Genomic DNA, 288,358 nt, shown 5'->3' on the forward strand with positions numbered 1-288,358 from the left:
AAGGCCATTGCATTCGCTAATGACAGTTGCCGTTTCACCTTGAAACTAGCAATTTTTGTTTTGGCGTTTGGTTTTGGCGCAATTTATTGACATTTGATCAGCTGATACTAATTACTAACACGCACTTTTAGTACTTTAACGTACTAGGGTAAAGGACTCCAGTAAATGAACGAATACGAAACCTCGAAAAAATCGGTGTACATACATTTAAAAAAACGGGCCGAATTGAGAACCATCTCCATTTTGGAAGTTGGTTACTAAATGCGAAAGTGTATCTGTCTGTCTGCTAAGGCTAATTTTTAACCCGTAAAATTAGAGAGTTCCCACGGGATTTTCAAAAAGCCTAAATCCACGCCCACGAAATCGCGGGCATCATTTAGTATTTTTTTATTATTTTGTGTATCTATATTATAGTCATAAATTATTTAATAATCAAAAAGAGCAAAAATAATGCGCGGTATTAATGATTGTTATACTTATATTTTTTTATTTAACAGGAAAACTTACAGCTAATTGGAAAAGTAAATTGATAAGAACAGAAGAAAATTGAAGCTGATGACAAGTTTCACAAATAGAATTTATATAAGACTAGCTTATGCTCGCGACTACGTCCGCGTAGACTACATAAATTTCAAACACCTATTTAACCCCCTTAGGAGTTGAATTTTCAAAAAATCCTTTCTTAGCGGATGCCTACGTCGTAGATAGATAGAAATACTTTATTGCACATAAAAAATATTACATAACATGACAAAGAAACTAAAACGAAAAAAAGATTGTATGCAAAGGCGGCCTTATTGCTCACAGCAATCTACCAGGCAACCTTTGGTGAAAGGAGAAACTAGGTGTGTTGGATAGTACTTACACGCAATACAGAAAAATGAAGTAGTATAAAACAATATAATATAATTAATTAATAAGTACCTAACTATTTCAGTAATACATACATAACTATCATACATATACATATCTATTATAAATATCAATATATATACAATCCATAATAGTAATATATATATATATATATATATATTACTCGACTACGACGACGATAGGTATATACCTATCGTCGTCGTAGTCGTAATAGCTATCAGCATGCCAAATTTCAGCCCGATCCGTCCATTAGTTTGAGCTGTGCATTGATAGATCAGTCAGTCAGTCAGTCAGTCAGTCAGTCACGTTTTCCTTCTATATTAAAGATCAAAAAACAAAAAAAACTCGACTGAGGGAGAGAGAGAATAGAGGCAAAAGTAGTAAATGTTTGTCGTATACCGTCAATTGTAACACCTACAGTTGACGATTGATTTTTAAAAAACCTAATTCTACGCGGACGAAGTCGCAGGCATCACCTAGTAGTTTATAAGTCACTTAGGACCTTTGTAAACAGCGTCATACTTACTCATAGGCGAGCAAAATCCGACACGATTTTATTCCGAACGTAGAGGGCTGGCAAAACACCCGACATTTCTTGTCGGCGCCAACACAAAATCGGTTTTAGTCAAGCGTGCATCATATAAAATGTTCTGCCACTGGAACATCCGATTAAAATTCGGGCCCGACAACCGACAAGTGGGAACCGACTCTTACGGAAATAATCGACTGTGATAGACAAACAGACGGAAGGACGGAGCAAATCGAACCATAAGGGTTCCATTTTTAGGGTTCCGTAGCCAAATGGCAAAAAACGGAACCCTTATAGATTCGTCATGTCTGTCTGTCTATCCGTCCGTATGTCACAGCCACTTTTTTACGAAACTATAGGAGCTATACTGTTGAAACTTGGTAAGTAGACGTATGCTGTGAACCGCACTAAGATTTTCACACAAAAATAGAAAAAAACAGTAAATTTTGGGGGTTCCCCATGCTTAGAACTGAAACTGAATAATTTTTTTTCATCAAACCCATACGTGTGGGTTATCTATGGATAGGTCTTTAAAAATGAAATTGAAGTTTCTAATATTTTTTTTTTCCAAACTGAATAGTTTGCGTGACACTTCCAAAGTGGTAAAATGTGTGTGTGTGTGTGTGTCCCCCTGTTACTTCTAAAATACTAGAATGATGAAACAAAAAAAAAATATGATGATATTACCATGAAAGTTTGCTTTCACCGAAAATTGGTTTGAACGAGATCTAGTAAGTAGTTTTTGATTTATCGTGCAAAATGTCGATAAAATACGATTGAAGTAGGGAACCCTTAGTGCGCGAGTCTGATTCGCACTTGGCTGGTTTTTACGATTATGGTACGGAAACCCTTAAAAACTCTTATTCATAAAAATTTATATCAGCTGGTTTAATTCCTGGTAGTTTTTATTTATGGTAAAAACCTGTGATTTGTTCATTCACTTGAGTCTTTTACCCTAGAACCTGATTAAACCGACCGCCCCATATCGAAAACCAGTAAATGACATTTTTTGAAAAATCGTTATCTTATGTCATAATTTTTACTTCAATAGTATCTCCCATTATTGTAAGGAAAACAGCATTAAAATCTATACTTCCACATCCATATCTATACTCCATACCTACTTAATATTATAAATGCGAAAGTGTGTCTGTCTGTCCGTCCGTCGGTCTGTCTGTCTGTCCGTCCGTCGGTCTGTCTGTCTGTCTGCTAGCCTTTCAAGGCCCATCCGTTCAACCAATTTTGACGAAATTTGGTACAGCGATAGCTTGCATCCCGGGGAAGGACATAGGCTACTTTTTATTTCGGAAAATCAAAGAGTTCCCACAGGATTTTAAAAACCTAAATCCACGCAGACGAAGTCGCGGGCATCCTCTGGTTTTCCATATAACAGAAATTTTGATACCTCTAAAGTCTAAACCTACAGTACGCGACAGGTTGAAAAAATGGTAATCGGGGAGGGAACGCCTCGTATACCCGCACAGCTCCTGCGCTAACCCGGTGCAGTCGTGCGCCTTATGACGTGCGGGTGTACGGCGCGTCCCCTTGCCATATCCCGATTACCCTCTCAACCTGTCGCAGGCTATATATAGTAAGTGCACCTTATACAATGAGAAAACCAATTCAAAGCCTAGTAAGTCGCTGTGACCATTTTAAAAACATAACCCATGATCTAAAATCCAAATCAAAACAGTAAAGACGTTTAATAATGTATTAAAAGTAAGAATAGGAAAGGCAATAAGCTCTATAGTACGCGAGATGAATGATGAGAAAATGACAGATGGAAATCGGGGTATAAGGCCCGCACACCCGCACAGCCCCCACGCTAACCCGGTGCGTGATAGCGCGGGTGACGTCCCCACCCCGATTGCCATCTCGACCTGTCACGTACTATAGGTACATGTTAAATGTTTGCAAGGAAAATACTTTGCATACAATAATGTTTTTCTGCATTATTTAACAAAGTCTAACTACTAGAAAATCTACTGAAAATACTTAGTCTTAAAATAAAATAAATTAAATTATCTCCCTGCGATATCGTCTGATGTCGTTTACAGGGTTTGGATTTTAGGCAGCCGAAATGTCACTGTTGACGTTATCAGAAGACCTAAAGCTTACGCTAGAACACAGAACTGTCATAATTCGTGTTCACTTAACCTAACGTCTCTCAGAGGGCTGAGAGGCAATAAATCTTTTTCTTATAATCCATACTAATAGTATAAATGCGAAAGTGTGTCTGTCTGTCTGTCTGCTAGCTTTTCACGGCCCAACAGTTTAACCGATTTTGATGAAATTTATTACAGAGTCAGCTTATATCCCAGAGAAGGCTACTTAGGCTACTTTTTATCTCGCAAGAGTTCCCAGGGGATTTTAAAAAACCCAAATCCACGCGGACGAAGTCGCGGGCATCATCTAGTTTTAAATATCAATTTAATTTGAAATAGCCTTAATAATTATTATTAAGGCTTCAAGTTAACAGGTTATGCCAGATGCTTTCAAATTTTTTTTTCAAAATTTAAGAAGAAGAAGAAAGGCATAATCATCATCATCATCATCATCATCATCAACCGACAGACGTCCACTGTTGGACATAGGTCTCTAATAAGGTCTTCCTCATGGCACAGTCTTTCACCGCCTGAATCGAGCGGCTCCCTGTGACTCGTTTGATTCGTCTGTCCACCTAGAGGGGGTCTTCTAACGCTGCGCTTTCAGGTGCGAGGTCGCCATTCCAGTACCTTGGGAATTGGGATCGTATTTTGTAAATATATATTGGCTTTTCGAATTACGAGCGCTCATTGCCACTTGAAATGAAATGAAATTAAATGAAATGAAATTCAAATATGGATCTGACACATAGGTATAATACTTACTTAGAAAATATTACTGTCTGTCAACATAATCTATGACAACCTCACAACTAGTACGTAATACTACGATAATTTTAAAATAAATTTGAGTAGTGAGCAGGCTTCATTTTGAGATAAGTAAATCCCTATTTTATTATTCAACCATTACCAGTACATATAAACACAACTTTCATTCAAAAATAATAAGTTTATAGCGTAATTTTACGAAGAAATGGATGCGCGAAGCTCCGCCCGCCATGACAGCCAAAAGGCTACTGACAGGATTTAGCGCCTGCAAGAAAATGAATAATTTCCGTTCGTTTTAGATTATTTAAGAAATGAAAAACATTTAGTTTAAAACCAATAATTTAAAATGATAAGATAACCTAAACATATTGTTTTGTGATGGTTTGAATTTAACACGTTTAGCCGTTAAAGAAAAAAACAACAAAACAAGTTGATCATAGCAATGTTTTCAACATCAATTCTTCAAAAAACGGGATAATTTGAACAAATGTGATATAGGTCATTATGATCTTCACAAATTGAAGTTTTTTATTACATGTATTTAATAGCTATTAATGCTTTAGGAAAGAAAATCTTTTTCTTCAAATTTACAGCATTTTCGCGATTTGACACTTCCTTTCCCCTTAAATAAAAAACAACGTGTAATACAGTGCACTATTTCATTGGATGCCAAGAAAATCCCTCAACAATAAGTGCAGGGCACTTGGCGCCGCCAATCATGCAAAATGTCGAAAAAATACGACTGAAATACGGAACCCTCGCTCTGACTCACACTTGACCGGTTTTTTTCTAAGTATAAGTACATTTTCTAATTGTATTTTTATATATTTTTTTTAGTTTTATTTTTAATTTTCGGTTAAGTAATGCTGTGTAATTTTAGTTAATTTTAACGGGCTTGCTGAATTGCCTGATTTTTTAAAATTATTTATCAAATGTCTACCTGTTATGTATATAAATACGTGATTCCCTGAATGCACGCATTATTCTAAGAGTTAACAATAACTTTTGTCATTCTATAATTATGTGTAATCAACATTTACTAATCATTTCAGGTAAACCAGCTTCATGGAAAACATTGCTTACTTACGCCTGAGTAAGAGATAAGAAGTAGATAATAAAGCCTAGCCAAAATAGAAAACCAGTAGGTACAGTGAATCATTCACGTGTACATTTTTTATAGAACGTAAAAGTATCTATGTGATGTTAATGACTAATGACTATTTCGCAACTTTTCCTTTAAAATATAGCTCTTTTCCTGAAGTAAAATTTATTATAAAAATAATAATTTTTCACTCCAGTTCAACGATTACTATTCTCATTCATTCTAGAGATGACAAGCAGGAAGAGTGAAGGTTCAGTTCAGATGACCTACTATCAATGAAGTTGGTTTCCGCATAATATAAAATATAAGTTTGAGTCAACTAGATAAACGAGGTAGATGGCGTCTTTGTTCTAAAGGAACAGATTACGATTTTCCGTAACTGTTTCATCTAACTTATTAAAAAAAAAAAAGCAAATGTATCAAAAAATATAACATCAAGATAAATAATTATGCATCAAAAAATCGCTGATCGTTCCTCCCTGTGTTGGGGATAATACGGAGAGAAACTTTCAGCTTTTATAAAATAACGATGGTCTGGCACGCGCTGGCTCTTAGTCCAATACACATATTATGACATATTATTAAGTAAGAAAGTATATCCCAACAGATCAAGTTGATAATAATAATGGAGAGCTGGCAAACAAAATGGTGTAATTGCACGAAACAAAATTTTATAGGAGAAGCAAAAAACTGAATGAAAGCATCTGAAATTGTACTATAATAGCATTTTGATCGAAAACACGAACTTTGGACTCAATTTTAGTATAGATTTAGACTGTTCTGCTTGAAAATAAAATAAGTTCAGATTTGTATTCAGTGAGACAAAAAGTAAAGATGAATAATATGTTTTGATCAGAATTGTACTGTAATAATTACTTAAACCGTTTTGTACGCCAGTTCTTAAATTTTAATGTTACTATTTGTGTTTTAGATTAACAAATAATAATATTATTTCTTTACATACCTACAACTCCTCCAGTGATAAAACTAAAAGGTATTGTTAGGTGGCCCGTAAATAGCAGGGTTCAATTAGAAGGTATAGGTACCTACAGATAGCGGTCGATGCCGCGACCCCGCGTCCTTGCCGCGACCTTCCTCCTACGTCCATGCTCCACGATCCACGCTCCCACCCCGTCCCCCTTTCAGGACTTGGAATAAGTTATGCAACCATCAAACAATCTAGAAAGCTCCTACCTAACTCCTAAGCGAATTTTCCTCCGGCCTACTTACAATTCTCATTTCGAAACTCTGATTCTTGATTAGATACGGGATTAAAATCAAATTAAATATGTAGCATTTCATAATTTCTTATAACAGGGTAATAAAAACAAGCCACGACCACTTAAAGTAATATATGACCTTTTGACTATAATATGAGTTATGGCGAGCTTTTTAAAATTCTGAAATAGCGCCTAATCGGTTAGTGCGAAAATAATAAGTAAGCCACGAAAATAATGACTAAGGATCGAAAATAATAATCTTTTATTGCAAAACATTAGTCAGTAGTTAATAGTAATTAATAAATATATTTAAATCGCTTCGCGAGTAATGGGTATTGTTTTTAGGGTTCCGTACCTCAAAAGGAAAAACGGAACCCTTATAGGATCACTTTGTTGTCTGTCTGTCTGTCTGTCTGTCCGTCTGTCTGTCAAGAAACCTACAGGGTACTTCCCGTTGACCTAGAATCATGAAATTTGGCAGGTAGGTAAATCTTATAGCTGAAATTTGGGGAAAAATCTGAAAACCGTGAATTTAGGGTAAGATCACACAAAAAAAATTAAATTGTGGTCATCAACTAATAATTAGTATTTTCAACTTTCGAAGTAAGTGACTATATCAAGTGGGGTATCATATGAAAGGTCTTCACCTGTACATTCCAAAACAGATTTTTATTTATTTTTATGCATCATAGTTTTTGAATTATCGTGCAAAATGTCGGAAAAATACGAAGTACGGAACCCTCATTGCGCGAGCCTGACTCGCACTTGGCCGGTTTTTTTGATTATACAGCACCTTTGTCAAAGTGTGGTACATTTTGATAAATATGTATGGTTTGGTAGAATTTGGTTAGTTTCAAAAAGCCACGCTATTTATCGTAGGTATGATTTGGACTTAAATTCCTTAACTTCCTTAGATTTTAACGACATCTAGTCACTCCGACTCCACGCAGGCCTGTCATTAGATTCTATCCCTAGAGTATATTTATATATCACGATATACATTTTACACTACCTCCCTTCTGCAGTCGGATAAAAACGGACCATAAAGTGATCCCATTTATTAAGGGTTCCGTAATTTCCACGATAAGGTACAAAAACCTAAAAACCACTTCTTTACATGCATATATACATTTTATGTATATGAGATGCTATTAAAAGGATTCTTCTGTAGCAAAATATTAAGTATAGGTAAATATACGTCATCTTATCATAGGATAATATATATTATAGATCATAATGTCACAATTTGCCATTCCCTTGAGTAACAATATTTGTGGGGCATAAATAATTCACGAAGCCTAAGTATATCTGGGCCAATCCAATTCTTCTCCCTAATTTTGTGTTGCCCTCGATTCCTCCGCGCAAATAACCTAGATTCTGCCTCGAAATGCCTGTCATCAAGGCCAGACAGGGTACCTTAAGGACACTTTATATCCCTGCTCATAATATATAGGTACCCCAATTTGATGTCAAGGACTTTTCTCGTTGGGTAAATATCTGGTACAGATTTCGGCTAGGTATATTAAATGAAGCAGTATAGTTATATACAAATATCAGTATAGTTCAAGTATTTTTGAGTTGTAAGTTTAAGTGAAACTGCTTTTTAAATGGTTGTTGCCGAATAAATTAAATTCGTTTGGTACACATTCATTATGAGAGAGAGCTCGCGAGGTCCAGACCTTCGTTATTTTATAAAAGCTGAAAGTTTCTCTGCGTATTGTCCCCAACACAGGGAGCAACGATCAGCGACTATGAAGTTTGGGTCATGGTGGCTTTGGCAGATGATAACAGGTAATAAAGGTATAAAAAATCTTACGTCAAATTTTTTTATATTTTCTTCGGAGTAGTATTAGAAATCACGTCATGCCTTGCTAGACACTTAGTGTCGTGGCAACTACCTGCCAGACACCCTTGAACTTTCGTCATCATCATCATCAACCGATAGACGTCCACTGCTGGACATAGGTCTCTTGTAGTGACTTCCACACGCCACGGTCATGCGCTGCCTGAGTCCAGCGGCTCTCTGCGACTCGCCTTGAAATTTAATGAATTGTTGATGGTTGCTGATCGTTCTTCCCTGTATTGGGGGCAATACGCAGATAAATTAACTTTTATAAAATAACGAATGTCTGGCCCTCGCGGGCTTTTAGTATATTAGTTGGAATTTAATTGAATTGAATTAAAAAGTCATTAGGTACCTAAAGAAAAATCTATTACACACAGTGTCTTCCCCGTGGGAACCTGTGATCGTAGCTTCCGCATTTATGATTAAACCGGCCGAGTGCGAGTCAGGCTCGCGCACCGAGGGTTCCGTACTACAGTCGTATTTTTTCGACATTTTGCACGATAATTCAAAAACAATGCATAAGAATAAATCAAAATCTCTTTTAGAATGCACAGGTAAAGGCCTTGTCATATGATACCCCACTTGATATAGTCACTCACTTCGAAAGTTGAAAATACTATTTATTAGTTCATGACCACAATTAAATTTTTTTTGTGTGATCTAACCCTAAATTCACGGTTTTCAGATTTTTCCCATTATGTCTGCTATAAGACCTACCTTATGCCTACTTACCTGCCAAATTTCATGATTGTCAGCGGGAAGTACCTACCTACCCTGTAGGTTTCTTGACAGACCGAAAGACAGATTAACAAACATGAAAGTGATCCTATAAGGGTTCCATTTTTTCCTTTTGAAGTACGGAACCCTCAAAAATATGGATTAGTAATTATTAAAATTAGTAATTAGTATTTAAGTAATCTATCTTCTGTATAATATAAAAATCTTTTTTTATAATATTCCTTGAAGTATAACTAGCTAGTTATTAATAATAATTAATATTGAAGAGGTCCTGTTTTGGCCTTGACGGCAATATGACATGATTCACGAACTTTTATATTATTATCTATTCATCCACGACGATTTAGATTTTTAAAAATCCAGTGGAAACTCTTTGATTTTTTTCGAGATAAAAATTAACCTATGTCACTCTTCAGGTCTTTAACTGAATCCATGCATAAAATCACATCGATCCGTTGCGCGGTCGTTGAAGGACACACCAGCAAGGCAATAAATTAACAAACAAACACATTTTCGCATGTAATAATACGGCTGGTAAATGGTAATGATACATTTAGAGTTTAATGAAATATGATAAAAATACAAATTTTCACACATGACGTTATTATAATATTGAATTGCGCAATCATTAGTGACACGCGCAACGTTCATTATAGCTACTTGTGTCTTATATGATACTATAATCACACTACAATACACACGTTACATCTTGGAGGTCGAGGACGAAACATCCGCGAACGCTACGTACTGATAAGCTTATTATGTTTATACGAGTAGGTACATAATATAACAGATAAGCGTTATTGTTGTAGCCACGAGGAATTAGAAAACAAGACGTGTACCTACAAGTAAACTGTCGTTTTCCTCCTACTTTTTTAAAATCATTTTTAGGGTCTGTCAAGAAACCTATAGGGTACTTCCTCTTGACCTAAAATCATGAAATTTGGCAGGTAGGTAGGTCTTATAGCACACGTAGGGAAGAAAATCCAAAAACCGTGAATTCATAGTTACACCACGAAAAAAAATGTGTTCATGAACAATAAATTAGTATTTTCAACCTTCAAAAGTAAGATTAACTTTATTTTTATTTTTATTTATTGATCACGTAAATTTCAATATACATTTAAAATACACAGTTCGCCATCCTCTAGAAACTGTTGAAGTTTATGTGAGGATGGCGAGTTCGCGTTATAGGTAAAAAACTGTTATATAATTTTTTTTTTTTTTTTTAATAGATATAGCGAGCAAGCGAGCAGGCGGATCACCTGATGTTAAGTGATTACCGCCGCCCATGAACATTTGCAGCACCAGAGGAGCCGCCGATGCGTTAATAAAAGCTGTTAATGCATATTTGTATGTAAAAAATAAAAGCTGTTAATGCATATTTGTATGTATAATTCTAGCTGACCCGGCGAACTTCGTTGCGCCTAACAACCTCGTACCTACGTCAAGGAATATTATATTATAATAGCGAAATCGGTGCAGCTGTTCTCGAGATTTGCGATCAGCAACACATTCAGCGATTCATTTTTATATAGGTACCATAGAGATTTGTTCATGAACAAATTTTTTTGTGATGTAATTTCAAATTCACGGTTTTGTCAACGGAAGGTACAATGTAGATTTCTAGATAGACAGACATAGGTACAATGTAGTCATCCTATAAGAGTTCCTTTTTCCTTTTGAGGGATGGAAAAATGTCTGTCTTATCAAGGTTTTCAAGGATCAACTGCTGAACCGATGTTGACGAAAGGCACGGCAAAAGATGTTGTAGCTCGCATCTTATAGACGGACTTCAAAGATCAATGAGTTTCCAGGGAGTTTAAAAAAATCATAAACCACGCGGATTAAGTCATGGGCATCAGCTAGTTAAGTATATGTACTATAATATAAAATCGGTATTTTTAGGGTTCTGTACCTCAATTGGAAAAAGAGAACCCTTATAGGATTAATTTTGTTGTCTGTCTGTCAACCTGTCTGTCTGTGTGTTTATTCGTCTGTCCATCTGTCTTTCGTGTCTGTCAAGAAAACATATAGTACTACTTCCCGTTGACCTAGAATCATGAAATTTGGTAGGTTGGTAGGTCTTATAGCACAAGTGAAGGAAAAAATCCGAAAAGTGTAATGGTTACATCACCAAAAAAAATTAATGTAGGTATTCACGAAAAAATTGTTTTGCTAAATCACATATAGATAGTGCCGTCCGTCATTAACTTGCAGTGTTCTACATAAAAGTGTTAGTATATCTTGTATGATGGTACGGAACCCTTTGTGTGCTAGTCCGACTCGCACTTGATCGATTTTTATCGTAAATAACCATAAATAGCGCTCTATGTAATATAAGCAATTACGTTATTTCATTTAACTAAGCTCTTTATGAAAAAAATCAAATAAGTTATCTCTAAGTGGATAACATTAAAATAACCTTTGCCAAAATTTGTTAACCTTGGTGGCGAACCGATAAATCATTTTAAATACTTATTTAAAGTTAAATGACATTTATTTTATGTTGTCAAAGGTAGATAATATGTTTTAGGTTTTAAATCACTTTTTCTGCCGATTCCTAGGGAAGTACTGCCAATAAATCGAATAGAGATGCAAAGGTACTTACAGGATTTTCGTACGTGTGTACTGTGTAGGTATACGAAAATCCTGTAATTACCTTTGCATCTCTAATCTCTCTGTAAAAAAAAAAGATTCCGACGAATTGAGAACCTCCTCCTTTTTTTGAAGTCGGTTAAACAGTTAGTTAGGTAGGTTACCTACGCTATTATACTTCATTGTAGATATGGAGCTATGTACGTAAGTGGTAGATACGTACTTCAATGACATATTGAACAATGAGATTATTCACACATTTTCCAGAAACCGATAACCTTGCTTGCGTTACGTAAGCCTGAAAAAATATTAAGTATTTATGTGTGTATACAATTACTTCTCTGGAGCGTGGATAAAGGTCGCCTCCCACGCAAATCTAGGGTGTGATCGGGTGTGAAGGATGAGGCGCGGGACGAGCGGGCACGCGCGGGCATGGCGACCTTGCCCGGCTGTGACTCTGCGACCTTGGAGCCGGCCGCCCGCGCCCCGCGCCCCTCGCGCCCAGCCACCAGCCGCCCACCACTCACCCCCGCCCACACAGCCACTCACCCTTGCGCTGTGCCTTCATTGCGCCTACCACCTTGTGCAAAATTTAATATCCTTCCAAGTATTTACTTATATTAGTATTAATACTTGATAAAACTCGGAGGTATCCTGGAAATGTAGGCACAAAGGATTTTTAAAATGGTTATAATTTCAGCGTCGTGAATTCAATACACCCCCTATTTCTTGAAATTACTTGAAACACACAAAAGCCGGGTCTGGTGCTATACGAGGCGAAGTCAGACAGGTAGCTGATACAGCTATGGTTGGTATCGTTGGTATTTAGACTTACAAATATGCAACATGTCAACCAGACAGATTCAATCTGCTTATTGTTATTTTTAGGGTTCCGTTTTTCCTTTTGAGGTACGGATTTTTCCTTTATAGGATCACTTTGTTGTCTGTCGGTCTGTCAAGAAACCTACAGGGTATTTCCCGTTGACCTAGAATCATGGCAGGTAGGTAGGTCTTATAGCAGACATTAGGGGGGAAATCTGAAAACCGTGAATTTGTGGTTACATCACGCAAAAAAATTAAATTGTGGCCATGAACTAAAAATTAGTATTTTCAATTTTCGAAGTAAGATAACTACCTATAATATCAAGTGGGGTATCATATGAAAGGGCTTTACCTGTGCATTCTAAAGCAGATTTTTATTTATTTTTATGCATCATAGTTTCGTGCAAAATGTCGAAAAATACGACTGTAGTACGGAACCGTCGTTGCGCGAGCCTGACTCGCACTGACCGGTTTTTTTTAGTTCAGCCGAGCTTCGATTTACAATAATATTATGCCATGTATAAAAGTAATTGCGATCCTGCGCATTAGGTACTGGAGTTCGCTGCAGGTCATATCCACGCTCTTTTATTATTTACATCTTCGATTGTGTAATACCTATGCTTTATTCAGGAGCATTTTAATAGACTTTTCAACTTGTGTTCAAAGAAAATCTTTTTATTGCGGAATTTTATTATTGATAGGTTATATATTTTGGATATAATATGTAGTATTATGATTATTTACTTTTAATGAAATATTTCATGGAAAATATACTCGTATACTCGTATACTTAGTGAGTAGGTATATGGAATGAAAAGGGAACAATCTTTGACCGACCTCTAAACGGGTGATCGTGCGACTTATCGTCATTTTCATCAAGCAACAGGTGGATGCACTGCAAGGACACGGCATCGCTCGTTTTGTTGCTCTTTGTTGCTAAATAAGGTTCGGGTTAACATGTTGTTTTGTTTGGGCACCGTCACTGACCTTCGCAGCTTCACAGCAGGATTTGAATATCAAATGAGCTTTTTTTTCAATTTTATTACAAAATTTAGTTCAAGCCTTTTTTGACCAACTCTGCATTCTGCTTTTATTGTTTGTTTTTAGTTTTCCATGAAAAGTAAAAAAACCGGTCAAGTGCAAGCACATGAATAATTCCGTACTATCGTACAAGATTATGTAGGTAAATTTTTATTTTATTTTAATTTACAAGGTGGCTATTTCGAAATTTTTATTAAGTCAACAGAAATAGGTACACATTCTGTGAAAACTTTAAATCTTATTTCACACTACGGTATATAAATTACTTATATTATATTCCGGTCAAAATAGATATTCAGGGTTACAGTAATTCCCATAGGGCTAAAAATTGGTACGAATGTAGGGAACATCAGTTTAAATCTATGGAAACTTTTCACAATAGGCTACTTGACTCATATCTAATTTCGTCCAATAAATGATTATATATTATAGTATTTTGCTTAAGACAACGAAATATATCAATAACAATTTTTAAAAACGCAGGATGGATATATAAAACCAATTTAAAAAAATACAGTTTTTATTTTTATTTGAAACGCAGAAAACGCTGTCAGCCATGATGTGACGTCATTAAATAATATGTAAACAAAGAAATGTCATCCCTATGTCACGCGGGGACTAACGTAGTATCGATATATATAAAATTTAAAGTCCTGACTAACTTATATATCAACGCACAGCCTAAACATCTAAACAGCTGGTCCTAGATACATGAAATTTGGTGGGTGTGTTCTTTGTAGGTAAAGAGAAGGTATCCACTAGGAATAAAGGATTTTTTGAAATTCCACCCCTGAGTGGGTTAAATGGGGGTTTGAAATTTATGAAGTCCACGCGGGCGAAGTCACGAGCATAAGCTAGTTTTTATATATTTCTTAAAACTCATAGTAAACGTAAAAAAATATCGTTTTCTCTTTATAAATTGAATAAGTTATTAAGTAAGACTTACAACAAACTGATCTTTGCAAAAATAAATTTGGGTTGAAGTCTTTGTCATATAGGATCCCTTTAAGCAAGTCTTCGCGTGTTACGTATATTTATTTCACTGGGCACTCTAATGCACAACTTTCCTGTGGTCTTTATCGATGCGTTTTTTACATTCTCGGATGATACAATAACGATAATTACTATATTTTTCATGTAAACTAGTATAGAAGTCATGTTTATTAAACTTTGGGAGGTTATGCTGTTGTTTACAAATGCATGACGTCAGAGCACAGATAATCTATGGGCCAAACATGGCCGACAGTGTTTTCACCTGTCTAAGAAAAATATATTTTTAAATTAAAGTTTTACGGTTTTTAGGGCGCAAAAAAATATAGTGTTAATTTTTTTGATCTAATAGGACAAATATTAACCATTTAAGACCAACTTAAAAAAAGTGTCAACTAGCCTATTGACATAGGTACATACCAACATTCCCAAGAAGTGTTCCCAACATTCGTACCAATTTTTATAGCCCTATGCGAATTATTGTAATCTTGAATGTCTATTTTGACCGGACTATAATGTAATTTATATCCCGTAGTGTGAAACGAGTTTAACTCTCTTAGTCTCTATCTCATGGTGTCGCCTCGTTAGCTGTCCATCTGTCAGTAACCGCCGTTTTTAGGGCTCCGTACCTACCCGAAGGGTGCCATTACTATTACTAAGGGACCCTATTACTAAGCCTCCGCTGTCCGTCCGTCCGTCTGTCTGTCAGCGAGCTGTACCTATCTCGTGAACCAGTTCGTAATTCGTATCAGTTAGAGAGTTGAAATTTTCACAAAATGTGTATTTCTGTTACCGTAACAACAACAACTGTAAATTTCAAACTGGCCGCCATGAAAATTAAAAAATAATTTAAACGTTTCAATAAAACTTACTATACCTAATCTAAGCAGTATTACTATAAACATAGGTTATAGAGATGGGCCGAGTACTTCTTTATTATTGGTACTCGGCATACTCAGCAATTTTTTAACTACTCGTACCCGGCCGTTGCTTGATACCTAAAATATCAATTCACCATCAGAAATTTCCGAATCCCCACGGCGCAGGAATTCAGTACTTTGGAGTATCAGGATTTAGGTGTTGGGACCTGAAATTCGATGATGTGGATGTGGCAGTTCCTGAATTACTATAGTTTAGGAGTGTTGTACTCTGCATCATCAAACTGTCTACAAATCTACCTAGGACGTACCTACCTAATATTAATATGCATATCCATTATCCATCCATGCTAATTGCTAACATTAAAAACGCCAAAGTGTATCTGTTTATCTCCTAGTTTTACACGGCCTATTTGTACATAGTTTTGTACAAATTAGACTACTTCTGTCTTAGGTTGCGAGTCATCTGCTTGCAAACCAGGGACGTAGGTACATAGCCTATTTACATCCCATATTTAGTATAGAGATAGCTTGCATCCCAATGACACGGGCATAATACCGAAAGATACGCGGACGAAGTCACGAACATCAGCTAGATACCTAATATTGCTAATATAATAACGTTTTAATAATAAGCTATCCTGTTTCCGCGTGAGCTAGTGGGTGGGGGGGCGGCGGGGGGAGGGCGCGACCTCGCTCCTCAAGGTCGCGGGCGCCATTCGGGGTTTTCCGTGTGTCGATGTCGTCTGAAGGTCTCAACATTGACTATTTACAGCTTTTATTGTTACAGCCGCTACATGAACAATGGTTGACATTTCAGGTCGTCAATCGCCATGGATATTGACACATAAGAATCATTCGATGTTTCTGTAAGTAGGTAGTGTTTTAGTTGGGCCATTACGAACGTTCGCACTGGGTCATAAATCATTTTTATCAGACCTCTCACCCGCATTTACCGGCCTTGAGGAAATGAAACATGGTGATCTGGTGGTGGCTGGTGTAACACGAAAAAAAGGATTTGTCGATAGTCGATAACAGGTTATGAAGAGCGAGGGGAAACAATACAAAATTAGCTACCAGCTACCTGCGTCCGAAAGGCATCCCTTTATCGATAACGACTTCTGCGGCATTCCCACAACCATAATCATAATGATTTATGGCCCCGTTCGCACGTTCATAATGACCCAACTATAGGTTATTTTTTAAAAACAGCCATATGACAAATAAATCCATATTAATATTATAATTTCGAAACTGTGTCCGTCTGTCTGTTTGCTAGCTTTTCACGGCTTACCCGTTTAACCGATGTTGACGAAATTTGTTACATTTTGGAGGAACCTTGCATCCTGGAGCCGGACATAAGCTGCTTTTTAGTACCTACCCCAGATAGAATAGACAAACAGCAAAGTGATACTATAAGGTTCCTTTTTTTTCTCTGGAGATACGGAATCCTTAAAATGAGCACTGAGCTGTTTTCATAATTTCAGTTCATTTTCAATAAGCAGTGCTTTTATGCCTCTACGACCTGCACGCTACTTGTTCCACCACAGAATATCTTCCTGACCTTTGAAAAGGATCAGGCTATGTGGCTATGCCACAGCATAAATACATACAGTGAGTCAACACTCTCGATATGGTATTCATTATTTCAAACATTATTTAAAAGATTTTTAATAAATCAAGGCTATCATAAAGTAAAGCGACTTCTTTAAAAATGCGGCGCTGTCCCTACTAACCCGAAAATTGCTGTATTACGGGGTTCCAATATTGATATAGTGTAATCGGTCATTGTAATTATTATTATGAAAAACAATCTAATAATATGTATTGGAATGCATAACAATAATGAAATGATGGTGGACGTGTCGACTTTAACGGTCGTGACTCGTGGCCTTATTTCTCTCGTCCGTGGTCGTAGCACAGATACCTGAATGGATAATCCACTGTAGTCCGTTTACTTAGGTTGCTTAAAAGATAAACAAATCGCAGAAACCTCCTCGGGGAAACGCGTAAGCGACGCGATTTTTCCGGCACTTTAGAGACCTTCGGGAGTTAGTGTTTTTCATTGTCACTTATTTCACGTCGCATACGACGACCAAACCAATTGGTCACGCTACGTATTTGAGCGAGAAGCTATACGCGACAGGTCGAAATGGCAAATGCTTCGCACACCCGCACAGCCCACGCGTTAAACCTGGTGCAGGCGAGCGCCGGTGACGTTCGAGTGTGCGGGACGTTCCCCCGCCTCATACCCCGATTACTATCTCGACCTGTCTCGGACTATACTTGTTTACCTTTAACGTACCTAAATACTACTTATAACAACAACTTACTTAGTTACTACTACTTGAACAAAATAAAGTTTGTTCTGCCGGCGGTCTTCGGTAGGTATAATCCCCTCCTCCCCGTCTCGTCCGTGTAAGCCCGCATGATTGCTCTCTATCTAGACATCTCCGTCGACCGACTGTATGAAGTATCTCTTTAGACTGTGGGTAGCGCGCTGCGCAGAGGCTGTCACCCCTGGGCGGCGGTGGCGGGGTGAGCGCTATGCGGGGTTGGGGCAGGTGCCGCGGGCGGGCGATGCACCCGCCGAAGGCCTGCGACTGCGAGTCAAGTGCACGGCCACTGCGCCGATGCACGCTGGCGGCGACTGCGCTAAGCTCGCGGTCAATAGCCGCTGTATATTTATCTAGGACTTGAGTGCGAACCAATAAGGGATTTTTTGAGACGAATTGAGGTACCTAATAATTGTTACATCGAACGTACCTATTTTTTCGTGAGCAAATTGCTTTTTTTTGTGCATCATCATGATGAACCCATCACAGCACCGGCTCACTACTGAGCACGGGTCCCTTCTCAGAATGAGAAGAACTTAGACCGTAGTGTACCATGCTGGCCCAGTGCGGATCGGCAGACTTAACACACCTTAGTTAGACATGCGTGCCCGGGGTCGAACCCCTGCCTCCCGAATAGAAGCCAGTCGTCTTCACCCGTCCCCATTTTTTTGTGCATACTATGTACTAAGTAGGCATGCGCTTGACTGCAATCACAACTACTAGTACCTAAGTGATGATACAGTCCAAAGTGGAGCACGCCTGCCTAGAAGGTGCCTATCACTCTTCTGTTGAAGGTCCCAAATCCCAATATTGTGATTGGCGGGCAAGATGGAAGAAACTAATGGATGGAGGAAAATCCATCATGGATACCACGGGCGACGGGGGAACACGTGAGTTATATACGTCAGCAGACAAGAAAATGTAGTGTAAAAAAAAGGAAAAAGCACATCGTGCAATAATGTTAACACTTAGGTAACCTAAGCTAATTAATTTGAGTATGCATTTGCAAATTTCTAATTTACTTTCTCTTAAACCGTGGGTCCTAGTCCCAAATTATGGAAGGATTTTGACGAACCTAAAGCCACACGGAAGGATACGTTTTTGTCGTAACTTACAAGCCTTGATAATAATGATTCTCAAAGTTATAAACTTAAATGTCCGGCTTGTGATTAAGGAAACGTTGCCAGCGGCTCTGAGTGCGGAAGAAGGAAGCTCAGCGTAGGGTCAGCCACGCGGTAGTTGGTAACGGAAGAGCGGGCGAGGCCTAGGTCGGCCATCGACCTGACTTCGCTAATCTCACTGTCGCTTGGTTTCTATTTACAACTTTTTGCTAAGTTACTTTAATATTTTGGCTACTTACCTACTATTTTAATAACTCTATAATGTCAGAAATATCTAAACATAAAAAACAATTGTGTTTTTTATTTTGAGTCCTAATACTGCAATTAAAGACTTATTTCTTTTTCTTTTCATGATGTTTCTTATTGTTACTAGTTTTGATGGGATGTTTCAAATAAAATTCAAGTAGTAATTTTTACACATTTGTTTTATTTTAAATCGACAACCTGTCATTATATTAACAAACAAATGACTGAGCACGCTCACATACGCACATACAATACACACACAAACACACCGCGACCGGCGCTGCATTGCATTATAAATTATTATACTTATATAGTCTTAAATTATTTTTCAGTCTATTGCGCTCTCCTCGTCCGGCACCGGCCCCTCACACACGCGTCTTAAACAAATTATCACATATAATATATTAAACCAATTTGCGAACGATTATTAACTAAATTGTTTATTTAATTTAACGTAGGTCGGGGTGGGGTAGCGGAGACGTAAGGCTCCGCGGGCCGGCCTCACGCCTCCAGCATCCGGGGCATATAGGAGCGCGGCGGCGATGGCGACTTTTTGGACAAGTTTAGCGGCGCGTCCGCCACGTCCACCTGCAGCTCCAGCACCGGCTCCGGCGCCGCGGGCGAGGCGCTGCGGAAGCACGTGAGCATGCCGCCCGCGCGCAGCGGACAGCCCTCGCCCGCAGAACTCGCGCCGGCCGCAGCGATCTCTCCGCGGCGCATGTACTGCTGGATTATGTCCGTTCGCTTCAGTTGTTCAGGTGTCATGCGCGGGCCTTCCATGAGACTCTTAGCCAGCACTGAATGTGTAGAAGAGAGGGATGCACGCAGCGGTCGCGGCGAGTGCGCCGGATGAGCCGGGCTCGCCGGATGCGGGTGTTGAGGTGGTTGAGGGGAAGGCGTAAGCTGCACGGGCCGACCTTCGGCTTCGCCTGTATCGCGTCGCATAGCGCGAAACTTTTTGTGTCGCTTGTACGCTTCGTCCATAAGCAAGGGTGTGTCGAATAATGGTGGTGCTTCCAGGACACGTTTTAAAACAGGCATATCGTCTGCGGGTGCAGTTGGTCGTCTATCCTCCATATGTTCCTCTAGAGAGGACCGCGGGCTCGAACATCCCGAACCGGGACCAATGATTCTTTCATGCTTCTCATTACCGGACTCGATGCCAGAATCAGTTGGAGAATCCAATTTACGGTAACGTGGTGGAGGGCGCACAGGTGTGACTGTGAGGCCATTATGAGCCAGATGAGCTACACCGAGCGCTTCCTCGTCAACAGAACCCCGGGAATCGAGTCTTCGGCGTCCTGCAAGCGTTGCTGCTAGTAAAGGCGTGCCACAATCACCGATCGCTTCGCCTGATTCACTGCTGGAAACTGAGCCAATCGGACTGCGAGCTGATTCATCGGCAACAGAGTCTGCCCACGAGCATCCTTCTTCATCTCCCCACATCTGCTGCCGTAGCAACTCCTTATGTTCTGTACGGAACACGACCAGCTTCTCCGTATGCAGCGTACTCAATGTACGGAGGTCCGGAAGAGTATCCATTAATTCCCGAAGGAATCCAGGTCTGTCTGGCCTGTTTTGAGAAATGACAGTTTGAAGACACGCTTTTAGTCGTGCGTGCATTCTTTCTACTAATTCTATATTCCGAAGACCTGGTCGGTCCGGTGTGATCAAAACTATGGCGCAAAACAGGCCAATCTCGGCATCTGTCAAATTCATGGAGTTCATGCGCTCGGCAAACTTGAATGTAGAATCAACAAGGAAACGTGCATTCGCCCCACTTTGGATGGAGTCTCTCTTCATAAGTTGTCCGTTGAGGCATATTATACTATTAAGAGGAGCGTCAAACATACAAATGAGACGCACGAATAGAGCATCAAAAAGTCCACTTTTTAACAATGTAAATTTATCATCTTGCGTAAGTAGCTGGAATCCAGGTATGAGGCCGGCGAAGTCAATCACGCCCCGGATCACGTGAGCGAAGCGTTGAGAGAACTCTTTCTCGGACTGTAGCTCCGGCGCTGGATTCAGCGGACAAGCCTACGACAAAAGAAATAACATGTTAACATTTTTATAAATAAGTAGAGTAAATAGAATATTTTACTTTATTTCATTTGAGTTCCTCAATTTGTGGAAGAATAAAACTCACCAAAGTGGGCTGAGAGTAGGTGGGACAATCGCGAGCGCGGGCCCTCATGGCAGCCACACGGTCGCGGGTGAACTCGCAGGTGTCGAGATGCGCGCGTACGACTCGTGCTAGCAACCTGGGAGCATCATCTAACTCTGCCGCCGCTGCTTGCTCTTGCGCCCGGGACGATGATGATTGTTGCATCGCCGCTAGGATTCGGGCCTTTTCACGTTTCGGTACACGCCCAAATCGTACAGCTGCAACAAAAAGAAAGAAAGTTTAAAACATGCACGGTGGTAACTAGAATACGGTCTAAGTCTATATTGCAGTTAACAACGGGACCATTGTGCAAGGTCGCGGCAGCAGGGATACGCAGCACGTACAGTTGGGCTGCAGCTGTCGCTGAAGGCGCGTATGTGCGCGTGCGCATCGAGCCATGTGCACGCGCAGCTGACGATTGGGGGTAAAGTTCATTGCCCGTTACAATAATGGTCGGCAGTCACCAACGTCAAATGCGGGGTGCAGAATACATTGGTGATCGGTTGAACTAGTTCGAAATCCGAATGACAATACGCGATCCGCGAGGTCATGCTAAAAAGTGTTACAGCTTTCTCGCGCTTGGCATGCCACGGATCGAAAGGTAGTATGCGTCAGGGGCGGGCGCGCCGCTTATGGCCTTCGTGCCCGTGCGCCGGTGAAAGTGTTTGCGCGCTCGGCGCACGATTGAAAACGAAAGCGGAGAGCGCCCTCTCGCCATTTCTCCCGACTTTCCCTGCGTTAAGTATGCCACGCCAGATGCATGACCTTATTGTTCGCAATTTTCGATGCAAATGTCGATGCTTTTTCATAGTGATTTGAATACCTAAGTGATCAATAATGACCATTGATTTGATTGATAATTAATTGATTCATTTATATATTGATTTTAGTAGGCACGTTGGTAGGTGGTTGAGGATATATTAATTTCAATTAAGTATTGTTAATAAAAATGTATTACAGAAACATTGCAAGTGAAAGATTATTAAGTTACTAATTAGTAAACAATTATTTAAATTAAACATAAAATAGTTAAAACAAGTAATCAATCCTATTTCGTGCGTAATCTTGGTTTGAATTAAAGTTCAAATATTTTGTATATTTTGTGATTTAAATATTATTAATTAATACCTAAATAAACAGGTATATAAAAAATGAAAAATTGTTTTAAATTGTAACAAAATCTATAAATATTATATTTTAATGAACTGAACATAATATACCTACTTCTTGATAATAAATAAATATGCTCTTAAATTATTGTAGTGAAGTTTAAAAGTTTTTTAAGTTTTATAATAAAGGATAAGAATAATACGTACGGGCATTGTGATATTTCACGACTCCATTTAAGATTCCTTTAAGGATAGGTAAATCTTCACCCATATCTGAGACCATTATAATTGTTTTTCACTATTAACTAGGATTATTCACAGCCAAGGGCCACAGATAAATAAGTTTGGTAACTACTAAATAACTAATTTAACTCAAGTGTCACATAGCACAATTATTAAAGAAGCACAAGCACTGAAATCCGAAAGTGCGGTGGTAATCCAATGTTTGTTATTATTCACACAACACGATGTAGTCAGCGGTTTGCAGCTGAGCGATCACTGTGAGCGAGCCTCGAGTTCTCGTGGCGAACTGCGGAGCGACGCACTGACATAGCGATGGAAAGAGGGCTGACGACCGATGCGCGGGCCGGACTCCCTCGCACTGCGCCGCGGCGCGCGCCGTGCCAACCTTGAACTTGAGGAGGGAGGGCGCGCGGTGGAGGAGACCGGGCGAGAGGGGGGTGCCGTCAATAAACTCCGCGCAGGCCCCTGCCCCCGCGGATACCTCTCGCGCGTCCTCCCTGTCCTGACGCTTCTGCGACCGCGACTTCTAACCTATCCACTGATAATCCCTACGTTTATCCCTAAACTGATAGAATTATGATTTTCCTTAACTAAAATAGCTAGAGAACACCTAATGAATCGAAGATAATAAATAATATTATGTACAAATATAAATATTATGAATTTGATAGCACGGTTACTCGTTTGTCATTTGTACCCTAAAGTTCCCCAAAAAAGTTGAACCTGATTAGTCCATGTCTATATTAAATTAATGGGAACTTTGTTTCAATAAAAAATTCTTTCGTGTAATAATTGTTTGATAGTACCTACCTACCTAGTTAGTTATTAATTTTATGTATAATAAAGATCTCTTCCGCACTAAAAATTAAAGACAGCAATCGGCAAGACTAAGGGTCTATCTACTAGGTGGTCTCTTTATGACACCGACTGAAGTACAAAATTTACATACTGACTGACTACATTACATATTATGAGAGTTAAACTATTGAAATTTGAGAGTAATTAAATTGTCTTTTAAAAATCAACCTACATTGTGCTTAAAAAGTTAATTAATTATTAGGAGTATGAATTAATCAATGAAATATGCAAAACGTATCAAATAAGTATTAAAGTTAATCCCAGTGAAAAGGAAGTAAAGTTTTTTTATGATTTTTAAATACCAATAAGAACTTGGCCATAACTGCATGATGCCCTCAAAATATTAATTAGGAACAACCTACATTATGCTTAAAAAGTTAATTATTTATTTATTTGGAGTTTGAATTAATAAATTTTAATTTGCAATTAAAATAAAATATACAAAACGTACCAAATAGGAATAGAATAAAATAGAATGTTTTTTTATTCATGTAAACTTTTTACAAGTGTTTATGAATAGTCAGGTAGTTTTAATTTAGCACTGGTTCGGAACGCCGTTCCCACCGAGAAGAACCAGCAAGAAACTCGGCGGTTGCTCTTTTTAATTTTTCAATTTACAATGTTATTATACCGTACTATACAAGCCATTGCAGCCCCGTGCATTGCTGGAGCGAGTCAAATCCAAGCTTTTTTATCGTTTACATAGTCTGCGACTGTATAATATGCTTTTTTTAGGAGCATACTTTTAACACATTACATTTTTAAACTTGTGTAAAGGCAAGTCTAAAATTGCTTGTGGCATTTTATTATTAAATATTACACTCATTCCCACAAATGACTTTCCCACCTTCCAGAGGCGGAGCGCAGGAGTAGCTAGCTTATTTTTGTTTCTAGTTTCTAGTTTTAGGTATTTAAGTTAGTCCCAGTAAAGAGTAAGTAAAGCTTTTTTATGATTTTTAAATACCAATCAGATGCCCTCAAAAATCAAAATATTTATTAGGAATTGTTTTTATTTCGAAGTCTTTTTTTAAATTTGTATTTTGTAAAATTACAATATTATAGAATGTGGTTGAATATATTGTATCTGCATATTAAAGACTACTTTATTAAAGATTACTTTGCAGTATTTATTTAAGTAAATAAATTAAAAATAATATTAATAATTTGATCTGTATGCTCGCGATAGACGCCCTCTATCGCGCGTCGACCGATACATCTAGCGCCATCTATTACCGAGTGGCAGAACGAGGCACTTCTATCAAAATTCTTCTAAAGGTTCTTTTCAAGTATTTGAGTCATCATAATAAATTATTGTTATACTTTTTTATATTCAATTTCAAACTTAACAATTTGGACAACTTGAAATTGAAATAATTTAATATTATATTTTCTTTTAGGTAGGTACTCTACAATTGGGTCAAGGCTTTATTATTGCTATCAAATCAACAATAATTTAATAAATTGAGTGTAGGTTTTAATTTAAAAAATCGGTATAGGTAGTCGGAATAATTTAAATATACCTATATACCTACCTCATTCCTATCAATAAGTTTACCACAAAATAACACTTCAAGTGATGTAGCTAGCTTATAGTAAAGCCATCAATTGGAACTTCTATAAGTAGGTACCTATTTACTATTTATTATTTGCCAATTATCATATTTTTTAATAATATAATACATAATAATGAAGTACTGTTACGCATTGTTAACCGAGGGCAATGAACTTCATTACGAAAGTGAAAGCAGAAATTTCACTTTCACGCTTACGAAATGCACCTTTCTCCGCTTTCACCGCGCGCGATTATGTTGAATGTGGCAGGCGCAAGCGAGGCGAATGTCGCAACGACGGAGCGGAGCGGGCAGCGGGCGCCGGGCGTCGACCCGCTTAGCGTGCGCTCACCCGCGCTTGCATAACCGACCTCCCACACCACGTCCCTCCGCCCGCCGCGCAGCTTGCTCGCGTTGCTCGCTCGCGGTGCTCCGTCGCGGTCCGCGAAATAGGATCTGCTCACGGAGAAGCACTAGCGCCCGTGCCTCGCGAGTCGTGTCCCACTTGGCGCGTCGAGATCTGAGCAACTGCGCGATTGCGCGATCGACCTTACTCACAGTTGCTACTGGTGTGCAACTAATGAAATACGTTTCTATGCTAGTAAAATAATATAAGCCCAATTAAAGTAGGTTCTTTTAAATATGAATTTTACCTTATCCTTTGTTGTGGTGTTATTTAATAATAATTATATTAAATTATTTTATAGCATATTTTTTCTATACATTAAAACAAAGCCTGAAATAATGGAACAAACACTTTTAAGAACTAATAGGTGTATTTTATTTACAATACACAATTAATTTTCATGTTACTCTGCTAGTTGATAATGAAATATTATTTACTGCAATAAATTATTTTTTAGTTTTAATATTAATTCAAAAATATTTGCTCCATTACAATTTTATATCTAATAGTTAAAACATAGTTTTGCAACTCACCATCTCTGCTCATTCCGACGGCAATGCATTTCTTCAATCGGCAATACTGGCACCGATTTCTGTTAATTCTTAAGATGGAGCACTGCTGGTTTTTGGTGCACGGTCTGTACTGGATCTTCTGTTGTATGGAGCGACGGAAGAAGCCCTGCGGATCACAGCTACAGTTAGAGTCTCGCTCGCGGTCCGAGCTCTCGTCGCTGGAGCAGCCCGAGTCACTGGACTCGCGGCGCGCCTCCAGCATGCTCACCAGCACCGCGTGCCGCTCGCGCAGTTCCGCGCCGCACGCCATGCCCACAACCATTCACCACCACGCCACTCACTGACACTATGCGACCTACGAGTCTCGCCTAACCACACCTCGCTGCGATATTTGCGCTGCACCGATACGGATGGTGGCCGACGACAGACTGTGCGGGCGCTGCGGCGCTCGGCGCACAGTTACCCGCGCTCGCCGCGACCTACTTGCCGGGCGCCGACCCAACCGAGAAAGTGAGAGTGCCCCGGGCCCCGCGCGCCGCCCGCCCCGCGCGCGCTCCTAACGGTCCACGCCGCTCTAGAATGCGCCGCTGCCGCTGCACCGGTGCGCCGGATATAGGCCGGGCGCATCCCGCGGGCGTCGCGGCGCGAGGCCGTTCACCCCGGGTCGATGACCGCTCGATTGCACAACCACGCTGCGTTCCCCTGCGCCCCTTCCGCACCCCTCGCCGCCCGGGAGCTAGGACACGGGCAGCTCGGAGCGACGACCAGCTCTACGCCCGGTGACGTCAGCCATGCGTCACGGCCTACCTCAATGCGCGCGTGTTATATTACGATAAAATTGGATACATAATTATTATGCTAAAATTCATCTAATCATAAACTTGGGAGTCTGAAGTAAATGTTTGTTGTGATATTATTTAAAACAGAATCGTAATTCCGTTTCCGGATTCAATATCAATGTACGGAAAGAGTATGATTTAATTAGTATCTTTTCTTGTATGTTGTTTAATTTAATATTTAGGAATGTGACAATACGATAAATAATATTATGTGAATTGTCAATACTGGTAACTAATTATTCATTGTAAAATTGTAAATTAAATACTGTCAATGTACGGAAAGGGTATGATTTGAATAGTATCTTTTCTTGTATGTTGTTTAATTTAATATTTAGGAATGTGACAATACGATAAATAATATTATGTGAATTGTCAATACTGGTAACTAATTATTCATTGTAAATTAAATACTGTCAATGCACTAAGAGTGACATTATACTAAGCTATTGTCAACATACAGTTGGCAATAGCTATTATGTGAAATAATAATGTTGTGTAAACTGACAATTTAAGTCGCTTATTATTATTGTAAATTATTAATACGTAGACCATCAATGTCACTGATTTTATTATTGTAAATTGGGTGTGTCAACATACCTTTTGTCAACAAACCTAAAATAAATAATGATTAATATTAAGATCATGTGATAGTCGACATCCGCCTGGTTTGCGATGGCAGTGTTATAAAAGTACCCTACCTCGACAGAGAGGGGACAGTCTTGTATCGACAGCCCAGAGCAAACACAGCGGACCTTACTGAAGTTAAGTATTCTTATATTTTATTGTAATCACTTGCCTTATAAAGGTTTAGTTATTATAACCATGTACCAAATATGTTTAGATATTATGTTATGTATTATGGAATGTTGTAATGCTTTTAAAAGATGTGTGTTGTGGAGTTTCTTTGCCCATTTCTTCTCCACAACGAAACACCTTTGGAAACGGGTGGTAGATTCATTTAAATATGAAATAGACCTATGCTGAGAAATACAACAAAATACAGATAGGTCTATAAAGATTAAAGTATTAAAGATCTTTCAATAAATGATTAATTATTATTCGACTTGGTTGGTTTTACTTCTGTATTTATAACCTACCCTCTTGTGCTATTTATTTTATACATTGAGATAAAAGTAAACACTAGGTTGTTAGCTTCTAATTATTATAGAAGCCTGTTTAGATGATTAGGGTTCTTACTTTGAAATAATACAGCAGATGCTTTGCTTGATTTTTTAATTACTTAGTATTTGGCCTTACCTGACAAATAATTGATAAATGATAACTTTCATTAGTAATCATTGGATTTAATTTATCATCACAGATAATACAGCAGATGCTTTGCTTGATTTTAATAACTTAATATTGGCCTTACCTGACAAAATTTACAACTACCTACATTTCAATTAATAATTGATAGATGATAACTTTGGTTAGTCATCATTAGATGTTATTAGCCATCACTATTAAAGCCCACTGTCTTAACTTCTCTCTCTTCTTTATACAAAAATCTCACATCAGAAGTGGGATACGATAATTCTTTTCTTGTCGAAATACTAATACTTTTCAAATGCTTTTAGCAATCATGGATGCGGCTTCTCCTCGAAGCAACAGGCTACTGCCTGTCATCGGCAGCACTTGGTATTGGTGCCCGATGATCACAGAGCGATGGGCAACGCTGTTGTCAGCGGCACTTGGTGCTGGTGTGACACGTTGATCGAAACGTCGCGTCGCTCCAATTGTGAAAGATAAGTGAAGTGTAATTATGTGCTGCTTTAAAGTGATCTTAAAACCACGTTTGTGGTATTGTTTCTATGAAAAAGTTTTTGTGAGGGTAATCATAAAAGATTTTAATTAGTTAGATAAACCACGTGTTGTGGTATAATTTATTTAGATAAGAATAAGTCTAGTTAGAGGTCAGATTGGCCGAACGGTTTTTGATAAAGTATATGTAGATGTGAAATCATTTAGAACGTTATGATATACCGAAACAAAAAGGGTTTGCTTTTAAGAAATCGCACCGTACTTACAGCTCAAAACTTGAAGAAATTAACTTATTCTGATTAATTAAACTTAAACATAAACTATATTTATTTATTTTGCTTCTTAAAATAATTCAACTGTTTGTCTTTTCTTAAAACAACACAAGAGATTATCCATTCGAACAATTTCGTCGTTCAACTAATTTCCTTTTCTTAAAACAACGTAAAGCAGATTGCCTACTCAAGTATTTTTTTTCTACTCAGTGACGTTATTATAACATTTAACATTTTTTTAATAAATAAGGATTAAGATTACCAAACTGTTTCCACATACAAAATAATAATAATAATAATAATACAACTACAAATTCTTTGAGATTTCTTACATTAATTTTATTCTTAACTCTATAATATTATTATAACTTCGCTTAAGAATAATTCCCCTTAAATATAGTTTGTTTTATTTAATCTTCTTTTGTCGAAATATCTCATTTCAAAAGTATTTTCTTTTTAATAAAATATTCTTATTGTTCCCACATATCAGCAATAAACTTTGAGGTTAGGTTGAACCTGATTTTATTTTATCTTATTATTTTGACAAACCAATCAAGTAAATAGGAACCTATTTTTTTTTCTCTATTGGTCATCCTACTAAAAATAATAATACGTCCTACATTTTATTTTAGGAAATACCTACGTTACAACGTGTTATTAATTTATTCCTGTTTTGAGTTTGTTTGATATACATACAAATCAAATAAAGAACATATTTATTCAAGCGGTAATAAAAAAAAAAACTGGAGATCATAGGAGTAAACCAAAACCTGTTTGTACATTTGGCGTTCCTCAGGGATCAATATTAGGGCCTTTGTTATTCCTGATCTATATTGATAGTATAAATGAAATAGGTTTAAAAGGAAACATACTGTTGTACGCTGATGATACATGTTTATTTTACTATGGCAACTCAATACACACAATCATCACAGATGCACAAAATGACTTAATACTACTCAATAAATGGTTTCAATAATATAACCTACTTACAATTAATACCTCAAAAAAAAAACCATATGCTACATTACATAGTTACATATAAATATAACTACAATATATTTTCATACTAAATTCACATACATGACTATAAAAATAAAAATAAAATACAAACATATAAACATTTTTAAATATACGTGTCGCACTAGTGATGCAGTGCTGTCGTGACTCAGAGAATGACTTTTTCAGAATCGACGAAAAACTGATTATTCACTTCCTGTTATAGATTATAAAAAAGTGCTTACTTTATAAGGTTTATAAATAATATTAACGCAATTATCATTTACTAATTATTTCAAAATTACAGGTAGTAACTGTAATTCGCAATTTTTGAGTTAAGACTGTATTGCTCAAAAAAAAAAAGTTTTCAGAAAGAGTAATTATTTTTAGTTGTATAGTTATTGCTGAAAATTTTTGAGTTACTATAAATAATGTTTGACTTTTTCCTTATGGTTTTGAGTATAATTTTGTAGTTACAACAATTATTTAATTTAGTTTTAAGTTTTATAGTTCCCTCCAAAAAAATAATTTTCACATTCAGGTTTGGACATTGATAAATAAAACCAGATAATCAAGAAAATTCAATCAGATAATCAGTTTTTATTTATAAAAAGTAATAATTTAATTTCAACAATTTCTGCCTTTTTCAACAAAAAAAAAAAACCTTCCAAAACAAACAAAATTTGTCTTGAATACAAAAAAAAAAACAGAGCCAATCAAAATATTTTTTTTTAACTTAAATAATCAGCTATTGTTGTAACTGCACAGTAATTGTACGTAGTCACTAAATTGGAGCTAGGCAAAATTAAATAATAGTATTTCTATAATAATAGTATACTTAAACTAGTTTTACATCAGTCTGTTTCTAATAATTAGCATCAAAATGACAGCAATATTTTTATTTAAGTACTTAAAATCAACCAGTCAAACTTCGCAAGTAAGATTCATAATAGGTCCTGGGAATCATATTTTGTCGAGCAGTTCTTTCGTCTTTTAATATTTTTGTTTAATTGTTTATGCTGGTGTCAAAGCAACAGAAAAATAACGTTTGGTTTCCAGCTTCACATTAAAATTACTACCCCACTGGTCACAATTTAATTCACATTAAAATGACTTACTAAACCAATAAGGGTGTCTTAAGCGAAAATACTATTTTAAATTTCATTTCTGTGAATCGATAATAGTGTAATAACTAGAAATACACCTGCACACTAGAAATATCTATTTAGGTTTAAATCAGCTATATTGTATTAACTCGAATTCATAGTTGAACTTTTACATACCTGATTCAACAATATCGTTCCAATTTGAATTAATGCGGTCTAAACAGTAAACTGTCACGTCCTTCTTCGTCGAATTTAGATGTAACTAAAGATGATGCAATATTGGTTAGGGTATCACGACAGTTAGTCAGTCACTCAAATTTGACATGTTTTGGGTTGCGACAGTGTGTCGTCGGTGCGATATATGTATACATTTGTATATACTATAAACCCTATACTTACTATAATACATATGTAATACATACACATAGGTACAGATATTATTACTATTATCCTACTACCAAGCCGTTTCTAGTAATCCGTGTTTTGCCAATTCTATTTCTACCCACTTTATTTTGTATAAAATCGCAGTGGATGTGTGGATAAGATACCTACTGTTTATTTGTAAAATTTCTCATGTAAGTGAATTTATTTCTTAGTGAGAATAAAGTTCTTTAACCGTAATAGTAGTAACCGTATACATATTAACATTGGGGAACATTGTTTGGTAACAACAAAGAAAACATATTCTATTCTACTCTGATTTCGGTCTGACGTCTGGCTATCCTGGTTTTTATGACAGTAACATTGACATTGAATCATTGAATATCGTTTTGTGAATGGAGCAATCTTATTTTTTCTATGTCGGTACTTTTGTTGCCGTTGTTCATTTAAGTTCACTGGCTGCATTTTTCTATTTTTCTATGTACTTCGGGAACGAAGTACTTATCAAGATGGCCGAATGGTAATAAAACATACTAATAATTTATGCTAAATGACAGAACAGAGGAAGAAAAAAAAAATATGCTCAATGGATACAAAATGTTAAGACTCACAATGTGACAAAATGTTAAGACTCCCGAATGTAGCAACCAACAAAAAAAAAACAAAAAAAAAAAAAAACAAAAAAAAAATCCAATGATTATCCCCGAATGGGACAAATGTTATTATTCCCGTATGGAACGGATGTTATTATTCCCAAAGGGGACAATTTTTTATTCCCGTATGAAACGGATGTTATTATTCCCAAAGGGGACAATTTTTATTATTCAAACATATAAAACAAAGGGAGTTAGGTTAGTTAGGTCTGCCTGGCACTAATCATTGCCCTTTTCATTGGTCGGGTAATGTTAGACGGCTCGACTTGACAGTGCTGGTATTACACCATTGGTGTGATACATCTTATTGGTGATAATTCAGTAATGTCCTGGTACGAGACCCATTTATGGGGGCGGCAGACAGTTAGCTAGGTAGTTAGGCTGCCCGGCACTAATCATTACTAGACCCAAAAAAAAAAAAACAAAAAAAAAAGGGGTTAGTAATGTTAGACGGCTTGTTCGGACGGTACCAGTAAGTAGCGAGGTCTAGGTAATGACCTCTACTGGGCAAGAGTCTAGTACAAGACCCATTTATGGGGCGGCAGCGGTTAGGCCAGTTAGTTAGGCTGCCTGGCACTAATCATTACTAGTACCAATAAAAAAAAAAAAAATAGTTAAAAAATATTGGTTAGTAATGTTAGACGGCTTGTTCGGACGGTGCCAGTAAGTAGCGAGGTCTAGTAATAACCTCTACTGGGCAAGAGTCTAGTACAAGACCCATTTATGGGGAGGCAGCGGTTAGGCCAGTTAGTTAGGCTGCCCGGCACTAATCATTACTAGTACCAATAAAATAAAATAAAAAGAGTTAAAAAATATTGGTTAGTAATGTTAGACGGCTTGTTCGGACGGTGCCAGTAAGTAGCGAGGTGTAGTAATGACCTCTACTGGGCAAGAGTCTAGTACAAGACCCATTTATGGGGGGGCAGCGGTTAGGCCAGTTAGTTAGGGCTGCCGGCACTAATCATTACTAGTACCAATAAAAAAAAAAAAAAGTTAAAAAATATTGGTTGGTAATGTTAGACGGCTTGTTCGGACGGTGCCAGTAAGTAGCGAGGTCTAGTAATGACCTCTACTGGGCAAGAGTCTAGTACAAGACCCCTTGCTTTATAAAACTAATAATAATAAAACAAAAACTATACATATTATACAAAAAAAAAAATTAAACATTAAATTATGGGGCGCAGCCAGTTAGGGACAGTTAAACTAGGTAGCTGTAGCTTATAGATCATTTTAGCTTATAGATCTTCCTTAGCTTATAGATCTTTTTAGCTTACAGTAATTTTTTTTATTTAGCTCTTAGCTAGATTTTTTTTTCTTTTCTTTCTAATTTCCCTATGTACTTCGGGAACGAAGTACTTGTCAGTATGGCCGTGTTATATTACGATAAAATTGGATACATAATTATTATGCTAAAATTCATCTAATCATAAACTTGGGAGTCTGAAGTAAATGTTTGTTGTGATATTATTTAAAACAGAATCGTAATTCCGTTTCCGGATTCAATATCAATGTACGGAAAGAGTATGATTTAATTAGTATCTTTTCTTGTATGTTGTTTAATTTAATATTTAGGAATGTGACAATACGATAAATAATATTATGTGAATTGTCAATACTGGTAACTAATTATTCATTGTAAAATTGTAAATTAAATACTGTCAATGTACGGAAAGGGTATGATTTGAATAGTATCTTTTCTTGTATGTTGTTTAATTTAATATTTAGGAATGTGACAATACGATAAATAATATTATGTGAATTGTCAATACTGGTAACTAATTATTCATTGTAAATTAAATACTGTCAATGCACTAAGAGTGACATTATACTAAGCTATTGTCAACATACAGTTGGCAATAGCTATTATGTGAAATAATAATGTTGTGTAAACTGACAATTTAAGTCGCTTATTATTATTGTAAATTATTAATACGTAGACCATCAATGTCACTGATTTTATTATTGTAAATTGGGTGTGTCAACATACCTTTTGTCAACAAACCTAAAATAAATAATGATTAATATTAAGATCATGTGATAGTCGACATCCGCCTGGTTTGCGATGGCAGTGTTATAAAAGTACCCTACCTCGACAGAGAGGGGACAGTCTTGTATCGACAGCCCAGAGCAAACACAGCGGACCTTACTGAAGTTAAGTATTCTTATATTTTATTGTAATCACTTGCCTTATAAAGGTTTAGTTATTATAACCATGTACCAAATATGTTTAGATATTATGTTATGTATTATGGAATGTTGTAATGCTTTTAAAAGATGTGTGTTGTGGAGTTTCTTTGCCCATTTCTTCTCCACAACGAAACACCTTTGGAAACGGGTGGTAGATTCATTTAAATATGAAATAGACCTATGCTGAGAAATACAACAAAATACAGATAGGTCTATAAAGATTAAAGTATTAAAGATCTTTCAATAAATGATTAATTATTATTCGACTTGGTTGGTTTTACTTCTGTATTTATAACCTACCCTCTTGTGCTATTTATTTTATACATTGAGATAAAAGTAAACACTAGGTTGTTAGCTTCTAATTATTATAGAAGCCTGTTTAGATGATTAGGGTTCTTACTTTGAAATAATACAGCAGATGCTTTGCTTGATTTTTTAATTACTTAGTATTTGGCCTTACCTGACAAATAATTGATAAATGATAACTTTCATTAGTAATCATTGGATTTAATTTATCATCACAGATAATACAGCAGATGCTTTGCTTGATTTTAATAACTTAATATTGGCCTTACCTGACAAAATTTACAACTACCTACATTTCAATTAATAATTGATAGATGATAACTTTGGTTAGTCATCATTAGATGTTATTAGCCATCACTATTAAAGCCCACTGTCTTAACTTCTCTCTCTTCTTTATACAAAAATCTCACACGCGCGCTTCCCGCTAGGGGTGCATTGGTCTAATTTGTTGGAAATCACAGCAGGTCCAACATAAGTATTTATTTATCTTAAAAGTACCTACATCCTAGTACAAACGCGTGACCGAGGTTTAAAATGATCCAATAGGTAACGATGATCATAATACCTACTCGGTATGTTATTGTACTTTTTTATTACAAAAAAATTAAATTGTACGGTTCAAATTAAAAATAATATTATGTACTGGAAAAGTGGTTTACGAGGTCAAATTAAGTAGCGATACGAATCATTATGGCCGGGTAAAGCGGGGCTGCCGAGTGGCGCACGAGGCGCGAGGCGCTCGGTTCGCTGGCCCAATTTCGTGCTGCCATCGATCCATTGTGCGCTGTGCGAGTGGCCCATAATTGGTCGCAACGCGGGCACTGACCGGCCGCGCGGCCGTTGACCCAGCGCCCGAAAACAAAACCTTTTCCGAACTCCCGTCCACTATACCGTATATGACTACGACCACCGACAATAACACGCGTCACTTCGTAAAATCTATTCCATACTAATATTATAAATGCGAAAGTGTATCTGTATGTCTGGTAGCTTTTCACAGCCTATCCTCTAACCCATGTTGCCGAAATTTGGTACAGTGATAGCTTGCATCCTGGAGAAGGCCATAGACTCCTTTCGATCCCGGAAAATCAAAGTTATTACGGAATTTTTAAAAAAAAGTTTTTTAAAAATCCCGTAAAATCTTTAAACACGACACAGATTAGGTAGGTACTTTTATCCCCGAAAATCAATGAGTTCCCACGGGGGTTTTAAGAACTAAGGCTGAGATCTATAGAGCGCACTTTGACTTTGCTTAAGATTGAGTTAAAACGAGATAAGTTTATGTGAGAGATATAGCTCTGTCTCGTTTTAACTCTGTCTTTAGTCTAAGCATCATATTAATAAAAACAATTAGCGTCATAATATTATTAGGTAGGTAGGTAGGTAGTTAGGTACCTACTTATTATGTTACCGAATGTTATTATAATAGCAATTTCTGCGATTTAGATGACTGAGCGTTCTACTTTAAGGTCGTTGTGCTAGTAGCGTATTTATTATGTTAGAATATTCATCTTGATATGTCAATGACCGCTTAACAATTAACACGGTGACATCGTTTAGTGTTTTGAACAACTTAGGTTTAGGTATCTTTTATCCAGCTACATTTTAAGCTATAAATGTAAACATTCATTATTGGTATCTAAATTAATTAAAAACTACTACTGCTCAATCCTAATACGTAATCATATTTTTACTAACGCGAAGATAGATAGGATTTATTTTTACTTTTTATATATAATATATATAAAGTATTATTTTTAATTCACGTCTTGGTTTGTAAAAAATTGTTTTCACAACCAGAAACATTTAATTATTTCAAAGAACTACTAGGTAGGCTATATGTGACCGAATCTAAACTCCTACGAATAGTAAAGGTAAGGTTCGTATTACATAAAAGGAAAACAGTAAATATGAACAATAGGTAGTGATGAATGCTTCAGTCGATAGTAGGTCAACTCGGTCTCTATCTAGTTCTAGAATTTTCGATTGCCAACGCGCGAGAAGCGGACCAACATTTTTAGGGTTCCGTATATCAAAAGGAAAAAAGGAACCCTTATAGGATCACTTCGTTGTTTATCTGTCGATCTGCCAGTCCATCTGTCCGAGGTGTCTGTTAAAAATACCTATAGGGTACTTCCCGTTGACTTAGAATCATGAAATTTGGCAGGTAGGTAGGTGATATAGCACAAGTAAAGGAATAAATCAGAAAACCATGGATTTGTGGTTACATCAGACAAAAAAATTAAAATGTGTTAATGAAATAATAATTAGTATTTTTAAGTTTCAAAGTAAGATAACTATACTATAGCAAGTGGGGTATCATAAATATGATAGAACTTTACGTGTAGGTATATTCTAAAACAGATTTTTATTTATTTTATGCATAACAGTTTTTGATTTATCGTGCCAAATGTTGAAAAAATACCCGAGTACGGGACCCTCGGTGCGTGAGCCTGACTCGCACTTGGCCGGTTTTTTATTTTGAACATTTCATTGACACCGTTTTTTAGCTGCGTAAGAAAATTTTTATTATGTATAACATTAGTGGAATAATTACTTTTAATTGAGTAAGCTTTAACTTTGTTTGTGTAAAACAAAATTTATTTTCGTAATGTTTCATAAGTAACAGTATCTAATAAAGACAAAATAACTAAAAAGGTAGTGGTAAATTAATTTTTTGCCTTTGGCTATTTATTCTAAGATACTATGTAAGAGCATTATTTAATATTAAATAAATGAATAAATATTAAATTAAAATGTTTCTATTCTTTCTAGATTAAGATAAAAATGTCGGAACAATTCGAGGTTGTCACAGGCGTTAAGCGTTCTAAACGGCTAACGGTTTCGCGGACAATGACTGCCGACACCGGCTTAGCCCAAAAGCTCGAATTCGCTGACGCATGGGCTTTCCGAGGAAGCGTCGACCGATGACCGACCTCGACTAACAGTCCACTACGTGCCTGCCGGTGTACAGATGTTTACAAGAACACACTACACTATGAATCATAATATCACTTGTGAATTGTGATTCACTTCCCGTTCGCATATCACAAATCTATATTTGACATCTGTGTATACTACTGCCAATAAATAAATAATCAATTTGCCGTATTCGTATTTATAATGGATGGGCACTATTATAGCTACCGACATTGTGTTGTCATTACTCATTAAAAAGTATACAGGCAAGTACCTAAATAACTACATATCCTGGAAAACTGAATTCTACTTGGTATCAGTTCTGTACAATTGTATTAGGTTGTTCTCCCCTTTAAGTCAATAAAAGAATATTGATTATTATAGAACATTCTAGATTGAGAATGAGAAGACGTTATTTTTAATGTCATCGATCTACAATTAAATGTTGTTAATATGTATATGCTTATATTTTATCTAAGCAGTAAGGAAATATCGAATATTAAAGGCAACCGTATATTAAACTCATTTGTTACAAGAAAATATACCGTGGGATGTTCTTATTAAAAAATGAACGCGGCGAGATCAACGAACTTTTAAGCTGACAGTTCAAAAATAATGTAGGTTACGTTCACGTTGCGTACATACATTCGTTGACCGTAAAAGTTTTTACGGCAAGGAGAGGCTGGAGGGAGCGTGAGCGCGCGGGGTCGTCGACCGCCCTGCACAGTGCACTGCGGATTGGTGCCGAAAAAATAACCGACCCAGAACGAGAAGTATGTCGGTCACCGTGCGAACAAAGAACGTGCGATGATCTACGCGTATCGCGCTGTTCGTTAGGAATTAGTAGCGCATTTGGTAGGTACATCAAAGGACCAAAAATATTGTAGTAATTAATTTTTGAAAATAATAAGTCGCTACTAATATTGTGGTTTCGTAAAGAGAATTCATCAAATAAGCCTTTTAAGCTCCAGCTATTCTACTTTAATTTTTATAAAAAAAAATATAGGTTTGTCTTTAATTTTTTTATCAGAATTTTATTAATATAGATATTTATAACTTCTTATATATGACGATTTTGTACGTACCTATAGTTATTTAATTAATGTGTAAACAATAAGTAATCATGTTAATGCCATTCAGATTGGAACTATCTATGTAACGAATAGGTGCCTTAAGATATATAATAGTCGGTAATCGTTCAATAAATAATTATAATATTATAAAACATGTAATAATACAACGTGGGTTCGTTGACATCGATACGTACTGTCTACGGGCACGCGCCCCGCTCGTAGTAGATCGTAAAAACCATTCATTCAAGATTTTAGTTGGGCGCTGCCGCTGAACTTTGAAGCAATTCGTCGCCTTGCGACGCCATCTCGTGGCGAGTAGCTGAACTACAGTTTGATGTTTTTTGTATCTGCGTCGACAGTTGGCGTTAGTGGTCCCACTTATTATCCACATTTAGCAAGTTTGATTTTAGTTTGGTTTTATCTAATTCAAAAATCAATACGGAAAGTAGTTTTTCAGTGTTTTATACATACAGGTATCTATTACTTACAGATATTTAGTTTATACAGTTAGTAACCACGAATTAAATAATACAAATAAGATGGGGACTGTGTGAGCCAAAGTGATAAAAAGTTTGGTTTGTTTTCTACCCGTCTGAAGTTACTTTTATATTTTAAATCTTAAGCTACCTACATAGTTTTACTTTTACCAGTTATATATTCTGTTCTGAGCTTTTACTAAGAACAACAAGTAGGTAAGTAATTTCGGTTAAGGGGAAAACGGACAAAGGAAACGAAGTCGAATGATAGGTACCTATTTCCTGTCTCAAACCGAAGCTATTAAGATCAGAGAGTCGCCACAATGGTCCAGACACCAGACGGCCGAGGGCCGAAGGACACGCATTGTCCCGCGGCCCGACTCGCCGACCGCCGACCAACTTGTAACTAAACCGGTTATCGTACACTTGCACTTCTATTCTCGTCTTCCTTGCACCGCTTTCACGCTCGTACAACCATTGTGTCATGTATGACCTTTAACTGCAGCCGTCACACTAGCGATCGAGTAGGCATCATGTTCATGACGCAAATTGGCTCTACATTTTTAAAGCTTTCGTAGGAATTAATGTGTCAAGGCGAAGTATCTACCTGCTAAGATGGAAAGCATCTTTTGCCACTGGAAACCAACATATACCTATAGGATAGTTAACGAGGTGGATATTTAGCAACATACTTACCTACCTCATTTACCTTACGTCGACAAACAAATCTGACCTATTAATAAAAAAATCACATATTATAGCTAGTAGTTCTGTTGTCTCTGTTGTAGACAATTTCTAGGCCAAACTGAAATGACAAGCCTTGTATTGATTTACCTTTCATAAATACCCTACGGAAAAGAATAAATAGCACTCGATTTAGACCTGTCAATTTAGTTATGAGGATTAGCCATATTGTATTTTGATCATTTAATTTTTCTTAGCCCTCTATTCTTATCTCCAGACGCTGTAAGAGCTCTTAATAAAAGTAACACAGGAAGTGTTCTGTTCTCAGACAGATCAAGTGGGAAAGATTGCACCAATGCGGGCGTTTGATACCCTTAAATTACCAAGCGGTAACGTATCTACAAATTTCTATAAGGTGGTTAATAAATATGTATGTAATAAAATAATTTTTAAACTGAACACTTTCGGAACGCCCGCGTGGTTTCCAACTACTTAAATAGATACAATCACCTGTTACTCTAACGAAGTATTAATCAAAAAACTTATAGCCGCTTACAATACGACCATAAACTTTTAAACAAGTATCAACAACAACTGAACAAAATTTCAACTCAATCCGATGAACGATGCGCGAGCGTATCTATAAGTTAATTTATATTTATATATTGTAATACATATTAGATACAAAAGTGTGCATGTCTATTTGTTTGTGACGTTTTCACGGCTCAACCGCTGAACCAATCTTGAAATTTGGCACAGAAAAAGTTTATATCCTGGAGCTGACAAACAAAATGAGCTTCCTAAAAATAATAATAAATCTAAATCCACGCGGACGAACTCGCTAGCAAAAGCTGATTATTTAATAGTGGAAGAAGGGATTTATATTATTTCTTTATCTATTAATTATGAAGGAAGCCGGTTAACCTTATCATCATTGGGTCTGACCTCGACCCCTTGGCAAAAAATACAAAAGAACTCGTCTTTAACGAAACATTCTTATAGAACGGCTCGTTCCCGCGTGATTGTTCCGGGCAGGTATCAAATAAAATTTATAGAATTAGGGCGAAGGACTGAGCGTGAAGCCGTTGTCGACAGGTACCTAAAGGACCCAATAAAACGACCCTTAAGAAATTTTAAACCAACACTGGAAACATACCGGTTCCTCGTCAGGTTCAGTGCAATGTTTTAGAAAAAAAAAAAAAAACTAGAGGATGCCCGCGACTTCGTCCGCGTGGATTTATGTTTTTTTTAAATCCTGTGGGAACTCTTTGATTTTCCGGGAGCCTATGTCCTTCCCCGGGATGTAAGCTACCTCTGTACCAAATTTCATCAAAATCGGTTATACCGTTGGGCCGTGAAAAGCTAGCAGACAGACAGACAGGCAGACACACTTTCGCATTTATAATATTAGTATGGATGGATAGTATGGATTAGAGCTTAATTACTTTAAAAAAGATAATTAGTAGATATTTAATAATTGTATAATGTATTAATTTCGCTATAGTGCATACCTACCTCATTAATATCTATAAAAATATGCGATTAAATTTTATTTTATTTTATAAATATACCTTATGTATAAATGAACTTATGTCTGATTATCTACCTAGTAAGCCTACATGATAAATAACGTTTATATTTAGGTCTTTACGTTTTTTACGAATTTTGATTATTCTCGTAACTTAGGCTTTTGCAACATCAGCAGGCGGCAGGCCTACTTAACTACGATCTTAGCAGATGGAAAATGCACGCACGCTTTTTTAATCGCTAACAGTACAGTACTGTTTCTGTAATAACTAACTATAATAATATAAGTTAATCAGCACTAATACTGTTAGCAATAAAAATAGCGCGCGTGCTATTATTTCAATAGGTACAGATGACAAAAACGGACATGCAAAGAATTCGAATGTTTATACATCAAAAATATCACGGCCGAGCTTTGTTATCTCTGTCTATAGAGATTGTCTTCCGCGTGTTTCGACCTTGTTGTTGAAACTCTAGGACGTTGAAACATTTCCAGCTGGCGCTTATAAATAAATTATATACCTAGTAAATGTGAATTAATTCTTTCATGTTTATATCTAAAAGTGAGAGCGAGTTTATGGACTTTTATGATTGAATAAATCATATCGCTCATACGTTTGAATCGTTTTCTGATAGAGGTGTTTACCCTCTGTATAATCCACGAGGACGGTTGTCTCCAACATGAGCGATACGTACCACTTGTTCCTCATTATCGATAATTTAAAAGTCGTTTAGTTATATGACCTACAGACTCGGACAAGTGAAATTCGTCAGGCTTTAAAAGTGGAAGTGATGACGACATTACATACCTGCACCAAATTATCCTAAAGCAAACTCCAAACGTTTTAGAATTTTTTTAATACACGGAGATTGCAATTATAATATAATTTTCATTATCGCGCAACTAATTTCCACTCAGAATAAGTCTTTGATGATAATAGGTGGCAATGGCATAGGCGTTTTTTAAAAATAAAGACTGAAAGCGGCGTGTTGGTGAGCATACTGGCATACGACAGCTCTAATGATTTTATCAATAACATAATAATATTAAGGAATAAAATGAATTCAATATTTACCTTGCATCCTTCACAAGAGTGGACTCCGTAATGGAACCCGCTGGCCTTGTCTCCGCAGACCCTGCATAGCACCGTGGTACCATCGAACTCTGAAACAAATGAGAACACAATGAAAAATAATGAAAGAAATAATCTTTCCTTTATTAGAATAATTACTTATGTAATAACAAAGAAGTTGTGATAGCTTAGTGGTTAAGACGTCGGCCTTCTTTCTTTAACTTTTCGGAATTATGTGGGTATGTTTCGAGCAATCAAATATCACTTGCTCTAACGGTAAAGGCAAGACCTGCATGCCTGAAAGTACTCCATAATGTTCTCAAAGGTCTGTTAATCCGCATTGGGCCAGTGTGGCACACTATGGCTTAAATCCTACTTATTCTGAGAGAAGTCCCGTGCTCATTAGTGGGCCGACGATGGGTTGGTCATGATTATGTATTAGCTACGTAGCTAATGACATGTGGCAAAGGAGCTAATTCCTAGCTGTGCAGGGATCAGCACTTTTCAGCCAGCCTCATTACCATGAGTTTATTGCAGTTACTAAGAGCGTTAACGAACGATAAACATCCTGTCTTATGAGATCACATTTAAGTAGGTATGTCAAATAAACATTCGCACGTGACCTGCAGTAAGGTGACTTTGTCTCACCTTCAATTTTTACATTAGGGTACACAAGTGTTTTATTACAATTTTCTGTACCAATTTGGCGTACGCTTACTACCTAAATGGATTTTAATTAGGGTACTGTTGACATTAGGTTAATAATAAACCTCCTAAAATTACATTATTGGGAAACCCTTAATTTGTTTCAGCTGATCAAACTACTACTATTGTAAGGTTAAGTTCTATTGTTAGTTTCCATAAAATACGTAGTAGCTACCTATCTTAAACTCGAGACATGTTACGCAAGTTACATACATTTCTGTCGCTAATAAAGCAAATGACGCAAGCGCATCATGTTGCGTGCTTTGGTGACACTGAATAGTTATTTTAGAAAGCGCTAACTCTCCACTGCACTTGAGGGGAGTCGTTGACCCTATGAGTGCGGCTACATTCACATTCTAGTCACCTGGCTTCACGTGTTTCTTTTATGTCTATGTTTTAATTAATACACTAAAACAGGTAGTCTTTTATCTAAATATTGTACCTATCTAGAAAGACATTACTCTTCAATAGATATAATTAAAAAATATATTAAGAGTAGTTCATTTTTAATGATCAACTCGATTTGTTATTGGGGCAGTGATAGATAAGATGGCGGATGGATGCATCGAACGATTCGAAGTTCAAACTCGACGATGTGACGTAGCAGGTCGGTCGAAGGAGGACGAAGGCGGCAAGGGACCCCGATCGGGAAACAGGTTCGTTTGGCGCCCCCGGCTGCTCTCACTTTCCCTTTACTATGTTTGTTTATTTGTTAAGGGAGCAAACCGGCCTTTAGGAAGGAGCTTTCTATTTCTGGCGTCAACCACTTGCCTCGGGTCGATGTTCGGCGCAATCGCTTTCTATGGTGTTACTTTCTTTTTTTAGTAGCATTGAACGGCTGCTGTCGTAATGCCTACTTAATTTGAGTCTCATCTTCAGCGTTTATGACTACAACTATGTATTGTGCAAACTTGATAATAATGTGGAGAAAACTATGATAGATATTGTAGATATAGGTAGGTACTCGTATACGTAGCGCATTGCGAGCGAATCATAAATGTGCATTCATTTCTCTTCGTGTGATGCAACCAGTGTTTTTCTGTGGAGCGCGTGTGAGAGTCGCTCGTTCGTTACGTCAATTAAAGAGGCGAGGAAAGTGCACTAGAAAGTGCTGGATCCACGTAACGCGCTAGGCGAACGCGCGCTCAGCGGAGCGCGGCGCGGAGACACAGGCTCCCCGCTCGCCGATCTATGTCACGGCGATGTTTGTAAATAATTAGATCACCAAAACACCAATCGTCATCGGCAAACCATCAGCGCACGTACGTGCTACGTTTCCTACACGGGTAGCACGTTTGATGCGTTCAGTTCCTAGTTAAATGCTTGTTTACTTTTAATAAAGACTGTAAAGATAAATTACTTATTATGCTTTGCTTGTTTTGGCACGTTTTTTTACAAGTACCTGTTAAATCGTCACGGTCGGAAAAAGGTAGGTACATTTCTTTTAAGGAATTAACCCTAATTGGTTAGACAGACTTATAGGTCGATTAAATTAACTTATAGTTTCGATTTAAAATAAAATGTATTGATATTGAGCTGCTGATGAGTCATTAACACACCACAACATTAACCGCATTAATAACAGTACCTACATTCAATTTATTAGGAAGGTTGGTAAGAAGTGCTACGAACTCTAGTTACCTACCAAGTAAATCACAACTGATCAAACTTGTAATTACAATGAAAGTCATAAAGAAACAGTTTCTAAAACTACTCAAAATAATAGATACCTATCGCGTCATATCTGAGATAAACAACAGTCATAATAGCAGAGTGGAATGAACTAGTGAAACGAGAATCGAGAGAAAAGTAAAAGTAGTGGCCACAGTGAGGCGGAAGGCGAGGTTACATTGAACCCGCAGTAACTAATGACTTTTGTGTGATAATATTATATTAAAGAAAGTCTTTGGATGAAGAAATTAAAAAAATTATGTTGCTTAGTAAAATAATAATTTAACACATTAAAAGTGAACATGCGTGGGCTAAAGCAGCTCATAAGCCGAGTTCACAACCTTTTTACTGACATATGGAATTACAAGTAGGTATACCCGTGAAGTAGCTAGGTAACTAAGTAGGTACCATAATAAGAATGAATAATAGCTTTCTTGTAAGTTGTAGTTAGGTAGGTAATTATGTACTTAATTTGTATTCAATAAAAGAGTTTTGCTGTGGTAGCCTAGTGGTTAGGACGTCCGCCTTCCAATCGGAGGTTGAGGGGTTCGATCCCGGGCACGCACCTCTAACTTTTCGGAGTTATGTGCGTTTTTAAGTAATTAAAATATCACTTGCTTTAACAAGGAAAACATCGTGAGGAAACCTGCATGCCTGAGAGTTCTCCATAATGTTCTCAAAGGTGTGTGAAGTCTACCAATCTGCACATGACCAGCGTGGTAGACTATGGCCAAAACCCTTCTCACTCTGAGAAGAGACCCGTACTCTGTAGTGAGCCGGCGATGGGTAGATCATGATGATGATGAAAAGAGTTTTAACTGCGGAGGTATTAGAGGATGTTGGATGCTGGAGTTGGTAGGTATATGATGTTGGATGAAAACATTGATTTCTTAAAACTGATAATAGGATTAAAAATTAGACTAAAATTCTAGTGTTTCTGTTATCTAACATCGTACCTACTTAACAATCGAAAATCTCCAAGAAAATGGAATTTGTAGGCGATCTGATCAATAGTCATTTAAAATGGTTAGAATTGGATCCTGTCTGTCTGTAGTTACAACTCGAATCCCGTTACCCCGTGTGGAATAATAATCGATGAAAAGTATACCTACAGTTCCAAAAATTCCAAGTAAAAATATTACAAGTACAGATCCCATACTAATATTATTTCTACTCACAATCATTATTAACATCATTAACAAAAATATTTCACAGACTGATAATGGAAGGGAGGTTTATTCCCAGACGAAACGGTTAACTCTTTTGTTGTTTACAATTTCAACTAGGTATAAAGGTAATCAATAATAAGCGATAACATCATTAGGAATTGAACGGAAATCTATAGGCTCCCTGCGGGATTTGATCTTTATAGTCCCTGTTGAAGTATCGAACCCCATCGATTCGCACATGGGGGGTGAAAGGACGTTATTCTGAAGTGCCGTACAATTTGCACAATACAATTTTAATTGTTTTCGTCAAGCCCTTAGCAGTAATGTTCAACAATCAATCCATCAAACTTTCGTTCTACAAGTTCTCTCAATGCTTACAAAGTCGTTTAGTTTTTTACCCTTTCAGTTGAGACTATTAATCAAAAGAGAAAGAAACGTTAAAAATTATGTTATTTAATCAAGTGTGACATTACATAGAAATTAACGGTTTACCTACGAAAGTAGGCAGGTAAATGTACATACAAGAGAATCGGCCCTAAACTATTGCACGGTATTAGAAGGTATGTTATAGGGTAGGTAATTATATAGTTCCACAACTAGGCAAATAACTCCATTCGAGGTCTCTAGTATGGAGGTAGAAGCAAGGGAGGAAGGCGCTTAGAGTCACCAAAGTAGGTAGGCAGTAAATAGGCGCCTACCTACTTCAATCTGATTTGGCGATTCTATTTCGTTCATGATTCAGGATAGCTATGTAGCTACTAAAGGTTTATTTGCACTGTCTCATGTAGCATAAGAGCGCTAGAGAGATTGAGCTGCAGATATACCTAGTAGATCTACCTAGATTACGATTTGGATTTAAAAATCATACTCGTACCTACTAGGTTTAGGTCTATTATGGTATACATATATACTATGATGGTATATTATATAGGTTTATGGTAAGGATTCAAACGTTCATCATCATACGAAGCTTTCATAAATATTTTTGGTTTCCTGCTGCCACTAATATGAACTAAATACCTTCAAGGCGAGAGTAAATAGGCACCTCCTATAGGCAAGCTCGCCCCACCTTAGACCTCATTGATTGTGGTCAAGCGCTTTTGCGAAGAAAGAAAAAGAAAAGAAAGAAAGAAATTTTGTTTATTGTTAAGCAGTAGGTGTCTGAGAGCAGGCTAGTAATAACAAGTAAATATTAAAATTTAATAATAAGCAAGTACCTACGTACTCATGACCTATTTACCTAGTGTTAGACGGCAAAAACTAGGTGATTGTATTAATCTGTGGCGTTGCTGTGTGGAGTAGGGAATCTATGTGAAACGTCACTCTGAAATGGCGCGTAGAAAAAGGAATTTTGTCTTGTGCTCTTATAATTAATAATTACTATGTGAACAGTTGAATAAAAGCCTTCTAAAGTATATCAAAGTGGTTTTCATTCTAATACTAGTTAGTAGGAATTTTTAATATTTTATTTTATGATTATCAGAAAATTATATAGAAAACTAAATAGGTAGGTAGGTAGGTAGTTGCCAACTCTATTTTTTTTAATTTCTTTAAATTAAAAAATCCCGTGTCCAATCCAATCCCACGCCAAGTCGTGCACAACAATTTAACATGAATATAGAGCATCACATAACACAATCGTTGGAGAGAGATCGCACGAGCAGCAGTGAAGAATTCATAGCCACGACCACTCTGTCAAGAGTGAACGATTGAGAAGAGAAAAGAGCATCTAGGAAGAGATAATATTCGTAGCTAAATCCGCGTTAGTTTAATAATATTATGAGAGAAAAGTTTCGGTTTATTTGCGGCAAGACTCAGATGTAAACAAACAACAAAAGCAATCCATCAACGAATATTACCTATATGCAGTTCTGGCTCCCGTTCCTTGTGGGCCGAACTCATCATGGTATCGGCCGCAGTCGGCGCATCATAGCGCGCGTAGTTGCTGTCCGGAGACATCACTGAGTCATATGATTAAAACTAAACAATAATAGCAGTTCCCTTTACACTACACTACACGTTAGCCACATTTGAGCCCCAACACTTCTCAAGCAGATGTCCTGGGCACAGTATTGAGATATATAGGACAGGAGTGCATGAAACGCGCGGTCGGCACTTCGCAAAGGATGAAGGTCGCTCGTCTCACAAAACCACCACTGCACGTGCCGCGTGCGTCTCACTCGAGCTCGAAAGACGAACTGAGCTCGGGTCGCGCGCACTTCTGTTCGTAGACGCGCGCTTCGCCCCATAAGAGTGAAAGTCTGCAAAATGATCAACGCTCTGTGCGATACAATCGCTTCGACTGCGTGCCGGACTCCGCCGAGCGAATATCACCTTTATCGTTATACGAAGCCTGTCAGTGAGCGAGCCTCGATGCGCTTCGAACTCCGGTCTCCGAGGTCATTGCCGCGTTGTCGACGGACCAATCGCGGGCACGCGCAGACGTGCGCGGCGAGCCATTGGTGGAGCTGAAGTCCCGCGCCCCGCAGGCCGCTCCGCGCGCTCGGGTTCGAAGACCTGAACCTTGCGGGCGCTCCGCGGCCAAGGTCGCGCGAGAGCGGTGCGGACTGAGAACACAGCCGAACGTTCGAGTGGGACACAGCTGCGGCCGTGCTGGTTGCGTCACACTACTAAAATATTTTTGGTGATGGGACGCGAGTGAACTTGAACACGAAATCGAGCTAAATGGATGGCGACTGCTGTGTAGGTCGCCGCGTGACGGAGTGACCCGCTGCCGCCTCGGCCCGCTTGTCTGCTTCCCTCTTAAGGCCAGCACTGCAGTTGTACATTGCACTTCCGGGAACCTACCTACCTACTGAACTTTTCCACCAGAGCTCTTTATAGCTAATCATACAAACACAAGTCATAATTTAGATAGCCTGCCAGGCACGATCTACCTACCTACTTCCTGTATGTACCTACCATACAGGAAGTAAGAAGGCAGAGCTCAGTCCCACAGAACTGCTCCAGGTAGGTACCTACGTACAGGAATGTAGGATTTGTCAGTTGTCAACGCTCATTGAATCATTGAATGTATCTTCAAGAGAATTAATAGAATTCCCTTATGTAACCTTGGTTAGGTAGGTACTGTAGGTACTAGGTACCTACTAGATACGTTACCTACAAATCGACTTCTACATAAAGTTACTAGGTAGGTACCTATCAATAGGATGTCTGACTCTGGTGTAGGTAGGTGCGCTAAAGGTAGGTTAAACCTTACATTTTTTTTAAAAGAGCGTTATAATTAAAGAGCCAAATAAAACAAAAACAATGACGTCAGCTTAGCACGTATGGACTTATTGATAAACAAGTTTTATAATCTATAGGTACCTACCTACCAACATAAATGATTTAATTTTATATAACATCCCCGCTAATACGTGTCATTGTGATTTGAACCATGTTATTAGAGACATAATAACGCAATCGGCTTAGCAGCAAGAGTTATTTATGTGAGATAAAAGACGAGCGGCGGTGGGCGGCGGAGCGGGTGAACGACCTGGAAATTTTGGCGCAGGCCGGTCAAGGCCGCCTCCCGCGCAGGCGCTTTGCGACACTCACAATGAACACTGAAATTTTCAATTTGAAAATTTATTTCAATTTCACCGTATTACAATTATTTACAAACACATTTAAAAAAAAACTGGAAATTCATTTAGCAACATTGACTGACATGGTCTTCACTAGAAACCAATCGCCGACTCACTACTTAGTACGGGTCTCCGCTCAGAATGAGAAGGGTCTGGCCATAGTCCACCACGCTGTCCAAGTGAGGATTGGCAAACTTCACGCACCTTTGAGAACATTATGGAGAACTCTCAGGCGTGCAGGTTTCCTCGCAATGTTTTGCTTTGTTTTGCTGTTAGCAAGTGTGCTTTAATGGTACAGCAAAACATCGCGAGGAATATCACTATATTTAATAGTATAAAACGCACATAACTCCGAAAAGTCAGAGCTGCGTGCCTGCGGGATCGAACCCCCGACCTCCGTCCTCCGGCATAGGAGGCCGACATCTTATAACTAGGTACCTACTAGGCTATCACCGCTCGATTGATTAGTAAGTTCTAAAGAAATCACAGAAATATCCAATAGATGATGAGTAAAGTTTTTAATTTTTACCCGACTACGGTCTACAGCAATGCCAAAAGGAAGTGTTATGATTTTGGTAGCCTATGTATGTATGCATGCATGTATGTATGTATGTATTTACGCATGAAAGGGTTGCACATCCCGACATCTGATTGAAAGGTGGTTGTTACCAGCGGATTCTGTTTACACTTTTTGCAGAAAATTTTATCACGCTTCAATTCTTTTTCCTTTATAAGTTGCACAAAGGGAACGTTTTTTAGAGGTTTCGCAAATATCCTCCTACGTCGCTTTTGAAGGGTAAAAAGGAAACCAATTTTTTGTCTTAATGCCACAAAAAGTGTCTTTTCATTCTATCCATACAGAGAAACAGGCTGATTTCATCAATTTAGGTAGGTACAGCTTCAAGCGATGGGTCTAGTGAGCTTTTTCATTTGATTTAGGTTTTCTTGAATCTAACCTAGACTTTCCACTATAATATACATGGCTCTTATTAATATACCTTTAAAAAAATCGAATTACTTCCAAAAAAGGAGTGAGGTGTTTAAATTTTTTTGATGGGAAGTAAGATACCTATATTTACACACTGCACACTGGTTATACGTACTTACACGTATACATACATTTTTGTACTAAATAGTTGACGCGCGTAGTGTGTCATTTTCTAATACTAGAGCCTAAGAATTGAAATAGTCTAACGAATTCTTTAATAAACCTCAACCTCCAAGAGAACGAATTCGTAGGAAAAATCTAGTTTTACCCATTGAGGTCTACTAGCACAACATTGTAGCGTACATAATAACATTATTAGTTCAAAGGTTTTAGCTATAGTTTCGGCTGACGATTTCCCCGTCTGCCTGATTCAGGCAATAAAAGCCTATAAGCGAAAACGGAAATATGTATTTCAATGTCAGTCTTATTAGCCTATTACTGTACTTATTACAAGTCATGTTTAGCGTGGTAGATCGACTCGCAATTTATTAATTTGCAAAAAATCCATTGTTTACAGTGACTCTATTTTTTTAATAAAGCTTTATTTAACTTTAATGATACAATAGTACCTATTATAGTTTTTAGGATGCACTTAAAGCGAAAAACAAACAATGTAACAACAATACCATATGTGCACTTCGAATAAATTCGTGAAAGTGAAATGGGTGCCCAATTTTTTTACTTCCTTCCGCTGCCCTCGCTTTTTAATATGGGGACGCGAATATCAAATTACATGGTAGATTGCACAGGGAATATTTTGAATGAGTAATTAGAGCTTTATTTTTATGAAAGTAGAGCTCAAAATAGATTGTGTTATAAGGTGCACATAAAAAGTTCGCCTGGTGTCAGTCGGTAGCCACATGTATTAGGCATTGTTCATTATGACCGCAGCGATGCACGGTGGGGCCGATTCACTTTTATCGATCTCGATAGATCGAACTCATTTTTTGCAAATAAATAAAAAGTAAGCCGACTACCTACCATATTGTTTGCAATTTATGGCTTCCGTTTTTACCATATCCGGATTTAAATTGGAAGCTTGTGTGACAATTAATAAAGCATGATTATAGATTAATATTTTATTAAAATTACTACTTCCCTACTATAAATATTATAAATTATGCGAAAAAGTACCTTTTTGTTTTTGTAATATCTCCACTGTTTACCCATATTCGCAATAAAGAAATTTGAATTTGAATTTGAAAGTGTTTGTTGGTTGATTTATTTGGAGCAACGACGGGTTGACGTAGTTATGGTTATTTGCATGGACATGGTTAAAAATCTGGAGAGTGCTGAGTGACATAAGCTGCTTTCTATACCGGAAAATCAAAGACATTCCATGGGATTTTTAAACCTAAATCCAGGCGGACGAAGTCACGGACATCATATTTTAAAATATGAATGTATCAAAATAGATAACCTATTTGCAACTTTAATTTGAATCACAGTTTTATTACTTTCTCGCTTCTTTTTTGTCTTTCAGCAAAATTAATAACAAATATTCTCTAATAGCAGCTTGAGAGCAAAACTATATACTGTAGGTAAAATCGGTCAAGTGCCAGTCGGACTCGCACATGAAGGCATCGGACGGAATTCCGTTCGAAAGAATGATTGGTATACCTACTAAATTAAAAGCACGAGTATTCATAATATCTAAAAAATATTTTTATACCATGAATAAGCTCAATATGAATAATAACGACTGTGTCCCGAATAGCAATCGTTGTCCTTTTGAATGTCAGCAACAAACAACTGTGGGCCGGTCGGGCGGCCTTCTCGCGGTTCTGGACCAAGGACATACGGACAATGGGGGCGAGCGGACCCAACCCACACCGGACAAACGGGTCTCGGACACCAACTATATAATAATGAATGTCCCTAGTGTTTAGTTTTACCTACTTTATTTCGTTTTTGCACTGACGATTTATAACCTTCAATGACGAGGACAAGATAGTGCACGTATTGTCTTCTAATTTCTGAATCTGAATCTAATTTCTGAAATAATAGGTATGGTCTTTGAAATGAAAGGTTATAGATTCTGTTTACCCAAAACCTATGCATTTTTATAATAATCTGATTTGGCTAGTTGAATATTACCGTCAATTCGACCACCAAAAAAGCCATTCATAATAATGAATGTCTTATATCCCCCATGTTTAGTTTTATTTTGATGATTTGATAATCGTCAATGACGAGGACAAATTAGTGCACGTATTGTCTTTTGATGATCTTTGCTTGGCTTCATTTTTGATGGGGAAGTTTATAACAATAACGGTAACTTTATATTTGAAGAATTGTGTGATATTGGTGATCAAGACATTTTGTTCAATAGAGCTTTTGGTTCTTATATCACTTTGAATACCTACCCATCTAGCACTTAAGAAATATGTACTTATTTCTGCACGTGTTCCACCATAAGTGTAAATTAATAAGTGTAATAGGTAGATATGTTATTCAATGTAATTCATAATAAACAGGGTTCAAAGAACCGCGCTAATAATATTTTGTAACATGACTAAGTGAGTTAGTAAAATAAGGGTGCTAAAGTAAGCATAATTGGAAGCTGTCAGCAATAAATTCGCTAAGAATTTCTGAGAAGTCACGTGGAGGTGACCGGTACAGCGGATACCTGTGACCCGGCGCGGTCAAGGTCTTGCTGACAGGCGGTTATTCGAAGCGTAAAACATGAAGTTGGTGATGTTATTGTATATTACTTAGTCAGAAGATTTTACAATGACTCTGTTCGCGTGAACAACTTATAATCGATTTTTTCTTAGCAGACGTAGAACACTTCTCGGAGAAAAGCGTAAATTACTAAACGCATTACTAATCGTACCTACTTGTTTTGAAGTTTTTGATTGATTTTTCAGTTGTTAACTAGTGTACCTACTATTAAATATTACTTATGTAAAATTGTAAGACGATTTCATTGTCAGTTTAAGGTAAGAACGCCCTATAACACGAAGATTCGCCTAGTTTTGAGAATGTTTAAACTTGTGTATATAGTTTTTCTATACTCCATCATGAATTAAAGCGAAGGCAGGTCAGCTGATTTTCAATAATCAGTAATTCATGTCATAGTAGGTATCTACTATAGACAACCTACTACTTTATAGTAATTATTATGAGTAGGTACGCATTATAATAATCATTGTTAGTGTAACTAGTAAAGTAGGGCGATGCACGATGTGGGGTTAATGTAAACAAACTACTTAGATGTTATTGCACCTTTCCCGTGGAAATTTTTGTGATCGCTATTACGAAATTTATTACAAAACTCGGCAGAAACCCGATAAAGTAAAATTGTTGGGAGCACTTCACATAAAACCTGCGCAGAAGGAAGAAAAAGCAAGTAAATATGATTTGCAAACTTTTACATTCGAAACGAATGTAAAAGAAAACTTGTAGGCCCCTCCCTGTTTACTGGCTATTTTGCTTTTGCGCATAAACCCCCTTTTTGAAGTTAGAACAATATAGGACCTTACATTACACAGCAGAAAATAATGTACATCGACCTTTGGAAAGACATTTCGGCTTTGTAGAGCGTTGTCTCTGTCACTCGTACCTATGTGACGTTTTGTCGGTCACAACGACAGAGACAATGCTCTACAAAACCGCTATCTTATTTTAAAGGTCCGATGTACATTATTTTATGCCTCGTACTGTATTTATATGTATTTATATTGCTGTAAGGTACTGGGTTGATAGGTATATAGGTTTTTTCTAACGACAAGTTAGGCCGGCCTTTGGTGGTAATGGCGACAACGACGCGACGTTAGAAGTTAGCTTATCTGGAAGGATATGGCAGTTTAACTAAACCAACCTTATTATAGATACAATCGGTTGTCTAGTTAGTAAAAATAAAAGTTGGAACTTTAATATTTTAGTGCTTTTGTGAATTATTGAGCTATTTTGCCGGAAAGTTCATGGCTCATGTAGGAAAAAACTCATAATAATGGTAAAATAAATCCGATTCAATGTAGACATTGAACGCGCAAGCATTTGGGAATGGCGATGAGTGCCGAGCCACATCGAGTTTTTCCGAAGCTACTCGAGGTCAGCCCGAGTCATTACCCCGGCCTGCGACGTTGATGATGACACTGCGCTTGCGCATGAAACGACAACACCATGAGGTTTGTTGTATGTTATTTTCATACTAAATGCTATACTAAGTGCATGAGGTAAACAAGTATAATATTTTAAAAAACACGACTGCCCCGCCAAAAAAAACCACTAAAAACAAAAAAAAAACAATTATTGATTTTTTCACATTTATAAAATTGAAATTTTTTCCAAAAAAATTATAAGTAGCCAAATTATGCAAATTTTGGAGATTCAAAGAACTGGCAAAAGTTGCTCAAGTCAAAGAATTTAGTTATAATAAATAGTCGTGAAGTATGAAAAAGTTTTTGTACCTATAGTAGGTACATAATATTATTATGATCTTTAAAATTGTAGAGACAAAATAAATCGGTAAACTGATGATCTAATCAGCTAGATGTGATAATTAAGTGAATTATATAAAATTATCGTGAACATAATGTAGCGAATCCAATTCCGTGTCTCTTTAAAATGTGAATTCAATACAATGACTGTTGACGTGATAATATTGTGTTAATATTATTAGAATGAATAAGCATGACATACAAGCCGTGTGATCCGGACGAGCTCAATCGTACCGACCTCGGCGATTCGGCAACCCGTGCCAAGGCCAAGGTCGGCTCAACCGCGTTGGGTTGCGCTCAATTAAAGGTTGAAACAAACAGAACACGGCGGTAGCGCGGCGTCACGTTAGATAGAACGCGCGCGAATGCGTGTACCTACTGTATGAACTGTATCAGTGCTATACTATATTACCATAATATTATAAATGCCAAAGTGTGTTCGTTTGTTGCTTTGTCCTCCAATCACGCCGCAACGGAGCGACGTGCTTTTTACATGGATATAGTTAAAGACCTGGAGAGTGACACAGGCTTTTTATCTCGGAAATACCCACAGGATTTTTATGAATCTAGATCCACACGAACGAAGTCGTAGGCATAGCAGCTAGTGAATAATAACTGCATGAAGCACCTCACACTGGCAGCACCCGATAACGACGGTACGAGCGTGGCTACCGCATGCTTACAATGTGAGGACTTCTGTGTCTCTATGTTAAAGGTCTCACTCTCTCACTGCGACAACTTCTAGGACCACGCTGCCGACACGCGTTGTGTGTGTTACAGGTTGACAGCTATATATTTACAGTATATAAATATATATTATGCGATGGCCATTGGGGCTCCGGGCACATGAGCGGGCCCCACTCGACTACCTAGTAAACTATTATGTTTGGGTACCTGCAAATTAGTGATTCCTACCTCGATACATCTGCGTTAACGTTGTCGTCGAAATAAATTATCTTCAATCTTTATTTTTATTTTACTTACATTTATCTTCAAATTATCTCCAATAATATCAAGATTTAATTTAGGTACGTACATTAAGTGTGAGTTACAAGAGTTTATCTTCTGTAAGTGGCAAGAATTAGATACCTGTCGTAATGATGAGGTCGTAGAAGGATTGCAATTTGGAACAAATTAGATAACTGAATGGATTTTCGAAAAGTTAATTAACTGATACTGATTGGTGGTACTGATACATTTACATTTTGACAACAAGCGTTTGCTGAAAAAACATGAGAACAAATTCCAAAAAGATTCCAAATAAAGGGTAAACTGATAGAGAAATAAATGAAGGGTAAACTGACACGTGTAAAATAGCATAGGAGCAAACAACAGAATCTAGAATATTGTAGAGTACCTACTATGAACGAGTACAGTAGCCGGCAAGAAAAATTACATCGACCTTTAGAATGAGATTTCGGCTTTGCAGAGCGTTGTCTCTGTGTCACTCACACCTATCCCATGTGACTTTTTTCGGTTTCAACGACAGAGACAACACTCTACAAAACCGCTATGTCTTTCTAAAGGTACAATATTTTCTGCCGCGTACTGTACGAGTAGAAATGAAGTTTGACAGATGATAATTTATAAGTTGCAACGGCGTGAGTTGATAACTAAATAACCAAATTGGCCGTTACCTCAATTTATTAAGATTAATTAATTAGCAGGCAGCAGACAGGTCGACAATCGAAATATGAATGCTAGTTATTAGGTTATTATTAATACTAATCTAGCCTTCAGTAGTTGGCAGAAAACGAGATATTTTATGTTGATCATGAGAATAGGAAGATCTGTCTAACTGTCGGCATCTACTTGTTATTGAAATATGTATTAGAATTAGCTAATAGCTATGAGACTTCATGCAGAGGGATTTTCCGTAGACTTTTCGAGGACAAACTGTTGTCTTGTCTGTATTTCTGAAATATTCGCCGTAAATATCTATTACAAGGAAATATCCGCGAAAATCATGGTAAATAGAAATTAAATATAATATGTAGGTAAGTATGTACACTACTACAACATACTATGTATATTTATTATTTATGTATTTTAATCTACCTATTTTGTGCTACAAAGTGCCGTTTTCAAAACGTTTTCCAATTCCGCTTACTTAAATTCAGTTATTTTCCATGATGTTCAAAAAATAACATATATAGGTACCTATTAAATGAATTATAAACTACTAGCTGATGCCTACTAGCTGATGCCTGCGACTTCATCTGCGTGGAATTAGATTTTTAAAAATCCTGTGGGAACTCTTTGATTTTCCGGGATAAAAGTAGCCTATGTCACTCTCCAGTTGGTCTTACATGCGCACCGCGAGAAAATTTTGTCTACGCATTATCTCGTGTTTTTTCATACAAATAAGACGAGTAAATGCGTAGACAAAATTTTCTCGCGGTGCGCATGTTAGGCGTTCAGGTCTTTATCTGTACCCATCAATACAAAAAATCACGACAATCCGTTGCACCGTTGCGACGTGATTAAAACACAAATCAACAAACCAACAAACAAACACACTTTCGCATTTATAATAAGGGTACCCTGATTTTTATAACAAGGGTACTGATATTAATATCTTAACCAGTTTGATTTTATAGCCTTTGAACCTATATGAAATTGTAAGTAGTTAGTAACCGGTACGCCAATGGAAGCCTGAGTACCAGAAATACGATTGTATGTAGGTTTTAGTTTCCTGATACCAATATAGAAACGTGTCAATGTTAAATAGTGCCGAATTAACCGCAATGTCAGTAACGTCAAGGTAAAATTAAACACGAGGAAACGTCGACGGTTCCTAATTTATAAACCTAACCTATAAATTTAATACCTACAGATATCTACTCGTGTGCCTACAGACAACAGTATTTTACGTCTGTTGCCATGCGTAATATACCAGTCCTGCCTGTCCTGAGTCCGTCTATCTGTGTCTCATAGGCAGACATTTAAAAAGATAAAAAAACTGTAAAGTTAAAATCATCTGATTCGAATAGAAAAGCCAAAATATATTTTAGGTTGCAGCTTAGGGGGCTCGGTGGTGCTGTCATTAATTTTTCTGGTAAAAATCATCTTTCATTTTTATTTTTACTTCAGTTTTTGAATGTAATTTAGCCATTTTAGCTCTTAGTTTTGTGCTCAAATAAAATGTGAATATTGTGTACCTACTGTTCAATTAAAATTGTCAGTTTAAGTACATAGTTTTGTTGAAAATTATCAAATATAAGCAGTAATGCAAATAACACTTGACGCTACGAAGTGTACGCCAAAAGAGTGCTAAAGCAACTAAACAACTCTAGAAGTTAAATAAGTACCACTTAATCTATAGTAAAGGCATATTGAAGCAAGCAAAAGAATCTACGTTTGAGGAAGTTTGTATCCAGAATACCTACTAGATTATTGAAAGACAAGCAATTCCTTTCTCTCAACACGTTGTTTTGCGTTACTTACCTTGATATTTACTTCGTAGCGAGACTTCCTGCTCCTTATAGAGGACGACTGCATACGGAATAATATACATAAGCTTTGCGAACCACTAGGTATTGCTGTTGTAATGTGTACCAAATTACATAGGTACTTATAATATGAGATCAAAAGAAATACCGCAATATACACCTTTTAATCAATAAAAAAGAATTCAACCACTGCACCCGGAAAAATACTTAAATAACCAATTTATTTATTTAGTAATATCACAAGTCACAACTCACAAGTAACGGTCAATTACTGATTATATCTATTTAAATGAACAAATTATAATATGTGTGCGTTGATGTGTGCAAGGTAATTCTTATATAGGTATATGGCTTGCTTAACGCTGAAATTATCACATTTCAAAAATCTCCCACGGGATAGTCGATAGTCCTGAGTCTTGACTAGCCCATGGTGGTATTCGAGAAGACTACTGACTAATTTGCATACTCAAACATCACAGAGAAACTACCATACTAATTTAAAGCTTTTATCAAACCCCTCCTCTTTATGCTTTTCGTTTTATTTAAATCAAACCCTTTAAAGATTAATCAGAATTTATGTATTACAAGAAAACAAGACAAGAATTGTTTCTTTCTTTATATAGTTTGATAATAGCTTGTAATTGTTAGAGAAGTGAGGTGGTTGTGCGTAATCAGAGCGGGGCGAGCCCGGTTGATGATGCACGCGGTTGTATAATGTGCCTCGCGCTGCGCAGCGCATGTTACGTTGCATTACCTACTTGCTGCACAACAGGGACGAGAATGAGGAAGTTTATCGTGTATTCGTTTCCTACTGTTACATTAACTTGGCCTTATTAACACAGATAACATATAGGTAACTGTTCTATATTATGTATATTATGGTTCTAAATAAACAATTACTATTTACTTTTCATATATATATGTATTTACAAAGTGCCTATAGGTACTCGTAAATAAAAATAGAAGTACAATGTTGTTTTGCGGACGCTCTTCCAGAATTTCAGACTGAATACATTCAAATGACTTTAAATCTGTTTCCCGCCAATTCACGGCATTATACTGAGTTGTTCCGATTTTTGGAAAACGACGCAAATTGCGTCCACATCCATAATGCGCGAAAAAACATCAATACACTTGAACTCGAACCAGATACATTTTGATGAGCGTTATCAATACAAGAAAAACAAAAATAATCAAGTCAAGAAAATCTACCTACCCGTGTCGTAGCGTATTTTTTCAGTAAAACTTACTGTCAAAGATTACGATTGAACTAGATTCGCGAACTCATAAATCTGTTTCAGTGTCAGGAATAGGTAGGTAATTATGTATTTGAAGCAGGCGGGAGGGGGCGGGCGCGGAGGAGCAGGGCTCCAGGACTAGGGCAGGCTGTGGCGAGATATTGCGCAGTATTCGGTCCTGAAAACGTGTCCGAAGAAAGTTCACGGCCGCGCGTTGACGCCACCACCTGCCGCCCGCCCGCCGCGCCCGCACCCCGCCCCGCGCTCGCGCCGCTTCCGCACCCGCGTCACCTTCCGCGCACTCACCTCGCGCCCACTCTGATAAGCCTGCTGAAGCCTCACATTACCAAGAGAACACACATCTATTGAATCTATTGATGTATAGTGTGTATACCGCGTTTAGTGTTTACCTAGATCATAAAAGTTGAAAGCCATTAAGCATATTGCTCACTATGCTACTCGTTTTATTTTAACACGATATCGGATTTCCTACGTCGTTGTATCGTAAGGCCGTAACTATCCTACCCGTCCACTAAGTGGTAATACTGTTCTGTAGGTAACCTAAGTACTAAAACCTAGGTAACGTAAGTACTAAAAGTCCATTATAAGTAGGAATATTGTCAGTGCACTAAATAATATATATCGGTACCTAATAAGAATAAGAAATGTTGAATACTAAGGTAATAAGAAATGTTGTTTTGATGACTCGACAAAAATTGTTGGTCCGTATAAAAATTTTCCTTCGCGATATTTACAATGGCGGAATGTGTTAAGTGCGCAGTTTCGGATGCTGGGGCGATGGTTCGGTAAAGAGATAACCGCGAGGGGAAGGCGAGAGCCTCCATGGCCTTGGCGCGTTCGTTAACCGCGCGGCGCGTGTATGCCGCGGGCCGCGATAAATTCGGCGCGGGCGAAGGCGGCCGGGGCGGGGGAGTGGACGGAGTCTACTGACCCCGTCATGTTTGCGACGCAAATGATCCTTGACTTTATTTAAATCATCTATTCTACCTTCCCCCTGATATGTTTTCTAATACGACACAGGTATTTTATTAGCAATCGCGGATTATTTTGCTTGACTGCATTTTATTTTGAAAAGTCACGACTTGTTATTTAATATTATATCATTATATGATATAATATAATTAGAAATAAGAATTATTTTAAGACAATCTAAGAAACCAAGAGCAGCGTTACAATAGGTATGGTGTAATTTGTTGTTGGACAATATTAGCACAGTTATTAGTTCACTCCGATACCTTTTGGTAACAGAATCTAACCGAACGTCAGGGCATTGTAGGTCTTTCAAGTAAAGAAATACATAGGTACTTTAGTTAGACCAGCTATTGATACCACCTAGGCACCACTCTTATAGAAAATTAACGTAATTAAATTTAACACTACATTTGCAGTTAAGTAGCTAGTAGAAAGTAGAATAGGCCTTGAAGACGCCTGTACTATTATTTGCATTTATAGATAGGTTTGTTTGGCTCCGAACATCCATTTCGTACTAGAATTTAAGATTAAGTGCCTATATCTCTGTACAGATACATTCAGCATTTTTTTATTAGAAGACCATTGAGTGCAGATTGCGTGGAGAAAGTAATACGTTACCTATAACCGACTTTCATTTCATCACAGACCGGTTTAAATACTTTTTTGAACTGCGTGGCGCCCCCACACCTCTGATGCAACGTTTCGTCATCTAAAACTTCATTCTAATATCTATTAATTATCAACGAAAAAGCTAGGGTGCGACCAAACCAAAGCGACTTAATGTTATAGAAATCTAACTATTATAATATATGTATATTGTATACTCATATAGTGCCTTTACCTATAGATATAATAGTCACAGTTGACTTTTGATTAAAATCTACGGGTTCACCAAACTTGTAGCCTTCGAATATTTTGCGTAGGATCAGATTAACGTTATATACTAATAAAATTAAACTGACAAAAATTAACTTATGTAGGTATTCTAATCTAATCCTTAGTGAGGGGATGGAAAGTATAAAATCGCGAATTGTAAACATATTCGGGTGATAAAAAATGTTTAACAATAAAGGAGTCGTTCAACCGCGAATAATTTATATAATTAAAGGCAGTTTGGAGAACATACGGCGTAAAGTTTTATAAGTATACTTATAGCGATAGCTACGTTCTGGCGGTTTCGATTTTTGGCAATCGGTGTACCTACTAATTGTTCGCGGCTTGTGTATTGTGTGCTCACTTCCTCGTTCTCCATCTGGCGCGGGCGGTGAAAACGTGGCCGCCTCCCGACGTCTTGTCATTAGTAAAAGTGGAAAGGTGGAGAATCGCTTTTTAATTTTTTTGTAGTTAATGAATAATGTCATAAAAACGGAAGCTATTATTTCCGTAGGTATAAATGGTAGGCGTGGAGTATGAATGGTATTTATCGCGTGCCACGTCTGAGGAGGCGTTACGAGAAAGACAGCAAGCACATGGCCAATTGAAATTTGAACCTTACAATTATATTTCGAAAAAGTGAAGATAACCTGATGGTTACGACGTCGGACGCCTATTCGGGAGTCCGAGTTTCGATCTCGAGCACGCACATCTAATTTTTTGGAGTTATGTGCGTTAATATCACTTGCTTTAATATGGTGAAGAAAAACATCGTGACGAAACCGGCATGCCTGAAAGTTCTCCATAATGTTCTCAAAGGTGTGTAAAGTCTGCCAATCCGCGGTGTACTATGGCCAAACCCTTCTCATTATGAGAGGGGTTTGGCCATCTCCTCTCATTTTGAGAGGAGACCCGTACACAGTAGTGAGCCGACGATGTGTTGATGACTATGATGGTGATAATGATATATGTTGAACTACAGATAATCATACTTATTTTCTTTACCTGCATCTTGCTACTAAGGCTTTGCCTGAAAATCATTGCTGTAGTCGCCAAATACTGCAGCATTGTGCTGAGGCCTCTTTACCAGATACACTGAATCATTTTTGTTTTCTTTGACAAAATACGCCTTGTATGTATTTTATAACGCTTAGTTCTAAGTTTAGTTAAGTAGTTCCTAGCATTTATTGTATTTTTCCTTGTATTTATCTGCCTATGTTTCAAGAATGATTCCACAGCAGTTGTTGTCTTATGTAATGGATTAGGTACGAGTATCTCGTAAAGAATTTTCTATGGCTGTAGAGTGGGGACGGTAATAGTGATGTCGGCGACCGCGAGCGCGTGCAGTCAACTCCGCGAGTGCGTGTAACGGTTCCCACCGAGTCTGTACCACTTTGCCATTGCTCGATAAATATACTAGACTAGCTTATGCCCGCGACTTCGTCCGCGTGGACTACACAAATTTGGAACCCCTATTTTACCCCCTTAGGGGTTGAACTTTCAAAAATTCTTTCTTAGCGGATGCCTACGTCATAATAGCTATCTGCATGCCAAATGTCAGCCAGAACCATCCAGTAGTTTGAGCTGTGCGTTGATAGATCAGTCAGTCAGTCACCTTTTCCTTTTATATATTTAGATTTGGAATTTTAAAATTATTTCAGTCCATATAACATAAACTGCCCTCTAATCCGTTTCTGAAGAAAATGCCATGTCAGTTATGACTCCCGACTTTTTTTTTAAGTATACGAGAGTATTATAGAGAGAGTGTTATGAAACAAGTCAGCTTCAAATTGAAAACCTGATAAATTAGAAAGATTCTCTAAGATATTCTCTAAAGATATAAAAATAGGACTTAATCTACATATATTATTTATCTAAAACTGGCTGATGCCCGCGACTTCGTCCGCGTGGAATTACATTGTTCAAAATCGCGCGGGAAATCTTTGATTTTCCGTGATAAAAAGTAGCCTATCTATTAATCCAGGGAATAATCTATCTCCATTCCAAATGTCATCCAAATCCGTTCAGCCGTTTTTGCGTGATTGAGTAACAAACATCCAAACATCCACACTTTCACATTTATAATATTAATATTAGGATTAGGTAGGATTAGATGATGTAAAATTGATCCTTAGATGATTTAGGTTTTTAATAACCTACTCCTCATATTAAATTAGGGCGTAACCATCCCATAGAACTGGAAATCCTAGTTTGGGGGCCAAGAACTTTGCTTCCTACTATAAGTCCCGCAAATTGCTATTGCGCTGGAACCATGTCTCATTCACATCGAAATGACGTCATTTTGACGTCAGCCGAAATAAAAAGATACCAACAGCTCGAAACTTCAGTCTAGTGCTGACGTCACTAAAATGGCGGCCACGCAAATTAGCAATTTGCGGGACTTATACCATGGTTTTGCTTTACCTTGTACATTTTTATCAAATAAAGATCTTTATCTTATCTTATAACCCCATGGGAACTCTTTGATTTTTAGTAATAAAAAGTAACGCATGTCCATCTCCGGGATGTACTTACGCTATGCTATCTTCGTCAATTTGTTAAATGGATAGCTCAAAAATCATCATCATCAATCAAAAGATTTTATAATTAAGACAAAAAATAAGAAATATTTATTATATTTGTGACCTAAATTATCGTCGGGTTGGGGCATAGAGCAACGAGCGAATTTATACCATCTGCTGTGGGAATAATAGATTTTTTTTAACCCTTAGCTAACTTCCTTTTAATTTCGATTTTTAAGGATAAAAGTTTTTAAGGTTTTTGGCAAAAAATCAGGTAGAGATGAAGACCGATTCCTTGTATAAAAAAATTCACGGCGCGAATCGACCTACCCTTTCTTTCTTCTCGGATTTCACTAACAGGTAACATCAAAGTTTTTGTCCGAGTATCTTTGTACCTACTGTATTCGCGATATTCAACTCTTCTGTGAAGTTGGAAAAAATAAATTATTGTTTAATCGGGACCTTTTTGGCACAAAAACGAGGGGTTGAACTTTTTAAAGATTGGTTTTTGTATTTCCTTTTGTTGGGGCGATTCGTAACTGACATTCCCAGACAGATAAAATGCATTTGTGTCGTCGCTGAGATATCGCAGAGGACGTTCATTCAAATATCAGTGTTAATGATAAAATACCAGCGGGATACCTTCAAATATTTTCACAACATTCTATTATCATATTTGAGTTTATAAGTTCAGAAAATGACTTTAATTGCAAACCAAGTTTGATGAATAGTTAACAATAAATCACTTTGTACCAACATTTTTATAAATTTTAACGCTATCAACGAAAAGTTTTTTCTCAGCGACTCAAATATCAAATACTTTTCAATAATTTAAAAAAGCTGTTGAGTTGGAGCGATATAATAGTGGTAAACGTCCAGTATTTAGTGATTGTTCCTTGTCGATTTTACGGGCAGGCTTTTCTTGCTATAACAATGAGTAATTGCGGTAATTTTTGTGGTCCATTTATTGTAAGGAACTCAGCAGGACGTTCGGACGTCATTATCGCTTGTGTGAGTGTAAACTATTTGATTTATGGGGAAGAATACGAAGTATGTAGCCGTGGCGGGTGCCGGCGAGGCGCGTAGATTTATTGGTGTGACCGCCGATATTACGTATGCATTAGGAGTACAGTTGCAGTTGCATTAGTAAGCGATTGCACGACAATCGCGGCGCGATGACGGCAGTAGCAGCTCGCGATGCACAAGCGGCTATAGGGCGAGCTCCGTTAGGACGGGGTGACTGACTTCACCACTGCAGCCTGGTGCATTGTGCTCTAACGAGAACGCAATACGTGCAAACATAACTTGCCAACAAAATCTTACCGAATGCGTACAGACTGATCTTTCTCACTTACCTAGAACAAAGAATAAAATGATTAGAACTAAATATTTTATACAGCGTATTTGATATATCATACATAATAGATATAACATGACAAAATATGAGGTATACTCATATAATTGTGATTTATACCAAATTATATTATAGCCAAAATATAATATTTAGTACCATAGATTCTTTCGTTGTCTCTGTTACTTGACAAACGTTCAAATGGTCCTTCGAGTTCACAGGTGTTTTTTTTTCATTTCTACGATCAGCTATTTGCAGGGTTGTCACATTGGAGTTTTAAACATTTTTTTAACTCCTGAATCTCCCTTGGGTATCACGCTATGAGAATTTTTTGGTTCATCTACACATTGGTCAGCTTGCCGGGATTACGGACATTATCTAATACCTTGTACTATGTCTCTAATAGATAGATATATTATGTTAATAAATGCGCCTATATTTAAATAGGTATCCATTTCAACCGATGATATATTATTATAGCTTTGTGTCCTAATGTCTTATTGTTTCTAAGTCAAAGCAGTTTAATTTATGCCTAGTTAATTATGTAGCCAAAGCCGTTTCGACTTATCGTCACAGAATTTTATTTGCCTCACAGGAAATGTAGAGGGTCAACGCTCGAAATGGTGTCGTTCACAGTCGAAGGTGGCTACTAAACCTCGGCTCGTCGTCCTTGAAACTTCCACCAAAATCGGCAATCACTAACACGAACACGAAATTGTGTCTGTGTGTCCCCTCGTTACTGTATCATATACACACGTTTCACAACACAGTTTATGAAAGGTGTAAAGTGTTTATTAACACATACAGATAAACACGAAACCTGATTCATGTGGAGGAATGAACATATTCAAAGTTTAACCACAATGTTGAGCTTTTTTTACAGAAAATTATAAAAGTATCTTTGTTGAAAACCAAAGGAGTTCAATTGCTTAGAAATTTGCTATGAAATTTATTATTTACCTGTGTTTATGATGATGCAGGTAATGTACGTACCCACTAAGGTAAATACCCTAAAAGATATAATTTAAATCTCAAAGTATAGTCTGGTGAAGAAGAATAACAATTTATTATCAAATAAAACCAAGCAGTAGGTAGACTAGCCAAATTTCTAAATTGAGCTTAGCAGTGCAAATAGCCAGGCTGTTGATAAAAAATGTATATTACAGTGAGCGAAGGCGGGCACTGACCGCTGCCGAATCTCAAGGTCTGCGCAGAACGCGGTAAACAAGCGTCGACGTAGATAGCTGCGGCCTAGCTAGACACATTATACATATATAACTTGTATTTTAGGGTTGTCATATTCATAATTTCTATAAATCTGCACTTGGCCAGCGTGGTGGACTATGGTTTGGTCATAGTACACTAGTAACCCGATAATTTCAACCCGTGCTCAGTTGCGAGCCGGGGCGATTGGTTGATGATAATGATAATATTCGTAATATTATAATCGAACTTAAAATGGGTTGTTATACCAACCAACCAATCAAGAGTAATTGTAACCAACTTCATACGGATTGCTAGGAAGTTGTTTTACTTTTAGATAATGTTCCAACTTCCACCTCAGCTCACGACTTTTGTAGGAAACGAACTAACTACCTATTTTGCATTTAGTTTCTATTCTGCTTGATGATCTGTGTTGCGAATTTGCCTCACATCCATTGTCATATCAATTCCATTGGCAATGTCAAATCCATGAGGTTTTTTTTACAAAATTTAAGTATAATACGTACGATGTGATTTACGTGTTGGATATATTAGATTTTGCATCACAGCCCTGAAAAACTTCTTTGAAATATGAGAATATAATATTCTCTTTGTAAAATTATGAATTTGGGTTTACAAGTATGAGTATTTTTATGTATAGTTTGCAACGAAAATTATGTTGAATTTGCCACATAAAAAATTCCTAATCATTAAATTATTTTGATCTTTTAGGGATCCGTAGTAAAGCGAAACTCTAAGGGTTTCTTACCCTTTTGGTTTCGTCCAGTCCATCTATCCGCCTGTCTATGGGTCGTAGCCATTTTAAAAATCTATTTGTATAAAAGGAAAAGCTGACTGACTGACTGATCTATCAACGTACAGCTCAAACTACTGGACGGATCAGGCTGAAATTTGGCATGCAGATAGCTATTATGACGTAAACGTCCATTAAGAAAGGATTTTTATAACCCCTAAGGGGATAGGGGTTTGAAATTTTTGTAGTCTACGCGGATGAAGTCGCGGGGATAAGCTAGTAATCTATAAGAGCTGTGAAGTTGTTTAGTAGGGTACAATTTTAGAAACTTATTACCGCTACACAGAGGCATATTTAAATTTAAAAAAAAACTTAGGGAGGTACCTGAACGTTAAAACCGTGTGTCAAAAATAAATGATTTTTCCCCTCGAGTTTTTAGTCAGTTTTTTGGGGAAAAAATACCATAATGATATTGATCGCCAATGTTTTAAGTGACTAGCTTGGCTACGTAACCTTCCCTTTCTGACACGTATTTGACCAGTTTTTGTCATTTCTTGTGTAGATAAAATTTCAAAATTCACACACTTTAAAGATGCTCTTAAAACTTGAGACGATACTACATTTGGGCATTAGATACACATAGCAAGACAGTAAATTTAAACTCTATGGCTAGTTTTTCCAATCTAAAATAAGGCACAGTTGTTAAACGCTGTACATGAAAGTAAATACCTATCCTTGAATTGAAAACAGGCCCATCGATAGTTCGATACCGTATGTAAATCGGTTGGTATTGCTTAAACATGAACACGTTTGTCAAAATAGTGTTGTATTCATAATTCACTATTTTTAGAATAATTTTACACGTAGTACAGATAAAACAGTGTATTTTGAGAAATAAAGTAATTTGACACAAATAAAATTGTGTTGATGTCATTTCTTTAGAGAAATTCTGCCAACTTATGCAATTATTTTAAGGATCTCAAAAATTAGAAGTTACTTCTTTACTTTGTGATATGTTTTACACAATTTATTTTAATATTTTGTTAATACTAGTAGTACTTCTTATGTATGCGTTTGCAAAAGCTTACATAAGTACAACAAAACCAAGTTAATATTGTTACAACGATCTAGTGGCAATCTGAAATTATTAAGGTTTTTCACTTGTTTTTATCAAAATGAAATAAGCACTTATCTTGTATTGTTGTGTAATAAAAATAACTAACCCACAAAACATTACTTATTTAAAAATAGCATAGAACCTTTTTTAATCTAACATTTTTGATTTTGTTGATTTAAATTAGTACCAGAAGTAAGTATCTTTAACAAGTCATTAACTGAGTCGAAAATCGGAATTGTACTCCGAGTCGAATCGTATATGGAAGTATTTGAGACCCCAGCCAAAAAAACATTATGTTCATTATGGAAGAGTTCACGACCCTCAGCAATGAGGAGCACGGCGCGGCGCGGCGTACAGAGAGTCAGCAAGGGCGCCGTAACCACCCACAGCAGCCGTAACAAAATGTAGATCAATTTGTAGAGCTATGGCTACGCGCGGGTTACGAAAACTCGTAGCACAAGTGTAGTAGCATAGCGAGCATTCGAGGTCTGTGGGAAACGCGAGCATACAATTTGGGGAAATAGTCCGCTGGTCAGCGGGGCACTCGAAACTCAATAAAAACACTACTCTACTTTTTATATCTGACTTTATTAATGCGTTGTATGAATGAAATAGTTAAAAATATTTTTATAACAAAATAAAAACCGGTCAAGTGCGTGGCCACGCGCAGTGTAGGGTTTACGTAGTCACAATTATTTTCCTATCAATTTCCTTCCTATTTCACGTTGTGTTTCATGTTTACTATTTCATGTTCCCACACCCGCAGTATTTTTAAAAGACCTATTCAACGATACCCCACACTATGGGGTAGACAAGAAAAAAAATTCATCCCCACTTTACATGTAGGGGAGCTACCCTAAAAAAATATTTATTACAATGTTATTTCACCACTTTTTCGGTGTAATTAATATTTATATGACGGACTGACGGACAGACATGGCGAAACTATAAGGGTTTCTTGTTTACTACGGAACCCTAAAATGGTATACCTAATTCCTGTTAAGTAAACTATAGGTACGTTTTTTATGTAAAACATGAAACCAAACAAGTTCAGCCTAAACTTGAAATAATAATACCAGTTACCACAGAGATAATCATGCGACAAGAGTGTTTATTATTAATTTCATAGATATAAAAGGCAGTTTAGACGAACTTTTTAAAGACAATAGCAGAAAGCGCAAAATGTGCCTTTTGCTTATTGATAAGTTATTATTCGATGGAATATTTCCATTTCTCATTGTCACGACTCTTGCCTACGTGCAATTAAACTTCTCTTTATCAAGTTCAATGACACTTTATCATTTTACCTTGGAGTTATCGCGTCTGCTTTAATGTTGATGTGTACCTACTTGTGTTCTTGAAGATGGTAAAAATAAAATTCCAAAAATTATTGTACATAAGTATACCTATGACTTTATACATCAATATTTAATTACAGATATTAAAATAATAGCGATTATTTTTTATTTTTTATGGATTCAGGAAGCAGATAACCTTTAAAACACTTAGATACAATAATTTTGATGTCATTTGAATTGTGATTTTTTGGGTCTTTAGTAATTTGCCCTAAGAGTGGTGATAGCCTAGTGGTTAAGACGGCGGCCTTTTATTCGAGAGGTCGGCGTTTGATCCCGGGGACGCATCTCTAACTTGTCAGAGTTATGTGCGTTAAATATCACTTACTTTGACGATGAAGGAAAACGTCATGAAAAAACCTGCATTCAGCTAATTCTGCCAATCCGCACTTGGCCAGCGTGGCAGACTATGGCCTAAACTCTTCTAATTCTGAGAGGAGCATGGGCATGATGATGATGATTAATTTGTCTGTATCTTTTTATTACGTGGATAAATACAATTTCCAAAATATGATGAAACAGTATTTTTAACCTAGTTTATTTTTCAAATAGCTTCCATTTTTTACTCCCATCTCTTTCTGCATGCGCTACTGTGAGTAAAATATCTATCCTCACATTTTTTCTAAAAATCAGTTTTGTTATGGGCCCGCAGTATAAATCAATCAAATAAGAATGATTTTACTGTCTTTCTTAATTATCCTTAAATAAAACAAAAATTAAAAGGTTGCTTAATGGCGATATAGGATCCCAATGGATGGACGCATCAATGCAACTCTAGACGGGACGATCTCTTCCTGATGAGGCGACTGGACATCGGTGCACAATCAAGTGTCGTGCGAATTAACTCGATTTTCTAGCCAATGCGCGCCAAAGCGAGCCGGCCTGCCCTACCTGTGTCGATGCCCTCTATGAACTTTCCACATGTTAAACTTGATTATTGACATATGGTTGGTCGATGCTTCTAATCAACTTATGCTGGTTACGTAACAGATGCCCATTAAACACTTTACGCTCAACCGTACTCCCTGCAAATTATCTCGGCAAACTTGTTGCTATTTTGCATCTTGGATTTATGACATATACGTACCATCTCAGTAGAAAATATTTAAAAATCTTACTTTAATTTTCTTGAAAGCAAAGTTCCCAACGCACTTGAGCTGCGCTGCCCGACGCGGTGGGGCAAATGTAGTTTGTATGAGTTTGTCTGGAGCAAAGCGCACTTGAGCGACGCGGAGCGGCAAATATAGTCTATACTAGCTGATGCCCGCGACTTCGTCCGCGTGGATGTAGGTTTTCAAAAGCCCATGGGAACTCTTTTATTTTCCGGGATAAAAGAAGGCAGGTCATGCCTGTCGTAGAGGTGATGGCCGTTGGAGCCGGAAAGTCCTTGAGTGGAGACCGCGTAGGTAGGCAAGCATAGTGTGGGACGCCCTCCAGCACGATGGACCGACGATATAAAGAGGCTGGCGGGAAGTGGCTGGATGAGGAAGGCTGAAGACCGGGTGTGGTGGCGCTCTTTAGGGAAGGCAGTCCAGCAGTGGACGTCCGCAGGCTGATGATGATGTAATAAATCACGTTGATCCGTTGCATCAGGGACACGTCCCTATACGTCTTCTCCACTCTTGTCTCGCTGGCGAATAAGTTTGGAATAGAATAGGATTTCGATGGAGTGCGTGGATTTTTGTAAACGGAGTTCAATCATGTAGTCGTGGTTTGGTGCAATAGTAAATGGTACAATATTAATTCACCATCAACAGTTCCTAAAAACCCATAGATTAGGAGTGCAGTACCCTGCAGCATCAGTATTGAAGAGTTGGAACTTGAAGTTCAATAATGGTATATATGTTTGGCATCTACAATATTATTTCACAATCAACAGTAGCTTAGGAATGCAATACCCTGCATCATCAGGGTTGAAGATTTGGGATATGGAGTTGAATCATGAAGTCGTTGCTTAGTAGGTACGTAAGCCATAGTTTATACTAAGCGTAACTTTTATACCAATTCAACATCGACTATTCTTTGAAAAGAGCATCCGACTATTCGTAAGTACTTGTAAAAGTTTATTCGAATAAAAAAGATTTTTATTTTGTTTTATTTTTATTTCTGAAATAGCTGATTCAAATCTAGAATTACAGTAGCTACCCGTCATCATGATGATGATGGTTGAGAAGTTGGCACTTGAAGTTTGATCATGTATAGAACGCGATAGGTCGAGATGGCAATCGGGGTGGGTATGCGCTAAGCCGGTGTGGGGGTGTGCGTGGCGTTCGCGTCCCCAAGCCTCATAACCCAATTGCCATCTCGACCTGTCGCGTACTATATCTAGTCGTTGCTTGGTAGTGTACCTACCTATTAATTCTAATTTTGACTACCTCCCTGGCACAGTGGTAAGCGCTGTAGCACGGTAATGTTGTAGTCTTATCAATGGAAGGTCCAGGTTCGATTCCCGGCAGTGTCAGTTACGAATTTAAAAATTCTAAATTTCCTCTGGTCTGGTCTGGTCTGGCTTCGGCCGTGGCTAATTACCACCCCACTGGCGAAGTCGTACCGCTATGCGATTTAGCGTTCTGGTACGATGCCGTGATCATAGACCGTATGTCTATTCATCTATGCCTAGATAAGTTCGATAAATCGCACACGCCAGCTTAAGCTGAGCTGTACGTTTAAAGATTCCTGTACATTCCGGGTTTCAAGTTAAATGTACCTAATTGATGATTGTAATGTCTGTAATTCCTAAACTACAAAAATAAAAATATTAAAAAAACCGACGTCCAAAAACACTACAAAGTAAAAAATAACTTTTATTTCTACACGTGTATATAATATGTCGAAGACGGGCGAGCTTCACGCTTTGATTTCTAGTTTCTTTTATTATGCTCGCCCGACTTCATACATTCATACACGTGTAGAAACAAAAGTTATTTTTTACTTTGTAGTGTCTTTGGAAGTCGGTTTTTTAACGTTTTTATTTTATTTTAAGCTTGTTAGTGTAAGTAGTTATTGCTTGGTACCTAAAATATCAATTCACCAGCAGCATCAGGATTGAAGAGTTGAGACTTGGAATTCAATAACATAGTCTATGCTTGGCATTTACAATATTATTTCACCAGGAACAGTTCCTGAATCTTTATGGTTTAGGAGTGCTGTACCCTGCATCATCAGGTTAGAGTATTTCGGACTGGGAGTGTCATCGTGAAGCCGTTGCTTGATACCTAAAATATCAATTCACTATCAGAAATTCTAAAATCCCCACGATTTAGGACTTTAGTACTTTGCAGCATCAGGATTGAGGAGTTGAATCCAGAATTTTTTATGTGACCACCACGAAAACTTTTTTTTGTTGATTTAAAAAAAAAATTGCAAATCGGTCCAGAAACCTCGAAAAAATCGATGTAGAAAAAAGAACCACCTCCTTTTTGACAGTCGGTTAAAAACCGATGACCTTGAAATATTTACGGAACAATCTTTAAAATATCCCCTTTCTAACAAAAAAAGAATGAATGAAATCGGACTACGCGTGAATGAATTACAACTCAGTATACATTTTAACTTTCATCCCCTCTCCTACGGGAACCATGCTGAATTTCGGGATAAAAAGTATCCTATATTCTTCCTCATAGTATGACCTCAAGTCGTACCAAGTATCATTGGAATCCATTCAGTAGTTTTAGCGTGATGCGCGGCCGTGATACAGACAGACAGACAGACAGACAGACAGACAGACAGACAGACAGACAAAAATGAAAAAATTACAGTTTTGGGTTCAGTATTGATTATAGAGTGCCCTCGAAAATAAATTTTCAAAATATCTTCAATGTACAGAATTTGACCTGTTACAGTTTTATTATAAGTATATATATATATATTGATGATGAGTTTGTATGGAGCAAGGCACTACCACGTCGCGTCGCGTCGCGTCACTCGCGCAGCGCAGCGTAAATGCGTTTGGACCTTTACTTTTCTTGAATAATAAGAAACTTGCCTTCACAAACCAATAAATATGAGAAACCCACTGACGAAGCGTGTGCTATAATACTAAATGATTTCAAATAAGTACCGTTACAGGAATCACGAACCAAAACTAGCCTCTCACCACCATCACCACGCAATATTATAGGTTTCTGTTTATTGGCCCGGGGAAATCTAGACACCTATCTATTTGAATTTTAAATGTGCAGCTGAAGTAACTTAAAATATGAAATTTATGTAATATTATCAAAATTGGTTCAGTGTATGATAGACTGCTAAACATTAATAAAACTGTAGAATTTTTGAACGAGGAAATTCTGTTTGGAATTTAAGAGAAGTTTCCCTAGCGCGCTCCTCAGCTCCTTCCATACAAACGTAGTTCTTAATTGAATTTCAACTAATCAAACTAAACGAAATTTTGTAGATTCGTTCTAGTAACAAATATTCGTGTCTGTGGTTTCCGGGTTTCCATAAAAATGCGTAATTTTAAAGTTACCCGGCTCAAAAAATGACATACATATTTTTCTAAATATCGAGTTTGCTTGGATATTATTGAAATTATAACCACAATAGGTTTATTGGAACGCGTTACGAATAAATTTCTCTTAAGCACAAAGTTGAAAACAATCGCTAATTATTAAATAGATAAGTATAACTAACTGCACATGCTCGTAAGTGATGCTTGATATGATTCAAATGAGAATCTAATTGGGTTTTTTGGAGCGCGCTACGAATAAACTCCTCTTCAGTACTAAGTTGCAAACAATCGCTAGTTCTTAAATAAGTATAGTACATAGTCGTAAGTGCGTAGATATCTATGGATCATGTCATACGCATGCGTAGCGCGTAATCGGACAGGATTCGCATTTCGCACGGTGCAGCGTGCGAGTGATGCACGGGGTGCATCGTGCGAGCGGGACGGGCGAGTTCAATGGTATTTGATATAGTGCACTGGAGTTCCTTAACCCCTTAGCCTACCTGCAGTTCCTGCGAATGAGGCAGCGAGGCCGTTGTCCCTGACTATACCACTATCAGCCACGTCACTTTTTAGGTCGCCGCTAACCGATGTAACGACAGCATAACCATCTTATGACATAATTTATTATTTATTTACACTGTTGTGCTAAAATGACTTTCATCGCTCTTATCGTGAATGTGTACCTACTCAGTAATTACAGCTGGTACTTTACCTCTAAAACTAATAGTAAGGAACTTATAATTAGGGTTCCGTACCTCAACAACAAAGGGTTATTTTTCCTTTTGAGGTAAAAGGAAAAATAACCCTTTGTTGTCTGTCTGTCTGTCCATCTGCCCGTCGAGTCTGTTAAGAAAACCTGAATAGGGTGCTTCCCGTTGACCTAGAATCATGAAATTTGGTAGGTAGGTAGGACTTATAGCACAAGTGAAGGAATAATCCGAATACCGTGAATTTGTGGTTCCATTACAAAAAGAAATAAAAATGTGTTCATGAAGAAATAAGTGGGGTATCATATGAAAGGGGTATCACCTGTATATTCTAAAACAGATTTTATTTATTTTTAAGCATAATGGTTTTTGACTTACCGTGCAAAATGTCGAAAAAAATACCCGAGTACGGAACCCTCGGTGCGCGAGTCTGACTCGCACTTAGCTGGTTTTTTTAACAATCAATGGTGTTCTAATTACAATTTATTCCAATATTGCGTTTTATTTGTAATCCACAGTTATAAATTACCTAATAAATAACATTCAATTAGTGTTCAAACTTCAAACTAGTAGTACATTTTGGTTAAAAAAATATGTAGCTTCCTACAATTAGGTAAATAAATAAATAAAATTAGCAAAAAAACTTATGTTGTTGTCTACGGCCGTGGGTGATGCAACTATGTCTCCTTAACATGCCAATCACGTCATATTGGAGACCTGAACGCATGTCAACTATGATCTAGGATTTTAAAAATTCGCAGCAGGTGTAGCAAGGAGTTCGCAAGGAACGGAGGGGTCCGCGCGGTGCGGGGGAGGAGGGGCACTGGACTGGTTTCCGTTGTTTCGCAATAACATGGGTTCAATGACGCCTCCACACTTATAATTGCTGATGTGTCACGGCGTACCTCCGCCCCTTCACTTCTGTGAGCTGTCCACTACTCTTAATGGCCATGCCCACGTAAGAAATCCATCGCACACGTTTTGCTCTATTATTTTTAATTGTATTTTTAATTAGCTTATTTCCGCAACTTCGTTCACGTGGACTACATAATTTTTAACCCCTATTTTACCCCTTTAGGGGTTGAATTTTTAAAAATCCTTTCTTAGCGGATGCCTACGTCATAATAGCTATCTGCATGCCAAATTTCAGCCCGATCCGTCCAGTAGTTTGAGCTGTGCGTTGATAGATCAGTCAGTCAGTCACCTTTCCTTTTATATTGTATTGGTTATCTGCACACCAGTAAAAGAATAGAAAATAATACCTGTGACATCTGAGTTCTGACAGTCTGAGTTTTCATACCATTTCAGTTATCCATAAGTTAGTAATGTATAATATATCGAACGGTGACTTTTATTGGCTAAAAAAATATATGTAAGTAATGTAGCTAATTTGTTGTACGCAATCTCTAAACTGAACTAAAATGACAGGTCTAAAAGTAATGCTATCTCTTTCATAATACTCCCTGCAGAAAATGATTGCACTAGATTTAGTTTTTTTAAACCTGTCAGATAGTTTACAGATAGTGTATACCAGAATTAGCCCCAATGGCTTCTAGATATGTTAGTTAACTTCTAACACCAAAAAGGGGATTTAAGTGTAGTGAATTCCTTGTTCCTTTGTATTCCTATTATTTACCCATCGGTTCTGTTGATCTTTCTCCCAAATAAAAGATTTTTATCGAGACAGGTCTTTGCCCAGAAAGAGGTCATCAAACAAAGTAAATGAATGTTTAATGAGTTATTATAATTATGAGGTTTAATTAAACTTCCTTCCTAATAAAATTTTCTTATTGAACAATGAAACAGGGATGACTTATACAACAAATAAACACTCCTCTCCACTGACCTACAAAGCAGATATCGAAGAAAGTAAACGAACACAGACAAACAAGGAACATAAATAATTCATGCCCAAAATAAATAACAACTTTGTTCTGATATCGACCTATTTACAATTATATTTTAACTTTATATTCACTAGCGCTGCAATTGACTTGCTAATATAAAAATCTATTCTATACTAAATATTATAGGTAGCTTTCATACAAAAATATTAATTCATTTTATATTTTCTCAGACCAAGGCGCGTTTAGAGCCCTCGTAGCTTTAGCTAATTAATTATTATCACTTACAAATTCAACAATGGATAATCGAAAGGTGTACATTGGTACCTATTTTGAATGGCATTGACTATATAAATATATTGTATATTGTTCGTAATGGCAGTATCAATAATATTTAAAAGTAAAATTAAAAAAAATTGTGAGTTTGTCAATTTTTTAACAATTTTACAGAGCAATTAAAAATATTTTCGTGAATGCCTTCAAAATCACGTAGTCAATAACAATTTACCATAGAGATGTTATGTGATCCAACATTACGTCAGCTTCTTTATCTTTTCTATATATAAAAATGAATAGCTGAATGTGTTGCTGATCGTAAATCTCGAGAACAGCTGAACCGATTTCGCTAATTCTTTTTTTATAATATTCCTATAAATTTCCTTGAAGTACGAGGATGGTTCTTACGGAGAGAAAAATTTAAAAATATGCCTGAAAAAGAATCGACTGTTAAGCGGTACGAAGTTTGCCGGGGCAGCATAGTTCGGATTTAGGTTTCTAAAAATCTCATGAGAACTCTTTGATATTCCGGAATAAACAGTAGCTTATGCCACTTTCCAGGCCTTTAATAGCTTTAACAACAAAAAATCACGTCAATCCGTTGCTCCGTAGCGACGTTATAGAGGGGCAAACCAACAAACAAACACTGCCTTTATATTACGGGTAGTGATATCATTGTACGGAGAGTGATAAGATCTGACGTGTTGCTGGCAGGCCGCGCACATTGTACAAGCCAGGCGGTGGCAATCGAAGGCGCCGCGGCGATGACCTGCGTGCGCGATCGACGACCCACGGCCTAAACGTTGGCGGATATTACTATCTGTATCTGGCTATATATACAAGTATAGATTATAGAGTTCAAATATTAAAACCATAACGACGTCTACCGAGGATACAAGTGCTAGTTGTGTAGTCGAAATGTAGTCGAAAATAGTCTCCGCCGAAAATACCCCAAGATAAGAACATATTGTTCTATTGTCGTTCTATTGATTTTCTAGAAGTCGTCGAGATATTAAAACAATCGAAACAATCGACTAAACCATTTCGTCACTACGCACTGCTACGTGAACGTCTAATGCCTCTATATCTTGCTAGGTCAAAAGCAGCTTGTGTAAAAGTTTTGTGGTCATGCTAACTTGGAATCAGCCCCCTGATTGTGTAAAAATAACCATTTCATCGCTATCGCAATCGTCAAGAAATTCTGCCCTTTGATTGGTTGATTCGCTGTTTACATTTTTTCACAGCCAATCAAAGGGCAGAATTTCTTGACGATTGCGATAGCCATGAAATGGTTATTCTTACACAATTGGGGGGCAGATCATGGACTAATTCTAGTACTTCAAGGATTGGCTAAAAGAACTAAAAGAAAGTAGAAGAACCAATCACATACATGAGTCTATTGAACAAAAACAAAAGATTTACTGAGTAAAATATTAAAACGCTTTCAATTCCAAGTAATCGAGGTAGATAAAAGACTTTTAGAGTCATAGTACTTAAGTTTAGTTCCGAATGAGAATATTTAAATATTAAAATTCTCGAAATACCGTCTGAGTGTAAGCAAGCGAATGTCGTAAGCAGTTCCGTGGTCGATGACTCCGAACGTTCTAGTACATCTCTCCACGGGCGTTGCGTAACAGCGAGAAAGTTGACATGTATCCGCTCGACGCCGCCGACGCGGACGCCTGCATCGCTCGGTTTAACTTTACCACGTGTTAGTTACTATTTTACAATGTTTATAAGAAGAGTTTACAAGTAGTACGCTCCAAACAAACGTAGTTTGCCTCAGCCAATCAAACTTAATAAAGTTTTGTTAATACTCTATGGTTGTATGGAGTATGTCTGTTGTTTACCAGATTTCCGTTCAAATATTCAGTTCCAAAGTTACACAGACTCTAGGATTTACATATAAATCTTTGAGCTCGTGTAACATTAAAACTAGATGTTTTTGATGGAAATCTATTAAATCTAGTAAACACAAATATTAGTGTCACTCACGATAGTTTAAACGCTAACAAATATTAGTTTCTAGAACGTGTCTAATGGGAACCAAACTACGTCTATTTGGAGAGAGCTAGAGAGCGTGTTTAGGAAAACTTCTCTTATGTTACGTACTTGGAGTACATAATATCTTAATAACCATCGTCAAAGGTCAAACGTCCTATACACTTCGCTTTATTGATATAACAAATTGGCGGTATCTCAGGGACAAGGCGGAATATAGTGGGTAGTTAAATGATACCATAATAAATTACCTATTGTTTGTGATAATATATAGATTTGTTTTATGGTGTTGAGGTCTCATTAACAGATTAGTGCCTAGCAAACATAGCCGTGGTCATTATGAGTCACAAAACTTTTAAATAGTGTACTTAATAGAAATGCTGGGTATCATTTGTCTTTAATGCGAAAGTACATATCTCTAGCATCTAGAACAAATTAAATTAAGCTTGTAAAACTATGTACTATATTATTATGTAAATAAATCTTTTACAATAACGCTTTATGGTGGGTCACACACACTGCGAATTAGTGGCGATAGTCTTACGCTTCTATACCAATTCTGATTTCTGTGGTATGCATCATCCAAATAAAATATTACATTGAGCCAAAGCAAGCACACATGAACTAATAAATCGACCAACGGTCTACATACGGGTATTTGCCTTTCTTTTCTTGGTCACACGTGTAGGAGAGGCATTATTTCTAAATACACCGTGAAAGCGTGACTGATAACAAAGAGTTATATATTGTAGCTGTAGGTACCATTCAATGAAAGCGTGGTCAACACAAATGTCATTGTCACGTCGTTATCAAATCGAGGATTTTTAATATAATTCTGGGTCAATGTACCGAAACGATGTTTTGTTCGGCTTATCGGAGCGGCTCTATCGACTGAGCTATGTATGTCACTGATAATGCACTCGCTTCACCGTTTGTTGTTACTAAACAAAGGAGCTCTTATAAACTGCTGAAGAACATTGAGGCATTTGTGGTCGATTCATACTTAAGTATATTAGGTTTTATGTATGAGGTATACTGATCGGTAGGTACTGTAGGTAATCTGTGTTCAAAGTTTAATTTCCTAAAATATCTTATACTTAAAGATTTGTTATTTAAAGCTATTAACCTAAAGGCCGATTTTCATTTCTCTACCTTCAAAAACATAGGACTTTCATATAACCTTCCAACCCCCTTAAGGGTGAGTTTTCTCAAAACCGTTTCTTATTTTATGCCTACACCCTAGAAGAATCTTCCGTTTGTAGATTTTATAGTTGCCGAGATTTCGTGATTAGTCACTGAGTTGTATTTCGCTTTTATATACAGGCACAATCAAAGTTCGTAATAGGAACGACGAATGTACTGTACTCATTTAAAACCCGAACTACAATATTCTATAAACTATTTTTGTTTGGTTTTCCATTGTTCCATTTAGATCATGAATTTAAATTAGCAGTGTGGCTAATTCCTTTGTACACAATCTCTAAACTAAACTAAAATATCTCACGTCTAAATCTATTGCTATCCCTTTCATAATGTTGCTTGCGGAAAAGGAAAGCACTAGATTTAGACCTGTTAATTTAGTTTAGTTTAGAGATTGTGTACTAGAGAATCGGCCCCAGTAGCTTATTAACAAGTAAACTAAACATTGAAGTCCATGATCATAATAACACGATAACACATTATTGTAGGTAGGGTCTCCAACAGACCTATGTTTTCAGGACACGTCCGCGGTAGATTTTAAAAACAAAGTGTCCTGGATTATAATATTTTGTTGCTATGTTGTTTATTGAAACACTTTTTAAATTGTTTAACTTGGCGATTATTTAGATACTTTATAATTGCAATATCATCTTATTATTTCTCAATTTTTGGCTCTAGGTACTCTCTCCTATGAAAAATATCACCCATGTGATAATGTATGTATGTTTATCCTTCATTACGCTGCAACGGAGCAACGGATCGGAATGATTTTTGGGATGAATATTGTTAAAGATTGATATAGACTATTTTTATCCCTGAAAATCAAAGAGTTCCCACGGTATTTTAAAAAGCCTAAATCAACGCGGACGAAATCGCAGGCTAGTAAAAATATAATAATAAAAGTAATGATAATATTCTTCTTATTGTTTACTAAAAGAAATAAAGTTGAAGTCATTTGCACCTACTACGTCCGGTTATGATAAAAATGAAGAAGGCTACCCTATAAGTTACGGAAGGGCAATGCCCTAGACAAGCTGGCCGCATAAATATTATTTGTTGCCCACGTTAAATGTTTTTACTAGAAGTCTTCGGGTATTGTATGTCTATTGTGTAATGACGTCGTGATATTTTACTACATTAAAGAATTATTATTACATGAAAGTTGATAGCGAGCATTATAAATTGCTAGCGTTAAACATATTACTCATAATATTATGAATGAGGTGACTGACCGTAGTGTACTGGATTATTTTATTGAATTGTTTTATATCAAGGCCACCATTTACGTCAGCATAGGTATAGATACATAATCTAAATTCTAAGGAGAAAATATACCTATTTTTTTTCTTTATACTATTGAAGTAAAAAATATACTTAGTAGTTAGGAGCTGTACTTATTTGGTTATCGTTTAAAGATCTTCATAATCTAGAAATAAAGATACTTATCTTAACACTCAGCAGTTTGATGTGATAATATTAATGCATACATATCTCAAACTGGTGTCTATTTACCTGTTAATTTTTTTTTCTTGTACTTAGTTAGGTACTCAAATTTACCATCCTTTAATAGATACTTACAATAGATATTTTTTAATCAATTTTTAAACTTGACTTACTAAATTAATGACCCTGCAAATGTATGACTCGGCAAGAGTTCTGAAAGTAAGCAATAATATTAGTCTATACATTTATAAAAGGAAAAGCTGGCTGACTGATTTATCAACGTACAGCTCAAACTCTGCCAGCAAGATCGAGCTGGGCATGCAGATAGCGATTATGGCGTAGACGTCCGCTAAGAAAGGATTTTTGAAAATTCAAACCCTAAGTGCCCTAAAGAGGGTAAGATAGAGGTTTGAAATTTGTGTAGTTTGTTTGTTTGCGGGGATAAGCTAGTTAGTCATAAGTATAACTACTGTCTACGAATAAGAAGCATTGTAGGTGGATAGTGTTATAAGTTATAACTAACACTATCCACCACTACCTAAGTTATATAAGTAAATAGTTAATAGTACTTAATAACTAAGTAGAAAATAATTATGAAAGTGGATACTTGTAATCCTAATCCTAATATCCTAATCCTAATAATATTATAAATGTGAAAGTGTTGATGTTTGGATGTTTGTTACTCAATCACGCAAAGACGGCTTAACGGATTTGGATGAAATTTGGAATGGAGATAGATCATACACTGGGTTAACACATAGGCTACTTTTTATCCCGGAAAATCAAAGATTTTGAAAAATGTAAATCCACGCGGACGAAGTCGCGGGCATCAGCTAGCAGTTAATAAGTTTTTTAAGTACTTAGCTGTAGTAGCTGATTAAGCAATATGATGGAAAGTTTGTGATGTCATGTGGAATTTGCATTCAGCGGGCAAAGCTTATGCGAAGTGTCACTTGCGGCGGCCATACTTGCACGACAAAATGTCGACAATACTACAAGCACGGTCGTTCACCTTGCACCCCGATTCTCGACGGCTACATTATATCCCTTGCATAGGTATGCGAATAGATTGCATATTTTTATAGGTAACCAACCTTTTACTTAACAACTTTGGGTTTTTCCATAGAATTTTTTTTCGTTGGCATAAGTAATAAGTTTCTTCTGACCAGGAATAAAAGAAACACTCACTACAACTTTTATCAATATCGGCTTAGAGTCGTTGAGCCAAAAATAGGTACACTTTTTGATTGTTGTGTCAATTTTTAGGGTTCCGTACCTCAAAAGGAAAAACGGAACCCTTATAGGATCACTTTGTTGTCTGTCTGTCTGTCTGTACGAGTAGCATACCTACTGCATACGGCATACCTACTTAAAAACATTTATAATTTTAGAATCATCTCTAAGCCTGTGAAGAAAGGAAAAAATTACTACTTTTAAAATACTAGGCACCTCGTAGTCAAGTCAATCTACTTGCTCAGGGCTACTTCACTGGATCGAGTTTTAAGTATTAAATACGTTTTTGTAAGTAGATATATTTACAGTATGGGAACTCAGTCAATTAGTGTTAGTGAACCATACAATAACGTCACCAAAGGATATCGGACTGAAAGCTGCCAGCGATTCAAGCGGAAATTAACGTTCTGTCGTTTCTTAGAATAAATAGTATCCTTTTAAATTGATTTTATGTCGGTTTTAAGAAGTTAGAAATCCAATGCGTTGTCACGAAAATACTCATCAATGCAGGACGTGTCGCCCGATCCTATCGCTAGGCCCGCACAGGATTGTTCTAGACTAGACCTGTACAGTTACCTAACGGCATAAACCGTTTCCGCGTTCACGCATTCGCTCTGCATTATTATTACTTACTCATATTATTTGACAACCCTTACTTTAGTAAAAAACTGCATTCAAATCGGTCAAGCCAGAAGCAAGAAAATTGCGGGCATGGATGTCAGAGACATCATCATCATCATTATCATTTATTCAACAATGCAAACTCGGTGGACCGGGCCTTACTTTTAATTGGGCTTGAGTTCTGTGACCACCTCCCTGCTCCATCACCAGATCTAGGAAACAGCTGAACACACTTTCATCAAACATAGCTAAAAATGATCCAGACTAAATATACCTTAATATGCCTTCGAATAAAAAACCGCACTCAAATCGGTCAAGCCAGAAACGAGATAATCTTGGACATAGCTACATACACACTGCATACATGTCGAATTGAGAACCGTCTTTTTAAACAAAAATTTTTTTAAAAACCTTTTAATTATGTATTCGACCCGTGGATATGTATGAAGGTATGTGTATGTATGTACATCTATGTATAGTGGTAATTATTTTGAATTTTTTAAGTCAAAATAATTGCGACTATACATAGATAAAGGTTTGTAAGAGATAGACTCTTCCTAGCAATTCAAAAACTGTAATGGTGTTATAGACTTAATTCCAATGGATTTAGAATAGGAATGTCGCGTGTGAGGATCGCAGACGTTGGAGTGGCGACTGTGGGACGCGGGAATTAGTTTCCGCGCCACAGTTAGCCGATATAGGGGAGTCGCGCACGCATCGAGCGGGCAACGACCGCAGGAACTTGTAACTACATCCATGCACTCATCGCCACAACGGCCTAACTGACACTCGCTGTGTGCTCGTACAAAGGCATAACAGCGTTACTTCATTACGTTACGTTCATTCGTCGTTCTTGATACGCCACTGATGTTACCGAGCGCTTTGAACCTATATATCCGACAGCCGTTCTTCGCGATATCGATAACCCGTCCTCATAATAAAATTAAAATTTAATTGGAACAATTTGAACGAGTAGACTGGGCAACTTCGCCTTCGAAAGATTATGAAAATGTACTGAACTTTATGTAACTAATCTAAGATTTTTTTTTTGAAATCAAAGAGTTGTATCTCTCTTTATAGAGTGTATACATCATTAAATTAAGTATATCTCATAGTACATTTACGGTATAACTATACCGTACCGTACACGTATACGGTGTACCGCGATACCTAGTAGTGTCAAAATCAAAATATTGTTGTAAACTATAGCAAAGTAGGTACCTGCGTGTCCTAATATAATTTATGTCATTTATAACCATAAGAAAACTTGTAATAAGTACTACAATTTCCCTGTCTATCGGAGCCGGGTCATGCGCCCTAAAGCGGAAGGCGAAAGACACGTTTAGAGAAAGGTTTGTGGAATTTCTCCGCATTACGACATCGAATGTCGTAGCGCATTGAAATTAGCGAACGGGACGATAGAAATGGAAAATCGCGAAGTGCAGCGGCGGTGCCGGGGCGGCGAGGGCGGGGGCCCGGGCGTCGCGTGCACTGGCCTATATGCAGTGCGACGACACCCGCCGGGAGCGATGCACTCCGAGTACATACTTGCGTACTAGACGCATACTCAGTCACACACCTATTTTTTTTCCGCCACAGTTGTGTAGGGCGACGTCGAGTCTCGCTTTACAATTTCTTGAAAGGAGCCCTCGTCTTGAAGGAGATTGAAACCGTCCTGTGTAATGTGCCTTCTTTTATGTTTAAGGAAAATTAACGCCTGAAAGACAGTTGTCATTAAGATATAGGACGCTAACACTTCACGAAGCAGTTAGTTACATTGCACCCACAACAATATTCTGAGTTTTCTCCTCAAACTGATATATCAATCACTATGGTATCAGTATAGGTATAGTATAGAATAAATGATTTATTTTACTTTACTTCGTTCACGGTATATATGTAATTTATAGCCTATATATTTTTTTTTTTTTTTTTCAGCCTATATTACTTCTGAACTGCTAAAATCGGCTCAGTAGTTTCAGAATTTATCAATAACAAACAAATCTTTCCTCTTTATAATATTAGTAGGTATAGATTACGAGTTGAATTATAGATGACAGCCAAAAATTTTGTTTGTAGAATTTTTACCTACACATAAGTACCTTAGTACTAACGTAGTAGTATTAACATTTTTAAAAATCCCCAGGCTCAAGTCACCAACACGTTACGCGACCAAGTAGGTAGGTATACGAGGCGAGTACAGAGATGTAGATTGTAGGTAAAAGTTTATCAAAAGTTATTATCGTAAAAATTATATTATACATTTACCAAAATACCGACAATTACAATGACCTGTAATAAAGATTCTTAAGAATTACAACAGAAGGTTAATGTTTGGTTCGCTCAATAAACAATATATCAACAATGATATTTTGCATATTATTAACACAGTTTAATAACTCCTTCAGAACGTTACCTACAAAGGAATACCTACGTAATGTACATGGTTTTGATATAGACTTAATCTATTATCTTGTGCTTAACTCATGTGCGGATAGAGTTGATTTCGAATTAGTTTAAAATCCGCTATGGTTCAAAAATATACTATGGGTGTATTTTAAAAGAATGAAAGAAAGTACGAAAACTAATTTGTTTATCTTGTATATAAAGTAGGTATAAATAAACTTAAAATAAAGTGCTCAACTTAAAATGGGTTCTTGCACCTACATGCATTTTGATACACATACCTACGGTAAGCAACTTTTTATCATTCCTTTTGTAAACATTATATAGTCACGGTATTATACCTTGGAAATAAACGCTTTCCATAAATTAAATTACATAAATTATATAATAAAATAACAATCGAGAACTTTACCGATTCAGTAATTGAGTACGTAATAATTCGGTAGAAACGAGTCACACTCCTCACGAGACTATATTTTGTTTTTTCTAAACAATTGCAACCCTCGTTATTAGCAAATTAGGCTAAATTTGAATACGCGTGAACAGCATGAAATTACGTAGTAGTACGATAGTGATTGCGGTTCGATTATCGATATCGATGAAACATTTTCTTTGATTATTAACGACTAAATTACCGTCTTCAAGTCAAGTAAAGAATAGTTATTATTAATTACCACAATTTTTTCGCTACCTATACTTGTAATAAAACTGGTCGATTTCTGTGATTTCACGTACTTAATACATAAAAAAAAAAAATTAAAGCAACGCAATTTTAGTGACAGGCGCGAAACGGGGTAGGGTGTCTCTGAACTGGGTAATATGTAGCTAAAAGGTGTACCTTTCTCAAGGATGAGGATCAGGTAATAATTTATCATAATCGTTTTATTTTTACAGATTTCCTAAAGACGCCCACTTTAAAATGAAGTGGGCACAATTGTGCGATCGAATACTACGATGAATACGCTACGCTGACCAAACACTGGTTTTAAGTAATTAAATAGGAGTAATAAATTCTTACTTCTACTTTTGTTTCTGAAAAACTATCGATATATTTTAAAATATCGATACCGTAGCATCGCAAATCAATTTGACTGTCTTACACTCGTAATGTCTTTGTATGTTGATGTATATAACTTATTAGTGTGCGTAAAATGTAGTAGTGTTGAAGATTTAGATATGTGTGTGTTAATAATGACACAAAACTTTGTTGAGTGAGTGTGTCAAGTTGTCTATGTAGTGTTTCCTCGTCCCGCACCAAAAGTGACAGAAATTTTTATTCGTAATATTAGGCGCGTTACAAGTCCATAGGTTAAATCGTCCAAGATTATACCCCATTCGTAAGCTTGTATAACTAAATTTGTGCCTACAAATCTTTCGTTTTAAAATTATATTTTTAAATATATTTTTTGGTACAAATTCGTAGTTATACGTCGTAATATAATATAATTTCGTACGAATAAACATTATAACCACCAGAAGAAGGAAAGAAAGTTCAAAAGTGGACAGAAAAACTCTATCTCTATAAGAGATCTTCTACCAGTGACCCTTGAAAGTGTAAGAGGTTGTAAAAGAAATAGATTAGGTACCAGAACCTCATAAAATTCGAGAACACCTTGAATTCTTTAACCACCTGCTTATATTCATACTTAGCTTGGCATTATTTAAGCTTTAAGTCTCTTCTTATTGTTATAATATTATGTAAGTAGTTATAAATAGGCAAGCATGTAAAAAATATGGAGAGGGCATAAACATAAACATAGATGGAATTATGCAATGAATTTCTTATAATTAGCTAGCTTGAGCACAAAAAATTAATTTGAACGGAGAAAAATAACTGGCAAATGCTAATTCCAATACGAATAAAAGCTCAAATACAACAAAGTAAACAAGAAACACATTAAGTAATAGAGAACCGAGACGGTTAACCATGTTGTTGAGCCAACAGAAAATTCATATAATCAGACGTGAGGTAGCACAACCATTACAACCAACTTTACTACTTCAACTTTATTTATTACCGCTTTCTTCTGCTATTACGTAAAATCGTAAATCGGAAACTATAGACGAGTATTAGAGGCAATAGATCAAAAAGTCAAAAGTTTGGTACACCTATCGAGTATCTATTTTTTTTCTCGGGAAAATCAAAGAGTAGGTACCTACCTGAAAAGAAAAATCTATAAATCCACACACTATAAAGTTGCGGGCATCCGTAAATATTATAAATATGTTGGTAGGCTCACTAGCTGCATGTCGGAGAGGATGTGAAGGAAAGTGGAACGGATGTGCACGATGCAATATGCATGGGTGCAATGGAGCGCGATGACCGTGCTGCCTGCTGGAACTGAGGTAACAGGTTCCGGTCTGAATGCGACCACCGAACACTTGCCACGCGGACACTGAGCTTTTTGTTTAAACCACAAAGTACATTATTGTTGTTTACCTTCAGACTTAAATTGAATATAATATCTTTCATTATTTTCGTTAATTTTCGCATCAATTAAGTACCTACCTATATATTTTTGAGTTAATTGACATCGATTATATTTTTTGGTTGTTTTATCTTATTTAAGCTTGACTAGAAATAAAATATACATAGGCATGTACACAAAATATAAGTTGCATACTACAAAATATGCAAAAAAATTGTTCTGGAAATATTTGTGCGTACATTTAGAACCATTATTTTTCAAAACGGTAACTAATCAAAAATTATATCTCATTTTTACTTTCTACAAGGTAAACGTTCCAATAAAAAAATTATACAAAGTTTATTAATTGAGATTAGCTAGCGTTTGCCCGTTCTTTCGTCCGCGGTACATATTATGTAATTTGTAGCCTATATATTCTGGACAAAGAAGCTTTCTAATGGAGAAAAACATGTGGCGTAAAGTACCTACTATTGACAATCTACCCATATCAGTGGTGAAAAAGAATTATTAAAATCGGTTCAGTAGTTTTACGATTACAATGAAGTCCTATTTAAATAGATAAAAAATCGTCTTTATAATAATTGTATAGATGTAGATAAGACTGTTTCTTTGAAAATAAATCCCCCGGCCCAACCGTTGGCACTCTGCTGTCTATTACAATTAAGGTCAAAGTTGAACGACCCGCTCAAAATGAGCTACATAATTAATTAATAATGACTATTAGGTTATAGGTGCAATTAAAAACATACCTGCTATCCGATCAGGTGGCAACATGTTATCATCGGGTTTAACTTCCATGTTGACGAAAAGATTTTTTAGGTTATGACAGGCGCGCGGCGCGCAACCTACCGGCAGTTTGGCGCGAAAGCGGCGCAAGGACGCGGCACGAACGCGGGGGCGAGCACCACGCATGCGCTCCGTGCCGTCTGTTCAACCCCCATTCTACCCCAGCGTTAATTTATAATTGGTTCCATCTCGGTTATGAAACCCCTTTTAAAAACATATCAGGTCTACAATAAACTTGAAGGGCTTGTATCGTTGATAGGGCGGTATCACAACCGCCTGATAAACTTTATCCAATGAATAAAGACATTTTGTTAGATTCATAGTATTAGTTCGGTCAATTTATAGACATTTAAAATAACAAAATTTCCCGGAGAGCCAAATATTGGTGGAGAGCTGGGGTTTACCATTACAAATAAAGTTTTGAAAATCCCCATCGATCGTATGTGTGCTATTCGGGGTCAAAGGTCTAAATTTGAGGTTGGTTTGGATTTTTCTCGAAAACAGTAAGTTTTTTTTTATTATTTTTTATTCAGATACAAGTCAGCCCTTGACTGCAATCTCACCTGGTGGTAAGTGATGATGCAGTCTAAGATGGAAGCGGGCTAACCTGGAAGGGGTATGGCAGTTTTTATATTAAACCCATACCCCTTTGGTTTCTACACGGCATCGTACCGGAACGCTAAATCGCTTGGCGGCACGGCTTTGCCGGTAAGTTTTATCAAAAAAAAACCCAAACCAAAGTTGTAGATCTTAAAATTTTGTACAAAAATGGTCTTCATGATTTTTTCCTAAGAGTTACCATTCCTGAGATATCGCGATTCTAAGAGACACATTATACATGATATGCACATGTATAAGCCACGGATATACATAATCACTAATCAGTGATTTGTTAGTAGGTACACGATGATTTTCACCGAATTCAGCGCGAAAAAAAGGGTTTAGGAAAAGTGTTTTGAGAAAAATACTAAGTAAATGTTATTTAAAAAAAGAATAATAGCTATGTTAAATGACTTATATTCCCCTTTCCCTCTAACTAAGCGTAATGCTTGGGCTAGGAGTAGGTACGACAATAGTGCAACGGGCGGGGTTTGAACCGTCGACTTTCGGTTTCAGTCCACTCCTTTACCAGTTCAGCTATTTAGGTTCTATGTATGTTTGCAAAGTAAAAATATTAAATAATCAATCAACATCAACTAGTAAATAAATAAACTACTTATGTCTAAAGTTAAAATTGTTTTAGAATTTTCACACTCCTAATCTTATTTATTTACGCCCAAGTTGTCATAAATTTAGTGTTAAAATCGGAATATTTCGAGGTCGTAACTTTAAAATCAATATTTTTTCAATGTTTTATATAACAATAAATCTGGATAGTGGCAACACAAATCGATACAATACTTAGTTTTGAGCGTACAATTATCAAATAATATAGTAATCACCCTCCTACGTTTGTATGAAGAAAGCACCGAACTGCGCCCTCTTAATCAGAGTGAACTATACCTACTTAGTAGGTGCCTTCAAAGTTACAAGAACTTGTTGCGCTAATCGCTATAAACTCGGAAACTTCCAGAAAACGCTAGGTTAAATGAACAAGATAATATTTATTACCCGGTTAGTAAAATAAAGTCAGGAAAATGAGATGACAGATCTAATAGCTACACGAAGCTACGCCGTAGTACGGGTGGAGTCGGCGGAGTTCACGGCCACGCCACCTCACCCCCTCAGCACCACTCTATGAGTTTACAATCCAGCTATTTATAGTTCTCAGCTAAATGGGAAAATGTATGAAGGGATTTATATTGTCAATAATTGAATGACACCATGGATATTGGATACCTACCCATTACCTGCCATTACCTATGTAATAGTACTAGGTACCTAATTACGACTACTTAGATTAGATACCTACCTAAAAAACCTGTGTAAATCTTACGTAAAAATATAAAGGTAGAAAATTACGCTTTCGTTTAATAAGTATATTTTTTAAAATTCTCTAAACCTATCTAATATTATTCAAAAATAATCATTATTACTTTTAATGACAATTCAATATTATATTGTATGTAATATTTATTAAATAATGGTACCAATTTATCTTACAAAATAAAACAGTTAAGTGCTCTACCATCTACCATGGATATTTATTTACGCGCTCGACAAATTTTACAGACGCATAGCGCCATCTATCGAACCTTATTCAAGTAATCTACTCGACGCTAGATGGCGTCAAAGCGATAAGGTTTCTTGCGAAAACGATTGGTTGTAACTTGTAATATAAGATTTTATATTATATTTTATTCATCTGCTGAAATAAAAATCGTAAACTTGTTAAAAGCAAAAATATTTCTGGTAAACTAAACTGGTAACTTGCATTTTTATTCAAATCATGCCCGCGTGGAAATAATATTAAAAGGATAAAACGTGAAAACAGTTTTCATGTGGAAAAATATTTTCTAATGTCATTAAATAAAACTCAAACAACAAAATATAAAATAAAACCTTTAATTATCTTAAATTTTGTTGTTTTATTTTAATGAGCTACAATTTAATTTTTCGCAGGAGAACTGTTTTACTTTTAATTATTTATTTAGTGCCAAAAAGCTCTTACAAAAATTGTGAGGAAGTTTTCGATTGAAAACTGCTGAAAGTTGGTATTCTTTTTTCCACACTAATATTATGAATGTGAAAGTGTGTCCGTCTGTCTGCTTACACAGTCCATCTGTTTAACAGTTTTAACACAATTTGGTACGGAGATAGCTTGTATCCCAGGTAGGCTACTTTTAATCCCGAAAAATCATAGAGTCCTCACGGGATTTTTAAGGCATTCCGAACCAGTGGTAAATTAAAACTACCTGACTATTCATAAACACTTGTAAAAAGTTTACATGAATAAAAAAACATTCTATTCTATTCTATTCTATTTAAATTACACCCAAGAAGTCGCGGGTTTCATCAAATGGAAAGTCTAGGAATTCCCACGGGATTTTCAAAAACCCCAATCCGCGCGGATAAAGTCGCGGGCATGTAGTACGCCATAACTACCTAACAAAACAACAATTACCTAAATTCTTCAGCTCATTTCTGTGTCAAAATTGACGCCGCCCAGAAAGTGCGGAGGGCAGCGGGCTGAGGTCGTCGACCCCGCTCCCTAACCTACTCTGAGAGTATTTAGAGCATGTAGATCACCGGCCTACCACATCTGGGTCAGCGCTGACTCAAGCGGACTTAATCATCAACTTTAGCTTAGCGTCAAGCGTAACAGTTGCGTACCTAGTCATACACATGTAATCACGCATACATAGGTATGTACTAAATTTAATGGGGCTATTTTTGGATTATGGTCGAATTTAATCTGACTAGCGCATAAGTATTTTGTTAGAGCTTAAAAAATAAATTCATATGCGATTTCATCCGCATGGACTACGTAAATTTCAAATTCCTATTTAACCCATTAGGGATTGAATTGTTAAAAATCCTTTCTTAGCGGATGCCTACGTAGCTATCTGGATGCCAAATTTCAGCTCGAACCGTCCAGTGGTTTGATAAATCAGTCAGTCAGTCAGCTTTTACTTTTATATAAATGTACAAAAACAAGAAAATATTATGATACTCCAGATAGGCAAAGCTCATACAATTTTATTTTAAAAAGTGCGGACCAATTCGTACGCTTATGTGTTGCATTAAATATTAGCGCGGGGTTCACGCCCTTTTGACACCTACGAGCGTGCTTCAAAAACCGGGCTCATTACCAGGGTTAAAAAACTGAAATAAAAAAACTCAGACTCATTTAGCAATACAAAATTAGGCTGTGTCAATTTTTTTGTCTCGGTTTAGTCTGTTCGGTGTTTACCTACTGTCCGCAATATCATCATTACTAATTTTTTTCGGAACGGGTTCAGGTTAACAGGTTAAGAGGAAAACGTTGCGAATAATAAATAAAAAATACGCGGACTCTTATTCCACGATAAGGCCATTGGCACACTTAGCTCAATTTTTGAAGTAATAATACGAGTATATACTTACCTACATAAAATATGCGCAATCTTGCTTAAAGTCTTTTTAAAAGTTTTATCCAATTAGTTTTTACATGATGCCAGTAATCTTGCCACCGTCAAATAATAGATTTTTATTTTCTATTTTTAAGAATTTGTATGATAGTGTTTATTTAACCTAGTGGGGAATTTGAATGTCCACAACTTTTATATTTAAGACCGTTGAAGTTATACATAATTGACTAAATCATTTAACACCTTCCATCAATGCATCAATAAATAACAATGTCCTTGGCATATTGCATTATTTTATAAGTTTTTTTATATGACTTCGCTTTGTAACGCTAGATTCCTAAAATATGTCCTAATAGAATGCGGTTAAGTTTTTATGTACCTATGAAGATAAATAAAAGTTATCAAAAACATTCTTACTAATTTTACTAAAAATAATAAAGTTATTTAATAACGATTTAGCTTTTGAAATCTTTACTAAACATTGTTTAAATTATATAATAAGAAAATTAAAAGAAATTTACACCAAGAAAAACAAATATTTTAGATTATTTTAGAACTTATAATAGAGTTATTAAAATTGCCAGCCTTATTGCTAAAAAGCGATCTTTATCATCAACAATGACAAAGGGTGGATTATTTAAAAGTTATCCCTCATAGTATTTATTAGTATACTAAAAAAACCGGCCAAGTGCGAGTCAGGCTCGCGCACCGAGGGTTCCGTAGTACAGTCGCATTTTTTCGACATTTTGCACAATAAATCAAAAACTATGATTCATAAAAATAAATAAAGTCTGTTTTAGAGTCCACAGGTGGAGCCCTTTCATATGATACCCCACTTGATATAGTTATCTTACTTTGATAATTGAAAATAATAATTATTAGTTCATGCCCACAATTTTTTTTGTGTTATGTAACCACAAATTTACGGTTTTCAGATTTTTTCCCCGAATGTCAGCTCTATAAGACCTACCTACCTGCCAAATTTCATGATTCTAGGTCAACGGGAAGTACCTTGTAGGTTTCTTGACAGACAGACAGACAGACAGACAGGCAAGCAGACAACAAAGTGATCCTATAGGTAAGAGTTCCGTTTTTCCTTTTGAGGTACGGAACCCTAAAAACGATGAATGGACATGAAAAACCAAAAGGTCCGCAGTGTAACAATTCGTAATTTAAAAAATTAAAATACTACTTACTGCTCTGCTATAAAACAAAATGAAAAATAAAATTAGTCACATTTGAAAATGGCGCCATACAGCCGCCATACTGTTTTTATTTTCAAAAATTTTATAGCCAGTGTCACCGGATCATATAACGATCCTAACGATACACCATACATCCAAATCTGTTCAGGCTTTTACAAGTTATGGTGGAATAAAGAAACTCACATACATACATACATGATACATGAACTCTGAAAACATAACACTCCTTTTTTGGACAGTCTTGTAAAAATACTCATATTTCAAATTTCTGCAATACTTTCATGAAGTGGTTATGTCGTAACAATCAATGGGTTTTTTCCGCTCGGTGTGCCTGGACGAGAGGTCCGCGGTATGACGCGAGCGATTGAATCGGGGTCAGGGCGGCGCGGCCGTCGACCTGTAGCCTCGCCCCCCTCCCCCGCCCCCCATCCCAAGCCCCGCGCCTACCCGCCCCGCGCGTCGCCAGTGCACCCAAGCCTACCCTTTTTGGTTGCTATCCTAATATGCTTTAAACCAAATCACTGAAACAAAAGTAGCCTAGTAGGTAATGGAATTTCAGGTTTTCAGTGTAGAAACTATCTAGGCTACCTCATTTAGATGATCATTATTATTTGACTTTTGTAATATAAAAAAATATAAGTAAGGGTAGAAATTCTTTCCGGACAGTGTTGCAAACCGGCCTAATGATTTCGTCAGGTTTTTAGTATTGAATTTATCTGGGATTACTAATACATTTAGACAATTTACATTTCCATTTATAAATGTAAATATACAAACGAGGAAAATTTACTTCAAAATTATTTTGGATTTTACCTAAGTACTGAAATTCAGCCAAAATGGTTTGCAAAATGTACAAACAATTTTTTTTAAATAAACTTCAATAAAATTATTAGTACATATCTTGTGTCATAGGATACACCCCAGAAACACAGTATCTACATAAATATTGTAGTTTTTTGAATAGGTACTGATTGCTTCTACCGCCTTAACAAATTGAAACTTTAAAACTGTTATTTATCTTATTTATTGGGCCAATAGTAGGTAACTGTGTCGAATCAATAAGAGAAAAAAATATTTTGCAAAAAGTTCGACGTCGAGTGTCGACACATATGCAATAGAGTGAATACGCGGGTCAAACTCTTGACCGGGTTAAGATAATTAAAGCCACAATTGCTCAACGACGGGATCCGGTGCAATCAAAGATGGCTTCGATTGGAGCTCCAACTTTTCATAACTTTAAAGCCTGAAATACACACACATGACACATCGCGCGACGGCGCGTGACCATAAACTTGCTGGCGGTCATATACATAGTTTTTGAAAATAAATAACCTCTTGTGGATATTTTTAGGGTTCCGTACCTCCAGTAAAAAGGAGCCCTTATAGGATCACTTTGTAATTATCTGTCTTTCGTGTCTGTCAAGAATCAAGATCCGTTAAGGGAATCAACACCTATAGGGTACTTTCCGTTCATGTGAGAGTCCGACTCGCACTAGTTTTTTTTATTGTTATCAAACAACCGTTTGTAGCCATCTAGACACTTCCTTATGTTAACATTAGTAATAATTCTCTGAAGCAAAAATTGGAAATGGTTTTTAGCTTTTGACTATACCTAGTAATTATTTAGATACTTAATTGATTTTTACAAAATTTACAAATACCAAAGCGATGAACATGCTTGGATAGTACCTAATCGATAAGAAGAAAAAGAATTTCAGAACTTAACATAAATTAATGATTACAAAAAGATGACTTGCGTGCTAGTAGATTACGTTAGTTATCCACCCAGATACTGGTGTTCATTGTAATATATTGTGTGTGTTTCGTACTTAAAAATGTAGGTATATCATAAACTTTTTATAAATAATATATTCTGTACCTAATTAGATAATAATAGGTAGGTCTACGTAAACGTTTTTCAATATCACTATCACTAGACCAGAGCGCGTACCTATTTAGAATTCCGAACCCCGGGTCATTGATCGACCGAACGTGTTTCATTTAACCACAGAGTAATTAAGGTAATTATGCAAGCTGTTAGCATATTGTGAGTTGTGACATTACAGGGACAGATTTAGTGCTAGTTTAAAACAGTTATTTGTGTGGGGTGCGGGGCGCAGGGCGCGCGTGACCCAATTGCTGGCGGGTGAACGAACTCGGGGCCTTGATCGCAATACCGAGCAGTGAGCCGCGCTCGCCAGCGCCCCGCTCCGCTCCGCCCGCCATCTCGCCCGCTCGCCCGCTCGCTCGTTCGCCTTGCGCGCTACGGCCTACGTCATCGCGAGCATTGTTTCACGATTTTTCAAAAACGCAAAAACCGGTCAAGTGCGAGTCAGACTAGCACACGAAGGGTTCCTTACTATCGTATATACAAGATATAATAGGTACGTTATTCGTACTTTTCAAATTTTTCTTTATTTGCATGGTGGCCATTTTGATATATGTATTTATTTATTACTAGCTGATGCCCGCGACTTCGTCCGCGTGGACTTACGTTTTTCAAAATCCCGCGAGAACTCTTTGATTTTCCGGGACAAAAAGTAGCCTATGTGTTAATCCAGGGTATAAGTAATCTATCTTCATTCCCAGCCAAATCCGTCAAGTAGTTTTTGCCTGATTGAGTAACAAACATCCAAACATCCACACTTTCACATTTATAATATTATTAGGATTTGTTGTTATAACGGTAATAAAAATCACTCTTATTATTTCAACTCTCTATACCTATTACGGTTCATGAGATACCTACATGAGAGCGTTTCGGCCTACACTGAAAAAAAGAATCAACCAAACTAGTTTTGTTGCTTAAATTTTAAACAAACTTTAGTCGTTAATAAATAAACTTTGACTATTTATTATTATAACTAGTTTAGTGTGTGTTATCAAAGGCAGTTGGGTTAATGTAGTAGGTTAATAAGTTACAAAACGTTTGGTTACTAGTAACTGAAACAACGTAAACCAATTAGTTTTTCTATAGCAACAAAACCGATGTCTAATACATAACATAACTATTTGCTTATTATTTATTTAATATTTGATCATATTTTACAAAACGTGTACATTTAGTGAATTACCAAACTTTTGTAGACATTAAAAAACTTAATAAATTTGATAATTAACATGTTACTTTATTTATTATCTACAAAGGTTTTACAGGTGATACCCTATTTATTTTACTGATAACAACCGTACTAAATGCTGTATTAATATAGTCAAACTTTAATTACAAAATATAATCTAACAATTTCAAAAATAACAATCAAACTTTCTTTGATATTTTAGCCTGTACGTTGTCCTGTTTCAATTTTATTCAGTGATCAGTGAGTGTGTTTATTTGGAGTCAGCAAAAGGAGTGCCTCGTAATTAGTGTTTACACTATTGTTTCTACGGTGCGGTACGGTTTCTACAACAGGTGCCTAATGGTTTTCGTAAAAAAGTTGTACCGTACAGCGCCTGGCCGAATATTTAAGAACATGAGCGACTTCGCGGAGGCGGCAGTGTCTGACGAAGGCACAAAGCTGGCTCAGCCTGACAATATCAATCTTCTATGATATTATCATAGAAGATTATTTAAAGTCGTGGGGCCTCGAGATGTACATTCCGAAATTTAAAGGTATGTACGCTGGTAGTAAGTATATTCAAAGTAGGTAATAGGTAGTTGTATGGTGGTTGCATCATGCTTTTTTCTGCCCATACAAAAATTTAACTTAAAATAGTCCCGTCGTCGTGGGCTGCCCCTTTATCGACACCCTGATCCTGATTGTTGGAATATCTAGATCTAGACCTTCAAAGTAGGTGCATAAATCATAGTAGGGTATAATAAAGGACGGTTTATAAACTGTCTGTGTGCCCAATTTCATCGAAATTTTAGTGTACCTAGGCGTGATAGTGGAATGTGGAACTAACAAATATCCATACTTTCGCATTTTTAATACAAGTGATATTATATTTGTCCCGCCCGTTTTAAATGGTTTGATATGTACCGTGTTGCGTGTTTTTTATGTAGGTACTTAGTGTGTATCAGCATTTAATCATTATTTCTGAATTGTTTACAATTATATTCTAGAACATGGCATTGACTTTGAAACATTGTTAATGTTGGCCGAGGACAACAAAGGAACTGATACCTATGATTGGACACAGCGAAACTGATAAAACAACTATCCACAGTTAAAAATATGCTAACAGATGCTTTTCCGTCAGACCAGCAAAGTGATGTAAGTACAATCTTCTTAGCATGTGCGAGTGTAGATTTAGCTCTCTGGTGTAGTCGTCCTTCTCTAAATAAATTAATTCTTTGTTTAATTTTTTCAGTGTCCTGTCCTGTGGATGAAAATATAGAAAAAGCAACTACAACAAAACCATACTTCAGATGATTTGGAGCTCCAGAAACAGAACAGATACAGAATGTGTATGTATAAATAAGTTTTGCAGGTAGGTAGGTACTTTAGTAAGGTTGAATTTTTATTTGTTTAATGCCAATTTAATGAAAACATATTTAATGAATAATGCATAATATTATATAATTGCTGTCAAATTACAAGTGAAGATACCTTCCTACTTAAAAAAGCTTGTGTAATTTCATTTATGATGATTAAAAATATTTTTGTTAATGATAGAGTTATTTTTGAATGTATACAAATGACATCATAATATTATTAAATTTTTGTAGACTTGTATTTATGACTGTAACTCAAATAACTGATAAATAATTAAGGTAAAATGCTATTTCGAAGCTATGTTATAAATAATACTGAAGCGGGTCAAACCATCCTCCAGGATAAAAAATAGATATTTCATACAAGAAGCCACTGCTCATTGGAAAACGTATGAAACAGCCCTTTTTAATTCTGGAAAATCGTCTCATAGTAAAAGCTATGTTTATGTTTCATCTGTAAGTTTTATAGGTTTGTATTTTTAATTTTGATATTGAGATTGTCAATTTTGATTAAGTATACTCGTACCTACCTATGTATGTGAGACGAAAAATAAATAAGTAGAAAGTAATGTATAATTTTATTTCAAATCAGTAACTTTAGCCAATATTAATTAACCAAACTGTTTAGTTATAACTTATTACTAATAAGTAACAAACCTAGTAGAGTAATGGTACGGTTCATGAAATCTAGCTTGTAATAGTATCTTTATTCTTATTTTTTTGTAACAGATGTAAGTAGTTTGTTGCTGAAATGTAAATGTACCGATGGGTTTGTTGGTTTTTGAACAAACAGACACCATATTGGTATAGGTTTACATTTTAGCTTGCAAATTACATCTACTGCAAAAAAATAAGTATAAGCTAGATTTCATTAACCATAATACCATTACTCAACTAGGTTTCTTATTTATAACTGAACAGTTCCCTACCATTACTCAACTAATTTAGTTACATATTACTAAACAGTTTGGTAACTACTAACACACCAAGATATCTTAATAACAATCACACTGTTCACATATCAGTAACAATAAAAAATAGTAATCCGTTGACAAAGTGTTTTATAACCAAATGCACACCATTAGGCTACCAGTAGGTAAACACTTTGTTAAATTGATACATAACATTTAACATATTAACAACATATCGACTTGTTAATAACAAACGCACAGTAAAGGTACCAGTAGGGCGCAGGTTGCTTAAAAGATACAAAATCGAAAAGTACTTAACAAGAAGATGGAGTGTTATGCGTTCATAAACTGGTTGCTTAAAAACAGTAAAACCGTTCAATTAACTACAACAAAATAACTTTAGCGACTAGTACCTCAACTCAAATAGCAAAAGTCAGTTTTGTAGCTAGTAAAACATAGTTTGCAAGTCACTTTTTTTGTGTAAACAGTAACCAAAGTTTTTGTAACTGTATACAAAACATTTCTTTCAGTGTATATATAACATTGGTAGAACCATGGAAGGTGGTGGGGTTCATGCACAGAGAATTCAACCCCAAGAGTACACGTATACAAGGTTTTGCATGAAAACAAAATCGTAAAATGTTAGCGGGGGACTGGGAAGAATGCTTTGTTGTGATTGGTGGATTTAAGTCACATAATCAAGACAATATGCGAAATGAGGGTACCGAACGGTCGTGGGCCGACTTTTATGCTAAGCAACTGCCGAAGCTTGGCGATCGGAGGTGTCCGGCTATTGGACGTCTATAGGTGGTGTTCTGTGGGTTCATGAAATGCAACCCACTGACAGACAGATAGACAGACCGTCGGACGGACGGACGGACAGGGGAGGTTAGTAACAGGCTATCGTTGGCACCCTTCCCGTACGGAACCCTAAAAATTACGGCTCTATAAATATTTATATTATAACATTTAGACTGAGATCCGAACACATATGCCATTAGGCAAGTTTAAACATTTGATGAAGAAAAGGGACTATCCCAAATTGTAATCGAGATATTATGTGGTAATAAAGTTGATGAGTGATGATGTTTCACACTTGGTATTTGGCGTGTGTTCGCAACCACAATTTTCAAGAAACACTATACCTAATAACAACTGAATTTAAATGTTATGAATATGTATTGGTATTTTCAATTCTATTCTTAGCCAACCTTTGACCTAAGTTAAAAGTTAGTAAGTTTCTCAAATTGTTATAGTTTAAGATTTAATCATAGCACTTTGATGTTAATTTAGTATGTAAAGATGGAACTGGCATATAGGGCACCTAAACAAAAATATAAATCGTCTTTATTCCCTATCCCGTGGGGAATCCGAAAAATCCGCCCTCATTCTTTGTCTATAGTATAAAGTGAACCTCTATGCAAAATTTCAGCTTTATGAACGAAGGGTTTGGGCAGGGCGTTGATGAGTCAATTAGTCAGTGAGTGAAGTGAGGACTTTTCTTTTTATATCCATCGATCGATTATAATCGATCATAGAGTGAATACTTCAGTGCTTATCTAAATACCTAACTTTATTCTATATTTCGGGAAAACACGGTATTTACTAGGGGATCTACTATAACCCATTCCAGCCACGGCCTTATTTGATTTTGTTTTAATTAGAGCCAAGTCAGGTAGGTATTATGTAAAGTACATTAAGATCGGGATGAAGTCTAAAATCCTACACTACTAGCAGTGGCGTGCAGGTCATAGAGGCATAAATGCACTGCTTACCCCAGTTGTAATAGCTCAATGCATATTTTTCATTATGACCTGCCATTAAACAGGTTCCTACCTAACTAATGCCTACCCTGGCTTCAAACCCTGTGCACGCCACTGACTACTAGTTCTGTCAAGTGAGCTTCATTTTCAAGAGAGAAGGAGATAGTGAAACCTAGTTAGCTGCTGCCTGTAAAGTAGGTGTTGCGAAACGCGCATTGTCGCTATTTGTCTGAACGGGCGAGAGTAGGACAACAGTATGTCCCAAGGCTCTCTTTAGATTATTATTAGAGTATCGGCGCTAGGTTATTCTGAGGCGACCTAGATATTTGGGGCCGTTGACCGCGGGCCCTCCGAGCGCTCGCGCGGCCTCCAAAATAAAATGGCATTCAACGATGGGCTCTCCTTGCGAAACCCAACTCGACCATGATGGCGATTGTCGACTAGCTCACTCTCTTTACGAATAATGCAATAACATTGACTAATCTGATCATTCGCCCCACAGTTACAGGCAGCTCAGTGTTTTCTGGTAGCTACGTTACCATGTTCTACACTTCTTCAGTGAAGACCCATTGAATTTTCACTTTTACTAAAAGATTCAAACTTGTTGATGGTATAATATTTATTAACATACCTACCTAACCATCTATAAATATACAGAAAGTATGAAAACAAAAGACCTTGAATCTGTTACAAATTAGGTCACCTTTTAAGATTGGGTACCTACATTGAATTACATGGTCGAACAATGAACATAAAGTGCGTTCTATTTTTATTAGACATGTAAGATAAATCGGTTACATTAGTCTCACATCGAGACTAGGATCGCTGAAACGCCAAGTCGTTGTCGCCGAGTGGAGTGATGGTTCTCGACGACGTAAATGAATCTCAAACACGCGTTAGCACGGAACGTGCGGACAGTGCAATACAGGCGGCGCGCGGTGATTAGCGAGCGACGTCGAATATAGCCGGGAAGGCCGAGGGCAATGAACTCCGCTTGACCCAGATCCGTGGCCCGCCCGCGCACGCCGCGCGTCCCCCGCGCCCTCACGACGTCTCGACTCGCAGGAAAGTGAAAAGGACGTTATGCCATCCTTAACTATTATTCTTCTTCATTATTCACTAGTAACATTCAGTGATGATACAAGACAACAAAAAAATTAGGCGGTCGGGTAGGTTAGGTACGTAATGCAATGTGCAAACTAAGTAGGTGAACCTATTAAAATGCTGACAATTATAATTATAATTAAAAGATATAATACACTGAACATAATGCTAACGATGCTGGAAAAATTTAAATATATACCTCTGTCACATGAAAAATGTAAAGTAAACACGAAGCCTATATATAAACAATGGGGATCAATCAGCTGATCGAGGCAGGACTGACTGACTCACCTGCGAGGACTCTGCCGAGCAGCACGTCGGCGTCATTGGACGGTGGGTTCGGATGCTCGACGTCATGGGGCTGCTGCTGACGGCACTCGGTCACAGTCATTTTTGGCGGGAGACGCATGAGCCGCACGAGAGAGCGCGTGCGGCCGGCGACGGCGTTAACGCGAATGGCGCCCGCTGGCTACGCCGCGCGACAGGGGCGCGCGTAGACGGTCTACGAGCCGCCCGCCCCTACGAACTCCCCTTACTAATACAGTTGGGCACTAGGGATCGTTTCGTTTATTTTGTACATTCAATTCGACAGTTTCCAATGTTTGTATGGATTTATTGCTTTTGCTTACTGATGAAGCTTTTGATGCCATATCTTTATTGCAATTTTATCAATTAGTATCCGAACTTAGCATGACAAATAAATAAACTAAGGCAATTTACTTCGACCATTAGAGGATCACAGTATTAATACTTAATAGTAATTGAATTTAACCTATTCCCGGAGGTTTTAGTAATCTAAAAACCTCCGGACCGATTCGCCAGCACATGAACCATATTCAAACTCTGAAGAATCATTCTACATCATAATGTTTTAAAAAATACAACTATTTATATTTAGTTTCTCGTTTTTTGATACTTATATTATATGTAGCATCTAAAGTAACTATGTCGTTGGATTACAGGATGTAGTCAATTAAATTTTTCCAACACAATATTGTAATAGGGTCAAATTTATTTTTCGAATTACTTCTGTAACATAACTACTGATTATGAATAAGGAACATAATAAGAACCTTGTAAATATATGATAAAAGCAAATTAAATAATGAAACTAAAATAAAACGACCCTCGCCTTCTTTTAATCTAAACGATGGAAGATAAAACTAGTCGAAATAATGCGTAAGCCGAAACATCGCTGTCGAATCGGAAGCGTCCAGCACAACCCACTGAACTGAAAACCTAAATCTAGAATTGGCGAATCGGTTGTTGAGCGGAGACGAGTTTATAGGCCAAGGCGACTAATTTACCGCTAAGAGCCCACGAGCTGCCGTAAACATAACATTTTTATGAGCGTCGATAACTCTATGAAAACGCACTAAATTAATACATCCTCTTGATGACATTCGTGCGTCAAGTGTATTGTTCTTATGTTCTTTAAAGTTATTGCTACGAGTCTATAAAGCTGGAGATTGACTTGTAAAATTTTGGTGTATCTAATGTATCGAGTTTTCATCGAGTCAGTGCTAGGAATGTTGCCTCTCACTGACTTGTTATGTAACTTGAGTAAAATGAAGCACACTAATTGAGCCAAGAGCTCGAATGATACATTATTGTAACCACACGTTACAAGTCAGTCTGTGTCGCCTGTATTGTAACAAGATCGCCTCGAATGTTACTTTACAAACAAACGACACAAGTCAATCTCCAGCTTAATGTTTCTGTATAGTACCTACAGAAGGTTGCCCGTCGATTCTACACACACTATTCTGGTATCTATACTATTTGTCATAAAGATTGTTTTATGATTTTTGTTTACAGTGGAAAATAAATTGTGAACTTTTCAAATATCAAAGGTGTTTTTATGAATAGGTAGAAAATAATTAAATAAATATTATATTATATTATTGTATAATACGGGCACATACCACGATTAATTAGGTGATATTTAACTGTCGATATTAAGACTCAGTTGCATGAGTCGTAGTCAAACGGGACTGCAGTCCTGCGAGAGGTGAAGTTCGAGCTGTTATGGGCAGTACCAACCCTCTTTCTTGTTCTGATAGCCAGATGAAAGGTATTTTTTATGAATCATAAGCCAACATGCCTCGAATGAGTTGCCTTATGAAGGTCAAAGCTAGGTACCATTAATAAGTTTTTATTTCCTTACACATCTGATAACCAAACAAATCCCTACAAATTGATATTCACAGACAAATCATGAATTTCTTTGGTTTCACAAGATTGATTTGATAAAACTGCTGAGTTAAAGTGAATAATAATTTGTATGCGCTTATGCACAGAGAAAATGTTCCTTGGATAAAAAAGTGTTTTACTGTGCCACAATTTATTTTCTTACTAGATGATGCCCACAACTCCATCCTCATAAAAACGTCCTCGTTAAAACCTCGCGGGAACTCTTTCATTTTCCGGGGTAAAAAGTAGCTATTGTGCTAATTCAGGGTAAGCTTATACGCTATCTCCATTCCAAATTTTAGCCCAATCGGTCCTGTCATATAGTGGCGTGAAGGAGTAACTAACAATCATAATTTCATATTTATAATATAAGTAAGACAAGCTTTTGCTCGTGACTTCGTCCGCATGGAATTAAGTTCTTGAAAATCCCGTGTAGACTAGATCACTTCTTGTATAAACCTTTACATGCACTGCATGTGAAAGTTCTTTAAAAATTTCCCTTTCCTTTTCCTTAGAATTTCCAAAAAATCATGAAACACATATTCCTTCTTTTTCAACTGTATGACCCTATAAACCAATTTTTATGATACAACTTCAAAACTGACAGACGTTCATACAAATTTCAAATCCCTATTTACCCCCTTAGGGATTGAACTTTTAATAATCCCCTCTTAGCGTATGCCTGTTATAATAATAGATATTTAGATTAGTAAGATTATCATAGTATTTTTGATACCCGAAAGTTACATAACACAAAGTGGTCATATAAATATGTATGTAAATATGGAGGCTTTGATCAGGTCATAGTTCGGGTTAAGCTCGAGCCGGGCAGCATCAGGTCACGCTGACGTCATCCGAGGTCGTTGACCCATCTCCCCTTCACCCGTACCTACCCTCGTCCCATATTCATGCTGCAATGATGCTTCACCTATATCGTATCAGAATTACTTTGATATGCATTATGCAAAATGAAGCTCTGAACTTATTGTTGCGAATGTAGTTTTTGTTTTTGGGATGTCGGTGCTTCGCCTACGACAATTTGTCATTAGAATGTTGTAATTCAAAATAGATCATCCATCAAACATAATCGACTTTACGACGTACCAATACCATAGGATACGTAACGTTTACTCGATTACCACATTTAATGTGAGTTCTATGCAACACGAGGTGATCTAGTGACTGTCAATTAACTTGCTTAGAGCACCAGGGCCTGAGGTTTTTGACCCCAGCGTGGAAAGTGGACCATAATGACACACCACTTTCATTTTCGCGCAACTCTCACCAGCAGCGCGTTGAGATCGAAAGTGTACTACTTTTGGTGCTGCGTGCGCGCACGCCCCACCCCGCCCTCCTCGATCCAACTTTCTTACGTTGTACGCTTTCTTCTGATACGAGTGCTACGTTGGAACTTGTGCAATTCGCTTTCTAATTGCATTGAAAATGCAGTCTGATTGACGCTTATTGAACGTCATCTACTCTACTTTTATAAAAGATATTGCAAACAGGGACGTTTGGTCCAAGGTCCCAACGTTCTTGTTTTCAATTTCAGAATTTGTAAACAAAGTAGGTAACTATTTGTTTTGAAACATTTTCAGGTTGCATTGAAATAGATTTGAAAGAAAACTAAAATATATTTTAAATATACTGCATTTTAACTGACGTTACATCTTACAAAATTGCTCCTTTACAATAGGAGGAGTGATACTTATTAGTTTTATAATTAGGTAATTTCCATTTCACTTATTCTAAAAGTTATCCAAGAGTTGTTTTTCATACTCACACTAGCTGACCCGCCCCGGCTTCGCTCGGGTGGAATTTAGAAAATTGAGGTGGGGGTTCAATTTCTAAAAATTCTGAAACACGTATTTCTTCATTTGTGACCGAAAACCCAAATAAGTAAATACTAATTTTCATGCAAGTAGCTTGAAAAAAGACGGACTTTCATACAATTCCCCTATTTAACCCCCTTGGTAATAGAATTTTAAAAAATTGTAAAATGGGTATTTTTTAATTTTAACCGAATGCTCAATTTTCGTCGATGTTACTTCAAAAATGACGGACTTTCATTCAAACTTTCATCCCCCATTTAACCCACTTAGGGGTGGAATTTCGAAAAATGCTTTATTAGTGAATACCTACTCTTTACAAAGAACAAACCCTCCAAATTTCATGTCTCTAGGACCAGTAGTTTAGGCTGTGCATTGATATATATATATATATATATATATATATATATATATATATATATATATGTCAGTCAGGACTGAATTTTATATATATAGATACCTCTCTTACCCTACTACACTATTTAATTTAATTAAGGATTGATAAAAACATATTTTAAACGTAAATATACCTTTTAACTGTTAAGATTTAAGTATATTACTTACGTACCTAGATACTACAGGCGACTTCGGTCGCAAGATTTAGGTTTTTAAAAAGCCTGAGGGAATTCTTTGATTTTTCGAAATAAAAAGTAGCCTATATCACTTACCGGTTTTTAAGTACATAGGTATGTCCATGCAAAAAATCACGTCGCTCATTTCTCGATTGCAGCGTGATTGAAGAACCAACTAACAAAGATACTTCCGCGTTTATAATAATACTAGCTGATGCCCGCCACTTTGTTCGCGTGGATTTAGGTTTTTTAAAATCCCGTGGGAAATCTTTGATTTTCCGGGATAAAAGTAGCCTATGTCACTCTCCAGGTCTTAAACTATACTCATGGAAAAAATCACGTCGATCCGTTGCTCCGTTGCGACGTGATTGAAGGACAAACCAACTAATCAATAAACCAACAACAAACACACTTTCGTATTTATAATAGGGGTAGTGATAATGAGTAGTGATCAAATGATAGGTACACTATCTATTCTATTACCTCCATGCTCCTATGATACCCCATCAAATGTGACGCTACGGTTTTAGTAAATTATTAGGTTAAAAAACAGGTTAACGGCTGAAATTCCCAAAATAGCATTCATGTTGAAGTAGGTTAAACTATAAGTAGCTCAAAGTGATTCAGAAGCTGTGTTGTATTGTAACAGTTTGTAGTCTAAATTATCTGTTGTGATGTTTATAATTTAGTAAATTATCTCGTTGTTTGCAGTAATCATCTACTATCTTGAAAAGTTTTCACACCTTGAAAGTGATGACGGATGACATTTTTGTAATACATTGTTGAAATGTTTGGATATTGCTCTGCTTTTTGTCTGACTATTTTTTCGACTAAATAAGAGAGTTAAACTTTTTGTGGGACATTAAAAGTCCTTCCTGAGTTGTAGTTTTGTTGACTTGTTTGGGACGGACTACAATACACCACCTGGTATAGATGGCATTTGATGGTTTGAGAAGATACCATGAGTAACAGGCAAAAAATAATGAAAATCCATGATATATATCCATGTACGCTTTTCTGATGCGTGTATAATATCCAAATTACTCTTGTCTGCTAAAAAACCATTGTAATACTAAAGCCCAAATTGTAATGAGTAATTTCCTGTAACGTGACACAATAGGGAAAACGATGTATTTTTATGCAACACATAACATAGATTAATAGTTGACCAAAAGCAACGCTCACCATAAAGAGTTGCTACGGCATTCAATGTAAATTAAATTTATATTTTATACAGACCACTTTAAAATATACATCGCATATTGTGCCAAAGGAAATGAGGTGAAAATCAGTATGTACGACATGCACAGCTTAGTTCAGTCGGAGGTTCAGATAACTGACCCCTACAAGTGTAATGCTTGATTAATATTTTTCAAGCAAAGCTTTTCTATTGATGACAGTTTTTCGCAAAGGTATCACTACTGTAACATCTGATTGATAGTAATTTACAAAAAAACTCAAAATGTTTAGCTCATAGAGGGACGTGTGACCTAGTTGCAACAACGCATATCAATAGATTGCGATTGTTAAAAGCAACGTTGACCAAATTTTGTAACTGAATAGGTGAATGACTTTGGAGGTCGAAAATTGGTCTTTTCGTCTTCTCCGTACCACGTACCACGGTGAACATAATTACACATAATACACGGTGAACATAATTACACGGTGAACATTAAGCCGTCGGTCCTGGTTATTATCTTTATTAACTAAAACCCAAGAGTAGTAATCTCGTTTTTAGTCGGGTTGTATGCGGTAAGATCTGGGAGTCTATACCTCACTACTAACCCAAGAAAACTCATACCATTATCTAAATATATAAAATTCAAAGTCCTGACTGACTGACATATATATCAACGCAAAGCCTAAACCGCTGGTCCTAGAGACATGAAATTTGGAGCGTATGTTCTTTGTAAAGAGTAGATATCCACTAGGAAAGGTGTTTTTTTTTCCAAACATTCTACCCATAAGTGGGTTAAATGGGGGATGGAAGTTTGTATGAAAGTCCGTCATTTTTGAAGTTACATCGATGGCTTTCGGTTAAAAATAAAAAAAATAAGTACTTCACGATTTTTGGAAATTCTACTACTAAGGGGGTTAAATAGGGGATGAAAGTTTGTATGAAAGTCCGTCATTTTTCAAGTTATTTGCATGAAAATGGGTATTTGGGTTTTCGGTAGCAAATCGAGAAATATGTATTTCAGGATTTTTGGAAATTCAACCCCCACCTCGATTTTCTAAATTCCACCCGAGCGAAGCCGAGGCGGGTCAGCTAGTCAATTATGTGATTAATGAAGTGTCCACGATGCTCAGCAAGAGGAATACCACCACTTCTAATAATTAGCCCTATTGCACTTCGTGCGCATAGTATTGTTAGAGCTTTGCCGATTGGCTATCTAACTCATCATCATCATCATCGCGAGCCTTCTTCGAAACGAAGTTTTGAGGTCATCATGCGATAAGCTTCTCTATTTAAAGCCACCTCTTTTAATTTTGGGTAACTAAGCCCTGTCCACCAGGTCGCCAAAGACGCAAATGGTTGGACGATATACCCTTATATCGTCCAACCCTTTGCGTCTTTGGCGACCTGGAGCCCTTTTGCCTTCAATTCTTCCTTCCAAAACTAATATTAGAAATGAGAGTTAACTAACTAAAGTAAATCATCTAAAGAAGTCGTAATTAAAAAAAACGAATGCTTGTCAAAATATGAACCAAAATTTTTCACATTTGAAAATGCGCCATACAGCCGTCGTATTATTAAAAAAAAAAATATAACCATTCTCACTCAAGATAGTGTAAGGATGCTAATGGTACTCCATACATTTAAATCTGTTCAGGCATTTAAAAGTTACGAGACAATAAAGCACTACACTTCTTTTTTTGGGCAGTCGTGTAAATAGTGCCTGAGGGGCACTGATCTATTTTTAGGGTTCCGTACCTCAAAAGGAAAAAAGGAACCCTTATAGGATCACTTTGTTGTCTGTCTGTCCGTCTATCCGTAGTGTCTGTCAAGAAAACCTATAGAGTACCTACTTCCCGTTGCCCTAGAATCATAAAATTTGGTAGGTAGGTAGGTAGGTCTTATAGCCTAGGAATAGGAATAAATCAGAAAATCGTGAATTTGTGGTTACATCAAAGAAAAAATAAATAAAATGTGTTCATGAACAAATATTAAGTAGTATTTTCAATTTTCAAAGTAAAATAATTATACCAAGTGGGATATCATATGAAAGGGTTTTACTTGTACATTCTAAAACAGATTTTTATTTATTCTTATACATAATAGTTTTTGATTTATCGTGCAAAATGTCGAAAAAATACGACTGTAATACGGAATCCTCGGTGCGAGAGTTTGACTTGCACTTGGCCGGTTTTTTCAAACACATTTAGGACAAGTTTTGGTTACAAACTATTTCATGAGTCCACTGAAAAACTGACGCTCATAATTCAACTCGTAAATAACGGCTCTTTGTTTAACATTCAGGGTCGAACGGGCAATTTACCATGTCCATCGTAAAACTTTATTGACTTGGACAGGTTTTGATTTACGTAACGCATGACGAATGTGATTCCACTAATGTTATTGATAAAGCTCATTGATTTTATTATGAACTAGATGATGCTCGCAACTTCAGGCCAGTGGACTTAGGTTTTTAAAAATCTATTCGTACTACTATTAGTATAAAAGAAGTAAATCGAATCTATTCTTTATCACTATGATAAGATACACTTTAAAACTTACCGCATTTCGAATGTTGTTATTCGAAACCCAGTAAGTTTTAAAGTAACTCAGTTATACGCGACAGGTTGAGATGGCAATCGGGATGGGGACGCCCCGCACACCCGCACGTCACCCGCACTATACAGCACCGGGTCCCCCCCGCCTCACACTCCATTTGCCATCTCGACCGGTCGCAAACTATACTTATGTAAGTAGGTATCACCAATTCTAAACACTAGAGAAGAAAGAACCTTATACTTTCTAAAGTATTGGCTGAGTAAAATAACTTTTATTTCGGTGCAATCCCTACAAAAATATACTTCTTTTATCTATGGACTGGAGTCTGCATTGTTTTTACTTTTACGAATTAAATGTAACCTTTATAGTTATAAGTCCCGCAAATTGCTAATGCGCGTGGTCGCCATTTTAGTGACGTCAACACAAGACTGAAGTTTCGAGCTGATGGTATATTAGTATTTTGGCTGATGTCAAAATGACGTCATTTCGATGTTAATGAGACATGGTTTCAGCGCAATAGCAATTTGCGGGACTTATACAGCCTTCGCCTAAATTATTCAATTAAAACTTTCAGTAATTTTATCAATCCTAGTCTATCATCCTATCAATATTGTATGTATTACAATACAATATTACATTCTAAATATATAGTAAAAAATATTGTCATGAAAATAATATTTAGTTAGTTATTATCTGAATAGGTAGTTTACATAAAATTTTGCTTAGTTCAAAATTAATTGGAGTATTTTTATTATTATTAGTATTTATTTTTATTTTATTTTATATTTAATTTAATAATTTCACTATTCATATTCAACTAAATAACCAGTCACATTCGTATAAATGGGATTACTCTCCCCACACTTCGTGAGACACTTGATCTAAATTGTGAGGTGGACTCAACAACCGGATTATATCTTTCAGCACATCAATATATTATCCATTACTAGCTGATGCCCGCGACTTCATTCGCGTGGAATTAGGTTTTTAACAATCCCGTGGGAAATCTTTGGTTTTCCGGGATAAAAAGTAGCCTATGTCACTCTCAGGTCTTTATCTATACCCATGCAAAAAAATCACGTCAATCCGTTGCACCGTTGCGAGGTGATTCAAGGACAAACCAATAAACTAACATACCAACAAACCAACAAACAAACATACATACATTCGCATTTATAATAAAGGTACTGATAACTATCAATTTACTATTTTATCAAAGCTTCGCATCGTTGAGAGCTTTAACTCCACAGCCAAACAGTATTTTCAATCTTGGATTTTTTTATATATCGGTACCATATCTGTACATAACTGTTAATAAATATTATTTGATAAATAATTTTGACGACCTCCCTGGCGCAGTGGTAAGCGCTGTGGTCTTGTTAGTGGGAGGTCCCGGGTTCCACTCCCGCCAGGGGCTTGGAATTTTATAATTTCTAGGTCTGGTGGGAGACTTCGGCCGCGGCAAGTCACCACCCTACCGGCAAAGCCGTGCCGCTAAGCGAATTAGCGTTCCGGTGCGATGCCGTGTAGACACCTCAGGGGTATATAATATGTATATGGGTTTAATAAAACTGCCATACCCCTTCCAGGTTAGTCCGCGTCCATCTTAGATTGTATTATCACTTAACACTAGGTGAGTTTGCATTCAAGGGCTAACTTGTATCTGAATAAAAAAATCGATAATTCTAAATCACTCAATGTAGGATATACCTACTATGGCAATTGGGAAAGTAAAGCGGGTGAAATGTGGGTAAATAGAGGCGAGTACCCTTCTAGAACGATTGTCAGATAAAGCTAACCGTGTTGCTAGACGGGATCTAGGTTTCGAGTGCGTAATTTTGTAGGTATGCATAAATGTATGTAGAGTGTAGACGTATAAGTATGTCAAAATGTATTGAGGACAATGACGACAGCGGCGAGTAAACGATTTTTTGCCACCTATCCAATGGTTAAATGTGATTATGACATGTTTTCAGGTGAATCTGAAAAATTTATTAAAGTAAATTTTACTTGCTATTTTTCATTGAAGGTAAAAATTTATTTAGAACTAAATTGTGAGTGTAAAATGAAGTATAGTAAATAATCGGTTTTTCTGATTTTTGTAGAGTATTGTAATTAGTAAATAGCTCCACACTTATCTATACCGTTTATAAATAGATAGAAATGCATGAATAAATTATTAGGTACAATAAGTATTCAGTAAAAATCTACTTTTTCAAAGTAAATAAAGGTGATTTTAAAAATTCGTTTTCATTTTAAAATGACAAACAAACTACCGTTAAGGTTGTCTACAGTTAATTTATTTACGTTTGTCACGGTCTAGAAATTCTGTAAAAAATGCTGTAATAGAAATTAAAAAGTCTAGACTTCATGTTTTAAGTACCCAAAATATAGAAGAATTAATTGATAGCCCGTCTAACTCAGACTGTCGACTTTTGTGTGAAGTCAAAAGAAAAAACGCAAAAATACAAATGGGCGCGTCGTTTGAATATTATGTTCCATACTTGACACATTAAATGGCGGAGATAAAGTGCAGTATACATTGTAAAGTTTCAGAAAGTATGCGTTGCGTATCTTTCATTCGCCAGCAATTTTCATGTCTTTGCTTAACTTTCTGCTTTGCTTAACTTGACGTCTAGTCTAGAGACTAGACGTCAAGTTAAGTAGCTATTAGCCAAATTTAAATTGGTACTGCAAACTTTGGTTATTGACTGTTTATAAATTACGAATTAATTAACATAGCTACTTTAGGGTTTAAACTATCGTGAGTGATTTACTACTGCCTAATATTTTATTTATTTTCCACAAAAACAAAAGATTACAATGTTGAATTCTTGATTACTTGCTAGTGCGTGGCATAAAATAATGTACATCGACCTTTAGAAGGAGATAGTGGACTTGTAGAGCATTAATTGTCTCTGTCGTTGAGACTGTCAAAAAGTCATATAGGTATGAGTGACAGAGACAAAGCCCTACAAAGTAGAAATGTCATTCTAAAGGCCGACGTACATTATTTTCTGGCGCATACTGTATGTCCCTTGCTTGATAACTACTTAACTAAATAGTTGTTGGCATATACTGATAAAAACTTATTGTTTCAAACAAGAGTTTTTGTTTATACCCACGTGTTAAGAAGGCACCTTTTTATTATGTTCGCAATGTGTATACTTACCAGGAATATCCCCTAGAAAATTTTGAAATGTAAAAGGCCTGCCCCGGGCTACGCAGCCTTGAGTGCTCGATCAAATTGGCAATATCCTGGACTGCCAGAAGCCCGGCTGGCGAAACCTTGCGACGCACAAAAGTCGGTCATCGAACTCCCCAAGGCCGGGCCGCTGCCGCTTTCTTTGTTTGAGCTGTCGCAACACACAGGCTCACAATTTAACCTCGGTTCGCTTTATCAAGCGTTCACCCATCTAAGTCAGAGTCGCTGTAAATATTATAATCTACACATACAGAACACCAAGCAATCTGCTTTGCGACTGCTTGTTGTTCGAGAATCATCAAATTGCGGTGAGGGTTATTAACACCTTTAGCGTTTCAGAGGTCCTATCAAAATGGGGAACTTATGGTGTAACTAGTCCATCTGTCACACCTGCTTATTATTTTGTTTTCACTCGGTAGAATAATAATTTAGATTCTAGGCAAAGAACCATTTAAGTATATATTTGTTTACGAGCTAGGTACAGCACCCTCGGTAAACTGGGCGAGTCTGACTCACACTAAAAAATATTGTTCCTATTATTTTAGAATGCAATTTTAGTGCTACTAGATGATGCCCGCGACTTCGTCCGCGTCAATTTAGGTTTTTTTAAATCTCGTGAAAACTTTTTGCTTTTCCGGGATAAAAACTATTTCCTATGTCAATTTCCGGGACACAAAGTTACCTCTGTACCAAATTTCATATAAATCGGTTAAACGGATAGGCCTTTCAGAATCCCGTGGGAGTTCTCCGGGATAAAAAGTAGCCTATGTCCGTCCCCAGGATGTAAGCTAACTCTGCTCCGAATTTTACCTAAATCGGTTAAACTGTTAGGCTGTGAAAAGCTAGAACACAGACAATTTTTTGAAACAAGAAGTAGCCTATGTCCATCCTTGGGGTACAAGCTATGTCTGTACCCATTAAAATTGGTTGAACATTACGGTTGTGAAAACCTAGCAGAGACAGATACACTGCATGTGGTCAACAATACAACATTGCCGAAACTCAGCCACGTCTTTGACATCGAACTTGTAAAAACATAGTACAATTAGAAAACATACATATTAAGTAATAAATATTTACAACGTCGTTACTTTCGATATAAATAAAGAAGCACTCAATTCCCGAACGTAAATCAAGCAAGCCGTAATGCGAGTAACAAAAACGTTTTAAATACGTAAACATTACATAAGCTTCACTCGTCACGTGTAAGTACGATATATTTACGTAAGATGAGTCTATTCAATCACTATAGTTACTACCGGTTATATAAAATTCTCCACGTAGCGCATTATTCTTGCTTTAATAACAATAAATATGTCACTCGTTTTTAGCATAATAGGTAATACTCGATAGTGTTGCTTGATGACTTCAATCAGTTTTGATACGACTTCAGAGTTAAACAAACCAGCAATAACTTGATTAATAAATAATTTGTACACTTTTACTGTACTTTTATTGTACTATACTTGTTCCCGCACAAAAAAGCGGTCTCGTGAGTAAGTATAGAAATAAAAAAGCTCTCTCGCAACCGCGGCGGGTGCGGCTAAAAACCGCTCCGTGAGTTCCTAGCGTTAGAAGCTTTACATGAAGCTTAACTCTACGTGCATGAGTAGGTAAGTACGAGTAACTTGAAACAACGCAAAATATTTGTCTTTAGGAAGCTTTTTGTGCTAAGCAGTGCTTCACTATATCATCTAAATATATAAAAAGAAAAGGTGACTGACTGACTGACTGATCTATCAACGCACAGCTCAAACTACTGGACGGATCGGGCTGAAATTTGGCATGCAGATAGCTATTATGACGTAAGGATCCGCTAAGAAAGAATTTTTAAAAATTTAACCCCTAAGGGGGTGAAATTGGCGTTTGAAATTTGTGTTGTCCACGCGGACGAAGTCGCGAGCATAAGCTAGTAATATTATATTTTATAGAATACGTCTATTTATGTAAATTTCTGTAATCTTTGTTATTTCCATATCAAAACGTTCATTGATTACCCATCCATTTTAGTCGTATGACAGACTTGTAACAGTTTCAAAGTTAGCTGTATTTTAAGTCAAAAATAAAATAAAATACTCGATAAAAAACATGACTTAGTGAGGTGAACGAAAAGAAAGCCAATACTTTTTCGACTCTTGCCTTTTGCTATGTGATAGCAAAAATCCAAAATCTGTAGGTAGACACGATATACATTTGACAATTACTCATATAGATTATAGGCCCGTTTACTTATTTGCAGCAGTAGTGTTTCTCAGTTATCGTAATATCCCCCATGGCCAAGTTGCAAAAAGCCAGCGCGTGCGCAAGTTGCCGACGCGTTTTGCCGCCATTGGAGGCGCGGGAGGGCGCGGGGACGCGGAGGGCCACTTTCACCTGGCGAGGCTGCGCGGCCGTCGACCCCGGGTGCCCTACTCCCCTGACCCACTATGAACTAACCGAAACATTACACTTTCGTTTCTGAGCTCGTCATTAGGTACGAGGATGCGTCTTACGTCGACTCCGAACGGTTTCACCATCCCAGCGAGAGCTATATCTCATCTCGTTTAGAGACTCGTCGATGGTGGGAGTGTCGCGGAGATAGCAGCCGAGTGGCAAGTAGAGAGTTGTCGGAGCGGTGCTCTTGCGTAACACTTGTTATTCGCGAGAGTGAAAGTGGTGAGCCACTGTCTCCATACTAATGAATGCGAATCGGGTACGACGCACTCGCAGGTCCGGAATGTGCAGCACTGGGTTAGTGTCATGAGACTGCTTTCTGACAAATATTACGTAATAAACTTTTTATTTCGTTTAAGACTGACTTATTTACAAAGCATGTTAACTACCCTATAACATCCTATGTAGGTATGTGTTTTATGTAATTTAATTTCTATTTCTATAGGTAGATTTAATGATAGAGTCGGTATTGTAAAATACCGAATAATAATTTATAGTAAGTACACTAGATGATGCCCGCAACTTCACCCGCGTGGATTTAGTTTATTTGAAAATCACGTAGGAACGCTTTGATTTTCCGGAACAAAAGTAGTCTATGTCCATCTACACTTACAGAATGCAAACTATCTGTGCTTTTCATCAAAATCGGTTAAGCGGATGAGCCATGTAAAGTTAGTAGACACAGACAAACAGACACTTTCGCTTTTATAATTTTACTTAGTATATGGTTTACGATACCTGTGACTTAAGGATGTGTTTGCAATGCATTGCAAATATGAGAGATCTTCGGTATCTTTTGTGGCTAAAATATAATAAATAAAATAGAATTACATACTGCTAAATATAGGTTGGTCCTTCATCTATAAACGTGTGTAAAGTTTTTGTTCAAAACCATTAATTTTGACACTATAACAACGATTTTCCGTTGCCTCTTTACACAAAATTAACGATTTAGGTTCCAGTTTAGGTGTTTATTTCTCTGTTTACGTATCGATTTGATTCTTCTAATAAATATCTTCCATTAGCAGATAACTATGTACCTCAAAATGTATGTATATTGGAAAATATATCAAAATTGTATAAATAGTAGGTACTAGAATAAAAGAAAACATCGTGTATAAATTTTTCATGTATTTTGCTTTAACCGCAAACCTTCACAGTGTTATAAGGGCTATTTTGATATTGCACGGTCACTAGTGTGATTTGAAAATTATATCAGTTATCATTCAGTAAGCGCTCAGCCGCTCATTGTTCTTAAGCGCGCTATATGCCGTGCCATAATGAACTTAGACCTCAAGTCACGTCAAGTCACCAATATCGTATATCAGCTTAAAGCTCATGTGATCTAAACCCGCGGACTCACGCTTACCCGTGACTTAAGTACTCCATTTTCATACCTTGCACATATGGACAGATATACGTTATTCAAGTGCAGGTTTAAGTTACCCAGTTCTATAGACTTTAGGAAAATTACAGTCGGAAAATTACATTTTCTTGCCAAATGATTTTTATAATTATCGTCTCTTCCCCGATTAAGCAACGGTTTACATACGAGGCCTTAATCGACGCTAGAGTAAATAGGGTTGCCATATTTATATTTTACACATTTCAGGACAACAATTATATCTTAACTCAGCCTAATTCAATTTTCATGCAATCATGCAATCTTTGTCAAGCATGGTGGCGTGCTCTTGGGAAGGCCTATGTCCAGCAGTGGACGCAAACAGGCTGATTGATTGATTGATTGATTCATGCAATCTTTCTCTAACATATAGCTTGCCTGGAAGAGATCACCCAGTGACAGGAACGAAGCGGCAGTTTAACCGTGCCTACACAGAATGTATCTTAACCATATCTTAACAGAAAATATAGGTAGGTATACGAATCAGTAGTGTCACTTGCGGTCGGAGGTGACACGGTCGCTCGAAGCTGTCACCAGTCGCTGCCGCTTGCAGTCGGTCTGGGAAGAAACAGATACTCGATGGTAACCCTAGCAAGAGCAACCTGTGCATTGTGCAAGCCACTTTGAATTCCGCGCCAACACTTCGATCTGCGATTTCCGTTGGCATTCGGGTGTGTTCGGCACTCGGTGTTTGCGGCCGCAGAGCACTGTAGCTCGCGGCCTCGAGCGCAGGGCAACGAACGCTGACTAGGCCGATCGTATTACAAAGTCCGACTCGGCCGCGGCCGCTCCCTGCCACTCTGCTTTTGAGATCCTAGGCTTACCTCTTGCTATAAAGGCTACCTGTAACTCATTATATCAAGGTGAAATAAGCCCATTTGAAATGGCAACTCGATGCTAATAATTATTTCAGCTTTATATAATTGAATTGACTATCTAAAAACCTCTGTCTACGAAGGCTTTATTCTAGAACATTCTTATTTTTTTATATTTAATTTTAATTTTTAATATTATATTCTTGTATACCTTCACGGTACTGGCCTCTTGTATCAATCATCTAGCGTTTTCCTCGCTGTAGTGAGATGAAAAGTTGTGTTTCGCACGGTTGCAAATTTATTTGCGCTCGAGCTTTTGAATTCCTCGCTACGCTCAGGATTCAATACAAACTCTCGCGACAAAATAACAAGTTTGCAACCTTGCATAACAGATAACACTCTGTGATGCAGCAATGTAGATCCAACCATTGTCAAAATATGAGTTTGGTGGCTATCATTCAGTGTTGAAGACTGAGTTAGCGAATCACCCCGCAGACTTTAGTAGCGGTTGGGATGGAAATGATTTTGGGAATTTGGGAGGCCACTTCTGTGGAATGGTGTAAACGGCTTAAAGTAAGTAGTTAATGTAATATCAGGTTGTACAATTCACCAGCATTATAGGTGTCTACGATTTGCGCAGTTCACGGTTTGCATAAACTTTTTCACTGATATTGTTTGAACCCTAGGAGTCCAGAACAGTGGGAGCGGTTGTGATAAAATTCGAAACGATTTGGGGGATCATTTCCGTGGAAAGGTGTGAGAGACTTAAGGCAAATGGCAATGGAGCAGTAAATATAATATTAGGTTGTAAAATTTGCCAGCATTAGAATGCGAATTTGCGCGCGGCTCACGTTTGCAAGATAAAGTCAGTCAGGGTCGCTCGGTGCCGACGGCCGGCCATGCCCCCGGCTTGCGACACCTCCCCTCGACGCTCCGCGCAGCTCGTACCCGCGCTGTAGCCTCTATCCAACCTCAGTTAACCATAGGGAAAACAGCAACACCCACGTTCCTTATAAAAATCTGAATTTATAGCTAACCACAATCTCAGCACGTAGGTTCATCGCTACACTGGGGTCTGGTAACGTGAATTCTTCATCACCCAATTCATGCTCATTATCATAGAGTTGCCAAGGTACTAGAGGCAATACCACAAGGAGGCAGAGGTAGTGCCACAAAACGGCCCCAACCTAACTGGTGAACAAGCGGACCAGATGAGTTTGGTCGAGGAGAGGCGAAGGAAACCTGTTCTTTTGTTTCTAATATCACTAACATAAGATGCAACTCTAAGCTTGTTTTGTAGCAAGAGATTGATGATGAGATTGAGATTTTTTTTTTCCTAACAATGTTTATCAGTTTCACTTACCAGCGTACGTCTTTTATAAAAATCGCCCTGTAGCGGCGGGCGCTTTTTAATGCCTGATGCATGACGTTTGCTCCTCTAGAAACATGAAATCTCATCATCATACTTTTTTATCTTCGTAGCGTTCTTATCTCTGTAACTCAGTAGAGACGAATTTACGTAGTTTTTTCATACAAAATACTTACTAAGTCTCCCTTTGGGGTAAGCATAGGTTAATGAAATAAAGAAATATTATGTCCTTTATATCGATTGGGAAAGATAACGAAAATCATGGGCTGATTTTACTAAAAAAAAACTGTATACCTACTGCTTGTAAAAAAAAATTAGCAAAATAGTTATTCCAATTTGCAATGATATTATGGTCCTCAGTCCTGAAAGTAAACGTTTTTACATTCAACGAGCAACGTCCCACTTTCGTTCTCAAGAAGCATGGTAGCTCTATTTAATCATATTCATTCACGTACTTACTTATTTGTTTAAGCTTCTTAAAGATGAATAAATATTTTGTAGAATTAGTGATTCACGATAATTATATTATTGAATATTATCATTACACCTACTTTATTAAATTAGCTATAGGTACTTAAATGTAAGTGCTTTAATCATAGGTTTTCATAAATCATAATGTTATTATGATATTAAGATAAGTTAGTAAATTGTAATAAATTAAGTACCTACCTTGATAAGTTAGTAAGTTAGGAAATCTGTGAATTGTTAGTTGTAAGTTAACCTTTTTTTCTTTTTGTTTGTTACAAACTATTTGTACAAGTTTTGTTCTTGTTTAGTTTGTTTTGATAAGTGTGTTTGTTGCGCTGTAGTTATTGTACCTACCACCTAAACGCATGCCACGTCCACATCTAGTAGACACAATTAACAACTAATATTTATGTATATCTATTAACTTGTTATCATACAATAATTGTAGTCAGTTTTGTGGACTAAAAAAAAAAAAAAAAAAAAAAAAAAAAAAAAAAAAAAAAGATGCAGAATATTCTCACCTAAAGCCAATATGTCAAGCGTATATTTTCTTCACGAAAATCCAGACCAATTTGCAATAATAGAGTTGTTTTAATAATACCACTAGAGCAGCAATATGTCTCGCGAAATAGACACAACCAGATGCACGTTCACCAATCGTACGTAATGACATTCAATAAATTGACGCTGAACCTACTTTGTCAAATAAATTCAAACAATATTTTAATACTAGTTTATTCCCGAGACTGAAAAAATTCAACAAAATATTTTCACACTAAATTTAATTATTGTCGGTGTGGATTCACACCTCAATATGAGGTTTGCTGCTCTATTGTCTAACGCAATGGTAGCGATAGTTGAAAAGTCGCTATACATAATATTATAGGTAAGTACCTAGCTATATCCGTTAAGAGGGTGGTGGCGGGAGAGCCGCGAGGGAGCGACCTACTTGCGGTGCGACGAACTCGGTATATTTAGCCTGGCTCCCAGTTCGGCGCATCCAACTATTGCCATTGCATTCGTTATCACCGTCAATATATTATAGATAGGTCCTTATATAAATAATTATATAGTGTAAATGTGAAAGAAGTGAAACTTCTTTGGTTTATATTCATGACACGCTCATTACTTGGCGAACATTAAAAAAAGCATGTTTTTTATGATAATCTATCTCAAGATATGGAATTAGATAAAATTCTGTCCAATAGCAAAAAAAATGAAATGGCGTCCATTTTGTTTAATTTTGTCTTTCCTTTTTTATGATCACAAGAAACCCCAAATATCGATTTTGAAAGATTTCGGTCCAGTATCCGGCGCATAAGTTGATTTTCTTAAAATATCTCCATACAGTCATTTCCTCGCGGATCACTTTAGGAGTTTCACTTCAAAACAGCGTCAGTAAAACTAATCTGATTAGCAAGATTAGATTGTATTTTTCAAGTAAGTTGGACGTACGCTCAGAAGTTTAAGTAGTGTTTTAGGTTGATAATAAGGATTGTCTGTGTAGTTGTATCTTGCAAAAAACGTTTAGAAAATGATAAAATAAAATGGAGATATGTACATTTCGTTCAACATTCAAACATTTTCGTGGACGCATTGCATTTTCGTGGACGCATTGCATTTTCGTGGACGCATTTAGTTTGAAATGGCCTATCTATACACTGCGATGGTTATCACACGCATAACAGAATTTCAGAATCCCCTCAACCTCATTTCCTTTCACGTGTCTAACGATATTCCAAACGCCACGTGATCCTATTTTTACTCGTCACACATCTGCAGGATTTATTCAACAAACGCAATAGCTGTCGATTTAATTCCACCTTATTTTTCGTTTCCTTTGAACAAACAAAATTGTTTTTGCTCAAGTGATTTTATTTTTATCTGAGCTGTTTTCAAGTAGGTTTGCATCTCGAAAGTAGTAAGGTCATTGGTATAATTTAAAGCAAAAATATTTCTAGCTATAAGATAAACGTTTTAGTTTAATTAATTAGGTTATTATATTAGGTTAAAATATATTTTCTATTTATTAACCTCAGTAATGTAATACACATTAAAATTCCTGTGAATGAATTCACAAAAACTAAGTGATACAGTGGATATTCTGCATAAATTACTATTTTTTGATACCTACTACGTATTAGAATTTATGATACACATACACTTTTGTTACTAACATTCATATCTATTACTTTTTACAAAGCTCTAAAGCTCTAGCTTCCGCTAATTTTCCAGGTCTTTAACTATATCCAAGAAAAAACCACATCAATCCATTGCTTCATTGCGACGTGATTAAAGGACAAACCAACAAACCAATAAACCAACAAACAAACACGCTTTCGCAGTTATTATAATATATGGGTTGTGATAATCCTTTAGTAGGTAAGTCGTTCAACAAGACTGTGGTAAGTCCCGACTATATAATATTATAAAGGCGAAAGTTTGTGTGTGTGTGTTTGTATGTTTGTTACTCCTTCACGCAAAAACTACTAGACGGATTTGGCTAAAATTCGGAATGGCGATAGATTATACCCTGGATTAACACATAGGCTACTTTTTACCTCGGAAAATCAAAGAGTTCCCACGGGATTTTTAAAACCTAATTCCTAATTCCGCGATGTCGCGGGCATCAGCTAGTAATTTTATAAAGTACAACCCACGGCAAATTTCGGCATTGTCCCTAAACCTTTGTGGGTCATAACTCCTCCAAAAATACCTAACAGTAACTTCTAGGACAAAGTCCTGAAATTATTCCAAATATATACAGTGACTATACCTACCTGCGTGACACACTCGCTAGTGCTTTGTGCTTCGATTTCGTTCTTACCTGAAACAAAAATAATCGTATTAATTTTCTGATGTTTGGGCACTGCTCAATCAAATTTCAATCATATCTATTTCTTAGTTCACTCCGTCTAAACTGCGTCGTTGAAGGCAGATATATCTATATACAAATTTTGAATACTTTAAATAAATCCTAGCCTATTATTACCCTAGATGAAATACTTGAAGCTAGCTCACTGCTGTCGGAGTCAGCGTATTTGCCTAATTGATCAAATATATGTAGTTCAATGTTTCGTTGTGAGAAACAATCAATCGTATAATCATCTAGTCAGAGTTTAAATTTGTTTGTAGCACAGTGGCACTCGAGTCGTTACGTTGTCATCGTCCTAATTTTGCAGTGTCCTCGTTTTTGAGGTCAGCCTGTATTGGGGCAACGAACTCGTGCCCTTATCGCGGGGAGAGGCGGAGAGGACGGCGCAGCCATTGCTAAGCGTTTCTCTGTGACTTTTGTTGAGCCAACTCTGCGATAGATGGCGTACTAAATTATTTAAAAAAAAAAACTTAATAACCCTAAAATTTATCTAGAATAAGCATGTAGTTATTTCACGTTTGAATAAAAATTTGATAAAATAGGTACCTTTAAGTTCTTGTATAATTATATTAAAATAGATATTTTAATATTGTAATACTGAGTGTTCGATTTCTAAAAAAATATTAACAGTCTGAACCAAAAACAATATAATTAATCTGTTATATGATTCCCGAGGAATAATGGTGCGAAGTCGCGAACAGTTATCATTCGTAGAGTGGCTACGCACACACGCGCAGCGCGGCGGTAGGCCGTAGAATTACGTTCTCGTAGGTACGGGCGCGGGTCGACGAACGGCAACCGGGGCAGCCTTGCTCTGTCCTCCGCGCCCTATTTCTGTCGCCACAGCGTTCCCCCTTCCCCCGCCTGCCCCGCCGCCCCTCATCAGGCGCCTCTCTTCAACCCTCCACTTTGGAAATTACTAACTCCAGAATACTCTTAGAAAATGAGAAAACATAATAATGAGGTTAAATCTGTACATAACATTTATTTTATTTTAATTGGGTTTGGGGTAATACAATCTCACATTTTTTATAATGATGAAATTCAGGCTGAATATAATATACATTCCTTTGTCTCTGTACTCCTGATAGTAAAATAACTAAATAAATAATTTAAAAAATTCCACCCCAAGAGGCAATGCTGCTAAGCTTCTTGGACACAATGCCTCGCTGTAGTGGTTTCGTCGAATTTCGATATCTGATATTAGATTTTAATTTATTTTAGTTTTTATTAAATTTTTAGGGTTCCGTAACTCAAAAGGAAAAATGAATTTGTCATTACATCACAAAAAATTAAACTGTGTTCATGAACAAATATTAGTATTTTCAACTTTCAAAGTAAGATTAATATCAAGTGAGGTATCATATGAGAGGACTTCACTTGTTCATTCTAAAACAGATTTTTATTTATTTTTATGCATAATAGTTTTTGATTTATCATGCCAAATGTCGAAAAAATATTACTGTACTGCGGAACCCTCAATGGGCGAGTCTGACTCGCACTTGGCCACTTTTTTAAGTCTTAATTTAGATTTGACTTTATTTTATAGATTCATTTTATTTTAAGTATCACTAACTCCTGTATTTAAAATATATTCTGCACATATTATTATAACAATAAATTGATATAGAGAGTATTTCAATAGGTAATTAACATTTTGAATTTTATAAAATCTGTACACAATAATCACCAATGGTGAATTTAAATCGTACCTACCAGTAGATTGTCAGTTTCGTGGTTCATAAAAACAAACCAAGCCGCAAGTAAGAGCTAGTAATTAAGATTTTATTGGTCACAAGGTAACAGTTGCCAGTTCAAACAAAGAACTCTGAAATCGGTTTCTGTTTTGTGGTTAAATGTGTCATTGTTTACGCTCCGCGTTTTTTTTTCCCGTTTGATGTTCAGAAGTTATACTGCTAGTAGTTGGAATAAAAGTTACCAATAGTATTTCTTTTTAGGGTTCCATACCCAAAGGGTGCCAACGGCACCCTATTACTAAGACTTCGCTGTCAGTCCGTCCATCCGTCCGTCAGTCCGTCTGTTTGTCAGTGGGCTGTCTGTATCTCGTGAACCGTAATAGATAGAGAGTTGAAACTTCCACAGAATGTGTATTTCTATTGCCGCTATAACAACAAATAATAAAGATTTCAAAATGGCCGCCACTAAAAAAAATGTTATTTCTTTTACGATGCTACGGAATCCTTCGTGTGCGACTCCAATTCGCACTTGGCCGTTTTTAGGGTTCCGTACCACAAAAGGAAAAATAAACCCTTATACAATCACTTCGTTGTCTGTCTGTCTGTTTGTCTGTCTGCCTGTCCATCTGTCGTGTCCATCAAGAAAACCTTTTGTGTGCTTCCCGTTGACCTAAAATCATGAAATTTGGCAGATAGGTAGGTATAGCACAAGTAATCCGAAAATATTAAAAAAATGAAAATGTGTTCAGGAACAAAATTTGTTATTAGTTCTATAAAACAAGACCGACCACCGCATAACAGACGATTCTGCTGGGCAAATTGATCAAGTGATCAATTCGAATATGAATAAATTAAAGTATAGGTACTTTGCTATGTAGTGCGTCATAGTGACACCTACGGTTTTACCACACGGTTAGCCCGCTTCCATCTAGACTGCATTATCGTTTAACACCAGGTGAGATCGCAGACAAGGGCTAACTTACAAAGGAATAAAAAATAAACTAAATTTAAACGCGGTTTAAGCAACAAAGTTTAAAAGTTTAACACACGTTTTTTGGGATAATTAAGTGTATAATTTGTTTTTTTAAATAAAAGAGTAACTACTGAGTTTTTTGCCGGCTCTTCTCAATTTAATCTGCTTTTCGAACCGGTAGTAGTCTTCTCATAAGTGGCAAATAGCAATGCTGTCGTACATGAAGTAAATAAATTAGAATAAAGTCTGTTCCAACCGCGTCGAATGTTCTTGGTGTAAGAGCCGTAAACAGAATGTTTTTGCTAATGTGCCAAGCCAACGGAGGAACCTCAAACTTTGGAAGATTTATGTATATTATCCGTGTGTAATGACACCTCTTGGCGGAGTGAGCCGCCATATTGTTACTCAAAGATTGAAGATGATGACGGTAACGAGCACTGGCCACTATATTATGTGTATTAAGTGAGGAAGGCCAGCAAACAGCAGAGTAATATACCTTGAAGGCACAAGCGTAACCTTAGCTATTTACGACGGTAGACTCTTAAAATCATTCTTTTTTTAATTTTTGTCATGTTAGAATTAGATAAAGATTTATAAAGTGACTAGATGATGCCCGCGACTTCATCCGCGTGGATTTAGTTTTTTTAATCCCGTGGGAAAACTTTGATTTTCCAGGATAAAAAGGTAAGGTTCAAATAAGGAAAAATGTTAATTCGTCATACATTACTTCGACCAATCATAGTCGTCGTAATAAAATTCAATATTAAATAAAATACAACGTGCTACTATTAGTTAGAATATTATGTTTAACTGACGCGCAAGAAGCTTAAAAGTTAAAACTTACTCCTATAGGTATTTTATTGGCAACTGTGTGGGTTTCAGTTCAGAATTTATAGCGGCCAACCAGTATTTGCGTCATTTTTAGATCAACACATTATTATTATATATAATATTTTTTTTGGTGTAATATTCGTAGGTGCATGCGGAGATGTTACAGTAACGATTACTATGATAAAGGGGATTTGTATAACCATTCGTGTGTATGTAATCGGGTGTCATCGAATGCGTGACACGTCTTAATGTGTATGTGTGTGTGTGGTTGTATTCATGCACATAACGCTTCATATACACACGAGCATGTATGCGTGTGACGTGGAGCCGAGTGGTGACGCCGGTTGCGTCAACTTTTACTAGCACTTTCTCGCTTTGCGCTTGCGCAACCGACGTAGCGCAATACTGGTTCATTGGACCCGTTGTCGTCGGTGACAGCATTTCCCTCGAAGCCACCTTTTTCTATAATATAAAATCTTACCGATAATGTCATGGACGCCATATTTCCATCATTTTTTATGTATCCTACGTATTATTAAGTAATTGACATAATTTGTAAATTGGTAGTAACGTTTATTTATAAGAAATTTTGTAGGTATGTTTAGTTATCAAATTACTACCATTGCATTCTCAAAAGATAGTAAAACCACAGACTGAACAATCATCTTGATAAAAGGGCCTACTTATCATAACGAGATGAGATTGTTCTAGTATTTAATATCGTAGTACGAGATTACAAATTCGAGTAATAGTAACATTTCACTGAAAGCTAGTGGCAGGTAACGGGACGGCGAGGGGCAGCGAGCGCAGGTGGAGGGGGCGCACGAGGTACGTGCCCTAGTTTCGCGCGGGTGCATGAACTCTAATGAGGTAAGGCCACCGACCGCAGCGAGCATTACTCAGAATTGAGTCTTATCTCTCTCGTTTTAGAAGACATCTTGGCGTGCGACGTTGAGGGCCAGTGTAATATCGTCACAGTGTATATTGATATCGCACGGAGGAGTTGGGCGTGTGACGCTGGATCCAGCTGCGACGCGACCTTCACAATTATTATCGCCCTCGTGAGATCCAACTGCTGTTGCCTCATACTGCCATGTCACCAGCATCACGTCAACTATTGCTTCTTGAGCTTATAACTTGTATCACTTTGTAGAAGTAAATAATTACCTTAAAACGATCAGAATAAGTAAAAATATCTATCTTGTTTAAATAAGCCTGAAGCAAAATGAAACAGGTACCTACGTCATAAAAGGTTTATTTAATAACCAAGAGTCTAGGTACGTCAATATTAATATTATAAAGGGGAAAGATTTTTTGTTTCTAATCGATAAATTTTGAAACTACTGCACCGATTTTAATGATTCTTTCGCCATTAGAAAATTGTTTTATCCAGAAGTCTGCTATGTTAGCAGCGCTATAAATTACATGTATCGCGGACGATGTCGTGGGCAAAAGCTAGTGTCTTATAAAATGTAACAATTAATTAAGTGGTTTTTAGGGTTCCGTACCTCAAAAGGAAAAAGGAACCTTTATAGGATCACTTCGTTGTCTATCTGTCTGTCTATCTGTTCGTCTGTCTGTCGTATCTGTCACGAAAACCTAAAAGGTAGGTACTTCCCGTTGACCTAGAATCATGAAATTTGGCAGGTAGTTAGGTCTTATAGCACATAAAGGAATAAATCTTAAACCCGTGGATTCTCTAGGATATTCTAGGATTTATTAGCTAGATAGGTACGTTTTATCGTTCGTTGATAAATACAACTTGAGTGACGTGACAAACTCATAAATAATTTTCTATAGCGCTTGTATATAGGTCATGTAGCTGGATAAAAAAGCGAGCGCTATGAGGGTTGGAAATTATCTTGCTGAAACAAAGGAATATAACATGTCCTCATTTTTAAAGGAAACACGTTCCAAACGATGCTGGGAGAGTAAAGATAAAAGCTCAGATAGATCACGTCTACTCGAAGAAAGTTCTCTCTTGGTTCAAATAGGTAGGTACCTGTTATGTTGAATTAGGTTAAAGTGAGGTGAACGAACAGTCCTACGGGACAGAAGTTGCACAACTCAACTAACGTAGATATGTGTGTCAACTTTGTGGAATAGCTAATAGAAGGTGGCATACAAGTACCTACTAGATACTCTTATACCTGTGACTTTATACTTGCTTATCAATACTTTACAATACTAAAAATATTATTTTAAAATATAAACTATGGCAATCTGCAATGGCAACTTTTGGATATTAATTACACCGGTTTTCTATACCTGGGTAGGATTTCGCAGTTATATGAAAATACAATTAAATCTAAATCATTCGCTTAGCCGATTTTGACGAGTAAAGAGATGCTTGCATCCTAGAGAGTAGAGGCATACATAGGCCACGGGATTTTCCAAAAACCTGTCGGGACAAAGTCATGGGCCTCATATACTAAAAATATAGATTATTATTGGTGACAATAAGTTAAAAATAGCACAGCAATCAGAATCATTTTCTTTTGACGAACAAAACATTTTCATTTTTGTTATTTCTTTAACTAGTGTGTATAAACTATAGGGTATTAGGTATTCATATTATATTATGTAGAGTGTGGGCAATTGATGATGATTGTATGACTAGAAATACATATAGCCGCGTATGCGAGTGCAGTAAACAACCTACAATTGGAACAATAAACTTCATCAAGTACGAGCTATGTTCGATTGATAATAGCTATATCATTATGTAGTCGAACTGATAGGCGTTTATCCATGAATTTGCATGAAACACGCTTTTATGAGAGATAATGCAAAAGGCAAGAGCCGCAATTTAATAAACTAATGAATGCTCGCTACCAGAGACAATTAGTAGCGCGGGCATGCTTTCGTTTATTGAATTTACACACTAGCGTGTGAAACATCAAAATCTTGTTCTTTATTGGCTGGGTCAAAACTAACGTGGCAGATTTGCGAGGTTTTAGCGTTGCACGGGCAGCGCGGCCATTGTGAACGCGCCTAGATCTTATAATATGTGCCTAAAGTCTAGAGCTATGCTAAAATGCGCAATGCATGCCTCGTTCGAGACCTGCCCTGGCTGCGCTTCCAAAAATGATTCTTTCTGTGCTTTGAAATAAATCTCTGTTAGTTCACATATAATTGGGATTAAAGAAAAAGCTTGATTTCTTTATACTATAGAGTTACGTAGAGCAGAAAGGTCAAGTTATATGTACTAGTTGTATACTTATTGTTATTATAGTAGCCAAGTTCGAGAGGACAAAAACATATTCTTTAAAACTTACGTTTGTATTCCTTTGAAGAAACCTACCTTTGGTTTTTTTAAAATAAAAGTAAAAGCTTTTTTGTCAAAATATTTTCTTTTTTGTTTAGTTAGACCATATGACCGTATGTTGTAAGTCATATTGTTTACTACTGGGAAAGGATGCAAATATTTTACCTATTGGCAGTATGAACAGACTGTATAGGCTGCAGTGGCGTGCAAGCAAGTTAGAGTCGATTTATGCCAGCACGTGGCGGGCGCGGGCGGTGCCACGTACGACGCGCGGATGAGGCACGGATTCAAAAGATCACGAACATTTTATATGAAGCAGTTTATGCTTCGCGGTGCCATGTCCGTGCGCGGATGCCACACGGTGAACCATAAACTGCTTCATATAAAATGTTCGTGATGTTTTGAATCCGTGCCTTGTCTGCGTGTCGTACGTGGCACGGCCCGCGCCCGCCACGTGCTGGCATAAATCATCCCTTATTGTCAGCGCTATCGCAGGACCATGTCTGTAGGCACAAACTATAATGTAAATATATGACTGACTAGTTGACGGACCAGGCTAAGGCTAATTATGATACGAGTAGCTATTAATATGACGAAGGATTTTTAAAATTCACCCCTAAGCAGATAAAATAGGGGTTTGAAATTTGTGTAGTCCACGCGGACGTAGTTGCGAGTATAAGCTAGTCTAAACTCTAAATATATAAAGGGAGAATCAGGTGACTGACTGACTGACTGATCTATGAACGCACAGCTCACACTACTGGATGGATCGGGCTGAAATATGGCATGCTATTAGGACGTAGACACCAGCTAAGAAAGGATTTTTGAAAATTTAACCTCTAAGTGGGTAAAATAGGTGGACAAAGTCGCGGGCATAAGCTAGTATAATATAATCCGGAGGTTACAACCTGCCCCCGCCGCCTGCCCCGCATGCCCGCGCGGCCGGATCAACAAACTTTGCAAGGTTGCAGCTACAGTTACTATATCGCCCGCCCTTCTCCGACATACCGTTTTATTTTATTACATTGCTATCATATCGATATTGTGCTGAAGGTCTTTTAGATTATTACACTACACGACAATTTACAGCTTTACTCTGGAGTTCAATAAAATCAATTAACACATCGTTAAGTTATTATTGAATAATTAACATTAATTTTAACATTGAGTTATTTTATAAGCTTACAGCATTGATAAATTTTAAATCTATTTGTGTGCCTAACTACAATTTTAAATGTTCAAATACAATTTTCTTAAATATTTCTTTTTATACGTAATCTGCTAACCTGCTCAATGCTCATGAGTTAGGTTGAGGTTTTTAATAATTTTAAACTAGATAAACAATTATAATTTTAAATACTTAAATTAAGTAATAGATTCTTGTAAATACCTACGTTGACAAAAGAGTAAATGATGGAATATTGATATTAAAGGTACAAATAATTTAATTATGGACCGTGGAAAATGTTGTAAAAATGTAATTGCTTAGTTAATACCTACGAGTATGGTTCAAATTTACTGTGCAAGTGAAAAACAAAACGTCACACGTTAGGTAAATCTCAAGACACGGCAAACTAAAATAGATCAACGTATATTTGACTTGGGCACGCGTTCAAAATATTTAAAACGGCTAGAAGTAGATCACAATTATATTACTAGTAATGCATTTCGGAATATCGTTTTTCGAACGCCAAACGTATAATGAGCATTGTTCAAGGCTTGAGTTTTAGTTATAGACATATAACGCCATCTGTTGTCGAATAGCTGTAACATAAGCACAAATGTAACTTTCAGAGCTACTAAACAGAACAAGTCCCCTAGGGCCATAAGCCAAGATTGGCAGGCCCAAGTCGGTGTAATTCCGACTTAAAAACAGTCACCAGGGCACAAAGTTGCCCTGCGCCCCACCCGGGTAAGGAGGCCATGCCTCGAGGCCCGTACCCCCGCTTGGCCGTTCCGGCCAAACGGAGAAGACCCCGCTCTCTTTCAGAGCTAATAAATAACTCTGTACTAATACATAAAGTAAAATTAAATTATTAATCACATTGTATTATGAATTATAAACGTTACCTGCACCCTGCACATATCTAAAAAAGATTCCGACGAATTGAGAACCTCCTCCTTTTTTTGAAGTCGGTTAAAAAAGGCAAACAACGCATTATGATGTTTGGATTTCGTGTTTCCGCCGACGCGGACGATCTAATTCACTGTAGTGTAGGTACCAAAAAATATAATAGCAATAAAGCAATTGGCCGCGAGACGGGAGCAAAAAAATAGTCTGATCTATGTTAATAGGCAAAAAAACAATTTAATGGCATTATGGAAATCGTAATAAACCACATAATAAAAAATATACAAGAACTAATCTGTTATTATTTCCGATTAAAACTAAAAATCTAGCTATACTTATTTGGAGCAGTTTTCGCCATTTCTTTCTTTAAAATCTAAATAGGTATCTAATATCCAATCGTGTTTCATTTTCTTAACGGACCTTAAAAAGCGAAATCATCGTTGTCAGCCCCTGCTAATCCTGCTATGCTACTAAATTATCTATTATATTTAGAATGGTAGGTATATTTTTCAAATCAATAAAAAGGCTCTTCCAAAATTTGCAATACCTATGTGAAAACATATGGGTTTTTCTTAACTTTAAAAATTATTAGTAAAAGAATGAGGTGTAAAATCAACTAAATAATTGTATGAAAGTAGAGCAGAAGTTATTAACTAGGTGCATATACTAATACCCCCACAACTCATTAACACTTTATTCAAAAGGTAGGTATAAAATATGAAATGGACACAAATAACACATGACGTAAACGTGGGTAAATATGCAATAAACAAAGTGAGTCAAGAACGTCATTTTTCTGTAAGGAGAGCGACGACCGCTAACGTGCGTCATCAACATCACTGCGGGTGAAAACCGAACCGCCCTTACACTCAATCAATGGAACCATTTATATTGTAACCATGTAGGCAACGCATGTTATGCATGTATGTACCTATAATTAAAATTTTAAAGAATCTAATTAAAATAATATGACGACGATCTTAATATAGATAGGTTCAAACTTCAAACTATATTTTATTGTAGTTAGAAAAAGTTAGAAGGCTAGTAAAACCTTAAAATCGTGTAGATATTTAATGTTATTTTAATAAGCCGCAATCATTGTGCAAAATATTATTCTTTATAATTTTTATTCGCGATAGTAGCTCCATCTTGTTTAAGTTGACAAAAGCTCCAAGTGAAAGGTTTCGTTAAGGCGCCATCTAGTGGCATTTTCCCGAACCAAGAGGCTTCGCGGGGTTCTTCTTGCGAAGAAATTCGCGAAAATGCCACTAGATTACGCTTTAAAGAACGGTTCAGCTGCATTTTTCAGAACTCTACATAAAAGAGATAATTACCTGTATACTTCTTTTCTAGGTATTTAACCATTAAAATTTCGAAGTTTATAAAGTAAAAAAACCTATGTTGAAAAATGCTTGAAAAGGATTGAATCATAAACATAAATTCGGTTTTTAAGGTTCCGTAACTCAAAAGGAAAAACCGGCCAAGTGCGTGGTGGGCCATGCGCAGTGTAGGGTTCCGTAGTCAAAAGTTTGCTGAGTCAGCTAGTATAACAAATAACAATAAATCAATCTAAACTAAATGAAACGAATAGGATTACGATCAATCACAAATACAATAGATACAATAAAACTATAATATATACATTATTATGCAACTCAATACTCATAATATCTATACGTACAATAATTAACCTTGAAAAAGGGATAGGTTAGGATATGATAGGAACTCCTTAACCTGTGAACTCTACTCAGCCATGATAGTTTTCCTTTAAAACTGATTATATAGAGGTACTACTGCTGTGAATTTTTTCACGTTCACTTAAATACACAATATTTATATCCATGCCAAATTATAGATTTCTAGCACTAATAGTCTCTGAGATTTCGAGGACGGACGGAAAGACGGACAGACGGCCGGACATGGCGAAACTATAAGGGTTTCTTGTTTACTACGGAACCCTAAAAAGGAACCCTTATACTTATAGGGTCACTTTATTGTCTGTCTGTCCGTCTGCCCGTCGTGTCTGTCAAGAAAACCTATAGGATACTCACCGACCACCGTTGACCTAGAATCATGAAGTTTGGTAGGTTAACTAGGTCAAACTAGGTATAGGTCTTATAGCACAAGTAAAGGAAATTTTTAATTTTCAAAGTAGGTATGATAATTACTATACCACGTGGGGTATCATATGAAAGGGCTTCAGGTACTTACTTGTACATTCTAAGACAGAATTTTGTATATTTTTAGGCATACATATAGTTTTTTATTTATCATGAAACTATTTTATTTATTTTATTTTTATTTTTCATGTACTGAAATTGTAGTCACATAGTAGTAATAAATCTATGTTGCTTACTAATTATTATTATAGACTAGCGACCCGCCCCGACTTCGCACTTGTAGCTTATTACATTACAACTTTCGTAGAAATCTCTAATTTTTGAAAATAAAATACATCAGGCTCAGGAATAATGTAACTGGGGAAAGAATTTTTAAAATCTGTTCAGTAGTTCTAGAGATTATAGATACTTCCTACAAACAAACATACGAACTTTACCTCTTTATAATCTACATATATATCTATATATATTATATGTATATGTAAAAGAGAAATACCACTCACTCCACTCACTCACTGACTATTGACTAATCACGAAATCTCAGCCTACAAACTTGGAATTTGGAAGGTAGGTCCCTCCTAGGACGTAGGTCTCAGCTAAGAAATGGTTTTGTGAACATCCCCCCCTAAGAAGGTGAAATGGGGGTTGAAAAGTTATATGAAAATCCTATGTTTTTGAAGTTAGAGATATGAAAATTGGCATTTAGGTATTCTGGGTTCCGTGCCTTAAGGTTCGTCCGCACCTGAGCGGCGCGGCGCGGCGCTTCAGTCCGACTGCAGAACGCGTCACCTAAGGCCGCTCGACGGTGCCTACCGCACTACAACTTCAGTACGCGGCACCTCGCGTCACTTGCGCGTCACTTTTATACCCGTTCGCGTACGAGCAACAACGTCGCAAGATGAGCGACAGTGAAGAGGATTTGATTATTATTTCTTTGTTGTGCAGAAGAAGAACGAATTATCGAAGAGAAAAAACCGGCCAAGTGCAAGTCAGGCTCGCGCAATGAGGGTTCCGTACTACAGTCGTATTTTTTCGACATTTTGCACGATAATTCAAAAAATATGATGCATAAAAATAAATAAAAATCTGTTTTAGAATGTACAGGTGAAAACCTTTCATATGATACCCCACTTGGTATAATCACTCACTTCGAAAGTTGAAAATACTAATTATTAGTTCATGACCACAATTTAATTTTTTTTGTTTGATCTAACCCTAAATTTACGGTTTTCAGATTTTTCCCCTAATGTCAGCTATAAGATCTACCTACCTGCCAAATTTCATGATTCTAGGTCAACGGGAAGTACCCTGTAGGTTTCTTGACAGACAGACGGACAGACAGACAGACAGACAGACAGACAACAAAGTGATCCTATAAGAGTTCCGTTTTTCCTTTTGAGGTACGGAACCCTAAAATAGGGGTTCGAGATTTGTGTAGTTCACGCGGACGACGTCGCGGGCATAAGCTAGTATAATATAAAACACAAGTACAACAATAGGTAGGCATATTTCCGAAACTATTAATTCTACCTAGATGAAGTAGGTAGGTATAATATGTACATAATATATTATAGTTATTTAATCAGGATTATTTTTACCATTGATGTTTTCTCATAACGCTCGGAGAGACATTTATATATTTAGACACTGGGAAGGGGGGAAGCCGACATCCTAGGGGTTGGGACCTTTGAGGATATACTTCTAAGAGCAAGAGGAACACGTCATGTGCCAAAAATTAAACCTACGTTATTTATTTTGAGGTCTATCTTGCCGATTCTTACCTGTGCTTTAAATACCTAACAAGATGCGCGTGTATCTTATTCGAGCGACGTACGCATACTGAAGCGCCGCGCCGCGCCGCTGGGTATGTCGCACTAGCGTCACTGCACTGCGCGTCGCTTCGCTGCGCTTCAAAATATTCTCTCCAGATGTGACGCGCGGCAACGCGCGGTGAAGCGTGGTGAAGCGCTGTGCAGCGCCGCTCTAGTGCGATATGCGCCATACAAAATGATAGAAATGATATTTTGAAGCTCTGTGCCGCGATGTGCAGTTCGCTGAAGCGCCGCGCCGCACCGCTCAGGTGCGTACAAACCTTTAAGGTGAGACTGAGTAAGTAGGTAAGTGAGGCCTTTTGTAGCGGGAAAATTTCAGATCTCATGAGAAACCAGAAATTTTACGCGGACGAAGTCGCAGGCAACTGCTAGTATTAGTATAGATTGAAAAATAAATTCCAACATCGCAACATCTAAATTGGAATATGCAAATTGAAAATGAAATGCCATAGCACCTAAAGATCGATAAGTAGAAAAATAGCTATATTGGTATATTGTTTGTATGTATATGCTGTAACCTCCAGCTGACTTTCTGACTATCGTCCGGAACAAATATACGACTGACCTACAAACAGTTGGCTATATAGAAAGATTCGTTATCTGTCCTTGTCCAACCTTCGCGTAATCGGCCGGTGCGGTAGAGATAGCGAGTGTTGTTACGATGACGAGCCTCTGCTCTCAATGTCAAGTTCACCTATTATTATTAGTTCCAATGCCACCAAACATACTAGCATAGTGTTGGTCAGATAAAAATACGACTGTTTTATATTGGTAAAAATTCCTAATTATATTTTTTTTAAGTTTTTTGTTTCCTTTTTATTTATTTATTGGGTATAATTCGTTTTTAACATTTGTTTGCGTTTTGTTGTATATTAAGACTGTTAACAGATTCTCACGCTTCGCATGGTTAGGTAAATACCCGAGGTTTTTGTTTGTTTAAGTGAATGGACGTACCGAGTGCAGTGTAGTTTAACAAAACCGTTTTGATCCTAAAGTAATCTTGAAATGCATTATTTATTTTAATATTTTTGAGAGTGTGGTGTTAGTTATTAGAGTTTTAATTTTTTTTAATACTAATATATACACATTATAGATTAAGTACGAGTACATAAAAATTATAATTACAATACCTAATACCATTTTCTACATACTTGTGTAAGAATAAGAGAGTCTAGAAATAATAGGAGATAAGATAGGCAGCCTGTAATAACAATAAGCCTTTATGCAATGGTTTTTGATTATTTTGAGCAATTTATTTTTATTTACCGCGGTACTTACAATAAATATGCTTTTACAATAAAGACAGATGGACAGACAGACAGACACACTTTCGCATTTATAATATTTATAAGCTATAATCGATATGAATTATTGAGGTAATTTCCTCCAGAGACCTAAGAAATCTCAAATCAGGGTTGAGGAGTTGGGTCCTCCAGTTAAAATTTTTTTTACTTGGTAGGTACCTTAAACATCAATTTATAACCGACAGTTACTAAATCCCTTCAATTTTTATGGTCAGGTCCCGTACAACATCAGGATTCAGGCGTTGGAATCCAAATTTTTTATGCGATAATGACGCAAAGTTTCTCTATCGAAACTACGCAAATCGGTTCAGTAATCTCTGAGATTTCGGTGTACATAGGTAGAAAAACACAACTCCTCCTTTGAAAGTTGGTTAAAAAAGTAGCCTATGTTACTCCCTGATTAATCCTCTACTTGTCTGTGAAAGTCCCTTCAAAATAGGGCCGACGCTATTTTTAACATATATCAATGATCTATGTGACATGGAAATAGCGTCAGCTCGGATAGTAAGCTTTGCAGACGACACGGCTGTTATTTTTAATGGAGACAGCTGGGAAGCTCTTCACAATAGTACAGAAATAGGTCTTAAAAACATAGCTACCTGGCTCGAGAGAAATTTAATGACATTAAATATACCTAAAACAAAATTTATAGCTTTTCATATATCTAAAAAAACGGAACCTCCCAACAATTTCAATATTAGACTTCACAGCACCACTTGTTACATTGGAGCTGTTGGTTGCTCCTGTCCCTTTGTTGAAAAAGTACAGACGATCAAGTACCTCGGTGTATATATTGATCAAAAGCTAAACTGGAAACATCATATTCAAGCCCTAAAAAGTAAGGTCCGAAAACTGCTTCATATCTTCAAAAAACTCAAATTCTTGAAGAACAAGAGTGTTTTAAAAATGGTCTACTTCGCATTATGTAACTCTGTTCTCACATACTGTATAACCTCGTGGGGAGGTGCAGCAAAAACCATTCTGAAAGAATTGGAATGTGTACAGAGAGCGTCTCTAAAGGTTTTATTCGGCAAGCCTCGTAGATATTCAACTTATAAACTACATACGGAAAACTATATATTGACAATCAGACAGCAATACTATTCACAAACTATTCTAAAGTTTCACCAAACCACAGAAGTACTTCATAAATACAACTTAGACAAAAACTCAAATAATCAATCAACTAAACGTACAATACTGTGGCCAAAACCAATAACAAAAACTTCATTTGCTCAGAGATTCTTTCGCTACACAGCACCTTTTCTCTACACAATCGCTAACAAACAACTCAATCTATTACGCAAATCTAAATATACATGTCGCAAATTATTATCTAATTGGCTCCTCCAAAAATCCTACGAGGAAACGGAAAACATCTTAAGGCATAACAAAACATAAAACGGAACTAAATTACGCATGTATACATAGCAATACCTATACAGGAATATAACATATCTAAATAAAATAATGTAAATAATGAAAAATATAATAAATTAAATACACTTAAACAATCCACCAGCATCTCAATGTTTTGCATATACTACCACATTTACTTTGTGTGCGTGGAGTCGTCACTCCGCTCACCTCTGGCACTATAGTTTCAACAGCTACCTACCTACTTCTATGAAGGAATGAACGAAATCTTTTGAATTAGATTAACTAAATTATATTGTTATCCTCTAAGTACAACTAAGTATATTCAACTGGCTTCCCGTAGCTCAGGGAATCCTAGTTCGGGGGCCAGGAATATCGACTATTAATGTTTTTTTTTTGTTTCTCTTTTATATCTACCTACATCTAATAAGAAAACTACTTATTTGTTTTAATTTTTAGTTGTTAACTGTAATCTGTTTATGTATTTATAAGTAAGTTATTCACATTAATTGTACCTACCTATTTATATTCGGGCGAAAGACTGGCTTCCCATAGCACAGGGAATCCTAGTTTGGGGGCCAGGAACTTTGCATTGCTACAACCAGGGTTATGTACTTATATATACCTTGTAAATTTTTTTTATCAAATAAAGATTAAAGATTAAAGTACAAATAACCATATAAGCTTGATATGAGGTAGTTATTTCGAAATTACAGACAGACACTTCGATTTTATTTATTAGTATAGATTATTATTAGGATTATAAACACAATTAAAAAATATGTACAAAAGTATTAATCTATATCTGTAAGAAAAATAGCGAGTATTAAAAATACCTAGTATTGAGGAGTGATAATCGCACTACAATTTCAGGTATATTCTAAATAATCCAATAAGAGTCGCCAAGAAAAAAAGCGATACGTCCGTTCTCGGAGAGGCCTCGGCCAGTACTAGTTTCCTAGTTCAATATCCTACTGCATGTTCGCGCAGTTTTGTGGTGGGTTTCAGGCTTATTTTTTGGAAACTAATAATAATTAATTTTAGATTTTCTTCTTCTTTGTATATTGCAAATATGTTATATTTTTGTGAGTACTGAATTTTATTTACGTATGATGACCACCAGAATGACACTTTTATATGTCTGTAATTTTGTGAAATTATAATTTTTGGTTTGGATTTTTATAATGTAAAAAATACTAAATAGAAAACTTTAATCTGCTATAGTAGTAGTTTAGGACCTCTCCTTTATAAATATATCTTTTTGTGTAAATTCAATAGGTAACTTTTGATGTAGTGAATGTCAAAGATTGCACGAAATCGAAAATTGAATAATAGTCTTTTGATATTTTAGGCAATAAGAAACAAACTATCAATAAATTGCAAAATGTTGTCTTACTTGGTAATAAAACAGAAAATTTCCTACAATGTAGTATAAATAAATTTTTAAGTAAATGCAGGGATTTACAAAATTTAAGGGGTCAAAAATGGGCTAAAACTCCTTGTACACTACATAACCCTATTTTACGCTCTTAACTTTACGATATAATATGTTTCTTTTTACAATTAGACCGGGACATATGATGAATTTTGTTTGCAAAATACGCGGTTTGAAACTGTATTCTTTAGGTCACAAAGATGTATAGCTAGTTGATTAGATGATGCTGCCGGTAAGTTTTGTGGTGCTAAATTTTTATACGACGTCATCATTTTTTGTATGGATTTTTTTAACCCTATTGAAACAGGAATCTATCAACTAAAAAGCCTGATTTCAGCCATTGTTTTATAAAAAAAAAATACTTTCAAAACACACCAAGTTTGGGCGTTTGCTTTTATGGTGTTAAGAGATAAGAGAATATACATATTAATGTTACGAATTATTTGGCATATTATGTTTTACAAAAAATCATTAGGTTATACTCGTAAGAGAAACACTAACTTGGTGCGTTTTGAGAATTATTTAAAAAAAAAAACGTCTGAAATATATACTGATGTACCTACTTAATATTTTTAAAATCAGCTCATGAACCTTGCCAATTTAAATACCTTACACGGTAGGTTTAAAAAAATTTAGTTAAAAGAAAATGTAGAAAATTCATACAAATAGTATTAGGTACTAACGTAAACAAATGAGGACATCCCTATTGTTTTGATTCGAGTAGGTATACGATTATCATCTTGACAGTGAACTTGTTAGCACTAAATATACCTACCTACCTACTCAAGACCTGCTCTAAAAACATCTGAGGGTCTGAGGTTAAAGGAATATTTAATCTAATTTGATTTACGATCGTAACCGTTTACTAAGTATATTATGATGAACCTAAAATTGATCCTGTTTGGGGATATGTAGGGTTCCGTGCCTACCGCAAAAGAAAAAGGAACCCTTATAGGATCACTTTGTTGTCTGTCTGTCTATTCCTCTGTCTGTCTGTTCGTCTGCCTCTCTGTCATGTCTGTCAAGAAAACGTATAGGGTACTTCCCGTTGACCTAGAACTACTATGTAGTATCATGAAAGGTAGGTCTTATAGCACAAGTAAAACTCCGTAAACCGTGAATTTGTGGTTATGAAAAAAAATTATAAAAATGTTTGTGAACTAATAATTAGTATTTTCAACTTTCAAAGTAAGATTAACTATACCAAACTATAGTTTAGGTATACCTACTAACTGGGGTATCATAATATGAAAGGGTTTTACCTGTACATTCTAAAAAAGATTTTTATTTATTTTTATGCTTATTAGTTTTTGATTTAACGCGCAAAATGTCGAACAATTACGGATGTAGTACGGAACCCTCGGACCAGTGTAGCCAGCGTGGCAGACTATGACCTAAACCCTGCTCATTCTAAAAGGAGACTCTGTTCAGGTAATGATGATGATGATGATTAAACTACTCTATTGTATGGGTTGCTATTTGTTTACGGTATCACCTTATTATCAGCAAGTTTGACTGTGACCTTGTCCGATATCGTACATTAGATACACAACTTGATAAGGAAAAGTCATTTTATAAAAAGGATACCCTCTCAATAACAAATGGGTGCACCGGTGATATTGAAGCGGTGACTCTTAAGTCTTCTTTTTTATCTAAATATATGATTTTTTTATCTATGCGATATAACAGTCGATTATTATTTATTTTTATTATTACTAGATGATGTTCGCGACTTCGTCTGCGGGTTCCGTCCAAGTTGGTAAGGTAACCAATGGGGCCCATTCTCTTGTACACAATCTCTAAACTAAACTAAATTAACAGGTCTATATCTAATGCTATCCTTTTCCGCAAGCTACATCATGAAAGGGTTAGCAATAGATTTAGACGTGTCATTATAGTTTAGTTTAGAGATTGTGTGCAACGGAATTAGCCACATTGTTTCGTAACCAGCTACGAAATAAGATTTATACCTACTTCGTCTTTTCGTAACTGGTTATTGTTACTCAAGAAAAATGTTTATTAATCAAGAATATTTTACCCGGGTGCGTAACGGAAGAGATTTAAAATTACGTCGTTTCGTAGTGATCATGACCGGTTACAAAAAAATATTAACCTTATATTCCGTCTTCCGTTATGAACCCGGACAAAATATTCTTGGTTAATACCTAACCAGTTACGAATCGACGTAATTATAATTTTATTCCGTTACGAACCCGAATAAAATATTCTTAATTAATAACCAGTTACGAAAAGACCAAGTATAGGTAAATCTTATTTCGTAGCTGGTTACGAAACATTGATCATGAACGTGGACGGAACCAACCACTCAGACTCAGACTCAAAACTCGACAGATTTTTTAATATATTTTTTTATTCAGGTAGGTACGAATTAGCCCTTGACTGCAATCTCACCTGGTGCCCAGCGCCCGCGCTAACCCGCACCCTCAGGCGCTGAGTGGGTGTGCGGAGCGTCCCTACTTCCACAAATTTACTAATCTCATACGACATTCCCCGATTGCCATGTCGACCTGTTGCAATCCATACCTATAATTGGAACTTTAATATGTAGTTCAAATCATAAAATTTGTACGTATAATTCTGTTAGTGGTTCTAATAGAATAAAAAAAATAAAACGGAGTTTTTCAAGGAAATGTAACACTGAGAACGGTGGAATCTCTATAATATAAAAATGAATCACTAAATGTGTTGCTCATCGCAAATCTCGAGAACCGCTGAACCGACTTCGCTGTTTCTTTTTTTATAATATTCCTTGAAGTACGAGGATGGTTTTTCCGGAGAGCAAAATTTAAACTGTTAGGCGGATCGAAGTTCGCCAGGGCAGCTAGTTACATATATATTATTATGTAAAAATACAAAAAAAGCTTCGAGCGTACCATACCATACCGTCCATGAAAAGTACCGTGTAAAGTGATGTGCCCATTCGGGAACATGTGTGCAAGTATTTACAAAATTATGGAAGCTACGCAGATTATCAATAAAATTTATCGGACATGTTTACTAAATCTGTGTCTGTCATTTTGTCTGTCTGCTTGCCTGCCAGAATGTCTGTTACCTTTTCACGGCCCATCTGTTTAACGAATTTTGTCGAAGTAAATAGATATTTTTCAGCTTTCATCCCGGAGAAGCACTATAACTTCTTTTTATCCCGGAAAATCAAAAAAAATCACAGAATTTTAAAAACATAAATCCAGACAACTTCACGAGACCATTGTAGTATGAGGTGCGCTCGAAGTTCGGTAGGTAATCCCCTTGAGTAAAATAAACTGCTTATGATTTTTCAGGTTTTTAGTCACATAGCACAGAGTAGGCGTACAGCCGCGTAAGCGTTGTAGAATGTAGGCTTGCAGAGCCTAAGGTTTCGAGCCAAAAGTAATTATTTCATGATTGCTCTATTTATTTTTAGGTTGAATAGAGCTGATTTTATTGGTACCTCTGATACAGAGAGTTGTCAATAATTACTAAAGCAGCAACATTCCAGCAAAATATAGACTCAGGTTGAAACAGTTTTACGGGGAAAAATTTATAGTCGATGCTGTCGTAGTCTGAGCAAATGAGGGTCCACTGTTAGACATAGATGTCACATGTAAAGATTTCCACAATATCAGAGTGAACTAACTGTACAATACTCAAATAAAAAGTCGTCATCATCATCATCATCAATCCATCGCCGGCTCACTACCGAGAACGGGTCATCTCTCAGAATGAGAAGGTACACACCACACATGCAGGTTTTCTCGCGATGTTTTCCTTCACCGCTAAAGCTAAGTGAAATGCTTAAAACGCACATAGCGTAGGTAGTGGTGCGTGCCGGGGACCGAACCACTGACCTTTCGAATAGGGGGCGGACGTCTTAACTACTAAGTAGGCTATCACTGCTTTTCAAAACAAAAGTACCGGACAATAAATTCCGAAACAACGTTTATGATCCAGTACATGCATCAACTCGATGGCCATTGCTATGCCAAAATGTACTTATAGGGGCAGTAGAGGCAGTGTCAAAGTGCAGGCGGGTGGGATAGCGGGCGGCGGGTGGAGTACGCACCGGCTTCCTGCTGCAGTATTGATCGCGGCCGTGACTCACGCCGCCCTTGCCCGACATTCAACTCCCCGTCCCACTCGCCAGTGCCACCCGCCCGGCGCCCGGTGCGTTATCACTACACAGTACACATCTCGCCGTCGCGTCTAGGAGTTTTGAGTACGGTTCCACTGATGGCGGATCATGATTTATTTTCTTACACAAAAAGGAGTCCACTGTTTTCAGGGTTCATGTAATGTACGTATGTGAGTTTCTTTATTCCACCATCCATAACTTCTAAACGCCTGAACAGATTTGGATGTAAGTATGAGGTATCGCTAAAATCCCTATAATATAATCTTGAGTGACATTGGCTAAATTCCATCAAAATTAGTTAAACAAGTGGGTCGTAAAAAGGTAACAGCAGACCGGCACACTTTGGCATTTATTACCCAAAGAAAAACTAAATTCCACAGTCAGAGGAAAAAATCATGCGGAAAAGTAACTGAAGCGCGGTGAGGTCAAGAGTATGAATAATCCCGCGCGAACTACGCACCAACACTAACTTAATCAAACATAAATTAGATGACAGTTCATTATTCTTATTGTTAGCGGCAGAGTGATCTATCAGCGGTAAAGAGTTTGCGTTTGTGTCTACTGTAATATATGACTAAGAACCCGCGAGAGCTAGAGATTAGTAATTTTATAAAAGCTGAAAGTTTTTCTGCGTATTGTCCCCAACACAGGGAGGAATGATCAGTGACTATGGGAGATAAGAGGTAATTACAAAAAAAATAAAAACCGACTTCGTTACACAAACACTAAAAATTGAAAAATAATTTAATTTATTACCGAATATATTATGTATACAAGAGTTAATATAGTTCCATAATAATACTTTTTGGTGCCGGTGCCAATTAGCTTTAGCTGCGCGAATCGTCTAGACTTCATATTTTTATGGGACTCCACAATGGCACCTCATTGGCACCGACCCCAAAAAATATTATTATGGAACTATATTAACTCTTGTATACATAATATATTCGGTAATAAATTAAATTATTTTTCAATTGTTAGTGTTTGTGTAACGAAGTCGGTTTTTATTTTTTTTGTAAAAAATTTTTATTTCACAATTTTTAGTGGCCCCATGGAATTATGCTATGACTGGTTAAAAATCTATTGTTTACTAAGCTATTACACTGATCGCGAGCAATTTACTCTTGTCCGTTGAGGAGTTCCAGTATCTATCTTCGAAGATGTTCATCAGATCTTCACCAAATTGAAATGGGACCAACTTTGAAGTATACCCTTTCAAACAAAAAAGAATTTTCAAAATCGGTCCAGGCGTTTTCGAGTAATCGGGGAACATAAAAAAAAAAAAAAAAAAAAAAAAAAAAGATCCCGACGAATTGAGAACCTCCTCCTTTTTTTGAAGTCGGTTAAAAAAGGTGAACAATTTCTTACGTCAAAGTATAAAGCGTAATCCATACTAATATTATAATTCGAAAGTGTGTCTGTCTGTCTGCTAGCTTTTCATGGCCCAACCGTTCAACCGATTTTGACGAAATTTGGTACAGAGATAGCTTGCATCTCGGGGAAGGACATAGGCTACTTTTCATTCCGGAATAATCAGTTCCCATGGGATATTCAAACCTAAATCCACGCGGACGAAGTCAAGGGCATCATCTAGTTTTTTATATTATCTTCGGAATAGTATTAGAACTTTCCAGGCGTTTTCAGGTGAGTAGGTTCATAAGTGAGTAGGAAATTTTCAAACTCTACTGTAAACATGAATGTACCTATATCTTATAGACATTTCCGATTTACCCTCCTGACCAAAGCACCCTACTAACTTTAATTTCGTTATAACATTAAGGGAAGGAAGGCAAGAGGGTCCCGCCCGGCTCAAGACTAGGTACATATGCGTATCGATATGCAACATTATTTTTACGATATTTTTGACTGCCTGTTGACGTTGATTCAAATAAAAATATAATCGCAGTGAATGTTTGCGCTTTTAAATTTTCTGCCTTTTATTAAGCTTATTTATTATGGTCATTTATCAATCTCAATTCAATTTATTCAAAACTCTGTCTGGGGTTTTTATGTATTATTATATACATACATACGTACTACTACATATTATTTTTAAAAGGTTAAGAAAAGCCTTAAAACTTGAAAGCAATATCTTTCAGTCAGCATTAGCACAGTTCACGACGTCGACAAAACGTCGAGGCTGCAACGTCACTGGCAGGCGTCAAATTTTAGTAGGTACATTTGACGCAGGTAGCCCTAAAGTAACCCTATATTTCTTTGATTTTACGTCACCATAGCCAAATTTCGATATTTTATCAGATCGATTCAGAATCAAACGAGATTTCCCTCACTCTAGTTCACTCTGGCAGTAGGAAGGTGTAAAAAGCGTAGGTATAGATCCTTAACAAAATGCAAAACTCATAAAAGTAAACAAATGCAGAATTTATTGCATATCATTAATGACATCATTATTCGCTGACGGTGCCGTAAGTCAAGTGACGTTATTAAAGACGCATCAAGAGACGAAGCGGTGCGGGCACACTTTCCCGTTGCGCGAGGGTATGGCCGCCCGATCGATGCCGCCCCACGTTCACGGTCAACGCCCTCCGCCCGCCCTACGCTTCCGCGTCACCCTGCCGCCCTCGCCTCTCCGGTACCCCCCCAGTGCCTCACTCTCTAAATATACCTCCTACTACCCTTCAGACTGCTATTATGAAACACAATTAGCCTGACTATTTCGAGACTGTAGTCGCCCGACGTTGGTATGAAGATGCTGATGCAAATGCTTAAGCTTCCAATCTGTAGTAGAGCACCATACTAAAGTTATTTTTAGGAGATTATCTATTTTTAAGTGACTTCATTAAAATAAATAGTGTATACTATTAGATACGCAAGTGTTATGCACGTATAACGTACGAGTACGATTAGAATCAATAAATATACTTACACTTGTTTAATTATTAAATATTTCTCTGTGCATAAAATTTGTTACTGAGGGAGATGGGGAAACATCTCACAGTGCCCACTTCATGCCGAGATAGATAGACCGAGAAAATGTAATTGGTATGTGTTTCAGGATAAATGTTCATCATTTAAAATAATGTTTTCTAATATAGTAGGGTTCAGATTGCATTTTAAACCGAAACTCATTTTAGTCAATATGTAGAGATGTAATGTAATTTATTCTTAATTAAAATAAGGGTGTTAATAATGTTAAAATGATAAAAGATTCCGAACACCACGATACCTACATCCTTAAAAATACATAATTAAAAATACCTACTTAATCAAAGTTTCTTGATATCGAATGGATACCATTTTTTTTAACGTCATCTTATTATTCGTTTTTCAAATCGTTGTTGCAAGAGAAAAAGTTTTACTCCTTGGAAGAAATTTTCCAATATCAGTCCCGCAAATTGCTAAAGCGCGTAGACGCCATTTTAGTGACGTCAGCACTAGACTGAAGTTTCGAGCTGATGGTATATTTTTATTTCGGCTGACGCTCGGCTGACGTCACACCGATGTTAATGAGTCATGGTTCAAGCGCAATAGCAATTTACGGGACTTATACGACAAAACACGATTCTGTAATTTTTTTCATCGTAGTATTTTTTATAACAATATTGGGGCCAATTCTCTTGTACACAATCTCTAAACTAAACTAAATTAACAAGTCTAAATCTAGTGCTATCCTTTTCCGCAAACAACACTATGAAAGGGATAGCAATATATTTAGACATGCCATTTTAGTTTAGTTTTGAGATTGTGTACAACGGAATTAGCCACAATGGCACCGATTCTAAGCACAACCTAATTTTAGAGTATTCGCACCCTCTTCTTACTATTGTAATATGAAAAGGACAGAAGCAGTTTGACATTTCTAAATTTAATTTTTAGATGGTAAAACCCGTGATTTTAGCACGCACTCGCGAACCTACTGTTTAAATTTGTATTGTGCACTAAAATTTAGAGTCTTTAAATGTGAAAGTCATGTTCCGTTCCTTTTTTAGCATTAGTAAAAAGAAAAGGATGCAGATACTCTAAATTTAGTTTAGAGAGAGACTAGAGAATCGGGGCCATTGTTTAGATAAATTATGACTACTACTTATTATTATTTAGCTGTTGACATTTTGATTATTGGTTTTTAAAATTTAATTATATTTTTTTATATTATTCTCATAGATTTCTCAATCAGCTGTCAGTAGGTACTTACATAACCTGTTAGTACTGTCTTTTGACAAAAGGTAGAGAAATATGTATGTAGACTGCATTCCAGGGACGGAGTTAGGAGAAGATGAAGTACTTTTTGTCTTGGAAAATCAAAGTGTTGATCCAGGATTTTTAAAAAACCTTAAGGATGAAGTCACGGGCATCATAAAGTATTCAAATAAGAGTCAAACAATGTTTGTATGGGACGCGCTCCGGAAAGACGTAATTAGATTTATCATTTCATATATTATTGTAAGTACATAATATTATGCAATTAAAGAAATCTGAATATGTCTACACTGGTGCGCTTTCAAATTACGTAGAGTCTGAGGTACGCATCATGTAAGCTGCCGAATAGCGCATGCGTCTACGGATAGTAGGTATTAATTTAGGGAGAGGATGCAAAGGAGGGAGAGATTGCGTGCGTACAGGGTTTATGCATGCGTTATTGCTAGCAAACATGAGGCATGCGCACAAGCATACGTCTGGGTAGTAAGCGCAGTTGAAAGGGCACCACTATAGTTCCTTATCTGAATCTACGAAAAAAAAGGCCAGCCAAGTGCGAGTCAGTCTCGCGCAATGAGGGTTCCGTAATACAGTCGTGTTTTTGAAAAAATCTGTTTTAGAATGCACAGGTGAAGACCTTTCATAATATGATACCCCACTTGATATAGTTATCTTACTTTTTTGTGTGATGTAAGCCTAAATTCACGGTTTTCAGATTTTTCCCCAAATGTCAGCTATAAGATCTACCTACCTGCCAAATTTCATGATTTTAGGTCAACGGGAAGTACCCTGTAGGTTTCTTGACAGACAGACAGACAACAAAGTGATCCTATAAGGGTTCCGTTTTTCCTTTTGAGGTACGGAACCCTAAAAACCGGTCAAGTGCTAGTCTGGCTCGCGCAACGAGGGTTCCGTGTTACAGTCGTATTTTTTCGACATTTTGCACGATAATTCAAAAACCATGATGCGTAAAAATAAATAAAAATCTGTTTTGAAATGCACAGGTGAAGACCTTTCATATGATACCCCACTTGATATAGTTATCTTACTTCGAAAATTGAAAATACTAATGATTAGGTCATGACCAGATTTAAATTTTTTTGTTTGATGTAACTACAAATTCACGGTTTTCAGATTTTTACCCTAATGTCTGCTATAAGACCTACATACCTGCCAAATTTCATGATTCTAGGTCAACGGGAAGTACCCTGTAGGTTTCTTGATAGACCGACAGACAACAATGTGATCCTATAAGGGTTCCGTTTTTCCTTTTGAGGTACGGAACCCTAAAAACCGGCAAAGTACGAACATTAAGCAATTAAGTAGATGTTACTATGGCCTAAGGTTGATGAATTTGTGGGTATTCTAAAATTCATTAAGGTTTCGTTTTTGGTTTCAGGTTTAAGTTCATAGTTATGACAAAGGCTTATTAACAGTAAACGATCTATTGTTACTAGTTCATGGGACCTTTCTATTTATGAACTGCGATGAATTGTTTATCGAGCAACTAGAAACCTCGATAAAGTTGACATTGGATGTCCGGTGCTTACTCTAGTGACTGAAAATTCAAGGAATAATGTTTAGGTGTTGGTAGACGACGTTACTAGAAAGCTATGTTTATCTATACTTCTATAATAATATTATATAGAGGTAATGTTTGTATGTTTGTTTTTAGGGGGTAATCTCTGAAACTACTGAACCGATTTTGAAAATTCTCCTACTAAATAGCAATCGCTAAGATTCTTGCTGGTTCTTCTCTGCAGGCAAACCACTGGTTTGGAATACGGATACAGCTACCAGTGGATCCGTTTGCCAATTCAAAAGTACTTACTTTTTAAAGTTTATTTTAATAAAAAAAATTAAAATTTCTATATCTACTAATAATTATTATTATCGAAAGAGGAGATTAGTCTTCTGGCTACCTACATAACTTACTTACTTCACACAGAAAATAACCAGACGTTTGGTGGGCTGTCCCAAGACTAGTAAAGGGCAAACTTGTCACGGAGACGACAACGTGCCCTCTTGTGTTGATTTTATTATCACAGGAACATTTCTATCTCTGGTATAAACCCAGAGAAGAACTCTCATTATGTTCATAATACTTATATTAAAAGTGTCAAGAATAAATGTTTTTTACAACTCTAACTCACTTCATAGGAGTACATGCCCGGTCTTATGTGTATTAGTTTTTACTAATAAACTTTGTTTATTATATTCGCACATGGAGGGTGCCAACTATCTGATCTATTCTGCTGGATCATAGGTTTTAGATAACATAATATTCATAGACAATTTATTCATACGTATTACTTACTTTCTCGGCTTCGTGGATGGACCGTGAAAAGGTAACAGACAAACAGACATACTTTTGTATTTATGATATTAGTAAGGAATTTAAAATACCTAGTACAATGACTATAAATTAGGTATTCATAATTCATAATTCATAATTTTTTATTGCAAAAAATACACGTGAAGTGGTGTTACAATATTTTTTTGGAAACAGTGTATTACCAAGTATGGCGTGCAATGATATTAAGTAGGTACAATAAATGTCAATAATATATACCTAATTTAAATAAGTCATCAATAATTAGATTAAAAGGAGAATATTGAGTACGAAACAAAATAAAATATTGCGATTACAAAATGTCAATTATTAAAATTAATAAAATATTATGTAAACAGACATCAAAAGTGGAAAAAAGTATGTCAACATGCTATCATTAAAATTATTATTAGTTATAGTACTTAGATTAGTAATTGTTAACAACAAACACTTTATCCGCCAAATTATCATTCCTTGAAATTTAAGAAGTCATTAACCGAGTAAAAACAATGAAATAATAACCACTCGTGTAGCTTCCGTTTAAATTTAGGAAGTGTCATTTCTTTCATGGCCGTTGGTAGATTATTGAATATTTGAATCGCCATACAAAATGCATTTTGTCTATACAAAGTTAGTTTGATTCTGGGTACAAGCAGTCTATCTAGGTACTGGTAACTATTACCACAGTTTACGACAGTTAGGGAACTTCTGAGCCGGTTCCCACTTGTCGTCTGTCGGATCCGGATTTTAATCGGATGTTCTAGTGGCAGAACATTTTATATGAGGCCACTAAAATTCGGACCCGACAGTCGACAAATGGGAACGGGCTGTCACAATACGTCGAGGCTTCAACGTCACTGGCAGGCGTCAAATGTTAGTACATTTGACGCAGGTAGGCCATAGGTAGCCCCATTTTTCTGTAATTTTACGTCACCATAGCCTAATATTTGACATATCAGATCAATTATGGATCCAACCGAGAGTTTCCACACTGTTCACTCTGCTATTATCAATTCTTATTTGATTTGTTTTCTGGAATCCTTCCTAAATGGAGCTAATTTTTTATTCACGCGATATTTCCCCTTTTACGACACAGACAAGCAACTTGGCTCCTTTTTGTCCTACCGCGCCCCAAGGATCCCTCGCAGACAAGAGCATTCATCGCTCCGCCCTGAATGTGCTAGCCGCCTACGTAAAGAAAAAAAGTAATACAAAAACTGCGTCTGATGCGACGAGGGTCTTCAGACGGTTGTATGTACACGTATATGTATAATGGTGCACTGAGTGGGTGAACAGACTGCAGTTAAAGCTGGCTGAATCCCGGAAAACTACCGACCCAGTCTAGACATGGGGGCACTTCCCCTGTCCGCCGTCCCGCACGCCTCACCCCCGCAGCCACCCTCACGCTTTCACCGACGACTTGCAGACATTATAAAAACAGAATGCATCGACGCTTTTAACTTTTGTAGTGTGTGACATGAACAAAACCCTCGTGAAGAATGAAACCCCGTTTCAGCGGTAATTACAAAAGTTCTCTCGTGTTCACCGTGGACGATGACGTCTAAACAAATGAAGGAAGCTCTTTAGGGTTCCGTATAAGATGGACAAGAAACCCTTACTGTTCGACCATCTATTCGTCTGTCATATTTGTGTATTTCAATAACTACTGTATCAAATAGTACATAACCAATCTTATCCAGACTAATATTATAAATGCGAAAGTATGTCTGTCTGTCTGCTAGCTTTTCACGGTCTAACAGTTTAACCGATTTTGATGAAATTTGGTACGGTGTTAGCTTACATCCCGGGGAAGGAAATATGTTTCTTTTATCCCGGAAAATCAAAGAGTTCGCACGGGATTCTTGAAGGCCCATCCGTTTAACCAGATTTATATAAAATTACCACAATTACAAGCTACCTCTGTACCGACAGAGGTAGCTTGTATCCCGGCTATTGACATAGGTTACTTTTTATCCCGGATAATCATAGAGTTCAAACGGGATTTTAAAAAAACCTAAATCCACGCGGACGAAGTCTCGGGCATAATCTAGTTGCAAATAAAAAGTTAGAATGGGAATGGGAATGGGAAAAGTTAGAGGTTACAGGTTTACGTAAACTTTACAAATACTTTAATAAAAGCATATTTGAATGATCTTTTTTATCCGACATGACCATCGCCTTGAATTAGACTGTGCGATATGCATGATTGACTGTACTGCAGTGGGTTAGTGAGAGTGAATTACAGGGGGGCAGGGTGCAAAGGAGGCAAAGGGGGCTTGCAGACTGGGCGGCCGAGGGTTTGGGGCCAGACGGGAGAAGCCTGACGCACCTCAGTTCCGCCCCGATGTGTCGGCATACATACAGACTTGCATTACACACGCCGAGTGATTATGCCTCTCAATGCCTAGTTGATACGGGCTACGGCTGTGCTTTAAAAAAGATCTTCAAAAGGGTTTTTATGATTCTGAACTTACAAGAACCATCTTTTAAACAAGCCGTTTCCTAGTTTAATGATAGGGATACAAGTTCTAGCGTTCAGAAGGGGGAAACAAATGTAATGTATCCTATTATTTTCTCCATTTACTTACACTTAAAAGACTTTTAGCTATTGCATACATAACCCTTTTATCTAAAAGTTAAATTGATAAAATATTTAAGTTTCTCTCCAATGCATTTAGTGCAAACCTATTCTCTACTCATTTTTTGTTTTAATGAACTACTCGCTGATGCCCGCGGCTTCGTACGCGTGGATTTAGGTTTTTAAAAATCACGTGGAAACTCATTGATTTCCCGGGATAAAAAGTAGCCTATGTCACTCTCCAGGTCTTTAACTATACCCATGCAAAAAATCACGTCGATCCCTTGGTCCGTTGCGACGTGATTGATGGACAAAGCAACAAACTAACAAACAAACACAGTTTCGCATGCTTTCGCATTTATAATATGGGTAGGTACTGATCGCCATGAAAATGCTTGTGGCAGCATTTGAATATAGCTTATTGTGATTCAATAAATTGTTTATTAGTATATTGTTTACAAGGCTATTTATTCATTATATTATTCGTCACAATGAAAGTGTATAAAGTTACTGATTCTCCCAAATTTTTAGTTCTTGATTTAATCATCCATACTTCCATATAATATTATAAATACGAAAGTTTGTCTGTCTGTCCGTCTGCTAGCTTTTCACGGCCCATCCGTTCAAACGATTTTGATGAAATTTGGCACAAACATAGCTTGCATCCCGGGGAAGGACAAAATCAAAGAGTTCCCACGGGATTTCTAAAAAAAAACTAAATCCAAGCGGACGAAGTCGCGGGCATCAGCTAGTAGTTTGATAATTTAGTGTGCAACGATGAAGCTAGCATATAAGTCATTAATGAAAAACGGATAATCAGATTTTTTTTAAGTTTCTTAACTCAGTGATTTCAGCTGTGCGTTGATAATAATTGATATGTCAGGTGAGCAGTTTCTTGTTTTATATATTTAGATAAGTAGATACAATGTAATGTATTCTAACACGATTCTGCTATAGTAATCGTAATCGAGTTAGATAGCGCGTCCCTGACCGCACGGGCCTTGGCCGGGGCCGTCGACTCTCGCCCGTGCTGCGCCCCTATTATAAAGTCTCGCGGCTCGCTACTTACCCATACTGAGATATTTCACTCCGCATCTCACTTGCACTTCATCGGTGGAAAAAGGATAAACGACGAGATTTCGATTCGCATACAAACTACCTTGAAATTCTTTGATCCCTTTCATGGTAGGTAGTGATAAAAAACATTTCCAAAACTCGTGTATAACAATTAAAAAATTCTAATGTAATAACCTTATCAATAAAGTTTTTTATCATACGACTGTCCAAAAAAAACAGTGTAATTTTTTCTTTATTCCACCATAAAATTACAGAATATATATTTTGGTGTTTGGGATATTACCTAGAATCCTCACACCTTTTCAAGAAACACTGGCTAGGTAGGTATATATTTTTTAAATCTATATGACAGCTGTATGGTGCCATTTTCAAATATGAAAAAAAGCAGTCGTGTTTTTATAATTACACTTGTTTTCATAATTCAGGCGATGTCTTAGTGCCAATATTATATACTAGTAGAAGTTTCAGTTTCCCCGTACTTAGATAAAATGTAACTAAACCGAGCCTACATGCCCGACGCGGTTTGCCTTTCAGCAAACGCAAGAGGCAGCTGAGGTCAACGGCGTGCGTCGCGGACGGGTCGTCGGCCGGGTCGCGGCGGTCGTATCGCATCGCTAATTTCGTATGCGAACTTGGCTTAGCAGCAAAAACTGCCCGTGCAGCCCGCTCTCGCTGAATGTGATAGCCCGCCATCATTCCATTGTCATTTAAATCAATGTTCAAGAAAATCTAACGTGACTAAAATACGACCTTTGAATATTACAAAAAGACGTAGAGCGTTTGACTTTGGTCGTTTGCTTAGGGTCCATCCCTGCTCTACAACCAATACCTAATATTCAATAATTTTTTCGTTTCTTAGTATTAATTTATTATTCGAGCTAGAAATCAATCGTTACTAAGACTATTTGTTTGTAACTAACTGCTGCCTACAACTTCTATCTTGGATTTAGGTTAGTAAAATGCCGTGAAAACTCTTTAATTTTCCGGCGTAAATACTATCATAATATTATGCATTTTTCCAAGATGCCTAGCTCTGTGCCAAATGTCAAAATTAATTAAGTGGTAGAGTCTTGAAAAGGTAGCAAACAAGCAATCAGACCAGACAAACAGAGTTACTTACGCATTTATAATATTACTAGGGGTGGATCTGATTAAAGATTTGATTCACTGTAGCAATGCCCAGGGCATGGCTTAGCCACCGAGTTTCTTGGCGGTTCTTAACAGTAGGAAGGGCATTTTAAGCCAGTGCATTGTTAGATTTCAGTTTAAGTTTTTAATCATGGTAAAGGAAAACATCGTGAGGAAATCTGCTTACCTGAGAGTTCTCCACAATATTCTCAAAGGCGTATGAAGTCAGCCAATCCGCACTTGGCCAGCGAGGTGGACTATGGTAAAAGCCTTATCATTCTGAGAGGAGACCCGTGCTCAGAAGTGAGTCAGCGACGGGTAGATGATGATGATGATGATTGATAAAAACAATATATATTATGATTTCTTTATTGCTAGGTATGCTACACACAAAAAAGACGTACGAGCTAACCGCGAGAACTGCTTCGTACCTTCGCCATGCCCTCCCCCCCCCCAAATTCCAGCGCCCTAGGTGGTTGCCTAGTTCGCCTTTATGGATGAGCCGACCGTGGTGTTATATAAATGAACATTCTGTAGTGGCGCAGAAATTCAGAACTGGATCATAACCTATTATTCGTATATGTGAATACTGATTGTACTTAGCCTACTTTAATATTTATCAATACATCACTTGTTCAAGTCGCTGTAAATGTGTTTTCGAAGTAAACTTAATAGCATTACATATTTAAATCTTTATTACAAATTTACATTATAGGTCAACGTTTTATTCATATTAACCGTGAGTTTGCGCTGACGAAACATTTACATAAAAACATGTTGAAAACTCTGTTTTCTGTTAATGTATCGAACTGCCTTTCCATTGTCATTTAATTTGTTGAATAGGAACTTGTTTGATATTTCATAGCCTTTGAAATAATTAAAAATTTAAAAACAATTGATTAATAATTTTAGTTTAAAATATTACACATAATAGGAGCAAAACTGAAGTTGTGGGGAAGTTGTGAATTGAAAAAAATTATATTTAAAAGACCGACTTCTAAAACCACTACGGAGTATTAAATAATTTTTATTTCTACACGTGTATTATGTTATTAGAACAGTCCAGGATTATCAACTTTACAAGTTAATAAAAAAACTAAGATAAGGATTTGTTCTTGATTTGTGAAAATATTATAAGAATACGTTCGTGTTTCGACTAGTGCGACGATATTGCAGGCAATGAGTCATCATTTTAACATCAGGACACTTAAGAGGGATTCCCGGTACTATATTGATCTGGAAGACACGTCATGGACTCTCCCAAGAGGGTGATTGTGCTTTTATACCTGTTTCTTGGGGTTGCTGATTTCACCCTTATATAAATAAAGAAATCTTTCCCTCTTAGATATTGTGAACGGTAAGAACTTTGCCCAGCTAAGTTTTAAAAGAAGATACATAATATATTTTAATACCTACCTAACAATCCATATTATAAATGTCTGTCTGCCTGTCTGTCTGCTAGATTTTCACGGCCCATACATTCAACCGATTTTGACGAAATTTGGTACATGGATAGATAGCGTGCATCCCTGGGAAGGCGATATGCAACTTTTTATCCTGAATATCAAAGGATTCCCACGGGGTTTTTATAAAACTTCATTCCACGAGGGCGAAGCCGCGGGCATCATCTAGTGACAAATAATCTATGCGATATGTAAGAAGTCGAGTAAATTACGAACAGTTACTTATACAAAATATTATGCGAAATAATTTTCAGCAATTCTTTAATCCCATTTTAATCCAAATCAAAATTATCAATAATTTTCAAAAAATCAAATCTAAAAAAGATACAGGTAAACTGTGAGATTAACTTAAGACTGCAAAATCCATCTTAACTACCTAGTCCCCTATTTTTCGTAATGTTCGAAACGTATCCATAATCCCCTATACTCGTATCTTTTTTATTTGCGTAATAGTTGTAGAGCGTTACGTTGCCTAGATCGTAGGCACCTCGTAGCGCTTCTACGCGCGGCACACGATCGCTGTGCAGGTCAGTGGCACTGCGCTATACGGGGCACTGCACTCGACTTGCTTAGATACTTCTAACATTGCAGTTTTTTTTCTAGCACCGCATTCCCGGGCTCAACACAGTCAACTGGGTTCATGCCGCTTTTGTACCGAGCACGTTAACTAGCCATGTACGGCGTGAGAGAGGACGGTTAGAACTTGTTTGCGATTTTATCCTTTTGATGATTTTTCTATTAAAGTTAGTTAGGAGTGACTGAAGAACAATAGGAAACTTTGGAAACCTGTTAATGTATCTGACAGTTTTACGTTGCGTTCGTGCATATATTCCTAATAGATAGGTATAAGTAGTGTTTGAACTTTGAAGCTTAGTAGAATAATTTATATGAATTTAGACCTAGATTTTAAAAATCATTTTCACCAAAGTTTAATAACCTGTATCAGTGTTTAATAATAATTAAACAGTTTCGCAAGTATATTACTTAATTATCAGTTTTTGCACTTGTATTGGAGTAGGTTCGGTTTTTAACTACATCCATCGATGTGTACATATATCCTACATCAATGGAAGTATATTGAAATTAAATTTTATAATGAAATATGCTTAAAATGCACATATTATTAATTTCTGGAGTGATACTATAAATATAAAGATATAATATCATTAAAAGGGCTACATAGCGCGACTACGTCCGCGTGGATTTAGGTTTTTAAAAATCTCGTGGGAACTCTTTGATTTTCCGGGATAAAAAGTAGCCTATGTCCTTCCACGGGATGCAAGCTATATTTGTACCAAATTTCGTCAAAATCGGTTGAACGGATGGGCTGTGAAAGACTAGCAGATAGACAGACAGACACATTTTCGCATTTATAATATTAGTATGGAAGTATGGATTAGACTTTATACTTTGAAGTAATTTTTTTTACACTTTTATTACCAGTTATCTTCCAAAGCCACCATGATCCAAACAAACGTTCCTCCCAGTGTTGGGGGCAATACGCAGAGAAACTTTCAGCTTTTATAAAATGACGAAGGTCTGGCAAGCCCTGGCTCTCTCTATTACTATGACATGCCCCACTAAGACTATGAACCAATTCTTTGACTTTGGCTTAGAAAGGATTTTCAGAAAATCCACCCGAGCGAAGCCGGGACAGATTAACTAGTTATCATTTAACTAGTATCAGCATCATTAACAGATTTCATAGTGACTAGTAAATTCCAAGCCATTAAACAGTATTGAGCGATATGAAATCTCGCTGCGCAGAGAGAGTAAACTCGTACTACACCTATGTGAATCACTTTCGACGCGCGCGCATTAATGCAACTCAAAGGTGCAACGACCTCCTGAACTTCACTAACTAGGCCGTGCTACTGAATTACAGATATTTTAGGTAGTCGAACTACAAAGATTACTAAAACAAACCAACTTGCGAATAATGTTCTTTTAATTCAAGAATTTGAATTTGGTTATTGGAATTTGGAATAGGACCATTCCATTTCCTAGGGTTCCGTAGTAAAACAATAATGAAAAATTATACCTATATATAGTTATAGTTTCATCCGGTTTATCTGTCTCTCTGTTAATCTGTGTAGAGCTGTAAAGTTGAAATTTTGGCACGGTTTCTTTAAACTTCAGTAAGCAAGTCAAAAAAATTTTTTGGCAAACCTTCACAAGTGGGGCATTGTTGAATAGGAATTTTAAAATCATTCTGAGGTTTGTTTAACATTTTGGTGGAAAAACATCGTTTACGAAATAATGAGCCTCAAAGTAGCAGTTTTTACTTGAGTTAAATTAAAATCAAACCAAACCAAGTATAGTTCTAAATCTAAAACTACGACTATTTGAGAGAATCAGTAACAAATTCATACCCTTTCTTGCCGAAATGTTATCATTTGAATAGGGTGAAATAGGTTATTTGTATATTTCCTGAATACAGAATGTGAATCACTTTCGACGCACGCGCATTAGCGATGCGCCTCTAAAAGGTAACGCCCTGTTGAACTTCACTAAGTGGGCCGTTCTACTGTGCTAGAGATGTAATGAGGGTGTATCGATAAAAATGCCACAATCTTGAACTAGACAAAAATGCGAAAGTGTGTCTGTCTGTCTGTCTGCTAGCTTTTCACGGTCCAATAGTTTAACCGATTTTGATGAAATTTGGTACAGAGTTAGTTTATATCCCGGAGACCGACATAGGCCACTTTTTATCCAGGAAAATCAAAGAGTTCCCACGGGATTAAAAAATCTATATCCACGCGAATGAAGTCGTGGGGATCATCTTGTGTGAAATAATAATTATGTAAATATTACTTATCACACGCCCGTGGCGCCCATACAATAGAGCGGTTGTATGGGCGCCACTTTCAAATGTGAAAAATTTTACTTATTTTTTTGCAGGAAAGTCGTGTTTTTTTTAAATTAAGTACTTGTGGCTAAGTTTTGGTAAAAAATTTTGTTTAACTCACTGGTTTTGGCTTCTTTCTTCTTTTCTTGCTGGGATGGATGTTTAGTTGTTTGTTTAAATGGTTAATAGATGCGCATCTCTTTTTAGGAAAACTTTCTTTGTTAGATAAAGACTCGATAAAGATGAGAATTGATTTTTTTATTGATTGACATTGAATGTTGTTTTGACAAGTGTCACGTCTTGTCATGTGTCACAATTGACACTTGTTTCGTTTAGTAGTAATTAATTTTAATTCTGAACAACTTGTTTCAGTAAGTTTTCTATTCCCATACGGACAAAGTTGTTAGAACTTTGTCCATATGGGAATATAGTTAATAGAATCTACAGGCAGTTGAGGCATAAATAAGTTTCAAAAGAACAGATAAATATTTCTGTAGTAGGTACTCTTTTAATATAGATTCAAAGTTCAAACTCTGACTTTTCATGCAGAAACTTAGAATTATGTATTGCCTATCTCTGGGTATACAAAACACACCATGATATTAATTTATAACGCTACATTTCACAACTTATAAAGTGTTAGTTTCATAATGTTTATAAAATCTATACTCTTTTACTAATATTATATTATTAAGAGGTAAAGTTTGTAACTTTGTTTGTTGGAGGTAATCTCTGGAAGTACAGAACCGATTTAGAAAATTCTTTTACCAGTAGAAAGCTACATTATTCCCGAGTTATAAAATTAGAGATTCCTACGAAAATTGTAATAAGCTATCCGTGCGAAGCCGGGGCTGTTCGCTAGTAGTAAATACTTTAAAATCTGTCAGCGCGCCGTGCCGCGCGGAGAGAGTAACCTAACGTGAATCACTTTCGACGCGAGCGCATTAGATGCACATCTAGAGAGCAATGCCCCGCTGAACTTCGCCAAGTGGGCTGCCGCATTACAGGACACGTAGCTATAAGAAAGAAATGAATTGCAAATATTCACGATAATTCAAAATTGTAACTTAAAATAATAGTTTCATTCTATTAATCGTTCAGTAGATATTCGTATATAACAGCTGGATTATTCGTACTTAACTACGTACAAAGACCGGATACACGTACTATATAAGGTACGTCATAGCTTTTATATTAGCTGGAAATATCGCAGTTTATGTTATCATACATTGCGTGTATTTTTTGCTTCTTATATTACGGAGCAAGACCAGCGGCGGAGGGACTAGTATCTAAGCAAGTGTATTCTGAAATAGTCAGGACGGGATCTATTTCCCGGGCAGCTGCGCGCGTACGTTGCCCCTTCATAGGGCGTTAGATGTGCAACGATCTCGACTATTAGGGCCACAGCAGACACGATGTGTTAAGTATCAGTGATAGACAGTTTTCTTGCTTTTCGAAAGCTCGGTGCCGAGATTGAACGCTCTATTCCACACACATAATACTTATAATCTCCAGGTGCGTAACTGCAAAAACAATCGCTAAAACGCACGTTTTTAATACAGTGATCGAACGCAGAAAGTCGTCAAAACGGGACGGAGAGCTTCATGCTATCGCAAAATCACCGATCGCTGATGCTAAAAGCATCGTATCTGCTATGGCCCTTATATCGCCAAGACCGCGCCCGCGCTGCATTAAACTTGAACTACAAGTGCAGCGGAGTGCCGCGTGCACCTCACCTTCACTACTTAGAAAGCAACATCATCTAATCTCACACGCAGAAATGCCTCACGTAACTGCTGCGTGCAGTAACCGAGTAAAAGCGAGAGCAACATTTACTTACTTTCAGCCCGATACCACAATAATCTGCGCACAGTATTTCAAATTAGCGACTTATTGTAAGAATTGATTATTGAATACTAGCTGATGCCTACGACTTCATCCACGTGGTTTTAGGTTTTTAAAATCCTGTGGGAACTCTTTGACTTTACAGGATAGAAAGTAACCTATGGGTTTAACTATAGGTATAAATGCAAAAAATCACACCGATCCGTTACTCCGTTTTGAAATGATTGAAGGACAAACCAACAAACTAATTTTCCATTTATAATATAGGTAGGTAGTGATGCTTTCCCACGACAATACAATACGTTTGTTATCTGATAAAGAAAATATTATTCAACAGACAGTGTTTTGATAACTTAATCAAATTCGGATAAATATCTGGTTGGTAGCAGTTTAATTGATTTCGATTCAATGCTCATTGTTATTAATAACATTTCATCTGTTCAAAAGCTTTTATTTATTTTTAAAAAGATCAACACAAATATTTTAATAATTATAGCAAAATAAGTTTCATAGTCACAAGCTCTATATTATATAGATGTACTAGCTGATGCCTGCAACTTCGTCCGCGTGGAATTAGGTTTTTAAAAATCCCGTGGGAACTCTTTGATTTTCCGGGATAAAAAGTAGCCTATGTCACTCTCCAGGTCTTTATCTATACCCATGCAAAAAATCACGTCAATCCGTTGCACCGTTGCGACGTGATTGAAGGACAAACCAACAAACCAATAAACCAACAAACAAACACACTTTCGCATTTATAATAAAGGTACTGATATTCTATGAAATATATCTCAACATAAAAAATTTAATGTTTCAAATTTTTGTTATATTGCATGAACTCTTTGGGCTGAGATTGAAGTAAAATAATATAAATAAAACATCACACGAATGTGCAATGTGCATACGCATCTCTTGAGCTTTATGAGAGCCTGGTACATAAATGCAATGCAGACTGGCGCGGTTCAGTTGCGAGCTAATTTGGTACTTTAGCGGCGACCTTTAGAGGACACGATTATCGCATAAGGCACATGGTCCACTGCTGACGAGGAAGCAACTAGCTATCGAGTATTTACTTGCTCAAAAACGTACAATCGATGTATGATTCCGTGTCAATAAGAGAAAAAAAACCGGCCAAGTGCGAGTCAGGCTCGCGCACCGAGGGTTCCGTACTACAGTCGTATTTTTTCAACATTTTGCACGATAATGCAAAAACTATGATGCATAAAAATAAATAAAAATCTTTTTTAGAACGCACAGGTACCCTTTCATATGATACCCCACTTGATATAGTTTTACTTCGAAAATTGAAAATACTAATTATTAGTTCATGACCACAATTTAATTTTTTTGTGTGATGTAACTCCTTGTGAGATTTAACCTTATGTCTGCTTTAAGACCTACCTACCTGCCAAATTTCATGATTCTATGTCAACGGGAAGTACCCTGTAGGTTTCTTGACAGACAGAGAAACAGACAACAAAGTGAGTGAAAGTGAAGTGATAAGGGTTCCTTTTTTCCTTTTGAGGTACGGAACCCTAAAAATAATTAATAGTTGATTGCTGACTGTGCACACTGTCGATGTCGGCGAGAACATACCACTAGTTTATCGTAGCGACAAAAGCTATAAAACAAAACTCGCTCAGCGACGCTCTCTTGGCGGTCAAAGTGTTCGCGCTGTTTGCGCAGAAATTAAAATAATGAATGTCATCGCATTCGCACGCTCACTCAGCGACAAAACTATCCCCACTATACACGTCGCTTCTCGTTGCACGCAGCTTACCAACGCGTTTTTAGTTTTAGCTCAATTCTCGCTCGTCAGCAGCGGTCGGACTTAGACCTATACGAACGAAATCGATAACTTGACAAATATCTAGTTTGTGTGTCATAATATTATGTTGATCTGGTATGCTGGTTTTTGTTACAAATATAATAGATACAAAAAATATATGTAACTAATATAATGTAAATTGTAGTACAATATTTTACTAGAACAGATGAAGCAGCGAGGAATACTTAGGTAGAATTCATCAAGAAACCAGTGTGATGCGAACTTTAAATACATCTTAATAATCCTGTTAATTATTGAGATAACTACTCGTATGTAAGCTGCTGATCCCCGCGACTTTATTTGTTCGTTTAAGTATTTAGATTTTTAAAGATAGCTTTGGAATATCTTAAAACCTTTCTTACGGTACCGAGCCTACGGTATAGAGAAAACCTACACGTGAAATTTCGAGTTTCTAGATCCAACCGTCAGTCAGTCATAGTACTTCATTACTTGTCTATATTATAAAGAAAAGTTCTGTGCAAAATTTCAACTTTCTAGGTCCAAGGGTTTGGGATGGGTGTAGATGAATCAGTCAGTGAGTCAGAACTTTTCTTTTTACATATTTAGATAGTATCCTTATATTTTTATTTTTGTACATGTATTATTTAACAATCTGGCCTTCATTAGTGCGATGAATACATGTATTATTACTGTTTTGTAAAATGAGTTATGCGAACAGAACAAACACATTAAAATCACCCGTGCAACGACCCGGTGGTAGGGACCGTGAACACACGAGTAGATATCGAAGTTTGAATGACGTAGCAGGGACGAGGACGTGACAATGTCACGGCGCGACGCCCACCTAGCAATCCTATTATCCTGGTAACGAAAATTTATTTAGCAACCTTCTCGCACGGCCGAATAAGTTTTTAAAGTACCTACTTACTTTTGAAAGTTTCAATGCAAGCGGGTGAATTGTTCCGTACCTCAAAAGGAAAAAAGGAACCCTTATACTTGGACGATTTAACCTAAGGACGCGCCTCGCATGATTATTCCCCTCTGTCAATAGTAATGGATTTTTAATCCACTGCGTTTATAAACACTGTTTGCGGAATCGATTTTGTCATTGTCAGAATCGTTTTCGATGTGTGACGACGTCTTACACGCTGGGTGAAAAATGCCTGTTTGTGCCGTTAGTGAGTGCAAGAACAAATCAAACACATCAAATTTATAAAAAGATGGAATTTCATTTCATAAGTAAGTATTTTTGGTGTAATAAACGCTTTCTATAAATTAAATTACATAAATTATTATAATAAAATAACAATCGAGAACTTTACCGATTCAGTAATTGAGTACGTAATAATTCGGTAGAAACGAGTCGCTCCTCACGAGACTATATTTTGTTTTTTCTAAACAATTGCAACCCTCGATATATACAAATTAGGTTAAAATTTGAATACGCGTGAACAGCATGAAATTACGTAGTAGTACGATAGTGATTGCGGTTCGATTATCGATATCGATGAAAACATTTCTTTATTATTAACGACTAATTACCGTCTTCAAGTCAAGTAAAGAATAGTTATTATTAATTACCATAATTTTTTCGCTACCTATACTTGTAATAAAACTGGTCGATTTCTGTGATTTCACGTACTTAATACATTTAAAAAAAAAAAAGCAACGCAATTTTAGTGATAGGCGCGAAACGGGATAGGGTGTCTCTGAACTGGGTAATATGTACCTAAAAGGTGTACCTTTCTCAAGGATGAGGATCAGGTAATATTTATCATAATCGTTTTATTTTTACAGATTTCCTAAAGACGCCACTTTAAAAATGAAGTGGGCACAATTGTGCGATCGAATACTACGATGAATACGCTACGCTGACCAAACACTGGTTTTAAGTAATTAAGTACTAGTAATAAATTCTTACTTCTACTTTTGTTTCTGAAAAACTATCGATATATTTTAAAATATCGATACGGTAGCATCGGCAAATCAATTTGACTGTCCTTGTCTTACACTCGTAATGTCTTGTATGTTGATGTATATAACTTATTAGTGTGCGTAAAAATGTAGTAGTGTTGAAGATTTAGATATGTGTGTGTTAATATGACACAAACTTTGTTGAGTGAGTGTGTCAAGTTGTCTATGTAGTGTTTCCTCGTCCCGCAACAAAAGTGACAGAAATTTTTATTCGTAATATAGGCGCGTTACAAGTCCATAGGTTAAATCGTCCAAGCCCTTATAGGATCACTTTGCTGTCTGTCTGTCCTGTCTGTCCGTCTGGTCCGTCTTTCTGTTTGTCCGTCTGTCGTGTCTGTCAAGAAAACCTATAGGGTATTTCTCGTTGACCAACAATCATAAAATTTGGCAGGTACGAGTATTATAGCAAAAATGAAGGTAATCCGAAAACCGTGAATTTGTGGTTACATCACAAAAAAAATTAAAATGTGTTCATGAACAAATAATAATTAGTATTTTTAATTTCAAGTAAGATACCAAGTGGGATATACCAAGTGGTGGAGTTTCATATGAAAGGACTTTACCTGTACAATTCTAAAAAAATATATTAAAAAACCGACTTCCAAAACCACTACAAAGTAATAAATAATTTTTATTTCTACACGTGTACCTATGTATGGTGAGTTGGGCCGAGCTTCACGTTTTGATTTCTAGTTTCGTTTATTATGCTCACCCGACTTCAAACATACATACACGTGTAGAAATAAAAATTATTTATTACTTTTTAGTGGTTTTGGAAGTCAGTTTTTTAATATATTTTTTATTTTAAACTTTTTAGTGTAAGTAGTAATTGCTTGGTACCTAAAATATCAGTTCACCAGCAAAACTTTCCAAATCCACACGGCTTAGGAGTTCAGTTCCTTGCAGCATCAGGATAGAAGAGTTGGGACTTGTAATTCAATAGCAAAGTGTATGCTATGCATTCACAATAATATTTCATTAGGAACAGTTCCTGATCTCTATGGTTTAGTAGTGCTGTACCCTGCATCATCAGGTTTGAGGATTTGGGACTTGGCGTGTATTCATGAAGCCGTTGCTTGATACCTAAAATATCAATTCACCATCAGAAATTTCTTATTGTTGAGTTGAATTTTCAAAAATATTTTCTTAGCGGATGTCTCCACGTTATAATAGCCATCTGCATGCCAAATTTCAACCTGACCTGTCCAGTAGTTTGGGCTGTGCGTGCAGTATAGATCAGTCAGGTCAGCTTTTCCTATTACATACATATAGATATCATGGATTTGTCATAGTAGGTATGTGTGGCGATTTCCATTTCGAATCAAATCATTCAGTCAGCAGTTTTTTGAAAATTGTACAGAAAATTAGTGTTCGGATCTTGGCCATTCCACTTCCGACCCGGTAGCCGGGACTAAGGTGTTGCGATCCTCTGCCACTGCCCTACCATGCGACAAGGAACAGCAGCGGCTGCGACAAGAGTTGCAAGCAGCAGTAATTTTCTTGGTCATTAAACATGCCATTTTGAGAGTTCGCACGACCGTATACTTCCATTGACTCGCTCGGTTAAAACTCTGCAAACAAAATTATCTCTATACTTAATGTGATGCATCGCGACATGGTCACTGCTGCCGGGTCGCGACTGCCAACATTCCATAGAACGTATTAGTAACATTTGTAAAATAAAGTAGGTAAGTACCTAACGAAAAACTTTGTCTATTCTTCGTAGTCGCAAGCATTCTCCTATTTCGCTTGTTGTTGACAGCTTGTTTACTTAATATCGAGTATTGTAAAAGTCAATATCTAAAAAACATTTCAGTCGATGTTTTGTAAACGACACGATTCGTGGGCGACTGGGTCAACGGACGCGTGGATAAAAATAAAGAGACCCTGAATAGGTATGGCGTGTTCGAAAATATCGACATGGGAGCCACAACACGTCAGTTAATCTCGTTACAGCACGTAAACATGAGCCTACTCATTTTGTGTTTGCTCCTAATTCACTATTCGGAGCGATTTAATATAAATAGTCTTGCATATTGCTGTTTAAAAACTCAAAATCTTACCTTATAAAAACATAGGGCGGAAGAAATTAGAAGACGAACTCCTAAATAATGCTTTTTTTACCATTTTCGTACGAAAGCCTGAAAATATGTAATAAATTAAGCAAACCTCACCAAGACGAAAATCACACTAAGTTTAAGTTGCAGGAAAAGCTTGTAAAATCTATCTCTGGTGACTGGTCACGGAAGCACCACATTAATCGATACTTTCGAATATAAATGCTGAGTATTCCTTAATTCTAGCTATACAAGTGTATTTTTACCAAGGACCAACCCCTCCGACCGTGAGACGAGACGCCTTGAGCAGACGTTTCCGGGTGCATCCCTGCATCGATCGACCGTGACCATGGCAACGCGCGCTGAGTGCGTGGGTCAGGGCGTGATACTTTAGATATCCAGCTACATATGTATTGGTAATAAGTGCATTTTAGTCTGCAGCCTTTGGTATTTGATAATAATTTATATGTAAAACTCATTGTGTTACCTATAATGATAAAATTCAGTTTGAAAATCAATCAAAATAGAACAAACAACAACTAAAATGACACATTGTTTCACAGTTCAACAGTGTTTCACAGTATTGTTACGTTCATAATACGACGTGCATATCGTGCTTGGTGATGAGTAAGACAGAAGATAGAAACGTATGAGAGTAGGAGAAATAGAGCTCTACAAATGTGAACTAAGTGTTTCCTAGTTTCAAATCTTCATTTATATATACGGTCCCGCAAATTGCTATTACGCTGGAACCAGGTCTCATTAACATCGAAATGACGTCATTTTGATGTCAGCCGAAATAAAAATATCTTGAATATCATTCGTGACAAATATACCATCGGCTCGAAACTCAGTCTAGTGCTGACGACACTAAAACGGTGGCCACGCGCATTAGCAATTTGCGGTACTTTACGTGTGTAGCATATCTACTTCTTTTTTATTTTTGAAACATTACAATACGATTTCTGACTGATACAAAATCTGTTTTAAAATACGTAGTAGGCACGTATTTATTTATGTACGTGTTATGTACGTAAATACGTACCTTAAGTATGTATTTTCTTTGAATAGCTCTAGCAAATTGTTCTTTGGAGTAACCCACATGATCCTTAGTCACAATGGCACTGGCATTGAATTATGTTCTTATACTATTGTGAAGTTCAATAGTGTTGTAGTAATCGTTATTGTTTGAGACATTTACGTATATTTAAAAATAAAACTAGCTGATCCATATTTAAATCTACTGCATGGAAATGAATAAATACATCTGTAACTTTTTCATTTTGATAAAGACCCTATTATGTGCAAGTAGTTGTACTACCTTCTTTTCCTGATAAATCACACTATTATTTTTGTCTTATCGCTTTACCATTTTGAGCTTTTAACGATAAGAGCGCTACCAGCGCCACGTGTATAAGCTAGTATACTTACCTATGAAATTCAAATCTTAATAACTAAAACCATCGTGATCAACCCATCCGCACTGGTCCGCTAGAGAGCATGGGTCTCCTTTCAGAATGAGAAGGCTTTAATAAGGCCATAGTTTGCCATGCTGGTCCAGTGCGGATTGGCAGACATTACAGAACTATTATAGAGAAATCTCTAGGCATTTCCTTACTATGTTTTCCTTCATTATTAAAGCAAATGATATCTAATTGCTTAATGTAATATTTTATATATTACTAGCATGATGCCCGCAGCTTCGTCCGCGTGAAATTAGATTTTTAAAATCCCGAGTGAACTCTTTGATTTTCTTGGATAAAAAGTATCCTATGTCACTCTCCTGGACTCTATCTATACCCATGCAATCAAAATCAAAATGCATGCAAAAGCACGTCAATCCGTTGCACCGTTGCGACGTGATTGAAGGACAAACCAATAAACCACAAATAAACAGCACTTTCGCATTTTAATAAGGGTACTGATGATTAGGTACCTGCTAGCGGATACGGCATGTGCTACTACGCTAAAAAAACCTTTAAACCCATCTTCACATTATTGTCTTTCTAATGCAACCGGTTTGGGCACATGGGTTGGATAGTTTCAGTCTATAACGGACAGGTAGAATTTTTTTTTTAATTACAAAAAAGTAGTGCCTACCTAACTTTTTCAAGTTAGCCAATCTATTAGATATTTTCTTACAATATAGGTATATAGGTATGCAAAACTGTGTTACTTGTGTAACTGAGCTGCATACAGTTTGCAATAAAGAGATTTCTTATCAGTGACCTTCAGTGCAGCAGCAATAGCGCAGATGCAAAAAAACAATATTTTAGATGCGAGTTTCCAAGCGTAAGATTTACCTACTGAGATACCTTCTTGTTTAGTAGACAAATAATAATTTGTCTGAATTTATTATCAGTCATCATAATATTATGAATGTTTGTACTTGTTTTGCCTACATAAGGATAGAAAAAATACGATTATGCTGGAAAAAAACCACTTGTAAGTAAATGATGAGAATAAACTTGAATAATATTAAAACGAAGCCTGATGGGCCAAAAAAATAAGTAACTAACAGTTTCCTTAATTACCTACCTATTCACTAAGAAAAAACATTTTAAAAGTATTTTAATGTACACGTAGTATTGTAATGTAACGGGTACATACCACGATTAATTTTTATTTTTGTTTGTAGATATTTACGGGTCTGCGGTGCTGCGAGAGATGCACCAGATTCAACATCTTTTTGAACTAAATAGAATAAATAAATAAATAAATTATAAAAACTAAAAATTGCCAGAATGTGGTACTAGAAACATATTTCTATATTATTTTCACATTACAAAAGTCCGCGACAGGTCGAGATGGCAATCAGTGTATGAGGCGGGGGGACGCCCTGCACACCCGCACGTCGACCTCGCTCGCCCGCACCGGTGGCCCTACCGAGGTTGTTTGACAGCTACAATGTCACGATCGCAATCATCTCTGATTGGTTAATGCTCGCTCACTATTGGCCACAATGCATTGTTGCTCATTGTTGCAACAAGAATCGCACAAATTCAGCCAATCAGAACAATTGAGATTGTAATAATGATTGATGCAGGTTTTTGACAATCGCCCCGCGGCCGGGTTAGCGCGGGAACTGTGCAGGTGAGCGGGGCTTGCCCTCCCCGATTGTCATCTCGATGTGTCGCGTACTATACCTACTCGTATAAGTGTATAGATATACCTACATACTTTGTTTCAAATGTTTCCACTCGAGCTACATTTCGGACGACACCAGTGACTAGTGAATACCAAACCGACAGAAAATTGCTTGTTACGATCGGGCCTTGACCTTGTCGGACACTTGATGTACGTAGGTACGTACGTCGGTACACGTATGATATCTAGTTTAATTTTGCTTCCTATATAGACCGACACCGGTAGTATTTTCAGTTCGTGTGCTTTGACCGTGAGAACCACCGATTCGCTCCGATGACGGATGTGCAAATCTAAAAATAACGATTTTATATAAATCGCTGTAGCTACTGGTAGTTGGTATTGGACAATTGATGGCAGCTCTTCTCGTTTCTAAATATTTAATGTATCGGTGTATAGATGCAGCAGCTTGTAATACAGGGCAAGATAAAAGGCAGACCTAGACCCGGCCGTAGACGAACATTCGCCAGTGGTTTAACATGAGTAAAAGGTCACTGTTTAGGGCAGCGATGAACAAAATCCTGTCAGCCTTAATGAGTGCCAACCTCCGGTAGGAGATGGCACCAGAAGAAGAAAAAGAATATAGTGGGCATTATTGCTACTTTTAAATTATTTTCATTTTTAACCGACTTCAAAAAAAGGAGGAGGTTCTCAATTCGTCGGAATCTTTTTTTTTTTTTTTTTATTTTTTTTTTTATGTATGTTCCCCGATTACTCAAAAACGCCTGGACCGATTTTGAAATTCTTTTTTGTTTGAAAGGGTATACTTCAAAGTTGGTCCCATTTCAATTTGGTGAAGATCTGATGAACATCTTCGAAGATAGATACTGGAACTCCTCAACGGATAAGAGTAAATTGCTCGCGATCAGTGTAATAGCTTAGTAAACAGTAGATTTTTAACCAGTCATAGCATATTCCATGGGGCCACTAAAAATTGTGAAATAAATTTTTTTACAAAAAAAATAAAAACCGACTTCGTTACATAAACACTAAAAATTGAAAAATAATTTAATTTATTACCGAATATATTATGTATACAAGAGTTAATATAGTTCCATAATAATATTTTTGGTGTCGGTGCCAATGAGGTGCCATTGTGGAGTCTCATAAAAATATGAAGTCTAGACGATTCGCGCAGCTAAGCTAATTGGCACCGGCACCAAAAAGTATTATTATGGAACTATATTAACTCTTGTATACATAATATATTCGGTAATAAATTAAATTATTTTTCAATTTTTAGTGTTTAGGTAACGAAGTCGGTTTTTATTTTTTTTGTAATAATAATTTTATTATTATTTATATTCACAGTGATTTCATACTTATCACGGAATTTGATTTTTCAATTTTTAACGCGTAAAATTTAACTCCTCACGCGCCATTTTAACTTTTTGTGTCAAATTTCATGTCAAAAGTACGATTTTAATCCTTATTTTAAAAGGTGAACCGTACTTTTGACATGACAGTTGACCCATAGAGTTAAAATGGCGGGCGAGGAGTCATCTGTACGGACGTGGTACGGACTATACAATCGTTTGCTAGGTACATTAATATAACTAGAAATTATAATCGAGACCGACATCGTTTTGTTAAACTGAGGTTAAACTTTGGGCGTCTGGCAAGGGGTTGCCACAATGCCTGGCAATACATGACGTGGTTTCTAATATTGTTCCGAAGATATTTTACACCTTTATTACCTGTTATGTCCCAAAGCCACCATGAACCAAACTTCATAGTCGCTGATCGTTCCTCCCTGTGTTGGGGACAATACGCAGAGAAACTTTCAGCTTTTATAAAAGAACGAAGGTCTGGCACACGCTGGCTCTCTCTCTATTCGGTACGATTTTATATTATACTTTGTTCGTTTACTTAAATTTTCAATGTCAATCACATTACGCATTTAATACAAATGACCGTGACCTGTGCTCGGTCAAATTTATAAGGGGTGGCAGGGATCCAAGTGAAGGCCGACTTTGGAGGCAGGGTCGGTAGGGAGAATTTAACTCGAATTCATTTGTTACTTGTTACCGACCACCCCGATATAACTTGAAACGTTTTTGGAATCTTGTTCCTTTTTCCACATAACTAATATTACTACCTATTTGCGCAAATACTAATACTTGCTCCACAAAAATTATAATAAGACATGATTTTTACCTGTAATTTTATAAGTATTTTTCTCTCCTTTCCGTAAGCTCTGTGTACCTTTTTTTGTTCTTCTTTATTCAATAGTACCTAGTAATCTGTAAATTATCTCTATATGTATATTATTCTGTCTAATTAACAGACAGAAATTTTGTTAGCCGTTGGTCTTAAATGTGTAATTCATCCATTATTGTTTTCAAGTATTATTTCGTCCAGTGCGTATTTCATAGAATTTAAGATTGAATAGGAATTGGAAAAAATACAATTAAATTTCTAAGACTTGGACACTAAAATAACAGTCTATATAATTTGTATACATATAAAATACTAGCTGATGCCAGCGACTTCGTCCGCGTGATTGAAGGACAAACCAACAAACCAAGAAACAAACACGCTTTCGCATTTATAATAAGGGTACTGATTGTGATACGATGTATCTGTGCTATGGAGCAATGTGCGAATATTACAATTTATAAGTGTTGCGAGTGACGCGAGGTGACCTCCGGCAAGGTTGCATGCCACTTCCCTGTGTATTCTATCGTTTATTACGTAGCTATATACTTAGTACGCTGTCATAATATGCTATACAAACATGTACTTAGGTATTTTATTTGCTACGGATCTTTGTTTTTGTTCTCAGATTCGGCTGGAACAAAATAATTTTACTTACATCAAAATTAATCATTTAATAGTGTTGTTAATTTGATAAACAAATCTGCTATAAGACCATGCATAGAACCTGAACCTAACCCCTTATGCTTTTGCCGACCTCCATGGCACAGTGATGGCATAAAGTCCGCGGTTTAATTTCCGGCAGGGACAATTAGGGAATTTATTATTTCTATTTTGCCTCTAGTCTAGTCAGGTGGGAGGTTTCAGCCGTGGTAAGCTACCACCCTGCCGGCAAAGCTGTGCCAAGCGATTTAGCGTTCTGGTACGACGATGCCGCGTATGTTTATTGAAACTGCCATACCTCTTCCAAGTTATCTCGTTTCCATCTTAGACTGAATCATCACTTACCACCAGATGAGATCATTTTCAAAAAATACTTATTATAAATAATTTCTACATAGAGGCTCGCTGCACATTTACGATGTATAGACATACTTCATTTGTGATTTGTGACGTAAGTGTAAAGAATAATGTGATTTAAATACGTCATTGAATTAGCAAATAATGTCTTATATCATCAGAAAAATACAAAATGATACAAATCGCTTACCTATATCAGCAGGAAGTAATTTGCTCTTATAGAAGGTTATGGTGATAACATTTATATACCACCGGTCGATTGTTGCCTTGTAAGGGGATTAATCTATATACAGCCGCATTGCACACTATTGCGAAACCAGATAAAGAAGGAATATACATAAGATTGAAAAAATAATAAAAACCCATCATATTATCCATCATACCTATCTTATACCTATACATGTCACCAATGATTAATTAGTTTTTACTAGTTTCTAATTAACGAATTTCTATCAAACTTAGATCAGTATGTTAGTTTTACTACTAACTATAGATATATATGAAAAAACACTTTTGAATGGAACTAATTAGGTACATCAAAAAATTATTCTTGTTTCTCCTAATAAATTATAAAATAAGTATAGATCCGTTTTGTAGCTGAAAATGGGTTTTTTTTCTGCGAATCTTTACTAAGCTACATTGTATTTAGTACACTAGGCTACAGAAAGCGTTGTTGATAATGTAGGTCTGTACACGTTAAAGGAACCAACCGATATATATCAGCAATTGGTGTCCGCTGCACTCCCATAATCTAAGTTGATCTAAAATCAGCAACGCTTTCTTAGTGTCTTATCTTCGGGGATTATATTACATTTTTGAAGTAAAATTAATATTAATTTAAAGTGTATTAAAGTACCTATCAAATTATATCTAATAATTATACCCATAAAATCGAAGAAATAGGTTAAAAGTTGTTTGACTTAGCACTACATAAGAGTATAGTAGTATGTTGATACTAGTACCTATTCTATAATACAATGCATTTAATATAAATCACAGTAAAATCAGGTACGTGGACATTACCTAAGGGTGCAGGGGTCATGCGCACCTGCTGCGCCCGCGCTTCTGACATTGTGATAAGATACGGACGACTATTATTTGTCACTGCTATCGAACCAATGTCACACTGACCTTAATGACACCGAATGACGCGGCGTCACCACGCGTTCGTCGCTCTGACCTTGCGATATTTATTTAATCATCCGTTCGCGAAAATTTTGTTTACCAAATCATTTTTCATAAACATCTGTACCTGCCCCCTGCCTACCTGGCGAGTGCATATAGTCAAGAAGCCTATGTCACTCAAAAGTAGTCTATGTCACTCTCCAGGTCTTTAACTATACTCACGCAAAAAATCACGTCGGTCCGTTGCTCCGTCACGACGTGATTGAAGGACAAACCCACAAACAAACACACTTTCGCATTTCTAATATGGGTGGGTGATTACAGAGAGCTTTCAATCGGTTGTGTCATAAATTTTTCATGAGAATGAAAACAGAACTTTTTCTGATCCACCCTTTAGTTGAAAGAACTCTATCAGTTCAGACTCAACTAAAAAGGAAGAAATGACTTCTCGGCAATAACACACTAGCACCGATGCATTGAGCCAAATTTCTTTGATAACTTCTTAATGGCTTTGAAATTTTACATTCTATTTTAATTTATCATCATTCAAGCAATGCGCATACACTGTTAGACATACACCTCTTTTAGATAGCACCAACATTGTCTAGCTTCGGCCTTTCGCATCTATTCGATGCCAGCCACTTTCCTGATGTCATCGCTCCAGCTGGCCGGGGGGCGCCTACACTCCGTTTGCTGAGGCGCGGTCTCCACTCGAGAACCTTACGACTGCAGCGGCCATCGGTCCTCAGACAAACGTGACCAGCCTACTGCATCTTTAACGTGTTAACCATGAGAACTACGTCGGACTTTAGTTACTTGGCGAATCACGTCGTTTTCAATGTTATCGCTCAAAGAAATTCCCAGCACAGCTTTTTCCAAACCATACCATCCATCTTGAAGTTTGTGGACTAGCCTCGTTGTCAGTGTAACCCGTACCGTTTCGGCACCGTAACCCATTAAAAGGAACTTGCGAAGACGACGATAGAGATTGTATATCAAATCTTTGAAAAGAGCAACCGCCGAGTTTCTTGCTAGTTCTTCTCGGTAGGAAAGGCACTTCAAACCAGTGGTAGATGCATTTGACGATTCAAAAGTACTTGTATAAGTTCTTCATTTTTTTTATCATTAGCAAAACCAGAGATAATTTACTACACAGGTCGGGTTAATTTATTTATCTCTGGCAAAACAGAGATATGAAGTATGGTCTCCATTTATGTTGATAGCCAGTCCTTTCTAATGAATCGTATTGAAAAATGTTCCAAAACATTAGAAAACAGTTTCGGGGACAGAAAATCCCCCTGTTTCACACCGCAATGTAATTGGATAGGTCCTGTAGACACACTTTGTACTTGAACAGATATAGTTAAGATTATAGGCATTTTAAAACTTTGATATATATATCGTCAATCAACTTAGGATCGCTGCAATGATTCTAGGATAGCCCAGGTCTTAATAGAGTCAAAAGCTTTACCATAGTGCTAAAAGGCAAGGCTGATTGAGCTCGTATTGTTTCTGTATAGTATGTGGTCTACGGTGCCGTGAACTATTCGTACTACGAAACTCCGCTTGCTCTGGTGCAGGTGGTTGGAAATCGAAGTCTTTTTGATAGACGGTTTCGCGATGACCCTTGAAAACAATGTATAAATGTGGCTATGCATTTATTTATGAAGTTTGGATCATTTTGGCTTTGGGAGATAGAATGTAATAATAAAGGTGTAAAAAATGTTACGTCGAAGTATAAAGTTTTTTTTTAAATATTTTCTTCAAAAATAGTATTCGAAATCACGTCAGGCATTGGCAGACACTTAGTGCCCTTAAAGTTAAACTTTAAGGGCGTCTGGCAGGCGGTTGCCACAACACTAAGTGTCTGGCAATGCATGACGTGATCTCTAATACTATTCTGAATTATTTTGAACGACAGAGTCAAAATCCTCTGTAACTCCTTAAGAGCATACCCCCTGTCATCAGAATTCAAAATAGTTAATTAAAATAAAATTATATTTAAAAACAATAGAGGTATGGTGTAGAACTTTGTGATGTGGTATGAGTTTTCCATTTTCCACATGCTTTATCAGTTTTTATTTTAATTAAAATTATTATCAGTAAACGCTTCATCAGCAAATTATTATTCTTCTTCTTTCCGTATTCGTGATATCCAAGGCACCTTCTGACTCACGTGATACCATGCAGATAGATGACGATGGCTAGGATCATAGAAACTTCAAATTCTATTTCAATATAAAGCATCAGTCGTATTAAGAGTTCCTGTAGACTCTTTAGGAACTCTACGACTTCTACGATCATTGAAGCAGACAGGAACAGGAGTTGTCATTACGATAATGTCAATGTTATAATTTGTTAGATCATGAGGTGATGAAGAAGGGCATGGGTTTTAGAAAAAGAACCCTTACAAAGCCGAATAATTTTAAATTATCACATTGGGGCGCGTTTATTTGACACGATTTTTTTCGCGCCTAACAACGCGCTCGCCGCACCGCATGATCACTAAGAGTTCGCCTACGGGCGTGTCTAAGGCCCGCGCTGTTACTGCAAAATAAACTCTATTCGTTTAGCAACTACATTTTAAAATAAATAAGCAAAGTTGGATCGCGGTGACCTGCTAGACAATATTGTATGGAAGACGCTCAGACAGCGCGCGGTGGCCGCGCGGTTATGTAATTGCGGCGAACTTTTATCCTGTTACCTAGTAGATAAATAGAGTTTACACTCGCCATTGAACACTAGAATGCAGCGAACGAGCGGCTGCCGCGCGGCGGCCGCATGAAAGTTTCCGCGTCGTTTAACCGCAGCCTTATGGTTACCTTGAATATTACGAAAATCTTTCCGCAATCGACGTTATGATATCGTCTTTATCTATCTGTAATCTGCATACATACGCAATTTTGCTTTGTTGACAATAATTTGATATACTTAATATAATAATAGCAAACGGTATACGTAATTTTAATAAACATGACCTTCATCAATCGCCGTCATCACCCGGAAATCGCTATATGTAACTGTAAACGCCGTGTTACAATTTTCTGAAGCAGGAAGTTTATAGAAACCTGCGATGGTCAAGGCAAAGCAAAATTGCAGCCTATCATGTCATTGTAATATACCTCCGCATTTAACCACCTTGCAATTATCTAATGTTCTAGAATAACATCTCTGCGTTACCTAAGTCATTTCTACATTTGTAGAATTAATGACAAACAATATGTATAAGTAGGTTAATAAGAAAATAACCCTTTTTAACCGACTTCTGATAGATATAAAGCAGATCAGTAAAATCTTTTCTCTTTCTAGGGTTCGTCATTCCGTATAGATGTTAAAAAATTATTTGACTAACCTAGATCAGGAATGGAGCTGGAAGGTTCTTCGAAGATTGGCGGCTTGTGGAGACGTGGCGGTGGAGGTGGTGGCGGCGGTGGTCGCATGCACTGGATCACCGAGTGTGTTGGCGGCGGCGGAGGCGCCGGCGCCGGCAACAAGCACGGCGCGCGGAACTCCTTACCCGGAGGCGCCGGCAGCTCCAGTCTCCTAGCACCACCGATCATCTCTATTTCGTAGCCGTGCTCCGGAGGCTCACGCTTCGGTGATAGTTTCGGATAGCACTGCATAGTTCCTTTAAAACAGTGTACTTTTTATAATGATAAAGTCTAAATTTTTCCGCAAAACTTCAACTGAATTTCACAAACGTTATGTAGCTTCGCGAAAAAATGTTTCAATCGCATCTACATGTGCATCTAGCGTATGTTTACAAGGGCGATATCGCGCGTACAGCGGGTCGGTGCGGCGCGCGCCGCTCAACTCGCGGGACTCGTTCGCTCGCCGCGGCCAACTTTCTCTCACTGGCGTGGCGGTGGCCGCGGACGGACGAAAGTGAATCTGCAGCGTCCCCGCGCGCCCTCGCACTCTAGCGCCCTCAGGTGTCCTGCACCGCCCGCCCAAGCAACGCTCAACACCACGCTGCCTGCAACAGCCCGTCAACTTTAACCTTATACCTGACCTCCGGTGCAATGCTCTTTGGAAACCTTATTAAAATTCTCCAGCTATTATATTTGCTCTGTTTTACTTAATTATGCATAGTCCAGAACACCATTATTAATTATCTATTGTTCAAACCATCTGAGGTCATTTTATTTTCAATACAAATGTTCCTAATGTGGCTAGGGAAGGAATAACCTTCCCTATCAAATTCCAAACTATAAAGTAAACTTTTACCGTTCTTGGGCGACAAAAATGTTACTGCACAGGTAGCTTAACAATATTCCACTAGTGCGGTAATATTTTAAATAGCCACTTATTAAAGTACAAGTGCAACTAGTACCAGAAAATTCAATGGAAATATTTTGGCTGAAAAATTGAGGGAAAATATTGCTAATTTAAAAATTATGAGAAGTTTATTATATATATACAACACAACAACAAAACTGATGCAGTTGTTTTAATTTTTTTATTCACAAATTATTAAATTAAACTCTGGGCGCTTAAAAATCCTCGTCTACGGCTCAGTAAAAATTTCAGTGTAAGTAACACTGAAATTTTCAACCAACGAAGTCATGGGCATCATATTTTATTTGCATTGCTTGTGACCCGGCCCTAACACGGATAAAGGCTACTTTTATCCCAAAAAATCATAGTTCCCACGGAATTTTACAAAAAACATAAATCGTGGGTAAAATAATACTAGGGGAGGTTAGGATATTAAGCTAACGAAGCATATGTTTTTACAACTTTGAAAATCTCGAAGAATATAGTAACACAATTATTAAGAACTAGATAATGCCCGCGACTTCGTCTGCGTGGGTTCAGGTTTTTTTAAATCCCATGGGAACTTTTTGATTTTCCGTGATCAAAAGTAGGCTATATTTTTTCTCGGGATGAGAGCTATCGCTGTACCAAAGACAAAATTGGTTGAACGGATGGGCCGTGAAAGACTAGCAGACAGACAGACAGACACACTTTCGCATTTGTAATATTAGTATGGATTATGTCGCAAGACATTGTGGATCTCTGCGCCAATTTTTTCAAAATCGTTTAAACGGATGGGTTGTGAAAAGCTAACAGACAGACAGACATATTTTCGTATATATAATATTAGTACGGATTAACGATAAGTGCAAAAAATCGAACATGTATTGTAGGTATATATACCTACAACATAATCAGCAATAATAATATATTGATGCGTAAACTACACATAACCTTCACACAATTTTTGCCTTCCGCAATAGATGTTCAATAAAATATTATGTTAGACCTTGTAAAATCAGCTTAAAATTATATGACCGTGGTTATATAAATCCTCATTAATTAACTATTTATATTTCCTGAAATACAATCTATAGGTATGTAGATAACATGGCTTTCTTTAACCAATTTTTTTTTGTTCTGGTGTTGGTGGTTGTGCGACTTGCTTGCTTTGGGTTCCGTACCTCAAAAGAAAAAAGGAACCCTTATAGGATCACTTTTTTGTCTATCTGTCTGTCGTGTCTGTCAAGAAAACCTATAGGGTAAATAAGTCCCGTTGACCTAGAATCATGAAATTGGCAGGTAGGTAGGTCTTATAGAACAGGTAAAGGAAAAAATCCGAAAACCATGAATTGTTGGTTCCATTACAAAAAAAATAAAACGTGTTCATGAACTAATAATTAGTCTTTCCAATTTTCAAAGTAAGATAACTACCTATATCAAGTGGCGTATCATGTGAAAGGGCTTTACCCGCACATTCTAAAACAGATTTTTATTTAAGTATTTTTATGCATAATGGTTTTTTATTTTTTGCATACTTAATAGATTTATTGTATGTCCATAAAAAAGGTTTGCGGTTCTTTAACAAGAGTGTTCTTAAAGTTTTACGTCTTCTGTATCACACCTGATGGCAATTAGTGATCATGCAGTCTATCTAAGATGAAGCAGTCTGCATTATGACAGTTTCGTTAAACCCATACCCCTGATCGGCCTCTGTTTCTACTAAACATCGCTCAATCTCTTGGCTGCACGGCTTTGCCGGTTGGGTGGTAACTAGCCACAGCCAAAGCCTCCCACCAGACCAGACCAGAGATAATTTAGAAAACATAAAATCCCTAATTTACTCCTGCCGGGAATCAAACCCAGGACCTCCCACAGCACTCACCACTCAGGGCATGTTTAGCAGTGGGAGGGCGGGCGGTGCACATCGCATATGTACCCATATAGCTTTGTCTGTTTAGCTGGTATCGTTGTTCCTTGTGAACATATAAGTAATTTCCAATGTTACTGTTGATTAAAAACTATCTTTCAAATACAGAAAATATGTTTTGTGAAAAATAAAAAAACTCAAGTATAATTTTTAAGATCTGAATTATTATTAAATACTGATAAGAGACACGTAACAACTATATCATTTCCGTAAAGAACGCGATATGCGTTAAATTCATAAGTTGCGTTTGGACACGATCGCCGATAACAGTCTGATAACCATCTAGCAGATAGCACAGCAACCGAACTACGAGGTATCTTATGTGCTTAATACACTGTAATATATCCCTATCACTAGCACTTACCGAAGATAGTACACGATTTTTTTATCTTTCTATTTCCTACGTTCGTTTGGCCCTGAACTAACTGCTTTTCTTTTTAGGGTTCCGTATCCGTACGCGAAAGGTATCAACGGGACCCTATTACTAAGCTTCCATTGTTCATCCATCTGTCCATCCATCTATCTATCTGTCAGCGGACTGTATCTCATGAACCGTAATAGATTTTCACAGAGTGTGTATTTCTATTGCCGCTATAACAACAAATAATTATAATGGCCGCCATGCAAATTAAAAAGTACATCAACTTAGTGTTAATCTTGTACGATTGAGTCTAATTTTCACTTGACCGGTTTTTATGTTCATAAAAATCTTAGTTGTAATTTTTTTATTTTGTGCTTCAATTAACTGCAGGGTCACGCTTTAGTGAGGTATACCTCGCGAGATGTTGCTTTTCGAAGTGCCTACAAAAATGTAGCCGCGCCTGGCAAAGCGCATCACATCGTACTTATTGTAATTTTAAAAAAATAAGTGCTTTATGGCGTCATAAGGGAAGAAATAAAAAATCGGTCAAGTGCGAGTTGGAATCGCACATGAAGGGTTCCGTACTGTCATATCAGAAATAGGACTTTCTATTTATTTTTAATATTTAATGGCGGCGATAAAATCTGTATTATATGTTGAGAAAGCGGCAATAGAAATACAGTTTTTTTCATATTTCAACTCTATCTATTACGGTTCACGAGATACCCACTGACAGACAGACGGACGGACGGCCGTATGGACAGTGGAGACTTAGTAATAGGGTCCCGTTGGCACCCTTCTGCTACGGAACTCTAAAAATTATATGTTAAAAAAACAGTGCAAAGCTGCGCGAGGCTGCCACGCTAAGTGTGTACCCTGCTAACTTATGCTAATGACCATCTAACCGTCCGTGATAAGACAAAACTTTATCAAACATGTGCTAGCCCAGTTTATCAAAATATGTGCTTTTATAATTTTGAAATCTGTATTAGAACATGCATGCTTTCAAATCTATACATATACTGTAAAGCATAGATTAATGATTGGTCTCGCCGTATGCTGTTAAAGATTTTCTTCTCTATAAGAATGTCATTTGGTTTGGCAGAATATTATGGCGAACTCAGACATGTAGTTTTCCTCAAAATGTTTTAAAGGTATATAGGTGGTAGGCTAAATTCTTAACCAGAATTTTTTCGTCTAGGTACATAGCGTTCGGGGAGGGTTATGCGATGGTCATGACGGAGGGAGGCAAAGGGCGGTGCAGTGGCAGGGTGCGATCGGGTCACTGCCACCGGCGGCGGCTGATGTGCCCGTCTATTTTGGCGACAGGTTTCAATGAATCCAAACTTGCCACGCTCTTTTTATTTTTTTTATATTTTACCTGACTGCGGCAAAGGAAGGCTCATGATTTGAGCAGTCTAAGTATGTATAGTACGCGACAGGTCGAGATGGTAATCGGGGAGAGAACGCCCCGCACACCCGCACAGCCCCCGCGCTAACCAGGTGTGGGCGACTGCGGGTGAGGCGCGGGTGTGCCCGGGCGTCCCCCCGCCTTATGCCCCGTCTGCCATAAATATTATGTATTTTGTATTTACGTATGTTCCACCATAGCGTCTATACTACTGAGCCGATTTTGATAAATAAGCTGTCCAACGATTCGTTATTATATAGTCCGGGTGACATAGGCTACACGTTGTACGAACAAAATCAATAAGTTTTTTTGCTATCGTATCGAATTAGATGTCAAATTGAGGATAAGAAAATTCTGAGTTTATAAATGTAGTACTTGGACTTGGTATACCAACTGACGGAAAAACTTTACTCTATTTTAACGTTTATGATGAATACTACTATTATAGCGCTATCTGGTTCGTATTTAAGGAAAAACTAATTATTTGTAGGGTTTTAGTGTTTTTGAACTTCATCTTATATTTACGTATTATTTTTGCTTAGTAGACATCTAAGTTTTTTAAAATAAAAGTAACGAGAAACCGAGCAGGCTGGTCACCTGAAGTTAAGTGATTACAGCCGCCTATGAACATTTGCAGCACCAGAGGTATCGCCAATACGTTGCCAGCCTTTCTGGAATTTGTTGATCCGCCCCTTGAATAGCCCCATGTTGAAATCTAGTGGAAACACCGCCGTCGTCGTAGGAACGTGTGAAAGATTTCAAAATATTCGAACTAAGTAGGTACATACTTATTTAATATATTTAACTCCGTTATAGGTAACCAGGATTTTTTTAAAACCTTGTTTCATAACAGAGAGCATTTTAATCCACCCGCTAAAAATGTATGGTTATGAAACAAGTAGGAACCTAAGTATGCATCAATTCAATCAATGCAAAACAATTCATGCGCATATCAAATGCATTGGTTTTTAGGGTTCCGTACCTCAAAAAAACAAACGGAACCCTTATAGGATCACTTTGTTGTCTGTCTGTCTGTCGGTCTGTCGGTCTGTCAAGAAACCTACAGGGTACTTCCCGTTGACCCAGAATCATGAAATTTGGCAGATAGGTAGGTCTTATAGCTGACATTCGGGGAAAAATCTGAAAACTGTGAATTTGTGGTTACATTACACAAAAAAAATTAAATTGCGGTCATGAACTAATAATTAGTATTTCCAATTAACGAAGTAAGATAACTATATCAAGTGGGGTGTCATATGAAAGGTCTTCACCTGTGCATTATAAAACAGATTTTTATTTATTTTTATGCATCATAGTTTTTGAATTATCGTGCAAAATGACGAAAAAATACGACTGTAGTACGGAACCCTCGTTGCGCGAGCCTGACTCGCACTTGGCCGGGTTTTTATCTACATGGATGTTGGATGGAAATGTTCGGCGGTAAGTACACAGTGAGTTGTGTAAACCTCAATGACAGTATTTAACGCAATGCATTTTTTTACTTTAGTGTGAGACATTGCAAAAACATCATAACATTTTGTCTCTCACAATGTAACATCATCCTTTACAACCGTATACGTAGGTACGTATTTCTAAATAATTTAAAATACATATTAAATATTGCCGACCGGCAGAAATCGAACCCGCGTCTCCTGGGTTCGATTCCTGCCGGTCCGCAAAACAGTCGTATTATATAGTTCATCATCTAGTTTTTGATATGTATTTAAAATTATTTAGAAATTTCCTTGAAGTGTAGGTAAAAACACTATAAAATTACAAAAACAGGAACGTATTTATTAGATACCACTAAATAACTTATTACGGAAAGGTTCGTTCAGTCAAACCTTCATCCTGGAGATAAACACAGGCAGATTTTCTTTTTAAAAAAATAGGATTTTCCAGAAGTGAGATATTTTTAAAACCTCAATCCACGCAGACGAAGTCGCGGGCATCACCTAGTACGTATTAATATGCATGAAACAAAGTTGCATTATTTATTTAAGTTTCAACATTGGGGTTTAAACCCGAGGACGTGACACTTCCCAGCATCCTACAATACCTAGACATGCGCATATAATTATATCTACAATGCAAACATGAATTCTTATCGTTTGAAGTGTATTACAACACAATTAATGATTAATATCTGCAAGGATACTGTTCTATTATTTATATCAATTCGCATACGTAGGTTTACTTCCGTAACATTATCAAATATCAGGGGCAGTACGCATTGCGTGTCGCCGGGTAGTATACCGCATAGTTAGTAGTCGGCAGTGAAAGTCGGGTGTCCCGGGAAGGGCACGAGGACACTCGGTCCTGGCGAGGGTGTCTCGACTCCCTCCTCCCGCAGGCCGCATGCGCAACGCATGCACGCTTATGCATAAGCTTCGATAGTGTCACACCGAATCTCTAAAATTCCAAGAAAATTTTACCACAAAGATTTATTAGTATATTTTAACTGCTTTTTTAACTGCGCCCGCGTGGATTTAAGTTTTATCAAATCCTGTTTGATTTTCCGGGATACAAAGTGGCCTAAGCCCATCTCCACGATGCAAACTATCTCCATACCAATTGGGTAGGTGCTGCCCACAACTTCTTTCATGTAGAAAAAAACAATGTTTCGGGGCAAAAAGTTATAGAGAGAAAGCCAGCACATGCCTGACCTTCGTTATTTTATAAAAGATGAAATTTTCTCTGCGTTTTGTCCACAACACAAGTAGGAACGATCAGCGACTTTGAATTTTTGATCATGGTGGCTTTGGGAGATAACAGTCAATAAAGATGCAAAAAATCTTACGTCAATAGTATAAAGTATAAAGTTTAATTGTTTTACATATTCTGCGAAATAGTATTAGAAATCACGTCATGCATGCCAGACACTTAGTGTCGTGGCCCCCGCCAGACGCGTTTAAGGTTTAAAAGTTTAAGGGTGTCTGGCAGGGGGTTGTTACCATACTAAATGTCTGGCTTTGACGTTTTTTATACCTTTCTTAGGTACCATCTCCCAAAGCCACCATGCTCCAAAAATTATAGTCCTTAATCGTTCCTCCCTGTGTGTTGGTAACAATACACAGGGAAACTTTCAGATTTTATAAAATAACAAAGGTCTGACACGCGCTGGCTCTTAGTCCATAATATCCGTCCTGGTGTATGTCAAAAAGTAGTCTATCCCTGTATCAAAATTCGTCAAAAAGGGCGCATGGGCCATGACAAGGTAATAGGACAGACACACTTACGCAAATACAATATTAGTATTAGTGCTAATTAAATTAAATATTCAAATTTTGTGTGGATCGTAAACTAACAAAAACATAGCTAGAAAGTTGCATGACAGATGATATCGCGATTATGTTGTAATATTTGAGTGCCTACCTAGGTAATAGTTATACTTATTACTACAAACTTGTCACGAAACCAGGTGAATGTTCGTAGCATTCACCCTGATTCTGTATTTTTAGTTTAGAGGTCGATGAGCAATATTTCTGGTATTAGGTATTTTCAATATTCCTTGTTGCTTATTAAGTTACCTTCCTGTCATTTGATTTAGCGGATAAATAGTCAGGCTGACGTCGACTAAATACGTGAGTGGTGGTTTATCATACATGTATAGTCAAATAGTTATTAAGTATTATTATCATTTATAAAATTGCTGATTAACTTGAGGTAAACTGAGGCTGTTCGTATACGAAACTTTATGCTGCAGGATGTCAGCTCACATGGCATTATCCTGCAACATCGGTGTGATTGCATCCAGTTTACCCGCCGTTGCGACCTCAAGCGATCAATATGCACCGGCTAGACGTGTATTTCTTCCCCTGGAAACACGGAATACCGACAAAGTTATACAGCTCTATTATTTGTCCTCCCTACGGACACTGAAAAATATGGGACGATTATCCAGACAAGCTTATTTAACCTGATTCAGAGATAATATTTTTTAAGTCATGTTCGTTAGATTTGTCATTGTTGTTTTGTCAATCAAAGTAATTAATTAAATTATTATATGTTTCAATGGCTAATTCTTCAATTTGCTAGTTTATTAAAGGTTTCTTTCTACTTACTTACACTTTAAGGTAAAACAATTTCAAAATTACATTTTCAAAAATTGCGGAATCTTCGGATTTGCTATTGCGGAATCTTCGTTATCTCTTTGGTATTGCATTTGGAGTGCCCGCGTGTTGTACTGACTAGCAGACATTCAAATTTCCAAAAACGAAATTCGTCAAAATCGGCTTAGCGCTAGAGCCGTGAAAAGGAAACAGATAGACAGACACACTTTCGTATAGTTGCTATATTAGTAGATGATCATGACTTCATCCGAAAACCCGTGGGAACTCTTCGATTTTTGAGATAAAAAGTAGCCTATATCCTACACAACCTACTTCTGTAGCTACAAAATTCCGTCAAAATTGATGGGCCTTGAACAGGTTACAAACAGACAGAGTTAGTTTAAGGTTACTTTACAACATTACTAAATGATGCCCGCGACTTGATCCGCATGGATTTAGGTTTTTAAAAATCCCGTAAAAACTCTTTGATTTTTTGGGATAAAAATCTAATCTATTAGCTTCCATCCCCGGGATGTAAGCTAACTCTGTACTAAATTTCATCAAAATCGGTTAAACTGTTGGGCCGCTAAAAGCTAGCAGACAGACAGACAGACACACTTTCGCATTTATAATATTAGTATGGATTATGGATACAGTTTATTAGTGTATTAGTATACAGATACAGTAATTATAATATAACTAACTGATGTTGAGTTTCTTACCAATTCTTCACAATAAAAGCGGCTTTCCGAAATGGCGGTGGTAGATTCCTGACATATCCTAATCCTAATCCTAATAATATTATAAATGTCAAAGTGTGGATGTTTGGATGTTTGAATGTTTGGATGATTAGATGTTTGGATGTTTGGATGTTTGTTACTGGATTAACACGTAGGCTACTTTTTATCCCGGAAAATCAAAGAGTTCTCGCGGGATTTTGAAAAATGTAAATCCACGCGGATGAAGTCGCGGGTTATTATCATAAGTGACAAAAAACAACGGACAAACATGTCCTACAAGAAATAAATACATAAAAGATTTCATTTTATACATAAAAAATAAAAGAAACAAATGCAAATAAATAAACGTAAATACCTATGTATTGAATTTTAACAGACTGAGTTCAGCGAATCCATGTAACCTGTAAAATTTAGTTCAGAATATAGTTTGCAAGTGTTTCGACCCTGTAAGCCTTGAAGACTGCAGCAGTGGAATGCCCTTGCAAGGGTATTTCAATGTCGGACTTTAGGTGCCAGTCGTCCCCCTTCCACCATGCCTCCTCCTCGCTCCTTCGCCACCCATTCCAACATACAGTTCTTTTAAAATGCAACTGAGTAAATAATTATATTATCAAGAACAGCCTACAGTCGCATTGTTTAGCATTCAATGCAGTCAAAACAATAAACATAAACGCGTATGCCTCCTTTATTTAAATACGTCAGATTTTTTGCTATAAGAATAGTAAATACATAATTATTCTAGATTTATTTACGAGTATATTCAAGTTAAATTAATACGCTTGTTATAAGCGTACAGTAATAATTAATAGTATAGTTAACACATTGTTTAGCTTGTAGAACCCACATTATAGTTACTTACTTATATGTACTTAATTACTTACTTTCTAGGTAGATAAGCATTATTGGTGACTCTGACGCTATAAGTAATTATGTTTTTTTTTTTGTGAAAATTGTTTTTATAAAACTGATTTGAAGCGCTACTATAAAGTTAGCATGAAGAGGAAGTAGGTTATTACATATGAGGTAATGTTTTCAAGTCCGAGCCGTTTACCATCATAACAAAAAAAATTAAAAACCTTATTGCCCGTGTTTGTACGAAGTTTTCAATACATTTGTGAGAAAACATGTAACTACACTAGAGAAGATTATAATATAATTATTGTTTAAAAAATGGCGCGTTTTTGTAACTAAGCACATCGGCTTGAACCTTTTACTGAGCACACGCATCATGTTCATGCATAATATGACAATTGATATACTTATTTTTAGGGTCTCGAGTAGACTAACTAACAATACCTACTATAGTTTTTGATTTTAATGTTAATGTTGAGCTGATATGATGTGCAAGGGCCCTTAGGAGTGCAGTATCCCTGCCGAGTTACAACCATAAAGGTAAAAAAGTGAACGCAGGCTAAAGTGAGTAAGTAGGTACCTATTTTAAGTCAGTTAAAATATATTTCTAATTTTTCTTATCAACTCTTAGAAGTTTATAAACCTAGGTACAGGTAGGTAGCTGAACCTACAATTCAATCATCTGTAGTATATCTGCAGGTAGAGGTAGTACCTACATCTAAATTGATTTACAACGCTTAGTTTATGGCTAACTTATTTTATTTTGATGGTGTAATTTTCTCCACAGTATTTTCATCCAACTCCAAACTCATTCGATACTAACCATTTAGTAGGTAGGTAGATACATAAGCGATGAGCAGTTTTGGGCAGATCGACCTTGGAACCGCGTCCTCGGGCCGTGTCAACGACAGCGGCCTCGAAGCGTGCCCCTTTTCCCCCCTCACATCCCCGATAAGGCGGTTTGTGAAAATTCAACCGACTGCAGTTATTGGGGCTTCCAATTGTACGCTAATTTCGTTTGCCATTGCCAATGCCATTTTGCTTTATGAATTAGCTACCTTGTTTGAGTTTTTTTAAAATACTAAGCAACAACGTGGGTATACAGTTTTTTATAAGTGGATTTACAGTTTATTGATTTCCCGAAATAATAAAAAAATTACAAAAAAAAAATCCACTTCAATAATCACAAACCCTAAAAAGTAAAAAAGAATTCAATTACCCAACATATTATGTATACAAGAGTTATTGTAGTTCTATAGTAATATTTTTGGAGCCGGTGCCATATTGTATTGTGACTCCACATTGGCACCTCATTGGCACCGACTCCAAAAAATGTTACTATAGAACTACAATAACTCTTGTATTCATAATATGTTGGGTAATAAATTAAACTATTTTTTACTTTTTAGTATTTGTGATTATTGAAGTCTGTTTTATTTATTTTTTATTTTTTTTTATTTCACAATTTTAGTAGCCCCATTGTACTAAAATATAATATGCCTGGTTAAAAACCTACTGTTTACTAAGCTATTACACTGATCGCGAGCAGTTTACTCTTATCCATTGAGGAGTTCCTTTCTCCATCTCCGATGATATGTCATCAGATCTTTACCAAATTTAAATAAAAATATTTTATATTTAATTTTAATTACGTTAATATAAATAATAATAATATGACGGTGCTAATGTATTTTTAAGAACTACGTAGGTTTAGGTAGGTTTACATTAATATTCATCATAATATGGCGCTTTTAGATGCTATAGGCGTACGAGTACTTGTTTGTATAAAATGCTCGAGGAATTAAATTATTGTCGTCCTTTTTAACATTTTTATCAAAACTAATGTAAGGAGTAAGGACCTTGTGAATGTCACTGGCAGCCGGCATGTAACCACTGACCTTCAAAAAATGTTACGATTACTGTTCATTACTTCAGTATCCACACAATGTTATAAATGAAATGTTAAGTTTATACCTACGAGTATTACGTAGAAAAAAAAATAGTAAGTCACATTTAGTAATGGACTTAAAAAATTGGTTAGAATTATTATTATCTAACTTTTATTTCATAATAGCTGATGCTACGGAACCCTAAAAAATGTTTATTATACACCTGTTTTCTAATAAACGCAAAGAAAAACGTTGAGTTGTACCCTGGCATTATAAGGTCTTTACAAACTGGTGATGATGGTAAATCCTTGCCTACGGCTCGGGCTACAAACATCAACTTATTTGCAAGAACCTACTTCCCGCCCCACAATGTATATTAAACCAAGCCCAAAGTACGAAGAATCTGTTGTTGTTGTACAGCGTCAATCTAAATTGAATTGGTAGATATAGAGGGATCAATCTAGGGCATTTTAGAGGCAGACACATTTTAAACCCACATAATTTGCTACGAAATATAAAGTCTATTTAATGTACATGATACATGTAAGTACTTTAGATCTAAAAAATATTTTTCTCCACGCTGCAATGGGAGGAAATATAAGGTTTAGTTTTATTCTAAATTGGTACAATACAATATATTATTATGGCCATACTCCATATTAATATCATAAATTAATGTGAAAGTGTGTCTGTCTTTCTGTCTGTTACCTTTTCGCGGATTAACCGTTAAATTGATCATAAAGAGCATACCGTGGAGACATCTTTCGTCCTGGACATGAATATAAAAAATATCTATTATAATACTTAGTTAAAAAGTGTTCCCATGTTTTTTATAATTTTTAATGAGTGTTTTCTGTCAAAACCTGCATCTTCTGGGTTCGCGCCCGATGCCTTGACCTAAAGTGACGAAATTTGTGATACGTTCCCTACGTACGTATCCTATGATAATATGAAAATTGTGTTCTTATATGATATAAAAATGTATTCAATAAACTCGTGTAAATTCGACAAAATTTTCGGAAACAACAAGGCATTTTCTTTTAAGTTCTGCGATACTTTAAGAGAAAAGTTTTAACAAGTAAAGTTATACTTACGAAGCTTGTAAGGATGTTCATTAAAACAATGGCTAGGGCAAGCGAAGGTCCTTAGACTTGGGGTTCAAGGCTTAACTGCCTATAAGTTATTATGTTATCGCTATCACGAGTCCACACTCCACGGCTAGGAAACAATGCCCCACACATTGTCCATTGTGCGTATGTTTTGAACTTATTAATTATACTAGCTTATGCTCGCGACTTCGTCCGCGTGGAATACCGAAAAATTTCAAACCCCTACTTCTTCTTCTTATTTTGCTTTGTGGCTTTCAGTAGTGCCACACAGATTTCAAACCCTTATTTCGACTTTTTTCGGGAGGAATTTATCGAATGGAAGAATATTTAGTGGAGGTTGTTATTGTAATACTGAGTACTGACCCACGTCAGTAAATGGATGGGTGACCGACTTTGGAGGTTTGGAGGAAAATTCGGAAAAGAATTCTTGAGATTGATTGACTGTTGTCCGAACGGGTGGCGACGAACATAAGTACAAGATTTTACGTCTCACCAAACCAAACCAAATTCGAGAGTCGAAATACTTACGCGTTACAGTAAAATGGACCTAAACAGCCCTGAATTGAAGTCAAATATTCAATGCCACTCACTGATTTTAATTTCGCAATGTTTCCGCTTGGAGCGCTGGCTGTAGAAGTGTAGACAAACTTGAGCTTTAAAACAAGGCGTTTAAGATCCAGTTTACTGTAACGCGGAAGTATTTCGACTCTCGAATTTGGTTTGGTTTGGTGAGACGTAAAATCTTGTACTACGGGTACAGGCATAAACGAAACTCACTCGTGTAACACAATATTGTAAAGTATATTACCTATATCTCTACTTCGTTGTAGGTAGTAACTTATCGATAGATTACAAACATGGTTATTTGCAAGTTTTAAATAAAATTAAACTCTGTTCCCGTTTTTTATCTATAAAGAAAATAACAAATAAAACAATTACACTGGCTTTTAGGACAAGTACCTACCTACCTCAAATCAAACTCCAAATCAAAGTACCTACCTCAAATATTTACAACTTTCAGTACCTAAGCTATCGGTCAATAATTGTATTGTACGTAGGTATGTACTTTTAGTAAATTAAAAAAAAACATGTTTGTAAAATGTGGTTTACTTACTGTTTGCACTGTATTATACCCATTGTTGCAAACAAATGGAAACGGCTATCAATAGACGACTAGAATACATTGAAACTTAGGTAGAATTTAATTTGAGTAAAGTCGATGACTGCCAAAATTATGTTTACGGTGTTATTTCAGGTCAACGACGACGGTTTTTAGAATGCTCAGGGACTTGTAGTAGTCTGCTGCCCCGTCTCGTGGGGGTGGAAGGAGGGTTACGGTGCATCGTACGAAAGGGCAACTGCAGATAACGCAGTCAGGAGCCAGACAGTCAACGTCCCGATGCACTCCCGACGCCCCTCGCGCCGCGCCGCGCCGCGCTTCCATCCCCCCGTGCACCAGTCCATCGGGAACCCGTATCCGACCGCCACAGTGAATGACGGTTTTTACATCACTCCCAGTTCAAATGTTTGTTTATTTGTTGCACTAATGAAAGCGATTACAAAGTCGCCAATAAAATTACGAGGCGATGACTTTTGGGATCACATACCTACAAGTACTTTCATGTTCTTTTTACTCAGTAGGTACCTACTTTATGCAGTTAAATCGTTCAATGAGACGTAATTATAGCATTGTCTACTAATGCATCTGTTTGATCATCCAGCTTTATTCAAACGTTTGTTAAAATAAATAAATAGCGTGAGAGGTTATACTTACAGTGACTTTGTAAACAACTGCAACATACACTCACCACTTATATCTACTGTACAATACCGATTACGTTACATTCCATCCTTAAAAATGGAAATACAGTTACAAAACTTATTTGAAAAACTTAGAAATGCAGCAGCAAACTAAAGAAATACTAATAAACATAATGGAAAAAATAGATGAACAAATTAAACCGATTGTGGAAGAAAATAGGAGATTAAAACAATCTTTGGAAATATTAGAAAATAAACTGGAAACTCAAAGAAAAGCTAATAACCTAATTGTTTTCGGTCTAGCAGAAAATGAAAAATCTAACTTAGAATTAATAAAAAAATTGGCCGAAGAGTTTAAAAATTTGGATTTGGACATAGATATCCGAGACATGAACATGGTAAAACGAGTTGGAAAAAGGGAAGAAAATCAAGAGAAACCAAGACCGGTAGTAGTTTCAATGATCAATAATTAGAAAAAATATGAGATCCTCAATAATAAAAAGAAAAATACCAAGTTATATATTACGGAAGACTATCCTAAAAAAGTACTGGAAATAAGACGCTCACTACAAGAAAAGTTAAAAAATGAGAGAGAAAAAGGGAACTATGCAGTTATGAAATACGATAGATTAGTGGTTAAAGAAAAGGGAAGTTTTATCAAAAGAAAGAGGACATCATCTACCCCAGACAAGTACACTGCCGAAACATCTGCGGGAAACCAGAAAACCAACAAACCAAAAGTCAACAGGATGAATGCTTTTGATCTTATGAGGCCCAGATCCAATTCACTCACAATCGATAAACCTAATAAACAATAGTAATTAACTAATTAAACATAAAAATGCCTCCCAAGCCGGCTGGTCACCGTGGGAGTGCTAGACTGCAACCCTTCTGTTGTTGGAAAGCTAGCAGGCAAGGAATAATAAAATAAATAAAAAATATATTGAAAAAAGACAAAACCAACAGGAGGAGGCCTCCGCCTAACAGGCGAACTGAAAAAAAATTAAATAAATAAAAAAGTAAACAAACATAATACTTATGATAGCTAAAATTAGTTCATTAGGATTACTTAAAACTTAATAAAATGTGAAAATATTCTGAGATAAGATTAGATTAAGATACATTGTAAGTATATACCTACTTGTATTTATACCTATATACTTGTATAAATATAATAATTATTATCGTTTCTAAACTTGTGCTATTCACAATGCTTATCATAATTATTAAATAATCTTACTTACTATATCAATAGCGATACCATAATAAAATTACTACTAACTACATTACTTCTTACTACTAGGTACAACTAGGATGCAAATATTTAATTACTTATTTACTTAATATTATGATATAATACAATATTTAGATAAATTAAAGTAGCTATATTGGTAACTACATATTACTCATAGGTACAATTTTATGCACATTGCATACTAATCCTACATACCTATTATGGAAACATGAAAGATAAATGTTTGTTATTATCTAACTTTTTGTCGGTTATGTAGAATGGTCATGTCAAATATATTTTGTCAATTATAGATAAATTAATTTCAATAGATACAACACTATGATACACTATAAATAAGAATTTTGGGATTGTTACAGAGAATGGTATAGATAAAGTACCTACATAGTAAAAATTGAAAAATTATAATCAGTGCTTCTTCAATATTATTCTTTTGCAAAGCATGCAATGTGCATGTGTACCTATATGTACCTACATAAATAGCTAATTTCTTGTGATATCTATTGTGTTATATCTTATATATTGTGATTTTTCAAAATATTATAAGCAAATTAAAACAAGATAATATTGTAATCTATTGAAAATGAAAAAATTTAAATTGTAAATAATTGTGACACGATTATTATTGATAACAAAAGTTGCTGTAGTGGTGTGTAGTGTATACAGTGTATGAGCTTTTCCATTTAAAAACTGTTTTCAAATATTACCCAAATAATTGCAATTTAATATCAATTTTTTTTAAATCTTTATGTTATTGTTGTAGTAAGTAATAAATGGGTTTATTAAAATAAAAAAACGGAAAAAGTATTAAGTATATAGGTACCTACTTGTTTACTGTAATTATAAGCTAGAAAAATTCTTGTATAGAAACATGTTTGTAATATATGTCTGTATCAATTACACAATCCAACATTGTAAATTTACATTTTCAGTAATAAAGGATTTATTATTATTTATTATTATTATTATTATTTGTTAAAATTCTAATTAACTAAGTACCTACCTACATAATTACAATATTTTAAAATTATAAACCAGTCAAAATAGACATTTAAGGTTACAATAATTCACATAGAGCTAAAAAGCCTTATTATTGCTCTACCACAGTCCAGTCGACCATTACCTTTTACTTATTTAATATCATCATCGTGATCAACTCATAGCTGGCTCACTACAGAGCACAAGTTTCCTCTCAGTATGAGAACTGAGAAGGGTTTGGCCATAGTCCACCACGCTTACCAAGTGCGGATCGACAGACATCACACACCTTTGAGAACATTATGGAGGCATTCTCAGGCATGCAGGTTTCCTCACAATGTTTTCCTTCACCGTTAAAGCGAGTGATACCTATTTAATTTCTTAAAACGCACATAACTCCGAAAAGTTAGACGTGCGTGCCCGGGATCGGACCCCCGACCTTCCGAATCGGAGGCGGACGTCATAACCGCTAGGCTATCACGGCTCTATCAACTTTAATATCATCATCATCATCAGGATCAAGCCATAGCCGGGTCACTACAGAGCACGGGTTTCCTCATAAATATTGTACCTTACAATATGTAGGCATAATTTACCTGCTGACCAGTTGTATAATCTTGCTAACCAAGTAATTATTTTGTATTGGAACTATTATTTATATTGCAAACACATACCTACATTATTATCAAGCTGACCAAATATGACTTATTTTGCTTTATAAATAAGTACGTATTAATAAACTAAGTACCTATTTACTTAGTTTGTTTTCTTATCAAGTATTGCGCCCTTTTATTTTTAGTATTAGTAAAAACATTACCTACATGCTTGCAAAATGACTAGGTAGGTACCTATAGTTGATTTTTCTTACAAACCAAATATTTTAATTGCAGGTAGGTATGTGCTGTCTTAATTGGATTTGTTAAACATTCTTTATGTTGGTTAATTATGTATTTTAAGTATAAATTTGCAGGTCAATACAACAAAAAAAAAACTATACACGGTAAAATTTTAGTGGTTGTCTTCCCGCGGCAGAACGATTTGCCCTCAGTAGTACTATCGAAATATAGAGTTAGGCTTAAAAATAAAAATGTTTTTGTTTTGAAATAATTAAAAAAAAATCGACAACTCGAAAGTATGAGAAACAATAGTAACGCCCTAGAAGTAACGTGAATAGCAGGTAGGTACATCCACTCGAACCGCGCTGCCAATAAAGTGAAAAAGTTTAGAGCAAAATAAGCTCTCGCGCGTAGTGATACGACATAAACTAGCCTGCACGCACGCAGTATCACTATTGGTTCGAGGTCTCATTCGATTTTTGTTTTTCTCGATTGTAAATTTGACATTTTTGACTCTAATATTTTTTATATTTATAAATCGATTGTGATATCACTACATAATCATTTCGTTTCGGGAAAACAACCATCAAAATTTCAGCGTGTATACTATATATATACATACAGAAAAACTTATCACTAAATAATTTATGTTGATAGGTAATTAAAAAAAAAAGGTCATTTATTTACTTCCCATTATGAATTATTATCTAAGTCAGTACATCAAACCAATTGACTTTGAAAGCTTTCGAACCATTCTCGAACCTATCTGGGAACCTGTGTTGTGGTTACGCTAGTGCATATTGCGGCAACGCGCGCCGTTCAAACCTCCCAAAGTATCGATTGGAAACTAATCTTGCTTTATCGTATTGATTGAGATGGCCAAGAGCCAATTTAGCATTAGTCATAAGTATAATTTTTTATAGAGGAAATCTTTTTTATTCTAAACGAGATGGACAAAATTTGCCCTAGGCTGAAACGATGCCACGACTGCAAAACAACATGCGACTTTTTTTTCTTAAAATAGAAGATTTTTAGTGTTAAGGGGACTCAGTTCAGTGCTTTCTCCATACAAACGTAGGAGGGAAATTACAACAATATTCGATATTGTACGCACAAAACTAAGAATTATATCGATTTATCTCGTCATTATCTAGGTTTATTGATATATAAAACATTGAAAAAAATATTGATTTAAAAGTTACGAGGCTCAAAAGATTCCTATTTCAACACTAAATTAATTTTTAAAAACTAAAAACTTTGGGCGTAAATAAATAAGATTAGGGATATGAAAATTCTAAAACAATTTATCATTAGACGTAGTTTATTTATTCATTAGTTGAAATAACTTTACTTTGCCAACATAAATTCAGCAGTTTTTTCTCAAAAATACTTATCCTAAACCCTTTTCGCGCGCTTGATTTCAGTGAAAATCATCGTGCCTCTCAACTTTTTCATACAATGTCAAGTGAAAAGCAAACATGTTACCCACGTGCGCTGCCAATTTCGGTCGAGCGTCCTGCGTCACCTTAAATGGCATATATATCATGTCTGTACATTTATTAAATGGCACTTATATTATCATCTCTGTACATTCTGGGGTACGCCTCCATACAATTTTTGTCCATCTCCTTTTTAAGGGACTTTTGTAGGCTATCTTAATAGATCTTAATTATTGTTTTACAGACCCCCTCCAGTCTCCTCACACATTCGTGATAAATACCTATAGATATCATTTTCTAGAGCCGCTATAACAACTAATAAGAAGTATTTCAAAATGACCACCACGAAAGTTAAAAATAATTAAAAAGTGTCTTTTACGATGGTACGGATCCCTTCGTGCGCGAGTCCGACTCTCACATGGCCGATTTTTAGGGTTCCGTAGCCAAATGGCAAAAACGGAACCCTTATAGATTCGTCATGTCTGTCTGTTTGTCTGTCCGTCCGTATGTCACAGCCACTTTTTTATGAAACTATAAGAGCTATACTATTGAAACTTGGTAAGTAGATGTATTCTGTGAACCGCATTAAGATTTTCATACAAAAATAGAAAAAAAAACAATAATTTTCGGGGGTACCAAAAATGGGGTTTATGGGGTTCCCCATACTTGAACGAAAACTTAAATTTTTTTTTCATCAAACCCGTACGTGTGGGGTATTTATGGATAGGTATTCAAAAATGATATTGAGGTTTCTAATGTCATTTTTTTCTAAAGTGAATAGTTTGCGCGAGAGACACTTCCAAAGTGGTAAAATGTGCCCCCCCCCCCCCCCCCGGCCCCTTTGTAACTTCTAAAATAAGAGAATGGTAAAATTAAAAAAATATATGATTTACATTACCATGCAAACTTCCATCGAAAATTGGTTTGAACGAGATCTAGTATTTAGTTTTTGATTTATCGTTCAAAATGTCGATAAAATACGATTGTAGTACGGAACCCTCAGTGCACGAGTCTGACTCGCACTTGGCCGGGTTTTTAAGTGTTTTATTTACTTGTGAAACCTTAAATTTTATAGAGAGAGGGTTTTAAGAGATCTGATTTTGAAGGAAAGCCTAACTTTGTGCAACTTAAACAGCAAAGTAGAACCGTACCATCATTTTTTTTACACGATTGCATAGCACATTCGCGGTATTTCTCAATAATACATTTGCAGAAGCTACATTTGGCAGGCTACCCAGTTCAAAAACGATTATGATTATTGATTACCACAGCTTCCGCGACTCGCTGGGAATCGGGATGAATGTGTTACGTGTAACAGAGTACTTAGTAATAGTAGCTACCGCCTACCTATATAAATTAGAGCTTAGCCCTAGGGTTACCGAGGGACGTCCGGGCACGCTTTGAAAGGCACTGAAGGTGAGTAAAGCTCATCGATATAAATGACAAGATATACCCAAGCGAACAAAATTTTTCACGGTTTTGGAACCAAATATATCAGCGCCACCTCTTAGATAGGTACTAATGAACGACCCGTTTGAAATCCAGACGTCCGTCACTGAGGTTGCTTTGGTGCTATTAGCACCAATGAGAGTTTGTTTGTTTGTGTGGACTTACTTTCCAATCTACGTTCCCTTGTTCTGCTTAATTCAATTTTGCTTAAAGTCGAACTGGAAATAACTAAATGTACCTATATCTCTAAGCTAAAAACAAAGATGCAAGTTTTGTCAAAATCCATAGAAACCAAAAAATACTGTATCAAAATTGGTTTAGCTGTTGAGCCGAGGAAAGGTATCAGCCATACAGACACAGTTTCCCATTTTTAGGGTTCCGTACCTCAAAAGGAAAAACGGAACCCTCATAGAATCACTTTGTTGTCTGTCTGTCAAGAAACCTATAGGGTACTTCCCCGTTGACCTAGAATCATGAAATTTGGTAGGTAGGTAGGTCACACGTAAGGAGGAAAATCGAAAACCGTCAATTTGTGATTACATCACAAAAGAAAGATTACAATGTGTTCATAATTAGTATTTTCAATTTTCAAAGTAAGATAACTATACCAAGTGGGGTATCATATGAAAATATGAAAGGGTTTTACCTGTATATTCTAAGTAAGATTTTTATTTATTTTTATGCATAATACTTTTTGATTTATCATGCAAAATGAATGAAATGTCGAAAAAATACGACTGCAGTACGGAACTTTTGGTGCGCGAATCTGACTCGCACTTAGCCTGTTTTTTTATTATTAATATTAGTGTGGATTTAGATACGAATTTATTTATTGTTTATTTATGCCTAACTTTTGCTCGCGCCTTCACTCGCGTGATATAATTTGTAGCCACAGATCCCTAATAGCACTCGGGGATACTGTAGTATCTGTGAAAGAATTTTCAGAATCGGATTAAGTTCTAGTTCTAGGGATCACCCCCCTACCTAATATTATTAGTAGATATTTTAAACTAGTCACCGCATTTCAATAGCCGCGTCCACACCGACTGAGCACAACTCGTGAGCTACGATTGGATTTCCTGCTCGCGAAGCATTGTCAGGCTCTGTGGCATAGTACCCAAGGCAAGGGAAGGTTGCGCGCAGGCCTCGCGAGCTTCTTCGCTTCTTTTGCACTAGCTCTCGAGCGTCGTCACATCCGTCCACATCGTCCACAGCTCATAGTCGTTTATGAGCATCAACCAAAACCGACAACGCATGACTCGCGGTCGAGCGGCGGCGCTCGGCCGAGGCAACGAGCGCCTGAGGCAGCCCAAGCCACGTCCACAGTGGCTGACATTGGCTCGCGAGGCTGCCTCGCATGTCGTGCTCTGTCTGGACGCGGCTTATGGCTATCAATATCGTTTTATTTCGTGTTAGAAAAACTCGGCATTAGCATGTAAACGAAATAATTATGTAAAGCGTGCTAGCTAGCCCGGGAGGCTGCGCGCGTGTCAAGGCCGCGTCCCCGACCGTGACCGACGCTCGCGCCACCTCGCGCAACGCGCAGCGCCATTGAATTATTATGTACTCGCCCGCCTATACGGTGAGTTTTCATGAAGTACACAATAAGTGTAATAGGGTGAAACTAGGTCCAACTTTACCGATGAAAAACATGTTTTTAATCGATTACAAGTTAACCATTGACTGCGATCTCACCTAATGGTAAGTGATAATGCACTCAGCACTCTCTTAGTCTATGCAGTCTAAGATATAGCGGTCAACTTGGAAGTTGTATGGAAGTTTTATTAAACCTTTAAGTACTGGTTTTGGTTACTTACCCTTTTTTTCGAGGTTTCTGGACCGATTTGCAATTTTTTTTTTAATCAACAGGAGAGTTGTTTTCGTGGTGGTCCCATAATTTTTTTTTGATCCAACTCCTGAATCCTGATGCTGCAGGGTTTGATTTCTAGTTTCTACACGGCATCATACCGGAACGCTAAAGCGCTTGGCGGCACGGCTTTGCTAACTATAAGCAACGAACTTCCTTATTTTCCGAGAAACAAAACGTGTGCGATAGAGTAGTGTTAGTGTGCTGTATACCATTAATGTGCCCAAATCTGCTAACAAATTAGCACAAAAGTAAATGCGGTGGGTCAATTTATAGGTATCACGTTGCTAACAGCTAAAGGTAACATTAGGTAACTCACTTTTCTTAAATTCTGAGTGTAGATTTTTATGTATGTATTACAGAAGATTGTTAATAATTAATATTTAGTACCTACTATTAATAGCCAGACATTTTCCGTCGGCGGTAATTTCCGCCATACGCTTTAAAGCTCGGGAAAAAATAACATAAGGATACCTATAATCTTACTTGAGTCGTAATTTTTATATTATGCAGGAAATATACATAAAAATCATCACTCAGACTTTAAGAAAAGTGGGTAATGTTTTACGTACCTACCTTTAGAAATTGGCACTAACTTTGGCATTAACACCACTTTAGCACACACATTTCATTTCTCAAAAAATATGGTAACGTCTAACGACACTGAGATCTTGGACCGTTATTTTAATTCAATTTTGGAAATACATACCTACCTACTATTTTTGATTAAAATGTTAATTATGAGATATGTTAATTATGAGATTGTAAGTATTACGAATCATCTGGCACAATACGTTGTACAAAAATCATCCATCAGTACATAGGTACGTAAGTTTATGCACATAGGTACTGCTTACTGCCCGTGTGTACTGTGTTGTGTGGTTACAACCACAGAATAATTAACAGACAACAGTAGATAAGTACATCCTGTAACTTCGTACAGAGAAAATTATTCAAATATAATTTAAAAGCATCTTTCAGCGCCATCGTTCAGCGCACTTCTACTCCTTTCCTTTACTTTTTCTCTGTATTGGTTGTATTCATACAAACTAGCGCTATCTCTTAGTGATGTGGTTATCTCTACCTGTTTATTTCAATGTCCACAAAAACTTTTTAAATTGTAACCATAAGCGTATATTATACTTACTAGATGATTGATGACGCCCGCGAATTTGTCCGCGTGGATTTAGGTTTTTTTTTTAATCCCGTGGGAACTCTTTGATTTTCCGAATGAAAAGTAGCATATGTCCTTCCCCGGGATGCAAGCCATCGCTCTACCAAAGACAGAATCGGTTGAACGGATGGGCCGTGAATGGCTAGTAGACACTTTCGCATTTATAATTATATATTATGTAAGGTCTTGTAAGGTATATTAACACAAATAGCCTTGGTACGGTCTATGTAAATGTAAGGAACCATATTACGGGATTCAGTTCAATGGCGTAAACGCCTCCGCTCGGATACACGTGCCATGTTGTTCGGTCAACGCGGTGAAGGTCATACATCCCAAATTGTACCAAAGCAACTCGCTGAAATACGAACTAGGGTCGACAAACTCATGAAAATCTTCCAGGGTATCCGACCTTGACCTTTCATCGCGCAAGCGCTGTCACTACTGATACCCTGACCTTGTAACGAAAGAACAGGCCTATATACCGCCTACCTATTTATTATATAAATTTAGCAACATTCCCTTGTAGGTATCTAGATGGATTAGGTATGCTGCTAAAATACCAGGCATCCTTGTAAAGATTTGTACCTTCTTACATTAGAATTAAGATTACAGCTAAAATTTGTTTGTTGTCCACTATAAACCACTGACCACTAAATTCTTACTTACAGTAGATAAATCCATATTAATATTATAAATTCGAAAGTGTGTGACTGTCTTTCTGCTTTAAACGATTGTTTATGAATGTTTTATGCCTATTTGAAACTACCTACTTATAAACATTAATGATTTTAAGCTTATTTCGTGGTTTAACGACATAAACTTCTTCTTCTTCTTCGTCGTGACACTCTTGGCAGAGTGGTCGTGGTCATCACGAAGTGACATTTTTGGGGGCAGATGTTATATGCCTCACGAGCATTCGCCACTTCTCCCTGCTGGCCGATAGTCTGGTGCATTCGTGCACGGGACCGCCCACAGCGCGCTTAATTTGGTCGGTCCATCGCGTAGGTGACCTTCCTCGCCCTCTGGTAAAACCTTACACGACATAAACATTACTCGTGAAATGATAAACCCCGTATTGAATCGCACTAAGAAATTTAGGCGCGTACCAACATTTTTTTGCCGGAATCAAAACTGTAGCTAATAGAGAAGAAATAAAAATCTATTGTTAAGAGTTTACTTTTTACTAAGCTATTATAGTGATCGCGATCGATTTGCTGTTACCCATTGAGAAGTTCCATCCTCTATTTCTGAAACAGTTCATCAAATCTTCACCAAACTTACATGGTACCAACCTGACAGTACAATCTTTGTAAAGAAGAAGAAATTGTGAAAATCGGTTCCAATTTGACGGAGTTATGGAGTAAAATCGACAAATGCTGTTACCCGTTGAGAAGTTCCATCCTCAATTTCCAAAATTGTTCATCAAATCTGCAATAAACTTACATGGCACCAACATGATAGTAAGTATAACCTTTGTATAGGAAAAAGAATTTTGAAAATCAGTTCAAATTTGACGGAATTATGGTTACTCCATAAAACCGATAAAAAATTTGATCCGTTATCCCGAAGAATCCCTAACTTTATTCGGGATAAAAACTAGCTACCAAGTTTCATTAAAATCCGTTCAGTAGTGTTCGCGTGATGCGGGCATAGACAGACAGACAGACAAAAATTCCAAAAAATAAATAAAATAGTTTTGGGGTCTATATCGATAATAATGTTTTCCCCTATTAAAAGATAGGTAAGTAATAAGTATGTATATGTAGGCTAGAGAGATCTCATAACTTTTTAACAAAGAAGGCGTTATGAACTTGTGAGTCTTTGCAACTTTTACATAAATAATTTTATTCATATTCATAGATAATAATCATCGATATAGAATTTGATCGTAGTTGATCTAGTACAAAGGCAGTTAGAAGAAAGGCATTTTAACACTTTAGGTACCTAACTAGCAACTCAATGTTTTAGAAAGGCACAAAAGTTAAGTACTGTACGTAGGTACCTGAAACCATTATAATACCTATCTGAAAAGTTGTCTGTGCATTTTGATATTTCGCTAATTTGAGTGGATAAAATAAGTATTCAGTAGCATCAGAACGTAGGTGGACAAGCGCAGGCCGCTGCAGGGGAAGCGAGCATTAACCCTTCCTGCAGTTCATTCGCCGTCTGGCCTCACCCCTACAGTCCCACCCACGCTCACCCCTTGAATGACGCCGCCGGCTCGACTGCACGTTTGCCATACTGCAACCTACAACCCAACTTAGGTTGGTACCTACTTATAAATAGGTACTACCTCCGACGCCGAAAAAATAATAATTTTGAACTAATCAATACCTGGGGTAGGTAGTGGCGCAAGACCGTGCCGTGTGAAAGTCCCTACAGAAGATCTGTGTCCAGCAGTGGACGTCTATCGATTGATGATGATAAACTTGTAAAAAAATAAATTATATGCACTCATAAGGTAAAGCGCAGAAGCACCTATCACTTCAACGTCTTCCATAGTGAATAAGGTTGGAACATATGTATGGAGAGTCTAGTTATATCGGCTCCACCACGGTCTAGCTCTAGAGCGACTTTTGTTGGTTGTTGGACTGTTGGACGACTAAGTGGAGCCGACAAGAGTCGAAAGTCGAAATTTTACTTAGTCGAGTCGTAAGCGAAAGGGTATAGAAGCCCACCGACTAATAAAATTATTATTATTACTAGCTGATGCCCGCGACTTCATCCGCGTGGATATTTAGGTTTTTAAAAATCCCAGGGAACTCCGGTATAAAAGTAGCCTATGTCACTCTCCAGTCCCAAGGTCTTTAACTATATCCATGCAAAATGATTACATAGATCTACCCGCCTTCTCCACTCCTGTACCGCTGGCAAGTAACATACCGATGCAAGGCCCAATACAAATAGGAATGTTAGTAGGATTTGGAAGCAAGCGGCATCGCGTCGGTTTAGTTAGTCGTTCCCTTGTCTAATCGACTTAGTAGACCAGTTTATAAATCACCACGATTAAGGAATGCAATTCCTTACAGCATCAGGGTTGAGGAGTTGGTTCCTCGAGTTCAACTAAAGTCTTTACTTGGTAGGAAGCTATCTCCAATATCAATTTATCACCGCGAGTTTCTAAATCCCATCAGTTTAGGTGTTCAGGTCCCGTGCAGCATCAGGATTGAGGAGTTGGAATCCTTTTACTATGGAACGATGTTGCAAAGTTTCTCTATTAATTAAAAATGAAATTACGCAAATCACTTCAGTGATCTCGGAGATTTCGGTGTACAGAGGTAGAAAAACCCAACTCCTCATTTTTGAAAGTTGGTTAAAAAAGTAGCCTATGTTACTCCCTGGTCAATTCTCTACTTGTCGGTGTAAGTCCCGTCAAAATAGGTTCAGCCGTTCCGAAGAATTAGCCCGTTCAAACAGACAGACAAAAAAGTGTAGGGTTCCGTAGTCACAATCCTCGAAAACAGATATAACTCCTTAAACTATGAACCCTACTTAGCCATGATAGCCATGAGCCTTTAAAATTGATTATAATATACTACTGCTGTGAATTTTTTCACGTTCCTATATACTACCATTTGGCTGATAGAGAGTATAACCCTGTGGTTATACTGTTGTTTACAAATGCATGACGTCAGAGCACAGATAATCTATCGGCCAAACATGGCCGACAGTGTTTTCACCTGTCTAAGAAAAATATTTTTTTAAATTAAAGTTTTACGGTTTTTAGGGCGCAAAAAAATATAGTGTTAATTTTTTTGATATAATAGGACAAATATTAACCATTTAAGACCAACTTAAAAAAATTGTCAAGTAGCCTATTAATTCCATTGAACTATAAACTCACAATGTAACACATTTCCAAAGTTACCCGTACCTAGCTATTGTACCAACTCAGTTGTGATTAATTTTTTTGCACACGATTTTTTTTTATAAAAATCTCTCTGCTACAGCACTGGAAACGTCAAAAAATTTTGTTTAATTGAAAATTCGACTGTAGTTTCCAAAAGTTTCGAATTTTTGTAGGTTAATATTTAAGGTGAAATCCTAGATTAAAATCGAAATCGTTTGTGGAAATCCGTGGAAACACTGCGTGACACTAACATACTCTAAGATATGTGGTAGTACAAAAAAAAGTCACAGTTATTTTACCTCTGAGGCTCTGACGTTATTTTGGCACCTTTGCTAACACAGATATTTCCAAGTATACTCAGAATAAGGACTGTTAGGAGTAGCCCTATTATTGTGACACTTACTGTTAGAGCGAGATAGCTAAATGCATTTAAGCTCTTGTTAGAACGTGACAAAATGATTATGTCCTTATCACCGTGGCCACTTTTTTTGTTTGTCAAAATGTATTTGTATGTGAGTATTTGACAAACAACGTGAAGTGTAGAAGGAACAGGACATTTCACAAATAAGAAAATCTGCTTGAGCGAGAGGGACTGAGGGGGCCACGCTAGTTGCATCTGGACATATCTGTGCAAGTAGGTATATATCAAGGAAATATCTGTGGAAAATATGATGCTAATCTGTGTAAATCATAGAGTAAAATAAGAAGGCTTTAAGAAGGTGTGTAACCGTCACAGATATGTAACCGTTGTGTAACCGTAGACTGATTAAAAAAGCTAGACTAAAGTACTGTGTAACCACGTCTGAGATAGAGATATCATGACGTTACGATGAATAACACGACAATGTACCATCGTTTAGTACTACACTGGCACCGATTCTAAGCACATCCTAATTTTAGAGTATTCGCACCCTCTTCTTACTATTGTAATATGAAAAGGACAGAAGCAGTTTGACATTTCAGTTTAGAGAGAGACTAGAGAATCGGGGCCAATATTTGTATTAACCGATCAACAATATTTGTATTAAACGTTTTTTATGTGAAAACAAATAAATAACTAGTTAATGAGAAATACAATGACGCAATGAATTGTCAAAGTTTGTTTTGCAACTAAAGTTGTAGACCTTGAAAAAACCTGTTACAAGATGAGGGACAAAAATAGGTTAGCTGCGTCTTTGTTTATCACATTTGTAACTTTATTTGTGCTCTCTTTTTAGTGTGAATGAGAAAGCAAACGTTCCTTTGTCTAGCTTTATTACTCTGTCTACGCTAATACCGCACTTTTGACATGACAGTGATCCATAGAGTTAAAATGGCGCCGTGAGGGGTCATATTTTGGTATAAGTCCCGCAAATGGCTTGCGCTGGAACCATGTCTTATTAACACTTCTTACGTCAGCTGAAAAAAATACCATCAGCTTGAAACTTGAGTCTAGTGCTGACGTCACTAAAATGGCGGCCACGCGCATTAGCAATTTTCGGGACTTTTACCTCAGGCTCAGACCTAAGACTAAGGATCATTTTGTATTTTGTATGTAAAGCCCGTGATCACAGACAGTGGTCTGTGCCCGTGATAAAGCGAGAAAAAGACAGCATTTGACAGTGACAGTGGTGACAGTGAAATGCGAATGCATAAACCTCAGATTGGTCAACCAAGCAACCAATTTGTGAGATTTATATAAAAATAAACTCTAGGCTCAATATTAAATTGTATGTTTCTACTCAAGATTATATAAATTATGCCGAAAAACAAAGGAAAAGGTGGTAAAAACAGGAGGAGGGGAAAGAATGAAAATGAAACAGAAAAACGTGAGTTAGTCTTTAAAGAAGACGGGCAGGAGTACGCCCAAGTCACAAAAATGCTCGGTAATGGCCGCTTGGAGGCCATGTGCTTCGATGGCATAAAACGTCTTTGCCACATCAGAGGGAAATTGAGAAAAAAAGTATGGATAAATCAAGGAGATATCATACTTATTGGCTTACGAGATTACCAAGACGCCAAAGCTGACGTCATCTTAAAGTATACCCCTGACGAGGCCAGGAATCTGAAGACGTACGGAGAATTCCCAGAAACAGTGCGTATCAATGAGACAGTGGTGTACTCTGTCGATGGGCTGGACGAAGATATCGAGTTTGGAGACGAGGTTAGCTCAGAAGATGAAGCAGATGCTGTCGATGCTATATAAGTAATTTTTTGTTTCACATCTACCTATGTAAGTCTATGTAAATTTATTTTCTGTTTTAAATATAAATAAAGTGTCATTGTGATTTTGATAATGTTACTGTTTACTAAACCTAAATAATTATCAAAATTATTAAGTATTGTCTTTAATTGGAAGAAGTTAACAATGATCCCACTATTTATTTGAAAAATAGCAAACCTAAGTTTACAATAATATAATAGCAAAAAAATTAAAAGTGCAACATTCCTTGAACTCTTCAATCCATGTTAATTATAAAATTGTAAGGAATGTATATAATTAAATAACTTTAAATGCAAAACTATTGTTATTTATTTAAAGTTCACTTAGTATTTAAGTACTAGCCGCTATTAACGGCCCATATGTAACATTTTACGACTGGTAGTTTTTTATTTGGAAACTATAAATACAATAACTAATGTTTCAATGGCACTGTTTCTGTTGTCTTTCTCTAAACTAAATTTAGAGTATCTGCATCCTTTTCTTTTTAGTATTGCTAAAAAAGGACATGGATTTTACATTTAAAGACTAAATTTTAGTGCATACTACTAATTTAAACAATCGGTTGGCAGCTAAAGTCACGAGGTTTGACTGCTCTAAATTAAGCGATAAGCATAGTAAGCGAATTAATTTTAAAAAGCTGTAATTTGACTTATTGATCCACTGTCAGCCAACATTGCTTTATTGCCATCTCTTTATTGGGTACACTGCAGTAAATGATACTATGCTCATATTTTTGGTTTGGTGCTGGACTCTTAATAAAATTGTAACAATACAATATAACAATAATATGATCTTCTCTGAGATACAGTGAGTAGGTACATCTCTATTTCTATTTGTAAAAACTGTAATAAAATGTACTTTTTTGAATATATTATTAATTATTATCTGTAATATTTTATAAAAGTAAAGGTACAAAGCTACTTGCCGGCTACTTCACTACTATGTTGCGATACCTATAACATGAATTTAAGCTATAATGAAACACACACTATATTGTTAATTCAAACAATGTACCTACCTACATTGATTTGGTAATAATGTGTTGAAGGCTAGGTATTTTTTTCATCTAGGTACTTGTGCTCTAAGGGTGAAATCTATAGAGCGCATTCTGACTTTGCCTAGACTTAAGACCATAGCTTAAGACAGAGTTAAAACGAGACAGATGTATATCTCTCACATAAATCTGTCTCATTTTAACACAATCAAAGTCAAAATGCGCTCTATAGATCTCAGCCTTAGTTTTAAAGCTATTTAAGTATAACACAATCTCATATCAATATCATAATATAACTCAACCAAAACTACATAATAAAGTATAACAACATAACTAAAGGTCAATAACCCTGAATAAGTGACTTCTATGTAGTACTATACACATTTCTGCAGAATGCAACTCATTTTTGCTTGCCCAGTGTTATTTTGAATTTTTCACAGCTTCATAGAACACTATATTTACTGACAAACGTTGTTCCATACATTAAATTCAATGTCCTGAGTGTAATTTTATCAAGATTCTCAATTTGGGTTCTCAGTTTTTCAGGTCAGGTTCCTTTTTTCAGGTTAAAGGTATATTTGGTGTTAAAGGTTGTATGTATGTTTCGCGCGTTTTTTTTACTACCATTATCCTAAACTCTGCTGATTTTACTGCAGTATTTAGGGTTTCCATACCTCAAAAGGAAAAAGAAACCCTTATAGGATCACTTTGTTGTCTGTCTGTCTGTATCTGTGTGTCTGTCAAGAAAATCTACTGTCTACTGTCTGTGTACTGTGTACTTTCCGTTGACCTAGAATCATGAAATTTGGCAGGTAGGTAGGTCTTATAGAAGACATTAAGGAATAGAATCCGATTTATTGAATTACATCATAAAAAAAAGTTAAAATGTGTTCATGAAAGGTCTTGACCTGTACATTCTAAAACAGATTTTTATTTATTTTTATGCATCATAGTTTTTGAATTATTGTGCAAAATGTCGAAAAAATACCACTGTAGTACGGAACCCTCATTGCGCGAGCCTGACTCGCAATTGGCCGGTTTTTTAAGTGTTTTATTTACTTGTGAAACCTTAAATTATATAAAATTTAATATAATTAATTAAAAAAAATAAGGTATTATATAAGTCCCGCAAATTGCTATTGCGCTGGAGCCATGTCTCATTAACATCGTCGTGACGTCAGCCGATTTTTTTTTTTTAGAATAGCTAAAATCTATACTCAATAATCAAATGTTATTAGCATGGTGCGCTAATCTTTTACTAGGTGCTCCAGATTCCAACTGTTTAATCTGACTCTTCAGTAGCACTGCCTACCTGAACAATGAGAACAGAGTCACTGAAGATTTAGGCCATAGTCCACCACGCTGGTCAAGTGCAAATTGGCAGGCTTCATTCACATTGAGAATGGTATGGAGAACTCTTAGGCATGCAGGTTCCTTTACAATGTTTTGTTTTTATATTTAATTACTTAAAATGTGCATAACTTGAAAAGTTAGAGGTGCGTGCCCGGGAACGAACCCCGGGCCTTGCGAATAGAAAACCGAAGGTTGTAACCACTAGGCACTAGCCAAACAAAATGATAATGTTCTGTAACGTTCCATGATCTCTGGTTCCGTCACGGAACAGAAAGAACAGTGGAAGTGCAATTCACCAAAATTACTATAGGAACCGCTGTCGCCAAACTCATACAAATATACCGATAGTCATATATTGCACTACAAAGAAACAAATCATTTGATTTGTCGTTTAAGTTTAGTCAAAACTAGCCTACGTCACAGATTTGGAAATAAACCCTGACGCTCTAGAAATAAGATTTATTTTGCTTTAGCGGAAGAACGTATTTACGAGCTATAGTCACACTCACGTCACACTAGATTCAATTGTCCAATTAATTCCGCTACTTGACCATAGATGGCGGTATTCTAAGTAGTAGCAATTATAAACTTAATTACTTTAAACATATGGTTGACATTTGCGTGATCGGTCGATTTTTTTTCCTCCTCAGTTAAGGCTGCACCACGTAGCTCAATGAATTACCTATCGATATCGATAGATACTCGTTATTTTGTTCATTCGCAAAAATAAAATTAAAAAAGGTAATTATAAAATTGAATAAAAGTGCTGGTATGTATGCATGCCTTTTACAAGTATGCACAATAAATACTGCAACGTATGAAAATAGATAAATTTTATTTATTGCCCTTGAAATAAAACATATTTGTTAAGAAACTGGCGTTTCGAAAGTCTTATTTTTAATTTTAATAAATGGTGTATGCGAACATTTATGTATATATTTTTCGACTATTGCCTTCATCAAATCGGTAACGTGATTAGACGCAGGAATCTCCGAATCACTTTGTCTTTTTGAAGAACCTGGAGTGACCACATTTATCATTTTGTGGCTGAAACCAAAATTAAATTTTGAGAATAAATCCGTACTAATATTATAAATGCGAAAGTGTGTCTGTCTGTCTGTCTGCTAGCTTTTCACGGCTCAACCGATCAACCGTTTTTGATGAAATTTGGTACAGAGATAGCTTGCATCCCGGGAAAGGACATAGGAAGTTGAAAAGTTCCCACAGGATTTTTAAAAACCTAAATCCACGCGGACGAAGTCGCGGGCATCATCTAGTACCTATATAAAAATGAATAGGAGAAAAATTAATTAGTGTGTTTATGAATTAAATTTGATATTTAGTCAGTCAATCTTCATACAAAAATATAACTAAGAGGTGTGTTGTTTTGTATTATAATATCAAGTATTTTCAATACTTACTGAAAGTAATAAAATAAAACAAGGTTATTTGATTAAAAGACTTAACGATTTTCATTGATGGAAGCGCAGTAGGTTTCGTATATTATCTATATCCTTTATTTGATATTATAAAATCGACTTCTAAAAAAATGTTCAGAGCATATCATGCTTGATTTGGTTGGCATCCAATTAACTCTACCCGTTGCATCTATCCATTTCTCTTTGATGCTTGCATCTTTGGGAAACCTAAAAATATTTTAAATGAAGGTTAGAGGAACTACTGATGTCTATTTAGTGATCAATGCAACGTCTCACTCATTAATAAATTATAATTATTGCGTTACTATTTATTTATATCCTTGTATCGATATCAATCGATAAATTCAATATTCTACTTGGCCACATCACTATTTGAGTAGCGAACACGAAGCGAAGTACTTTCGGAATAGAATCAATCCAAAATAAACTTTATTTTAATTGTTTAAGGTTGATTTTGACTAACCGTTCTATTAAATATTAGTAAATTGAAATAAATTAAGATTTTATAGAAAACAATGAAAATCGTACTTACCGATGATACGAAACACCTCCATTTTTAAGATTTTTTCTCCTACTATCATTTTTACACTCCAAAACGGAACAGTAACATTGCTAGGGCAATATGAATTTGTCGCGAGACTACCAACTCCACGCGATGTTAGAACGCGACTGGGATCAGTTTTACGTAACTACGCTTAATTGTGGCACGCGTGCCACGCCTACTTAGCACTTCCACTGTTTTTTTTGTTCCGTGGGTTCCGTGCTCTTACACTAACGACGGGTAACTTTAAAAATGTTAACCAATGTACAGGCTGTGACAAGGCTATCTTGGCGCGTGGCGAAAATCGGAACTAACGTTGCCGTCAAGTCTACCCTTTGTTCTTCTTTGAATAGTGTAAGAGGCCCCGTAAACGTTCGAGCATTTTTGTCAAATTTACGTTTTGTTCGATGACGTCATCAAACACAAGAGCACGGTGCAAATACCATTCAAACAATAACCAAATTATTAAATATGTAAGTATGATTTCTTTTGTTGTTCTGTCCCTTTCAGGAATGTTACGCATCTGACAAGTCCACCTTTGTCTGAGGTTCAATGCAAATAAATTACAGTGACAACCATAGAGAACGAGAGTTGCCCTAATGTCTGCCTATATAAAATAGGTACAGTGCGACAAGGCTATCTTGGCGCGTGGTGAAAATTGGAACTAACGTTGCCGTAAAGTGTCCCCTTTATTCTTGTTTGAATATTCTAAGCCTTTGTTCTCCAACAGCGCCCCCCTGTCAATGTCATTCAAGTGCCACGAGAGCCTTGTCGCACATTTTTTGACGTTTCCAGTGCTACCATTTTTATGAAAAATGACTTGTGCGGGGGGCAAAAAAAATCACCTGCTGTAAATTGTTTAATAATATCTAAGACCACCTAATTACTCAATAAAATATATATTTTTGTAAATCATATCCTAAACCCTTTTTTAAAGCACTATTATACCTCCCTGTAAGTACTAGTTTTTTATTTTCGTAATTAATTACTACTTTTACTGCTTACTTTTTTTTGTTGGGCACGTTGTAGTTTGTGCCCAATAAACCTCTGTGATAGTAATTTATTGTGAATATTACGAGTTTTATTTAGTTTTCTGTTTTAAATTTAGTATTGAAGGTGTGTAGAAGCCATTGCTGTGTAAAAGTTGTAGCGAACGCAAATTATGAAACATTACCGTTTCCCTAGCGTTTATGTTCCTATGTAAATTAGAAGAATAAATAAATTATATTATTATTAAATAAAATTATAACCTTTCATACGTGAGTATTATTTCTTTTGTTGTTTGGCCCTTTCGGGTATGTACGCGTCTGACCATGTCTCTTGATTCTGTCTGTGCTTTCGACGCAGAATCCAGAAATGGATACTGCGCTGAGCATAGGCTCTGAGTGATGAGCACCGCAGACAAAGGATTTCTTGCATTAACTTTAGCAATGTGTTTAAAAAAAAGAAAAAAAGGAGTCGTTGGGCACGAGCATGGTTAAAACAGCGAGATATATTCACACATGAAAATTTACTGAAAGAAATATGGAGCTAAAATGGAACGTTTGTTTGACAAACATAGCCGTACACCGTCAAGCATGTTTGACAAACAGACCGTCAATCAATTTTGCCAAACACGTAGTTTGTTTGACAAGCACGTAGTTTGTTTGATAAACACGTGAAAAACGACCGGTCAAGCATGTTTGTCATACACGTAAAATTTGGCAAACATACTTGACCGTCTGCGGGGCCTCTAAGCCTTTGTTCTCCAACAGCGCCCCTCTGTCAATGTCATTCAAGTGCCAAGAGAGCCTTGTCGCACTGTATATCGTGTAGACAGACCTATCTATTTTATTATCTATATTGGAAATACGTGAAATAACGTAGATAGAGTAATAAAGGTAGATGCAGGAACGTTTGCTTTCTCATTCAAACTAGAAAAGAGAGCACAGATAAAGTTACAAATGTGATAAACAGAGACGCAGCTAACCTATTTTTTGTCCCTTATCATGTAACTGGTTGTTTTCAAGAATACATACAACTTACATACAAGAAGTTGCAAAACAAACTTTGAGAATTCGTGGCGTAATTGTATTTTTCATCAGTTATTAACTTGTTTTCACATAAAAAACGTTGAATACAAATATTGTTGATCGGTTAATACAAATATTGACTACTAAACAATGGTAATAATTGTCGTGTTATTCATCGTTACGTCGTGCTATCGCTATTCCATACGCAGTTACACAGTACTTACATCTACCTATTATTCTATCTACGTGAAATAAGCACAGAAATAAATCTCTATGGAAATAAGCGAATGATTTTAGAAGGTTGCCAACCTGTCACCGCCATATTGAATTCTGTTGTGCTTCGGTGGAAAACATTGTGAGCACGTGGATTATTGGAAATTAATTTATTAAGTGAAATTTATAAGTACATAAATAATATCGGTTATCTGGTTTTCTGGATTGTTTAGTTTTCTTGATTAGGAAGTGACCCAATTCGACATTGGATATTAAAGTAAGTACAAAAGTCAGAAACGTATCTATGCCGGTAACAATTCCACATTTTAGACCAAGTGGTTGGTCCCGCAGTAGGTTGTCGATATGATTTTGTATAATCGTTACTGTTTAATTAACTAAATAACATCAAATCTAATGTTATGTTTAATTAGCATATTAATTATAGTTTTGACATATATAAAATTGCGTAACCTTTCATTTTATAATTTGGTACAAATGCTTACGTGTTGTCCGCGAAGGTTTCCACACTGCTCGTGACCCTCGCCGGACAACGTAATACGTTTCAATCTTAAAAATTTAAAAGCACATGGTTTAAACATTGGAAGCATGGCTGAGAAAGTAATGTATACGTGTCTTATAATAATTATTATTGTCGCCTAATCATCGATTGAGCTACTTTTACATTTATAACCCATACATGCTTTTTCGAACAATTTCCGTATGGCATGGCATTGACCGGTTTAAAAATGTGCCACTTTGTAATGTGCGTAAACTTTATTAACTAATTTTTTATATTATTAAGATTATGTAGACTCATCACTTATCTAATGTACCATTTTTGTTCACAATATTCGGTTTTAGTTCTTATCAGTCAGAATGAGAGCATAAATAAATAAAAATATTGAAAATATTAGTCAGTTATATCATTATTGATTCTGTTTTTATCAAGCCTATGTTTTTAATTATTCTAGGTGACAATAAGACTAATTTGTACTATGTAAAATGTTTTTCTTTTGTTGTAGTTTATTGTTAAAAGTGGCTTATCACAATGGCACCTTGTCGTCAGTTGCTTATGTGGTCAGTTCCATCAATAGCAGTATTACTGGGTATTTTTTGGTTCAAGAAAAAACGGGAGTATGCAAAATCTGACCCAGGTGGAAGAGAAAAGATAAAAAGTTTAAAAGAAGAGCTTGCAGAAGCTCTCAGAGCTGAAGCTGAGTTCATTCAAGATTCGCCTTTGGGCAAAATTGAGCGCTCCTTAATTAAATCTGCACCAATAGACATAATTCCTAATGGTAGTGGTTCCCAACGATCCTCTCTTGAAATGACTGATGAGGAAATTGATTTGGAGATTGAGAACATTAAAAGGAAAAAATCACTCGAAAAAGAGAAGAAAATGTCTGTGACTGCAGAGAGTAAGATAGAAGAATTGTGCCATCAGAATAATTCTGTGATTGTTACAGCTTCTGAGGCCACTGGGTGTATGTCTTTCAAATCTCAACTAAATTGCAACAAATATGATGACAACATTAGCTTTCAGAATACAGATGAGGACAATGCCAACATAAATGTAAATGGAAATATAATATCTGCCGATTCTGAGGCATTGGCTTTACAGGTGGATAGCACTAAATGTGACATGGTGTCTGAAGACATTGGGATTGAAGAGAACATTGCAACTGATAATGGGGAATTGAACATTGAAAATAATATAACTGAGGAATCTGACAATATGGGGCCTAGTGAGAGTGGCCACCGATTTTCAACTTTGCAGAATAGAACAATTTCAGAAAGAGACTCTGCAAATCACAGCCCCGTGGATCCCATGTTAGCTAGTCCTTCAACATGTCATTTTTCAGATAATCACAGTGAGGTAAGTTTCATGTTACAGTTTGTATACTTTTGTCAATTTCCAGTCATTAATATTAGTTAATCCATATTTAACCATCTCCAAAATGTAGGAGGTTCTCAATTTGGTGCATTTTTTTAACCAAAGTTTTACTGTCAATAATCCCCTAGATTTGATATTAAAACCTCACTTTGTATGAAATAGTATTTGTTACTAAATGATTTATTTCATCTATCTTTAGGGTTCAAGTGATAGTGGCAAAGGATGCTCAGAAGCAGCCAGCCCCCCGCCTGCAAATATAAATATGAGAATACACCAGTTTGTAATACCGCAGGCCCTGGTCGGTCTATTAATAGGAAAATATGGTTCATTTGTAACTAAAATTAAAGCACAAACTGGAGCCACAGTTTATGTCAGAAGACATCCAGACTTAGCCAAACAAAAAATCTGTGCAGTTGAAGGTTTGTATTATCTTATAATTTATTCAGATAAAATTATCTTTGTCAGACTGGCTGCTGTGTCTATGTTGGTTTGTGGTATCATATGCACGACAGCAAGTGCACATAATGTATTTATGCAGCAGCACATGATTGTAATCAACTGACATATTGCCGCATACTTGAATATGCCTTGTACTAGATGTATTGAAGTTATACAATATTGATCAATTTCTTGACAAACTTTGTCATTTCTTTAATGAAAAAGTTTCATGTAAACAATCTGCTTTGTAAACACAGTGTAAGTTTAATTTTTTTTAAATACTAGGTACTCAAGCTGAAATTGAAGCAGCTTTAGAGATGATAAATGAAAAATTCCCAGAAAAGAGGTTCCCAAACTTCTCCACACAAGAAATTAGTGCAGAATTATATCAAAGACTGACACCTTTAGTACCAGAGTTCCTCCAAGTAAGTCAATTTATTTAAACTTTAATCAAAACCGGCGTTCTGTTTATCTTCCATGTTTTGGAGTTTAGTTTTTGTATTTGTAGTAAGTATGTATTTACTGCCATCAAACATATTTTTAACAAGCTGATGCCCGCGGCTTCGCCCGCGTGGATTAAGGTTTTTAAAAACCCGTGGGACCCTTTGATTTTGCAGGACAAAAGTAAGCATATCCATCCATAGTAGCCCGTTCTCAGGATGCAAATACATTTAAACGCATATGATCCTTTTAAAATCCCGTGGGTTCACCATGATTTAGGAATGCAATTATTTACAGCATAAGAATTGAGGAGGTGGGTTATCAAGTTCAAAAAGGCTTTACTTGGTAGACTCCAATATCAATTTATAACCGACAGTTTCTAAATCCCATCGGTTTAGGTGGTCAGGTCCCCTGCTGCATGAGGATTGAGGAGTTGGAAAGCAATTTTTTTATGGAACAATGTCGCAAAGTTTCTCTATCAATTAAAAAAGAAACTACGCAAATCGGTTCGGTAATCACGGAGATTTCGATTTATATACTTAGAAAAACACAACTCCTCCTTTTTTGAGAGTCGGTTAAAAAGTAGCCTATGTTACTCCCTGGATAATCCTCTACTTATCTGTGAAAGTCCCGTCAAAATAGGTTCAGCCGTTCCGAAGATTAGCCCATTCAAACAGACAGACAGACAGTCAAAAACATGTCACAAACAAAAAGTGTCATTCAGTTATGGCATAGTTCAAATAACCATATGAGCTTAATCAGAGGTAGTTATTTCGAAAGTACAGACAGACACTTCAATTTTATTTATTAGTATAGATAAGTATAGATACCTACTTAATAATATATCCTAGTGATATATAAGAAACTAACTGATAACAATCAGCTTGCTTGGTTAATGTTCAACTCACAACAATCTACAAATTATTTTTGTACTAGGTAGTTAATTCTTTTTAACTATCTAGTAAAAATTAAAACTTGCGAATCAACTATGTTGTACAGTTGGTTTCACATAAAACGATCTCTGAGGTTAAACGTGCGCAGTGAGTGATTTATCGATCTATTGGTTCGGTGGTATGAAACAAGGGCGAAGATGAGAGTGTCTGTGTTGCCGCGTACTGGCTCGTCAGTCAATCTTTCGTATCGCGAGCTGTTAGATTCAAATAACCATATACATACCTACAGTACGCGGCAGAAAATAATGTACATCGACCTTTAGAAGGAGATAGCGGATTTGTAGAGCATTGTCTCTGTCGTTAAGACGAACAAAACGTCATATAGGGTTTGAGTGACGGAGACAATGCTCTAAAAAGCCTAAATATCATTCTAAAGGCCAATGTAGTACATTATTTTATACCGAGTACAGTACCACTGTTGTCCTTACTACTATTTGACACCAACTGTATATGCTTGTTATTTAGAATACTTAAAGTTAATACTATGTATAGTACGCGACAGGTCGAGATGGCAATCGGGAGGATACACCCGCACATCCCCCGCGCTAACCCGGTGACGGTGAGCGCGGGTGACGTGCGGGGCGTCCCCTTGCCTTATACCCCGATATCCATCTCAAGTGGACTGCATACTAAAGTGTAACAAACCCCTCTTTTTCTATCGCAAAACCTACTATACTCTAATGAAATCGAAAGGGAACGGGAGCCGCCGCTGGTGCCGCCGTAGCTATATATCTCGGATCGGGTATGAAAGTCAGCGAACATTGTATGCTCAAACTATCAGTTGCAGCTGGTGGAGTCGGTGAACAACGACACGATCATGACGTGCCTGGTGAGCGCGGGCCACTTCTTCCTGCAGCAGCCGCTGCACCCCACCTTCCCCTCGCTGCACGCGCTGCACCGCCTCATGGCCGCTACGTACCAGCAGCCGGACGTGCCGGCGCTGCCCCGCCCGGTGAAAGGTGAGTGGCGACCTTTACCTTCACACTTGCGCAGTGCAACCAACTGGTTTGTGCTACTTGCTCAATGTACCAGTATGTCTATAAGCGCTTATAACTTGTTATAATTAGTTTTCAAGGTAATTTTACTTGTAAGAGTTTTCTTTATGATCGATACTATGTTGGTGTCGAATGCAATTCCGAAAGTGAAGTGGCGCATTACTAACTGCTGAAGTGGCGCGGACCTATTTCTTCTCTAAGACGTGTACGTCTTCACCATTCGTATTTTTGTATAAACTGACATTTTTAGGGTTCCGTACCTCAAAAGGAAAAACGGAACCCTTATAGGATCACTTTGTTGTGTGTCTGTCTGTCTGTCGGTCTGTTAAGAAACCTACCGGGTACTTCCCGTAGACCTAGAATCATGAAATTTGGCAGGTAGGTAGGTCTTATAGCAGGCATTCGGGGAAAAATCTGAAAACCGTGAATTTGTGGTTACATAACACAAAAAAAATTTAAATTGTGCTCATGAACTATTAATTAGTATTTTCTATTTTCGAAGTAAGATAACTATATCAAGTGAGGTATCATATGAAAGTCTTCACCTGTGCCTTAACCGATTTTTATGGAATTTGGTACCAGGTAGCTGGCATCCCGGAAATTGACATAGGCAACTTTTTATCCCAGAAAAGCTGAGTTCCCACGGGTTTTTAAAAAAACCTAAATCCACACGGACGAAGCAGCGGGCATTATTTTATAATTTCCTCAAAATAGTAAATACCTACATACTAGTTCAAAAAAGAGCTTCAAAAAAATTCTTAATGGCAAGGTTATGTTGACTTTATAAAGAAGGGTAATCCATACTTAATATTATAAATGCGAAAGTGTGTCTGTCTGTCTGTCTGCTAGCCTTTCACGGCCTAACCGGTCAACAGATTTTGACGAAATTTGGTACAGAGATAGCTTGCATCCCGGTGAAGGACATGGGCTACTTTCTATCCCGGAAAATCAATGAGTTCCCACGGGATTTTTAAAATCTAAATCCACGCGAACGAAGTCGCGGGCATCATCTAGTAAGTGATTGTATTACTTGTTTTTGTATGAAATTGTAGGTATTTAAATTTACAAACCATAGTGTGAGACAAGAAAGACCTTCACCTATCTATCTGATAACCAGATGAAAGTGTTTTTTTATAAATCAACCATTTCGGTTACTTCACTCATCTTTTCGCCAAACGAATTCCATACCAATCAATAAATGGAATCATAAGGGACAAGAAAATGTAGCTGCAGAAGTCGGCAGATCAAACTAACTATTTGCTTACTAGTGGGATGTTATCGTTCGGATGTGTAGTAAGAGGTGTCAAATACAGGTTCATGTGTGTATCACAATATTATCACGTGTTACAGACAAATATTTAATAATTATTAACGTTACATTATTTTGTTACAAAAAAAAATTGCTTGCACCGTGAGGCGCAAGCAGAAAAATGGGTGCAATCGATTTTCGACCTTATTGACATACGTCAGAAAACAGCATTTTAGCAATCTATGAATTATACTGAGCAAGAATATGACAAAAAACAACTTTCTCATAACCGTCAATAAGGTCGAGATTTGTTTGCACCGATTTCACCATGAGGCGCAAGCAGATAAATGGGTGCAAGCGATTTCCGACCTTATTGACATAGGGAACAACATTTTAACAATCTATGAATGATACCTACTGAACAAGAATATGACAAAAAACAACTTTCTCATAACCGTCAATAAGGTCGAGAACTAGGGTATAGCTTGTATTTAACTCGATTGATTTAAATTTTAAATTTTACTCTTAATAGGTACCCAATCCATATCTTCGCGACAGGTCGAAATGGCAATCGGGGAGGGAATGCCCCGCACACCCGCACGGCCCCTGTGCTAACCCAGTGCGGGCGAGCGAGGGTGACGTGCGGGTGTGCGGGGTGTCACCCCCGCCTCATACCCCGATTGCCATCTCAACCTGTCGCGGAATACAGTACCTAGTACCTACCTATGTATGTAAAAATAAAAACAAGTAGAACGATAAAGCAATGTCAAGTAGATACCTACAATACAATAGGTAGGTAAGTTTACCTAGTTACCTATAAAAAAATATTTTTAGTAGGTAACTACTATATTTATTATCATACATTTCTACATATTTATTATCATACGAATTATAAAATGATGATGATGATTTCTAAAAAGAACAATACCACTTCACGTACCTAACCTATTACCTATAATACTTAAATGTATGATAATACCTACACTTTGAAAAACATTTTCTCATACGATTTATAAAATGACGCAAGTATTTCCAAAAAGAACAAATCTACTATAATAGGTATTATTAACGCGCGACACAAATCTATCACAACACAAAAATGTACCTAATCTACATTATTTTGCCTAATCTACATTACAATTATTCGCATTAAATATTTATCGACACTCAAGTTCACAAATAAATAAAACTGCATTCAAAATTTATTACGAAACAAACAAAATGATAAAAATACTAGCCGCATACTCGTATCATCACAGTCAACATGTAACAGGCCAATACGAAAATTCGATGTAATAATTATTCACCGTCGAATCGCGACGATATTTGTATTCAGCGTACCTACCTAATATATTTTATTCTAATATCGTCGCTCGGTCGCGCCGCGCGCGGCGTATCAAAGATCGAACGCCTGAGTTATTTTTTAGGAAGGATTTTCTCAAATTTTCACTACTTATTATATATTGTATTCAATTTTGTTTTAATCTAAAAACGAATATCTTAAATACATTTATATATTTAATAAATTTATTAGGTACATTATTTTTTGACACCTCTAATGTGTAGCTGTTAAGGGCTACCGAGATGCTCTAGCGGCTTGACGTCAAGCACACTCAAGCTGCTTGACGGTCGCATAAAGCAGCTTGATGCGACCGTCGAGCAACTTGATCAAGCAAACAACACTTTTTCGAATACTGTCCGAGCGTCTCGTCAAGCAAAAGTATAAAATCGCATCAATCACCGTCAAGTACGTAAATGCTTGACTCAAGCATCAAGCGAACATTTACGGCCAAAATACTCGACTCAAGCAAAAATCTACGTGCTTGACGTCCAACGGCTTGACCGCCTCGGAAGTTCATAGCGACCGTTTAAGGCTGTTTCGTCTGCAAGCATGTATTTACGCTGTGCTGATACTTTCGGGTCTGTAACATACAGTGAGCAAATACCCAGAATAGTTTCGAACCGAGTGAGAGAAAGGTGAAATCTATCGCACGGGGAGCACGCGATTGGTTGATCAGTGTCGCCTCTTGTTTCTCGCGATGCGCCGACTTTTTGCCAGTCACGTACCTATTTTAAACGTTTATCTTTGTTTAGAGGGCTCCATCTGCGCGGCTCCCACCGAGAACAACTGGTACCGGGCGCAGGTGATATCCACGTCTGAGGAGAGCGACACGTCGGTGGTGAAGCTCGTTGACTTCGGCGGCTACCTCACCGTGGACAACGACCAGCTTAAGCAGATCCGCTCCGACTTCATGACCCTGCCCTTCCAGGCGACGGAGGCGTTGCTAGCGTTCGTCAAACCAGCTAAAAATGGTAAGCTTTTTCATGTATATAAAGTATTTAGTACTTTCCAATGTATAGTGCTGTACTTAGGCTGAGATCTATAACGCACTTTGACTTTGCACAGACTTAAAACACTGTTAAAATGAGACAGCGCTATACCGCTGGTATAAGGCTGTCTCGTTTTAACTGAAACTTAAGTCTAAGCAAAGTCAAAGTGCGCTATATAGATTTCAACCTTAGTTTCACTGTTAAAGATTTTCTAATTTTCATTTTCTTTGGGAATCCTACTTTTCAAGTGACAGTTGAATGTTGACAGGGAGAAGTCAGATATCGACATATACAATTAGTATGCTAGATAAGGTGTGCCATACAAAATGACTGTTATTTTTTGTTCCGATTCAAGCTGGGGTGGGGAGTGTACCAAGAATTAAAATTGGCATTGTGGAATGGTCCTCATGCTACACTTTAAGTTGACATGTCTCATAACTAACATTTAGTTCCTGGTATGGCCACATGGCTCTCACTGCTGCTATCAGTGTCAAAATGGTGATATTCATGTTGCTGCAAAACAGGTCGGCAATAGCAAGTCCAGTGTTCTTGTACTCATTATAATTGTGGATGAATTCAGCGTGTGTGTGTGCAGAGGCAGAGTGGAGCGGCGAGGCGCTGCGCATCATGGCGGGGCTGACGGCAGGGCAGCTGCTGCACGCGCAGGTGGCCGGCTACGACGAGGAGGGGCTGCCGCTCGTACACCTGTACCTTACGCTCAGTCCGCAGGTATTGAATGTTCCTGTCGACCGAATTTCGGCGGCCAATCTCAAACGAGACTAACCATTACGCAGGAAATATAAGCATGTGCGCAAACACAGGTGCAGTCTCTATTTCCTTGCTCTCTAAGTTGGAGAGAGATCAGGCGTAGGTCCGACGTCCGAGGCGAGGATTTCATGCTTTCCGTGGGAGTACAGGCTGGCGTTCACTAGACTCGCCGAGCCAAATCGTATGTATGTATGTATCAATAATTTGCCAATATACTTACTATAGAATTGAGTCCATGCGAACTGCCCTGAGTGGAATCGCTTGTTAAACAAATTTCAGTCGACGCGTTTCGGCTCCATTCGGTGCGCCTCACGCGGACGTCACTCAGGCTTAACATAGCTAACTTCCCAACTCAGGGCTGCTACTGGTACTGAGAAATTCTTTGCTGAAAACCCACTGCACTGAAATTGATACTATAAAGAGTGTGAAATATAAAGTGTATTATGTAAGGTATAAAGATACTATGATGATGGACTTTTAAGTAAACTAAGGAAAACTAAAGTATATTATGTGAATCTCCATAGCAGAATACAGGATTATAACTATGGCAAGATTATAATCATAATATTAAAAACATATTAAGTAAAGTATCAAATATGTTTATTTCTAGTTAAACAGGGATACGTGACCTAAAAAGCTCCCGTGACGATGAAGCAGCTTGACGTCAAGCGTATAGATTTGTTTTGCTTGTTCAAGCTGCTTGATGCGAGCTTCATGCGCCCGTCAAGCAGCTTGATCAAGCAAACGGCACTTTTCTCATAACTCGAACCTACGATAAACGTCGCGTCAAGCAGAAATATAAAATCGCCTCAACCAGGTAAATGCTTTGGTTCGAGCATCAAGCAAACTTTGTAAACAATCAAATGCTTGATTCAAGCAAAAATCTACGTGCTCTGACGTCAAGCCGCTTGACCGTCTCGGAAGCTCTTAATTTATTTAAAACTAGCTGATGCCCGCGACTTCGTACGCGTGGATTTAGGTTTTTAAAATCCTGTGGGAACTCCTAAATTTTCCGGGATAAAAAGTAGCCTATGTCCTTCCCCGGGTTGCAAGCTACTTCTGTACCAAATTTCGTCAAAATCGGTTAAACGGTTGAGCCGTGAAAGACAGCACGTGAAAGGTTGAGCAGACAGACAGACAGACACACTTTCGCATTTATAATATTAGTATGGATTTGCTACCATTACTCATTCGGCTTTCAAGACACACTATCTGATTTGTTTTTTATTTTCAGCAAGTGATATTCCTGAACAGAGAGCTAGTGGACCGCGGGCTGGCGGAGTGGGACGTGCCGCCCGACTCGTGAGCGCGCGCCCGCCCTGTGAAATTGCGCGCCTCAAACCTGCCGAAGTGAAGTGATCCCATAATACGAGGCGCGTATGTCTTTTGCGTTCCTCAGGTAAATCGGCAAACGGTGCTGATTAAATTTGTAAACGTTTCGATTAGTGATTTATTTTTTTGGTTGTACCTATTTCAAACGAAATTAAAAAACGCGATTGCGAACTTTACTCGTTGACTTGGTTACATACCATTGCTGACTAATTGTAAAATTTTTACCAGTTCATTTTGTATGGGCGAATATACTTTAATATATCCATACTAATGTTACAAATACGAAAGTGTGTCTGTCTGTCTGCTAGCTTTTCACGGCCCACCCGTTTAACCGATTTTGACGAAATTTTGTACACAGATAGTTTGCATCTCGGAAAAGGAGCTTAGACTATTTTTTATCCTGGAAAATCAGAGTTCCCACAGGATTTTCCGAAACCTAAATCCACAGGAACGAAGTCGCGGGTATCATCTAGTATGTAGGTTAAGGACTTGATACAGCAAGCGCCCAGTGCGCGCGGGCGGGACGCTGTGAAGATAAAATGTATGGCGCTCAGTGGAACAAAACGGGTGCACGGCGGGCGTTTGTTGTATGAATTCCCTAAGAATGTAGATTGTATTCGCTTCGCGTCAGCGGCCACGGGTCGGATCTCACGACTGAGTTTTGGAAAGATCGGCGTATGTACTATGCGGAAATGTGCATCGACAAAATATAACAAAGATTCTTTTTGCGACGAAATCCGCCCGGCTCGGTCGCTATGGACGCTTGGCCTTCTCGTGTCTAAACAACCACAAATTATACATTTTAAATTCTATACGCTTACGAATGAACTACTATAGTAATTAATAGTAACGAAAAATATACCTATTATACTTTCTCTCGTAGTTGAACTAATAGTTATAATTTGGCGCTTGTGTAAGTTTATCGTAATATTGTGGCTAATTCCTTTGTACACAATTTCTAAACTAAACTAAAACATCACGTCTAAATCTATTGCTATCCCTTGCATAATGTTGCTTGCGGAAAAGGAAAGCACTAGATTTAGACCTGTTAATTTAGTTTAGTTTAGAGATTGCGTACTAGAGAATCGGCCCCATTGTGTTTTAATTTAGATACCCTTTTTGTAGTGATGTTAAGTGTTGGTCAGGATGCTCATTATAATACTACAATAACACAGCACTGCCGTCTGCATTTTACATAACTAATTTTTTACTTAGCTTTTCTCTATTTCTCAGTTTTACGCAGTGCCAATAGCAATCGTAATGGTAACGATTTTTATAAAAATAAAAAATGTACTAAATTGGGTATTTTACTACTTTTGAATTTGATTAATATCATTACTTTATTATAAACTAGGATAAAAGTAATGACGTACGCTGAAAAAAATATTAAAATCCAACAAAGATTTACAAAGTTACAGGCATTTTAATTTTGAAGTGGGAGGGTCTTCTATCCCTTTCTCGCAAAACGAAAATTTGTATGAAACCTACTATGGCACGAAGCCACAATGACGTCATAATTCTATACTGCTATTTCTGTCTAATCAGAAATATTTAAATGCTTATAACTTTTTGTTATTTAATTTTTTTTTTAGTTTTCGTCATTATTTTTATCCTAGTTTATAATAAAGTATTAAATAAATTGGAATTAAAACCCAATTCTGGAGTTCGCCTTTCGAATTGTGGCCTTTAAAATACATTATTCCTCTTAAACATCCTGTGTGTAAATGATGTTTTGTATAATAAATTATATTGTACTACCTGCATTTTGCAAAAGAAGGTTGTAAATCTAATGTGACAAATTGTGTCCTGCGCATAAAATAATGTGTAAATTATTGTTAAATATTTTGTAAAATATCAAAGTACAATTTAGTATTGTGTGATTGCTATGAGTGGTGTTTAAATTAGATTTGGTATGAAAAAGATGATTGAAAGATGTAACTGTAAGCTTTGGAGTTTCGAAATCACCACCAGTTTTGCCGCCTCAACTGAATTTGTTCGAAGTACCTCAAACAAAATGTGTAGCGTGGTACAGGCATAGTGCATAACTGAGTAAGCTCCTGTGGTAGTGGAGCGATGCGGGAGGGGTTACCTCATTACCTTCATACTGAGACAGCTCTGTTACGTCACATGTCACCCCTCCTGCACCGCTCTACTACCGCAGGAGTCTACTCAGTTATGTGCTATGCCTGTAGTAGTAACTACAAATCGTGCATACTTATAGATCTCTTGAAAAATGTTTAGAAAAATTTTGGTTAACATTATTACCCATTATTAGGGTTCCGTAGTAAACAAGGAACCCTTATAGTTTCGCCATGTCCGTCCGTCTGTCCGTCCTCGCTTAATCTCAGAGACTACAGAGACAGTGCTAGAAATCTGTAATTTGGCATGGATATAAATATAACACGCCGACAACGTGGTGAAATAATACATTTTGTGATAAATATTTTTTTAGGGTAGTTCCCCTACATGTAAAGTGGGGATGAATTTTTTTTTCTCGTCTACCCCATAGTGTGGGATATAGTTGAATAGGTCTTTTAAAATACTGTGGGTGTGGGAACATCATTTTTCGATTTCTAGATCCGATTGTAAAATATGATGTTTTAAAGTGCAAATTTTTATAAGCGTCAAGTGTCTCCCCCTTTATCAGGAAATTGGTAGTATATAGGAACGTGAAAAATTCACAGCAGTAGTATATTATATAATCAATTTAAAGGAAAACTATCATGCTTAAGTAGGGTTCACAGGTTAAGAACTATGACTACGGAACCCTACACTGCGCGTGACCCGCCACGCACTTGGTCGGTTTTTATTTCATGTCTAGATTTTAATTTGAAATGAAATACAAAATAATATAAGTATAATTCAAGTAATGTCCTTATGGTAAAAGACAAAGCAATTAATCGATCACTAAAAATATTCTCAAATCAAACTATGTATATCAATTTTTTTCAGGAGGCATTACCATTGACAAATACTGTGGAATAATAGTAGTAGTAGTAGTATATCTACGTCATATCTTAAGATCCTGATTATTAAGTCAAAACGTATCACATATTAACTATTTTATTCATATACATATCTATAATATATATAAAAAAATCATTATAAAACTATTTTGTAAGGAAAATATTGCAAAATAATACTTTAAAATATTTTTCCCATTAAACACTTTGACCTTTTTCATGGCTCTGGATGGCGGCAAATCCGCGCGTCGGCCTTGGCTATTTTGTATTATTGTCTGTGGCATGCGCCGTGCATGTGCGGTGGACGCCATATTTAATTTAAATAATTGCTGTATTTTTGTTGATGAAAATTTTACACATATTATTTATTGTAGCGGAAAAAGTACATGCTTTGTTGCTATTAAATAATGTGAAGGATTTTACTAGTATTTAATACAATAAAAATAAAAGCTACGATGTTTTTCCTGCAATATTTCTCAAGAAAAGCTTATGAGTTATGACAAGATATTATGTTAAGTGCCAAGATTTTAGATTTTAAAATATGAATTTAGATAAAGTAGTGTACATACATAATTAGGTATTATGCAACTATAGTACTATTATGAAACGGTTGCATAATAGGGGTTATCAAAACACCAGTGCAAGTTCAAAACCCGAGCCACAGGTGAGGATTTTAACTTTTATCACATTAATAGTATCACACGAGTGTTTTAATTAATCAATACTACTTACTCAATTACTACTTAATTAATTATTTCATACACTACTTCATCTAAACTCATATCTTAAAATCCAAGCCATAAAATCTTGGTAACTATACATAATATTATATTGTCAGAACTTGTAAGCTTTTCTTGATAAATATTGCAGGAAAAACGTTAAAGTAGTAATATTCTTAACAGTATTTAGTTTCTCACTAGTATACATTTTTCGTCATACAAAAAAATTTAGCAACAAAAATACAGTAATTAATTATTATTAAAATTAAATATGGTGTTTGGCGCCAAAACGCAGACCATAGCATACGTAAACGGCCAATGGCGTTGCGCGGATTTACCGCCATTGCTTTAAATAACTAGAATCTAGTGCCGTGAAGCAGGTCGAAAATAATTGAAAAAAAATATTGGAAAGCATTATTTTTCATTATTTTGCCAACAAATCAGTGCTATATTGTAAATTTATATTATACTAGTTTCCCCGGCGAACTTCGTACCGCCTAACAGTCGATTCAGGAACAGGATTTTTTAAAATTTTCTTTCCGTAAGAACCAACAATATCCTAAAAGGCCGACAACGCCGGCGGTTCCTCTGGTGCTGCAAATGTTCATGGGCGGCGGTAATCACTTAACATCAGGTGACCCACCTGCTCGTTTGCTCGCTATCTCTATAAAATAAAACCATCCCCGTACTTCAAGGAATAATATGAAAAAAGAATTAGCGAAATCGGTTCAGCTGTCCTCGAGATTTGCGATCAGCAACACATTCAGCGATTCATTTTTATTCTTTATTGATATTTGATTTCATAATTAGGATTTTAAAATATGAGCGCCGATAAATGATCATTATAATATGAATACTGCTGATTGAGATTGAGTAAATATTACATTTTTATTGTTATAATGAGCATGTCGATATTCCTGACTTTAGAATAATGTATATAATAGAACATTTAGGTAGTTACTAAAAACAATTTGATATATTTGTTTTCTAAAAATTCATTCAGTATTTTTAGTATGTTGGAAAAATTATGTTTGTTAGCGAATTGAATTTGTTTACGTAGGACGTACACGTACGTATTGCGTAGGACTTGGCAGGCTATAACTTGACGATTTTAATTTTTTATATTGTAAGATGTCGACGGTTTCGACGATACGCTGCAAATTAATATGCGATATATGCGGATATAATTATATTAAAATTCTAAGTGAAGGTTATTTGCTCGCAGAGTTCACGCAATGGATTGCTGATACCGGAGTGTGAATTGATTTATTTTGTAGCTAGCTCTACGTATGCATTTTGTTGACGTCCTTACTGTATATAACTAATATATTTGTGGTTAAATCAATAAATTATCGTTTCTAAAATGTATTCGTTTTTTACTCCGAAATCCTAATACCATTTGACAACCGAATACTGAAAAATTGTTTGAGAATTCGGTTGCTGTTTGAGTATGAAATGAACAAAAAAACATCAAATGCAACTTATGATCATTTTTTCAGTATTCGGTATCATTATCATATTATGTTATTTAATCATCAAACGCACATTGACCACAAAATATGTGTGACACTGACACATAACAAAATGATGCAAGACGTCCTTGTTCTGAGCAAGACGTAGGTACTTACATAAGGAACACATGTGCCAAAAATCAAAACTACGTTATTTATTTCGAGGTTTCATTCAAATGCATAAATCGCCTGGACTTCACTGGCTTTTTATTCAAAACACACAGTGACAACGCGTTTGTTTGCTAAAGATATTGTGTTAATCATTGAAAGCACCACTATAAGTCCCGCAAATTGCTATTGCGCTGGAACCAAGTCTCATTAACATTGAAATTACGATAAAGTAAAAATATACCATCAGCTCGAAACTTCAGTCTAGTGCTGACGTTACTCAAATGGCGTCCACGCGCATTAGCAATTTGCGGGACTTATACCAATAAGAATGAAAGTAACGGTTTGCATTTGATCATATTACGTCGCGTGGTAAGCACATGGAGATAATAGGTGCATTCAAGTATAGTCCGCGACAGGTTCAGATGGCAATCGGCAATTATGAGGCGGGAGGACGCCCCGCTACATCCGCAGCGGGTTAGCGTGGGGGGTGTACGAGGCGTTCCTTCCCCGATTGCCATCTAGACCTGTCGCGTAATACTGTCAAGTCACAAGTCTAATGAAACTTGTCGAGTTGGGAGCGCCAATTGCTGGCGTCACTGCCATCTTAAGCGAGTCCGATGCGCACGAATCGTGCTAGGTGATTGATGACGTCTTTTGCATTTCAGTACTAAAAAAGGTACCGTTTCTTGGAATTTGTGGTTACATCACAAAAAGAACTAAAATGTGTTAATGAACAAATCATTAGTATTTTTAACTTTCAAAGTAAGATTAATATACCAAGTGTATCATATGATAGGAATTTTAGCTAGATATAAAACAGATTTTTATTTATAATTATGCATTAGTTTTTGATTTATCACGCAAAATGCGTTAAACGGCGAACGTGAACGTGGGTCTATAACTTATTTGGATGCACTGCATGGACGCCTCTTCAAACCTGATGGTATACTTGGTTTATACTAGGGCTGTCATTTTCAGCATTTGTGATTCTAAAACGAAAAGGCGTCGTCGGCAGTCGCCCTTATGGCGATTACGCACTGCACTTCCGTCATCCGAGTTCTTTGTCATCCGTCAGAATCCCAGCGATTATTTACGACATCTCCTACCATACAAAACAAAAAGGAACGTATTTTCACGAACTCGGATCCTATGCAGTGCGTTCCTACCTAAGCGCTCTTACATTGCAGTCTGTGGTATTTCGTTTGTTATAATTTTTGAGATAATATTACATTCTATAAATTATTAGTATGAAAGGCATCTTGATTAGAGGACTAAATTAATTTTATCTCTACAACAATCAGATACTTAGAGAAGGCATAAGGAAGGATACTATTATTAATTTCTAGTGTTGAAATCCAGAAGTGACTATTTTATTGTTATCTTTCTGATTACAAGCACTCGTTGGTCACATGATTCGCATAATAATAGCCAAACTAGCGAATCGCCTTTAAAATCCAAATTCAATTGTCATTAGCAGTTCACATTAATTTAAATTTTAAATGTAGGTATTCATTTGATTCAGTATCTATTCCTATTCATGGTCGGTATAGGTTGCGTAAGTAAAAAAACTGAACGTTTAATCAAATAACGTTTATTTCATATAAATTTAAAAATATTCTTATATTCCTATATTATATCCCAATCCGCTTACATTACGATAGTCATATTGTTGTCTTAGCTTAGTTATTAACAACTCAAAATATACACAACAATGAGGTCAGCCCTGTTGTACACAAAACTAAATAATTGTGACATAGCTATAGTCGTACTGCCATTCTTTTCACTATAATTTGGACTATAGTACGCGACAGGCCGAGACAGCAATCGGGGTATGAGGAGGGGGGACGCCCCGCACTAACCCGGTGAGGGACGTCCCCCGCCTCATACCCCGATTGACATCTCGACCTGTCGCGACTTACTTTAACTTTATTTTAGTGACCGAATACTGAAATGTAGCTTAGTTTAGTTTTTACCCTGCATTCACACATTCGCTATTATTTCGCCAAAGCGAGTTGAGACAGGAAGCTAGTCTCTACTCTCGTCGAGCCCTCTTTTGCGAATGTGTATATACACCTTTATGCACATCTTTCATCCATATGACTGTTTTTTGACATTTCCTGTAGGTATCAACCAAATGAGAAAAAAATCAGTCACTCAGTGTTAGAGAATCGCTTTAGTTTTAAGAGATTTCAGTTCTCGGTCGTTAATTTTATATTTTTTATATATCAAGTAACAAATTAATGTTGACTAAACAAATACACCAAAATAAACATTACTCAGTACTGACCAGATGATAATAAAATCTTTTACATTTAACAAATAAATATTTCTTTAATTACATAATAATTTCGTCCTCTTTTTATAAACTGTATGTGTATAGCAATAAGTATCTAATAGTAATAATAGTATGGCTGAGATTTATAGAGCGTACTTTAACAAATGAAACAGAGTTGATCAGCATTGAAAAATTTAGTAAATTTCATTGATTCTTATGGACAACCCAAGCTTGACCAAAAATTGACTATGGCAAAATTATTTTCACAAAAAAAGGCCTAAAGGTTCGTAAGACAGTTTCCCTGCATCTCCTATGGTATTGGATTTCCCCATACTGTCAAAGTTAGAGAACCCACTATATCGCTGACACATAAATCTCTGAGAAAAGTCAATGTACGTTTAATAGGTCTCAGCCACTTGAAATGTTAAACTTTGAGATTTCTTATTTCTATTATATATATTTATTCAGCTTATTTTTACGAAATTGCTGTATATTTGTTAAAAATAAAAACTTTAAAAAATTTGTTACCTACAACAGTTACTTGCTGGTGTTTATCTGCTAATATTTGCAACACAATTAAATTTATTACATTAGTCTACAATCATAATAGAGCGCGCAAAACAACAAGTAAGTAGGTTAATACCACCATTAAACAAAATATTCTAGTAGAGGAAATTAGACGAATAATTCCAAAACCTACTACTTATTTTATTCGTATCTAATACAGAATCAAACGTTTGCAAGAATACGAATAACTGAATGGGTCCTTTAAATTCCATATAACTAATATGGAATTTAATGGAGCATTTAAATATTTTATTTTTTGGTCCAGACGATTTTAAGATATTGAATAGGTATATACAGGCCCGTGCCTGGTTGTCTTTGATTTCGTCTGGAACGTCACTATGCGCAAATGTTTCCAACACATAGTTAAAACCGTGTTAAAAAACATAATACGCAGAATCATTCAAGGCAATTATACTCAGACACAGAACAATAAATTTATAATCTTTTAATCACAGAAAGTTTTTTTATTATTTGAAAATTTTCAGTCATAAAAATCAATAGGCTACTTGACAATTTTTTTAAGTTGGTCTTAAATGGTTAATATTTGTCCTATTATATCAAAAAAATTAACACTATATTTTTTTGCGCCCTAAAAACCGTAAAACTTTAATTTAAAAAATATTTTTCTTAGACAGGTGAAAACACTGTCGGCCATGTTTGGCCGATAGATTATCTGTGCTCTGACGTCATGCATTTGTAAACAACAGTATAACCACAGGGTTATACTGTTGTTTACAAATGCATGACGTCAGAGCACAGATAATCTATCGGCCAAACATGGCCGACAGTGTTTTCACCTGTCTAAGAAAAATATTTTTTTAAATTAAAGTTTTACGGTTTTTAGGGCGCAAAAAATATAGTGTTAATTTTTTTGATATAATAGGACAAATATTAACCATTTAAGACCAACTTAAAAAAATTGTCAAGTAGCCTATTCTAAGCAGCTAAAGACATTATAATGGAATAAATAACTGATGAAAAACCAGAGGCACTGCGATGTAGACAACTATACTATAAATGCAGAAAACAACCAAAATATAGTCTACTTTAAATCGCAGGAGAATAAGTGAACTAATAAAAAATCCTAAAATATCAATCACCATTTTCTTTGCCGGTGGAATAAGGAAAATATTTATGGTATTGACTCTTGACAATGAACTGACATGAAATAAAATAGAGCTTTGATACAAAATAATAGGGTCATGTTCCATTATTTTAAAAATTCACACTAACAAATGGTTTCTTGGTGCTTGTAAGCGCTTGCCAGCTTGTCTGAGCATTGCACACCTCAATATATTTACTGTATACAGGCTGCTTCCATTTAAACTATTCAATTGCAATAAATATACACTCGTCTTATAAATTATATTACTGTAATACCACTTTTATAAGCCGCATCGGCAAAATAGGTTTGCGCAAAAAATACAACCTAATGCCGCTTAAAATCGAATGTAGACCAATGAAATACAGACCTTATTGCTTGACTTTAAGATTTTAAACACAAGAACAACAGAGACACGTGCTATCTCGTTCATAACTCGCGCGTACAAAACTTGACTACGGGTCATGTTTTGTACACGCAATTACGGCAATTACGAAAAATAGCGGACGCGCGCTATGATTGGCTCAGATATTCAAAAATAAGGTTTCTGCGCAGCTCAATAAGGTCAATCAGACATCGGCGTAACTTATAAAAGTGGAAGTACTCTTTAACAATATCCATACAATAACATTTGATTTTAAGTGAAACAAAGCAAGTATTGTATGGTTGGTTTGGGGTTTATCCTTTATGCGTTCGCGTCAGCTTAATTTTAATTGGGGCGGTCTCCCTCTGACGTACGGATGTAAATACTACCATAAGAATCAAAAGCACGCCTCGCCACGGAATGTTATGTGACTAGCCCTTTATTTGGGGCTGCCCTTCCAACTAGAGTGTCTAACGAAAGCTGAGAGTGAATTTTAAGTGTTTATAGGAACCAGCAAACTACGACACATGTCATTGTTTTCATTATACTCTTACCTGTAGGGCGATTGTCTAAAACCTGAATCAAACATTATTACAATCGCAATTGTTCTGAATGGCTGAATTTGTGCGATTCTTGTTGCAACAATGCATTGTAGCCAATAGTGAGCGAGTGTCAACCAATCAGAGGTGATTGCGATCGTGACATTATAGCTGTCAATCACCCGCGATCGCGCAGCTGGTTTTAAAATCTAGTATAGATTTATTTAGTCATTATTTTTTTACAAAAAATTTGCGGGGTTTAGATTTACTACACTTGCGGGGTGATTCGCTAACTCTAAAAACCCATGTTTTCTGCAGTCAACCTTCGTAGCAAAAAAATAGAATTAATGCATATAGTATAAGATCCCAGTATGAAACAACCTTCACCGAGCTGGAAGTATTTTATACTATATCAAATTAAATATGTCAATAAATATATAAATGGCGCTAATGTGGGACGCAACTTGCGTTGACACATTGGCCCCGTGTCATATCAGGAAGACAGCGTCAAGACCGGGAGCCGCAGCAGAAACAGCTGAAAACGGCAAGCGGCGCAAGTATGCCTCTCTTATAGAGAGTTACATTTTTGTGCCGTTTGCCGTGGAGACCCTGGGGCCATGGAGTCTTAGTGCAAAAAAAAATTTAAGAGACATTTCACCGCGATTAATAGCCTCATCTGGTGACAGAAGGGCTGGCTCATTTTCTGCGAAACGGATCAGCCTGGCTGTCCAGCGCGGAAATGCAGCCAGTATTCTTGGCACCATTCCACGCGGTCATGATTTATATAGTAATTAGATAAGTCACAGATATAAACTGTAAATATTTTAAATATGTTTGTAAATAAATATATTCAAATGGGGTGACCTAAAAATTTTAGTCCAAAATATGTTTTTTTAAAAGAATATTAGCCAAGTTTATCATGCTGACTAATATTCCTCTTTCCCCTCCAATTAAGCGTAAAGCTTGTGCTAGGAGTAGGTACGACAATAGTGCAATGGGTGAGGTTTGAACCGGCGACCTTTCAGTTTTCAGTCCGCTCCTCTAACTGTTGAGCTATCGAGGCTCAAATTATATATGTCAATTGATTAATAATTAACAACTTAAAAAAAATTTAAACATTTCACTGGTTTGGTTAATAGACGAATTCCATACCAATCGAAAGTATGAAGCCTATAGAATATGCAAACTCTTGGGTAGGCAGGTATTAACGGGTAAATCGATACTAGTAATTTGCACTGCGCGGGTGATTCGCTCAGTGTATAACACTGATAGGCACCGAGCTCATTTTTAGGGTTCCGTACCTCAAAAGGAAAAACGGAACCCTTATAGGATCACTTTGTTGTCTGCCTCTCTGTCGGACTGTCAAGAAAGCTACAGGGTACTTTCCGGTTGACCTAGAATCATGAAATTTGGCAGGTAGGTAGTTCTTATAATAATAATAAATAAATAAATAATATAGCAGACATTCGGGGAAAAATCTGAAAACCGTGAATTTGTTGTTACATCACACAAAAAAAAATTGTGGTCATGAACTAATAACTAGTATTTTCAATTTTTGAAGTAAGATATCAAGTTCAGTCAGAAGTTGATATCAAGTGGGGTATCATATGAAAGGTCTTCACCTGTACATTGTAAAACAGATTTTCATTTATTTTTATGCATTATAGTTTTTGAATTATCGTGCAAAATATCGAAAAAATATGACTGTACTACGGAACCCTCGTTGCGCGAGCCTGACTCGCACTTGGCTGGTTTTTTTAATCCGTTGAAGGTTTACTACGAAAAAATATTTTGATATCACCCAGTGAAACGGCAATGTAGAACCAACAAACCTCGGTGGCTATCATTCAGTTTTAGACACTTGAGTTAGCGAATCACCTAGCAGGTCTGGTTAATAAATTAAAGTTAAGTTAAAATAATTTCATTACGAACATGGTGGTATTTGTCTGCGAAAAATCAGCCCTGAATTCCGGTTGTCAAGTTTTAAAAAGTGATTCAGTGAAGTCATTTTGTGACTATATACATGAAAAACCTCAATCCCTCCTTGTGATCTTACTAGCGGTCGTCATCGTCATTGGGTTGCCATGGATACATCACGACAAGCAAATCATCATTAATTATTATTGTTGATCAACTCAAGCTCTACAAATTCAATAAGTATCCAAATATCTTCCTACGATTATATTATATAAACGACCTTGTATATTAGATCCACCATATCTCACTATCAGCTTTTACTAGACAGACTATTCTAAAAATTAATAACCATCTTTTATGTAATATCATTTAACTGCCTTGTTCAATTTTACTAGGATCTCATACCGGTCACACAAATATAAACCTTAACTCCAAACATCAGATGAATATTTCTTCATGGACTCCAATTTCTTGAGGAATTGCACAGCTTCAGTTTCCGAGCGGCCGCCTATCTCTTGGACAGCTTTAATAACTATGTTACGGACATCCACCGCCATATTTTTAGCATCCCTAAAACCAAACAAATAAGAAATAGTTATCCGAGTTTAAAAAAACTAAACAAAGTGATGTTTTTCTATTTTTAAATGGCTGCTCAGGGGCGCAAGCACGAGAGTAATATATAATTATATCTAAGGTGTGAGAGTAACTACCTAGTTTCCTTTTTTGCAACAATATTTTAATCCTGGTCAAGAATCAACTTATAAGTGCATTTTGTTTTATGTGAAAATGTGTACACATGTATTATTTTATAACTCCATTTTCCAACACAGTGCTCATGAATAAGAGCACTTAAACAACACGATGACACAGTATAACTGTCAATATTAATAATATGACATTATTTAACAAGGCTTTAACAACTAGCAAGAAGAACGACCGTGAGAGTGCATTTCAAGGTTTCGACTGCAGCTTGACTGCAGCCACAGATATATAATGCTATTTACGTAGTACTAGATATGCGATTGACAACGTGTTCCTCAACGTGATTATCATCATTTTATTGTTGACAGATGTCTCGTGATTAACGTTTAGTTCCGAGCACACTCATTGCTACTAGTGCTAGTCCGTTCATCGTAACTTGACGCGTGAGTAATATGTTGGCACGATTGTGCTTTATTTTCTTTATTCTTTAGAACTAAAAGTTCATTATTGTGTGATTTGCAATGGTGAACACATATCACGCATATGGCCACGCGTCAAGTTAAGATGAACGGACTAGCACTAGTAGCAATGAGTGTGCTCGGAACGAAACGTTAGTCACGAGATATCTGTCAACACGTTGAGTACGTGAAATTTAGTTCCTCGATACGCTCGGTGGGGCACAAAAAAGGACTGCCATTTTGGACCATGCAACATGATTTTCTTATCTAGCGTTCTAAGTAAATAATATTAGTATTATCTGACTGCAGCATAGACAACCGTAGCGCAGACGTGCGTGGTCAACCAGGTTATTGCAGGGTAAAAAATTATCACTTCACCTTTAGAGTAATAATCTGATTGGTTTTATTTATGCACGTGTCCATTAAGCTCCATTTAAGTGGAAACGCATCTTTAGGGTGTGTTGTGTGGTGTGTACTCTATTAAAGCAAAACGAAAATTAGCTTTATTACAACATCGCCTTTCAGTAAATCGCGATCTGCATTGACAGAATTTTCGCTGCTGCCTCGCAGTATAGCTCTGTTCTATGTTGTATTTTTCCCTTAAATTCACTGAAAATGTGATGATTTCACGAACAGAAATCTAGAGAGATCAGAGGATCTAGTGAACTGATTGGGGTAATTATAACTTTTTATATTATATGCATGATATTAGATTTGAAAACGAACATAAAATAAAGTTTTAAGCGCGAATGAATCGAGCGCGAAATTTTTTTTTAATTTCACAGGAACTATTTTTAGGGTTCCGTACCTCAAAAGGAAAAAGAAACCCTTATTGGATCACTTTGTTTTTACTTATTTTTATAAATAATAGTAATAATTATTTATTTAATAATAATTTATCGTGCAAAATGTCGAAAAAATACGACTGCAGTACGGAACCCTCAGTGCGCGAATCTGACTCGCACTTGGCCGGTTTTTTATGATATTATTCACAACTTCATATTGAATTTTTTATGGTAGTTGGAAACTCCAAACTTGCTCTCATTTACTGAATAAATGTTTGGGAATTTCACTAAGGACTTCTCAAGATTTGAAGGCCCTGAGATCCGACATCCAGGGCGAATCGCCCCCTCCACCCCACCACTAGTCTGCCGCATTATATTCAATCTTATAATATGTACTTTTGAGATATAAATAATGTCAGCCACCAAGGTTAACGTGATTTGGATGTTATTAAGCAGATAATATCATCGTAAATTGCGTCGGGTCATTGTTACATGACAAAATTTCCTTAATTAAGTTATAAAACGTTTAATGTAAGTAATATAAATAAAACGTATATGTAGTATAAAATAATAATTAAAATAAATAGAATTTCACCTTCATAAAAAAGTTTATCTTATAATTTGTTTTTATCAAGATTATAATATTCAGTGTATTTGTGGTCTGTATCTTAATAACTAACAGCTATTGTATACCGTACTAGCTTATTCCAGCGACTTCGTCGTTCGAAATCCCTATTTTACCCCCTTAGGAGTTTGATTTCAAATATCCTTTCTTAGCGGATGTCTTCATCATAATAGCTACCTGCATGCCAGTAGTTTGAGTTGTGTGTTGATAGATCAGTCAGTCACCTTTTCCTTTTTCTTTTATATATTCAGATAGTGTGTACGCTTATTTTAGTAGTCTTTACTTACCCGCATATATAGAAATGTCCATTCCTCTTCCCAATAATATCCCAAATCTGGTCTAAATTCTTCTCTAATAAGTGCGTCACATATATTTTATGCGCTTGATCACGTGAGAAGGCCAGATGCAGTGTAACATCGCCATTTTTCTCAAACTCTTCTAATTCCTAAAACGAATAACAATAGTTACAAAAAAACTTGCAGCTTCAAAGGGAAAAGAAAACGTAAATATGGGCGTAACATTCACTTAAGTTTTTTTGACCACTTTCGGCACGAGGGATTATACTATATTTGATGGTGTTCATCGACTAAAAGTCGCCCGCAGCTGGACCTAGACCTCTTGGACTTCTACATGCCGCAGTCTTGTGCCGCTTGTGTCCACGGATTGCGACTCATTTGATGTCGCCAGTAAACTCAAACTCCTTGTAAAAGGTCTAAAAAAATACAGGGAGGTGACTTACTTGGAAGATGAAGTCCTGGTAGCGATGCCTGCAGCCGAAGCATGCACGGTGTCACCAAGGGAATGGCTTGGCGCGCGCGACCTATATTGAGGACAGGGAAGGGGAGACTTACCCCCTGGTAGATGAAGTCTTGGTCGCGATGCCTGCAGCCAAAGTACAACACGGTGTCGCCGACGGGCCGACCCTGAGCGCGCGCATGCGCTCGCTCCTGCAGGAAGCCGCGGAACGGTGCCAGCCCCGTGCCAGGACCCACCATTAGAATCGGCGTTTGAGTTTGCATCGGTAATCTGCAAACACCATTATCATTAATGTCATCCGGACCGAATTTCGGCCATGGTGGCTAAACTCCATAGAGATTGGCCATCTGCGCGGGAGATAGGTACTATAGTGCACAAGTATGTGCACAAACACTGGTGGATTCTCTATTCCCGCACTCTCATAGTCCGATGGGACGGCAAATCCGGTACGACCCGAGCGAGATCACCCGCAGGATCAACTATGTTTTTAAAAATCCCGTGGGAACTAAAAGAGGAGGGACCAAAAATAGCCTATGCCCTTCCTCGGGACGCAAGCTAAATCTCTGTACCAAATCTCATCAAAATCGGATGAACGGATGAACCCTGAAAAACTAGCAGACGGACAGATACACTTTCGCATTTATATTACTAGCTGCCCCGGCAAACTTCGTACCGCCTAACAGTCGATTAAATTTTCTCTCCGTAAGAACCATCCTCGTACTTCAAGGGATATTATAAAAAAGAATTAGCGAAATCGGTTCAGCTGTTCTCGAGATTTGCGATCAGCAACACATTTAGCGATTCATTTTTATATATAGAGATATAAATTTAAGTAATATTGGATTAAGATATACGATTAGGATTATGATGCACCTTACTTAGTATACTTGCATTTGCAAGTCACTATAGGAAGGTGGAGTCTAGGTTGTTCTAAACTACAAGCACAGTTTTACGATGTGTCAGTTGCGCAACGAATGTACTTGTACAGAGCAACGCTGACAGCGTAAATACTTACACGAGCGTGGCGGCGACATCCTTCGACATACCTAAACTGTGCTACAAGTATGTTGTCGCAACTAGTTAGCGTTTGTGAGCTTTAGTAGCCGGTAACTGGGAAGGGAGTTGCAATCGAGGAAGGCTATATAATCGAGTATGAAAGGATTTTAGTCCCGAGATAAACACTCACTTTTTACTTCGCTTGCAAAGAAATGAAAGCGATAGTTACAACTTACAAGACGTCTTGTTACGAAACCTTTTGACGTGGCACCAACTGTAGCTTACATGAATACAAGTTTACGAGTATGAGAGGTGCATGGAAACCTCGCACCGGAAAGCGCAGCGTTGGAAGACCCCTCAGTAGGATGGCAGACGACAACAAATGAGTCGCAGGGAGCCATTGCACTCAGGCGGTGGAAGACCGAGTCGTGCGAAAGTCCCTATAAAAGAACTATGTCGAGCAGTTGGTCGATAATGATGTTGATGATAGTCCAACGGGATGGTAAGTAGATACGGGCAGAGACAGATCAGGCGTAGGACCGAGGCCCGAGCAACGGCTTTATGTGCTCTCCGAGGCACGGGCGTGAAACGCCCTTAACTTCCAAACTCTGGGTTGCTAGGTACCGAGAGTTTCTTGCCGGAACTCTTAAGCCAGGGGTGCGGAGCTGCAGCCGAATAACCTAGCATTGGATTAAGGAGGTAGTTTTACTCATAACAGTTAGTACGAACGTTTAACCCATGATCACTCGGCTAAGGGTCATAGCAGACACGATGCTTTTAGCATCAGCGATCGGCGGTTGAGTAGTATCTCTTTCACTATATCTACTCCACATTCTTTATTATTTCAATACAACAATCGAACTCAGAATGTACCTAGTCAAAACGCGATGCAGATCGAAACAAACGCTAAAATGCACGATTTCAATATAGCGATCGAACTTCTGCGTTCCTCAAGTCGTCAAAACGCGACGCAGCATCGATGCAGTTGCCAAATACCCGATCACTGATGCTAAAAGCATCGCGTCTGCTATGGCCCTAACACACCATTCAACAAACAACTATCGTCACGTAGACATCGGGCAAGGTCAGCAAGTTACCGCGATACAACTGCGCGCGTCAAAAACTTATTGCGTACCTACGAGTAGGTATGTTAAGTAACTTCAATCATATGTTTTTGATGTATATAAATAAAATTAATTATTATTATTTTCTGTATCTTATTGTAATTGTACATTAATTTTGTCTGCAATTTTTGACAACTCGATTTCTTAGCTCATTCTGCTATAATTTTAAATTATGACCGTTATTATTAATAGGACCTATAATTAAGATGATGCCTTATCAAAAATAAACTATTTCTCATTAATTATTAAATAGAATATCACAAAATTCGTAAAATTCACATCTGCTGCTAGTTTTGAGTTTGCTAAACATTTTAAATTATCTATTCAACTAAAAAGTGCGTCAAATTACATCAAATGTTCATGACGTCACATCTTATGTATCTAAATATATAAAAGGAAAAGGTGACTGACTGATCTATCAACGCACAGCTCAAACTAGTGGACGGATTGGTAAAATTTGGCATGCAGATAGCTATTATGATGTAATTGATATGATGATGATTAGGATGACGTAGGCATCCGCTAAGAAAGGATTTTTGAAAATTCAACTAGGTGAAATAAGCTAAGTTAAGCATAGAAGCATAAGCTATTTTGATAAAAAGTTGCTGATTTGCACTGATTAGACTATTTTATTTAGTTTATTTGACTAGTAGTTATCATCTCTATTGCGTAGAAAAATAAATTAGCCTTTATAGGTAGGTACTATGTCATGAGTATGTCTGACGTTCACGGGCTCTTACTTCAGCAGTTCAATACAAGTAAGTAGTAACGTGTTATGCACGTTGTGCTGTGCGACACGTGCGCAGTGTCCATCAAATGCATAAATCGAATCTGTCCAAATACTCGTAACATCCAAGCTAATATTATAAATACGTGTCTGTCTGCCGGTCTTCTAGCTTTTCTCATCCCACCCGTTTAACCGATTTTAACGGGTCCTCAGGATCTCGGGAATGCACAAAGGCATCAGCAAAGGCAAAGGTTTTGTACCGGAAAATCGGATTGGAAGAGTTTCCCAAGGGTGCTCAAAAACCTAAATCCACATGTATGAAGTCGGGCGCATCATTCATAGCTTGTATCCTAAATACGGATATAGGATAGGTAGTTTTATCCTAGAAAGTCAAACCGAGTGAACTACTCGGGATTTTTTAAAACCTAAATCCACGCGGACGGAGTCGCCGGCATCATCTAGTTAGGTGTAAAACTTACTAACTAATGAAATAAAAAATAAAAATACAAAAACACTGGGTCAACCTCATTATACTGGATATAATATATTTATACATGTAATCAGTTAAAGACACTCTTGAATCGCAAATTAGTTTAAATGTGAATTCAGAATAATAAAATAAGTAGGTATAGTACAAAAAAATAAGTACTTATGCATTATAAAGTCTTCCTGAATTAAAAAAACTGTGAGGACATCCGACAAAAACGACGCTGCGATGAGGACTTAATTAAAAACCGGCCAAGTGCGAATCAGACTCGCGCACTAAGGGTTCCGTACTACAATCGTATTTTATGGGCATTGTGCACGATAAATCAAAAACTACTTACTAGATCTCGTTCAAACCAATTTTCGGTGGAAGTTGCATAATGTACATTGTACACCATCATTTTTTTTTCTATTTTTGTGTAAAAATCTTAATGCGGTTCACAGAATATATCTACTTACCAAGTTTCAACAGTATCTCTTATAGTTTCGGAATAAAGAGGCTGGGACATACGGACGGACATATAGACATGACGAATCTATGAGGGTTCCGTTTTTTGCCATTTGGCTACGGAACCCTAAAAATGGAATTGTCTGGACACACAAATAGTTGTGATTTGTGGCCGTCTACGCAGTTATTGCGTATTGAAAGTGTCTTTTGGAAGTGTATAATATAGTTACTCATTATAATTATTATTAATTTATTATTATACAACTGACTTATATTTAGAATAAAAAATCTATTGAATCAATTTCATCATCTATCTATACCTAGGTAGATAAAACTGTAACTGGATGATTCGTTATTGGAGCGTTATCCATACTAATATTATAAATGCGAAAGTGTGTCTGTCTGTCTGTCTGCTAGCCTTTCACGGCCTATCCGTTAAACCGATTTTGAAAGAAAATTGTACAGATATAGCTTGCATCCCGGACTGTACTGTGCACGCATCACGCTGAAACTACTCAACGGATTTCAATGCAACTTGGCATATTTATAAGCATTTTTTTAACATAAAAACATAAGCATATATTATACTAGCGGATTACCCGGCGTGTGCTACGCTAAAAAAACTTTTAAAAAACACTAAAAACCATCTTCGCATGATTGACTTTCTGATGAAACTGGTTTGGAGCACACCGTTTGGATAGGTTCAAAGTCTTTAACGGACAACAGTAGAAACATTTTTTGTAATTTGTATATTAACAAGATTGTTTTATTATACACTAGATGATGCCCGCGACTTTGTCCGCGTGGATTTAGGTTTTCAAAATCATGTGAGAACTCTTCAATTTCCCGGGATAAAAAGTAGCCTATGTCCTTCCCCGGGATGCAAGCTATCTCTGTACCAAATTTCTTCCAAACCGGTTGAACGGTTGAGCCGTGAAAAGCTAGCATGCAGACAGACAGACAAACAGACACACTTTCGCATTTATAATATGAGTATGGACTAGAATCTAGATGATGCCCGCGACTTCGTCCGAGTGGATTTAGGTTTTTAAAAATCCCGTGGGAACTCTTTGATTTCCCGGGACCAAAAGTAGCTTATGTCCTTCCCCGGGATGTAAGCTATATCTGTACCAAATTTCGTCAAAATTGGTTGAAGTAGCAGACAGACAGACACACCTTTGCATTTATAATATTAGTATGAATCTTGCCTATGGACTGCGTAAGGCCACCCATGTGAAGCTGGGCCGTGGATCGTCGAATCAGGATTCCGATGCATAAACGTTCGTACAGTACGCGGCAGAAAGTAATGTACATTGGCCTTTAGAATGTCATTTCGGCTTTGTAGAGTGTTGTCTTTGTCACTCCATACCTATGTGACGTTTTGTCGGTCTCAACGACAGAGACAACGCTCTACAAATCTGCTATCTCCTAAAGGTCGATGTACATATCTTTCTGCCGCGTACTGTACTTGTTATCACGAGTATGTTCATGCTACGAGTACAGTAGTCGCTAGTAAATAATGCGTCTTCCGCCTCCATTTGGCAGCACGCTACGAGGTCAATCCCATCAAATACAATGATATCGGTAGTTAACCTTTTACCCTGATTATTATTATTGGTTTATCCTTGATAGTTTTTGGAGGTCGGTGTAAGAAAGACTGTTGTGAAACTGGCAAAGTTTATGCGTGTGCTATTATAGGTTATTACTTAATAGTATACCAAAAGCGGTGATAACCTAGTGGTTAAGACGTTGTCGGCCTCTTCGGAAGATCGAGGATTCGACTCTACGCACGCACCTCTAACTTTTCAGAGTTATGTGCGTTCTAGCAATAAACACCCTAAAAGATAGTCTGCGTCAAAATGACTCGAAAAGTAGCTTAGGTATGTACATAAACTCTATATATAAAAATGAATCGCTGAATGTGTTGCTGATCGCAAATCTCGAGATTTCGATTTCGCTAATTCTTTTTTTTATAATATTCTTTGAAGTACGAGGATGGTTCTTACGGAGAGAAAAATTTCAAAAATTTGGCGGTATGAAGTTCAACGGGTCATCTAGTCTCCTATATAAAAAAGAATCGCTAAATGTGTTGCTGATCGCAAATCTCGAGAACAGCTGAACCGATTTCGCTAATTCTTTTTTTATAATAAGTAATAATTCTATTTTTATATTTTTAATTTTAGCAGTGCTGTAGGTACGCTGCATTTACCAAGAAACTCAACCACTGTGTTAATTATGCAAGCCGCCATAAGAGCGCAGCGAAGGCTTTCGGTGAAGGCTAGTAAGTAGTAGCAAACTGTATCCGTGCGGAAAAATGCAAATAGTAAACAGTTTCGCAGTTTTATTCCCGCGTCCAGACGGTAGAATTTCCGCTAGATTTCTAGAAATAGATGCGGGGTTTCACAGCAGGATTTCTTCGTAAATAGGTACAGTAGGTAAGCAGTAAGCTACGTTCTAAGAAACGCGACTGCGAAGACTTCCGACGCTTTTAAAGTAAAATTCAAAAAACATCTTTTAAATATTCAAAAGTTACAGATTTAGTCAAAATTTATTTAATTTATTTATCTTACCAAATTTCACTTTCTCATCCACACCTTGCGAGCTATCCTATTTTATTTTATTTTCTTTATTATACAAAAAAAAAACTATCGTACAATTTTCCTATTCTTACAATTTACAACATCTATTTCAATGTATTATTTCTTATTTCTTCTTTTATGTCCTAAATCACTTTAAATTTAAAAACTTTAAACACTTTATTTCATTTTATTTATCCATTTACTCGCCAACTTTATATATTCTATGCCACTGACGTTTAGGTAATATTTAAAAGGCGGTCACTGAAAATCAGCGTTGGGGCGTCTGGTACCTCAGATGTTTGCTCTAGAGGTTTGTGTCTGAGGGGCCCGGCGTCTCAACACAAGCTGAGTGGCCTACCTGTTCGAGGTGTTGCACTGCTGTACAGGACGATATTGCCTACACCATGTACCACCTATATACCTCGAATAAACATTATTCTATTCTATTCTAAGTCACAATACTGAGAACTTGAAAAGGGGCGTCACAAAGCCTTTGCATGTTTCTTCTCCGTCTGGCAATCGAAGCACCTCTCCCGAAGGATAAATAAATAAAGCTCAAAATTTTCAATATAAAATTGTTAATTGTACATAAATGTTAATTCTGTACTTATCTAAGTTGTCGATACATTCTGAGGATATTTTGACCGGAAGTCATGTGAAAGCTAAGCCATGAACATGCCATAGACCTGCAAATCTGACGCCGCCGGTGAGTATTTTTATTTTTATTTTCTTTATTGGGTTTACCAACAGCTTAGTCATTCACAAAAACAGTCACAAAAACAATTTTAACTATTTAAAATACATTCACAAAATGACAAGCTTATTATAGGCAACCACAGCATGCATAAACTTATCATACATTTCCTAAAGCTAATTACATAGTAGTGACAGTAGTGAGTAGACGCATGGCGTCTGATAGATCGGCTTGAAGAAGTCTAGTGTCTGCTCTCTGCCCCGAAAGCAGACACGGAACATAGGATTGATGTTGAATATAGAAGCTCAGTCGGAAAGAGGATTCTAAGTTCTAACCGTAAATAGAATTATATCGCTATAAACAATTATTATGAAAACGAGATGATGCCTGCAAATTCGTCCGCGCGTACCTATTTAGGTTTTTTGAAAATTCTTGGGAGCTTGATTTTCCGGGATAAAAGTAGCCTCCGATATATCTGTACCACGTCAAACTCGATTAAGCGAATGGGCTGTTAAAAGGAAGAAAGGAAAGATGTACACTCAGACAAACACACGCATTTATAATATTAATATGGATTTTGCCTATAAGACCAAACGGAAGGGCCTTGATTGTAAGATATCTAATGTGCCAGTGTCAAATACATAATTATTATGAGATTGTTATTACTATTGTTATTCAAAAAATTCTGATTAGATAAGCTAGTTCAGATAAGAAAGTCGAGAAGGTCGAGGATTCTAACATTATTTTATATTTTGTATGTATGTATGTTTGCTTAAGTTCTCTGACACTGTTGTATAAACCGCAACTAAAGGCGCTAACAAAATCTCGTGTCAGAGCCAATGACAGATTGCGTTTTTGATGTTTCGTTGTTAGATATCAAAGTAATGTGTGCGAGAGAGCACACAATATGATTTTGTATGTAACCACAAATTCACGGTTTTCAGATTTTTCCCCTTACGTGTGCTGTAAGACCTATCTACCTGCCAAATTTCATGATTCTAGGTCAACGGGAAGTACTCTCTAGGTTTTTTGACTGACAGACAGATAATGAAATGATCCTATAAGGGTTCTGTTTTTCCTGTTAAACCCTAAAAACTAAATCTAGTGTACTAAAACATTCATAAAATAGTAATAATAATAAAATTGGTCAAAATATTGCTAGCGTAGATGTGACACCTAGCATTGACATGACATTTCATTATTCGTAGCCTAAGATTAATATAAAGAAATTAAAACCATAAACTTGTCCTGTATTCGCTCTTAAATTTATGTAATTAAAAAGTAGTGGTGTATAAAGTCTTGCACATAAGTCCAATGAGATACTTCCAGAGCACTCTGATTGGTCATTTCTCATGTTAGAGTGCATTTTGTCACTTTTGATATACCTACCACAATGTAGTAGTTGGTTTGTACTTTAATCTTGAACAAGTATGACAACCTGAAAGAAAAGAGAAGCACTTGCAAGACTGACTGACCTGAACTGAGACTTTCTAATATAAACAGGTACTCGTGGGAAAGGCTTGTCTGGCTCCGGCTTGTTCTCTGCAAGCCAAGTGGTGGTGACTCCTTTGTTCACGCGTCCAGTGGGAGTTTTATACTTTACAACTACAGCTGTCACGTGGATTGTCTCAGGATACAACTAAAACAAGCAAAAAGTGAAGTAACCCAAACATATAGATTTAAAGGAAACAATCATACAGTACTCAGCAGGAAATATTAGTTTTATAGAGCGTTGTCACTGTCATTGAGACCGACTAAGCGTCATATAGGTGTGAGTGACAGAGACAACGTTTTACAAAGCCGAAATCTCATTCTAAAGGTCAATATTTCTTGCCGGCTACTGTACAATGTTACTAAAAAAAATCTGTCTTCCCCTCCCTATCTGATTAGTTGGAAAATATACAGTATAAATCTATACTAATATTATAAAGAGGTAATGTCGTTAAGTTTGTTTGTAGGGGGTAATATTTGGAACTACAGAACCGATTTTAAAAATTCTTCCACCAGTAGAAAGCTACATTATTCCTGAGTGAATATTTTATTTTCAAAAAAATTAGAGATCCCTTCGAAAATTGCAATAAAGTGAAAAAAGGCGTCTCATCTGTGAGCTTCCGTGGCGTGCGCTGCCAAAATAGTTAAAGTTACACGAAAACAATGTTCGGTGGAATTGTTCCTCTTAAACGGTTCTAAAAAAAGTCCGCGATAGCATATATCTATCTTTTACGGTAGGCTTACAATAACCATTTTTATGGTTTTGAAATGTGGTCTAAAATAAAGCTTATTTACATTCGGAGGTGTTTTTACTATCATACTAAGTATTAATCCATATCAAAATAAAATATTTCGTCATCTAAAGTGTTTAATGTAGACCAAAATTGCCTTTTGTATCATTTCATTTAGCTTAATATCTTACGAAATATCTCGAAATTAAAATAATGGCGACGGCCGCGGCAGTCCGTGCGTGCAACGCGATTATGTCGCAGTGATTATATTGGAGGTAGGTAGTACCACATAATCGCACTGTAACCGATGGGATTTGGAAACTGTTGGTTATAAATTGATATTGGAGGTACCTACCAAGTTAAGACTTTTTGAACTCGATGACCAAACTCCTCAGCCCTGATGCTGTAAGGAATTGCATTCTTAAATCGTGGTGATGCCATGGGATTTTTAAAGAATCATGCGTTTAAATGTTTTTACGAAATTCGGTACTGAGATATCTTGCATCACGGGGATGGGCTACTACGGATAGGTACTTTTTGTCCTGGAAAATCAAAAGTTCCCACGGGATCTTCAAAAACCCAAATCCCCGCGGGCGAAGCCTCGTATTATATATTCAGGCTAACTTTCCTATTTATACATTTGCAATTAATTAATATTTAAATTCTTCAAATTTTGTTTTAATAACTTTCATTACCTTAGGACTTGATGAAATTGAATAGTATCTTGGCTGAAGGCGAGGCAACAGCTCACAAAGATGGTCCAATGGTGGTTTACATGATTTGATATCTTCCAAAATATGTACAATATTTCTACAAGCATCAACCACAAATGACTGGTACAATGCTTTGCCTTCCTGAGAATTTGTGGCCATGAGCAGCAGTTTCTTTTTGTCCTAAAATTTAAAACAATTTGTACTTTTGTGCTTCTAAAGAGTTTTGTCGTTCAACCTCTGTAACTTCTTCAATAAGATAGAGATTGTTCACAATAGTATTCAATCTACCATACCTTGATAGTTTATCTGTACATATAAAATTTAAAGTCCTGACTGACTGACTGACTGACAAATGCGAGACATTCGCATTGATTCAGACATCCGCATCCATTAATGCGGTGCTTTTACGGATGCGGATTCATATTTACAACAAGTAACGACGACCTGCAAAAAGTGGCTAACTGACGCTAACCCAACAGGGGTGTTATGGATAGCAGCATCTGCATCCACAAATTCGCATTAATTAACATCCACATCCACGGATGTGAACTTCTAATAATCCGCATCCGTATCTGCAGATGTCAATTTTTTTATCCGCAACAACCCTGGTCTAAACCGCTGGTTAGAGACATGAAATTTTATGTGTTCTTAGTTGGTATCTAATAAGAAAGGATTTTTCAAAATTCCTCCCCTAAGTGGGTTAAATGGGGTGGGGGTTTGAAATTTATGTAGTTCACGCGGACGAAGTCGCGAGCATAAACTAGTAGATTATAATATTACGGTTTTCTCAAGATGCTTTTCAATTTGTAGACAGACGTCTACAAAACATATAAAAATTGATTTACCTCTTCGTCTGAACAATACTCGACAAGTTCTCTCAAAATGTGAGTTCTTGGCATGGCTGTGATTTCCACATAATGAGATAACGCTGTCCTATAGGATGTGGGGCAAGGGAATGGATGTTTCTTTGTGCTCTCTTGGTCAGTGTTGATGAGGGAAAACACTTCATCCAGATCAGCCCCCGTCAACTCACCCAGGCGGTCAACCAAATTATTATCATTTATCGGATACACAGCCACATGATCACCTGCAAATCAAATCTGACTATAGTACCAAAGTATAAGTAAAGTATTTGTGTACTTAGTACCACAGTTTCATGTCATGTAATTTTTTTACATATAATTCTGTTGGTGGTCCTAATAGAAAAACATGATCACCTGCAAATCAAATCTGACTATAGTACTTAAGTATAAGTAAAGTATTTGTGTACTTAGTACCTCAGTTTCATATGTCATGTAATTTTTTTACATATAATTCTGTTGGTGGTCCTAATATCAAAAAATTGGTAGTCAGTCTGCTGACAGAAGTGAAAAATTATAACATAAAATACATACATACATAACATTTTTAGAAAATTCAAATTAATTGTAATGTCAAAAATTAAACTATCGCCTAATAAAATTAAACAAAAATAAAATTAATCGCCGAAATATGTACAATGTACGCGCATAACTTCGGAGCGACTGCACCAAATTGGATAATTCTTTTTTTGTGTTCGTTATTATCAAAAACAGATTTGTATGAAAAAAATTTAGAAAATCGACGGGAAAAGACAGTGAACGTCAGGATGGCTGGACCACCACAGAATTTGGAAGTTTAAGCCATGCTAGGATTTAGTACCGATTTAGTACTATTTGGTACCTGCAATCAAATAATTAGTACCTCGATAAATAGGGAGAAATTTTATAATCAAAGTGGTCAGCCATTCTGACCGTCAGGATGGCTGGACCAAGTCGGTTTTACTAAGTTGGCGGCGTTAAAGTTAATATGTTTTATCGTAAGGATTTAGTACCTAGTTAGTACTTAAACATAAACACTTTTATTTATTTATTTGATACACAAAAAAAAAGTTATACCCAAAATCAGTTTTGTATGGGAATAGGACCAAGTCAGTTTTTCTCAGTTAAAGGCGTTATAATGAATTAATTTTTACGCAAAGATTTAGTACCTAATCAGTACCTAAATATGAATACTTTTTTTTTGATTTTTTCGATACACAAAAAAAAAGTTATACCCAAAATCAGTTTTGTATGGGAATAGGACCAAGTCAGTTTTTCTCAGTTAAAGGCGTTATAATGAATTAATTTTTACGCAAAGATTGAGTACCTAATCAGTACCTAAATATGAATACTTTTTTTTTGATTTTTTCGATACACAAAAAAAAAGTTATACCCAAAATCAATTTTGTATGGGAATAGGACCATGTCAGTTTTTCTCAGTTAAAGGCGTCATAATGAATTAATTTTTTCGCAGAGATTTAGGTCCTAATTAGTACCTAAACATAAATAGTTTTTTTAGATTTTTCCGATAAACCAAAAAATACTCCTAGAATTGAGTAGAATTGTATAGGAGTAGACTCTACTATAAATAGGACCACGTCGATTTTTCTCAATCAAAGGCGTAATAATTAACTTATCTTTTTGTAAAGATTTAGCTAACTAATTGGTACCTGCAGATAAATAGGTTTTTAAATTTTTTCGATAAAATATTAAAAAATACTCCTAGAAGAAGTTTTGCATGTGAGTAGTGGGTTAGTATAAATGAGTGTAATGTTTATTTGTAAGAAGAAAGAATATAAATTGTACAAAGGAAAATAATTTACCAAAAATAAATCTGGTTAAAACAGGTAGCTTTCTAATGGCGAAAGAATTATTAAAATCAGTCTAGTAGTTCCAGAGTCTTTTCTCTTTATAATACTAGTAGTTACCAACCTAAAGATGTTATCGCCAATATTTGTTTATTGTGGAAATGAATATTTTAGGCATTTTTTGGAATACCTAAAATATCCAGGCAATGTATAAAACATTATTTATTTCATAAGGTCATGCGGGGCTATTCGGCCAAAAAAAGTAACGTGTAAAATTCAAATCTTTGCTATTTCACTACAGCAAGCAATAACAACAAATTAGTAAGTGCATCATAAAAATAATTTATTTGTTAATTAATAGTTACGCTGTATTACTTCTGTAGAAAATCAATATTTTTGTAACAACCAAGAATTTGTATTTGAATTCTGGAAAATGGCGGAATAACCTCGCTGCGGGGCTTTTTCGACTTTTGATTGTGTCTCTGCCATCTATGATTCTATTTAGTTAATACTTAGTGGCTCATACAATTCACGGCGGAAAACATACTATTCTAAGTTTTACAAAAAGGTAGGGGGATTCAAATTCCTTTAAAATCTTTTTTTTTTTGTAAATTACGGGGCAATTGCGACGCGCCTCCATACATGCTAGTGATGTGCCGAATAACTCGATAAATTCTAATCGGTTTCAAATTGTTATCGTTAAGTTATTGAATAAAAGCTTTATCTTTCTTTAACGGCGAATAGTAAGAGTTTTAATACCAAGTACTCTTGTAATAATAGTCAGTGTATTAAAAAAACGGTAGGTAATTATTGTTTGTAGGATAGTAAAAAAAAAACTAAATTAGGTGTCCCACGGGATCTTTAAAAATCTAAATCCACATTTAGGTTTTTAAAGATCCCGTGGGAACTGTTTGATTTTCCGGGATAAAAAGTTGCCTATACAAATTACAGGGATGCAAGCTGCCTAGGTACAAAATTTCATACAAATCGGTTAAGCGGATGGGTCTTTAGGAATCCCACAGGAACTCTTTGATTTTTCCGGGATAAAAAGTAGCCTATGTTCGTCGCCCGGATATAAGCTATCTCTGTACCAAATTTTGTCAGAATCGGTTAATTTGTTGGGCCGTGAAAAGGTAGCAGACAGACAGACAGACAGACAGACACACTTTCGCATTTATAATATTAGTATGGATTCAATCTATTGACTAAGCCACAACAATATTATAATGATATTTATGGACACAAGTACGCGGCGGCTGCGCGGCCAGCGCGTGAAACGTAACGATCACAGTTACTTTTATCATTTTTGTGCAATATTCATAGTGCCAGTGATGAACGCCTTACTCTGCTAGTAAAAAAGTCGCTAACACATTACAATGCCCACGAAATAACTAAAAAATACATTATCTTAATATATAAAACAAAGTCAGGTTTGTTCGAACACTACTTAACTATAAATCAGATAGTAAGAGCCCCGTATAAACATTTATCGTTATTTTATCCACCCTAGCACATCACTGACTTTTTCAATTATCATACTAAAATAGTGGGGCTATTACGTCATAAGATTTTGGTTGGAATAACCCCCATCTTAGAATTTGAGGGGTTATTATATCGCATCAAATAACTCAGTAATCATAGTAAAACTGAATAGCACATAATAATTCCGTTTCTTAAATCGTCGTTTACCCATAAAAACCATAAAAAATGATAAATTTTACTCATTTTCGAAACAAAATCCGTGGAGCTTAATTATTTTCACCACACTTGTCAAAAATGGTGTCCGACACACACATGACTGTCGATCAAACAGTTAACGCGTTAGCAGTGCCATCTAAATGACAATCTAAGAAGAATAGTTTTTGCTATGCGTTCTTAGATACCGCTATTGATAAATCATCACTCGCTGACTGACTGACTGACTAATCACGAAATCTCAGGAACTATAAAGCCTACAAACTTGAAATTTGGAAGGTTGGTTCTTTCTAGGACGTAGGTATCAGTTAAGAAACGGTTTTGAAAAATTCCTAAGGGTGTAAAGGGGGGGGGGGGGGGGGGTTTGTCGAAGGTTGTATGAAAGTCCTATGTTTATGAAGTTAGAGACATGAAAATCGACATTTAGATTATTAGCTTTAAATAATAAAAATCTGTATAGTTCAATTTCGGAAATTCCCCACTTAAGGGTGGTAAAATAGGGGGGAAAAGTTTTTATAGAAAAGTTTTAACTATTGTTATTTTTACTTGACATTTGCAACGTGGGATCTTTCTAGGGGGTAGGTCTGAATAAGAAAGGATCTATCTAAATTCTCCCCCTAAGGGGGTGAAATGGGGGTTGAAAAGTTTTTTATTTATTTATTCGTTATAGGCGCCTCGTGGCCTAAGATGGGACGCGTTTGCCTAGAAGGTACCTATTCACTCTTGTTTTAAAGATACTCGGATTATAATTGACAGAAAACACTGATCTTGGAAGAGTGTTCCAGACCTTAGCCATGCGTATGAGGAATGATGACGCAAAGTGTTTCGTACGCGAAGATGGAATGTTGACGACATAGGGGTGGAAACTCGCCCGGAGTCTTGCGGTACGGTGGTAGAAAGGTGAGGGAGGGACAAAGTCGAACAGCTCCTGAGCACACTCTCCGAAATATGTCCTGTAAAATACCGATAGGCCGGCATACGAAATACGGCATATGAGTTATACGAAAATCCTATGTTTTTGAGTTAGAGATATGAAAATTGGCATTTAGGTATTCTGGGTTCCGTGCCTTAAGGTGAGACTGAGTGAGTAGGTAAGTGAGGTCTTTTGCAGCGGGAAAATTTCAGATCTCATGAGAAACCAGAAATTTTACGTGGACGAAGTCGCGGGCAACTGCTAGTAATATAAATGCGAAAGTGTGTCTGTATGTCTGTCTGTCTGCTAAGTTTCACGGCCCAACCGCTGAACTGATTTTAATGAAATTTGGTGCAAACTTGGGCTAGATCCCGAGGAAGGGCATAGGCTACTTTTTATCCTGGAAAATCGAAGAGTTCCTAGAGGATTTAAAAAAACTGAAATCCACGCAGGTGAAGCCGCGGGCATCCTCTAGTTGTAGTATAAAAGTTACAGGCAAAAGTCGCAATGGCCCCGCCGACGGAATAGCCCCGCATCATCTTACTTTATTTAGGCATTCTACATACATTTCCTAAACTGCAACCGGAAATGTGTTAAATTCAGGATGCAAAATCGATCAAGTGCGAGTCGGACTCACGCACGAATTAAAAATTCTTCCGATGAACAAGGTAAGTACCTATATAGGCACTCATTTTTAACGTTCCGTACCTCGAAAGGAAGAAATGACCCCTTATAATATTATGATCACTTCTTTGTCTGCCTGTCTGTCTGTCTTGTCTATCAAGACAAGGGAATCTAGACTTGTAGGGTACTTCCCGTTGAACTAGAATCATGATTAGCAGCTAGGCAGGTCTTATAGAAGAAGTAAAGAAAAAAATCCGAAAACCGCGACTTTGTGGCTACATCACAAATAACTCAAAATTTAAAAAACCCCCGACACAAAAACCTCTATAAGAAAACTAGAAAAGAGCTGACTTCAACTTTCAAACGGCTGAACCGATTTTCTTCGATTATAGCTAAGAACGCTCTCCTTTCAAACAAAAAAAAAACCAAATTAAAATCTGTTTATTCGTTTAGGAGCTACGATGCCGATACACAGATACACACGTCAAACTTATAACACCTCTCTTTTTGGGTCGGTGGTTAAAAATTAATATAAAATTAGCTTATGCTCGCGACCGTCCGCGTGGACTACACAAATTTCAAACCCCTATTTCACTCCCTTAGGGGTTGAATTTTCAAAAATCCTTTCTTAGCGGATGCCTACGTCATAATAGGATATCTGCATGCCAAATTTCAGCCCGTCCCGTCCAGTAGTTTGAGCTGTGCGTTGATAGATCAGTCAGTCAGTCAGTCACCTTTTCCTTTTATATATTTAGATGACCTTCAACAGCAGCGGGATCTTCTCCGTTTGACTTAGGTCAATATGGGGGTACGGGCCTCGAGGCATGGCCTCCTTGCCCGGGTGTGGAGCGGGGAAGTGTGTTAAGGAAGTGGAAGAACGTGTCAAGACTCAAGAACAAATAATTAGTTTACTAAATCAAATGTAGATGGCGCCACCCGTCATTAACTTGCAGTATTGCACATAAAAGTGTTATATTATCTTGTACGATGGTACAGAACCCGTCGCGTGCGTCCGACTCGCACATGATCGGTTTTAAGAAAACGCAAACACTTAAATATAATACTCAATCGCGCCAATTCTACCACGTACTGACATGTTTTATTTTCAAAATTTTTGAAAAGGAATATGCTTTAAATAACACCTAATCTATATGATAGTTTTCGCTTGACCCATTACGCACGGTCGACTAGTCACCCAGCAATCAAAGTCCTAATTTAAGTGCCAAAAGGGTACCTAGATGTGGTGAAAGTTAAGTACTTATTAATTTTAGAACCGTGATAATAACCGGGACCGATGGCGACGGCTTAACGTGCTCTCCGAGGCACGGATTAAATGTAAAGACCAAATTGGACCTCTAAAGTCGGTTACCCATCCTACTGACTTGGCCCCATGTATAGTAGAGTAGGTACCTACTACTCCTTTACAATTCTTGGAGTATTTTTTTTGGTTTGTCGGAAAAATCTAAAAAAACTATTTATGTTTAGGTACTAATTAGGACCTAAATCTCTGCGAAAAAATTAATTCATTATGACGCCTTTAACTGAGAAAAACTGACATGGTCCTATTCCCATACAAAACTGATTTTGGGTATAACTTTTTTTTGTGTATCGAAAAAATCAAAAAAAAAGTATTCATATTTAGGTACTGATTAGGTACTAAATCTTTGCGTAAAAATTAATTCATTATAACGCCTTTAACTGAGAAAAACTGACTTGGTCCTATTCCCATACAAAACTGATTTTGGGTATAACTTTTTTTTTGTGTATCAAATAAATAAAAAAAAGTGTTTATGTTTAAGTACTAACTAGGTACTAAATCCTTACGATAAAACATATTAACTTTAACGCCGCCAACTTAGTAAAACCGACTTGGTCCAGCCATCCTGACGGTCAGAATGGCTGACCACTTTGATTATAAAATTTCTCCCTATTTATCGAGGTACTAATTATTTGATTGCAGGTACCAAATAGTACTAAATAGGTACTAAATCCTAGCATGGCTTAAACTTCCAAATTCTGTGGTGGTCCAGCCATCCTGACGTTCACAAAAGACAGGTCCCACGGAAAGCGAACAAAATCGCGGGCAACAGCTAGTTTGTAAATAAAAATCATGAACATTTACTTTTAACTGTTGTTAACTAGAGGAAAATACCTCTTATAATTAAGTTCACCTTTATAGATTCTATTTTTTTAAATGCAATAAAGAGTTTAAAAACATTAATTTAGTTTTTACTTCTATCGGCACTCCGAGCACTGTCAGTGACGTGACCTTGACGTATTTACCAAGTTTTTTAAAAGTTTCCACTCCAAGGAGTAACAAATGTAAATATACAAAAACATAAATGGTTGGGCACTATAAAAATGGCTTAGCTATCCAAAATCAAAAGAAGCTATAAAGAGAAACTCGTTTGACAAAGACCAACCAAAACTCACTGCTAGGCTGGCACACAATGGTAAGGTTTAGATAAAGGATTCTGCAACAGTGCCTATTCTGCGTCACGCAGATGATGATGATGATGGCATGGAAGATGGCATGTGACTCACAAAATCTAAATACATAATCAAAATTTTCAGTAGATTAAATACTTACCTGCTTCATATCTCATATTGGAGCCTGCAATATTTAATTCCACATGCAGACATGACCTATCACCACCTTTGTGCAATTCTCTGTTCACTATGATTTGTGCAAGGAATGGATTCTTAGCATCATAAGGCCTGAAAAATGTATTTTATATAAGTATCAAGAATTCATACAAGTTGCAAGATTGCAAAATGAGTTCTGTTTTAAATACAGCACGTATTTAAAACAGAACTCATTTTGCAATCATTTCTTAGGGTTGAATATGTCATAAATAATAGTAATAACAATAAAATGCAGGACATAATGCAATAAAAACATTAAAGGTGCATTCAAATTAGCTGCATTGTATTCCAGGACATCTTGTAAGATGCTTTGTACATATTTATTAATTTATTTTTTATTCACATGGATAATAGATATTGGGGCCGATTCTCTAGTACACAATCTCTAAACTAAACTAAATTAACAGGTCTAAATCTAGTGCCATCCTTTTCCGCAAGCAACATTATGAAAGGGATAGCAACAGATTTAGGCGTGACATTTTAGTTTAGTTTAGAGATTGTGTACAATGGAATTAGCCACATTGGCGCCGATTGTTTTCTTTCTCGAAACTAAATTTAGAGTATCTGGATCTTTTTCTTTTTAATATTGCTTAAAAAGGAGACATTGTTCCTTGGGATATAGGTTTTTGAAATCCCGTGAGAACTCTTTGATTTTTCGAGATAAAAATTAGCTTATGTGTTAATCCAGGATATAGTCTTATCACCATTCTAATTTTCAGTCAAATCTGTCCAGTAATTTTTCCGTGAAAGAGTGACAAATATAGACACATACAGACAAACTTTCGCCTTTATAATATTAGTGTGATTATTTATATTCTCATTAATTGTTGTGTTGTAAGTACTAGATTAATGGACCAATATGAAAATACTTTTACTTTTATTATAGCTCCATTGATGTTTAAATGCGGGGTGGGGTACTTTTGCAAATTAAGAAGAAAATTACTTTTTCGACTATTTAAATCTATCTCAGAAACGGCGACTTTTAAGTGAAAAAGTGCAAAGACAATTTTTATAGATAATTGCATGATCTAAAATTTGGTCAAACATATTTTTATGATAAAACTTACTGTTTGGCTGCAAAATGCAAAAACCCATATTTGTGAACTTTGACATTGAATATCTTTTTTTGCCAATGTTGGATTGATGGGGACTTTTTACATTTCATTTATGGTGTCCCAAACATTCATAGAACTTTTACAGCTCTATGCAAAAATTAACCCCTATTTTTTGTGCTTATTGGACTATTGCCAATAATTGCAAATAGTAGGACAATTAGTAAGACCACAAGGAAACAGCCCTTGCGACTGGCAGCTAAAGTCACAAAAGTTTCCCAGTTTTAAATTAAATTTAAACCTGTCTGTCCTTTCATATTACATTAGCAAGAAAAGGATGTGAATACTCTAAAATTAAGTTGTGGTCAGAATCAGCACCAATGTGGATCTATTTTATCAAGCAGAAAGCAGTCTGACATAATATGGAAATGTTAGGGGATATATCAATACCGACAAGATAGAGAAACACACACCTCTAACTTTTCGGCGTTATGTGCATTTTAAGCAATTATGTATCACTTGCTTTAGGAAAACATCTTGAGGAAACCTACATGCCTGAGAGTTCTCCATAATGTTCTCAAAGGGATGCGAAGTCTGCCAATCCGCACTTGGCTAACATGGTAGAGTTTGGTTCTCATCCTAAGAGGAGACACATAATGCTCATTGCTCAGTAGTGAGTTGGCGATAGGTTGATGATGATTATGAGAGAAAATGAACTTACGGACGTTGATTCTGCAAGGAATGTAGCCTGGCAATCTCTCCTGTGAATATCTCATGTGGTTTGAAGTCCTCAGGAGCATGAGTCACTAATCGGAACTGCCGAGTCAGCTCTTCCTCTCCTGTGCTCTCAATGTTGTACTTTTCACAAACTGATGGCCAAAACTTATCTTTCCATGTTATGAAATCATCTTCAATGCTGTAAAGTAAATAATATATAGAAACTTACAAAATATTCTCAAGTTGGTATGTCTAGTAAAATTTCATTTGCTAGAGGTAAGTGGCAAAGACATGGCATGAATATTGCTCTCTTTTTCTACAAAACATTGTGACAAGGATGGCTCGGCTCTGCGTTAAGACCTGTCAACCTAGTTTAATAAAATGAAACCTTACATTTTAATTTCTAAGTTCAGTTAAAACTAGTTACATTATTTTATAGTGACATTTTGCTTATAATGACCTAAACATAGGTTCCACCTTTTGTAACATGAAGTAAGTCTTTTTCTTAACAGCAGTTATTAAAACTAATGGTTTTAGCAAATAAATAATCTGGATTGATGTTACTAAAACAGATTTTGACTGTCATATAAATATAAAGTATGTTAAGTAACTGGAAAATTCTTCTTCAATATAATATCCATAAGAAATAGTTAAAAACAAGGATTTGGCATTTGCTTCACACATACTTAGCATCGTCATCTCCCAACCCCAGCTCGTACACTCTAGTGGCTCCCAACTCTTCAAGGCGTTTGTCAACATAAATAGCCACTGCATTGTAATGCTCATAAGTTTTATTTCCAAGTCCAAACACCTGAAAAAAGATTAAGGTAATGAAGACCTAAACCCCCCGCTTATGAACAGAGGAACTACAATAACTAAAAACAACCAGAATAATAATTATTGTTAGTGAATATGAACCTATTCTAATTTACTTTAAATAAATAAAGTTTTTACTTATTCCTTTACTTAATAATTTTAACATTGAAAGCAAGACCTGCAACAGAGGTTAGAAAAAATTTTCAATTACCAAGTGTAGAGTTTTCGTACCATGTATCTTAATTTTAGTAGTGGCGATAAAATTTGATTTCTAAATTTAATTTTGGTGACATAACGTGGTAAAATTCGTATAGATTTTGTTACTACATTTATAAACATTTTAATATCATAATATCACCTGACGTGATTGCACACTATATTATATGAACGAACTCAGACATTTTAGTTACATAACAAGAACAAAATAATATTGCAGGTGTTCATTCACACTTATTTCATTTATTTGTCCCTATATCCCCCGGTTTAAATTATACAATGATTTCTCTCTGATTTTGTTTTGACATTTTTTGATATTTTCCTTGTCATTGTCTTAAAGATTCGTGGTCATTGATCATAGACCTATCATAGACCATAGCATAATCCTACTCTATGGACCATAGTCCAGTGGATGCCGATGTTTTAACTGCCATTACTACTCTGGCTACTAGCCCTTACATAACGCGTACAAAGTTATAAAAGATTATTGTATTTTGAAATTAAGAATAAAATAATTAGGTTTTGTACACATTATAAATTGTATTGATAGTTTCAAAAAGAAAAATAAAGGTAATTTTTCGTACTCTGAATTTTATTTTAATTTTTAATATATTTTATTAAAATGAATTATATGAAAAACACATTACATTTGAAGCCGTAAGGCTTATACTATTCTATATTAGTACAAAATTTCACAGTATAATCTTTTATAATAAAAAAGTTATCGATTTTTGATCCGAAACAGACCTCGATTTTTCACAGTGCAATGTGCAAGTCATATATCCTACTACGTATTAAATACGGTTTTGTACAATACTGCGCAGTCATACGCCTCATGTTCAGATGGTGGTGACTACTGACTATTATCGGGGTACTGGTGACGCCTTGCACAGCCACCGCGCGGGTGACGTGCGGGGCGTTCCTCCGCCTCATACCCCGATTGCCATCTCGACCTATCGCTTATACTGTCGTGTAGGTATACTGGCGCGGTGTTTATTACGCATGACACCTACAAGCATGTTTCAAAACATGGATGCCTGAATAAAAAAAAAAAAAAAACTTTTTTATTCGAATAAACTTTTACAAGTACTTTCGAATAGTCGGATGCATCTACCACTGGTTCGGAATGCCTTTCCTACCGAGAAGAACCAGCAAGAAACTCGGCGGTTGCTCTTTTCAAATATTTGATATAGGTACAAAATTATGCCATGTATAAAATAGTATTTGCAGTCTTGTGCGTCGCCAGAACGACCTGCAGGTCAAATCCACGCTCTTTTATCATTTAGATAATCTTCAATTGTGTAATATGCTTTTTTCAGGAGCATATTTTTAAAAGATTTTTTAAACTTGTGAAAAAGGTAAGTCCAAAATAGTTTGTGGGATTTTATTATAAAAGGTAATACCCATACCCACAAATGACTTTTGGACTTTCCTGAGGCGGAAGGTAGGAGCTGCAAGTTTGTCTCTGTTTCTAGTTAGCCTATTGTGTAGATCACCAATTTTCTTGTAACTAAGAATATTTTGTCTTACAAAAATTATGTTATTATAAATATATTGAGAGGCTACAATAAGGATATCAATTTCCTTAAATTTCTCTCGAAGGGAATCGCGTGGTCTTAAGTTATAAATTGCGCGTATTGCCCTTTTTTGTAATACAAAAATTCTCCCAATATCTGCCGCTTTACCCCATATTAAGATTCCATAAGACATAATACTATAGAAGTAAGCAAAATATACTATCTTTGCGGTTTCCACGTCAGTTAACTGCCGAATCTTTCTAACAGCGTAAGCGGCAGAGCTCAATTTGCTAGCAAGAGTTCATATATGGGTGCCCCATTGAAGCTTCGCATCTAAGGAATTACCTGTCTAGAAGTCGTTGCTGAAGAGTTTGAACCATTAATTAAACGTGTTTCGCGTCAAAACGGCCACGTGTGATAATATGTGACGTCACAAACAACCAATTTAAATATTATATCTATACACCTACTTATGCAGCAAATTAACATTACCATATTTTATCATTCTCTACATATAGTAGTCATAGTACATCAATACTACACTTGGTTGTGAAATCACACAAAGGTCTCATAAGTAGCTGTTATGTTCTGATAATTTGTTCATGTCATTGATCACTACCCATTATTATAATTATATTTATAATATTATATTATTAATATTGCGAAACTGTGTTTGTTTGTTGGTTTAGCCTTCAATCACGTTGCAACGGATCGACGCGAGTTTTAGCATGGGTTTAAACTTTAAACACCTGGAGAGTGACATCTAGTTTTATCCCGGAAAATTCAAACAATTCGAAAGGGATTTTCAAAAACCTAAATGTACCTACGCGAACGAAGTCGTGGGCATCAGTTACGTTAAATATAAATTAACCACTGACAGCACTATTCTTTTTAGGGTCCCGTACCTCAAAAAACGGAACCCTTACATCCTGATCCTATAAGGTAAAAGTGAAAGATGAACAGACAGACGTCTGTCGGTCTGTCAAGAAACCTACAGGGTACTTCCCGTAGACCTAGAATCATGAAATTTGGCAGGTAGGTAGGTCTTATAGGTGACATTCGGGAAAAATCTGAAAACCGTGAATTTGTGGTTACATCACACAGAAAAAATTTAATTGTGGACATGAACTAATAATTAGTATTTTCAACTTTCGAAGTGAGATAACTATATCAAGTGGGGTATTATATGAAAGGTCTTCACCTGTAGATTCAAAACAGATTTTTATTTATTTTTATGCATCATAATTTTTTAATCTTTAGCCTCGTAGCTTTCGTTTTAAGTTTGCGTAATAATTATCACCACTATATCTTAGAAATCCAACATCTGACCATCAAAAAGAGTTATTAATTACCTATTTTGAATAAATCATTTGACTTTGACTTTGAATTATCGTGCAAAATGTCGAAAAAATACGACTGTAGTATGGAACCCTCGTTGCGTGAGCCTGACTTGCACTTGGCCGGTTTTTTTTAATAAAGAAGTATTTCCAACTTTAGGATACAATGTTCATGTTAGGTACTTCTATCACATTACATAAGGAAAATAAATCAACTTACAGCGTAATTTAATCCAGTTAACTCTGGTTCATTTTTTAACCATTCGATAAAGTCCATAGCATTATCTGTTGGATCTCCTTCACCATATGTGGCTAAACAAAATACAGCTAGTGAATTTGGTATATCCTTAAGTTTAGTAAGCTCTTCCTAAAAAATTTTCAAAATAATTTTATTCAACATTGACAAGTAGATATAACTACTGAATTTTACGAAATGTCGGAAAAAAACAAACCATATCACATTCTTCTGGATCGGCGACCATGCCTTTCATTTTGTATCGTATCCCCTCTTTGGCTAAACGCCCTGCAAATTCTTCTCCAGTTCCTGTTTGGGAACCATAAAATACAACAAGACTCCTTCCCGAAGATTGTAATTTTTTAATAAATGAATTTTCAGTTACTTGTATAGATCCTGCTGGCCTAGAAACACAAACTGAATAACTAACTATACCTACTTACCTACATATTAAGTACTAGTTGACCCACCATGGCTTCGCACAGGGAGCCTACCTAGGTATTCCATAGACAATGGGAAAATGCTTTTTGCCTCTCCCCTGATACTACTCTCATTACAAGGTAATAGGCCATTCCACAGAAAAATAGTAGTCTCAAACTGACATTTTTAAGGGTTGGGAAGGTCCCCCCCTCACTTGTAAATGGTGAGGAAGGAAGGGGAAGGTGGGAAGAACCACTCGTGTAAAGTTTTATTTACTTGTTTAACTCGTTTTGAGGTTAGATTTGTTTTTCGTAATTTCTTGAAAACGGTGCATTACCTTGCAATAAGATTGGTATCATTATAATCGTGAACCAAAGTTCTATCGACTACAATTTTTTTTCCTCCAATTTCATGCTAAGGGATACTAAGTCAAACCCTGGCATTTTTTTTATTAAATAGAGATAGCGAGCAAATAAGCAGGCGGTCACCTGATGTTAAGTGATTACCGCCGCCCATGAACATTTGCAGCACCAGAGGAACTGTGACTATAGACTGTGTTTTTGTATATACTACCTTCCTACTTATTGAGTTTTGATTGGTGTATTGTTGGGTTTTCCTATCATTTAGATTGTAGGTATGCTTCGAGGTATCACTTTTCCCTACATACTAAGCATACCTGCTATCTATATAACCTAGAGTGGAGATATTACTCAGTGCAGATATAATTTTATGGTAAAATGGTGTAATAATTGCAAAATTATGAAGAATTTTAGAACATTCAACATACACAACCAGTTATACCGGCAAATTAACCAATACATGACATTGGCATCAACAATTGGCAAATTAACATAACATAGAACAATATTACAGTACCTACTTGAATATACAGTCATGGTAATCCTATATTCAAATTTTTATCTCTATTGGATAATTGATATCGAACATGTAATTACTATAATAGGTACTTACTGAATAGCATAATTGCTGAGTAACAAGTCATCCTTTTTGCTTTCTTTTCTTGAACTATAAAGCCACCATACAGCTGCACCAAATAAGATGACAAGCATGATTATGTCGAAAGTACTAAACAGTGATCCCCCGAGGGCAGCTGCGGCCGCTGCTTCTTTTAGAATATCTTGAGTATTATCCGACATTTTGCAAGGAGTGTCCCGCTAACAACTTATGTACACGTTCAAGGCCACTTTTATCTGTCCCGTAAACTACTTAGCACGAACACAAAAATTAACTTTGGACCTCATGGAATTATCACACAACTTACTTCAAACACTACATAAATTAAACTGGCAGCCACCGACCAGAGCCAAGGCTTACGGCCACAGATTAATAGGGATACTACGTATGCTTACGGCAGGCCATAGATTGCGACGCGGCCATGCCACGTATCAGGCCTCACCCGCCAAACCGTGCGGTATACTGGTGGTCTGCTGAAATAGCCGAGCTCCGCAGAACCTGTATACAAGCGAGGCGCCCATACACACGGTGCCGAAGACGTCGCCCTCGCGACGAGGCTGAAGAGGAACGCCTCTATGCTGTATACAGGAACGCAAAAATAGCGCTGCAAAAGGCCATCAGATCCGCCAAAGACCTGGCGGAAAAGGCCATGCTCGAAAGCCTTAACGGCGATCCATGGGGTAGGCCGTACAAAATGGTGATGCGGAAGCTTCGGCCTAAGGTTCCACCTTTGACTCAAAGCCTTCAGCCCCAGCTGCTGAACTCGGTGGTGGAGGGCCTATTCCCAAGTATGCCTGAGCAGGAGCCGCCGTGTATGGCTTCACCCAGAGAGACAGACTTACCTGATTTGGCTGCTCCAGATGTATCCGAGGGCGAGCTGAAGGCAGCTCTTCTGCGACTCCAGTCCAAGAACGCTGCTCCGGGACCAGATGGCATTCCTGGCCGTGCATGGGTGCTGGCTCTTGGTCCACTGGAGCCCCAAGTTCGGGCGTTATTTAGCACCTGTTTGGGACAGGGCGAGTTTCCGCGTCCATGGAAAACGGGGAAACTGGTCCTGCTGCGAAAGGAGGGACGTCCAGCTGACTCCCCATCAGCATATCGGCCAATAGTCTTGCTAGACGAGTTGGGCAAACTATTCGAACGAGTAATCTCAGCTCGAATCGTCCGCCACCTGGAAGGGACGGGTCCGGACCTCAGTGAGTTCCAGTTTGGTTTCCGCCGGAGCAGATCGACTGTTGATGCTATCGCTCGGGTGAGAGCCTTGTCGGAAGATGCAACGTCCCGGGGTGAAGTGGTTCTGGCGGTGTCCCTTGACATCGCCAATGCTTTCAACACCTTACCCTGGGGCAGCGTTAAAGAGGCTCTAAGGTTCCATGCGCTTCCACTATATTTGCAGCGCATCATAGAAGCCTACCTATCAGAGAGAGCAGTAGAGTATCCCGTACACGATGATGACGGTGAATGGGTTCGGCGGGAAATGTCACGCGGTGTTCCACAGGGATCTGTCCTAGGACCCCTACTGTGGAACATTGGGTACGATTGGGTGCTGCGGGGGGTTAACCTACAGGGCGTTGACGTAACATGTTACGCAGACGACACCCTTGTAACGGCGAAAGCTGGTAGCTTCAATGAGGCGCGTGAGCTTGCCACAGCGGGCGTAGCCCTAACCGTGGAACGAATTCAGCGGTTGGGCTTAAAGGTAGCCCTAAACAAGTCGGAAGCTATATGCTTTCACGGACCAGGAAGGGCTCCTCCAACTGGTGCAGTCCTAGTAGTGGACGGAACTTCCATCGCTGTCAGATCAACATTGAAATATCTCGGACTTGTCCTTGACAGCCGATGGAAGTTCGAGGAGCATTTTCGGCGACTGGCTCCCAAGCTCATTGGAGCTGCCGGTGCGCTTAGCCGGCTCCTCCCAAACCTGGGTGGACCAGATGTAGGCTGCCGTCGTCTGTACACAGGGGTGGTACGGTCGATGGCCCTATACGGGGCTCCTATCTGGGTAAATGCCCTGACCGTCCGAACAAGACCTCTGCTGCGGAGACCGCAGCGTGTCATGGCGGTGAGGGCAATAAGAGGCTATCGAACCATATCCCACGAGGCAGCCTGCGTCTTGGCTGGGACCCCACCATGGGACCTGGACGCTATGACACTGGCCAGTGTGTACCAGAGGAGGGTGGATGCCCGTTTACGGGGGGAACACCCTTCTCCAAAGGAAGTGGATGGGTGGCGGCGATTAGCGCAGGCTGAGCTCCTCTTCCATTGGCAGGGGAGGCTCGAGTCACCCACAGCCGGTCACATGACCATTGAGGCTATCCGTCCTATCCTTGAGGAGTGGATGAAAAGGAAGCACGGAGCACTCACGTTCCACCTTGTACAGGTTCTTACGGGGCATGGGTGCTTTGGTAAATACCTGTGCAAGGTTGCGCGAAGAGAGCCCAGAGAGGATTGCCACCATTGCGGTAGTGCTTCAGACACAGCACAGCATACACTGGCTGAGTGCCCGGCATGGGCGGACCCACGCAAGTCGCTGGTGGAAGTTATGGGGCAGGACCTCTCTTTGCCCATCGTGGCCAGATCCATGGTGGACAGTGAGAGGGCTTGGAAAGCGATGGTCTCCTTCAGCGAGGAAGTAATGACGCAGAAGGAGGCAGCGGAGAGGATAAGAGAGGAAGCCGAGAACTCTCATCCCATGCGCCGCAGGAGAATCGGGCGCAGGCGAGCTGCACATGACCGCCGCTTGCCCCCTTGAATAGGACCTCCGGGTAATAGACACGGGGAGTCTATTGCCCGCAGGAGAACAGGTCCTTGAGTTGGAAGGCAAGCCCTTGTCCCCGGTGAGCCTAAAACTGAGTTGGGGACCCCATTAAGTCCCAGAGCTAGGCCTGCTTTGGCGGGAGCCGTTAGCTAGGTTGCAGTCGAATACATTCGTGTCCCTGTGCCTAGCAACAACGGATGAGACAGAACACCGTGGGGTTTTAGTCGGTAAGAGTCCGACATAACCACCGCACCTCCCCGAGCGCGGTGGTATCCATGAGGATTTCCCCACGTTAAAAAAAAAAAAAAAAAAGGCCATAGATTATCTACTATATTATGCGGCAGGCGAAGCTTTCGTAACTCGTATAGTAAAATTTTTGTATGAAATTGATGACTGGAATGGACACAGCAGCAACCACAAAGTAATAACTCATAAGTTAGGTTATTCTCTTTAACAGTAGTTTAAAAATTTACTCTGTGTTTATAAAAAGTCTGTCAGAAATCTGAAATTTTGAGAAATAATAATGTAGTTTCAGCTTTCAGCAAATTAACTTGTTAATCCATAACACAGATATTTCCAGATATGCAACTAGCGCGGCCCCCTCAGTCCTTCTCGCTCAAGCAGAGGTACTTACTTGTGAAATGTTATTCCGTACATTAACAGTTACACAATTAGTAAATAACTAATGAGAAATACAATGATGCCACGAATTCTCAAAGTTTGTTTTGCAACTAAAGTTGTATTCCTTGAAAAAATCGGTTACACGATAAGGGACATAAAATAAGTTAGCTGCGTCTCTGTTTATGACATTAGTAACTTTATCTGTGCTCTCTTTTTAGTGTGAATGAGAAAGCAAACGTTCCTTTGTCTGTCAAATTCTGCTGATCGGTTAATAGTTAATACAAATATTGACTACTAAACAATGGTAATTGTCGTGTTATTCATCGTTCCGTCGTGCTATCGCTATCTCATACGCCGTTACACAGTACTTTAATCTAGCTGCTTTACTCAATCTACGAACGGCACCCTTATAGGTTTTGAATTTTGATTGATATATTCTGTGGTAGGCACAGTTTTACGACCAGATCAGTCTACGGTCGTAAAACTCAGGTAAAAATCTAGACAAAGGAACGTTTGCTTTCTTATTCACACTAAAAAGAGAGCACCGATAAAGTTACTAATGTGATAAACAGAGACGCAGCTAACCTATTTTTTGTCCCTTATCGTGTAACCGATTTTTACAAGGAAGGAATGCAACTTTAGTTGCAAAGCAAACTTTGAGAATTTGTGGCATCATTGTATTTCTCATTAGTTATTTACTTGTTTTCACATAAAAAACGTTTAATATAAATGTTGTTGATCGGTTAATAATACAAATATTGACTACTAAACAATGGTAATTGTTGTTATTCATCGTTACGTCAGGCAAGCGCTATCTCAGTCAGGGTAGATAGTCTCTTTTTAAGTATCTACTAAAAAAAAGATTTTGCGAAAATCCACTCCTAAGGGAGTGAAATGAGGGTTGAAAGTTTTTATTCTGGGTTCCGTGCCTTAAGGTGAGACTGGGTTGGTCTCCTGGAGTAAATGTATTCTATGGGGTTGGTGTAAGACTGAGTAGGTGCGTGAGGCCTTTTGCAGCGGGAAAATTTCTGATCTCATGGAGAAACCAGCAATTTTACGTAGACGAAAGTCACGGGCAACTGCTAATCATAATATCAAAGTGGTTTTTGTAAATTAGCAACTAGCGTGACAAACGGAACACCAACCTAGTCGTGTTCTAACTTCTGCATCGATATACTTCTGACCAGTTTTTTTATTACTAACTGATGCACGCAATTTCGTCTGCGTGGATTTACGTTTTATAAAAATCCTGTGGGAATTCTTTGCATAGTAACTATCTCGACTGCAAGATGCCAGCTATCCCATTACCTGGGAAGATAGGTTCAGTTCAACAGACAACCATTTCCCATTCACAATATTAGCATGGAGAGTGAAAGAATGATTTATTTAATTAAAAAGTAGGTGCTAGGTAAGCACTAATGCTATAAATATTAGTTGTATCCCATAGGAATTATGACCAATAATAATAAAAAATCGAAGGATGTAGACATACACTGGCTTCACTTGGGTGGACTTACTACCTCCATAGACAACATGAGTTTGTTGTGGGCTCCTCTCAGGTCTGGGCGCGTTTGGAACCCTCGTACCTTTAGTTTGAAGTTCGCATAAAAATTATCATAGTATGTAATTTATAACATACTAGCTGGTGCCCGCGACTTCGTCCGCGTGGAATTAGGTTTTTAAAAAACCCCTGGGAACTTTTGATTTTCCGGGATAAAATAGCCTATGTCACTCTCCAGGTCTTTATCTATACCCATGCAAAAAATCACGTCCATCCGTTGTACCGCTGCAACGTGATTGAAGGACAAACCAACAAATTAACAAACAAACACTTTCGCATTTATAATAAGGGTACTGATTTTGAATAAATTATTTGATTTGATTTGAATGTGTTTGTTATATAATAATGGTATTACATTGATCGTCGTTATTTGCTGTCACCCATTGAGGGGTTCCAGCCTCTATCTCCAAAACTATTCATTTGATCTTCACTAAAACATGAGACTTATAGTACCGTTATTCAGCGATGGAGTAAAAAACGAAATCAATGTTTATAAATTTTGTATTCTTAAAAATATTGTACAATGTTTATATGATTCCAATCTTATTGGCAACATCTAACGCATCGTAGTCTCTTGCGAGTCTTACATACGCCTTCTTCTTGCCATCAGGTCTGAAACAGAAGGATGTTTATATTCAGAAATTTGCATGACTTATAAAAACAATGTGTTATCGTTCACTGTTGTCAGAGGTGTGTTGATTTTATTTCATCCTCATTCAAAGAGATTCCCACAAAACATATCATCATTTTAGTTTCACAGCAAAATAAAAAAAAATATAGGTTAAAATTATAATAAACAAAAATACCAAACTTATTCTAGAACATAAAAATTACAGATCCAAAATATCATCTAAACCACCGCAACGAGGCAGGGTGCCCAGAACACTGGCAGCGTTACCTCGTTGAATGGCCAGACTAATATGCTGACCGAGGTAACTGCCAGCCCTCCGGTCCCCCGTGGATTCCGCGAGACGGGACGAAAGGTCCTTAAAAAAGGATCTAGCATCCTCGCCCCACGAACCCATGGTCTCCACCCCAAAAGGCACAAATATGAAACTATTTTCTATATTCTCATATTTGCGCCTCTTGGCCCTTTCTGCCTTAGTAGCCGCCGCTCCGGCCGCCACGGAGGTCGCCTGTACGTGTGACAGCGCCAGTGTATCCACACACGTGGCATCCCACACAAGCGACCTACCTTGCTTCCACGGGACAAGAGTCATACCGTCTGGTCTCTTGCCGTCGCTACGTGCCAAACCATAAAATAAATAAATAATAATTCAGCAAAATAAATAATTATTCTGTTTTTAATTATTACCTATCATGGGTGTAAAACTATAGTAGAGCTATTTTATTAGTCACATTTACAGTTTGACGACCTCCCTGGTGCAGTGGTTTTGTGGGAGGTCTCAGGCTTGATAACTAAATCAAGTGGGGTATCATATGAAAGGTCATACATTCATGGGTCACGGGTACATTCTAAAACAGATTTTTATTTATTTTTATGCATCATAGTTTTTTGAATTATCGTGCAAAATGTCGAAAAAGTACGACTGTAGTACGGAACCCTCATTGCGCGAGCCTGACTCGCACTAGGCCGGTTTTTTTGTTATAGGTTTATTCAAAGTAGAAAAAAAATTATATGGGAGTAGCCTACTAAAACAGCATTACTGTAGTATAAGATTAATAGTTCCTAAATAACAGTAAGTCATCTATATCTTCATTAAATTATTAGAATCTGAAAATTTTAGCAATATCTTACCTGATAAGAGTGTTCACTTTAGCAACATTGATGTCATACAGCTTCTTGACAGCGGCTTTGATGTGATGCTTGTTAGAGCTTGTGTGAACAATAAATACCAAGGTATTGTTGTCCTCAATCTTCTTCATTGCAGCTTCAGAGGTCAAGGGGAATTTAATGATGTTGTATGCATCCATACTGTAAGCAAATATAATTATTAAAGAAATTACAAAATAACTGCACTTTCTTAATAATAAATCTTCATTAATCTGCTTATTTTTAGGGTTCCGTACCTCAAGAGGAAAAACGGAACCCTTATAGGATCACTTTGTTGTCTGTCTGTCTGTCAAGAAACCTACAGGGTACTTCCCGTTGACCTAGAATCATGAAATTTGGCAGGTAGGTGGGTCTTACAGCTGGCTTTAGGGGAAAAATCTGAAAACCGTGAATTTAGGGTTAGATCACACAAAAAAAAATTAATTGATTCATGAACTAATAATTAGTATTTTCAATATTCGAAGTAAGATAACTATATCAAGTGGGGTATCATATGAAAGGGCTTTACCTGTGCATTCTAAAACAGATTTTTATTTATTTTTATGCATCATAGTTTTTGAATTATCGTGCAAAATGTCGAAAAAATATGACTGTAGTACGGAACCCTCAGTGTGGGAGCCTGACTCGCACTTGGCTGGTTTTTTCGTTCTAAATCCTATCCTGGATTCGGAATGGCCCAAGTTTGAAAAGGTTTTTGATGGGCATGCATAGTGAACGCAAAATAACCAGTCCAAGTTGAAGACAAGGAACTGCACACTTTACTAAAATAATCTCAGCTGGGCTGGTGTAATGTACCTGCGTAAACTACCAAGTTGCAACTAGCAGATTGGACTACCTACTTACATAGGGGACTGCAAGAGTGAGGCTAGGAACTAGGCTAATTTTATCACATGATATTAATTAATTTTGTTTTCTGGTAACAACTGTTTAATTTAAAGTATGATTGATTTTATTTTCATTTTATTATTATTGCATAAACTTTTAAAAATTAAAGTTAACAAAACGCATTTTTTATTAATAGCTGATGCATACAACTCTGTGTGAATTTAGGTTTGTAGAAGTCTGTGGGAGTACTTTGATTTTCCGGGGGGAAGCAGTAGCCCTTGTCACTCTACTATACCTATGCAAAAAATCCTGTTGATCTGTTGTGGTTTGATTGAAGGACAAACCAACTAATAAACACACTTTCACATTTATAATATGAGTAGTAATTTAAAAACAATATTATATTGTTGTTGGTTAATGCCACCAAGGCTGTGTGTGCAATACCGAAGACTAATTTAGAAAAATTTGTAAATGATACTCACCGATTTCTCTTGGGTAGAGATTTCCTGGGATATTTAGGATTTCTTGGAGGCTCAAATGTTTTGGGCCTACGGAAGTGCACAGATGTGCGAATCTTACGTACGCGCTTTCCATGCTCTCCTTTAACAACCTGAACAAAGTAATCAACATTCAAGAATGTAATAAGTCACAAAAGCATTTTAATCTATATTATACAAGGAAAAGCTGACTTATCTATCAACGCACAGCTCAAACTACTGGACGGATCAGGCTGAAATTTGGCTTGCAGTTAGCTATTATGATGTAAACATCCACTTAGAAAGGATTTTTGAAAATTCAACCCCTAAAGGGGTAAAATAGGGGTTTGAAATTTGCGTAGTCCTAGTAGACAAATTCGCGAGAACAAGCTAGTTCAGTTAATAAAAGTTTATAACATTTCAAACTATTATAATTGTTTTTTATTATTACTAAGTCATGATTGAACTGAAAAAAAAATAGTAATTTTCATGTTTGTGTTGTTCAAGCAGTATAGAATTTTCTATCAAGCTTAACTTACTACTTAAATCAAATATGTATTAAAATAATATCTTACCTTCCTTTGAGTTTTGAGTGCTTTAACTACAGGTTTTACAACTTTCTTTTGACCCTTGATTCCTGTCTTCTTAGGTTTGGGTGCAATTTTCAATTTGGCTGCCGCTGGTTTTGGTTTGGATGGTTTAGATGCAGCGGCTGCCTTTTTAACAGAGGGCTTTGCACTAGACTTGGCTTTCAAAGCAGCTGCTTTAGCGGAGCCAGGCTTAGCAGTGGGTGCAGCAGTTGGTTTCTTTTCAGCCGGTTTGGCTGCTGGTGCTGAGGCTGCTTTGGCTGGTGCTGGCTTAGGCGCTGGTGTTGACTTAGGTGCGGCAGCAGCAGCTTTGGGAGCAGGAGCGGGAGTTTTAGCAGACGCTGGTTTTGGTGCACTCGTACTACTCGCAGCTGCAGTTTTTGGTGCCGCGGCGGGTGTTTTAGCACTTGGAGGTTTTTTCTCTGTGGGCTTAGTCCCAGAGGACCCTATAAATAAAAACTTATGTTATTCCCCACTCAAATATCACCAAAAAAACGTACCTATATACCTAATATAGACCACAGAGAGCAAGAAAAGGAAAAGGTCAGATATAAAGAACTGGAATCTAAATTCCTAACCTCAATGACAATGTTTACTTCTCATAGTTTAAATCCTAAAATAATAATGCAAACATTTACATTATAATAATGAAATAAGTAAAAATATATATGACTTACTAATATCAATTGGAATGCAACAAAATTAAAGGTTTTTTTTAATTTGGGTACATACCGCGTGGCTTTACAAAATGACAAACAAAAGCAACTTCAGGTATTATCGGACGCGAATATATAATTTAGATTAATAGTACGTTGCTACAATACATTAAAATACAAGATAACTATTTATTCAACACTTCTATTACTGAAAACTTTATAACATACCAGATTTCTCGGGTTGCTTCTTGGGAGGCATCGTGACAAAAAGATAGACTATGGAGATGGAGATAGTGTTGCCAAGTCTTAAAATCAAATTCACTTGGTTTTTTTTCCAACTGGCTTTACGGCTCTAGGTTCCCACATGAATATATAGCAAAGGTGGATCGAGCGATTTTTATTGAACTATTTATTCAGAAATTCAGATACAAGCAAAGTAAGTACGGTTCCTACTAATTCTTAGTAGGTACAACTAAGAATTATTACTTTCTATTAGACATGTGTCCGCTATAGCTTATCGTAACTGAAAACAGTAGCCGTGCCTATAGCGTACCGTATCGTTACTGTCGTAGCTAGCAACGGTTATCAGCTATCATCTATGACGAACCACCTGACAACGCAACGCTGCCAACTGGCAACTGACAATGCATTGTTTGGTTTTTTGGTAGCTAGAAACGCAATAATTATGCCTTCTCTTTCTTTCTAAGTGTTTCCTCACTGAAAGCTGAGAAGGAGCGGTTATTGGCTACCGGCTTAGTAACTAAGAACTTGATAAACCAAAGCCGACCTTATCTCTATTGTAATAAGGCTTAACTGTACAAGTATTTGTCCATTACACTTTGATCTATCAATTTTATTACAGTTAGCCTTAGAATAACAGAGATAAGGTCCTCCTCTTTGGTTTATCAATCTTCGTGAAATGTTTTTGGTAAACTGGACTGTGGCAAACTATCCGTGCAGGCGTCCACTATAGTTAGACCTATGTCAATGATCATTATAATTAAACTTTGCTGCTATGAACTAAGGTTGTTATTACTTCACGATATTCATGAAAGTAAAATTGGTTTTATTTTAGTGAAATATGCGCGCGCTAGCTATACAGATGGTATTGATACGGCAGCTAGTTACTCCTTGGAAACCGTTGCGCATTGCGCATATTAAGTTAGTTGAAATTGAAACACAACTCTGATATCGATATTCGGCAACGGTTATCAATATCGGTATTGAAACTAAATAACTGTTGGATAACCGTTGCCAGAAATAGCCAATAACGCCCATCTCTATACTTTCTATATCGATGGATACAAGTCAGTCAGCCCTTGACTGCAATCTCACCGGGTGGTAAGTGATGATGCAGTTTAAGATGGAGGCGGACTAATTGTAAGGACTATGGTAGTTTTTATTAAACCCATAACCCATTGGTTTCCACACGGCATCGTACCGGAACGCTAAATCGCTTGGCGGCACGGCTTTGCCGGTAGGGTGGAAAGTGATATCTAGCCGCGGCCAAAGCCTCCAGACCAGACCAGAAATTATAAAATTCCAAATCCCTGCCGGGAATCAAACCCGGGACTTCCCACTAATAAGACCACAGGATTTACCACTGTGGTCAACGTAGACAATTAGAGCCTAGAGGATTAACGAAGCGCGTTGTGTTTTTCTACCTATATACACCGAAATATCCGAGATTTCTGAACCGATTTGCGTATTTTTTCAATCGATAGAGAAACTGCGAGTTACGACATTTGTCCCATAAATTGGAATTTGGATTCCAACTCCTCAATCCTGATGCTGTACGGACCTGTACCTGACCACCAAAACTGATGGGATTTTTAAACTGTCGGTTATAAATTGATATTGGAGATACCTACCAAGTAGACTTTTTGAACTCGAGAACTCAACTCCTCAGCCTGATGCTGTAAGGAATTGTATTCCTAAATCGTGGTGATGGTCCCACGGGATTTTTAAAGAATCATGTATGCAAATGTTTTTACGAAATTTCGTACCTACTTAGTAAGTTACCTTGCATCTCGGGGACGGGCTACTACGAATAGGCTACTTTTCGTCCTGGAAGTTTCCACGGGATTTTTAATAACCTTCCACGTCCACGTCTTAAATCCACAATCAGCTAGTCTATACTAATACATCGATGATACTAATATTATAACGAGATAAAGTTTGTAAGTTTGTTTGTAAGAAGTAATCTCTGGAACCACTGGACCGATTCTTTCACCAGTAGAAAGCTTACATTATTCCCTGAGTGATATATGCCATATTTTATTTTAATAAAAATAAGAGATCCCTACGAAAACTGTAATAAGCTACCCTGCGCGAAGCTGGCGCGGGTCGCTATCCTCCATACTAATATTATAAATGCGAAAGTGTGTCTGTCTTTTGTCTTTCTGCTAGCCTTTCACGGCCCAACCGTTCAACCGATTTTGATGAAATTTGGTACAAAGATAGCTTGCATCCCGGGGAAGGACATAGGCTTTACTTTTTATCCCGCAAAATCCCACGTTCCCGCAAGTTCCCACGGGATTTTCAAAAACCTAAATCCACACGAACGAAGTCGCGGGCATCATCTAGTTACGTTATAAAATACAAATTTAAACGCGGACTACCGCTTTGTTTGTAAATAATAATTTAATAAATAGTAGCTACACTAGCTATTCTAAATAGATCTAGGGGTGGGGGTTGTTTAATAAGGAAGGATGGGGCGCTCTGGGATTTGACAAGGATGTATTTAAAAATCAAAATAATTTGTTGCTTTTAGTTCTATCATGTAATGATAAAAGGAGTCATTAGAATTTTAATAAAATCTCGAGATTATAGAGAACCTAGAACAAGTCAACTTTTTTTAACTCGAAATGTAGAATTACCTACCTATGTGTACCTAACTACTTATTGATACTTTGTCAATTGTAAAAACCGGCCAAGTGCGAGTCCTATCTCGCGCAACGAGGGTTCCGTACTACAGTCGTATTTTTTCGACATTTTGCACGATAATTCAAAAACTATGATGCATAAAAATAAATAAAAATCTGTTTTAGAATGGACAAGTGAAGCCCTTTTACATGATATAGTTATCTTAGTTCGAAAATTGAAAATACTAATCATTAGTTTATGAGCTCAATTTAATTTTTTTTGTGTGATGTAACCACAAATTCAGTTTTCAGATTTTTCCCCTAAAGCCAGCTATAAGACCAACCTACCTGCCAAACATGATTCTAGGTCAACGGGAAGTACCCTGTAGGTTTCTTGACAGACAGACAGACAACAAAGTGATCCTATAAGGGTTCCATTTTTCCTTTTGAGGTACGGAACCCTAAAAATGGAATTAATTAAAATTAAATAAGTAGTAGTAACCAGGCTGTATATTATGTAGTTTGAACAATATCTATATTAAACAATATAATATGTATGTCACTATACCTACCTACAGAATAAGATTTTTTGAGTAATATATCTGTGCTGTGGTATTTGAAATTTAAGGTTTAAAGAAAACCTTTCTTGAATTTATTAATGAATTTTGAATAAAGCAAATAAAGTTTGAAAGTTATAATACCTACTTATTAAAAGTTTCTCCAAAGTAGTAAGTTTCAAAAAATTAAGTAGTCATTACAGCTAATTTCTTTCCAAAATCTCATCCTGTATAGACAAAATTATATATTATTAGTTACCTCGTAGGTACCTATACAGCAAAAATATACATATTATCCCACGTTACACGTGATAATAGTGAGCATGTCCGCTCAAAATTTTACATTTTAGGGTCCGCGGCTTAGCTCAGAGACTCTTATTATGGTAATAGAAATTATTACTATTTACACTTCACTACACATGACTCATCTTATAAGGGTTCCGTTTTATCATTCAGACGTACGGAACCCTAAAAAAAATGTTTGTGTCTGTTTGTTGCCTATGCGTTCATGTATAGTTCAGACGAAGTTGAAATGATGTGCAGTTGTTGCTGGCACTTGCGTGAAGGTTTCTGACATAACAGTAATACCGTCAATGTACAATAGATGACGCACGAGTCGCATTAAAAGTTACAAACACATGCCATACATTAGTTTGTCCCGACTATAATATTATAAAGGCGAAAGTTTGTATGTGTGTGTGTGTATGTTTGTTACTCCTTCACGCAAAAACTACTGGACGGATTTGGCTGAAATTTGGAATGAAGATAGACTATACCCTGGATTAACACATAGGCTTTTTGGCACACTTTTTATCCCGGAAATCAAATAGTTCCCGCGGGATTTTGAAAAAGGTACATCCACGCGGATGAAGTCGCGGGCATCAGCTAGTATTTAATATTTTAAACATGAAAATGTTTTCATCTATATACCTACCTACTTAGATTGTAATATGCAATCTTACAATTTAAACTTATAAGTACAGAAAAATAAATTTGACAGCTACACTTTATTTGTAAATTCATAACTACAATTTAAACCGAAAACGGAAAATATTACTACCAACACGGCACTACTATTAACTACTCATTTAATACTAATAATTCTTATACTAGTAATGTTCATTGTTTTCACTTGGAGAACGACTAGAACAAGTTGTTGTACGATGAAATGATCCTAAATTATTAAAAAGTGGTGTATTGAAATTTCTGACAGCAAATCCCTGCACAGACGGAGTTGGTATATTTTGTGGTATTACATTGCTTGCAGTTTGGATGGGTCTTTTACCAATAATCAAAGGAAAACATTCATCAGAAATACATGAAAGAGCATTTTGTATCCTGTTTATACGGTTGGAACACTCTTCAAAATGATCAGTCAAATATTTTAAATCCGAAACCAATGAACCAGGATTTTGATGAATTGTAAGAGACTTATCTATGACTTTTAATCCTTCCACTGCAGTGGAAGTTATTTTTTCACCATTATAAAAGAACATTTCAATATCTGTGCCATTTTCCATAAGTTGGCATTTGGCTAGTGAAGTGTAAATAGTAATTTTTGGTGTCTTAGCTTTCACAAGATCTACAAACCTTGCAGCATAAAGGTATTTTTTCCAATGCTTTTGTGGTAAATTATGGTAAGAAAAAATTTCTTCAGGTTTAGGATTGTATTCCGCACTCAACACTTTATCCCTTTCTTTATCTACTGAACATATGATAATTTTCATACCATCTTTAGATATTTTACAAATTTCTACAATTTTTTCTTCTCTGTCTTTACCTTTTCTCTTGATAAACTCGACAATAACCCCACATGGTTCAATTTTTAAAATGGCATTTCTGGTTCTATGAGATATAGTAGGCAATCTCTCAGCACAAAGAGGTGGTACACTCAATGAATTTGAAGTTATACACGCTTTTGTTAAGTTTTCTTTATCTTCAGATAAATTAGGAATATTTAAATTTTTGTTTGTTATACTCAAAATTTTCATGTTCTCTAGAAGACTAGCACTATCACTAGGACTGTCTTGTTTATGTGATGCCATGTGCACTTTGTTTTGATTATCAAACAGTTTGAGAGGTTCATTTCCAGTACGTATATAATCATTCTGTTGTCTAAGGTTGAATAAATTATAGGAATTCTGTTCATAACATTTACTGGATGCAGCAGTCCCCTTAAGATCTACAAATAAAGCACTCTGAGTGTCACTTTTTTCATCTATTTTTGGCTTTTGGCTGTGCTGTGTGCTGTGCAGAGTAGTCAAAAATCCCGAGTCTCGTGAGAAGTCCTGTTTTGGATTATTTGTAAAACAATTATTCAGGAAGGGATGTTCCAATATACCCTTGAGGGTAATTCTTCTTGACGGATCTTTACATAAAAGTTTCTGTAATAAATCCTGGGCTTGTACAGACAATTCAGCTGGTATTTTGTAATCTGCATTTATTACTTTATTGAGTGTAGTTTTAACATGTTTTGTATGGAAGGGAGGACTACCAACTAACAATGTATATAACATACAACCCAATCCCCAAACATCTGCAGGCAAGCCATGCAATTCTCTGGATGCTACCTCGGGTGATATGTAGTTAGGAGTGCCACACATGGTAACATGTTTCTCATCAGGCCCATTTAGCTGTGTTGCTAAACCAAAGTCTGCTATCTTAACATTTAGTTCCTTGGTCACTAACAAATTGTTGAGTGAAAGATCTCTGTGTATAATGTTATGGGTGTGAAGATATAAAACTCCACTAAGTACTTGTCTAAAAATGTCAGCAGCAGCCTTCTCAGAGAGGCCACATGTACCTAATTTAAAGTGTTTGGCTAGTTCACCATTATGTGCTAATTCAAGCACTAAATATACATAATGTGCATCTTCAAAGAAGGTATATAACTCTAATATAGCAGGATGTTTCAAGCGTGAGTGAATGGTGACCTCTTGTCGCACTCTGCCTATCATTCCAGCATTGGCCATCAAAGCTTTGTCTATCATTTTGATAGCAACAAATATACTCGTCTTCCGACATCTTGCTCGATACACATGAGCAAATCCACCTTTTCCTAGATGTTCTAATATTTCATAGTCTTCTATTTTTTCACCAAACATTTTTTGGTTATAATATTTGCTTATAATAAATGAAATATCTTTTAAATACTCTTTTTAAGTACACTTTATTTGCTTTTTCCATTATTGTTTTGAATACTGTAAAGAAAATACACCATTTTTATTTAATAGGACAAATTAAGTAAGTAAGAAAAGTTTTCTATATCCTAATTATTTATCAGACCAACCTTATTCACAATCCACTTAACATCGCAAATGCTTTTGTGTATTATTTCTTTCACTCTCTCTGGGTCAGATTCTAATTTATGTTGTTTGTAACTCTGTCAATACAAAGGCATTGAAGATGATTGGCATTTTTATACATATTACCAACTACGTTGACCTGCCTTGACTTCGCACAGGGATTGCATATACCATAAACACATATGAATGTGTAATATAAGTTATATATTACAATACATATTATAAACTTCCATTTCTGAATGATAGTGAAACCCTATTGCATTGCAGTGAGATCTTTATATTATTACTAGCTGATGCCCGTGACTTCCTCCGCGTGGAATTAGGCTTTTAAAAATCCCGTGGAGACTGATTTTCCGGGATAAAAAGTTGCCTATGTCAATTTCCAGGGTGCAAACTAGATTTGAACCAAATTTCATATAAATAAACAGACAGGCCTTTAAGAAACCCGTGAGAGCTCTTTGATTTTCCGGGATAACGGGGTCTATGTCCTTCCCCGGGACCTCCGGGAACTCATATCTCATTCATTTCATCAAAATCGGTTAAACTTTTGAGCCGTCAAAAGCTAGCAGATAGACACACTTTCGCATAAATTTATAATATTAGTATGGATTATGTACTCAAGGGCTTCTAATTATCATCATAAAGTATTTACCTGTTTAATAGCGAATTTATAATGTTTACAAGCATCCGGCGGCAATTTCTCACACTGTCGTAATAAATATTTGTATAACTGCAAAGATGTCATTCCAATCGTGGTGTCAACAGTTATTTGTCTTATTAAACGATAAAACATTTAAGAAATCTGTGATAAAATGGAATTTCTTATGTAATTCCAGGGTTTTATAATATTTTTTAGTATACGAATTATTAATAAATAATAATTAAAACTATATTTTTTTTAAATCTGGTTTTTACGGCTCAGGGTTCTAGCTTTTTTGAGGCTACTACAATGCTGTGCTACACGATGTCCATGGACTCCATAGACAGTTTTAGTTTTTAAGAGTGTGGCACAGATATACCCAGATATGCTTTTAATATCTTTTAATTCGTTTAAGGTTACTATACCTGCCAGCAGACTGGGATCCTTCTTAGATGGAAAGTTTTGGCCTTTGGTGTCTAGAAGATATAAAGAGCGATTCACGAATACCGCCACTAAACACACCAGAGTATGATAGTACACCAAACAAATATTGATTTTTTACCTTAGAATCTAAATTTTAAGTTTAACTATTTTATATTTGACTTCTGTAGTAATAATATGGGTACAATTTGCCTGAAATAAATAACATTATTATTATTATCGGATATATCTATACTCTCACGCCCGTGTACAAGATAAATATATAGAAAAGCCAAAAAGAAATATAATACACTTACATATATAAATAGGTATAGATAAACTTACATACACTTTACATAAATACATATTTGTACCGGGCGGAGGATTACACCCCGGCAGGGGAAACCAAACGGCCGGGGGTCAGGGCGACAGGTTCAGAAATCGGCGGACTATCCTAGCCGAGTCCAGCAAGACCGCTTTTTGCATCCTGGCTGCGAGCGAACTGCCACGGAATCCCAGTTGCCTCAGATGGTGAGCGAGGCTGACTGGAATCATTATTATTATTATTATGCAACTAGCGTGGCCACCTCAGTACCTCTCGCTCAAGCAGAGGTACTTGTGAAATGTTATTCCTTATAATTTACGTTCGCTTCAGCTATTGTAGCCTAGTATACTGCAACCCACCATTGCACAATAACTTCAAAAAGAAAAAACAACAAAACTAATCAATTATTTCTTTAAAATACTTGAGTCAACAGAACCTCACTTCACATTGTTTGTCAAGATCTCGCGTAGAAATACATTTTGGCAAACAAAAAAAAAGTGGTCACGGTGATAAGGACAAAACATAATCATTTTGTCACGTTCTATAAGAGCTTAAATGCATTTAGCTATCTCGCTCTAACAGTAAGTGTCACAATAGGGCTACTTCTAATAGTCCTTATTCTGAGATTTGAATATTTGGCTAGTTTGGCTATAGCCCAGGCCCCAGAGCTGTAAAACCAAAACTTAAAGTGCAGTTAAAAAAGCAATGACTAAATTGAACGGTGAATTGAACTGAGTTAAGTTTTTCGTTGTTCCGTGTTCGTAGATTAAAGATATTTTATTAAAATATTTAAAATGAACAATAATTAACAAATTCGTTTGATTCCTTGTCTCGCCATGAGTGTACAGAGTGTTTTGTCATTCACATTTGTTGATACAATATAATATTTAGTGATTCACTGATTCATCTGAAGATTAGTATTATGACAAGTCGATATTAAATTACTTTTATGTTTGTGATTGTGTATTACTTTGATAATGATTGGTTAGGATTAATGTGGTATGGCACTTGTAACAATTCGTCGTACACCGAGTGTGCAAACACCAAAGAAAACGGTGAGTAACCAACGGATGTAAGCTAAAGTCAATAATTTAGCACACTCAGGGATTCATATGGCACATAGGGCTAAAAATTTACTTTTGTCGTCTCACTATACAACAATATTGAACTTGTGACAAGATTCTACAATTTAAAAAAATTATATCAGTATACTTGCTAGTGTGATATAAACTTAACCTAATTTTTGATTTTGAACGTACCTTTACAAGATAAATTGGTAAAAACTTGTATAATGCCGCTATAACTATTTAAATTAAATACTTGTGGTACTATATAATGTTGTTTTTACTTTTTGTAAGTTGTAACATATTAACTACTATGTTTACTATTTAACTTTTTAGTTTAGAAATTAATTATACTCTGATATAATAAACACCTTAATTTTGAATTTCGAATTTACTTACAAACTTGTATTAGGTACTTGATACATAATAATATTATATCTAAATTACTGTTAGCATGTGTATAGACACTATTTTTTCTTTTTGTAAAGCATAATTTTGTTTTCGCTAAGTAAGTAATTTGTTTTAACCTTAGGTTTTTATTTAACATTTGTACAGCCCTGATGTGAAGCAATTTACGGCTGAGTAATATTAAAAGGTCGAGGCAAACCTAAGTACTACTTAAAATAAACACTTTTAAAGTTATTTAAGAAAATAGATGAAAACTGACAATTCACTCCACTTATCTTGGAAAGTACTGAGCCTAAAATTAAAAAAAAATGTTTTTACTTATCGATCACAGGAAAACCTATAAGAAAATCTTACATACTCTACCTTCATGTTCATTGTACAGAACACTCTCTATGTGAGTTCAACTAGCTCTTGACTCGTAGGTAAATTGTATGTCATTGTCATTGCTTGCTATTTACAATCATTATTCTTTTGTTTTTAACAATAGACCACTTAGTTTGAAAGTTACAAATTTGGTTCTTTACAAAAGATCCACCCACACGTTGCTTATTAAAAAAACCGGCCAAGTGCGAGTTGGACTCGCGCACTGAGGGTTCCATAATACAATCGTATTTTATCGACATTTTGCACGATAAATCAAAAACTACTTACTAGATCTCATTCAAACCAATTTTCGGTGGAAGTGGTTTGGTGCATGGTAATTGTACATCATATATTTTTTTTAGTTTTATCATTCTCTTATTTTAGAAGTTACAGGGACACACACACACACATTCAGTTTAGAAAAAAATGATATTAAAAACCTCAATATAATTTTTGAAGACCTCTCCGAGATACACATAAAAATTTATTCGATGGGATGGATGGGTTTGATGAAAAAAAATTTTTTGAGTTTCAGTTCTAAGTATGGGGACCCCCAAAATTTATAGTTTTTTTCTATATTTGTGTGAAAATCTTAATGCAGTTCACAGAATACATCTACTTACTAAGTTTCAACAGTATACTTCTTATAATATACTTCTTAAAAAGTGGCTGTGACATACGGACGGACAGACAGACAGACAGACATGACGAATCTATAAGGGTTTCGTTTTTTGCCATCTGGCTATGGAACCCTAAAAAGTGGGGTCTGTAAAACAAAAAAATTTTTTTTTGGGTTTTTTCATTGTTTGAATTGGACAATCATTGATAAAATCGGGTCTAGTTTCGCCATATTTTATAATATGTACACTTTATAAAGACACTTTATAAATGTCACACAGGTATGAGTGACAGAGACAACACTCTACAAAGCCGAAATCTTACTCTAAAGGTTGATGTACATTATTTTCTGCTGTGACTGTTATTAAAGTTTTTATTACTTAAAATAAAGTTCTTGATATTTGTAGGACTAACCAATTTAAAAAAAATTAATTGTTAGTATTTGGAAAATATATGTCATTCAACCTGTTGTCATATCATTAAGGAATGTGTTACATTGCTAGTTGTTACACTGTTAAAAAAAATAACACATTTATTTTTTAAATCTAATTTTTTGTACTCTGGAAAGAATGCTTATATGTAAAATGATTTTCCAAACATCTTTAAATAGTTTTGTGCCATTATAAATAAAATATCATATCTAAAATAACTCTAACTATCCCAAGTCACCACAATAAAATTATTATGAGTGATAATTATGATTGTTATTAAATTGGAAAATAAAGTACTTACATAATTATATAGAAAATAATAAAATGTGTTTAAGGGTTTTTTAAAAATTCTTTAGTCAGAGTAACATATCTTATGAATAAATTCCACAGAAACAAACACTGGCAATGCAGTTGTAACATCAAATGGTATGTAAAAATAAGCTAATAGCATTTTGGAATGCATTATTTTTCTTAATAACCTTTTGTTTAGATATTTTTAATCAGTGTGAAGTAGTTATAATAAAAATTATAAATGAAAATATAACTAAACTATCATCTAATTTTATATAAATAAGGACCATGATGATTTTACCATCAATTCATCACAATATTGTAATATTTACAGCTTAGTAGCATTAAGTAAATTATTTTGTTATGGTGTGCTGGGTACTAACCACATAACTTAAAATAATAATGCTTCAAACGTATTATAACTAAGAAAATTTAAATAATAATTATCCAGAGTACAAAAAAAAAGCTATTTTATTTTGTGTTTGATAAGTAAATGAATAAAATTTTCTTTGATAGCTTATGTTATTTAACTCCAACAGGATGAGGAAGAAAAATCAACTGAAGCTTCAGAGGACGATGCTGGGGAGGATCTTACCAGCAAGAGGTATGTATTTAGGTCGGGTAAAAAGTTTTTTCGTATTTTATGTACAAATTCAAGATATTTTTTATCATAGTTTATTTACATTTGGTTATGATATATATAATTCCATTGCTGTAGAAATGTTGGGACTTCTAATCAACAAACCGGCCAAGTGCGAGTCAGGCTCGAGCAACGAGGGTTCCGTACTACAGTCGTATTTTTTCGACATTTTGCCCGATAATTAAAAAAAAATATGACGCATAAAAATAAAAAAAAAACTGTTTTAGAATGCACGGGTGAAGCCCTTTCATATGATACCCCACTTGATCTATATCAACTTATCTTACTTCGAAATTTGAAAATACTAATTATTAGTTCATGACCACAATTTAATTTTTTTTGTGTAATGTAACCACAAATTCACAATTTTCAGATTTTTCCAATAATGTCTGTTATAAGACCTA

At 36.7% G+C, this 288,358-nt stretch overlaps 7 protein-coding genes and 2 long non-coding RNA genes across 16 annotated transcripts in view; 4 read left to right on the plus strand and 5 right to left on the minus strand.

Moving 5' to 3' along the window:
- Positions 1–19,374: 19,374 nt before the first annotated feature.
- On the minus strand, positions 19,375–178,941 carry Eip75B (Ecdysone-induced protein 75B). 4 transcript variants are annotated; one of them, XM_034984614.2, is made up of 5 exons: positions 178,549–178,941; positions 42,318–42,406; positions 26,080–26,224; positions 21,363–21,598; positions 19,375–21,253 (listed from the first exon to the last, which is right to left on the minus strand). In XM_034984614.2, exons 1-5 carry the CDS (start codon positions 178,817–178,819, stop codon positions 19,715–19,717), a joined length of 2,280 nt encoding a protein of 759 aa, XP_034840505.1. In that variant the 5' UTR covers positions 178,820–178,941; the 3' UTR covers positions 19,375–19,714. The 4 variants fall into 4 exon arrangements, with proteins under 4 accessions (XP_034840505.1, XP_069365724.1, XP_034840506.1 ...); XM_069509623.1 differs by lacking the exon at positions 178,549–178,941 and adding an exon at positions 102,859–102,990; XM_034984615.2 differs by lacking the exon at positions 178,549–178,941 and adding an exon at positions 47,719–48,062.
- On the plus strand, positions 97,498–99,478 carry LOC138404756 (uncharacterized). Its single transcript, XR_011238558.1, has 3 exons — positions 97,498–97,964; positions 98,418–98,568; positions 98,666–99,478. It is a non-coding gene; the product is annotated as an uncharacterized lncRNA (long non-coding RNA).
- Positions 178,942–208,007: 29,066 nt separating the features above from the next.
- On the plus strand, positions 208,008–208,904 carry eIF1A (eukaryotic translation initiation factor 1A). Its single transcript, XM_034984624.2, has one exon. It carries the CDS (start codon positions 208,142–208,144, stop codon positions 208,586–208,588), a length of 447 nt encoding a protein of 148 aa, XP_034840515.1. The 5' UTR covers positions 208,008–208,141; the 3' UTR covers positions 208,589–208,904.
- Positions 208,905–211,769: 2,865 nt separating this feature from the next.
- LOC138404500 (uncharacterized) lies at positions 211,770–213,144 on the minus strand. Its single transcript, XR_011238423.1, has 2 exons — positions 212,925–213,144; positions 211,770–212,599 (listed from the first exon to the last, which is right to left on the minus strand). It is a non-coding gene; the product is annotated as an uncharacterized lncRNA (long non-coding RNA).
- Positions 213,145–215,261: 2,117 nt separating this feature from the next.
- The window catches only part of spoon (A-kinase anchor protein spoonbill), a 126,655-nt gene continuing 53,558 nt past the window's right edge, over positions 215,262–288,358 (plus strand). The window contains exons 1-8 of one of the 3 annotated variants that reach the window (XM_034984620.2): positions 215,262–215,435; positions 216,181–217,031; positions 217,249–217,468; positions 217,773–217,912; positions 219,663–219,840; positions 223,220–223,438; positions 224,052–224,185; positions 225,459–226,491. In XM_034984620.2, coding sequence (XP_034840511.1) covers positions 216,207–217,031; positions 217,249–217,468; positions 217,773–217,912; positions 219,663–219,840; positions 223,220–223,438; positions 224,052–224,185; positions 225,459–225,530 — 1,788 coding nt within the window. In that variant the 5' untranslated portion in view covers positions 215,262–215,435; positions 216,181–216,206 and the 3' untranslated portion in view covers positions 225,531–226,491. Of the gene's footprint in view, positions 215,436–215,659; positions 215,777–216,180; positions 217,032–217,248; positions 217,469–217,772; positions 217,913–219,662; positions 219,841–223,219; positions 223,439–224,051; positions 224,186–225,458; positions 226,492–288,358 lie in introns of those variants that run through there. The other 2 variants (XM_034984623.2, XM_034984621.2) reach the window with 2 other exon arrangements.
- Cpr (Cytochrome P450 reductase) lies at positions 237,902–267,077 on the minus strand. Of its 2 annotated transcripts, XM_034984618.2 has the most exons (12): positions 266,747–267,077; positions 265,572–265,758; positions 265,340–265,486; positions 261,920–262,044; positions 261,238–261,432; positions 259,409–259,536; positions 251,785–252,026; positions 250,922–251,119; positions 249,480–249,643; positions 241,046–241,220; positions 240,482–240,639; positions 237,902–238,194 (listed from the first exon to the last, which is right to left on the minus strand). In XM_034984618.2, the coding sequence occupies exons 1-12, from the start codon at positions 266,929–266,931 to the stop codon at positions 238,050–238,052; spliced, it is 2,049 nt and encodes a 682-aa protein (XP_034840509.1). In that variant the 5' UTR covers positions 266,932–267,077; the 3' UTR covers positions 237,902–238,049. The 2 variants fall into 2 exon arrangements, with proteins under 2 accessions (XP_034840509.1, XP_034840510.1); XM_034984619.2 differs by lacking the exons at positions 265,340–265,486; positions 265,572–265,758; positions 266,747–267,077 and adding an exon at positions 262,281–262,547.
- On the minus strand, positions 272,176–276,416 carry RpL23A (ribosomal protein L23A). The gene is made up of 5 exons (XM_034984593.2): positions 276,257–276,416; positions 275,361–275,818; positions 274,792–274,919; positions 273,449–273,625; positions 272,176–272,301 (listed from the first exon to the last, which is right to left on the minus strand). Exons 1-5 carry the CDS (start codon positions 276,285–276,287, stop codon positions 272,217–272,219), a joined length of 879 nt encoding a protein of 292 aa, XP_034840484.1. The 5' UTR covers positions 276,288–276,416; the 3' UTR covers positions 272,176–272,216.
- On the minus strand, positions 279,385–283,656 carry SAK (Sak kinase). Of its 2 annotated transcripts, XM_034984583.2 has the most exons (3): positions 283,407–283,656; positions 282,739–282,831; positions 279,385–282,649 (listed from the first exon to the last, which is right to left on the minus strand). In XM_034984583.2, the coding sequence occupies exon 3, from the start codon at positions 282,551–282,553 to the stop codon at positions 280,559–280,561; it is 1,995 nt and encodes a 664-aa protein (XP_034840474.1). In that variant the 5' UTR covers positions 282,554–282,649; positions 282,739–282,831; positions 283,407–283,656; the 3' UTR covers positions 279,385–280,558. The 2 variants fall into 2 exon arrangements, with proteins under 2 accessions (XP_034840474.1, XP_034840475.1); XM_034984584.2 differs by lacking the exon at positions 282,739–282,831.
- Positions 284,845–288,358, plus strand: part of ssh (Protein phosphatase Slingshot) — a 21,736-nt gene continuing 18,222 nt past the window's right edge. The window contains 2 exon segments of the mRNA XM_034984582.2: positions 284,845–285,194; positions 287,854–287,918. Coding sequence (XP_034840473.1) covers positions 285,141–285,194; positions 287,854–287,918 — 119 coding nt within the window. The 5' untranslated portion in view covers positions 284,845–285,140.

Source organism: Maniola hyperantus, chromosome 3 (genome assembly GCF_902806685.2).
Source record: "Maniola hyperantus chromosome 3, iAphHyp1.2, whole genome shotgun sequence".
Classification (NCBI taxonomy): Eukaryota; Metazoa; Arthropoda; class Insecta; order Lepidoptera; family Nymphalidae; genus Maniola; species Maniola hyperantus.

Excerpts from the sequence above, each read along its gene's own strand:
- SAK (XM_034984584.2), bottom strand. The coding sequence starts at position 282,553 with ATGTTTGGTGAAAAAATAGAAGACTATGAAATATTAGAACATCTAGGA.
- Cpr (XM_034984618.2), bottom strand. The coding sequence starts at position 266,931 with ATGTCGGATAATACTCAAGATATTCTAAAAGAAGCAGCGGCCGCAGCT. Across the intron at positions 259,537-261,237 it reads TCCTTGCAGAATCAACGTCC|GCCTTATGATGCTAAGAATC; the intron begins GTAAGTTCATTT and ends TACATTTTTCAG. Across the intron at positions 241,221-249,479 it reads ATTAGAAAGTCTCAGTTCAG|ATTACCGATGCAAACTCAAA; the intron begins GTCAGTCAGTCT and ends TGGTGTTTGCAG.
- RpL23A (XM_034984593.2), bottom strand. The coding sequence starts at position 276,287 with ATGCCTCCCAAGAAGCAACCCGAGAAATCTG. Across the intron at positions 273,626-274,791 it reads TCTCTACCCAAGAGAAATCG|TATGGATGCATACAACATCA; the intron begins GTGAGTATCATT and ends ATTTGCTTACAG. Across the intron at positions 272,302-273,448 it reads AAAGTGAACACTCTTATCAG|ACCTGATGGCAAGAAGAAGG; the intron begins GTAAGATATTGC and ends CTTCTGTTTCAG.
- Eip75B (XM_034984614.2), bottom strand. The coding sequence starts at position 178,819 with ATGCAGTGCTATCCGAAACTATCACCGAAGCGTGAGCCTCCGGAGCAC. Across the intron at positions 42,407-178,548 it reads CAGCTCCATTCCTGATCTAG|AGTTCGATGGTACCACGGTG; the intron begins GTTAGTCAAATA and ends CATTTGTTTCAG. Across the intron at positions 21,599-26,079 it reads CGTCGGAATGAGCAGAGATG|CTGTACGATTTGGGCGTGTA; the intron begins GTGAGTTGCAAA and ends TTTTTGTTGCAG.
- eIF1A (XM_034984624.2), top strand. The coding sequence starts at position 208,142 with ATGCCGAAAAACAAAGGAAAAGGTGGTAAAAACAGGAGGAGGGGAAAG.